The sequence below is a fragment of the Rhinoderma darwinii genome, unplaced genomic scaffold (genome assembly GCF_050947455.1).
Source record: "Rhinoderma darwinii isolate aRhiDar2 unplaced genomic scaffold, aRhiDar2.hap1 Scaffold_108, whole genome shotgun sequence".
Lineage (NCBI taxonomy): Eukaryota > Metazoa > Chordata > Amphibia > Anura > Rhinodermatidae > Rhinoderma > Rhinoderma darwinii.
In genome coordinates, this window is record NW_027461950.1 from 1,053,609 (window position 1) to 1,339,808 (window position 286,200).

Genomic DNA, 286,200 nt, shown 5'->3' on the forward strand with positions numbered 1-286,200 from the left:
GGTAGCAATCTACCTCATCCAGGTTGCTACCTATAACAGTTTTGTTATTTTCAAAAAAGCCCAAGGAACGCTCACTTTCCTTCAATTTCAGGAGAAGGTCATTGAGCATCTCCTTTTTGAGTCCACTATACCGGCACAATCCTGCAAATCTGAGGATGTGCGCAGGCTTTCAGAGCGCCACTTTTTACACCCTATTCCCTCCACTGAGACCCAAAAATATCCCCAAAAAAGGTGTCGGGTATGTAGCAAGCATGGCAGGAGGAGGGATACCCGCTTTTATTGCCCCATGTGTCCATCAAATCCAGCCCTTTGTAACTACCCCTGTTTCGAAACCTTTCACACGGTTGCAAATTACTAGAATTTAACACAAAAAAAAAAATGGGTTGGGGGCCTTTTTAGGGAGTCAATTTCTTTATATTTTCTTTTTAGTTTGTGGGCTTTCCAAGTAGGGATTATTTCTTGTGGGAGAGGTTGTAGAGCACATTTTTTTCAGACCGTGAAACTAATTTTACCCCTTATGATTTTTTTTATTTATTTGTGGGTGATCAAGTGCTGGAATTAATTGTCCAGTACAAAATCCCACATCCACAATTTTTTTATTTTGACTGTTCTTATGACTATGTCCTGCCACATACAGCTGTTACATTCCTAATTCTGTACCGTGATACGGGCATGATCTTTTTTTTTATTTGGAGGATCTCTAATAATTGAGCTGTTCCTTATCAATACACCATGGGCTTTGTTACGGTTCTTCTGGAAATACTGACATCATTTTGGGGATTAGTGATCCTTTACTGTTCCTATAGATGGTTTTGGACACTGTCCTTTTATATATTCTGTAGGTGATTGGTTGTTTTGTGCACATAGCGGTTCCTACCTTGCCGGGCAGGGGCCTGTTATGGTGTACCGCGTCACTTGGCACATTCGTCCCTCATAAGGATTGATGGAGCTAAAGAGACGTTGTACAACCAGTCACTGAAAAAAAAAAACCTTGTCTTGACAGCCCTGCAGGTGTTCTTCTATCTAGTGAACAGACTCGAGTTTGCAACATAGTTGGATACATTTTCCTCCATTTGTTTGAAGATATTGCCCGTCACTCCAGTACAGTTTATTTTTTCCTCTCTGACTGATTTTATATTAGGACAGAATTCTGTCCACAATGACATCATAATGGCACCAACTGCTTCTTCAGCAAGACATAGTCATAAGTACAGGCAAATACGTCTATAGCGACATGTATCCGTTATGAATACACGGCTTCACTTCTATTCTGTGCCGCACAAATTTATTAATGTGGCATATTTCTAACAAAATAACCTTCTACCACGTCTCCTCTATTTCATGTGGAAACGTAATAAAAGCTTGAAGAAAACATTATATACCCATAGTGTCTGAAATGATACCCATTATTTCCTCATTTAAAACATTTTTGGTCCGCATGCCCACTACACCACTAGATGAATACCTTTAGGGGTTTAGTTTTTAAAATGGGGTCATTTCTGCGTGGTTTTTTTTTGTTCAGGCAGCTCAATGCCTCTAAATGCATGATATGGGGCCTAGAATTTATTCAATTGTGCCCTGAAAGCCAAAGGGTGCTCCCTCTCTTTTTGGCCCAGCCACAGGTCTAATAAGCAGATTATGGCAACAATGAGAGTATTTTTGAAAACAGGAGAAACAGGGTGATAGATTTTGGGGTGTGTTTCTTCATTTTCATGTTCGCTTTACAAAGAAATCGGTCTTCAAAGTGATACTTTTATATAAAAAGTGATTTTTTTTTTGTAATTTCACCAGCTATGCATTAAATTTAGCAAAAAACTGTGGGGTCAAAATACTCACTACACCCCTAGATAAATACCTTAAGGGGTCTAGTTTTCTAAATGGGGTCATTTATGGGGAGTTTCTATCGTTCTGGTAGTTTAAAACCTCTCCAAATATACAGTGGGGCCTAAAACATTTTCAAGCAAAATATGAGTCCTGAAAGCCTCTGGGTGCTCCCTTCCTTTCAAGCCCTGCTGTGTGTCCAGGCAATGCATTAGAGTCACAATGGGGCATTTTTGAAAACAGGAGAAACAGGGTGATAGATTTTGGGGTGTGTTTCTTCATTCTTATGGTCGCTTTACACAGAAATCGGTCTTCAAAGTGATACTTTTATGAAAAAAGTGATTTTTTATTTTTTTTCACCTGCTATGCATTAAATTTAGCAAAAAACTGTGGGGTCAAAATACTCACTACACCCCTAGATAAATACCTTAAGGGGTCTAGTTTTCTAAATGGGGTCGTTTATGGGGAGTTTCTATCGTTCTGGTAGTTCAAAACCTCTCCAAATGTACAGTGGGGCCTAAAACATTTTCAAACAAAATAGGAGTCCTGAAAGCCTCCGGGTGCTCCCTTTCTTTCGGGCCCTGCTGTGTGTCCAGGCAACACATTAGGGTCACAATGGGGGCATTTTTGAAAACAGGAGAAACAGGGTGATAGATTTTGGGGTGTGTTTCTTCATTCTTATGGTCGCTTTACACAGAAATCGGTCTTCAAAGTGATACTTTTATGAAAAAAGTGATGTTTTATTTTTTTTCACCTGCTATGCATTAAATTTAGCAAAAAACTGTGGGGTCAAAATACTCACTACACCCCTAGATAAATACCTTAAGGGGTCTAGTTTTCTAAATGGGGTCGTTTATGGAGAGTTTCTATCGTTCTGGTAGTTCAAAACCTCTCCAAATGTACAGTGGGGCCTAAAACATTTTCAAGCAAAATATGAGTCCTTAAAGCCTCCGGGTGCTCCCTCCCTTTCGGGCCCTGTCGTGTGTCCAGGCAACGCATTAGGGTCACAATGGGGGCATTTTTTAAAACAAGAGAAACAGGGTGATAGATTTTTGGGTGTGTTTCTACATTCTCATGGTCGCTTTACAAAGAAATCGGTCTTCAACGTGATACTTTTATGAAAAAAGTTAAATTATATTTTTTTATGCCTGCTTTGCATGAATTCTTACAAAAAAACTGTGGGGTCAAAATACTTACAACACCCCTTAATAAATACCTTAAGGGGTCTAGTTTTCAAAATGGGGTCACTTGTGGGGGTTTCCACCATTCTGACACCTATGAGCCTATGGAAACCTGGCATGGTGCAGGAAAACAAAATGTACTACAAAATTTATAAAATTATTACTTAACTTGTAAGTCTTCTAAATTGCTCAAAAATTATTTTTTTTTTTCAAAAGTGCTGCCAAAATGGAGTAAAGAGATAGAAATATATATTTAATAAAAAAATTGTACAGTATGTGTGTACATATGTGACATATTGCAGTTAAAAATAGGAAAAAATGATAATTTTTACAAAATTTCTTCAATTTTTCTATTTTTTAAGTTATTTCCGCAAATCGTATCAGTCTACTTTTACCACTAAAATAAAGTACAACATGTGACGAAAAAACAATGTCAGAATTACTTGGATATTCAAAACTTTCACAGAGTTATTCTCTGATAAAGTCACACATACCAGATTTGACAAATTTGGCTTGGTCATTAAGGTCCAAACAAGCTTGGTCACTAAGGGGTTAAAAAAGCATATTTACCCTAGGACAGAGATCTACTAACACTGATGTAACATTTAGGTGACAGATTAAAACATTTTTTGGTTGGATTGGCTAACCTAAATCTTTTTGACATAACAACAGTTCGCTCATGGGATGCTAATGCACAGAGTCCACTACGGGTCTAGGATCAGTGAAATCACTATCACTCTAGGCCTTCTAAGAGTAAAGTCCAAACTGCCTCAGCATCGCAGGGGGCCCATTCAAATGAAGACAAAGTCCTCCACCCTTTTCCAAAACATTGAGGGGCCACTCAAATGTAAGGGGCAGTCGAACCGAAGCTGCAGGCGTTTGTAATAATTCAGATTTTTTATTTAATCCAAATCCTAACTTTTGTTTGTTTCCTAAGTTTAAAAAAGCATATTTACCCTAGGACAGAGATCTACTAACACTGATGTAACATTTAGGTGACAGATTAATAAATTTTTTAGTTGGATTGGCTAACCTAAATCTTTTTGACATAACAACAGTTCGCTCATGGGATGATAATGCACAGAGTCCACTACGGGTCTAGGATCAGTGAAATCACTATCACTCTAGGCCTTCTAAGAGTAAAGTCCAAACTGCTTCAGCATCACAGGGGGGCCCATTCTAATGAAGACAAAGTCCTCCACCCGTTTCCAAAACATTGAGGGGCCACTCAAAAGAAAGGGGCAGTCGAGCCGAAGCTGCAGACGGTTGTCTTCATCCTGAATTTTTATTTAATCCTCATCCTAACTTTTGTTTCTTTCCTAAGTTTAAAAAAGCATATTTACCCTAGTACAGAGTTCTACTAATACTGATGTAACATTTAGGTGACAGATTAATCCATTTTTTGTTAGGATTGGCCTCCCTAAATCTTTTTGACATAACAACAGTTCGCCCATGGGATGCTAATGCACAGAGTTTACCCAGGGTCCAGGATCAGTGAAATCATCATCACTCTAGGCCTTCTAAGAGTGGAGTCCAAACTGCCTCAGCATCGCAGGGGGCCCATTCTAATGAAGACAAAGTCCTCCACCATTTTCCGAAACATTGAGGGGCCACTCAAATGTAAGGGGCAGTCGAACCGAAGCTGCAGGCGTTTGTAATAATTCAGATTTTTTATTTAATCCAAATCCTAACTTTTGTTTGTTTCCTAAGTTTAAAAAAGCATATTTACCCTAGGACAGAGATCTACTAACACTGATGTAACATTTAGGTGACAGATTAATACATTTTTTGGTTGGATTGGCTAACCTAAATCTGTTTGACATAACAACAGTTCGCTCATGGGATGATAATGCACAGAGTCCACTACGGGTCTAGGATCAGTGAAATCACTATCACTCTAGGCCTTCTAAGAGTAAAGTCCAAACTGCTTCAGCATCACAGGGGGGCCCATTCTAATGAAGACAAAGTCCTCCACCCGTTTCCAAAACATTGAGGGGCCACTCAAAAGAAAGGGGCAGTCGAGCCGAAGCTGCAGACGGTTGTCTTCATCCTGAATTTTTATTTAATCCTCATCCTAACTTTTGTTTCTTTCCTAAGTTTAAAAAAGCATATATACCCTAGTACAGAGTTCTACTAATACTGATGTAACATTTAGGTGACAGATTAATCAATTTTTTGTTTGGATTGGCCTCCCTAAATCTTTTTGACATAACAACAGTTCGCCCATGGGATGCTAATGCACAGAGTTTACCCCGAGTCTAGGATCAGTGAAATCATCATCACTCTAGGCCTTCTAAGAGTGGAGTCCAAACTGCCTCAGCATCGCAGGGGGCCCATTCTAATGAAGACAAAGTCCTCCACCCGTTTCCAAAACATTGAGGGGCCACTCAAATGTAAGGGGCAGTCGAACCGAAGCTGCAGGCGTTTGTAATAATTCAGATTTTTTATTTAATCCTCATCCTAACTTTTGTTTGTTTCCTAAATTTAAAAAAAGCATATTTACCCTAGGACAGAGATCTACTAACACTGATATAACATTTAGGTGACAGATTAATACATTTTTTATTTGGATTGGCTAACCTAAATCTTTTTGACATAACAACAGTTTGCCAATGGGATGCTAATGCGCAGAGTCCACTACGGGTCTAGGATCAGTGAAATCACTATCACTCTAGGCCTTCTAAGAGTGGAGTCCAAACTGCCTCAGCATCGCAGGGGGGCCCATTCTAATGAAGACAAAGTCCTCCACCCGTTTCCAAAACATTGAGGGGCCACTCAAAAGAAAGGGGCAGTCGAGCCGAAGCTGCAGACGGTTGTCTTCATCCTGAATTTTTATTTAATCCTCATCCTAACTTTTGTTTCTTTCCTAAGTTTAAAAAAGCATATTTACCCTAGTACAGAGTTCTACTAATACTGATGTAACATTTAGGTGACAGATTAATACATTTTTTGTTTGGATTGGCCTCCCTAAATCTTTTTGACATAACAACAGTTCGCCCATGGGATGCTAATGCACAGAGTTTACCCCGAGTCTAGGATCAGTGAAATCATCATCACTCTAGGCCTTCTAAGAGTGGAGTCCAAACTGCCTCAGCATCGCAGGGGGCCCATTCTAATGAAGACAAAGTCCTCCACCCGTTTCCAAAACATTGAGGGGCCACTCAAATGTAAGGGGCAGTCGAACCGAAGCTACAGACGTTTGTAATAATTCAGATTTTTTATTTAATCCTCATCCTAACTTTTGTTTGTTTCCTAAGTTTAAAAAAGCATATCTACCCTAGGACAGAGATCTACTAACACTGATGTAACATTTAGGTGACAGATTAATACATTTTTTGGTTGGATTGGCTAACCTAAATCTTTTTGACATAACAACAGTTCGCCCATGGGATGCTAATGCACAGAGTCCACTACGGGTCTAGGATCAGTGAAATCACTATCACTCTAGGCCTTCTAAGAGTGGAGTCCAAACTGCCTCAGCATCGCAGGGGGGCCCATTATAATGAAGACAAAGTCCTCCACCCGTTTCCAAAACATTGAGGGGCCACTCAAAAGAAAGGGGCAGTCGAGCCGAAGCTGCAGACGGTTGTCTTCATCCTGAATTTGTATTTAATCCTCATCCTAACTTTTGTTTCTTTCCTAAGTTTAAAAAAGCATATTTACCCTAGTACAGAGTTCTACTAATACTGATGTAACATTTAGGTGACAGATTAATACATTTTTTGTTTGGATTGGCCTCCCTAAATCTTTTTGACATAACAACAGTTCGCCCATGGGATGCTAATGCACAGAGTTTACCCCGAGTCTAGGATCAGTGAAATCATCATCACTCTAGGCCTTCTAAGAGTGGAGTCCAAACTGCCTCAGCATCGCAGGGGGCCCATTCTAATGAAGACAAAGTCCTCCACCCGTTTCCAAAACATTGAGGGGCCACTAAAATGTAAGGGGCAGTCGAACCGAAGCTACAGACGTTTGTAATAATTCAGATTTTTTATTTAATCCTCATCCTAACTTTTGTTTGTTTCCTAAGTTTAAAAAAGCATATCTACCCTAGGACAGAGATCTACTAACACTGATGTAACATTTAGGTGACAGATTAATAAATTTTTTGGTTGGATTGGCTAACCTAAATCTTTTTGACATAACAACAGTTCGCCCATGGGATGCTAATGCACAGAGTCCACTACGGGTCTAGGATCAGTGAAATCACTATCACTCTAGGCCTTCTAAGAGTGGAGTCCAAACTGCCTCAGCATCGCAGGGGGGCCCATTATAATGAAGACAAAGTCCTCCACCCATTTCCAAAACATTGAGGGGCCACTCAAAAGAAAGGGGCAGTCGAGCCGAAGCTGCAGACGGTTGTCTTCATCCTGAATTTGTATTTAATCCTCATCCTAACTTTTGTTTCTTTCCTAAGTTTAAAAAAGCATATTTACCCTAGTACAGAGTTCTACTAATACTGATGTAACATTTAGGTAACAGATTAATACATTTTTTGTTTGGATTGGCCTCCCGAAATCTTTTTGACATAACAACAGTTCGCCCATGGGATGCTAATGCACAGAGTTTACCCCGAGTCTAGGATCAGTGAAATCATCATCACTCTAGGCCTTCTAAGAGTGGAGTCCAAACTGCCTCAGCATCGCAGGGGGCCCATTCTAATGAAGACAAAGTCCTCCACCCGTTTCCAAAACATTGAGGGGCCACTCAAATGTAAGGGGCAGTCGAACCGAAGCTGCAGACGTTTGTAATAATTCAGATTTTTTATTTAATCCTCATCCTAACTTTTGTTTGTTTCCTAAGTTTAAAAAAGCATATCTACCCTAGGACAGAGATCTACTAACACTGATGTAACATTTAGGTGACAGATTAATACATTTTTTGGTTGGATTGGCTAACCTAAATCTTTTTGACATAACAACAGTTCGCCCATGGGATGCTAATGCACAGAGTCCACTACGGGTCTAGGATCAGTGAAATCACTATCACTCTAGGCCTTCTAAGAGTGGAGTCCAAACTGCCTCAGCATCGCAGGGGGGCCCATTATAATGAAGACAAAGTCCTCCACCCGTTTCCAAAACATTGAGGGGCCACTCAAAAGAAAGGGGCAGTCGAGCCGAAGCTGGAGACGGTTGTCTTCATCCTGAATTTGTATTTAATCCTCATCCTAACTTTTGTTTCTTTCCTAAGTTTAAAAAAGCATATTTACCCTAGTACAGAGTTCTACTAATACTGATGTAACATTTAGGTGACAGATTAATACATTTTTTGGTTGGATTGGCTAACCTAAATCTTTTTGACATAACAACAGTTCGCCCATGGGATGCTAATGCACAGAGTCCACTACGGGTCTAGGATCAGTGAAATCACTATCACTCTAGGCCTTCTAAGAGTGGAGTCCAAACTGCCTCAGCATCGCAGGGGGGCCCATTCTAATGAAGACAAAGTCCTCCACCCGTTTCCAAAACATTGAGGGGCCACTCAAAAGAAAGGGGCAGTCGAGCCGAAGCTGCAGACGGTTGTCTTCATCCTGAATTTTTATTTAATCCTCATCCTAACTTTTGTTTCTTTCCTAAGTTTAAAAAAGCATATTTACCCTAGTACAGAGTTCTACTAATACTGATGTAACATTTAGTTGACAGATGAATCAATTTTTTATTTGGATTGGCCTCCCTAAATCTTTTTGACATAACAACAGTTCGCCCATGGGATGCTAATGCACAGAGTTTACCCCGGGTCCAGGATCAGTGAAATCATCATCACCCTAGGCCTTCTAAGAGTGGAGTCCAAACTGCCTCAGCATCGCAGGGGGCCCATTCTAATGAAGACAAAGTCCTCCACCCGTTTCCAAAACATTGAGGGGCCACTCAAATGTAAGGGACAGTCGAACCGAAGCTGCAGGCGTTTGTAATAATTCAGATTTTTTATTTAATCCTCATCCTAACTTTTGTTTGTTTCCTAAATTTAAAAAAGCATATTTACCCTAGGACAGAGATCTACTAACACTGATGTAACATTTAGGTGACAGATTAATACATTTTTTGGATGGATTGGCTAACCTAAATCTTTTTGACATAACAACAGTTCGCCCATGGGATGCTAATGCACAGAGTTTACCCCGAGTCTAGGATCAGTGAAATCATCATCACTCTAGGCCTTCTAAGAGTGGAGTCCAAACTGCCTCAGCATCGCAGGGGGCCCATTCTAATGAAGACAAAGTCCTCCACCCGTTTCCAAAACATTGAGGGGCCACTCAAATGTAAGGGGCAGTCGAACCGAAGCTGCAGGCGTTTGTAATAATTCAGATTTTTTATTTAATCCTCATCCTAACTTTTGTTTGTTTCCTAAATTTAAAAAAAGCATATTTACCCTAGGACAGAGATCTACTAACACTGATATAACATTTAGGTGACAGATTAATACATTTTTTATTTGGATTGGCTAACCTAAATCTTTTTGACATAACAACAGTTTGCCAATGGGATGCTAATGCGCAGAGTCCACTACGGGTCTAGGATCAGTGAAATCACTATCACTCTAGGCCTTCTAAGAGTGGAGTCCAAACTGCCTCAGCATCGCAGGGGGGCCCATTCTAATGAAGACAAAGTCCTCCACCCGTTTCCAAAACATTGAGGGGCCACTCAAAAGAAAGGGGCAGTCGAGCCGAATCTGCAGACGGTTGTCTTCATCCTGAATTTTTATTTAATCCTCATCCTAACTTTTGTTTCTTTCCTAAGTTTAAAAAAGCATATTTACCCTAGTACAGAGTTCTACTAATACTGATGTAACATTTAGGTGACAGATTAATACATTTTTTGTTTGGATTGGCCTCCCTAAATCTTTTTGACATAACAACAGTTCGCCCATGGGATGCTAATGCGCAGAGTTTACCCCGAGTCTAGGATCAGTGAAATCATCATCACTCTAGGCCTTCTAAGAGTGGAGTCCAAACTGCCTCAGCATCGCAGGGGGCCCATTCTAATGAAGACAAAGTCCTCCACCCGTTTCCAAAACATTGAGGGGCCCCTCAAATGTAAGGGGCAGTCGAACCGAAGCTACAGACGTTTGTAATAATTCAGATTTTTTATTTAATCATCATCCTAACTTTTGTTTGTTTCCTAAGTTTAAAAAAGCATATCTACCCTAGGACAGAGATCTACTAACACTGATGTAACATTTAGGTGACAGATTAATACATTTTTTGGTTGGATTGGCTAACCTAAATCTTTTTGACATAACAACAGTTCGCCCATGGGATGCTAATGCACAGAGTCCACTACGGGTCTAGGATCAGTGAAATCACTATCACTCTAGGCCTTCTAAGAGTGGAGTCCAAACTGCCTCAGCATCGCAGGGGGGCCCATTATAATGAAGACAAAGTCCTCCACCCGTTTCCAAAACATTGAGGGGCCACTCAAAAGAAAGGGGCAGTCGAGCCGAAGCTGCAGACGGTTGTCTTCATCCTGAATTTGTATTTAATCCTCATCCTAACTTTTGTTTCTTTCCTAAGTTTAAAAAAGCATATTTACCCTAGTACAGAGTTCTACTAATACTGATGTAACATTTAGGTGACAGATTAATACATTTTTTGTTTGGATTGGCCTCCCTAAATCTTTTTGACATAACAACAGTTCGCCCATGGGATGCTAATGCACAGAGTTTACCCCGAGTCTAGGATCAGTGAAATCATCATCACTCTAGGCCTTCTAAGAGTGGAGTCCAAACTGCCTCAGCATCGCAGGGGGCCCATTCTAATGAAGACAAAGTCCTCCACCCGTTTCCAAAACATTGAGGGGCCACTCAAATGTAAGGGGCAGTCGAACCGAAGCTGCAGACGTTTGTAATAATTCAGATTTTTTATTTAATCCTCATCCTAACTTTTGTTTGTTTCCTAAGTTTAAAAAAGCATATCTACCCTAGGACAGAGATCTACTAACACTGATGTAACATTTAGGTGACAGATTAATACATTTTTTGGTTGGATTGGCTAACCTAAATCTTTTTGACATAACAACAGTTCGCCCATGGGATGCTAATGCACAGAGTCCACTACGGGTCTAGGATCAGTGAAATCACTATCACTCTAGGCCTTCTAAGAGTGGAGTCCAAACTGCCTCAGCATCGCAGGGGGGCCCATTATAATGAAGACAAAGTCCTCCACCCGTTTCCAAAACATTGAGGGGCCACTCAAAAGAAAGGGGCAGTCGAGCCGAAGCTGCAGACGGTTGTCTTCATCCTGAATTTGTATTTAATCCTCATCCTAACTTTTGTTTCTTTCCTAAGTTTAAAAAAGCATATTTACCCTAGTACAGAGTTCTACTAATACTGATGTAACATTTAGGTGACAGATTAATACATTTTTTGTTTGGATTGGCCTCCCTAAATCTTTTTGACATAACAACAGTTCGCCCATGGGATGCTAATGCACAGAGTTTACCCCGAGTCTAGGATCAGTGAAATCATCATCACTCTAGGCCTTCTAAGAGTGGAGTCCAAACTGCCTCAGCATCACAGGGGGCCCATTCTAATGAAGACAAATTCTTCCACCCGTTTCCAAAACATTGAGGGGCCACTCAAATGTAAGGGGCAGTCGAACCGAAGCTGCAGGCGTTTGTAATAATTCAGATTTTTTATTTAATCCTCATCCTAACTTTTTTTTGTTTCCTAAATTTAAAAAAGCATATTTACCCTAGGACAGAGATCTACTAACACTGATGTAACATTTAGGTGACAGATTAATACATTTTTTGGTTGGATTGGCTAACCTAAATCTTTTTGACATAACAACAGTTCGCCCATGGGATGCTAATGCACAGAGTCCACTACGGGTCTAGGATCAGTGAAATCACTATCACTCTAGGCCTTCTAAGAGTGGAGTCCAAACTGCCTCAGCATCGCAGGGGGGCCCATTCTAATGAAGACAAAGTCCTCCACCCGTTTCCAAAACATTGAGGGGCCACTCAAAAGAAAGGGGCAGTCGAGCCGAAGCTGCAGACGGTTGTCTTCATCCTGAATTTTTATTTAATCCTCATCCTAACTTTTGTTTCTTTCCTAAGTTTAAAAAAGCATATTTACCCTAGTACAGAGTTCTACTAATACTGATGTAACATTTAGTTGACAGATGAATCAATTTTTATTTGGATTGGCCTCCCTAAATCTTTTTGACATAACAACAGTTCGCCCATGGGATGCTAATGCACAGAGTTTACCCCGGGTCCAGGATCAGTGAAATCATCATCACTCTAGGCCTTCTAAGAGTGGAGTCCAAACTGCCTCAGCATCGCAGGGGGCCCATTCTAATGAAGACAAAGTCCTCCACCCGTTTCCAAAACATTGAGGGGCCACTCAAATGTAAGGGACAGTCGAACCGAAGCTGCAGGCGTTTGTAATAATTCAGATTTTTTATTTAATCCTCATCCTAACTTTTGTTTGTTTCCTAAATTTAAAAAAGCATATTTACCCTAGGACAGAGATCTACTAACACTGATGTAACATTTAGGTGACAGATTAATACATTTTTTGGTTGGATTGGCTAACCTAAATCTTTTTGACATAACAACAGTTCGCCCATGGGATGCTAATGCACAGAGTCCACTACGGGTCTAGGATCAGTGAAATCACTATCACTCTAGGCCTTCTAAGAGTGGAGTCCAAACTGCCTCAGCATCGCAGGGGGCCCATTCTAATGAAGACAATGTCCTCCACCCGTTTCCAAAACATTGAGGGGCCACTCAAAAGAAAGGGGCAGTCGAGCCGAAGCTGCAGACGGTTGTCTTCATCCTGAATTTGTATTTAATCCTCATCCTAACTTTTGTTTCTTTCCTAAGTTTAAAAAAGCATATTTACCCTAGTACAGAGTTCTACTAATACTGATGTAACATTTAGTTCACAGATTAATACATTTTTTGTTTGGATTGGTCTCCCTAAATCTTTTTGACATAACAACAGTTCGCCCATGGGATGCTAATGCACAGAGTTTACCCCGTATCTAGGATCAGTGAAATCATCATCACTCTAGGCCTTCTAAGAGTGGAGTCCAAACTGCCTCAGCATCGCAGGGGCCCATTCTAATGAAGACAAAGTCCTCCACCCGTTTCCAAAACATTGAGGGGCCACTCAAATGTAAGGGCAGTCGAACCGAAGCTGCAGGCGTTTGTAATAATTCAGATTTTTTATTTAATCCTCATCCTAACTTTTGTTTGTTTCCTAAATTTAAAAAAGCATATTTACCCTAGGACAGAGATCTACTAACACTGATGTAACATTTAGGTGACAGATTAATACATTTTTTGGTTGGATTGGCTAACCTAAATCTTATTGACATAACAACAGTTTGCCCATGGGATGCTAATGCACAGAGTCCACTACGGGTCTAGGATCAGTGAAATCACTATCACTCTAGGCCTTCTAAGAGTGGAGTCCAAACTGCCTCAGCATCGCAGGGGGGCCCATTCTAATGAAGACAAAGTCCTCCACCCGTTTCCAAAACATTGAGGGGCCACTCAAAAGAAAGGGGCAGTCGAGCCGAAGCTGCAGACGGTTGTCTTCATCCTGAATTTGTATTTAATCCTCATCCTAACTTTTGTTTCTTTCCTAAGTTTAAAAAAGCATATTTACCCTAGTACAGAGTTCTACTAATACTGATGTAACATTTAGGTGACAGATTAATACATTTTTTGTTTGTATTGGCCTCCCTAAATCTTTTTGACATAACAACAGTTCGCCCATGGGATGCTAATGCACAGAGTTTACCCCGGGTCCAGGATCAGTGAAATCATCATCACTCTAGGCCTTCTAAGAGTGGGAGTCCAAACTGCCTCAGCATCGCAGGGGGCCCATTCTAATGAAGACAAAGTCCTCCACCCATTTCCAAAACATTGAGGGGCCACTCAAATGTAAGGGGCAGTCGAACCGAAGCTGCAGGCGTTTGTAATAATTCAGATTTTTTATTTAATCCTCATCCTAACTTTTGTTTGTTTCCTAAATTTAAAAAAGCATATTTACCCTAGGACAGAGATCTACTAACACTGATGTAACATTTAGGTGACAGATTAATACATTTTTTGTTTGTATTGGCCTCCCTAAATCTTTTTGACATAACAACAGTTCGCCCATGGGATGCTAATGCACAGAGTCCACTACGGGTCTAGGATCAGTGAAATCACTATCACTCTAGGCCTTCTAAGAGTGGAGTCCAAACTGCCTCAGCATCGCAGGGGGGCCCATTCTAATGAAGACAATGTCCTCCACCCGTTTCCAAAACATTGAGGGGCCACTCAAAAGAAAGGGGCAGTCGAGCCGAAGCTGCAGACGGTTGTCTTCATCCTGAATTTGTATTTAATCCTCATCCTAACTTTTGTTTCTTTCCTAAGTTTAAAAAAGCATATTTACCCTAGTACAGAGTTCTACTAATACTGATGTAACATTTAGTTGACAGATTAATCAATTTTTTATTTGGATTGGCCTCCCTAAATCTTTTTGACATAACAACAGTTCACCCATGGGATGCTAATGCACAGAGTTTACCCCGTGTCTAGGATCAGTGAAATCATCATCACTCTAGGCCTTCTAAGAGTGGAGTCCAAACTGCCTCAGCATCGCAGGGGGCCCATTCTAATGAAGACAAAGTCCTCCACCCGTTTCCAAAACATTGAGGGGCCACTCAAATGTAAGGGGCAGTCGAACCGAAGCTGCAGACGTTTGTAATAATTCTGATTTTTTATTTAATCCTCATCCTAACTTTTGTTTGTTTCCTAAGTTTAAAAAAGCATATCTACCCTAGGACAGAGATCTACTAACACTGATGTAACATTTAGGTGACAGATTAATACATTTTTTGGTTGGATTGGCCTCCCTAAATCTTTTTGACATAACAACAGTTCGCCCATGGGATGCTAATGCACAGAGTTTACCCCGAGTCTAGGATCAGTGAAATCATCATCACTCTAGGCCTTCTAAGAGTGGAGTCCAAACTGCCTCAGCATCGCAGGGGGCCCATTCTAATGAAGACAAAGTCCTCCACCCGTTTCCAAAACATTGAGGGGCCACTCAAATGTAAGGGGCAGTCGAACCGAAGCTGCAGGCGTTTGTAATAATTCAGATTTTTTATTTAATCCTCATCCTAACTTTTGTTTGTTTCCTAAATTTAAAAAAAGCATATTTACCCTAGGACGGAGATCTACTAACACTGATGTAACATTTAGGTGACAGATTAATACATTTTTTGGTTGGATTGGCTAACCTAAATCTTTTTGACATAACAACAGTTCGCCCATGGGATGCTAATGCACAGAGTCCACTACGGGTCTAGGATCAGTGAAATCACTATCACTCTAGGCCTTCTAAGAGTGGAGTCCAAACTGCCTCAGCATCGCAGGGGGGCCCATTCTAATGAAGACAATGTCCTCCACCCGTTTCCAAAACATTGAGGGGCCACTCAAAAGAAAGGGGCAGTCGAGCCGAAGCTGCAGGCGGTTGTCTTCATCCTGAATTTGTATTTAATCCTCATCCTAACTTTTGTTTCTTTCCTAAGTTTAAAAAAGCATATTTACCCTAGTACAGAGTTCTACTAATACTGATGTAACATTTAGTTGACAGATTAATAAATTTTTTGTTTGGATTGGTCTCCCTAAATCTTTTTGACATAACAACAGTTCGCCCATGGGATGCTAATGCACAGAGTTTACCCCGTATCTAGGATCAGTGAAATCATCATCACTCTAGGCCTTCTAAGAGTGGAGTCCAAACTGCCTCAGCATCGCAGGGGGCCCATTCTAATGAAGACAAAGTCCTCCACCCGTTTCCAAAACATTGAGGGGCCACTCAAATGTAAGGGGCAGTCGAACCGAAGCTGCAGGCGTTTGTAATAATTCAGATTTTTTATTTAATCCTCATCCTAACTTTTGTTTGTTTCCTAAATTTAAAAAAGCATATTTACCCTAGGACAGAGATCTACTAACACTGATGTAACATTTAGGTGACAGATTAATACATTTTTTGGTTGGATTGGCTAACCTAAATCTTATTGACATAACAACAGTTCGCCCATGGGATGCTAATGCACAGAGTCCACTACGGGTCTAGGATCAGTGAAATCACTATCACTCTAGGCCTTCTAAGAGTGGAGTCCAAACTGCCTCAGCATCGCAGGGGGGCCCATTCTAATGAAGACAAAGTCCTCCACCCGTTTCCAAAACATTGAGGGGCCACTCAAAAGAAAGGGGCAGTCGAGCCGAAGCTGCAGACGGTTGTCTTCATCCTGAATTTTTATTTAATCCTCATCCTAACTTTTGTTTCTTTCCTAAGTTTAAAAAAGCATATTTACCCTAGTACAGAGTTCTACTAATACTGATGTAACATTTAGGTGACAGATTAATACATTTTTTGTTTGGATTGGCCTCCCTAAATCTTTTTGACATAACAACAGTTCGCCCATGGGATGCTAATGCACAGAGTTTACCCCGGGTCCAGGATCAGTGAAATCATCATCACTCTAGGCCTTCTAAGAGTGGGAGTCCAAACTGCCTCAGCATCGCAGGGGGCCCATTCTAATGAAGACAAAGTCCTCCACCCATTTCCAAAACATTGAGGGGCCACTCAAATGTAAGGGGCAGTCGAACCGAAGCTGCAGGCGTTTGTAATAATTCAGATTTTTTATTTAATCCTCATCCTAACTTTTGTTTGTTTCCTAAATTTAAAAAAGCATATTTACCCTAGGACAGAGATCTACTAACACTGATGTAACATTTAGGTGACAGATTAATACATTTTTTGGTTGGATTGGCTAACCTAAATCTTTTTGACATAACAACAGTTCGCCCATGGGATGCTAATGCACAGAGTCCACTACGGGTCTAGGATCAGTGAAATCACTATCACTCTAGGCCTTCTAAGAGTGGAGTCCAAACTGCCTCAGCATCGCAGGGGGGCCCATTCTAATGAAGACAATGTCCTCCACCCGTTTCCAAAACATTGAGGGGCCACTCAAAAGAAAGGGGCAGTCGAGCCGAAGCTGCAGACGGTTGTCTTCATCCTGAATTTGTATTTAATCCTCATCCTAACTTTTGTTTCTTTCCTAAGTTTAAAAAAGCATATTTACCCTAGTACAGAGTTCTACTAATACTGATGTAACATTTAGTTGACAGATTAATCAATTTTTTATTTGGATTGGCCTCCCTAAATCTTTTTGACATAACAACAGTTCACCCATGGGATGCTAATGCACAGAGTTTACCCCGTGTCTAGGATCAGTGAAATCATCATCACTCTAGGCCTTCTAAGAGTGGAGTCCAAACTGCCTCAGCATCGCAGGGGGCCCATTCTAATGAAGACAAAGTCCTCCACCCGTTTCCAAAACATTGAGGGGCCACTCAAATGTAAGGGGCAGTCAAACCGAAGCTGCAGACGTTTGTAATAATTCTGATTTTTTATTTAATCCTCATCTTAACTTTTGTTTGTTTCCTAAATTTAAAAAAGCATATTTACCCTAGGACAGAGATCTACTAACACTGATGTAACATTTAGGTGACAGATTAATACATTTTTTGGTTGGATTGGCTAACCTAAATCTTTTTGACATAACAACAGTTCGCCCATGGGATGCTAATGCACAGAGTCCACTACGGGTCTAGGATCAGTGAAATCACTATCACTCTAGGCCTTCTAAGAGTGGAGTCCAAACTGCCTCAGCATCGCAGGGGGGCCCATTCTAATGAAGACAATGTCCTCCACCCGTTTCCAAAACATTGAGGGGCCACTCAAAAGAAAGGGGCAGTCGAGCCGAAGCTGCAGACGGTTGTTTTCATCCTGAATTTGTATTTAATCCTCATCCTAACTTTTGTTTCTTTCCTAAGTTTAAAAAAGCATATTTACCCTAGTACAGAGTTCTACTAATACTGATGTAACATTTAGGTGACAGATTAATACATTTTTTGTTTGGATTGGCCTCCCTAAATCTTTTTGACATAACAACAGTTCGCCCATGGGATGCTAATGCACAGAGTTTACCCCGAGTCTAGGATCAGTGAAATCATCATCACTCTAGGCCTTCTAAGAGTGGAGTCCAAACTGCCTCAGCATCGCAGGGGGCCCATTCTAATGAAGACAAAGTCCTCCACCCGTTTCCAAAACATTGAGGGGCCACTCAAATGTAAGGGGCAGTCGAACCGAAGCTGCAGGCGTTTGTAATAATTCAGATTTTTTATTTAATCCTCATCCTAACTTTTGTTTGTTTCCTAAATTTAAAAAAAGCATATTTACCCTAGGACAGAGATCTACTAACACTGATGTAACATTTAGGTGACAGATTAATACATTTTTTATTTGGATTGGCTAACCTAAATCTTTTTGACATAACAACAGTTTGCCAATGGGATGCTAATGCACAGAGTCCACTATGGGTCTAGGATCAGTGAAATCACTATCACTCTAGGCCTTCTAAGAGTGGAGTCCAAACTGCCTCAGCATCGCAGGGGGGCCCATTCTAATGAAGACAATGTCCTCCACCCGTTTCCAAAACATTGAGGGGCCACTCAAAAGAAAGGGGCAGTCGAGCCGAAGCTGCAGACGGTTGTCTTCATCCTGAATTTTTATTTAATCCTCATCCTAACTTTTGTTTCTTTCCTAAGTTTAAAAAAGCATATTTACCCTAGTACAGAGTTCTACTAATACTGATGTAACATTTAGGTGACAGATTAATAAATTTTTTGTTTGGATTGGCCTCCCTAAATCTTTTTGACATAACAACAGTTCGCCCATGGGATGCTAATGCACAGAGTTTACCCCGGGTCCAGGATCAGTGAAATCATCATCACTCTAGGCCTTCTAAGAGTGGGAGTCCAAACTGCCTCAGCATCGCAGGGGGCCCATTCTAATGAAGACAAAGTCCTCCACCCATTTCCAAAACATTGAGGGGCCACTCAAATGTAAGGGGCAGTCGAACCGAAGCTGCAGGCGTTTGTAATAATTCAGATTTTTTATTTAATCCTCATCCTAACTTTTGTTTGTTTCCTAAATTTAAAAAAGCATATTTACCCTAGGACAGAGATCTACTAACACTGATGTAACATTTAGGTGACAGATTAATACATTTTTTGTTTGTATTGGCCTCCCTAAATCTTTTTGACATAACAACAGTTCGCCCATGGGATGCTAATGCACAGAGTCCACTACGGGTCTAGGATCAGTGAAATCACTATCACTCTAGGCCTTCTAAGAGTGGAGTCCAAACTGCCTCAGCATCGCAGGGGGGCCCATTCTAATGAAGACAATGTCCTCCACCCGTTTCCAAAACATTGAGGGGCCACTCAAAAGAAAGGGGCAGTCGAGCCGAAGCTGCAGACGGTTGTCTTCATCCTGAATTTGTATTTAATCCTCATCCTAACTTTTGTTTCTTTCCTAAGTTTAAAAAAGCATATTTACCCTAGTACAGAGTTCTACTAATACTGATGTAACATTTAGTTGACAGATTAATCAATTTTTTATTTGGATTGGCCTCCCTAAATCTTTTTGACATAACAACAGTTCACCCATGGGATGCTAATGCACAGAGTTTACCCCGTGTCTAGGATCAGTGAAATCATCATCACTCTAGGCCTTCTAAGAGTGGAGTCCAAACTGCCTCAGCATCGCAGGGGGCCCATTCTAATGAAGACAAAGTCCTCCACCCGTTTCCAAAACATTGAGGGGCCACTCAAATGTAAGGGGCAGTCGAACCGAAGCTGCAGACGTTTGTAATAATTCTGATTTTTTATTTAATCCTCATCTTAACTTTTGTTTGTTTCCTAAATTTAAAAAAGCATATTTACCCTAGGACAGAGATCTACTAACACTGATGTAACATTTAGGTGACAGATTAATACATTTTTTGGTTGGATTGGCTAACCTAAATCTTTTTGACATAACAACAGTTCGCCCATGGGATGCTAATGCACAGAGTCCACTACGGGTCTAGGATCAGTGAAATCACTATCACTCTAGGCCTTCTAAGAGTGGAGTCCAAACTGCCTCAGCATCGCAGGGGGGCCCATTCTAATGAAGACAATGTCCTCCACCCGTTTCCAAAACATTGAGGGGCCACTCAAAAGAAAGGGGCAGTCGAGCCGAAGCTGCAGACGGTTGTCTTCATCCTGAATTTGTATTTAATCCTCATCCTAACTTTTGTTTCTTTCCTAAGTTTAAAAAAGCATATTTACCCTAGTACAGAGTTCTACTAATACTGATGTAACATTTAGGTGACAGATTAATACATTTTTTGTTTGGATTGGCCTCCCTAAATCTTTTTGACATAACAACAGTTCGCCCATGGGATGCTAATGCACAGAGTTTACCCCGAGTCTAGGATCAGTGAAATCATCATCACTCTAGGCCTTCTAAGAGTGGAGTCCAAACTGCCTCAGCATCGCAGGGGGCCCATTCTAATGAAGACAAAGTCCTCCACCCGTTTCCAAAACATTGAGGGGCCACTCAAATGTAAGGGGCAGTCGAACCGAAGCTGCAGGCGTTTGTAATAATTCAGATTTTTTATTTAATCCTCATCCTAACTTTTGTTTGTTTCCTAAATTTAAAAAAAGCATATTTACCCTAGGACAGAGATCTACTAACACTGATGTAACATTTAGGTGACAGATTAATACATTTTTTATTTGGATTGGCTAACCTAAATCTTTTTGACATAACAACAGTTTGCCAATGGGATGCTAATGCACAGAGTCCACTATGGGTCTAGGATCAGTGAAATCACTATCACTCTAGGCCTTCTAAGAGTGGAGTCCAAACTGCCTCAGCATCGCAGGGGGGCCCATTCTAATGAAGACAATGTCCTCCACCCGTTTCCAAAACATTGAGGGGCCACTCAAAAGAAAGGGGCAGTCGAGCCGAAGCTGCAGACGGTTGTCTTCATCCTGAATTTTTATTTAATCCTCATCCTAACTTTTGTTTCTTTCCTAAGTTTAAAAAAGCATATTTACCCTAGTACAGAGTTCTACTAATACTGATGTAACATTTAGGTGACAGATTAATACATTTTTTGTTTGGATTGGCCTCCCTAAATCTTTTTGACATAACAACAGTTCGCCCATGGGATGCTAATGCACAGAGTTTACCCCGAGTCTAGCATCAGTGAAATCATCATCACTCTAGGCCTTCTAAGAGTGGAGTCCAAACTGCCTCAGCATCGCAGGGGGCCCATTCTAATGAAGACAAAGTCCTCCACCCATTTCCAAAACATTGAGGGGCCACTCAAATGTAAGGGGCAGTCGAACCGAAGCTGTAGGCGTTTGTAATAATTCAGATTTTTTATTTAATCCTCATCCTAACTTTTGTTTGTTTCCTAAATTTAAAAAAGCATATTTACCCTAGGACAGAGATCTACTAACACTGATGTAACATTTAGGTGACAGATTAATACATTTTTTGGTTGGATTGGCTAACCTAAATCTTTTTGACATAACAACAGTTCGCCCATGGGATGCTAATGCACAGAGTCCACTACGGGTCTAGGATCAGTGAAATCACTATCACTCTAGGCCTTCTAAGAGTGGAGTCCAAACTGCCTCAGCATCGCAGGGGGGCCCATTCTAATGAAGACAATGTCCTCCACCCGTTTCCAAAACATTGAGGGGCCACTCAAAAGAAAGGGGCAGTCGAGCCGAAGCTGCAGACGGTTGTCTTCATCCTGAATTTTTATTTAATCCTCATCCTAACTTTTGTTTCTTTCCTAAGTTTAAAAAAGCATATTTACCCTAGTACAGAGTTCTACTAATACTGATGTAACATTTAGTTGACAGATTAATCAATTTTTTATTTGGATTGGCCTCCCTAAATCTTTTTGACATAACAACAATTCGCCCATGGGATGCTAATGCACAGAGTTTACCCCGGGTCCAGGATCAGTGAAATCATCATCACTCTAGGCCTTCTAAGAGTGGAGTCCAAACTGCCTCAGCATCGCAGGGGGCCCATTCTAATGAAGACAAAGTCCTCCACCCATTTCCAAAACATTGAGGGGCCACTCAAATGTAAGGGACAGTCGAACCGAAGCTGCAGGCGTTTGTAATAATTCAGATTTTTTATTTAATCCTCATCCTAACTTTTGTTTGTTTCCTAAATTTAAAAAAGCATATTTACCCTATGACAGAGATCTACTAACACTGATGTTACATTTAGGTGACAGATTAATACATTTTTTGGTTGGATTGGCTAACCTAAATCTTTTTGACATAACAACAGTTCGCCCATGGGATGCTAATGCACAGAGTTTACCCCGAGTCTAGTATCAGTGAAATCATCATCACTCTAGGCCTTCTAAGAGTGGAGTCCAAACTGCCTCAGCATCGCAGGGGCCCATTCTAATGAAGACAAAGTCCTCCACCCATTTCCAAAACATTGAGGGGCCACTCAAATGTAAGGGGCAGTCGAACCGAAGCTGCAGGCGTTTGTAATAATTCAGATTTTTTATTTAATCCTCATCCTAACTTTTGTTTGTTTCTTAAATTTAAAAAAGCATATTTACCCTAGGACAGAGATCTACTAACACTGATGTTACATTTAGGTGACAGATTAATACATTTTTTGGTTGGATTGGCTAAGCTAAATCTTTTTGACAAAACAACAGTTCGCCCATGGGATGCTAATGCACAGAGTCCACTACGGGTCTAGGATCAGTGAAATCACTATCACTCTAGGCCTTCTAAGAGTGGAGTCCAAACTGCCTCAGCATCGCAGGGGGGCCCATTCTAATGAAGACAATGTCCTCCACCCCTTTCCAAAACATTGAGGGGCCACTCAAAAGAAAGGGGCAGTCGAGCCGAAGCTGCAGACGGTTGTCTTCATCCTGAATTTGTATTTAATCCTCATCCTAACTTTTGTTTCTTTCCTAAGTTTAAAAAGGAATATTTACCCTAGTACAGAGTTCTACTAATACTGATGTAACATTTAGTTGACAGATTAATCAATTTTTTATTTGGATTGGCCTCCCTAAATCTTTTTGACATAACAACAGTTCGCCCATGGGATGCTAATGCACAGAGTTTACCCGTGTCTAGGATCAGTGAAATCATCATCACTCTAGGCCTTCTAAGAGTGGAGTCCAAACTGCCTCAGCATCGCAGGGGGCCCATTCTAATGAAGACAAAGTCCTCCACCCGTTTCCAAAACATTGAGGGGCCACTCAAATGTAAGGGGCAGTCGAACCGAAGCTGCAGACGTTTGTAATAATTCTGATTTTTTATTTAATCCTCATCCTAACTTTTGTTTGTTTCCTAAGTTTAAAAAAGCATATCTACCCTAGGACAGAGATCTACTAACACTGATGTAACATTTATGTGACAGATTAATACATTTTTTGGTTGCATTGGCTAACCTAAATCTTTTTGACATAACAACAGTTTGCCCATGGGATGCTAATGCACAGAGTCCACTACGGGTCTAGGATCAGTGAAATCACTATCACTCTAGGCCTTCTAAGAGTGGAGTCCAAACTGCCTCAGCATCGCAGGGGGGCCCATTCTAATGAAGACAAAGTCCTCCACCCGTTTCCAAAACATTGAGGGGCCACTCAAAAGAAAGGGGCAGTCGAGCCGAAGCTGCAGACGGTTGTCTTCATCCTGAATTTGTATTTAATCCTCATCCTAACTTTTGTTTCTTTCCTAAGTTTAAAAAAGCATATTTACCCTAGTACAGAGTTCTACTAATACTGATGTAACATTTAGTTGACAGATTAATCAATTTTTTATTTGGATTGGCCTCCCTAAATATTTTTGACATAACAACAGTTCGCCCATGGGATGCTAATGCACAGAGTTTACCCCGGGTCCAGGATCAGTGAAATCATCATCACTCTAGGCCTTCTAAGAGTGGAGTCCAAACTGCCTCAGCATCGCAGGGGGCCCATCATAATGAAGACAAAGTCCTCCACCCATTTCCAAAACATTGAGGGGCCACTCAAATGTAAGGGACAGTCGAACCGAAGCTGCAGGCGTTTGTAATAATTCAGATTTTTTATTTAATCCTCATCCTAACTTTTGTTTGTTTCCTAAATTTAAAAAAGCATATTTACCCTAGGACAGAGATCTACTAACACTGATGTAACATTTAGGTGACAGATTAATACATTTTTTGGTTGGATTGGCTAACCTAAATCTTTTTGACATAACAACAGTTCGCCCATGGGATGCTAATGCACAGAGTCCACTACGGGTCTAGGATCAGTGAAATCACTATCACTCTAGGCCTTCTAAGAGTGGAGTCCAAACTGCCTCAGCATCGCAGGGGGGCCCATTCTAATGAAGACAATGTCCTCCACCCGTTTCCAAAACATTGAGGGGCCACTCAAAAGAAAGGGGCAGTCGAGCCGAAGCTGCAGACGGTTGTCTTCATCTTGAATTTGTATTTAATCCTCATCCTAACTTTTGTTTCTTTCCTAAGTTTAAAAAAGCATATTTACCCTAGTACAGAGTTCTACTAATACTGATGTAACATTTAGGTGACAGATTAATACATTTTTTGTTTGGATTGGCCTCCCTAAATCTTTTTGACATAACAACAGTTCGCCCATGGGATGCTAATGCACAGAGTTTACCCCGAGTCTAGGATCAGTGAAATCATCATCACTCTAGGCCTTCTAAGAGTGGAGTCCAAACTGCCTCAGCATCGCAGGGGGCCCATTCTAATGAAGACAAAGTCCTCCACCCGTTTCCAAAACATTGAGGGGCCACTCAAATGTAAGGGGCAGTCGAACCGAAGCTGCAGGCTTTTGTAATAATTCAGATTTTTTATTTAATCCTCATCCTAACTTTTGTTTGTTCCTAAATTTAAAAAAACATATTTACCCTAGGACAGAGATCTACTAACACTGATGTTACATTTAGGTGACAGATTAATACATTTTTTGGTTGGATTGGCTAACCTAAATCTTTTTGACATAACAACAGTTCGCCCATGGGATGCTAATGCACAGAGTTTACCCCGAGTCTAGGATCAGTGAAATCATCATCACCCTAGGCCTTCTAAGAGTGGAGTCCAAACTGCCTCAGCATCGCAGGGGGCCCATTCTAATGAAGACAATGTCCTCCACCCGTTTCCAAAACATTGAGGGGCCACTCAAAAGAAAGGGGCGGTCGAGCCGAAGCTGAAGACGGTTGTCTTCATCCTGAATTTGTATTTAATCCTCATCCTAACTTTTGTTTGTTTCCTAAATTTAAAAAAACATATTTACCCTAGGACAGAGATCTACTAACACTGATGTTACATTTAGGTGACAGATTAATACATTTTTTGGTTGGATTGGCTAACCTAAATCTTTTTGACATAACAACAGTTCGCCCATGGGATGCTAATGCACAGAGTTTACCCCGAGTCTAGGATCAGTGAAATCATCATCACTCTAGGCCTTCTAAGAGTGGAGTCCAAACTGCCTCAGCATCGCAGGGGGCCCATTCTAATGAAGACAAAGTCCTCCACCCATTTTCCAAAATCATTGAGGGGCCACTCAAATGTAAGGGGCAGTCGAACCGAAGCTGCAGGCTTTTGTAATAATTCAGATTTTTTTATTTAATCCTCATCCTAACTTTTGTTTGTTTCCTAAATTTAAAAAAACATATTTACCCTAGGACAGAGATCTACTAACACTGATGTTACATTTAGGTGACAGATTAATACATTTTTTGGTTGGATTGGCTAACCTAAATCTTTTTGACATAACAACAGTTCGCCCATGGGATGCTAATGCACAGAGTTTACCCCGAGTCTAGGATCAGTGAAATCATCATCACCCTAGGCCTTCTAAGAGTGGAGTCCAAACTGCCTCAGCATCGCAGGGGGCCCATTCTAATGAAGACAATGTCCTCCACCCGTTTCCAAAACATTGAGGGGCCACTCAAAAGAAAGGGGCGGTCGAGCCGAAGCTGAAGACGGTTGTCTTCATCCTGAATTTGTATTTAATCCTCATCATAACTTTTGTTTCTTTCCTAAGTTTAAAAAAGCATATTTACCCTAGTACAGAGTTCTACTAATACTGATGTAACATTTAGTTGACAGATTAATCAATTTTTTATTTGGATTGGCCTCCCTAAATCTTTTTGACATAACAAACAGTTCGCCCATGGGATGCCAATGCACAGAGTTTACCCCGGGTCCAGGATCAGTGAAATCATCATCACTCTAGGCCTTCTAAGAGTGGAGTCCAAACTGCCTCAGCATCGCAGGGGGCCCATTCTAATGAAGACAAAGTCCTCCACCCGTTTCCAAAACATTGAGGGGCCACTCAAAAGAAAGGGGCAGTCGAGCCGAAGCTGCAGACGGTTGTCTTCATCCTGAATTTGTATTTAATCCTCATCCTAACTTTTGTTTCTTTCCTAAGTTTAAAAAAGCATATCTACCCTAGGACAGAGATCTATTAACACTGATGTAACATTTAGGTGACAGATTAATACATTTTTTGGTTGGATTGGCTAACCTAAATCTTTTTGACATAACAACAGTTTGCCCATGGGATGTGAATGCACAGAGTCCACTACGGGTCTAGGATCGGTGAAATCACTATCACTCTAGGCCTTCTAAGAGTGGAGTCCAAACTGCCTCAGCATCGCAGGGGGGCCCATTCTAATGAAGACAAAGTCCTCCACCCGTTTCCAAAACATTGAGGGGCCACTCAAAAGAAAGGGGCAGTCGAGCCGAAGCTGCAGACGGTTGTCTTCATCCTGAATTTGTATTTAATCCTCATCCTAACTTTTGTTTCTTTCCTAAGTTTAAAAAAGCATATTTACCCTAGTACAGAGTTCTACTAATACTGATGTAACATTTAGGTGACAGATTAATACATTTTTTGTTTGGATTGACCTCCCTAAATCTTTTTGACATAACAACAGTTCGCCCATGGGATGCTAATGCACAGAGTTTACCCCGAGTCTAGGATCAGTGAAATCATCATCACTCTAGGCCTTCTAAGAGTGGAGTCCAAACTGCCTCAGCATCGCAGGGGGCCCATTCTAATGAAGACAAAGTCCTCCACCCGTTTCCAAAACATTGAGGGGCCACTCAAATGTAAGGGGCAGTCGAACCGAAGCTGCAGGCTTTTGTAATAATTCAGATTTTTTATTTAATCCTCATCCTAACTTTTGTTTGTTTCCTAAATTTAAAAAAACATATTTACCCTAGGACAGAGATCTACTAACACTGATGTTACATTTAGGTGACAGATTAATACATTTTTTGGTTGGATTGGCTAACCTAAATCTTTTTGACATAACAACAGTTCGCCCATGGGATGCTAATGCACAGAGTTTACCCCGAGTCTAGGATCAGTGAAATCATCATCACCCTAGGCCTTCTAAGAGTGGAGTCCAAACTGCCTCAGCATCGCAGGGGGCCCATTCTAATGAAGACAATGTCCTCCACCCGTTTCCAAAACATTGAGGGGCCACTCAAAAGAAAGGGGCGGTCGAGCCGAAGCTGAAGACGGTTGTCTTCATCCTGAATTTGTATTTAATCCTCATCCTAACTTTTGTTTCTTTCCTAAGTTTAAAAAAGCATATTTACCCTAGTACAGAGTTCTACTAATACTGATGTAACATTTAGTTGACAGATTAATCAATTTTTTATTTGGATTGGCCTCCCTAAATCTTTTTGACATAACAACAGTTCGCCCATGGGATGCTAATGCACAGAGTTTACCTCGGGTCCAGGATCAGTGAAATCATCATCACTCTAGGCCTTCTAAGAGTGGAGTCCAAACTGCCTCAGCATCGCAGGGGGCCCATTCTAATGAAGACAAAGTCCTCCACCCGTTTCCAAAACATTGAGGGGCCACTCAAATGTAAGGAACAGTCGAACCGAAGCTTCAGGCGTTTGTAATAATTCAGATTTTTTATTTAATCCTCATCCTAACTTTTGTTTGTTTCCTAAGTTTAAAAAAGCATATCTACCCTAGGACAGAGATCTACTAACACTGATGTAACATTTAGGTGACAGATTAATACATTTTTTGGTTGGATTGGCTAACCTAAATCTTTTTGACATAACAACAGTTCGCCCATGGGATGCTAATGCACAGAGTCCACTACGGGTCTAGGATCAGTGAAATCATCATCACCCTAGGCCTTCTAAGAGTGGAGTCCAAACTGCCTCAGCATCGCAGGGGGCCCATTCTAATGAAGACAATGTCCTCCACCCGTTTCCAAAACATTGAGGGGCCACTCAAAAGAAAGGGGCGGTCGAGCCGAAGCTGAAGACGGTTGTCTTCATCCTGAATTTGTATTTAATCCTCATCCTAACTTTTGTTTCTTTCCTAAGTTTAAAAAAGCATATTTACCCTAGTACAGAGTTCTACTAATACTGATGTAACATTTAGTTGACAGATTAATCAATTTTTAGTTTGGATTGGTCTCCCTAAACCTTTTTGACATAACAACAGTTCGCCCATGGGATGCTAATGCACAGAGTTTACCCCGTGTCTAGGATCAGTGAAATCATCATCACTCTAGGCCTTCTAAGAGTGGAGTCCAAACTGCCTCAGCATCGCAGGGGGCCCATTCTAATGAAGACAAAGTCCTCCACCCGTTTCCAAAACATTGAGGGGCCACTCAAATGTAAGGGGCAGTCGAACCGAAGCTGCAGACGTTTGTAATAATTCAGATTTTTTATTTAATCCTCATCCTAACTTTTGTTTGTTTCCTAAATTTAAAAAAGCATATTTACCCTAGGACAGAGATCTACTAACACTGATGTAACATTTAGGTGACAGATTAATACATTTTTTGGTTGGATTGGCTAACCTAAATCTTTTTGACATAACAACAGTTCGCCCATGGGATGCTAATGCACAGAGTCCACTACGGGTCTAGGATCAGTGAAATCACTATCACTCTAGGCCTTCTAAGAGTGGAGTCCAAACTGCCTCAGCATCGCAGGGGGGCCCATTCTAATGAAGACAAAGTCCTCCACCCATTTCCAAAACATTGAGGGGCCACTCAAAAGAAAGGGGCAGTCGAGCCGAAGCTGCAGACGGTTGTCTTCATCCTGAATTTTTATTTAATCCTCATCCTAACTTTTGTTTCTTTCCTAAGTTTAAAAAAGCATATTTACCCTAGTACAGAGTTCTACTAATACTGATGTAACATTTAGTTGACAGATTAATCAATTTTTAGTTTGGATTGGTCTCCCTAAATCTTTTTGACATAACAACAGTTCGCCCATGGGATGCTAATGCACAGAGTTTACCCCGTGTCTAGGATCAGTGAAATCATCATCACTCTAGGCCTTCTAAGAGTGGAGTCCAAACTGCCTCAGCATCGCAGGGGGCCCATTCTAATGAAGACAAAGTCCTCCACCCGTTTCCAAAACATTGAGGGGCCACTCAAATGTAAGGGGCAGTCGAACCGAAGCTGCAGGCGTTTGTAATAATTCAGATTTTTTATTTAATCCTCATCCTAACTTTTGTTTGTTTCCTAAATTTAAAAAAGCATATTTACCCTAGGACAGAGATCTACTAACACTGATGTAACATTTAGGTGACAGATTAATACATTTTTTGGTTGGATTGGCTAACCTAAATCTTTTTGACATAACAACAGTTCGCCCATGGGATGCTAATGCACAGAGTCCACTACGGGTCTAGGATCAGTGAAATCACTATCACTCTAGGCCTTCTAAGAGTGGAGTCCAAACTGCCTCAGCATCGCAGGGGGGCCCATTCTAATGAAGACAAAGTCCTCCACCCGTTTCCAAAACATTGAGGGGCCACTCAAAAGAAAGGGGCGGTCGAGCCGAAGCTGAAGACGGTTGTCTTCATCCTGAATTTGTATTTAATCCTCATCCTAACTTTTGTTTCTTTCCTAAGTTTAAAAAAGCATATTTACCCTAGTACAGAGTTCTACTAATACTGATGTAACATTTAGTTGACAGATTAATCAATTTTTTTTTTGGATTGGCCTCCCTAAATCTTTTTGACATAACAACAGTTCGCCCATGGGATGCTAATGCACAGAGTTTACCCCGGGTCCAGGATCAGTGAAATCATCATCACTCTAGGCCTTCTAAGAGTGGAGTCCAAACTGCCTCAGCATCGCAGGGGGCCCATTCTAATGAAGACAAAGTCCTCCACCCGTTTCCAAAACATTGAGGGGCCACTCAAATGTAAGGGACAGTCAAACCGAAGCTGCAGGCGTTTGTAATAATTCAGATTTTTTATTTAATCCTCATCCTAACTTTTGTTTGTTTCCTAAGTTTAAAAAAGCATATCTACCCTAGGACAGAGATCTACTAACACTGATGTAACATTTAGGTGACAGATTAATACATTTTTTGGTTGGATTGGCTAACCTAAATCTTTTTGACATAACAACAGTTCGCCCATGGGATGCTAATGCACAGAGTCCACTACGGGTCTAGGATCAGTGAAATCACTATCACTCTAGGCCTTCTAAGAGTGGAGTCCAAACTGCCTCAGCATCGCAGGGGGGCCCATTCTAATGAAGACAAAGTCCTCCACCTGTTTCCAAAACATTGAGGGGCCACTCAAAAGAAAGGGGCAGTCGAGCCGAAGCTGCAGACGGTTGTCTTCATCCTGAATTTTTATTTAATCCTCATCCTAACTTTTGTTTCTTTCCTAAGTTTAAAAAAGCATATTTACCCTAGTACAGAGTTCTACTAATACTGATGTAACATTTAGTTGACAGATTAATCAATTTTTAGTTTGGATTGGTCTCCCTAAACCTTTTTGACATAACAACAGTTCGCCCATGGGATGCTAATGCACAGAGTTTACCCCGTGTCTAGGATCAGTGAAATCATCATCACTCTAGGCCTTCTAAGAGTGGAGTCCAAACTGCCTCAGCATCGCAGGGGGCCCATTCTAATGAAGACAAAGTCCTCCACCCGTTTCCAAAACATTGAGGGGCCACTCAAATGTAAGGGGCAGTCGAACCGAAGCTGCAGACGTTTGTAATAATTCTGATTTTTTATTTAATCCTCATCCTAACTTTTGTTTGTTTCCTAAGTTTAAAAAAGCATATCTACCCTAGGACAGAGATCTATTAACACTGATGTAACATTTAGGTGACAGATTAATACATTTTTTGGTTGGATTGGCTAACCTAAATCTTTTTGACATAACAACAGTTTGCCCATGGGATGTGAATGCACAGAGTCCACTACGGGTCTAGGATCAGTGAAATCACTATCACTCTAGGCCTTCTAAGAGTGGAGTCCAAACTGCCTCAGCATCGCAGGGGGGCCCATTCTAATGAAGACAAAGTCCTCCACCCGTTTCCAAAACATTGAGGGGCCACTCAAAAGAAAGGGGCAGTCGAGCCGAAGCTGCAGACGGTTGTCTTCATCCTGAATTTTTATTTAATCCTCATCCTAACTTTTGTTTCTTTCCTAAGTTTAAAAAAGCATATTTACCCTAGTACAGAGTTCTACTAATACTGATGTAACATTTAGTTGACAGATTAATAAATTTTTAGTTTGGATTGGTCTCCCTAAACCTTTTTGACATAACAACAGTTCGCCCATGGGATGCTAATGCACAGAGTTTACCCCGTGTCTAGGATCAGTGAAATCATCATCACTCTAGGCCTTCTAAGAGTGGAGTCCAAACTGCCTCAGCATCGCAGGGGGCCCATTCTAATGAAGACAAAGTCCTCCACCCGTTTCCAAAACATTGAGGGGCCACTCAAATGTAAGGGGCAGTCGAACCGAAGCTGCAGACGTTTGTAATAATTCAGATTTTTTATTTAATCCTCATCCTAACTTTTGTTTGTTTCCTAAATTTAAAAAAGCATATTTACCCTAGGACAGAGATCTACTAACACTGATGTAACATTTAGGTGACAGATTAATACATTTTTTGGTTGGATTGGCTAACCTAAATCTTTTTGACATAACAACAGTTCGCCCATGGGATGCTAATGCACAGAGTCCACTACGGGTCTAGGATCCGTGAAATCACTATCACTCTAGGCCTTCTAAGAGTGGAGTCCAAACTGCCTCAGCATCGCAGGGGGGCCCATTCTAATGAAGACAAAGTCCTCCACCCGTTTCCAAAACATTGAGGGGCCACTCAAAAGAAAGGGGCAGTCGAGCCGAAGCTGCAGACGGTTGTCTTCATCCTGAATTTTTATTTAATCCTCATCCTAACTTTTGTTTCTTTCCTAAGTTTAAAAAAGCATATTTACCCTAGTACAGAGTTCTACTAATACTGATGTAACATTTAGTTGACAGATTAATCAATTTTTAGTTTGGATTGGTCTCCCTAAATCTTTTTGACATAACAACAGTTCGCCCATGGGATGCTAATGCACAGAGTTTACCCCGTGTCTAGGATCAGTGAAATCATCATCACTCTAGGCCTTCTAAGAGTGGAGTCCAAACTGCCTCAGCATCGCAGGGGGCCCATTCTAATGAAGACAAAGTCCTCCACCCGTTTCCAAAACATTGAGGGGCCACTCAAATGTAAGGGGCAGTCGAACCGAAGCTGCAGGCGTTTGTAATAATTCAGATTTTTTATTTAATCCTCATCCTAACTTTTGTTTGTTTCCTAAATTTAAAAAAGCATATTTACCCTAGGACAGAGATCTACTAACACTGATGTAACATTTAGGTGACAGATTAATACATTTTTTGGTTGGATTGGCTAACCTAAATCTTTTTGACATAACAACAGTTCGCCCATGGGATGCTAATGCACAGAGTCCACTACGGGTCTAGGATCAGTGAAATCACTATCACTCTAGGCCTTCTAAGAGTGGAGTCCAAACTGCCTCAGCATCGCAGGGGGGCCCATTCTAATGAAGACAATGTCCTTCACCCGTTTCCAAAACATTGAGGGGCCACTCAAAAGAAAGGGGCAGTCGAGCCGAAGCTGCAGACGTTTGTCTTCATCCTGAATTTTTATTTAATCCTCATCCTAACTTTTGTATCTTTCCTAAGTTTAAAAAAGCATTTTTACCCTAGTACAGAGTTCTACTAATACTGATGTAACATTTAGGTGACAGATTAATACATTTTTTGTTTGGATTGGCCTCCCTAAATCTTTTTGACATAACAACAGTTCGCCCATGGGATGCTAATGCACAGAGTTTACCCCGAGTCTAGGATCAGTGAAATCATCATCACTCTAGGCCTTCTAAGAGTGGAGTCCAAACTGCCTCAGCATCGCAGGGGGCCCATTCTAATGAAGACAAAGTCCTCCACCCGTTTCCAAAACATTGAGGGGCCACTCAAATGTAAGGGGCAGTCGAACCGAAGCTGCAGGCGTTTGTAATAATTCAGATTTTTTATTTAATCCTCATCCTAACTTTTGTTTGTTTCCTAAATTTAAAAAAGCATATTTACCCTAGGACAGAGATCTACTAACACTGATGTAACATTTAGGTGACAGATTAATACATTTTTTGGTTGGATTGGCTAACCTAAATCTTTTTGACATAACAACAGTTCGCCCATGGGATGCTAATGCACAGAGTCCACTACGGGTCTAGGATCAGTGAAATCACTATCACTCTAGGCCTTCTAAGAGTGGAGTCCAAACTGCCTCAGCATCGCAGGGGGGCCCATTCTAATGAAGACAAAGTCCTCCACCCGTTTCCAAAACATTGAGGGGCCACTCAAAAGAAAGGGGCAGTCGAGCCGAAGCTGCAGACGGTTGTCTTCATCCTGAATTTTTATTTAATCCTCATCCTAACTTTTGTTTCTTTCCTAAGTTTAAAAAAGCATATTTACCCTAGTACAGAGTTCTACTAATACTGATGTAACATTTAGGTGACAGATTAATACATTTTTTGTTTGGATTGGCCTCCCTAAATCTTTTTGACATAACAACAGTTCGCCCATGGGATGCTAATGCGCAGAGTTTACCCCGGGTCCAGGATCAGTGAAATCATCATCACTCTAGGCCTTCTAAGAGTGGGAGTCCAAACTGCCTCAGCATCGCAGGGGGCCCATTCTAATGAAGACAAAGTCCTCTACCCATTTCCAAAACATTGAGGGGCCACTCAAATGTAAGGGACAGTCGAACCGAAGCTGCAGGCGTTTGTAATAATTCAGATTTTTTATTTAATCCTCATCCTAACTTTTGTTTGTTTCCTAAATTTAAAAAAGCATATTTACCCTAGGACAGAGATCTACTAACACTGATGTAACATTTAGGTGACAGATTAATACATTTTTTGGTTGGATTGGCTAACCTAAATCTTTTTGACATAACAACAGTTCGCCCATGGGATGCTAATGCACAGAGTCCACTACGGGTCTAGGATCAGTGAAATCACTATCACTCTAGGCCTTCTAAGAGTGGAGTCCAAACTGCCTCAGCATCGCAGGGGGGCCCATTCTAATGAAGACAAAGTCCTCCACCCGTTTCCAAAACATTGAGGGGCCACTCAAAAGAAAGGGGCAGTCGAGCCGAAGCTTCAGACGGTTGTCTTCATCCTGAATTTTTATTTAATCCTCATCCTAACTTTTGTTTCTTTCCTAAGTTTAAAAAAGCATATTTACCCTAGTACAGAGTTCTACTAATACTGATGTAACATTTAGGTGACAGATTAATACATTTTTTGTTTGGATTGGCCTCCCTAAATCTTTTTGACATAACAACAGTTCGCCCATGGGATGCTAATGCACAGAGTTTACCCCGGGTCCAGGATCAGTGAAGTCATCATCACTCTAGGCCTTCTAAGAGTGGGAGTCCAAACTGCCTCAGCATCGCAGGGGGCCCATTCTAATGAAGACAAAGTCCTCCACCCATTTCCAAAACATTGAGGGGCCACTCAAATGTAAGGGACAGTCGAACCGAAGCTGCAGGCGTTTGTAATAATTCAGATTTTTTATTTAATCCTCATCCTAACTTTTGTTTGTTTCCTAAATTTAAAAAAGCATATTTACCCTAGGACAGAGATCTACTAACACTGATGTAACATTTAGGTGACAGATTAATACATTTTTTGGTTGGATTGGCTAACCTAAATCTTTTTGACATAACAACAGTTCGCCCATGGGATGCTAATGCACAGAGTCCACTACGGGTCTAGGATCAGTGAAATCACTATCACTCTAGGCCTTCTAAGAGTGGAGTCCAAACTGCCTCAGCATCGCAGGGGGGCCCATTCTAATGAAGACAATGTCCTCCACCCGTTTCCAAAACATTGAGGGGCCACTCAAATGTAAGGGGCAGTCGAACCGAAGCTGCAGGCGTTTGTAATAATTCAGATTTTTTATTTAATCCTCATCTTAACTTTTGTTTGTTTCCTAAATTTAAAAAAGCATATTTACCCTAGGACAGAGATCTACTAACACTGATGTAACATTTAGGTGACAGATTAATACATTTTTTGGTTGGATTGGCTAACCTAAATCTTTTTGACATAACAACAGTTCGCCCATGGGATGCTAATGCACAGAGTCCACTACGGGTCTAGGATCAGTGAAATCACTATCACTCTAGGCCTTCTAAGAGTGGAGTCCAAACTGCCTCAGCATCGCAGGGGGGCCCATTCTAATGAAGACAATGTCCTTCACCCGTTTCCAAAACATTGAGGGGCCACTCAAAAGAAAGGGGCAGTCGAGCCGAAGCTGCAGACGTTTGTCTTCATCCTGAATTTTTATTTAATCCTCATCCTAACTTTTGTATCTTTCCTAAGTTTAAAAAAGCATTTTTACCCTAGTACAGAGTTCTACTAATACTGATGTAACATTTAGGTGACAGATTAATACATTTTTTGTTTGGATTGGCCTCCCTAAATCTTTTTGACATAACAACAGTTCGCCCATGGGATGCTAATGCACAGAGTTTACCCCGAGTCTAGGATCAGTGAAATCATCATCACTCTAGGCCTTCTAAGAGTGGAGTCCAAACTGCCTCAGCATCGCAGGGGGCCCATTCTAATGAAGACAAAGTCCTCCACCCGTTTCCAAAACATTGAGGGGCCACTCAAATGTAAGGGGCAGTCGAACCGAAGCTGCAGGCGTTTGTAATAATTCAGATTTTTTATTTAATCCTCATCCTAACTTTTGTTTGTTTCCTAAATTTAAAAAAGCATATTTACCCTAGGACAGAGATCTACTAACACTGATGTAACATTTAGGTGACAGATTAATACATTTTTTGGTTGGATTGGCTAACCTAAATCTTTTTGACATAACAACAGTTCGCCCATGGGATGCTAATGCACAGAGTCCACTACGGGTCTAGGATCAGTGAAATCACTATCACTCTAGGCCTTCTAAGAGTGGAGTCCAAACTGCCTCAGCATCGCAGGGGGGCCCATTCTAATGAAGACAATGTCCTCCACCCGTTTCCAAAACATTGAGGGGCCACTCAAAAGAAAGGGGCAGTCGAGCCGAAGCTGCAGACGGTTGTCTTCATCCTGAATTTGTATTTAATCCTCATCCTAACTTTTGTTTCTTTCCTAAGTTTAAAAAAGCATATTTACCCTAGTACAGAGTTCTACTAATACTGATGTAACATTTAGGTGACAGATTAATACATTTTTTGTTTGGATTGGCCTCCCTAAATCTTTTTGACATAACAACAGTTCGCCCATGGGATGCTAATGCACAGAGTTTACCCCGAGTCTAGGATCAGTGAAATCATCATCACTCTAGGCCTTCTAAGAGTGGAGTCCAAACTGCCTCAGCATCGCAGGGGGCCCATTCTAATGAAGACAAAGTCCTCCACCCGTTTCCAAAACATTGAGGGGCCACTCAAATGTAAGGGGCAGTCGAACCGAAGCTGCAGGCGTTTGTAATAATTCAGATTTTTTATTTAATTCTCATCCTAACTTATGTTTGTTTCCTAAATTTAAAAAAGCATATTTACCCTAGGACAGAGATCTACTAACACTGATGTTACATTTAGGTGACAGATTAATACATTTTTTGGTTGGATTGGCTAACCTAAATCTTTTTGACATAACAACAGTTCGCCCATGGGATGCTAATGCACAGAGTTTACCCCGAGTCTAGGATCAGTGAAATCATCATCACTCTAGGCCTTCTAAGAGTGGAGTCCAAACTGCCTCAGCATCGCAGGGGGCCCATTCTAATGAAGACAAAGTCCTCCACCCGTTTCCAAAACATTGAGGGGCCACTCAAATGTAAGGGGCAGTCGAACCGAAGCTGCAGGCGTTTGTAATAATTCAGATTTTTTATTTAATCCTCATCCTAACTTTTGTTTGTTTCCTAAATTTAAAAAAGCATATTTACCCTAGGACAGAGATCTACTAACACTGATGTAACATTTAGGTGACAGATTAATACATTTTTTGGTTGGATTGGCTAACCTAAATCTTTTTGACATAACAACAGTTCGCCCATGGGATGCTAATGCACAGAGTCCACTACGGGTCTAGGATCAGTGAAATCACTATCACTCTAGGCCTTCTAAGAGTGGAGTCCAAACTGCCTCAGCATCGCAGGGGGGCCCATTCTAATGAAGACAATGTCCTCCACCCGTTTCCAAAACATTGAGGGGCCACTCAAATGTAAGGGGCAGTCGAACCGAAGCTGCAGGCGTTTGTAATAATTCAGATTTTTTATTTAATCCTCATCCTAACTTTTGTTTGTTTCCTAAGTTTAAAAAAGCATATTTACCCTAGTACAGAGTTCTACTAATACTGATGTAACATTTAGTTGACAGATTAATCAATTTTTTATTTGGATTGGCCTCCCTAAATCTTTTTGACATAACAACAGTTCGCCCATGGGATGCTAATGCACAGAGTTTACCCCGTGTCTAGGATCAGTGAAATCATCATTACTCTAGGCCTTCTAAGAGTGGAGTCCAAACTGCCTCAGCATCGCAGGGGGCCCATTCTAATGAAGACAAAGTCCTCCACCCGTTTCCAAAACATTGAGGGGCCACTCAAATGTAAGGGGCAGTCGAACCGAAGCTGCAGGCGTTTGTAATAATTCAGATTTTTTATTTAATCCTCATCCTAACTTTTGTTTGTTTCCTAAATTTAAAAAAGCATATTTACCCTAGTACAGAGTTCTACTAATACTGATGTAACATTTAGTTGACAGATTAATCAATTTTTTATTTGGATTGGCCTCCCTAAATCTTTTTGACATAACAACAGTTCGCCCATGGGATGCTAATGCACAGAGTTTACCCCGAGTCTAGGATCAGTGAAATCATCATCACTCTAGGCCTTCTAAGAGTGGAGTCCAAACTGCCTCAGCATCGCAGGGGGCCCATTCTAATGAAGACAAAGTCCTCCACCCGTTTCCAAAACATTGAGGGGCCACTCAAATGTAAGGGGCAGTCGAACCGAAGCTGCAGGCGTTTGTAATAATTCAGATTTTTTATTTAATCCTCATCCTAACTTTTGTTTGTTTCCTAAATTTAAAAAAAGCATATTTACCCCAGGACAGAGATCTACTAACACTGATGTAACATTTAGGTGACAGATTAATACATTTTTTGTTTGGATTGGCCTCCCTAAATCTTTTTGACATAACAACAGTTCGCCCATGGGATGCTAATGCACAGAGTTTACCCCGAGTCTAGGATCAGTGAAATCATCATCACTCTAGGCCTTCTAAGAGTGGAGTCCAAACTGCCTCAGCATCGCAGGGGGCCCATTCTAATGAAGACAAAGTCCTCCACCCGTTTCCAAAACATTGAGGGGCCACTCAAATGTAAGGGGCAGTCGAACCGAAGCTGCAGGCGTTTGTAATAATTCAGATTTTTTATTTAATCCTCATCTTAACTTTTGTTTGTTTCCTAAATTTAAAGAAGCATATTTACCCTAGGACAGAGATCTACTAACACTGATGTAACATTTAGGTGACAGATTAATACATTTTTTGGTTGGATTGGCTAACCTAAATCTTTTTGACATAACAACAGTTCGCCCATGGGATGCTAATGCACAGAGTCCACTACGGGTCTAGGATCAGTGAAATCACTATCACTCTAGGCCTTCTAAGAGTGGAGTCCAAACTGCCTCAGCATCGCAGGGGGGCCCATTCTAATGAAGACAATGTCCTCCACCCGTTTCCAAAACATTGAGGGGCCACTCAAAAGAAAGGGGCAGTCGAGCCGAAGCTGCAGACGGTTGTCTTCATCCTGAATTTGTATTTAATCCTCATCCTAACTTTTGTTTCTTTCCTAAGTTTAAAAAAGCATATTTACTCTAGTACAGAGTTCTACTAATACTGATGTAACATTTAGTTGACAGATTAATCAATTTTTTGTTTGGATTGGCCTCCCTAAATCTTTTTGACATAACAACAGTTCGCCCATGGGATGCTAATGCACAGAGTTTACCCCGAGTCTAGGATCAGTGAAATCATCATCACTCTAGGCCTTCTAAGAGTGGAGTCCAAACTGCCTCAGCATCGCAGGGGGCCCATTCTAATGAAGACAAAGTCCTCCACCCGTTTCCAAAACATTGAGGGGCCACTCAAATGTAAGGGGCAGTCGAACCGAAGCTGCAGGCGTTTGTAATAATTCAGATTTTTTATTTAATCCTCATCCTAACTTTTGTTTGTTTCCTAAATTTAAAAAAAGCATATTTACCCTAGGACAGAGATCTACTAACACTGATGTAACATTTAGGTGACAGATTAATAAATTTTTTATTTGGATTGGCTAACCTAAATCTTTTTGACATAACAACAGTTTGCCAATGGGATGCTAATGCGCAGAGTCCACTATGGGTCTAGGATCAGTGAAATCACTATCACTCTAGGCCTTCTAAGAGTGGAGTCCAAACTGCCTCAGCATCGCAGGGGGGGCCATTCTAATGAAGACAATGTCCTCCACCCGTTTCCAAAACATTGAGGGGCCACTCAAAAGAAAGGGGCAGTCGAGCCGAAGCTGCAGACGGTTGTCTTCATCCTGAATTTGTATTTAATCCTCATCCTAACTTTTGTTTCTTTCCTAAGTTTAAAAAAGCATATTTACCCTAGTACAGAGTTGTACTAATACTGATGTAACATTTAGGTGACAGATTAATACATTTTTTGTTTGGATTGGCCTCCCTAAATCTTTTTGACATAACAACAGTTCGCCCATGGGATGCTAATGCACAGAGTTTACCCCGAGTCTAGGATCAGTGAAATCATCATCACTCTAGGCCTTCTAAGAGTGGAGTCCAAACTGCCTCAGCATCGCAGGGGGCCCATTCTAATGAAGACAAAGTCCTCCACCCGTTTCCAAAACATTGAGGGGCCACTCAAATGTAAGGGGCAGTCGAACCGAAGCTGCAGGCGTTTGTAATAATTCAGATTTTTTATTTAATCCTCATCCTAACTTTTGTTTGTTTCCTAAATTTAAAAAAGCATATTTACCCTAGGACAGAGATCTACTAACACTGATGTAACATTTAGGTGACAGATTAATACATTTTTTGGATGGATTGGCTAACCTAAATCTTTTTGACATAACAACAGTTCGCCCATGGGATGCTAATGCACAGAGTCCACTACGGGTCTAGGATCAGTGAAATCACTATCACTCTAGGCCTTCTAAGAGTGGAGTCCAAACTGCCTCAGCATCGCAGGGGGGCCCATTCTAATGAAGACAATGTCCTCCACCCATTTCCAAAACATTGAGGGGCCACTCAAAAGAAAGGGGCAGTCGAGCCGAAGCTGCAGACGGTTGTCTTCATCCTGAATTTGTATTTAATCCTCATCCTAACTTTTGTTTCTTTCCTAAGTTTAAAAAAGCATATTTACCCTAGTACAGAGTTCTACTAATACTGATGTAACATTTAGTTGACAGATTAATCAATTTTTTGTTTATATTGGCCTCCCTAAATCTTTTTGACATAACAACAGTTCGCCCATGGGATGCTAATGCACAGAGTTTACCCCGAGTCTAGGATCAGTGAAATCATCATCACTCTAGGCCTTCTAAGAGTGGAGTCCAAACTGCCTCAGCATCGCAGGGGGCCCATTCTAATGAAGACAAAGTCCTCCACCCGTTTCCAAAACATTGAGGGGCCACTCAAATGTAAGGGGCAGTCGAACCGAAGCTGCAGGCGTTTGTAATAATTCAGATTTTTTATTTAATCCTCATCCTAACTTTTGTTTGTTTCCTAAATTTAAAAAAGCATATTTACCCTAGGACAGAGATCTACTAACACTGATGTAACATTTAGGTGACAGATTAATACATTTTTTGGATGGATTGGCTAACCTAAATCTTTTTGACATAACAACAGTTCGCCCATGGGATGCTAATGCACAGAGTCCACTACGGGTCTAGGATCAGTGAAATCACTATCACTCTAGGCCTTCTAAGAGTGGAGTCCAAACTGCCTCAGCATCGCAGGGGGGCCCATTCTAATGAAGACAATGTCCTCCACCCGTTTCCAAAACATTGAGGGGCCACTCAAAATAAAGGGGCAGTCGAGCCGAAGCTGCAGACGGTTGTCTTCATCCTGAATTTGTATTTAATCCTCATCCTAACTTTTGTTTCTTTCCTAAGTTTAAAAAAGCATATTTACCCTAGTACAGAGTTCTACTAATACTGATGTAACATTTAGTTGACAGATTAATCAATTTTTTGTTTGGATTGGCCTCCCTAAATCTTTTTGACATAACAACAGTTCGCCCATGGGATGCTAATGCACAGAGTTTACCCCGAGTCTAGGATCAGTGAAATCATCATCACTCTAGGCCTTCTAAGAGTGGAGTCCAAACTGCCTCAGCATCGCAGGGGGCCCATTCTAATGAAGACAAAGTCCTCCACCCGTTTCCAAAACATTGAGGGGCCACTCAAATGTAAGGGGCAGTCGAACCGAAGCTGCAGGCGTTTGTAATAATTCAGATTTTTTATTTAATCCTCATCCTAACTTTTGTTTGTTTCCTAAATTTAAAAAAAGCATATTTACCCTAGGACAGAGATCTACTAACACTGATGTAACATTTAGGTGACAGATTAATACATTTTTTATTTGGATTGGCTAACCTAAATCTTTTTGACATAACAACAGTTTGCCAATGGGATGCTAATGCGCAGAGTCCACTACGGGTCTAGGATCAGTGAAATCACTATCACTCTAGGCCTTCTAAGAGTGGAGTCCAAACTGCCTCAGCATCGCAGGGGGGCCCATTCTAATGAAGACAAAGTCCTCCACCCGTTTCCAAAACATTGAGGGGCCACTCAAAAGAAAGGGGCAGTCGAGCCGAAGCTGCAGACGGTTGTCTTCATCCTGAATTTTTATTTAATCCTCATCCTAACTTTTGTTTCTTTCCTAAGTTTAAAAAAGCATATTTACCCTAGTACAGAGTTCTACTAATACTGATGTAACATTTAGGTGACAGATTAATACATTTTTTGTTTGGATTGGCCTCCCTAAATCTTTTTGACATAACAACAGTTCGCCCATGGGATGCTAATGCACAGAGTTTACCCCGAGTCTAGGATCAGTGAAATCATCATCACTCTAGGCCTTCTAAGAGTGGAGTCCAAACTGCCTCAGCATCGCAGGGGGCCCATTCTAATGAAGACAAAGTCCTCCACCCGTTTCCAAAACATTGAGGGGCCACTCAAATGTAAGGGGCAGTCGAACCGAAGCTGCAGACGTTTGTAATAATTCAGATTTTTTATTTAATCCTCATCCTAACTTTTGTTTGTTTCCTAAGTTTAAAAAAGCATATCTACCCTAGGACAGAGATCTACTAACACTGATGTAACATTTAGGTGACAGATTAATACATTTTTTGGTTGGATTGGCTAACCTAAATCTTTTTGACATAACAACAGTTCGCCCATGGGATGCTAATGCACAGAGTCCACTACGGGTCTAGGATCAGTGAAATCACTATCACTCTAGGCCTTCTAAGAGTGGAGTCCAAACTGCCTCAGCATCGCAGGGGGGCCCATTATAATGAAGACAAAGTCCTCCACCCGTTTCCAAAACATTGAGGGGCCACTCAAAAGAAAGGGGCAGTCGAGCCGAAGCTGCAGACGGTTGTCTTCATCCTGAATTTGTATTTAATCCTCATCCTAACTTTTGTTTCTTTCCTAAGTTTAAAAAAGCATATTTACCCTAGTACAGAGTTCTACTAATACTGATGTAACATTTAGGTGACAGATTAATACATTTTTTGTTTGGATTGGCCTCCCTAAATCTTTTTGACATAACAACAGTTCGCCCATGGGATGCTAATGAACAGAGTCCACTACGGGTCTAGGATCAGTGAAATCACTATCACTCTAGGCCTTCTAAGAGTGGAGTCCAAACTGCCTCAGCATCGCAGGGGGGCCCATTATAATGAAGACAAAGTCCTCCACCCGTTTCCAAAACATTGAGGGGCCACTCAAAAGAAAGGGGCAGTCGAGCCGAAGCTGCAGACGGTTGTCTTCATCCTGAATTTGTATTTAATCCTCATCCTAACTTTTGTTTCTTTCCTAAGTTTAAAAAAGCATATTTACCCTAGTACAGAGTTCTACTAATACTGATGTAACATTTAGGTGACAGATTAATACATTTTTTGTTTGGATTGGCCTCCCTAAATCTTTTTGACATAACAACAGTTCGCCCATGGGATGCTAATGCACAGAGTTTACCCCGAGTCTAGGATCAGTGAAATCATCATCACTCTAGGCCTTCTAAGAGTGGAGTCCAAACTGCCTCAGCATCGCAGGGGGCCCATTCTAATGAAGACAAAGTCCTCCACCCGTTTCCAAAACATTGAGGGGCCACTCAAATGTAAGGGGCAGTCGAACCGAAGCTGCAGGCGTTTGTAATAATTCAGATTTTTTATTTAATTCTCATCCTAACTTATGTTTGTTTCCTAAGTTTAAAAAAGCATATTTACCCTAGGACAGAGATCTACTAACACTGATGTTACATTTAGGTGACAGATTAATACATTTTTTGGTTGGATTGGCTAACCTAAATCTTTTTGACATAACAACAGTTCGCCCATGGGATGCTAATGCACAGAGTTTACCCCGAGTCTAGGATCAGTGAAATCATCATCACTCTAGGCCTTCTAAGAGTGGAGTCCAAACTGCCTCAGCATCGCAGGGGGCCCATTCTAATGAAGACAAAGTCCTCCACCCGTTTCCAAAACATTGAGGGGCCACTCAAATGTAAGGGGCAGTCGAACCGAAGCTGCAGGCGTTTGTAATAATTCAGATTTTTTATTTAATCCTCATCCTAACTTTTGTTTGTTTCCTAAATTTAAAAAAGCATATTTACCCTAGGACAGAGATCTACTAACACTGATGTTACATTTAGGTGACAGATTAATACATTTTTTGGTTGGATTGGCTAAGCTAAATCTTTTTGACATAACAACAGTTCGCCCATGGGATGCTAATGCACAGAGTCCACTACGGGTCTAGGATCAGTGAAATCACTATCACTCTAGGCCTTCTAAGAGTGGAGTCCAAACTGCCTCAGCATCGCAGGGGGGCCCATTATAATGAAGACAAAGTCCTCCACCCGTTTCCAAAACATTGAGGGGCCACTCAAAAGAAAGGGGCAGTCGAGCCGAAGCTGCAGACGGTTGTCTTCATCCTGAATTTGTATTTAATCCTCATCCTAACTTTTGTTTCTTTCCTAAGTTTAAAAAAGCATATTTACCCTAGTACAGAGTTCTACTAATACTGATGTAACATTTAGGTGACAGATTAATACATTTTTTGTTTGGATTGGCCTCCCTAAATCTTTTTGACATAACAACAGTTCGCCCATGGGATGCTAATGAACAGAGTCCACTACGGGTCTAGGATCAGTGAAATCACTATCACTCTAGGCCTTCTAAGAGTGGAGTCCAAACTGCCTCAGCATCGCAGGGGGGCCCATTATAATGAAGACAAAGTCCTCCACCCGTTTCCAAAACATTGAGGGGCCACTCAAAAGAAAGGGGCAGTCGAGCCGAAGCTGCAGACGGTTGTCTTCATCCTGAATTTGTATTTAATCCTCATCCTAACTTTTGTTTCTTTCCTAAGTTTAAAAAAGCATATTTACCCTAGTACAGAGTTCTACTAATACTGATGTAACATTTAGGTGACAGATTAATACATTTTTTGTTTGGATTGGCCTCCCTAAATCTTTTTGACATAACAACAGTTCGCCCATGGGATGCTAATGCACAGAGTTTACCCCGAGTCTAGGATCAGTGAAATCATCATCACTCTAGGCCTTCTAAGAGTGGAGTCCAAACTGCCTCAGCATCGCAGGGGGCCCATTCTAATGAAGACAAAGTCCTCCACCCGTTTCCAAAACATTGAGGGGCCACTCAAATGTAAGGGGCAGTCGAACCGAAGCTGCAGGCGTTTGTAATAATTCAGATTTTTTATTTAATTCTCATCCTAACTTATGTTTGTTTCCTAAGTTTAAAAAAGCATATTTACCCTAGGACAGAGATCTACTAACACTGATGTTACATTTAGGTGACAGATTAATACATTTTTTGGTTGGATTGGCTAACCTAAATCTTTTTGACATAACAACAGTTCGCCCATGGGATGCTAATGCACAGAGTTTACCCCGAGTCTAGGATCAGTGAAATCATCATCACTCTAGGCCTTCTAAGAGTGGAGTCCAAACTGCCTCAGCATCGCAGGGGGCCCATTCTAATGAAGACAAAGTCCTCCACCCGTTTCCAAAACATTGAGGGGCCACTCAAATGTAAGGGGCAGTCGAACCGAAGCTGCAGGCGTTTGTAATAATTCAGATTTTTTATTTAATCCTCATCCTAACTTTTGTTTGTTTCCTAAATTTAAAAAAGCATATTTACCCTAGGACAGAGATCTACTAACACTGATGTTACATTTAGGTGACAGATTAATACATTTTTTGGTTGGATTGGCTAAGCTAAATCTTTTTGACATAACAACAGTTCGCCCATGGGATGCTAATGCACAGAGTCCACTACGGGTCTAGGATCAGTGAAATCACTATCACTCTAGGCCTTCTAAGAGTGGAGTCCAAACTGCCTCAGCATCGCAGGGGGGCCCATTCTAATGAAGACAATGTCCTCCACCCGTTTCCAAAACATTGAGGGGCCACTCAAAAGAAAGGGGCAGTCGAGCCGAAGCTGCAGACGGTTGTCTTCATCCTGAATTTGTATTTAATCCTCATCCTAACTTTTGTTTCTTTCCTAAGTTTAAAAAAGCATATTTACCCTAGTACAGAGTTCTACTAATACTGATGTAACATTTAGTTGACAGATTAATCAATTTTTTATTTGGATTGGCCTCCCTAAATCTTTTTGACATAACAACAGTTCGCCCATGGGATGCTAATGCACAGAGTTTACCCCGTGTCTAGGATCAGTGAAATCATCATTACTCTAGGCCTTCTAAGAGTGGAGTCCAAACTGCCTCAGCATCGCAGGGGGCCCATTCTAATGAAGACAAAGTCCTCCACCCGTTTCCAAAACATTGAGGGGCCACTCAAATGTAAGGGGCAGTCGAACCGAAGCTGCAGGCGTTTGTAATAATTCAGATTTTTTATTTAATCCTCATCCTAACTTTTGTTTGTTTCCTAAATTTAAAAAAAGCATATTTACCCTAGGACAGAGATCTACTAACACTGATGTAACATTTAGGTGACAGATTAATACATTTTTTGTTTGGATTGGCCTCCCTAAATCTTTTTGACATAACAACAGTTCGCCCATGGGATGCTAATGCACAGAGTTTACCCCGAGTCTAGGATCAGTGAAATCATCATCACTCTAGGCCTTCTAAGAGTGGAGTCCAAACTGCCTCAGCATCGCAGGGGGCCCATTCTAATGAAGACAAAGTCCTCCACCCGTTTCCAAAACATTGAGGGGCCACTCAAATGTAAGGGGCAGTCGAACCGAAGCTGCAGGCGTTTGTAATAATTCAGATTTTTTATTTAATCCTCATCTTAACTTTTGTTTGTTTCCTAAATTTAAAGAAGCATATTTACCCTAGGACAGAGATCTACTAACACTGATGTAACATTTAGGTGACAGATTAATACATTTTTTGGTTGGATTGGCTAACCTAAATCTTTTTGACATAACAACAGTTCGCCCATGGGATGCTAATGCACAGAGTCCACTACGGGTCTAGGATCAGTGAAATCACTATCACTCTAGGCCTTCTAAGAGTGGAGTCCAAACTGCCTCAGCATCGCAGGGGGGCCCATTCTAATGAAGACAATGTCCTCCACCCGTTTCCAAAACATTGAGGGGCCACTCAAAAGAAAGGGGCAGTCGAGCCGAAGCTGCAGACGGTTGTCTTCATCCTGAATTTGTATTTAATCCTCATCCTAACTTTTGTTTCTTTCCTAAGTTTAAAAAAGCATATTTACTCTAGTACAGAGTTCTACTAATACTGATGTAACATTTAGTTGACAGATTAATCAATTTTTTGTTTGGATTGGCCTCCCTAAATCTTTTTGACATAACAACAGTTCGCCCATGGGATGCTAATGCACAGAGTTTACCCCGAGTCTAGGATCAGTGAAATCATCATCACTCTAGGCCTTCTAAGAGTGGAGTCCAAACTGCCTCAGCATCGCAGGGGGCCCATTCTAATGAAGACAAAGTCCTCCACCCGTTTCCAAAACATTGAGGGGCCACTCAAATGTAAGGGGCAGTCGAACCGAAGCTGCAGGCGTTTGTAATAATTCAGATTTTTTATTTAATCCTCATCTTAACTTTTGTTTGTTTCCTAAATTTAAAGAAGCATATTTACCCTAGGACAGAGATCTACTAACACTGATGTAACATTTAGGTGACAGATTAATACATTTTTTGGTTGGATTGGCTAACCTAAATCTTTTTGACATAACAACAGTTCGCCCATGGGATGCTAATGCACAGAGTCCACTACGGGTCTAGGATCAGTGAAATCACTATCACTCTAGGCCTTCTAAGAGTGGAGTCCAAACTGCCTCAGCATCGCAGGGGGGCCCATTCTAATGAAGACAATGTCCTCCACCCGTTTCCAAAACATTGAGGGGCCACTCAAAAGAAAGGGGCAGTCGAGCCGAAGCTGCAGACGGTTGTCTTCATCCTGAATTTGTATTTAATCCTCATCCTAACTTTTGTTTCTTTCCTAAGTTTAAAAAAGCATATTTACTCTAGTACAGAGTTCTACTAATACTGATGTAACATTTAGTTGACAGATTAATCAATTTTTTGTTTGGATTGGCCTCCCTAAATCTTTTTGACATAACAACAGTTCGCCCATGGGATGCTAATGCACAGAGTTTACCCCGAGTCTAGGATCAGTGAAATCATCATCACTCTAGGCCTTCTAAGAGTGGAGTCCAAACTGCCTCAGCATCGCAGGGGGCCCATTCTAATGAAGACAAAGTCCTCCACCCGTTTCCAAAACATTGAGGGGCCACTCAAATGTAAGGGGCAGTCGAACCGAAGCTGCAGGCGTTTGTAATAATTCAGATTTTTTATTTAATCCTCATCCTAACTTTTGTTTGTTTCCTAAATTTAAAAAAAGCATATTTACCCTAGGACAGAGATCTACTAACACTGATGTAACATTTAGGTGACAGATTAATAAATTTTTTATTTGGATTGGCTAACCTAAATCTTTTTGACATAACAACAATTTGCCAATGGGATGCTAATGCGCAGAGTCCACTATGGGTCTAGGATCAGTGAAATCACTATCACTCTAGGCCTTCTAAGAGTGGAGTCCAAACTGCCTCAGCATCGCAGGGGGGGCCATTCTAATGAAGACAATGTCCTCCACCCGTTTCCAAAACATTGAGGGGCCACTCAAAAGAAAGGGGCAGTCGAGCCGAAGCTGCAGACGGTTGTCTTCATCCTGAATTTGTATTTAATCCTCATCCTAACTTTTGTTTCTTTCCTAAGTTTAAAAAAGCATATTTACCCTAGTACAGAGTTGTACTAATACTGATGTAACATTTAGGTGACAGATTAATACATTTTTTGTTTGGATTGGCCTCCCTAAATCTTTTTGACATAACAACAGTTCGCCCATGGGATGCTAATGCACAGAGTTTACCCCGAGTCTAGGATCAGTGAAATCATCATCACTCTAGGCCTTCTAAGAGTGGAGTCCAAACTGCCTCAGCATCGCAGGGGGCCCATTCTAATGAAGACAAAGTCCTCCACCCGTTTCCAAAACATTGAGGGGCCACTCAAATGTAAGGGGCAGTCGAACCGAAGCTGTAGGCGTTTGTAATAATTCAGATTTTTTATTTAATCCTCATCCTAACTTTTGTTTGTTTCCTAAATTTAAAAAAGCATATTTACCCTAGGACAGAGATCTACTAACACTGATGTAACATTTAGGTGACAGATTAATAAATTTTTTGGATGGATTGGCTAACCTAAATCTTTTTGACATAACAACAGTTCGCCCATGGGATGCTAATGCACAGAGTCCACTACGGGTCTAGGATCAGTGAAATCACTATCACTCTAGGCCTTCTAAGAGTGGAGTCCAAACTGCCTCAGCATCGCAGGGGGGCCCATTCTAATGAAGACAATGTCCTCCACCCATTTCCAAAACATTGAGGGGCCACTCAAAAGAAAGGGGCAGTCGAGCCGAAGCTGCAGACGGTTGTCTTCATCCTGAATTTGTATTTAATCCTCATCCTAACTTTTGTTTCTTTCCTAAGTTTAAAAAAGCATATTTACCCTAGTACAGAGTTCTACTAATACTGATGTAACATTTAGTTGACAGATTAATCAATTTTTTGTTTGGATTGGCCTCCCTAAATCTTTTTGACATAACAACAGTTCGCCCATGGGATGCTAATGCACAGAGTTTACCCCGAGTCTAGGATCAGTGAAATCATCATCACTCTAGGCCTTCTAAGAGTGGAGTCCAAACTGCCTCAGCATCGCAGGGGGCCCATTCTAATGAAGACAAAGTCCTCCACCCGTTTCCAAAACATTGAGGGGCCACTCAAATGTAAGGGGCAGTCGAACCGAAGCTGCAGGCGTTTGTAATAATTCAGATTTTTTATTTAATCCTCATCCTAACTTTTGTTTGTTTCCTAAATTTAAAAAAAGCATATTTACCCTAGGACAGAGATCTACTAACACTGATGTAACATTTAGGTGACAGATTAATACATTTTTTATTTGGATTGGCTAACCTAAATCTTTTTGACATAACAACAGTTTGCCAATGGGATGCTAATGCGCAGAGTCCACTACGGGTCTAGGATCAGTGAAATCACTATCACTCTAGGCCTTCTAAGAGTGGAGTCCAAACTGCCTCAGCATCGCAGGGGGGCCCATTCTAATGAAGACAAAGTCCTCCACCCGTTTCCAAAACATTGAGGGGCCACTCAAAAGAAAGGGGCAGTCGAGCCGAAGCTGCAGACGGTTGTCTTCATCCTGAATTTTTATTTAATCCTCATCCTAACTTTTGTTTCTTTCCTAAGTTTAAAAAAGCATATTTACCCTAGTACAGAGTTCTACTAATACTGATGTAACATTTAGGTGACAGATTAATACATTTTTTGTTTGGATTGGCCTCCCTAAATCTTTTTGACATAACAACAGTTCGCCCATGGGATGCTAATGCACAGAGTTTACCCCGAGTCTAGGATCAGTGAAATCATCATCACTCTAGGCCTTCTAAGAGTGGAGTCCAAAGTGCCTCAGCATCGCAGGGGGCCCATTCTAATGAAGACAAAGTCCTCCACCCGTTTCCAAAACATTGAGGGGCCACTCAAATGTAAGGGGCAGTCGAACCGAAGCTGCAGACGTTTGTAATAATTCAGATTTTTTATTTAATCCTCATCCTAACTTTTGTTTGTTTCCTAAGTTTAAAAAAGCATATCTACCCTAGGACAGAGATCTACTAACACTGATGTAACATTTAGGTGACAGATTAATACATTTTTTGGTTGGATTGGCTAACCTAAATCTTTTTGACATAACAACAGTTCGCCCATGGGATGCTAATGCACAGAGTCCACTACGGGTCTAGGATCAGTGAAATCACTATCACTCTAGGCCTTCTAAGAGTGGAGTCCAAACTGCCTCAGCATCGCAGGGGGGCCCATTATAATGAAGACAAAGTCCTCCACCCGTTTCCAAAACATTGAGGGGCCACTCAAAAGAAAGGGGCAGTCGAGCCGAAGCTGCAGACGGTTGTCTTCATCCTGAATTTGTATTTAATCCTCATCCTAACTTTTGTTTCTTTCCTAAGTTTAAAAAAGCATATTTACCCTAGTACAGAGTTCTACTAATACTGATGTAACATTTAGGTGACAGATTAATACATTTTTTGTTTGGATTGGCCTCCCTAAATCTTTTTGACATAACAACAGTTCGCCCATGGGATGCTAATGAACAGAGTCCACTACGGGTCTAGGATCAGTGAAATCACTATCACTCTAGGCCTTCTAAGAGTGGAGTCCAAACTGCCTCAGCATCGCAGGGGGGCCCATTATAATGAAGACAAAGTCCTCAACCCGTTTCCAAAACATTGAGGGGCCACTCAAAAGAAAGGGGCAGTCGAGCCGAAGCTGCAGACGGTTGTCTTCATCCTGAATTTGTATTTAATCCTCATCCTAACTTTTGTTTCTTTCCTAAGTTTAAAAAAGCATATTTACCCTAGTACAGAGTTCTACTAATACTGATGTAACATTTAGGTGACAGATTAATACATTTTTTGATTGGATTGGCCTCCCTAAATCTTTTTGACATAACAACAGTTCGCCCATGGGATGCTAATGCACAGAGTTTACCCCGAGTCTAGGATCAGTGAAATCATCATCACTCTAGGCCTTCTAAGAGTGGAGTCCAAACTGCCTCAGCATCGCAGGGGGCCCATTCTAATGAAGACAAAGTCCTCCACCCGTTTCCAAAACATTGAGGGGCCACTCAAATGTAAGGGGCAGTCGAACCGAAGCTGCAGACGTTTGTAATAATTCAGATTTTTTATTTAATCCTCATCCTAACTTTTGTTTGTTTCCTAAGTTTAAAAAAGCATATCTACCCTAGGACAGAGATCTACTAACACTGATGTAACATTTAGGTGACAGATTAATACATTTTTTGGTTGGATTTGCTAACCTAAATCTTTTTGACATAACAACAGTTCGCCCATGGGATGCTAATGCACAGAGTCCACTACGGGTCTAGGATCAGTGAAATCACTATCACTCTAGGCCTTCTAAGAGTGGAGTCCAAACTGCCTCAGCATCGCAGGGGGGCCCATTATAATGAAGACAAAGTCCTCCACCCGTTTCCAAAACATTGAGGGGCCACTCAAAAGAAAGGGGCAGTCGAGCCGAAGCTGCAGACGGTTGTCTTCATCCTGAATTTGTATTTAATCCTCATCCTAACTTTTGTTTCTTTCCTAAGTTTAAAAAAGCATATTTACCCTAGTACAGAGTTCTACTAATACTGATGTAACATTTAGGTGACAGATTAATACATTTTCTGTTTGGATTGGCCTCCCTAAATCTTTTTGACATAACAACAGTTCGCCCATGGGATGCTAATGCACAGAGTTTACCCCGAGTCTAGGATCAGTGAAATCATCATCACTCTAGGCCTTCTAAGAGTGGAGTCCAAACTGCCTCAGCATCACAGGGGGCCCATTCTAATGAAGACAAATTCCTCCACCCGTTTCCAAAACATTGAGGGGCCACTCAAATGTAAGGGGCAGTCGAACCGAAGCTGCAGGCGTTTGTAATAATTCAGATTTTTTATTTAATCCTCATCCTAACTTTTTTTTGTTTCCTAAATTTAAAAAAGCATATTTACCCTAGGACAGAGATCTACTAACACTGATGTAACATTTAGGTGACAGATTAATACATTTTTTGGTTGGATTGGCTAACCTAAATCTTTTTGACATAACAACAGTTCGCCCATGGGATGCTAATGCACAGAGTCCACTACGGGTCTAGGATCAGTGAAATCACTATCACTCTAGGCCTTCTAAGAGTGGAGTCCAAACTGCCTCAGCATCGCAGGGGGGCCCATTCTAATGAAGACAAAGTCCTCCACCCGTTTCCAAAACATTGAGGGGCCACTCAAAAGAAAAGGGCAGTCGAGCCGAAGCTGGAGACGGTTGTCTTCATCCTGAATTTGTATTTAATCCTCATCCTAACTTTTGTTTCTTTCCTAAGTTTAAAAAAGCATATTTACCCTAGTACAGAGTTCTACTAATACTGATGTAACATTTAGTTGACAGATTAATAAATTTTTTATTTGGATTGGCCTCCCTAAATCTTTTTGACATAACAACAGTTCGCCCATGGGATGCTAATGCACAGAGTTTACCCCGGGTCCAGGATCAGTGAAATCATCATCACTCTAGGCCTTCTAAGAGTGGAGTCCAAACTGCCTCAGCATCGCAGGGGGGCCCATTCTAATGAAGACAATGTCCTCCACCCATTTCCAAAACATTGAGGGGCCACTCAAAAGAAAGGGGCAGTCGAGCCGAAGCTGGAGACGGTTGTCTTCATCCTGAATTTGTATTTAATCCTCATCCTAACTTTTGTTTCTTTCCTAAGTTTAAAAAAGCATATTTACCCTAGTACAGAGTTCTACTAATACTGATGTAACATTTAGGTGACAGATTAATACATTTTTTGGTTGGATTGGCTAACCTAAATCTTTTTGACATAACAACAGTTCGCCCATGGGATGCTAATGCACAGAGTCCACTACGGGTCTAGGATCAGTGAAATCACTATCACTCTAGGCCTTCTAAGAGTGGAGTCCAAACTGCCTCAGCATCGCAGGGGGGCCCATTCTAATGAAGACAATGTCCTCCACCCGTTTCCAAAACATTGAGGGGCCACTCAAAAGAAAGGGGCAGTCGAGCCGAAGCTGCAGACGGTTGTCTTCATCCTGAATTTGTATTTAATCCTCATCCTAACTTTTGTTTCTTTCCTAAGTTTAAAAAAGCATATTTACCCTAGTACAGAGTTCTACTAATACTGATGTAACATTTAGTTGACAGATTAATCAATTTTTTATTTGGATTGGCCTCCCTAAATCTTTTTGACATAACAACAGTTCGCCCATGGGATGCTAATGCACAGAGTTTACCCCGTGTCTAGGATCAGTGAAATCATCATTACTCTAGGCCTTCTAAGAGTGGAGTCCAAACTGCCTCAGCATCGCAGGGGGCCCATTCTAATGAAGACAAAGTCCTCCACCCGTTTCCAAAACATTGAGGGGCCACTCAAATGTAAGGGGCAGTCGAACCGAAGCTGCAGGCGTTTGTAATAATTCAGATTTTTTATTTAATCCTCATCCTAACTTTTGTTTGTTTCCTAAATTTAAAAAAAGCATATTTACCCTAGGACAGAGATCTACTAACACTGATGTAACATTTAGGTGACAGATTAATAAATTTTTTATTTGGATTGGCTAACCTAAATCTTTTTGACATAACAACAATTTGCCAATGGGATGCTAATGCGCAGAGTCCACTATGGGTCTAGGATCAGTGAAATCACTATCACTCTAGGCCTTCTAAGAGTGGAGTCCAAACTGCCTCAGCATCGCAGGGGGGGCCATTCTAATGAAGACAATGTCCTCCACCCGTTTCCAAAACATTGAGGGGCCACTCAAAAGAAAGGGGCAGTCGAGCCGAAGCTGCAGACGGTTGTCTTCATCCTGAATTTGTATTTAATCCTCATCCTAACTTTTGTTTCTTTCCTAAGTTTAAAAAAGCATATTTACCCTAGTACAGAGTTGTACTAATACTGATGTAACATTTAGGTGACAGATTAATACATTTTTTGTTTGGATTGGCCTCCCTAAATCTTTTTGACATAACAACAGTTCGCCCATGGGATGCTAATGCACAGAGTTTACCCCGAGTCTAGGATCAGTGAAATCATCATCACTCTAGGCCTTCTAAGAGTGGAGTCCAAACTGCCTCAGCATCGCAGGGGGCCCATTCTAATGAAGACAAAGTCCTCCACCCGTTTCCAAAACATTGAGGGGCCACTCAAATGTAAGGGGCAGTCGAACCGAAGCTGTAGGCGTTTGTAATAATTCAGATTTTTTATTTAATCCTCATCCTAACTTTTGTTTGTTTCCTAAATTTAAAAAAGCATATTTACCCTAGGACAGAGATCTACTAACACTGATGTAACATTTAGGTGACAGATTAATAAATTTTTTGGATGGATTGGCTAACCTAAATCTTTTTGACATAACAACAGTTCGCCCATGGGATGCTAATGCACAGAGTCCACTACGGGTCTAGGATCAGTGAAATCACTATCACTCTAGGCCTTCTAAGAGTGGAGTCCAAACTGCCTCAGCATCGCAGGGGGGCCCATTCTAATGAAGACAATGTCCTCCACCCATTTCCAAAACATTGAGGGGCCACTCAAAAGAAAGGGGCAGTCGAGCCGAAGCTGCAGACGGTTGTCTTCATCCTGAATTTGTATTTAATCCTCATCCTAACTTTTGTTTCTTTCCTAAGTTTAAAAAAGCATATTTACCCTAGTACAGAGTTCTACTAATACTGATGTAACATTTAGTTGACAGATTAATCAATTTTTTGTTTGGATTGGCCTCCCTAAATCTTTTTGACATAACAACAGTTCGCCCATGGGATGCTAATGCACAGAGTTTACCCCGAGTCTAGGATCAGTGAAATCATCATCACTCTAGGCCTTCTAAGAGTGGAGTCCAAACTGCCTCAGCATCGCAGGGGGCCCATTCTAATGAAGACAAAGTCCTCCACCCGTTTCCAAAACATTGAGGGGCCACTCAAATGTAAGGGGCAGTCGAACCGAAGCTGCAGGCGTTTGTAATAATTCAGATTTTTTATTTAATCCTCATCCTAACTTTTGTTTGTTTCCTAAATTTAAAAAAAGCATATTTACCCTAGGACAGAGATCTACTAACACTGATGTAACATTTAGGTGACAGATTAATACATTTTTTATTTGGATTGGCTAACCTAAATCTTTTTGACATAACAACAGTTTGCCAATGGGATGCTAATGCGCAGAGTCCACTACGGGTCTAGGATCAGTGAAATCACTATCACTCTAGGCCTTCTAAGAGTGGAGTCCAAACTGCCTCAGCATCGCAGGGGGGCCCATTCTAATGAAGACAAAGTCCTCCACCCGTTTCCAAAACATTGAGGGGCCACTCAAAAGAAAGGGGCAGTCGAGCCGAAGCTGCAGACGGTTGTCTTCATCCTGAATTTTTATTTAATCCTCATCCTAACTTTTGTTTCTTTCCTAAGTTTAAAAAAGCATATTTACCCTAGTACAGAGTTCTACTAATACTGATGTAACATTTAGGTGACAGATTAATACATTTTTTGTTTGGATTGGCCTCCCTAAATCTTTTTGACATAACAACAGTTCGCCCATGGGATGCTAATGCACAGAGTTTACCCCGAGTCTAGGATCAGTGAAATCATCATCACTCTAGGCCTTCTAAGAGTGGAGTCCAAACTGCCTCAGCATCGCAGGGGGCCCATTCTAATGAAGACAAAGTCCTCCACCCGTTTCCAAAACATTGAGGGGCCACTCAAATGTAAGGGGCAGTCGAACCGAAGCTGCAGACGTTTGTAATAATTCAGATTTTTTATTTAATCCTCATCCTAACTTTTGTTTGTTTCCTAAGTTTAAAAAAGCATATCTACCCTAGGACAGAGATCTACTAACACTGATGTAACATTTAGGTGACAGATTAATACATTTTTTGGTTGGATTGGCTAACCTAAATCTTTTTGACATAACAACAGTTCGCCCATGGGATGCTAATGCACAGAGTCCACTACGGGTCTAGGATCAGTGAAATCACTATCACTCTAGGCCTTCTAAGAGTGGAGTCCAAACTGCCTCAGCATCGCAGGGGGGCCCATTATAATGAAGACAAAGTCCTCCACCCGTTTCCAAAACATTGAGGGGCCACTCAAAAGAAAGGGGCAGTCGAGCCGAAGCTGCAGACGGTTGTCTTCATCCTGAATTTGTATTTAATCCTCATCCTAACTTTTGTTTCTTTCCTAAGTTTAAAAAAGCATATTTACCCTAGTACAGAGTTCTACTAATACTGATGTAACATTTAGGTGACAGATTAATACATTTTTTGTTTGGATTGGCCTCCCTAAATCTTTTTGACATAACAACAGTTCGCCCATGGGATGCTAATGAACAGAGTCCACTACGGGTCTAGGATCAGTGAAATCACTATCACTCTAGGCCTTCTAAGAGTGGAGTCCAAACTGCCTCAGCATCGCAGGGGGGCCCATTATAATGAAGACAAAGTCCTCAACCCGTTTCCAAAACATTGAGGGGCCACTCAAAAGAAAGGGGCAGTCGAGCCGAAGCTGCAGACGGTTGTCTTCATCCTGAATTTGTATTTAATCCTCATCCTAACTTTTGTTTCTTTCCTAAGTTTAAAAAAGCATATTTACCCTAGTACAGAGTTCTACTAATACTGATGTAACATTTAGGTGACAGATTAATAAATTTTTTGATTGGATTGGCCTCCCTAAATCTTTTTGACATAACAACAGTTCGCCCATGGGATGCTAATGCACAGAGTTTACCCCGAGTCTAGGATCAGTGAAATCATCATCACTCTAGGCCTTCTAAGAGTGGAGTCCAAACTGCCTCAGCATCGCAGGGGGCCCATTCTAATGAAGACAAAGTCCTCCACCCGTTTCCAAAACATTGAGGGGCCACTCAAATGTAAGGGGCAGTCGAACCGAAGCTGCAGACGTTTGTAATAATTCAGATTTTTTATTTAATCCTCATCCTAACTTTTGTTTGTTTCCTAAGTTTAAAAAAGCATATCTACCCTAGGACAGAGATCTACTAACACTGATGTAACATTTAGGTGACAGATTAATACATTTTTTGGTTGGATTTGCTAACCTAAATCTTTTTGACATAACAACAGTTCGCCCATGGGATGCTAATGCACAGAGTCCACTACGGGTCTAGGATCAGTGAAATCACTATCACTCTAGGCCTTCTAAGAGTGGAGTCCAAACTGCCTCAGCATCGCAGGGGGGCCCATTATAATGAAGACAAAGTCCTCCACCCGTTTCCAAAACATTGAGGGGCCACTCAAAAGAAAGGGGCAGTCGAGCCGAAGCTGCAGACGGTTGTCTTCATCCTGAATTTGTATTTAATCCTCATCCTAACTTTTGTTTCTTTCCTAAGTTTAAAAAAGCATATTTACCCTAGTACAGAGTTCTACTAATACTGATGTAACATTTAGGTGACAGATTAATACATTTTCTGTTTGGATTGGCCTCCCTAAATCTTTTTGACATAACAACAGTTCGCCCATGGGATGCTAATGCACAGAGTTTACCCCGAGTCTAGGATCAGTGAAATCATCATCACTCTAGGCCTTCTAAGAGTGGAGTCCAAACTGCCTCAGCATCACAGGGGGCCCATTCTAATGAAGACAAATTCCTCCACCCGTTTCCAAAACATTGAGGGGCCACTCAAATGTAAGGGGCAGTCGAACCGAAGCTGCAGGCGTTTGTAATAATTCAGATTTTTTATTTAATCCTCATCCTAACTTTTTTTTGTTTCCTAAATTTAAAAAAGCATATTTACCCTAGGACAGAGATCTACTAACACTGATGTAACATTTAGGTGACAGATTAATACATTTTTTGGTTGGATTGGCTAACCTAAATCTTTTTGACATAACAACAGTTCGCCCATGGGATGCTAATGCACAGAGTCCACTACGGGTCTAGGATCAGTGAAATCACTATCACTCTAGGCCTTCTAAGAGTGGAGTCCAAACTGCCTCAGCATCGCAGGGGGGCCCATTCTAATGAAGACAAAGTCCTCCACCCGTTTCCAAAACATTGAGGGGCCACTCAAAAGAAAAGGGCAGTCGAGCCGAAGCTGGAGACGGTTGTCTTCATCCTGAATTTGTATTTAATCCTCATCCTAACTTTTGTTTCTTTCCTAAGTTTAAAAAAGCATATTTACCCTAGTACAGAGTTCTACTAATACTGATGTAACATTTAGTTGACAGATTAATAAATTTTTTATTTGGATTGGCCTCCCTAAATCTTTTTGACATAACAACAGTTCGCCCATGGGATGCTAATGCACAGAGTTTACCCCGGGTCCAGGATCAGTGAAATCATCATCACTCTAGGCCTTCTAAGAGTGGAGTCCAAACTGCCTCAGCATCGCAGGGGGGCCCATTCTAATGAAGACAATGTCCTCCACCCATTTCCAAAACATTGAGGGGCCACTCAAAAGAAAGGGGCAGTCGAGCCGAAGCTGGAGACGGTTGTCTTCATCCTGAATTTGTATTTAATCCTCATCCTAACTTTTGTTTCTTTCCTAAGTTTAAAAAAGCATATTTACCCTAGTACAGAGTTCTACTAATACTGATGTAACATTTAGGTGACAGATTAATACATTTTTTGGTTGGATTGGCTAACCTAAATCTTTTTGACATAACAACAGTTCGCCCATGGGATGCTAATGCACAGAGTCCACTACGGGTCTAGGATCAGTGAAATCACTATCACTCTAGGCCTTCTAAGAGTGGAGTCCAAACTGCCTCAGCATCGCAGGGGGGCCCATTCTAATGAAGACAAAGTCCTCCACCCGTTTCCAAAACATTGAGGGGCCACTAAAAAGAAAGGGGCAGTCGAGCCGAAGCTGCAGACGGTTGTCTTCATCCTGAATTTTTATTTAATCCTCATCCTAACTTTTGTTTCTTTCCTAAGTTTAAAAAAGCATATTTACCCTAGTACAGAGTTCTACTAATACTGATGTAACATTTAGTTGACAGATGAATCAATTTTTTATTTGGATTGGCCTCCCTAAATCTTTTTGACATAACAACAGTTCGCCCATGGGATGCTAATGCACAGAGTTTACCCCGGGTCCAGGATCAGTGAAATCATCATCACTCTAGGCCTTCTAAGAGTGGAGTCCAAACTGCCTCAGCATCGCAGGGGGCCCATTCTAATGAAGACAAAGTCCTCCACCCGTTTCCAAAACATTGAGGGGCCACTCAAATGTAAGGGACAGTCGAACCGAAGCTGCAGGCGTTTGTAATAATTCAGATTTTTTATTTAATCCTCATCCTAACTTTTGTTTGTTTCCTAAATTTAAAAAAGCATATTTACCCTAGGACAGAGATCTACTAACACTGATGTAACATTTAGGTGACAGATTAATACATTTTTTGGATGGATTGGCTAACCTAAATCTTTTTGACATAACAACAGTTCGCCCATGGGATGCTAATGCACAGAGTTTACCCCGAGTCTAGGATCAGTGAAATCACTATCACTCTAGGCCTTCTAAGAGTGGAGTCCAAACTGCCTCAGCATCGCAGGGGGGCCCATTCTAATGAAGACAAAGTCCTCCACCCGTTTCCAAAACATTGAGGGGCCACTCAAAAGAAAAGGGCAGTCGAGCCGAAGCTGGAGACGGTTGTCTTCATCCTGAATTTGTATTTAATCCTCATCCTAACTTTTGTTTCTTTCCTAAGTTTAAAAAAGCATATTTACCCTAGTACAGAGTTCTACTAATACTGATGTAACATTTAGTTGACAGATTAATAAATTTTTTATTTGGATTGGCCTCCCTAAATCTTTTTGACATAACAACAGTTCGCCCATGGGATGCTAATGCACAGAGTTTACCCCGGGTCCAGGATCAGTGAAATCATCATCACTCTAGGCCTTCTAAGAGTGGAGTCCAAACTGCCTCAGCATCGCAGGGGGGCCCATTCTAATGAAGACAATGTCCTCCACCCGTTTCCAAACATTGAGGGGCCACTCAAAAGAAAGGGGCAGTCGAGCCGAAGCTGGAGACGGTTGTCTTCATCCTGAATTTGTATTTAATCCTCATCCTAACTTTTGTTTCTTTCCTAAGTTTAAAAAAGCATATTTACCCTAGTACAGAGTTCTACTAATACTAATGTAACATTTAGTTGACAGATTAATCAATTTTTTATTTGGATTGGCCTCCCTAAATCTTTTTGACATAACAACAGTTCGCCCATGGGATGCTAATGCACAGAGTTTACCCCGTGTCTAGGATCAGTGAAATCATCATCACTCTAGGCCTTCTAAGAGTGGAGTCCAAACTGCCTCAGCATCGCAGGGGGCCCATTCTAATGAAGACAAAGTCCTCCACCCGTTTCCAAAACATTGAGGGGCCACTCAAATGTAAGGGGCAGTCGAACCGAAGCTGCAGGCGTTTGTAATAATTCAGATTTTTTATTTAATCCTCATCCTAACTTTTGTTTGTTTCCTAAATTTAAAAAAAGCATATTTACCCTAGGACAGAGATCTACTAACACTGATATAACATTTAGGTGACAGATTAATACATTTTTTATTTGGATTGGCTAACCTAAATCTTTTTGACATAACAACAGTTTGCCAATGGGATGCTAATGCGCAGAGTCCACTACGGGTCTAGGATCAGTGAAATCACTATCACTCTAGGCCTTCTAAGAGTGGAGTCCAAACTGCCTCAGCATCGCAGGGGGGCCCATTCTAATGAAGACAAAGTCCTCCACCCGTTTCCAAAACATTGAGGGGCCACTCAAAAGAAAGGGGCAGTCGAGCCGAAGCTGCAGACGGTTGTCTTCATCCTGAATTTTTATTTAATCCTCATCCTAACTTTTGTTTCTTTCCTAAGTTTAAAAAAGCATATTTACCCTAGTACAGAGTTCTACTAATACTGATGTAACATTTAGGTGACAGATTAATACATTTTTTGTTTGGATTGGCCTCCCTAAATCTTTTTGACATAACAACAGTTCGCCCATGGGATGCTAATGCACAGAGTTTACCCCGAGTCTAGGATCAGTGAAATCATCATCACTCTAGGCCTTCTAAGAGTGGAGTCCAAACTGCCTCAGCATCGCAGGGGGCCCATTCTAATGAAGACAAAGTCCTCCACCCGTTTCCAAAACATTGAGGGGCCACTCAAATGTAAGGGGCAGTCGAACCGAAGCTACAGACGTTTGTAATAATTCAGATTTTTTATTTAATCCTCATCCTAACTTTTGTTTGTTTCCTAAGTTTAAAAAAGCATATCTACCCTAGGACAGAGATCTACTAACACTGATGTAACATTTAGGTGACAGATTAATACATTTTTTGGTTGGATTGGCTAACCTAAATCTTTTTGACATAACAACAGTTCGCCCATGGGATGCTAATGCACAGAGTCCACTACGGGTCTAGGATCAGTGAAATCACTATCACTCTAGGCCTTCTAAGAGTGGAGTCCAAACTGCCTCAGCATCGCAGGGGGGCCCATTATAATGAAGACAAAGTCCTCCACCCGTTTCCAAAACATTGAGGGGCCACTCAAAAGAAAGGGGCAGTCGAGCCGAAGCTGCAGACGGTTGTCTTCATCCTGAATTTGTATTTAATCCTCATCCTAACTTTTGTTTCTTTCCTAAGTTTAAAAAAGCATATTTACCCTAGTACAGAGTTCTACTAATACTGATGTAACATTTAGGTGACAGATTAATACATTTTTTGTTTGGATTGGCCTCCCTAAATCTTTTTGACATAACAACAGTTCGCCCATGGGATGCTAATGCACAGAGTTTACCCCGAGTCTAGGATCAGTGAAATCATCATCACTCTAGGCCTTCTAAGAGTGGAGTCCAAACTGCCTCAGCATCGCAGGGGGCCCATTCTAATGAAGACAAAATCCTCCACCCGTTTCCAAAACATTGAGGGGCCACTCAAATGTAAGGGGCAGTCGAACCGAAGCTGCAGACGTTTGTAATAATTCAGATTTTTTATTTAATCCTCATCCTAACTTTTGTTTGTTTCCTAAGTTTAAAAAAGCATATCTACCCTAGGACAGAGATCTACTAACACTGATGTAACATTTAGGTGACAGATTAATACATTTTTTGGTTGGATTGGCTAACCTAAATCTTTTTGACATAACAACAGTTCGCCCATGGGATGCTAATGCACAGAGTCCACTACGGGTCTAGGATCAGTGAAATCACTATCACTCTAGGCCTTCTAAGAGTGGAGTCCAAACTGCCTCAGCATCGCAGGGGGGCCCATTCTAATGAAGACAAAGTCCTCCACCCGTTTCCAAAACATTGAGGGGCCACTCAAAAGAAAGGGGCAGTCGAGCCGAAGCTGCAGACGGTTGTCTTCATCCTGAATTTTTATTTAATCCTCATCCTAACTTTTGTTTCTTTCCTAAGTTTAAAAAAGCATATTTACCCTAGTACAGAGTTCTACTAATACTGATGTAACATTTAGTTGACAGATGAATCAATTTTTTATTTGGATTGGCCTCCCTAAATCTTTTTGACATAACAACAGTTCGCCCATGGGATGCTAATGCACAGAGTTTACCCCGGGTCCAGGATCAGTGAAATCATCATCACTCTAGGCCTTCTAAGAGTGGAGTCCAAACTGCCTCAGCATCGCAGGGGGCCCATTCTAATGAAGACAAAGTCCTCCACCCGTTTCCAAAACATTGAGGGGCCACTCAAATGTAAGGGACAGTCGAACCGAAGCTGCAGGCGTTTGTAATAATTCAGATTTTTTATTTAATCCTCATCCTAACTTTTGTTTGTTTCCTAAATTTAAAAAAGCATATTTACCCTAGGACAGAGATCTACTAACACTGATGTAACATTTAGGTGACAGATTAATACATTTTTTGGTTGGATTGGCTAACCTAAATCTTTTTGACATAACAACAGTTTGCCCATGGGATGCTAATGCACAGAGTCCACTACGGGTCTAGGATCAGTGAAATCACTATCACTCTAGGCCTTCTAAGAGTGGAGTCCAAACTGCCTCAGCATCGCAGGGGGGCCCATTCTAATGAAGACAATGTCCTCCACCCATTTCCAAAACATTGAGGGGCCACTCAAAAGAAAGGGGCAGTCGAGCCGAAGCTGCAGACGGTTGTCTTCATCCTGAATTTGTATTTAATCCTCATCCTAACTTTTGTTTCTTTCCTAAGTTTAAAAAAGCATATTTACCCTAGTACAGAGTTCTACTAATACTGATGTAACATTTAGGTGACAGATTAATACATTTTTTATTTGGATTGGCCTCCCTAAATCTTTTTGACATAACAACAGTTCGCCCATGGGATTCTAATACACAGAGTTTACCCCGTGTCTAGGATCAGTGAAATCACTATCACTCTAGGCCTTCTAAGAGTGGAGTCCAAACTGCCTCAGCATCGCAGGGGGCCCATTCTAATGAAGACAAAGTCCTCCACCCGTTTCCAAAACATTGAGGGGCCACTCAAATGTAAGGGGCAGTCGAACCGAAGCTGCAGACGTTTGTAATAATTCTGATTTTTTATTTAATCCTCATCCTAACTTTTGTTTGTTTCCTAAGTTTAAAAAAGCATATCTACACTAGGACAGAGATCTACTAACACTGATGTAACATTTAGGTGACAGATTAATACATTTTTTGGTTGGATTGGCTAACCTAAATCTTTTTTACATCACAACAGTTCGCCCATGGGATGCTAATGCACAGAGTCCACTACGGGTCTAGGATCAGTGAAATCACTATCACTCTAGGCCTTCTAAGAGTGGAGTCCAAACTGCCTCAGCATCGCAGGGGGGCCCATTCTAATGAAGACAATGTCCTCCACCCGTTTCCAAACATTGAGGGGCCACTCAAAAGAAAGGGGCAGTCGAGCCGAAGCTGGAGACGGTTGTCTTCATCCTGAATTTGTATTTAATCCTCATCCTAACTTTTGTTTCTTTCCTAAGTTTAAAAAAGCATATTTACCCTAGTACAGAGTTCTACTAATACTAATGTAACATTTAGTTGACAGATTAATCAATTTTTTATTTGGATTGGCCTCCCTAAATCTTTTTGACATAACAACAGTTCGCCCATGGGATGCTAATGCACAGAGTTTACCCCGTGTCTAGGATCAGTGAAATCATCATCACTCTAGGCCTTCTAAGAGTGGAGTCCAAACTGCCTCAGCATCGCAGGGGGCCCATTCAAATGAAGACAAAGTCCTCCACCCGTTTCCAAAACATTGAGGGGCCACTCAAATGTAAGGGACAGTCGAACCGAAGCTGCAGGCGTTTGTAATAATTCAGATTTTTTATTTAATCCTCATCCTAACTTTTGTTTGTTTCCTAAATTTAAAAAAGCATATTTACCCTAGGACAGAGATCTACTAACACTGATGTAACATTTAGGTGACAGATTAATACATTTTTTGGTTGGATTGGCTAACCTAAATCTTTTTGACATAACAACAGTTTGCCCATGGGATGCTAATGCACAGAGTCCACTACGGGTCTAGGATCAGTGAAATCACTATCACTCTAGGCCTTCTAAGAGTGGAGTCCAAACTGCCTCAGCATCGCAGGGGGGCCCATTCTAATGAAGACAATGTCCTCCACCCATTTCCAAAACATTGAGGGGCCACTCAAAAGAAAGGGGCAGTCGAGCCGAAGCTGCAGACGGTTGTCTTCATCCTGAATTTGTATTTAATCCTCATCCTAACTTTTGTTTCTTTCCTAAGTTTAAAAAAGCATATTTACCCTAGTACAGAGTTCTACTAATACTGATGTAACATTTAGGTGACAGATTAATCAATTTTTTATTTGGATTGGCCTCCCTAAATCTTTTTGACATAACAACAGTTCGCCCATGGGATGCTAATGCACAGAGTTTACCCCGGGTCCAGGATCAGTGAAATCATCATCACTCTAGGCCTTCTAAGAGTGGAGTCCAAACTGCCTCAGCATCGCAGGGGGCCCATTCTAATGAAGACAAAGTCCTCCACCCGTTTCCAAAACATTGAGGGGCCACTCAAATGTAAGGGACAGTCGAACCGAAGCTGCAGGCGTTTGTAATAATTCAGATTTTTTATTTAATCCTCATCCTAACTTTTGTTTGTTTCCTAAATTTAAAAAAGCATATTTACCCTAGGACAGAGATCTACTAACACTGATGTAACATTTAGGTGACAGATTAATACATTTTTTGGTTGGATTGGCTAACCTAAATCTTTTTGACATAACAACAGTTCGCCCATGGGATGCTAATGCACAGAGTCCACTACGGGTCTAGGATCAGTGAAATCACTATCACTCTAGGCCTTCTAAGAGTGGAGTCCAAACTGCCTCAGCATCGCAGGGGGGCCCATTCTAATGAAGACAATGTCCTCCACCCGTTTCCAAAACATTGAGGGGCCACTCAAAAGAAAGAGGGGCAGTCGAGCCGAAGCTGCAGACGGTTGTCTTCATCCTAAATTTGTATTTAATCCTCATCCTAACTTTTGTTTCTTTCCTAAGTTTAAAAAAGCATATTTACCCTAGTACAGAGTTCTACTAATACTGATGTAACATTTAGTTGACAGATTAATCAATTTTTTATTTGGATTGGCCTCCCTAAATCTTTTTGACATAACAACAGTTCGCCCATGGGATGCTAATGCACAGAGTTTACCCCGTGTCTAGGATCAGTGAAATCATCATCACTCTAGGCCTTCTAAGAGTGGAGTCCAAACTGCCTCAGCATCGCAGGGGGCCCATTCAAATGAAGACAAAGTCCTCCACCCGTTTCCAAAACATTGAGGGGCCACTCAAATGTAAGGGACAGTCGAACCGAAGCTGCAGGCGTTTGTAATAATTCAGATTTTTTATTTAATCCTCATCCTAACTTTTGTTTGTTTCCTAAATTTAAAAAAAGCATATTTACCCTAGGACAGAGATCTACTAACACTGATGTAACATTTAGGTGACAGATTAATACATTTTTTGGTTGGATTGGCTAACCTAAATCTTTTTGACATAACAACAGTTTGCCCATGGGATGCTAATGCACAGAGTCCACTACGGGTCTAGGATCAGTGAAATCACTATCACTCTAGGCCTTCTAAGAGTGAAGTCCAAACTGCCTCAGCATCGCAGGGGGGCCCATTCTAATGAAGACAATGTCCTCCACCCGTTTCCAAAACATTGAGGGGCCACTCAAAAGAATGGGGCAGTCGAGCCGAAGCTGCAGACGGTTGTCTTCATCCTGAATTTGTATTTAATCCTCATCCTAACTTTTGTTTCTTTCCTAAGTTTAAAAAAGCATATTTACCCTAGTACAGAGTTCTACTAATACTGATGTAACATTTAGGTGACAGATTAATCAATTTTTTATTTGGATTGGCCTCCCTAAATCTTTTTGACATAACAACAGTTCGCCCATGGGATGCTAATACACAGAGTTTACCCCGTGTCTAGGATCAGTGAAATCATCATCACTCTAGGCCTTCTAAGAGTGGAGTCCAAACTGCCTCAGCATCGCAGGGGGCCCATTCTAATGAAGACAAAGTCCTCCACCCGTTTCCAAAACATTGAGGGGCCACTCAAATGTAAGGGGCAGTCGAACCGAAGCTGCAGACGTTTGTAATAATTCTGATTTTTTATTTAATCCTCATCCTAACTTTTGTTTGTTTCCTAAGTTTAAAAAAGCCTATCTACCCTAGGACAGAGATCTACTAACACTGATGTAACATTTAGGTGACAGATTAATACATTTTTTGGTTGGATTGGCTAACCTAAATCTTTTTGACATCACAACAGTTCGCCCATGGGATGCTAATGCACAGAGTCCACTACGGGTCTAGGATCAGTGAAATCACTATCACTCTAGGCCTTCTAAGAGTGGAGTCCAAACTGCCTCAGCATCGCAGGGGGGCCCATTCTAGTGAAGACAAAGTCCTCCACCCGTTTCCAAAACATTGAGGGGCCACTCAAAAGAAAGGGGCAGTCGAGCCGAAGCTGCAGACGGTTGTCTTCATCCTGAATTTTTATTTAATCCTCATCCTAACTTTTGTTTCTTTCCTAAGTTTAAAAAAGCATATTTACCCTAGTACAGAGTTCTACTAATACTGATGTAACATTTAGGTGACAGATTAATACATTTTTTGTTTGGATTGGCCTCCCTAAATCTTTTTGACATAACAACAGTTCGCCCATGGGATGCTAATGCACAGAGTTTACCCCGAGTCTAGGATCAGTGAAATCATCATCACTCTAGGCCTTCTAAGAGTGGAGTCCAAACTGCCTCAGCATCGCAGGGGGCCCATTCTAATGAAGACAAAGTCCTCCACCCGTTTCCAAAACATTGAGGGGCCACTCAAATGTAAGGGGCAGTCGAACCGAAGCTGCAGGCGTTTGTAATAATTCAGATTTTTTATTTAATCCTCATCCTAACTTTTGTTTGTTTCCTAAATTTAAAAAAGCATATTTACCCTAGGACAGAGATCTACTAACACTGATGTAACATTTAGGTGACAGATTAATACATTTTTTGGTTGGATTGGCTAACCTAAATCTTTTTGACATAACAACAGTTCGCCCATGGGATGCTAATGCACAGAGTCCACTACGGGTCTAGGATCAGTGAAATCACTATCACTCTAGGCCTTCTAAGAGTGGAGTCCAAACTGCCTCAGCATCGCAGGGGGGCCCATTCTAATGAAGACAATGTCCTCCACCCGTTTCCAAAACATTGAGGGGCCACTCAAAAGAAAGGGGCAGTCGAGCCGAAGCTGCAGACGGTTGTCTTCATCCTGAATTTGTATTTAATCCTCATCCTAACTTTTGTTTCTTTCCTAAGTTTAAAAAAGCATATTTACCCTAGTACAGAGTTCTACTAATACTGATGTAACATTTAGGTGACAGATTAATCAATTTTTTATTTGGATTGGCCTCCCTAAATCTTTTTGACATAACAACAGTTCGCCCATGGGATGCTAATGCACAGAGTTTACCCCGTGTCTAGGATCAGTGAAATCATCATCACTCTAGGCCTTCTAAGAGTGGAGTCCAAACTGCCTCAGCATCGCAGGGGGCCCATTCTAATGAAGACAAAGTCCTCCACCCGTTTCCAAAACATTGAGGGGCCACTCAAATGTAAGGGGCAGTCGAACCGAAGCTGCAGACGTTTGTAATAATTCAGATTTTTTATTTAATCCTCATCCTAACTTTTGTTTGTTTCCTAAATTTAAAAAAGCATATTTACCCTAGGACACAGATCTACTAACACTGATGTAACATTTAGGTGACAGATTAATACATTTTTTGGTTGGATTGGCTAACCTAAATCTTTTTGACATAACAACAGTTCGCCCATGGGATGCTAATGCACAGAGTCCACTACGGGTCTAGGATCAGTGAAATCACTATCACTCTAGGCCTTCTAAGAGTGGAGTCCAAACTGCCTCAGCATCGCAGGGGGGCCCATTCTAATGAAGACAATGTCCTCCACCCGTTTCCAAAACATTGAGGGGCCACTCAAAAGAAAGGGGCAGTCGAGCCGAAGCTGCAGACGGTTGTCTTCATCCTGAATTTGTATTTAATCCTCATCCTAACTTTTGTTTCTTTCCTAAGTTTAAAAAAGCATATTTACCCTAGTACAGAGTTCTACTAATACTGATGTAACATTTAGGTGACAGATTAATCAATTTTTTATTTGGATTGGCCTCCCTAAATCTTTTTGACATAACAACAGTTCGCCCATGGGATGCTAATGCACAGAGTTTACCCCGTGTCTAGGATCAGTGAAATCATCATCACTCTAGGCCTTCTAAGAGTGGAGTCCAAACTGCCTCAGCATCGCAGGGGGCCCATTCTAATGAAGACAAAGTCCTCCACCCGTTTCCAAAACATTGAGGGGCCACTCAAATGTAAGGGGCAGTCGAACCGAAGCTGCAGACGTTTGTAATAATTCTGATTTTTTATTTAATCCTCATCCTAACTTTTGTTTGTTTCCTAAGTTTAAAAAAGCCTATCTACCCTAGGACAGAGATCTACTAACACTGATGTAACATTTAGGTGACAGATTAATACATTTTTTGGTTGGATTGGCTAACCTAAATCTTTTTGACATCACAACAGTTCGCCCATGGGATGCTAATGCACAGAGTCCACTACGGGTCTAGGATCAGTGAAATCACTATCACTCTAGGCCTTCTAAGAGTGGAGTCCAAACTGCCTCAGCATCGCAGGGGGGCCCATTCTAGTGAAGACAAAGTCCTCCACCCGTTTCCAAAACATTGAGGGGCCACTCAAAAGAAAGGGGCAGTCGAGCCGAAGCTGCAGACGGTTGTCTTCATCCTGAATTTTTATTTAATCCTCATCCTAACTTTTGTTTCTTTCCTAAGTTTAAAAAAGCATATTTACCCTAGTACAGAGTTCTACTAATACTGATGTAACATTTAGGTGACAGATTAATACATTTTTTGTTTGGATTGGCCTCCCTAAATCTTTTTGACATAACAACAGTTCGCCCATGGGATGCTAATGCACAGAGTTTACCCCGAGTCTAGGATCAGTGAAATCATCATCACTCTAGGCCTTCTAAGAGTGGAGTCCAAACTGCCTCAGCATCGCAGGGGGCCCATTCTAATGAAGACAAAGTCCTCCACCCGTTTCCAAAACATTGAGGGGCCACTCAAATGTAAGGGGCAGTCGAACCGAAGCTGCAGGCGTTTGTAATAATTCAGATTTTTTATTTAATCCTCATCCTAACTTTTGTTTGTTTCCTAAATTTAAAAAAGCATATTTACCCTAGGACAGAGATCTACTAACACTGATGTAACATTTAGGTGACAGATTAATACATTTTTTGGTTGGATTGGCTAACCTAAATCTTTTTGACATAACAACAGTTCGCCCATGGGATGCTAATGCACAGAGTCCACTACGGGTCTAGGATCAGTGAAATCACTATCACTCTAGGCCTTCTAAGAGTGGAGTCCAAACTGCCTCAGCATCGCAGGGGGGCCCATTCTAATGAAGACAATGTCCTCCACCCGTTTCCAAAACATTGAGGGGCCACTCAAAAGAAAGGGGCAGTCGAGCCGAAGCTGCAGACGGTTGTCTTCATCCTGAATTTGTATTTAATCCTCATCCTAACTTTTGTTTCTTTCCTAAGTTTAAAAAAGCATATTTACCCTAGTACAGAGTTCTACTAATACTGATGTAACATTTAGGTGACAGATTAATCAATTTTTTATTTGGATTGGCCTCCCTAAATCTTTTTGACATAACAACAGTTCGCCCATGGGATGCTAATGCACAGAGTTTACCCCGTGTCTAGGATCAGTGAAATCATCATCACTCTAGGCCTTCTAAGAGTGGAGTCCAAACTGCCTCAGCATCGCAGGGGGCCCATTCTAATGAAGACAAAGTCCTCCACCCGTTTCCAAAACATTGAGGGGCCACTCAAATGTAAGGGGCAGTCGAACCGAAGCTGCAGACGTTTGTAATAATTCAGATTTTTTATTTAATCCTCATCCTAACTTTTGTTTGTTTCCTAAATTTAAAAAAGCATATTTACCCTAGGACACAGATCTACTAACACTGATGTAACATTTAGGTGACAGATTAATACATTTTTTGGTTGGATTGGCTAACCTAAATCTTTTTGACATAACAACAGTTCGCCCATGGGATGCTAATGCACAGAGTCCACTACGGGTCTAGGATCAGTGAAATCACTATCACTCTAGGCCTTCTAAGAGTGGAGTCCAAACTGCCTCAGCATCGCAGGGGGGCCCATTCTAATGAAGACAATGTCCTCCACCCGTTTCCAAAACATTGAGGGGCCACTCAAAAGAAAGGGGCAGTCGAGCCGAAGCTGCAGACGGTTGTCTTCATCCTGAATTTGTATTTAATCCTCATCCTAACTTTTGTTTCTTTCCTAAGTTTAAAAAAGCATATTTACCCTAGTACAGAGTTCTACTAATACTGATGTAACATTTAGGTGACAGATTAATCAATTTTTTATTTGGATTGGCCTCCCTAAATCTTTTTGACATAACAACAGTTCGCCCATGGGATGCTAATGCACAGAGTTTACCCCGTGTCTAGGATCAGTGAAATCATCATCACTCTAGGCCTTCTAAGAGTGGAGTCCAAACTGCCTCAGCATCGCAGGGGGCCCATTCTAATGAAGACAAAGTCCTCCACCCGTTTCCAAAACATTGAGGGGCCACTCAAATGTAAGGGGCAGTCGAACCGAAGCTGCAGACGTTTGTAATAATTCAGATTTTTTATTTAATCCTCATCCTAACTTTTGTTTGTTTCCTAAATTTAAAAAAGCATATCTACCCTAGGACAGAGATCTACTAACACTGATGTAACATTTAGGTGACAGATTAATACATTTTTTGGTTGGATTGGCTAACCTAAATCTTTTTGACATCACAACAGTTCGCCCATGGGATGCTAATGCACAGAGTCCACTACGGGTCTAGGATCAGTGAAATCACTATCACTCTAGGCCTTCTAAGAGTGGAGTCCAAACTGCCTCAGCATCGCAGGGGGGCCCATTCTAATGAAGACAAAGTCCTCCACCCGTTTCCAAAACATTGAGGGGCCACTCAAAAGAAAGGGGCAGTCGAGCCGAAGCTGCAGACGGTTGTCTTCATCCTGAATTTTTATTTAATCCTCATCCTAACTTTTGTTTCTTTCCTAAGTTTAAAAAAGCATATTTACCCTAGTACAGAGTTCTACTAATACTGATGTAACATTTAGGTGACAGATTAATACATTTTTTGTTTGGATTGGCCTCCCTAAATCTTTTTGACATAACAACAGTTCGCCCATGGGATGCTAATGCACAGAGTTTACCTCGAGTCTAGGATCAGTGAAATCATCATCACTCTAGGCCTTCTAAGAGTGGAGTCCAAACTGCCTCAGCATCGCAGGGGGCCCATTCTAATGAAGACAAAGTCCTCCACCCGTTTCCAAAACATTGAGGGGCCACTCAAATGTAAGGGGCAGTCGAACCGAAGCTGCAGGCGTTTGTAATAATTCAGATTTTTTATTTAATCCTCATCCTAACTTTTGTTTGTTTCCTAAATTTAAAAAAGCATATTTACCCTAGGACACAGATCTACTAACACTGATGTAACATTTAGGTGACAGATTAATACATTTTTTGGTTGGATTGGCTAACCTAAATCTTTTTGACATAACAACAGTTCGCCCATGGGATGCTAATGCACAGAGTCCACTACGGGTCTAGGATCAGTGAAATCACTATCACTCTAGGCCTTCTAAGAGTGGAGTCCAAACTGCCTCAGCATCGCAGGGGGGCCCATTCTAATGAAGACAATGTCCTCCACCCGTTTCCAAAACATTGAGGGGCCACTCAAAAGAAAGGGGCAGTCGAGCCGAAGCTGCAGACGGTTGTCTTCATCCTGAATTTTTATTTAATCCTCATCCTAACTTTTGTTTCTTTCCTAAGTTTAAAAAAACATATTTACCCTAGTACAGAGATCTACTAATACTGATGTAACATTTAGGTGACAGATTAATACATTTTTTGTTTGGATTGGCCTCCCTAAATCTTTTTGACATAACAACAGTTCGCCCATGGGATGCTAATGCACAGAGTTTACCCCGAGTCTAGGATCAGTGAAATCATCATCACTCTAGGCCTTCTAAGAGTGGAGTCCAAACTGCCTCAGCATCGCAGGGGGCCCATTCTAATGAAGACAAAGTCCTCCACCCGTTTCCAAAACATTGAGGGGCCACTCAAATGTAAGGGGCAGTCGAACCGAAGCTGCAGACGTTTGTAATAATTCAGATTTTTTATTTAATCCTCATCCTAACTTTTGTTTGTTTCCTAAATTTAAAAAAGCATATTTACCCTAGGACAGAGATCTACTAACACTGATGTAACATTTAGGTGACAGATTAATACATTTTTTGGTTGGATTGGCTAACCTAAATCTTTTTGACATAACAACAGTTCGCCCATGGGATGCTAATGCACAGAGTCCACTACGGGTCTAGGATCAGTGAAATCACTATCACTCTAGGCCTTCTAAGAGTGGAGTCCAAACTGCCTCAGCATCGCAGGGGGGCCCATTCTAATGAAGACAATGTCCTCCACCCGTTTCCAAAACATTGAGGGGCCACTCAAAAGAAAGGGGCAGTCGAGCCGAAGCTGCAGACGGTTGTCTTCATCCTGAATTTGTATTTAATCCTCATCCTAACTTTTGTTTCTTTCCTAAGTTTAAAAAAGCATATTTACCCTAGTACAGAGTTCTACTAATACTGATGTAACATTTAGGTGACAGATTAATCAATTTTTTATTTGGATTGGCCTCCCTAAATCTTTTTGACATAACAACAGTTCGCCCATGGGATGCTAATGCACAGAGTTTACCCCGTGTCTAGGATCAGTGAAATCATCATCACTCTAGGCCTTCTAAGAGTGGAGTCCAAACTGCCTCAGCATCGCAGGGGGCCCATTCTAATGAAGACAAAGTCCTCCACCCGTTTCCAAAACATTGAGGGGCCACTCAAATGTAAGGGGCAGTCGAACCGAAGCTGCAGACGTTTGTAATAATTCAGATTTTTTATTTAATCCTCATCCTAACTTTTGTTTGTTTCCTAAGTTTAAAAAAGCATATCTACCCTAGGACAGAGATCTACTAACACTGATGTAACATTTAGGTGACAAATTAATACATTTTTTGGTTGGATTGGCTAACCTAAATCTTTTTGACATCACAACAGTTCGCCCATGGGATGCTAATGCACAGAGTCCACTACGGGTCTAGGATCAGTGAAATCACTATCACTCTAGGCCTTCTAAGAGTGGAGTCCAAACTGCCTCAGCATCGCAGGGGGGCCCATTCTAATGAAGACAAAGTCCTCCACCCGTTTCCAAAACATTGAGGGGCCACTCAAAAGAAAGGGGCAGTCGAGCCGAAGCTGCAGACGGTTGTCTTCATCCTGAATTTTTATTTAATCCTCATCCTAACTTTTATTTCTTTCCTAAGTTTAAAAAAGCATATTTACCCTAGTACAGAGTTCTACTAATACTGATGTAACATTTAGGTGACAGATTAATACATTTTTTGTTTGGATTGGCCTCCCTAAATCTTTTTGACATAACAACAGTTCGCCCATGGGATGCTAATGCACAGAGTTTACCCCGAGTCTAGGATCAGTGAAATCATCATCACTCTAGGCCTTCTAAGAGTGGAGTCCAAACTGCCTCAGCATCGCAGGGGGCCCATTCTAATGAAGACAAAGTCCTCCACCCGTTTCCAAAACATTGAGGGGCCACTCAAATGTAAGGGGCAGTCGAACCGAAGCTGCAGGCGTTTGTAATAATTCAGATTTTTTATTTAATCCTCATCCTAACTTTTGTTTGTTTCCTAAATTTAAAAAAGCATATTTACCCTAGGACAGAGATCTACTAACACTGATGTAACATTTAGGTGACAGATTAATACATTTTTTGGTTGGATTGGCTAACCTAAATCTTTTTGACATAACAACAGTTCGCCCATGGGATGCTAATGCACAGAGTCCACTACGGGTCTAGGATCAGTGAAATCACTATCACTCTAGGCCTTCTAAGAGTGGAGTCCAAACTGCCTCAGCATCGCAGGGGGGCCCATTCTAATGAAGACAATGTCCTCCACCCGTTTCCAAAACATTGAGGGGCCACTCAAAAGAAAGGGGCAGTCGAGCCGAAGCTGCAGACGGTTGTCTTCATCCTGAATTTGTATTTAATCCTGATCCTAACTTTTGTTTCTTTCCTAAGTTTAAAAAAGCATATTTACCCTAGTACAGAGTTCTACTAATACTGATGTAACATTTAGGTGACAGATTAATCAATTTTTTATTTGGATTGGCCTCCCTAAATCTTTTTGACATAACAGTTCGCCCATGGGATGCTAATGCACAGAGTTTACCCCGTGTCTAGGATCAGTGAAATCATCATCACTCTAGGCCTTCTAAGAGTGGAGTCCAAACTGCCTCAGCATCGCAGGGGGCCCATTCTAATGAAGACAAAGTCCTCCACCCGTTTCCAAAACATTGAGGGGCCACTCAAATGTAAGGGGCAGTCGAACCGAAGCTGCAGACGTTTGTAATAATTCAGATTTTTTATTTAATCCTCATCCTAACTTTTGTTTGTTTCCTAAGTTTAAAAAAGCATATCTACCCTAGGACAGAGATCTACTAACACTGATGTAACATTTAGGTGACAGATTAATACATTTTTTGGTTGGATTGGCTAACCTAAATCTTTTTGACATCACAACAGTTCGCCCATGGGATGCTAATGCACAGAGTCCACTACGGGTCTAGGATCAGTGAAATCACTATCACTCTAGGCCTTCTAAGAGTGGAGTCCAAACTGCCTCAGCATCGCAGGGGGGCCCATTCTAATGAAGACAAAGTCCTCCACCCGTTTCCAAAACATTGAGGGGCCACTCAAAAGAAAGGGGCAGTCGAGCCGAAGCTGCAGACGGTTGTCTTCATCCTGAATTTGTATTCAATCCTCATCCTAACTTTTGTTTCTTTCCTAAGTTTAAAAAAGCATATTTACCCTAGTACAGAGTTCTACTAATACTGATGTAACATTTAGTTGACAGATTAATCAATTTTTTATTTGGATTGGCCTCCCTAAATCTTTTTGACATAACAACAGTTCGCCCATGGGATGCTAATGCACAGAGTTTACCCCGGGTCCAGGATCAGTGAAATCATCATCACTCTAGGCCTTCTAAGAGTGGAGTCCAAACTGCCTCAGCATTGCAGGGGGCCCATTCTAATGAAGACAAAGTCCTCCACCCGTTTCCAAAACATTGAGGGGCCACTCACATGTAAGGGGCAGTCGAACCGAAGCTGCAGACTTTTGTAATAATTCTGATTTTTTATTTAATCCTCATCCTAACTTTTGTTTGTTTCCTAAGTTTAAAAAAGCATATCTACCCTTGGACAGAGATCTACTAACACTGATGTAACATTTAGGTGACAGATTAATACATTTTTTGGTTGGATTGGACAACTAAAACTTTTTGACATAACAACAGTTCGCCCATGGGATGCTAATGCACAGAGTCCACTACGGGTCTAGGATCAGTGAAATCACTATCACTCTAGGCCTTCTAAGAGTGGAGTCCAAACTGCCTCAGCATCGCAGGGGGGCCCATTCTAATGAAGACAATGTCCTCCACCCGTTTCCAAAACATTGAGGGGCCACTCAAAAGAAAGGGGCAGTCGAGCCGAAGCTGCAGACGGTTGTCTTCATCCTGAATTTGTATTTAATCCTCATCCTAACTTTTGTTTCTTTCCTAAGTTTAAAAAAGCATATTTACCCTAGTACAGAGTTCTACTAATACTGATGTAACATTTAGGTGACAGATTAATCAATTTTTTATTTGGATTGGCCTCCCTAAATCTTTTTAACATAACAACAGTTCGCCCATGGGATGCTAATGCACAGAGTTTACCCCGTGTCTAGGATCAGTGAAATCATCATCACTCTAGGCCTTCTAAAAGTGGAGTCCAAACTGCCTCAGCATCGCAGGGGGCCCATTCTAATGAAGACAAAGTCCTCCACCCGTTTCCAAAACATTGAGGGGCCACTCACATGTAAGGGGCAGTCGAACCGAAGCTGCAGACTTTTGTAATAATTCTGATTTTTTATTTAATCCTCATCCTAACTTTTGTTTGTTTCCTAAGTTTAAAAAAGCATATTTACCCTAGGACAGAGATCTACTAACACTGATGTAACATTTAGGTGACAGATTAATAAATTTTTTGGTTGGATTGGCTAACCTAAATCTTTTTGACATAACAACAGTTCGCCCATGGGATGCTAATGCACAGAGTCCACTACGGGTCTAGGATCAGTGAAATCACTATCACTCTAGGCCTTCTAAGAGTGGAGTCCAAACTGCCTCAGCATCACAGGGGGGCCCATTGTAATGAAGACAAAGTCCTCCACCCGTTTCCAAAACATTGAGGGGCCACTCAAAAGAAAGAGGCAGTCGAGCCGAATCTGCAGACGGTTGTCTTCATCCTGAATTTGTATTTAATCCTCATCCTAACTTTTGTTTCTTTCCTAAGTTTAAAAAAGCATATTTACCCTAGTACAGAGTTCTACTAATACTGATGTAACATTTAGGTGACAGATTAATCAATTTTTTATTTGGATTGGCCTCCCTAAATCTTTTTGACATAACAACAGTTCGCCCATGGGATGCTAATGCACAGAGTTTACCCCGTGTCTAGGATCAGTGAAATCATCATCACTCTAGGCCTTCTAAGAGTGGAGTCCAAACTGCCTCAGCATCGCAGGGGGCCCATTCTAATGAAGACAAAGTCCTCCACCCGTTTCCAAAACATTGAGGGGCCACTCAAATGTAAGGGGCAGTCGAACCGAAGCTGCAGACGTTTGTAATAATTCAGATTTTTTATTTAATCCTCATCCTAACTTTTGTTTGTTTCCTAAGTTTAAAAAAGCATATCTACCCTAGGACAGAGATCTACTAACACTGATGTAACATTTAGGTGACAGATTAATACATTTTTTGGTTGGATTGGCTAACCTAAATCTTTTTGACATCACAACAGTTCGCCCATGGGATGCTAATGCACAGAGTCCACTACGGGTCTAGGATCAGTGAAATCACTATCACTCTAGGCCTTCTAAGAGTGGAGTCCAAACTGCCTCAGCATCGCAGGGGGGCCCATTCTAATGAAGACAAAGTCCTCCACCCGTTTCCAAAACATTGAGGGGCCACTCAAAAGAAAGGGGCAGTCGAGCCGAAGCTGCAGACGGTTGTCTTCATCCTGAATTTTTATTTAATCCTCATCCTAACTTTTGTTTCTTTCCTAAGTTTAAAAAAGCATATTTACCCTAGTACAGATTTCTACTAATACTGATGTAACATTTAGGTGACAGATTAATACATTTTTTGTTTGGATTGGCCTCCCTAAATCTTTTTGACATAACAACAGTTCGCCCATGGGATGCTAATGCACAGAGTTTACCCCGAGTCTAGGATCAGTGAAATCACTATCACTCTAGGCCTTCTAAGAGTGGAGTCCAAACTGCCTCAGCATCGCAGGGGGGCCCATTCTAATGAAGACAATGTCCTCCACCCGTTTCCAAAACATTGAGGGGCTACTCAAAAGAAAGGGGCAGTCGAGCCGAAGCTGCAGACGGTTGTCTTCATCCTGAATTTGTATTCAATCCTCATCCTAACTTTTGTTTCTTTCCTAAGTTTAAAAAAGCATATTTACCCTAGTACAGAGTTCTACTAATACTGATGTAACATTTAGTTGACAGATTAATCAATTTTTTATTTGGATTGGCCTCCCTAAATCTTTTTGACATAACAACAGTTCGCCCATGGGATGCTAATGCACAGAGTTTACCCCGGGTCCAGGATCAGTGAAATCATCATCACTCTAGGCCTTCTAAGAGTGGAGTCCAAACTGCCTCAGCATTGCAGGGGGCCCATTCTAATGAAGACAAAGTCCTCCACCCGTTTCCAAAACATTGAGGGGCCACTCAAATGTAAGGGACAGTCGAACCGAAGCTGCAGGCGTTTGTAATAATTCAGATTTTTTATTTAATCCTCATCCTAACTTTTGTTTGTTTCCTAAATTTAAAAAAGCATATTTACCCTATGACAGAGATCTACTAACACTGATGTAACATTTAGGTGACAGATTAATACAATTTTTGGTTGGATTGGCTAACCTAAATCTTTTTGACATAACAACAGTTCGCCCATGGGATGCTAATGCACAGAGTCCACTACGGGTCTAGGATCAGTGAAATCACTATCACTCTAGGCCTTCTAAGAGTGGAGTCCAAACTGCCTCAGCATCACAGGGGGGCCCATTCTAATGAAGACAAAGTCCTCCACCCGTTTCCAAAACAGTGAGGGGCCACTCAAAAGAAAGGGGCAGTCGAGCCGAAGCTGCAGACGGTTGTCTTCATCCTGAATTTTTATTTAATCCTCATCCTAACTTTTGTTTCTTTCCTAAGTTTAAAAAAGCATATTTACCCTAGTACAGAGTTCTACTAATACTGATGTAACATTTAGGTCACAGATTAATCAATTTTTTATTTGGATTGGCCTCCCTAAATCTTTTTAACATAACAACAGTTCGCCCATGGGATGCTAATGCACAGAGTTTACCCCGTGTCTAGGATCAGTGAAATCATCATCACTCTAGGCCTTCTAAAAGTGGAGTCCAAACTGCCTCAGCATCGCAGGGGGCCCATTCTAATGAAGACAAAGTCCTCCACCCGTTTCCAAAACATTGAGGGGCCACTCACATGTAAGGGGCAGTCGAACCGAAGCTGCAGACTTTTGTAATAATTCTGATTTTTTATTTAATCCTCATCCTAACTTTTGTTTGTTTCCTAAGTTTAAAAAAGCATATTTACCCTAGGACAGAGATCTACTAACACTGATGTAACATTTAGGTGACAGATTAATACATTTTTTGGTTGGATTGGCTAACCTAAATCTTTTTGACATAACAACAGTTCGCCCATGGGATGCTAATGCACAGAGTCCACTACGGGTCTAGGATCAGTGAAATCACTATCACTCTAGGCCTTCTAAGAGTGGAGTCCAAACTGCCTCAGCATCACAGGGGGGCCCATTGTAATGAAGACAAAGTCCTCCACCCGTTTCCAAAACATTGAGGGGCCACTCAAAAGAAAGAGGCAGTCGAGCCGAAGCTGCAGACGGTTGTCTTCATCCTGAATTTGTATTTAATCCTCATCCTAACTTTTGTTTCTTTCCTAAGTTTAAAAAAGCATATTTACCCTAGTACAGAGTTCTACTAATACTGATGTAACATTTAGGTGACAGATTAATCAATTTTTTATTTGGATTGGCCTCCCTAAATCTTTTTGACATAACAACAGTTCGCCCATGGGATGCTAATGCACAGAGTTTACCCCGTGTCTAGGATCAGTGAAATCATCATCACTCTAGGCCTTCTAAGAGTGGAGTCCAAACTGCCTCAGCATCGCAGGGGGCCCATTCTAATGAAGACAAAGTCCTCCACCCGTTTCCAAAACATTGAGGGGCCACTCAAATGTAAGGGGCAGTCGAACCGAAGCTGCAGACGTTTGTAATAATTCAGATTTTTTATTTAATCCTCATCCTAACTTTTGTTTGTTTCCTAAGTTTAAAAAAGCATATCTACCCTTGGACAGAGATCTACTAACACTGATGTAACATTTAGGTGACAGATTAATACATTTTTTGGTTGGATTGGACAACTAAAACTTTTTGACATAACAACAGTTCGCCCATGGGATGCTAATGCACAGAGTCCACTACGGGTCTAGGATCAGTGAAATCACTATCACTCTAGGCCTTCTAAGAGTGGAGTCCAAACTGCCTCAGCATCGCAGGGGGGCCCATTCTAATGAAGACAATGTCCTCCACCCGTTTCCAAAACATTGAGGGGCCACTCAAAAGAAAGGGGCAGTCGAGCCGAAGCTGCAGACGGTTGTCTTCATCCTGAATTTGTATTTAATCCTCATCCTAACTTTTGTTTCTTTCCTAAGTTTAAAAAAGCATATTTACCCTAGTACAGAGTTCTACTAATACTGATGTAACATTTAGGTGACAGATTAATCAATTTTTTATTTGGATTGGCCTCCCTAAATCTTTTTAACATAACAACAGTTCGCCCATGGGATGCTAATGCACAGAGTTTACCCCGTGTCTAGGATCAGTGAAATCATCATCACTCTAGGCCTTCTAAAAGTGGAGTCCAAACTGCCTCAGCATCGCAGGGGGCCCATTCTAATGAAGACAAAGTCCTCCACCCGTTTCCAAAACATTGAGGGGCCACTCACATGTAAGGGGCAGTCGAACCGAAGCTGCAGACTTTTGTAATAATTCTGATTTTTTATTTAATCCTCATCCTAACTTTTGTTTGTTTCCTAAGTTTAAAAAAGCATATTTACCCTAGGACAGAGATCTACTAACACTGATGTAACATTTAGGTGACAGATTAATACATTTTTTGGTTGGATTGGCTAACCTAAATCTTTTTGACATAACAACAGTTCGCCCATGGGATGCTAATGCACAGAGTCCACTACGGGTCTAGGATCAGTGAAATCACTATCACTCTAGGCCTTCTAAGAGTGGAGTCCAAACTGCCTCAGCATCACAGGGGGGCCCATTGTAATGAAGACAAAGTCCTCCACCCGTTTCCAAAACATTGAGGGGCCACTCAAAAGAAAGAGGCAGTCGAGCCGAATCTGCAGACGGTTGTCTTCATCCTGAATTTGTATTTAATCCTCATCCTAACTTTTGTTTCTTTCCTAAGTTTAAAAAAGCATATTTACCCTAGTACAGAGTTCTACTAATACTGATGTAACATTTAGGTGACAGATTAATCAATTTTTTATTTGGATTGGCCTCCCTAAATCTTTTTGACATAACAACAGTTCGCCCATGGGATGCTAATGCACAGAGTTTACCCCGTGTCTAGGATCAGTGAAATCATCATCACTCTAGGCCTTCTAAGAGTGGAGTCCAAACTGCCTCAGCATCGCAGGGGGCCCATTCTAATGAAGACAAAGTCCTCCACCCGTTTCCAAAACATTGAGGGGCCACTCAAATGTAAGGGGCAGTCGAACCGAAGCTGCAGACGTTTGTAATAATTCAGATTTTTTATTTAATCCTCATCCTAACTTTTGTTTGTTTCCTAAGTTTAAAAAAGCATATCTACCCTAGGACAGAGATCTACTAACACTGATGTAACATTTAGGTGACAGATTAATACATTTTTTGGTTGGATTGGCTAACCTAAATCTTTTTGACATCACAACAGTTCGCCCATGGGATGCTAATGCACAGAGTCCACTACGGGTCTAGGATCAGTGAAATCACTATCACTCTAGGCCTTCTAAGAGTGGAGTCCAAACTGCCTCAGCATCGCAGGGGGGCCCATTCTAATGAAGACAAAGTCCTCCACCCGTTTCCAAAACATTGAGGGGCCACTCAAAAGAAAGGGGCAGTCGAGCCGAAGCTGCAGACGGTTGTCTTCATCCTGAATTTTTATTTAATCCTCATCCTAACTTTTGTTTCTTTCCTAAGTTTAAAAAAGCATATTTACCCTAGTACAGAGTTCTACTAATACTGATGTAACATTTAGGTGACAGATTAATACATTTTTTGTTTGGATTGGCCTCCCTAAATCTTTTTGACATAACAACAGTTCGCCCATGGGATGCTAATGCACAGAGTTTACCCCGAGTCTAGGATCAGTGAAATCACTATCACTCTAGGCCTTCTAAGAGTGGAGTCCAAACTGCCTCAGCATCGCAGGGGGGCCCATTCTAATGAAGACAATGTCCTCCACCCGTTTCCAAAACATTGAGGGGCTACTCAAAAGAAAGGGGCAGTCGAGCCGAAGCTGCAGACGGTTGTCTTCATCCTGAATTTGTATTCAATCCTCATCCTAACTTTTGTTTCTTTCCTAAGTTTAAAAAAGCATATTTACCCTAGTACAGAGTTCTACTAATACTGATGTAACATTTAGTTGACAGATTAATCAATTTTTTATTTGGATTGGCCTCCCTAAATCTTTTTGACATAACAACAGTTCGCCCATGGGATGCTAATGCACAGAGTTTACCCCGTGTCTAGGATCAGTGAAATCATCATCACTCTAGGCCTTCTAAGAGTGGAGTCCAAACTGCCTCAGCATCGCAGGGGGCCCATTCTAATGAAGACAAAGTCCTCCACCCGTTTCCAAAACATTGAGGGGCCATTCAAATGTAAGGGGCAGTCGAACCGAAGCTGCAGACGTTTGTAATAATTCAGATTTTTTATTTAATCCTCATCCTAACTTTTGTTTGTTTCCTAAGTTTAAAAAAGCATATCTACCCTAGGACAGAGATCTACTAACACTGATGTAACATTTAGGTGACAGATTAATACATTTTTTGGTTGGATTGGCTAACCTAAATCTTTTTGACATCACAACAGTTCGCCCATGGGATGCTAATGCACAGAGTCCACTACGGGTCTAGGATCAGTGAAATCACTATCACTCTAGGCCTTCTAAGAGTGGAGTCCAAACTGCCTCAGCATCACAGGGGGGCCCATTGTAATGAAGACAAAGTCCTCCACCCGTTTCCAAAACATTGAGGGGCCACTCAAAAGAAAGAGGCAGTCGAGCCGAAGCTGCAGACGGGTTGTCTTCATCCTGAATTTGTATTTAATCCTCATCCTAACTTTTGTTTCTTTCCTAAGTTTAAAAAAGCATATTTACCCTAGTACAGAGTTCTACTAATACTGATGTAACATTTAGGTGACAGATTAATCAATTTTTTATTTGGATTGGCCTCCCTAAATCTTTTTGACATAACAACAGTTCGCCCATGGGATGCTAATGCACAGAGTTTACCCCGTGTCTAGGATCAGTGAAATCATCATCACTCTAGGCCTTCTAAGAGTGGAGTCCAAACTGCCTCAGCATCGCAGGGGGCCCATTCTAATGAAGACAAAGTCCTCCACCCGTTTCCAAAACATTGAGGGGCCACTCAAATGTAAGGGGCAGTCGAACCGAAGCTGCAGACGTTTGTAATAATTCAGATTTTTTATTTAATCCTCATCCTAACTTTTGTTTGTTTCCTAAGTTTAAAAAAGCATATCTACCCTTGGACAGAGATCTACTAACACTGATGTAACATTTAGGTGACAGATTAATACATTTTTTGTTTGGATTGGCCTCCCTAAATCTTTTTGACATAACAACAGTTCGCCCATGGGATGCTAATGCACAGAGTTTACCCCGAGTCTAGGATCAGTGAAATCATCATCACTCTAGGCCTTCTAAGAGTGGAGTCCAAACTGCCTCAGCATCGCAGGGGGCCCATTCTAATGAAGACAAAGTCCTCCACCCGTTTCCAAAACATTGAGGGGCCACTCAAATGTAAGGGGCAGTCGAACCGAAGCTGCAGGCGTTTGTAATAATTCAGATTTTTTATTTAATCCTCATCCTAACTTTTGTTTGTTTCCTAAATTTAAAAAAGCATATTTACCCTAGGACAGAGATCTACTAACACTGATGTAACATTTAGGTGACAGATTAATACATTTTTTGGTTGGATAGGCTAACCTAAATCTTTTTGACATAACAACAGTTCGCCCATGGGATGCTAATGCACAGAGTCCACTACGGGTCTAGGATCAGTGAAATCACTATCACTCTAGGCCTTCTAAGAGTGGAGTCCAAACTGCCTCAGCATCGCAGGGGGGCCCATTCTAATGAAGACAATGTCCTCCACCCGTTTCCAAAACATTGAGGGGCCACTCAAAAGAAAGGGGCAGTCGAGCCGAAGCTGCAGACGGTTGTCTTCATCCTGAATTTGTATTCAATCCTCATCCTAACTTTTGTTTCTTTCCTAAGTTTAAAAAAGCATATTTACCCTAGTACAGAGTTCTACTAATACTGATGTAACATTTAGTTGACAGATTAATAAATTTTTTATTTGGATTGGCCTCCCTAAATCTTTTTGACATAACAACAGTTCGCCCATGGGATGCTAATGCACAGAGTTTACCCCGGGTCCAGGATCAGTGAAATCATCATCACTCTAGGCCTTCTAAGAGTGGAGTCCAAACTGCCTCAGCATCGCAGGGGGCCCATTCTAATGAAGACAAAGTCCTCCACCCGTTTCCAAAACATTGAGGGGCCACTCAAATGTAAGGGACAGTCGAACCGAAGCTGCAGGCGTTTGTAATAATTCAGATTTTTTTATTTAATCCTCATCCTAACTTTTGTTTGTTTCCTAAATTTAAAAAAGCATATTTACCCTATGACAGAGATCTACTAACACTGATGTAACATTTAGGTGACAGATTAATACAATTTTTGGTTGGATTGGCTAACCTAAATCTTTTTGACATAAAAACAGTTCGCCCATGGGATGCTAATGCACAGAGTCCACTACGGGTCTAGGATCAGTGAAATCACTATCACTCTAGGCCTTCTAAGAGTGGAGTCCAAACTGCCTCAGCATCACAGGGGGGCCCATTCTAATGAAGACAAAGTCCTCCACCCGTTTCCAAAACAGTGAGGGGCCACTCGAAAGAAAGGGGCAGTCGAGCCGAAGCTGCAGACGGTTGTCTTCATCCTGAATTTTTATTTAATCCTCATCCTAACTTTTGTTTCTTTCCTAAGTTTAAAAAAGCATATTTACCCTAGTACAGAGTTCTACTAATACTGATGTAACATTTAGGTGACAGATTAATCAATTTTTTATTTGGATTGGCCTCCCTAAATCTTTTTAACATAACAACAGTTCGCCCATGGGATGCTAATGTACAGAGTTTACCCCGTGTCTAGGATCAGTGAAATCATCATCACTCTAGGCCTTCTAAAAGTGGAGTCCAAACTGCCTCAGCATCGCAGGGGGCCCATTCTAATGAAGACAAAGTCCTCCACCCGTTTCCAAAACATTGAGGGGCCACTCACATGTAAGGGGCAGTCGAACCGAAGCTGCAGACTTTTGTAATAATTCTGATTTTTTATTTAATCCTCATCCTAACTTTTGTTTGTTTCCTAAGTTTAAAAAAGCATATTTACCCTAGGACAGAGATCTACTAACACTGATGTAACATTTAGGTGACAGATTAATACATTTTTTGGTTGGATTGGCTAACCTAAATCTTTTTGACATAACAACAGTTCGCCCATGGGATGCTAATGTACAGAGTTTACCCCGTGTCTAGGATCAGTGAAATCATCATCACTCTAGGCCTTCTAAAAGTGGAGTCCAAACTGCCTCAGCATCGCAGGGGGCCCATTCTAATGAAGACAAAGTCCTCCACCCGTTTCCAAAACATTGAGGGGCCACTCACATGTAAGGGGCAGTCGAACCGAAGCTGCAGACTTTTGTAATAATTCTGATTTTTTATTTAATCCTCATCCTAACTTTTGTTTGTTTCCTAAGTTTAAAAAAGCATATTTACCCTAGGACAGAGATCTACTAACACTGATGTAACATTTAGGTGACAGATTAATACATTTTTTGGTTGGATTGGCTAACCTAAATCTTTTTGACATAACAACAGTTCGCCCATGGGATGCTAATGCACAGAGTCCACTACGTGTCTAGGATCAGTGAAATCACTATCACTCTAGGCCTTCTAAGAGTGGAGTCCAAACTGCCTCAGCATCACAGGGGGGCCCATTCTAATGAAGACAAAGTCCTCCACCCGTTTCCAAAACATTGAGGGGCCACTCAAAAGAAAGAGGCAGTCGAGCCGAAGCTGCAGACGGTTATCTTCATCCTGAATTTGTATTTAATCCTCATCCTAACTTTTGTTTCTTTCCTAAGTTTAAAAAAGCATATTTACCCTAGTACAGAGTTCTACTAATACTGATGTAACATTTAGGTGACAGATTAATACATTTTTTGTTTGGATTGGCCTCCCTAAATCTTTTTGACATAACAACAGTTCGCCCATGGGATGCTAATGCACAGAGTTTACCCCGAGTCTAGGATCAGTGAAATCATCATCACTCTAGGCCTTCTAAGAGTGGAGTCCAAACTGCCTCAGCATCGCAGGGGGCCCATTCTAATGAAGACAAAGTCCTCCACCCGTTTCCAAAACATTGAGGGGCCACTCAAAAGAAAGGGGCAGTCGAGCCGAAGCTGCAGACAGTTGTCTTCATCCTGAATTTGTATTCAATCCTCATCCTAACTTTTGTTTCTTTCCTAAGTTTAAAAAAGCATATTTACCCTAGTACAGAGTTCTACTAATACTGATGTAACATTTAGGTGACAGATTAATCAATTTTTTATTTGGATTGGCCTCCCTAAATCTTTTTAACATAACAACAGTTCGCCCATGGGATGCTAATGCACAGAGTTTACCCCGTGTCTAGGATCAGTGAAATCATCATCACTCTAGGCCTTCTAAAAGTGGAGTCCAAACTGCCTCAGCATCGCAGGGGGCCCATTCTAATGAAGACAAAGTCCTCCACCCGTTTCCAAAACATTGAGGGGCCACTCACATGTAAGGGGCAGTCGAACCGAAGCTGCAGACTTTTGTAATAATTCTGATTTTTTATTTAATCCTCATCCTAACTTTTGTTTGTTTCCTAAGTTTAAAAAAGCATATTTACCCTAGGACAGAGATCTACTAACACTGATGTAACATTTAGGTGACAGATTAATACATTTTTTGGTTGGATTGGCTAACCTAAATCTTTTTGACATAACAACAGTTCGCCCATGGGATGCTAATGCACAGAGTCCACTACGTGTCTAGGATCAGTGAAATCACTATCACTCTAGGCCTTCTAAGAGTGGAGTCCAAACTGCCTCAGCATCACAGGGGGGCCCATTCTAATGAAGACAAAGTCCTCCACCCGTTTCCAAAACATTGAGGGGCCACTCAAAAGAAAGAGGCAGTCGAGCCGAAGCTGCAGACGGTTGTCTTCATCCTGAATTTGTATTTAATCCTCATCCTAACTTTTGTTTCTTTCCTAAGTTTAAAAAAGCATATTTACCCTAGTACAGAGTTCTACTAATACTGATGTAACATTTAGGTGACAGATTAATACATTTTTTGTTTGGATTGGCCTCCCTAAATCTTTTTAACATAACAACAGTTCGCCCATGGGATGCTAATGCACAGAGTTTACCCCGAGTCTAGGATCAGTGAAATCATCATCACTCTAGGCCTTCTAAGAGTGGAGTCCAAACTGCCTCAGCATCGCAGGGGGCCCATTCTAATGAAGACAAAGTCCTCCACCCGTTTCCAAAACATTGAGGGGCCACTCAAATGTAAGGGGCAGTCGAACCGAAGCTGCAGGCGTTTGTAATAATTCAGATTTTTTATTTAATCCTCATCCTAACTTTTGTTTCTTTCCTAAATTTAAAAAAGCATATTTACCCTAGGACAGAGATCTACTAACACTGATGTAACATTTAGGTGACAGATTAATAAATTTTTTGGTTGGATTGGCTAACCTAAATCTTTTTGACATAACAACAGTTCGCCCATGGGATGCTAATGCACAGAGTCCACTACGGGTCTAGGATCAGTGAAATCACTATCACTCTAGGCCTTCTAAGAGTGGAGTCCAAACTGCCTCAGCATCGCAGGGGGGCCATTCTAATGAAGACAATGTCCTCCACCCTTTCCAAAACATTGAGGGGCCACTCAAAAGAAAGGGGCAGTCGAGCCGAAGCTGCAGACGGTTGTCTTCATCCTGAATTTGTATTTAATCCTCATCCTAACTTTTGTTTCTTTCCTAAGTTTAAAAAAGCATATTTACCCTAGTACAGAGTTCTACTAATACTGATGTAACATTTAGGTGACAGATTAATCAATTTTTTATTTGGATTGGCCTCCCTAAATCTTTTTGACATAACAACAGTTCGCCCATGGGATGCTAATGCACAGAGTTTACCCCGTGTCTAGGATCAGTGAAATCATCATCACTCTAGGCCTTCTAAGAGTGGAGTCCAAACTGCCTCAGCATCGCAGGGGGCCCATTCTAATGAAGACAAAGTCCTCCACCCGTTTCCAAAACATTGAGGGGCCACTCAAATGTAAGGGGCAGTCGAACTGAAGCTGCAGACGTTTGTAATAATTCAGATTTTTTATTTAATCCTCATCCTAACTTTTGTTTGTTTCCTAAGTTTAAAAAAGCATATCTACCCTAGGACAGAGATCTACTAACACTGATGTAACATTTAGGTGACAGATTAATACATTTTTTGGTTGGATTGGCTAACCTAAATCTTTTTGACATCACAACAGTTCGCCCATGGGATGCTAATGCACAGAGTCCACTACGGGTCTAGGATCAGTGAAATCACTATCACTCTAGGCCTTCTAAGAGTGGAGTCCAAACTGCCTCAGCATCGCAGGGGGGCCCATTCTAATGAAGACAAAGTCCTCCACCCGTTTCCAAAACATTGAGGGGCCACTCAAAAGAAAGGGGCAGTCGAGCCGAAGCTGCAGACGGTTGTCTTCATCCTGAATTTTTATTTAATCCTCATCCTAACTTTTGTTTCTTTCCTAAGTTTAAAAAAGCATATTTACCCTAGTACAGAGTTCTACTAATACTGATGTAACATTTAGGTGACAGATTAATCAATTTTTTATTTGGATTGGCCTCCCTAAATCTTTTTAACATAACAACAGTTCGCCCATGGGATGCTAATGCACAGAGTTTACCCCGTGTCTAGGATCAGTGAAATCATCATCACTCTAGGCCTTCTAAAAGTGGAGTCCAAACTGCCTCAGCATCGCAGGGGGCCCATTCTAATGAAGACAAAGTCCTCCACCCGTTTCCAAAACATTGAGGGGCCACTCACATGTAAGGGGCAGTCGAACCGAAGCTGCAGACTTTTGTAATAATTCTGATTTTTTATTTAATCCTCATCCTAACTTTTGTTTGTTTCCTAAGTTTAAAAAAGCATATTTACCCTAGGACAGATATCTACTAACACTGATGTAACATTTAGGTGACAGATTAATACATTTTTTGGTTGGATTTGCTAACCTAAATCTTTTTGACATAACAACAGTTCGCCCATGGGATGCTAATGCACAGAGTCCACTACGGGTCTAGGATCAGTGAAATCACTATCACTCTAGGCCTTCTAAGAGTGGAGTCCAAACTGCCTCAGCATCACAGGGGGGCCCATTGTAATGAAGACAAAGTCCTCCACCCGTTTCCAAAACATTGAGGGGCCACTCAAAAGAAAGGGGTAGTCGAGCCGAAGCTGCAGACGGTTGTCTTCATCCTGAATTTTTATTTAATCCTCATCCTAACTTTTGTTTCTTTCCTAAGTTTAAAAAAGCATATTTACCCTAGTACAGAGTTCTACTAATACTGATGTAACATTTAGGTGACAGATTAATCAATTTTTTATTTGGATTGGCCTCCCTAAATCTTTTTAACATAACAACAGTTTGCCCATGGGATGCTAATGCACAGAGTTTACCCCGTGTCTAGGATCAGTGAAATCATCATCACTCTAGGCCTTCTAAAAGTGGAGTCCAAACTGCCTCAGCATCGCAGGGGGCCCATTCTAATGAAGACAAAGTCCTCCACCCGTTTCCAAAACATTGAGGGGCCACTCACATGTAAGGGGCAGTCGAACCGAAGCTGCAGACTTTTGTAATAATTCTGATTTTTTATTTAATCCTCATCCTAACTTTTGTTTGTTTCCTAAGTTTAAAAAAGCATATTTACCCTAGGACAGAGATCTACTAACACTGATGTAACATTTAGGTGACAGATTAATACATTTTTTGGTTGGATTTGCTAACCTAAATCTTTTTGACATAACAACAGTTTGCCCATGGGATGCTAATGCACAGAGTCCACTACGGGTCTAGGATCAGTGAAATCACTATCACTCTAGGCCTTCTAAGAGTGGAGTCCAAACTGCCTCAGCATCACAGGGGGGCCCATTCTAATGAAGACAAAGTCCTCCACCCGTTTCCAAAACATTGAGGGGCCACTCAAAAGAAAGGGGTAGTCGAGCCGAAGCTGCAGACGGTTGTCTTCATCCTGAATTTTTATTTAATCCTCATCCTAACTTTTGTTTCTTTCCTAAGTTTAAAAAAGCATATTTACCCTAGTACAGAGTTCTACTAATACTGATGTAACATTTAGGTGACAGATTAATCAATTTTTTATTTGGATTGGCCTCCCTAAATCTTTTTAACATAACAACAGTTCGCCCATGGGATGCTAATGCACAGAGTTTACCCCGTGTCTAGGATCAGTGAAATCATCATCACTCTAGGCCTTCTAAGAGTGGAGTCCAAACTGCCTCAGCATCGCAGGGGGCCCATTCTAATGAAGACAAAGTCCTCCACCCGTTTCCAAAACATTGAGGGGCCATTCAAATGTAAGGGGCAGTCGAACCGAAGCTGCAGACGTTTGTAATAATTCAGATTTTTTATTTAATCCTCATCCTAACTTTTGTTTGTTTCCTAAGTTTAAAAAAGCATATCTACCCTAGGACAGAGATCTACTAACACTGATGTAACATTTAGGTGACAGATTAATACATTTTTTGGTTGGATTGGCTAACCTAAATCTTTTTGACATCACAACAGTTCGCCCATGGGATGCTAATGCACAGAGTCCACTACGGGTCTAGGATCAGTGAAATCACTATCACTCTAGGCCTTCTAAGAGTGGAGTCCAAACTGCCTCAGCATCGCAGGGGGGCCCATTCTAATGAAGACAAAGTCCTCCACCCGTTTCCAAAACATTGAGGGGCCACTCAAAAGAAAGGGGCAGTCGAGCCGAAGCTGCAGACGGTTGTCTTCATCCTGAATTTTTATTTAATCCTCATCCTAACTTTTGTTTCTTTCCTAAGTTTAAAAAAGCATATTTACCCTAGTACAGAGTTCTACTAATACTGATGTAACATTTAGGTGACAGATTAATACATTTTTTGTTTGGATTGGCCTCCCTAAATCTTTTTGACATAACAACAGTTCGCCCATGGGATGCTAATGCACAGAGTTTACCCCGAGTCTAGGATCAGTGAAATCATCATCACTCTAGGCCTTCTAAGAGTGGAGTCCAAACTGCCTCAGCATCGCAGGGGGCCCATTCTAATGAAGACAAAGTCCTCCACCCGTTTCCAAAACATTGAGGGGCCACTCAAATGTAAGGGGCAGTCGAACCGAAGCTGCAGGCGTTTGTAATAATTCAGATTTTTTATTTAATCCTCATCCTAACTTTTGTTTGTTTCCTAAATTTAAAAAAGCATATTTACCCTAGGACAGAGATCTACTAACACTGATGTAACATTTAGGTGACAGATTAATACATTTTTTGGTTGGATTGGCTAACCTAAATCTTTTTGACATAACAACAGTTCGCCCATGGGATGCTAATGCACAGAGTCCACTACGGGTCTAGGATCAGTGAAATCACTATCACTCTAGGCCTTCTAAGAGTGGAGTCCAAACTGCCTCAGCATCGCAGGGGGGCCCATTCTAATGAAGACAATGTCCTCCACCCGTTTCCAAAACATTGAGGGGCCACTCAAAAGAAAGGGGCAGTCGAGCCGAAGCTGCAGACGGTTGTCTTCATCCTGAATTTGTATTCAATCCTCATCCTAACTTTTGTTTCTTTCCTAAGTTTAAAAAAGCATATTTACCCTAGTACAGAGTTCTACTAATACTGATGTAACATTTAGTTGACAGATTAATCAATTTTTTATTTGGATTGGCCTCCCTAAATCTTTTTGACATAACAACAGTTCGCCCATGGGATGCTAATGCACAGAGTTTACCCCGGGTCCAGGATCAGTGAAATCATCATCACTCTAGGCCTTCTAAGAGTGGAGTCCAAACTGCCTCAGCATCGCAGGGGGCCCATTCTAATGAAGACAAAGTCCTCCACCCGTTTCCAAAACATTGAGGGGCCACTCAAATGTAAGGGACAGTCGAACCGAAGCTGCAGGCGTTTGTAATAATTCAGATTTTTTTATTTAATCCTCATCCTAACTTTTGTTTGTTTCCTAAATTTAAAAAAGCATATTTACCCTAGGACAGAGATCTACTAACACTGATGTAACATTTAGGTGACAGATTAATACATTTTTTGGTTGGATTGGCTAACCTAAATCTTTTTGACATAACAACAGTTCGCCCATGGGATGCTAATGCACAGAGTCCACTACGTGTCTAGGATCAGTGAAATCACTATCACTCTAGGCCTTCTAAGAGTGGAGTCCAAACTGCCTCAGCATCACAGGGGGGCCCATTCTAATGAAGACAAAGTCCTCCACCCGTTTCCAAAACATTGAGGGGCCACTCAAAAGAAAGAGGCAGTCGAGCCGAAGCTGCAGACGGTTGTCTTCATCCTGAATTTGTATTTAATCCTCATCCTAACTTTTGTTTCTTTCCTAAGTTTAAAAAAGCATATTTACCCTAGTACAGAGTTCTACTAATACTGATGTAACATTTAGGTGACAGATTAATCAATTTTTTATTTGGATTGGCCTCCCTAAATCTTTTTGACATAACAACAGTTCGCCCATGGGATGCTAATGCACAGAGTTTACCCCGTGTCTAGGATCAGTGAAATCATCATCACTCTAGGCCTTCTAAGAGTGGAGTCCAAACTGCCTCAGCATCGCAGGGGGCCCATTCTAATGAAGACAAAGTCCTCCACCCGTTTCCAAAACATTGAGGGGCCACTCAAATGTAAGGGGCAGTCGAACCGAAGCTGCAGACGTTTGTAATAATTCAGATTTTTTATTTAATCCTCATCCTAACTTTTGTTTGTTTCCTAAGTTTAAAAAAGCATATCTACCCTAGGACAGAGATCTACTAACACTGATGTAACATTTAGGTGACAGATTAATACATTTTTTGGTTGGATTGGCTAACCTAAATCTTTTTGACATCACAACAGTTCGCCCATGGGATGCTAATGCACAGAGTCCACTACGGGTCTAGGATCAGTGAAATCACTATCACTCTAGGCCTTCTAAGAGTGGAGTCCAAACTGCCTCAGCATCGCAGGGGGGCCCATTCTAATGAAGACAAAGTCCTCCACCCGTTTCCAAAACATTGAGGGGCCACTCAAAAGAAAGGGGCAGTCGAGCCGAAGCTGCAGACGGTTGTCTTCATCCTGAATTTTTATTTAATCCTCATCCTAACTTTTGTTTCTTTCCTAAGTTTAAAAAAGCATATTTACCCTAGTACAGAGTTCTACTAATACTGATGTAACATTTAGGTGACAGATTAATCAATTTTTTATTTGGATTGGCCTCCCTAAATCTTTTTAACATAACAACAGTTCGCCCATGGGATGCTAATGCACAGAGTTTACCCCGTGTCTAGGATCAGTGAAATCATCATCACTCTAGGCCTTCTAAAAGTGGAGTCCAAACTGCCTCAGCATCGCAGGGGGCCCATTCTAATGAAGACAAAGTCCTCCACCCGTTTCCAAAACATTGAGGGGCCACTCACATGTAAGGGGCAGTCGAACCGAAGCTGCAGACTTTTGTAATAATTCTGATTTTTTATTTAATCCTCATCCTAACTTTTGTTTGTTTCCTAAGTTTAAAAAAGCATATTTACCCTAGGACAGAGATCTACTAACACTGATGTAACATTTAGGTGACAGATTAATACATTTTTTGGTTGGATTTGCTAACCTAAATCTTTTTGACATAACAACAGTTCGCCCATGGGATGCTAATGCACAGAGTCCACTACGGGTCTAGGATCAGTGAAATCACTATCACTCTAGGCCTTCTAAGAGTGGAGTCCAAACTGCCTCAGCATCACAGGGGGGCCCATTGTAATGAAGACAAAGTCCTCCACCCGTTTCCAAAACATTGAGGGGCCACTCAAAAGAAAGGGGTAGTCGAGCCGAAGCTGCAGACGGTTGTCTTCATCCTGAATTTTTATTTAATCCTCATCCTAACTTTTGTTTCTTTCCTAAGTTTAAAAAAGCATATTTACCCTAGTACAGAGTTCTACTAATACTGATGTAACATTTAGGTGACAGATTAATCAATTTTTTATTTGGATTGGCCTCCCTAAATCTTTTTAACATAACAACAGTTTGCCCATGGGATGCTAATGCACAGAGTTTACCCCGGGTCCAGGATCAGTGAAATCATCATCACTCTAGGCCTTCTAAGAGTGGAGTCCAAACTGCCTCAGCATCGCAGGGGGCCCATTCTAATGAAGACAAAGTCCTCCACCCGTTTCCAAAACATTGAGGGGCCACTCAAATGTAAGGGACAGTCGAACCGAAGCTGCAGGCGTTTGTAATAATTCAGATTTTTTTATTTAATCCTCATCCTAACTTTTGTTTGTTTCCTAAATTTAAAAAAGCATATTTACCCTATGACAGAGATCTACTAACACTGATGTAACATTTAGGTGACAGATTAATACAATTTTTGGTTGGATTGGCTAACCTAAATCTTTTTGACATAACAACAGTTCGCCCATGGGATGCTAATGCACAGAGTCCACTACGGGTCTAGGATCAGTGAAATCACTATCACTCTAGGCCTTCTAAGAGTGGAGTCCAAACTGCCTCAGCATCACAGGGGGGCCCATTCTAATGAAGACAAAGTCCTCCACCCGTTTCCAAAACAGTGAGGGGCCACTCGAAAGAAAGGGGCAGTCGAGCCGAAGCTGCAGACGGTTGTCTTCATCCTGAATTTTTATTTAATCCTCATCCTAACTTTTGTTTCTTTCCTAAGTTTAAAAAAGCATATTTACCCTAGTACAGAGTTCTACTAATACTGATGTAACATTTAGGTGACAGATTAATCAATTTTTTATTTGGATTGGCCTCCCTAAATCTTTTTAACATAACAACAGTTCGCCCATGGGATGCTAATGCACAGAGTTTACCCCGTGTCTAGGATCAGTGAAATAATCATCACTCTAGGCCTTCTAAGAGTGGAGTCCAAACTGCCTCAGCATCGCAGGGGGCCCATTCTAATGAAGACAAAGTCCTCCACCCGTTTCCAAAACATTGAGGGGCCATTCAAATGTAAGGGGCAGTCGAACCGAAGCTGCAGACGTTTGTAATAATTCAGATTTTTTATTTAATCCTCATCCTAACTTTTGTTTGTTTCCTAAGTTTAAAAAAGCATATTTACCCTAGGACAGAGATCTACTAACACTGATGTAACATTTAGGTGACAGATTAATAAATTTTTTTGGTTGGATTGGCTAACCTAAATCTTTTTGACATAACAACAGTTCGCCCATGGGATGCTAATGCACAGAGTCCACTACGTGTCTAGGATCAGTGAAATCACTATCACTCTAGGCCTTCTAAGAGTGGAGTCCAAACTGCCTCAGCATCACAGGGGGGCCCATTCTAATGAAGACAAAGTCCTCCACCGGTTTCCAAAACATTGAGGGGCCACTCAAAAGAAAGAGGCAGTCGAGCCGAAGCTGCAGACGGTTGTCTTCATCCTGAATTTGTATTTAATCCTCATCCTAACTTTTGTTTCTTTCCTAAGTTTAAAAAAGCATATTTACCCTAGTACAGAGTTCTACTAATACTGATGTAACATTTAGGTGACAGATTAATACATTTTTTGTTTGGATTGGCCTCCCTAAATCTTTTTGACATAACAACAGTTCGCCCATGGGATGCTAATGCACAGAGTTTACCCCGAGTCTAGGATCAGTGAAATCATCATCACTCTAGGCCTTCTAAGAGTGGAGTCCAAACTGCCTCAGCATCGCAGGGGGCCCATTCTAATGAAGACAAAGTCCTCCACCCGTTTCCAAAACATTGAGGGGCCACTCAAATGTAAGGGGCAGTTGAACCGAAGCTGCAGGCGTTTGTAATAATTCAGATTTTTTTATTTAATCCTCATCCTAACTTTTGTTTCTTTCCTAAATTTAAAAAAGCATATTTACCCTAGGACAGAGATCTACTAACACTGATGTAACATTTAGGTGACAGATTAATACATTTTTTGGTTGGATTGGCTAACCTAAATCTTTTTGACATAACAACAGTTCGCCCATGGGATGCTAATGCACAGAGTCCACTACGGGTCTAGGATCAGTGAAATCACTATCACTCTAGGCCTTCTAAGAGTGGAGTCCAAACTGCCTCAGCATCGCAGGGGGGCCCATTCTAATGAAGACAATGTCCTCCACCCGTTTCCAAAACATTGAGGGGCCACTCAAAAGAAAGGGGCAGTCGAGCCGAAGCTGCAGACGGTTGTCTTCATCCTGAATTTGTATTTAATCCTCATCCTAACTTTTGTTTCTTTCCTAAGTTTAAAAAAGCATATTTACCCTAGTACAGAGTTCTACTAATACTGATGTAACATTTAGGTGACAGATTAATCAATTTTTTATTTGGATTGGCCTCCCTAAATCTTTTTGACATAACAACAGTTCGCCCATGGGATGCTAATGCACAGAGTTTACCCCGTGTCTAGGATCAGTGAAATCATCATCACTCTAGGCCTTCTAAGAGTGGAGTCCAAACTGCCTCAGCATCGCAGGGGGCCCATTCTAATAAAGACAAAGTCCTCCACCCGTTTCCAAAACATTGAGGGGCCACTCAAATGTAAGGGGCAGTCGAACCGAAGCTGCAGACGTTTGTAATAATTCAGATTTTTTATTTAATCCTCATCCTAACTTTTGTTTGTTTCCTAAGTTTAAAAAAGCATATCTACCCTAGGACAGAGATCTACTAACACTGATGTAACATTTAGGTGACAGATTAATACAATTTTTGGTTGGATTGGCTAACCTAAATCTTTTTGACATAACAACAGTTCGCCCATGGGATGCTAATGCACAGAGTCCACTACGGGTCTAGGATCAGTGAAATCACTATCACTCTAGGCCTTCTAAGAGTGGAGTCCAAACTGCCTCAGCATCACAGGGGGGCCCATTCTAATGAAGACAAAGTCCTCCACCCGTTTCCAAAACAGTGAGGGGCCACTCGAAAGAAAGGGGCAGTCGAGCCGAAGCTGCAGACGGTTGTCTTCATCCTGAATTTTTATTTAATCCTCATCCTAACTTTTGTTTCTTTCCTAAGTTTAAAAAAGCATATTTACCCTAGTACAGAGTTCTACTAATACTGATGTAACATTTAGGTGACAGATTAATCAATTTTTTATTTGGATTGGCCTCCCTAAATCTTTTTAACATAACAACAGTTCGCCCATGGGATGCTAATGCACAGAGTTTACCCCGTGTCTAGGATCAGTGAAATCATCATCACTCTAGGCCTTCTAAAAGTGGAGTCCAAACTGCCTCAGCATCGCAGGGGGCCCATTCTAATGAAGACAAAGTCCTCCACCCGTTTCCAAAACATTGAGGGGCCACTCACATGTAAGGGGCAGTCGAACCGAAGCTGCAGACTTTTGTAATAATTCTGATTTTTTATTTAATCCTCATCCTAACTTTTGTTTGTTTCCTTTGTTTAAAAAAGCATATTTACCCTAGGACAGAGATCTACTAACACTGATGTAACATTTAGGTGACAGATTAATACATTTTTTGGTTGGATTGGCTAACCTAAATCTTTTTGACATAACAACAGTTCGCCCATGGGATGCTAATGCACAGAGTCCACTACGTGTCTAGGATCAGTGAAATCACTATCACTCTAGGCCTTCTAAGAGTGGAGTCCAAACTGCCTCAGCATCACAGGGGGGCCCATTCTAATGAAGACAAAGTCCTCCACCCGTTTCCAAAACATTGAGGGGCCACTCAAAAGAAAGAGGCAGTCGAGCCGAAGCTGCAGACGGTTGTCTTCATCCTGAATTTGTATTTAATCCTCATCCTAACTTTTGTTTCTTTCCTAAGTTTAAAAAAGCATATTTACCCTAGTACAGAGTTCTACTAATACTGATGTAACATTTAGGTGACAGATTAATACATTTTTTGTTTGGATTGGCCTCCCTAAATCTTTTTGACATAACAACAGTTCGCCCATGGGATGCTAATGCACAGAGTTTACCCCGAGTCTAGGATCAGTGAAATCATCATCACTCTAGGCCTTCTAAGAGTGGAGTCCAAACTGCCTCAGCATCGCAGGGGGCCCATTCTAATGAAGACAAAGTCCTCCACCCGTTTCCAAAACATTGAGGGGCCACTCAAATGTAAGGGGCAGTTGAACCGAAGCTGCAGGCGTTTGTAATAATTCAGATTTTTTATTTAATCCTCATCCTAACTTTTGTTTCTTTCCTAAATTTAAAAAAGCATATTTACCCTAGGACAGAGATCTACTAACACTGATGTAACATTTAGGTGACAGATTAATAAATTTTTTGGTTGGATTGGCTAACCTAAATCTTTTTGACATAACAACAGTTCGCCCATGGGATGCTAATGCACAGAGTCCACTACGGGTCTAGGATCAGTGAAATCACTATCACTCTAGGCCTTCTAAGAGTGGAGTCCAAACTGCCTCAGCATCGCAGGGGGGCCCATTCTAATGAAGACAATGTCCTCCACCCGTTTCCAAAACATTGAGGGGCCACTCAAAAGAAAGGGGCAGTCGAGCCGAAGCTGCAGACGGTTGTCTTCATCCTGAATTTGTATTTAATCCTCATCCTAACTTTTGTTTCTTTCCTAAGTTTAAAAAAGCATATTTACCCTAGTACAGAGTTCTACTAATACTGATGTAACATTTAGGTGACAGATTAATCAATTTTTTATTTGGATTGGCCTCCCTAAATCTTTTTGACATAACAACAGTTCGCCCATGGGATGCTAATGCACAGAGTTTACCCCGTGTCTAGGATCAGTGAAATCATCATCACTCTAGGCCTTCTAAGAGTGGAGTCCAAACTGCCTCAGCATCGCAGGGGGCCCATTCTAATGAAGACAAAGTCCTCCACCCGTTTCCAAAACATTGAGGGGCCACTCAAATGTAAGGGGCAGTCGAACCGAAGCTGCAGACGTTTGTAATAATTCAGATTTTTTATTTAATCCTCATCCTAACTTTTGTTTGTTTCCTAAGTTTAAAAAAGCATATCTACCCTAGGACAGAGATCTACTAACACTGATGTAACATTTAGGTGACAGATGAATAAATTTTTTGGTTGGATTGGCTAACCTAAATCTTTTTGACATCACAACAGTTCGCCCATGGGATGCTAATGCACAGAGTCCACTACGGGTCTAGGATCAGTGAAATCACTATCACTCTAGGCCTTCTAAGAGTGGAGTCCAAACTGCCTCAGCATCGCAGGGGGGCCCATTCTAATGAAGACAAAGTCCTCCACCCGTTTCCAAAACATTGAGGGGCCACTCAAAAGAAAGGGGCAGTCGAGCCGAAGCTGCAGACGGTTGTCTTCATCCTGAATTTTTATTTAATCCTCATCCTAACTTTTGTTTCTTTCCTAAGTTTAAAAAAGCATATTTACCCTAGTACAGAGTTCTACTAATACTGATGTAACATTTAGGTGACAGATTAATACATTTTTTGTTTGGATTGGCCTCCCTAAATCTTTTTGACATAACAACAGTTCGCCCATGGGATGCTAATGCACTGAGTCCACTACGGGTCTAGGATCAGTGAAATCACTATCACTCTAGGCCTTCTAAGAGTGGAGTCCAAACTGCCTCAGCATCGCAGGGGGGCCCATTCTAATGAAGACAATGTCCTCCACCCGTTTCCAAAACATTGAGGGGCCACTCAAAAGAAAGGGGCAGTCGAGCCGAAGCTGCAGACGGTTGTCTTCATCCTGAATTTGTATTCAATCCTCATCCTAACTTTTGTTTCTTTCCTAAGTTTAAAAAAGCATATTTCCCCTAGTACAGAGTTCTACTAATACTGATGTAACATTTAGTTGACAGATTAATCAATTTTTTATTTGGATTGGCCTCCCTAAATCTTTTTGACATAACAACAGTTCGCCCATGGGATGCTAATGCACAGAGTTTACCCCGGGTCCAGGATCAGTGAAATCATCATCACTCTAGGCCTTCTAAGAGTGGAGTCCAAACTGCCTCAGCATCGCAGGGGGCCCATTCTAATAAAGACAAAGTCCTCCACCCGTTTCCAAAACATTGAGGGGCCACTCAAATGTAAGGGACAGTCGAACCGAAGCTGCAGGCGTTTGTAATAATTCAGATTTTTTTATTTAATCCTCATCCTAACTTTTGTTTGTTTCCTAAATTTAAAAAAGCATATTTACCCTATGACAGAGATCTACTAACACTGATGTAACATTTAGGTGACAGATTAATACAATTTTTGGTTGGATTGGCTAACCTAAATCTTTTTGACATCACAACAGTTCGCCCATGGGATGCTAATGCACAGAGTCCACTACGTGTCTAGGATCAGTGAAATCACTATCACTCTAGGCCTTCTAAGAGTGGAGTCCAAACTGCCTCAGCATCACAGGGGGGCCCATTCTAATGAAGACAAAGTCCTCCACCGGTTTCCAAAACATTGAGGGGCCACTCAAAAGAAAGAGGCAGTCGAGCCGAAGCTGCAGACGGTTGTCTTCATCCTGAATTTGTATTTAATCCTCATCCTAACTTGTGTTTCTTTCCTAAGTTTAAAAAAGCATATTTACCCTAGTACAGAGTTCTACTAATACTGATGTAACATTTAGGTGACAGATTAATACATTTTTTGTTTGGATTGGCCTCCCTAAATCTTTTTGACATAACAACAGTTCGCCCATGGGATGCTAATGCACAGAGTTTACCCCGAGTCTAGGATCAGTGAAATCATCATCACTCTAGGCCTTCTAAGAGTGGAGTCCAAACTGCCTCAGCATCGCAGGGGGCCCATTCTAATGAAGACAAAGTCCTCCACCCGTTTCCAAAACATTGAGGGGCCACTCAAATGTAAGGGGCAGTTGAACCGAAGCTGCAGGCGTTTGTAATAATTCAGATTTTTTATTTAATCCTCATCCTAACTTTTGTTTCTTTCCTAAATTTAAAAAAGCATATTTACCCTAGGACAGAGATCTACTAACACTGATGTAACATTTAGGTGACAGATTAATAAATTTTTTGGTTGGATTGGCTAACCTAAATCTTTTTGACATAACAACAGTTCGCCCATGGGATGCTAATGCACAGAGTCCACTACGGGTCTAGGATCAGTGAAATCACTATCACTCTAGGCCTTCTAAGAGTGGAGTCCAAACTGCCTCAGCATCGCAGGGGGGCCCATTCTAATGAAGACAATGTCCTCCACCCGTTTCCAAAACATTGAGGGGCCACTCAAAAGAAAGGGGCAGTCGAGCCGAAGCTGCAGACGGTTGTCTTCATCCTGAATTTGTATTTAATCCTCATCCTAACTTTTGTTTCTTTCCTAAGTTTAAAAAAGCATATTTACCCTAGTACAGAGTTCTACTAATACTGATGTAACATTTAGGTGACAGATTAATCAATTTTTTATTTGGATTGGCCTCCCTAAATCTTTTTGACATAACAACAGTTCGCCCATGGGATGCTAATGCACAGAGTTTACCCCGTGTCTAGGATCAGTGAAATCATCATCACTCTAGGCCTTCTAAGAGTGGAGTCCAAACTGCCTCAGCATCGCAGGGGGCCCATTCTAATAAAGACAAAGTCCTCCACCCGTTTCCCAAACATTGAGGGGCCACTCAAATGTAAGGGGCAGTCGAACCGAAGCTGCAGACGTTTGTAATAATTCAGATTTTTTATTTAATCCTCATCCTAACTTTTGTTTGTTTCCTAAGTTTAAAAAAGCATATCTACCCTAGGACAGAGATCTACTAACACTGATGTAACATTTAGGTGACAGATTAATAAATTTTTTGGTTGGATTGGCTAACCTAAATCTTTTTGACATCACAACAGTTCGCCCATGGGATGCTAATGCACAGAGTCCACTACGGGTCTAGGATCAGTGAAATCACTATCACTCTAGGCCTTCTAAGAGTGGAGTCCAAACTGCCTCAGCATCGCAGGGGGGCCCATTCTAATGAAGACAAAGTCCTCCACCCGTTTCCAAAACATTGAGGGGCCACTCAAAAGAAAGGGGCAGTCGAGCCGAAGCTGCAGACGGTTGTCTTCATCCTGAATTTTTATTTAATCCTCATCCTAACTTTTGTTTCTTTCCTAAGTTTAAAAAAGCATATTTACCCTAGTACAGAGTTCTACTAATACTGATGTAACATTTAGGTGACAGATTAATACATTTTTTGTTTGGATTGGCCTCCCTAAATCTTTTTGACATAACAACAGTTCGCCCATGGGATGCTAATGCACTGAGTCCACTACGGGTCTAGGATCAGTGAAATCACTATCACTCTAGGCCTTCTAAGAGTGGAGTCCAAACTGCCTCAGCATCGCAGGGGGGCCCATTCTAATGAAGACAATGTCCTCCACCCGTTTCCAAAACATTGAGGGGCCACTCAAAAGAAAGGGGCAGTCGAGCCGAAGCTGCAGACGGTTGTCTTCATCCTGAATTTGTATTCAATCCTCATCCTAACTTTTGTTTCTTTCCTAAGTTTAAAAAAGCATATTTCCCCTAGTACAGAGTTCTACTAATACTGATGTAACATTTAGTTGACAGATTAATCAATTTTTTATTTGGATTGGCCTCCCTAAATCTTTTTGACATAACAACAGTTCGCCCATGGGATGCTAATGCACAGAGTCCACTACGGGTCTAGGATCAGTGAAATCACTATCACTCTAGGCCTTCTAAGAGTGGAGTCCAAACTGCCTCAGCATCGCAGGGGGGCCCATTCTAATGAAGACAATGTCCTCCACCCGTTTCCAAAACATTGAGGGGCCACTCAAAAGAAAGGGGCAGTCGAGCCGAAGCTGCAGACGGTTGTCTTCATCCTGAATTTGTATTTAATCCTCATCCTAACTTTTGTTTCTTTCCTAAGTTTAAAAAAGCATATTTACCCTAGTACAGAGTTCTACTAATACTGATGTAACATTTAGGTGACAGATTAATCAATTTTTTATTTGGATTGGCCTCCCTAAATCTTTTTGACATAACAACAGTTCGCCCATGGGATGCTAATGCACAGAGTTTACCCCGTGTCTAGGATCAGTGAAATCATCATCACTCTAGGCCTTCTAAGAGTGGAGTCCAAACTGCCTCAGCATCGCAGGGGGCCCATTCTAATGAAGACAAAGTCCTCCACCCGTTTCCAAAACATTGAGGGGCCACTCAAATGTAAGGGGCAGTCGAACCGAAGCTGCAGACGTTTGTAATAATTCAGATTTTTTATTTAATCCTCATCCTAACTTTTGTTTGTTTCCTAAGTTTAAAAAAGCATATCTACCCTAGGACAGAGATCTACTAACACTGATGTAACATTTAGGTGACAGATGAATAAATTTTTTGGTTGGATTGGCTAACCTAAATCTTTTTGACATCACAACAGTTCGCCCATGGGATGCTAATGCACAGAGTCCACTACGGGTCTAGGATCAGTGAAATCACTATCACTCTAGGCCTTCTAAGAGTGGAGTCCAAACTGCCTCAGCATCGCAGGGGGGCCCATTCTAATGAAGACAAAGTCCTCCACCCGTTTCCAAAACATTGAGGGGCCACTCAAAAGAAAGGGGCAGTCGAGCCGAAGCTGCAGACGGTTGTCTTCATCCTGAATTTTTATTTAATCCTCATCCTAACTTTTGTTTCTTTCCTAAGTTTAAAAAAGCATATTTACCCTAGTACAGAGTTCTACTAATACTGATGTAACATTTAGGTGACAGATTAATACATTTTTTGTTTGGATTGGCCTCCCTAAATCTTTTTGACATAACAACAGTTCGCCCATGGGATGCTAATGCACAGAGTTTACCCCGAGTCTAGGATCAGTGAAATCATCATCACTCTAGGCCTTCTAAGAGTGGAGTCCAAACTGCCTCAGCATCGCAGGGGGCCCATTCTAATGAAGACAAAGTCCTCCACCCGTTTCCAAAACATTGAGGGGCCACTCAAATGTAAGGGGCAGTCGAACCGAAGCTGCAGGCGTTTGTAATAATTCAGATTTTTTATTTAATCCTCATCCTAACTTTTGTTTGTTTCCTAAATTTAAAAAAGCATATTTACCCTAGGACAGAGATCTACTAACACTGATGTAACATTTAGGTGACAGATTAATACATTTTTTGGTTGGATTGGCTAACCTAAATCTTTTTGACATAACAACAGTTCGCCCATGGGATGCTAATGCACAGAGTCCACTACGGGTCTAGGATCAGTGAAATCACTATCACTCTAGGCCTTCTAAGAGTGGAGTCCAAACTGCCTCAGCATCGCAGGGGGGCCCATTCTAATGAAGACAATGTCCTCCACCCGTTTCCAAAACATTGAGGGGCCACTCAAAAGAAAGGGGCAGTCGAGCCGAAGCTGCAGACAGTTGTCTTCATCCTGAATTTGTATTCAATCCTCATCCTAACTTTTGTTTCTTTCCTAAGTTTAAAAAAGCATATTTACCCTAGTACAGAGTTCTACTAATACTGATGTAACATTTAGTTGACAGATTAATCAATTTTTTATTTGGATTGGCCTCCCTAAATCTTTTTGACATAACAACAGTTCGCCCATGGGATGCTAATGCACAGAGTGTACCCCGGGTCCAGGATCAGTGAAATCATCATCACTCTAGGCCTTCTAAGAGTGGAGTCCAAACTGCCTCAGCATCGCAGGGGGCCCATTCTAATGAAGACAAAGTCCTCCACCCGTTTCCAAAACATTGAGGGGCCACTCAAATGTAAGGGACAGTCGAACTGAAGCTGCAGGCGTTTGTAATAATTCAGATTTTTTATTTAATCCTCATCCTAACTTTTGTTTGTTTCCTAAATTTAAAAAAGCATATTTACCCTATGACAGAGATCTACTAACACTGATGTAACATTTAGGTGACAGATTGATACAATTTTTGGTTGGATTGGCTAACCTAAATCTTTTTGACATAACAACAGTTCGCCCATGGGATGCTAATGCACAGAGTCCACTACGGGTCTAGGATCAGTGAAATCACTATCACTCTAGGCCTTCTAAGAGTGGAGTCCAAACTGCCTCAGCATCACAGGGGGGCCCATTCTAATGAAGACAAAGTCCTCCACCCGTTTCCAAAACAGTGAGGGGCCACTCGAAAGAAAGGGGCAGTCGAGCCGAAGCTGCAGACGGTTGTCTTCATCCTGAATTTTTATTTAATCCTCATCCTAACTTTTGTTTCTTTCCTAAGTTTAAAAAAGCATATTTACCCTAGTACAGAGTTCTACTAATACTGATGTAACATTTAGGTGACAGATTAATCAATTTTTTATTTGGATTGGCCTCCCTAAATCTTTTTAACATAACAACAGTTCGCCCATGGGATGCTAATGCACAGAGTTTACCCCGTGTCTAGGATCAGTGAAATCATCATCACTCTAGGCCTTCTAAAAGTGGAGTCCAAACTGCCTCAGCATCGCAGGGGGCCCATTCTAATGAAGACAAAGTCCTCCACCCGTTTCCAAAACATTGAGGGGCCACTCACATGTAAGGGGCAGTCGAACCGAAGCTGCAGACTTTTGTAATAATTCTGATTTTTTATTTAATCCTCATCCTAACTTTTGTTTCTTTCCTAAATTTAAAAAAGCATATTTACCCTAGGACAGAGATCTACTAACACTGATGTAACATTTAGGTGACAGATTAATAAATTTTTTGGTTGGATTGGCTAACCTAAATCTTTTTGACATAACAACAGTTCGCCCATGGGATGCTAATGCACAGAGTCCACTACGGGTCTAGGATCAGTGAAATCACTATCACTCTAGGCCTTCTAAGAGTGGAGTCCAAACTGCCTCAGCATCGCAGGGGGGCCCATTCTAATGAAGACAATGTCCTCCACCCGTTTCCAAAACATTGAGGGGCCACTCAAAAGAAAGGGGCAGTCGAGCCGAAGCTGCAGACGGTTGTCTTCATCCTGAATTTGTATTTAATCCTCATCCTAACTTTTGTTTCTTTCCTAAGTTTAAAAAAGCATATTTACCCTAGTACAGAGTTCTACTAATACTGATGTAACATTTAGGTGACAGATTAATCAATTTTTTATTTGAATTGGCCTCCCTAAATCTTTTTGACATAACAACAGTTCGCCCATGGGATGCTAATGCACAGAGTTTACCCCGTGTCTAGGATCAGTGAAATCATCATCACTCTAGGCCTTCTAAGAGTGGAGTCCAAACTGCCTCAGCATCGCAGGGGGCCCATTCTAATGAAGACAAAGTCCTCCACCCGTTTCCAATACATTGAGGGGCCACTCAAATGTAAGGGGCAGTCGAACCGAAGCTGCAGACGTTTGTAATAATTCAGATTTTTTATTTAATCCTCATCCTAACTTTTGTTTGTTTCCTAAGTTTAAAAAAGCATATCTACCCTAGGACAGAGATCTACTAACACTGATGTAACATTTAGGTGACAGATTAATACATTTTTTGGTTGGATTTGCTAACCTAAATCTTTTTGACATCACAACAGTTCGCCCATGGGATGCTAATGCACAGAGTCCACTACGGGTCTAGGATCAGTGAAATCACTATCACTCTAGGCCTTCTAAGAGTGGAGTCCAAACTGCCTCAGCATCACAGGGGGGCCCATTGTAATGAAGACAAAGTCCTCCACCCGTTTCCAAAACATTGAGGGGCCACTCAAAAGAAAGGGGTAGTCGAGCCGAAGCTGCAGACGGTTGTCTTCATCCTGAATTTTTATTTAATCCTCATCCTAACTTTTGTTTCTTTCCTAAGTTTAAAAAAGCATATTTACCCTAGTACAGAGTTCTACTAATACTGATGTAACATTTAGGTGACAGATTAATCAATTTTTTATTTGGATTGGCCTCCCTAAATCTTTTTAACATAACAACAGTTTGCCCATGGGATGCTAATGCACAGAGTTTACCCCGTGTCTAGGATCAGTGAAATCATCATCACTCTAGGCCTTCTAAAAGTGGAGTCCAAACTGCCTCAGCATCGCAGGGGGCCCATTCTAATGAAGACAAAGTCCTCCACCCGTTTCCAAAACATTGAGGGGCCACTCACATGTAAGGGGCAGTCGAACCGAAGCTGCAGACTTTTGTAATAATTCTGATTTTTTATTTAATCCTCATCCTAACTTTTGTTTGTTTCCTAAGTTTAAAAAAGCATATTTACCCTAGGACAGAGATCTACTAACACTGATGTAACATTTAGGTGACAGATTAATACATTTTTTGGTTGGATTTGCTAACCTAAATCTTTTTGACATAACAACAGTTCGCCCATGGGATGCTAATGCACAGAGTCCACTACGGGTCTAGGATCAGTGAAATCACTATCACTCTAGGCCTTCTAAGAGTGGAGTCCAAACTGCCTCAGCATCACAGGGGGGCCCATTCTAATGAAGACAAAGTCCTCCACCCGTTTCCAAAACATTGAGGGGCCACTCAAAAGAAAGGGGTAGTCGAGCCGAAGCTGCAGACGGTTGTCTTCATCCTGAATTTTGATTTAATCCTCATCCTAACTTTTGTTTCTTTCCTAAGTTTAAAAAAGCATATTTACCCTAGTACAGAGTTCTACTAATACTGATGTAACATTTAGGTGACAGATTAATCAATTTTTTATTTGGATTGGCCTCCCTAAATCTTTTTAACATAACAACAGTTCGCCCATGGGATGCTAATGCACAGAGTTTACCCCGTGTCTAGGATCAGTGAAATCATCATCACTCTAGGCCTTCTAAGAGTGGAGTCCAAACTGCCTCAGCATCGCAGGGGGCCCATTCTAATGAAGACAAAGTCCTCCACCCGTTTCCAAAACATTGAGGGGCCACTCACATGTAAGGGGCAGTCGAACCGAAGCTGCAGACGTTTGTAATAATTCAGATTTTTTATTTAATCCTCATCCTAACTTTTGTTTGTTTCCTAAGTTTAAAAAAGCATATCTACCCTAGGACAGAGATCTACTAACACTGATGTAACATTTAGGTGACAGATTAATACATTTTTTGGTTGGATTGGCTAACCTAAATCTTTTTGACATAACAACAGTTCGCCCATGGGATGCTAATGCACAGAGTCCACTACGGGTCTAGGATCAGTGAAATCACTATCACTCTAGGCCTTCTAAGAGTGGAGTCTAAACTGCCTCAGCATCGCAGGGGGGCCCATTCTAATGAAGATAAAGTCTTCCACCTGTTTCCAAAACATTGAGGGGCCACTCAAAAGAAAGGGGCAGTCGAGCCGAAGCTGCAGACGGTTGTCTTCATCCTGAATTTTTATTTAATCCTCATCCTAACTTTTGTTTCTTTCCTAACTTTAAAAAGCATATTTAACCTAGGAACAGCATTCTACTGATACTGCGGTAAGATTTAGGTGACAGATTAATCCATTTTTTTTGTTGGATTGGCTAACCTAAATCTTTTTGACATAGCAACAGTTCGCCCATGGGAGGCTAATGCACAGAATCCACTCCAGGTCTAGGATCAGTGAAATCACCATCACTCTAGTCCTTCTAAGAGTGGAATCCAAACTGCCTCAGCATCGCAGAAAGCCCATTCTATTGAAGACAAAGTCCTCCACCCGTTTCCAAAACATTGAGGGTTTAACAAGAGTAAAAGTCAATCAGTAGTAGTACTAAATGTCTAGGTGCAACTCTGGCCTAAATCCTAAATCTTGCCCATCATAAGATTCTAGTGTGGTAGCATTTGTTATGTAAACATTTATAAAATTGTCTTTTTCTGACCTGTGTTAGGACAATTAACTTTACCAGCTTTACAAAGTCTTTGCTCTGTGTCATTTGCACGTGTGACTACACATGTCAAACATTGTTCCATATCATTAATGTACCATTGAGTTATACTCTAAAAAAAGATTAATCCCTATTATGTTGGCATACAAACATGACCACAGTATTGCCTATACTCCCGGCGGTAGCATCAATGCAAATAAATACACCTTTGAGAAAGGCCCACACAACCATGGCTTTTTAACCCATGGCGACCTATCCAACAATAATTTAGTCGCTCTCCACTTATTGAGGGTTTTGTTAAATAAATTAGGTGCACATGTACCTTGTAATAATTCTCCCTGAATCAAAGGAGTAGCCAAATAAGGCTTAATAGGGCTTACTCTTGAGGAAAATGGAGAATGAGAACAAGTTCAACAGTTTGTTAACTATCTTTTCTTTAGATTCATGTATCTTCAGTAACCCATTGTTCCACGGCTCTTTTAATTGGTCTTGCAACTCCCTCTTATGCATCAGAGGCCTATTATTCGATAATCGTAGGTATCAGTACCATTTCTGTTTGCAGTAATATTCAATGCAATCTTGTATTTGGTAGAGGTCACGTTGGAGTATGCGATGTTGGTTGGTAAGAGTGTCGTCAGATTGCTTTAACCCCTTCCCGACATGCGCCGTACATGTACGGCGCTGTCGGGAGGTGCTTCCCGCAAAGCGCCGTACATGTACGGCGCAGTGATTGTGCGGGCTCAGAAGCAGAGCCGGCACCATCACCGCGGGGTGACAGCTGTATTATACAGCTGGCACCCTCCTGTAACTGCCAGGACCGGAGCTATTCTCCGATCCGGCAGATTAACCCCTCAGATGCTGCGCTCAATAGAGCGCAGAATCTGATAGGTTTTCACCCTACCGGCAACCCAGTGACGCAATCGCTGGGTTGCTGTGGCAATCGGACACCAGAAAATGGCGTCCGAGTCTGCCTTGTACGGGAGCCGATGAGGACCCGCCTGCGGCGTGTCCTCATAGGCTTGCTGTCAGTGAATAACTGACAGCGCTAATACACTGCACTTCGTATGTAGTACAGTGTATTAGAGTAGCGATCGGGGCATCAGGCCCTCATGTCCCCTAGTGGGACAAGTCAGAAAAGTAAAAAAAAGTTAATAAAAATGTGGTAAAACAATAAAAACACACACATTTAAAATAAAAATAAAGCTAAACTGACTTTTTTTCCCATAGTAAGTCTTTTATTATGGGAATACCGTAAAAATAAAAAAAACTATACATAATTGGTATCGCCGCGTCCGTAACGACCCAAACTACAAAACTATTATGTAGTTTATTCCGCACGGTGAACGCCGTAAAAAAAAACATGAAAAACAACGCCAGAATCTTTGTTTTTAGGTCACATCTCCTTCCAAAAAATGCTATAAAAAGTGATCAAAAAGTCACATTTACTCCAAAATAGTACTAATAAAAACGACAATTCGTCCCGCAAAAAATAATCCCGACACCGCTTTGTGCACGCAAAAATAAAAAAGTTATGGGTCTTAGAATATGGCGACACAGAAAACAAATGATTTTATAAAAAAAGTGATTTTATTGTGCAAAAGCCGCAATGCATAAAAAAAACTATATAAATTTGGTATCACCGTAATCGTATCGACCCGCAGAATAAAGCTAACATGTAATTTAGGACGCACTGTGGATGCCGATAAAAAAAACAATAAAAAACGATTCCAGAATTGCTTGTTTTTGGTAATTTCCTTTACCAAAAAATGAAATAAAAAGTGATCAAAAAGTCGTATGTGTTCTAAAATGATACCAATAAAATCTACAGCCCGTCTCGCAAAAAACAAGCCCGCACACCGCTCAATCAACTGAAAAACAAAAAAGTTACGGCACTAGTAATGCGGTGATGAAAAAAAAAAAATCGAGAAATAATGAACTTTGTAAATTTCACCTCTACTTTGCCTTAATTCCTGCGCAATGTCTAAAGGGTTAAGAAACTTTCTAAATGCTGTTTTGAATACTTTGAGGGGTGCAGTTTTTAAAATGGGGTGACTTATTGGGGGTTTCTATTATCTAAGGACCTCAAAGCCACTTCACATCTGAACTGGCCCCTGTAAAAATAGCATTTTGAAATTTTCTTGAAAATGTGAGAAATTGCTGCTAAAGTTCTAAGACTTGTAACGTCCTAGAAAAATAAAATGATGTTCAAAAAACGATGCCAATCTAAAGTAGACATATGGGGGATGTTAGTTAGCAACATTTTTGTGTGGTATAACTGCCTGTCTTACAAGCAGATAAATTGAAATTGAGAAAAATGCAAATTTTTGCAATTTTTCGCTAAATTTTGGTGTTTTTCACAATTAAATACTGAATGTATCGGGAAAATTTTGCCAGTAACATAAAGTCCAATGTGTCACGAGAAAACAATCTCAGAATCACTTGGATAGGTAAAAGCATTCCGGAGTTATTACCACATAAAGTGAAACATGTCAGATTTGAAAAATGAGGCTCTGTGTAATGGCAGGAAGGAGGTGAAGGGAACAAGTGAGCCCTAATCTACCCACCGCCCTGTCCCTGCCTACTTGCAACGACCCGCCCTAGGCGACGGGGTACAACTTGGCGGCGGTCCCTACTCTGTCTAAGTGCAAGGGAGTACAAACAGGGAACACGCAAGGGAAGGGGCAGTAGGCCACGGAACGCCGCGAGGAAACGGAGCGGTGAATGAGCCAGTCAGGATCAGGATGTAGTGGAGTATACAAACGCAGAGCACGGAGCAGGAAGCAAGCCAGGGGCAAAGCGAAGCAGGATAAGCGGAACTGAAGCAAGGCAGAAGCACGGCAGAAGCAGGCTGGAGCAAGGCAGCAGTGGGGCCAGGAATCCAAGAAGAATAACAAGCACTGAGGAAGAGAACACGGCAGGTATAAATGAACAGGGGGCGGAGCTAACTCCGACTGACCAGGCCGCGATAGGCTCTCCCACTCCTGAGCCTGCCACCCTGGTTGGTGGGAGCCGGTGTCAGTCTAAGAGGTCTGGCCTCAGGTGTCGACTGATTAATCTCGGGAGTATACACAGACGTAGTACCTGGCAGATCCTTTACAGTACTCCCCCTTTTATGAGGGGCCACCGGACCCTTACTAAGAGGACCCGGTTTAGTGGGGAAGAGAAGGTGGAACCTCCTGATCAATACCCCAGCGTGAACATCTCGAGCAGGTACCCAAGTCCTCTCCTCCGGCCCGTATCCTCTCCAATGGACCAGGTACTGGAGGGAGCCCTGGATCATCCTACTGTCCATAATCTTGGCCACCTCGAATTCCACCCCCTCAGGGGTGAGAACGGGAACAGGAGGTTTCCTCGAGGGGGACCAGGACGGGGAGCAGCGTTTAAGGAGGGAGGCATGGAAGACGTCATGTATGCGAAAGGATGGGGGCAGCTCCAGACGGAAGGATACAGGCTTGAGGACTTCAATGACCTTATAAGGTCCAATAAATCGGGGAGCAAACTTCCTGGACGGGACCTTAAGGCGCAAGTTCCTGGACGACAACCAGACCAGATCCCCGACGACAAACCGGGGGTTAGCAGAACGTCTACTATCAGCCTGAATCTTTTGTACGCTCTGGGACGCCTCTAGGTTCTTCTGAACCTGGGCCCAGACTGTGCACAGTTCCCGATGAACGTCCTCTACCTCGGGATTATTGGAACAACCAGGAGAAACGGAGGAGAACCTTGGGTTAAACCCGAAATTACAGAAAAACGGGGAGACCCCTGACGAGTTACTGACCCGGTTATTCAGGGAAAATTCGGCGAGGGGAAGGAATGAGACCCAATCAAATTGACAGTCAGAGATGAAACACCTTAAATATTGTTCCAGGGATTGGTTAGTCCTTTCCGTTTGGCCATTAGTTTCGGGATGGAAGGCGGAGGAGAAGGACAGATCAATCTCCAACTTTTTACAAAAAGCTCTCCAAAATAAGGAAACAAATTTTACCCCTCTGTCAGAAACGATATTGACTGGGGCCCCATGGAGACGCAGAATGTGTTTAACAAACAAAGAAGCTAACGTCTTGGCGTTAGGTAGTTTCTTAAGGGGCACAAAGTGGCACATCTTGCTGAAGCGGTCTACTACCTCCCACACCACCGACTTGCCCTGAGATGGAGGCAAATCGGTGATAAAATCCATGGAGATATGGGTCCAAGGTCTCTGGGGAATGGGCAAGAAACGTAGTAAGCCCGCAGGTCGGGACCTAGGGGGTCTTGGACCTAGCACAAACCTCACAAGCGGTGACGTAAGCCCTAACGTCTTTAGGCAACCCAGGCCACCAATAGTTTCTGGTAATGAGGTGTTTGGTACCCAAGATGCCAGGATGACCAGATAGTGCGGAGTCATGGTTTTCCCTGAGTACCCTTAGCCGGTATTACAGGGGGACAAACAGTTTGTCCCCAGGGAGGTTCCCGGGAGCTGAACCTTGATCAGCCGCGATGTCAGAAGCTAAATCAGAATCAGCGGCAGAAACGATTATACCAGGGGGTAAAATACAAGCAGGATCCTTCTCGGGAGGAGGATTGGCCATGAAACTACGTGACAGTGCATCAGCCTTAATATTTTTGGACCCAGCCCTATAGGTAACCAAGAAATTAAATCTGGTAAAGAATAGTGCCCAACGAGCTTGTCTAGGATTAAGCCTCCGGGCAGATTCTAGGAAAACCAGATTCTTGTGGTCAGTAAGGACCGTTACCTGGTGTCTGGCCCCCTCCAGGAAGTGACGCCACTCTTCAAAAGCCCATTTAATGGCTAAAAGTTTGCGGTTGCCAATATCATAGTTACTCTCCGTGGGCGAAAACTTCCTAGAGAAGTAAGCACAGGGGCGGAGATGGGTGAGGGAGCTGGTACCCTGGGACAAGACGGCCCCCACTCCCACCTCGGATGCGTCAACCTCCACAATAAATGGCTCCCTTTGGTTGGGCTGAACCAGCACGGGGGCCGAGATAAAGCACTTCTTGAGGGTCTCAAAAGCCTGGACGGCCTCAGGGGGCCAATGGAGGACATCAGCACCCTTGCGAGTAAGGTCCGTAAGAGGCTTAGCGACGACCGAGAAGTTGGCAATAAATCTCCTGTAATAGTTAGCGAACCCCAAAAAACACTGTAGCGCCTTCAGGGAGGCAGGTTGGACCCATTCTGCCACAGCCTAAACCTTGGCAGGGTCCATGCGGAATTCATGAGGAGTGAGGATTTGACCTAAAAATGGTATCTCCTGTACCCCAAACACACATTTTTCGGTCTTCGCAAACAGATTATTTTCCCGGAGGACCTTCCTGACATGCTCCACGTGGGAGGACCAGTCCTTGGAAAACACCAGTATGTCATCAAGGTACACTACAAGAAAATTACCCAGGTAATCTCTCAGAATTTCATTAATAAAATTCTGGAAGACGGCAGGGGCATTACACAACCCAAAGGGCATGACCAGGTATTCGAAATGACCTTCGGGTGTGTTGAACGCAGTTTTCCACTCATCCCCCTCTTTGATGCAGATAAGGTTATATGCCCCCCGTAGATCGAACTTAGAAAACGATTGGGCCCCCTGAACCTGATTAAAAAGATCCGGAATCAAAGGAAGGGGATACTGGTTCCTTACGGTGACCTTATTAAGGTTCCGATAATCAATGCACGGCCTAAGACCACCATCCTTCTTCCTCACGAAGAAGAAGCCAGCACCTACAGGAGAAGTCGAGGGGCGAATGAAACCCTTGGCCAGGCATTCTTGGATATACTCCCTCATAGCTTCACGTTCAGGACATGAAAGATTAAATATCCTACCCTTAGGAAGCTTGGCACCAGGCACCAAATCGATGGCGCAATCGTAATCTCTATGAGGGGGCAACACCTCGGAGGCCTCCTTAGAAAACACATCAGCGAAGTCCTGAACAAACTCAGGAAGCGTGTTTACCTCCTCCCGGGGAGAAATAGAGTTAACCGAAAGACATGACATCAGGCATTCACTACCCCATTTGGTGAGATCCCCAGTATTCCAATCAAACGTGGGATTATGCAGCTGCAACCAGGGAAGACCTAATACCAGATCGGACGATAATCCCTGCATCACCAGTACAGAGCACTGCCCAAATGCATGGAGCCAACAAGGAGTTCAAAAACAGGAGTATGCTGAGTAAAATAACCATTAGCAAGAGGAGTGGAGTCGATACCCACTACCGGGATAGGATAAGGCAAATCAATAAAAGGCATTTTTAGAGACATAGCAAATTCCACAGACATGATTATAGCAGATGAGCCAGAATCCACGAAGGCACTGCCAGTGGCAGACCGGCCAGCAAACGAGACCTGAAAGGGAAGCAAAATTTTATTGTGTTTCATATTAACGGGAAATACCTGTGCGCCCAAGTGACCTCCCCGATGATCACTTAGGCGCGGAAGTTTTCCGGCTGTTTATTCTTGCGCCTGGGACAGGTGTTCAGTAGATGCTTGTCGTCCCCACAATAGAAGCAGAGACCATTCTTCCTGCGAAACTCTCTACGTTGTCGAGGGGACATGGAGGCCCCGAGTTGCATAGGTACCTCCGAGTCCTCCGTGGAAGAGCGAGGAGACGGGACCTCGGGGGGAATCGCAGGGAAGTCAGAGGGGAACACATTGAAACATTCAAGCTGACGTTCCCTGAGACGTCGGTCAAGTCGTACTGCTAGGGCCATAACCTGGTCTAGGGAGTCAGAAGAGGGGTAGCTAACCAGCAGATCCTTCAGGGCGTCAGATAATCCTAACCTAAACTGGCACCTTAGGGCCGGGTCGTTCCACCGAGAAGCTACGCACCACTTTCTAAAATCAGAACAGTATTCCTCAACAGGTCTCCTACCCTGACGTAAGGTCACCGACTCTCGGCTAAGGCAGTCCTGTCAGTCTCGTCGTAAATGAGTCCGAGGGCAGAGAAAAAACGATCAACGGAGGAAAGTTCAGGGGCGTCAGGAGCCAAGGAGAAGGCCCACTCTTGGGGCCCTTCCTGGAGTCGGGATATAATGATACCCACCCGCTGGTTCTCGGAACCTGAGGAGTGAGGTTTTAGGCGGAAATAAAGTCTGCAAAGGAGAGAAAAGTCTTACGGTCCCCTAAGAACCGGTCAGGTAACTTGAGGTCGGGTTCTAGAGGTGAGGTGAGGGGTACTACTAAGGCAGCGTCAGCCTGGTTGACCCTCTGAGCCAGGGCCTGGACCTGTAGGGAGAGGCCCTGCATCTGCTGGGTCAGGGTCTCAAGGGGGTCCATGATAGCGTCAGCGTAGGAGAAATGGTAGACTAGGTATGGGCTTGATATTATGTAATGGCAAGAAGGAGGTGAAGGGAACAAGTGAGCCCTAATCTACCCACCGCCCTGTCCCTGCCTACTTGCAACGACCCGCCCTAGGCGACGGGGTACAACTTGGCGGCGGTCCCTACTCTGTCTAAGTGCAAGGGAGTACAAACAGGGAACATGCAAGGGAAGGGGCAGTAGGCCACGGAACGCCGCGAGGAAACGGAGCGGTGAATGAGCCAGTCAGGATCAGGATGTAGTGGAGTATACAAACGCAGAGCACGGAGCAGGAAGCAAGCCAGGGGCAAAGCGAAGCAGGATAAGCGGAACTGAAGCAAGGCAGAAGCACGGCAGAAGCAGGCTGGAGCAAGGCAGCAGTGGGGCCTGGAATCCAAGAAGAATAACAAGCACTGAGGAAGAGAACACGGCAGGTATAAATGAACAGGGGGCGGAGCTAACTCCGACTGACCAGGCCGCGATAGGCTCTCCCACTCCTGAGCCTGCCACCCTGGTTGGTGGGAGCCGGTGTCAGTCTAAGAGGTCTGGCTTCAGGTGTCGACTGATTAATCTCGGGAGTATACACAGACGTAGTACCTGGCAGATCCTTTACACTCTGTCAGGAAGGTCAAAAGCGGCCAAAGAGGGAAGGGGTTAAGGAAGAATGATGGCAGAAAGTCGATAATCGTAGGTATCAGTACTTCCGATTTAGTTTGCAGTAATATACAATTCACTCCTGTATTTCACTGAAGTCACGTTGGAGTATTCTATGTTGTTTGGTAAGAGTGTTGTTGTCAGATTGCTTTAAGAAAAGAATGATATCAGAAAGCTGAAATACATAGACTATGATGTATAGAGCTACGAGCAATGAAACTCCATAGTCCTTTGTCTGGTTTAGGTCCAAGTGGATTGAAGAAGTCGGCCATTGCAGAGTTTCAGGAGACTGTCTGTCATCAAATACTGTAGAATCTAATGCTATTATTCTTGACCTCTTGTAGGGGAGCAAAGAACAGTACCTGTTGCAGCTGTTTCATGTGAGGTGGGCTTACATGAAGCAACCTCCTTCTTCTCACCTGGGGGTCTTCTGTGCGGTATATTATCCTCAGACCCACTTATCTTTTCCTCCAGGTCAAGGAATTTTCCGTCTAACAGAGGATCAAGTTACAACTGCTCGCAGGTCTCCAGTAATAATTGGTTTCTCTCACGGGTGATGAGTCGGTCTAAATAATATGTGCAGATTTCTTCACATAGGAAGAATCGATCCAGGTATCTCTTCTTTCACACCTCACGGCAGTAAGGATGGTCAGCAGCAGTACCTTGAAGAGACTTCTCCAAAGCACTGTAAATAAACCAGAATGTAAAACTAATTGATCATTATAAAGTTTCACAGATTAACGGAATAAGTCTCCTTAGTACATTTATGTTGAGCCTCCTGCACCTGAGTCTTAACTCTCTCAGGCTGGGTTTACACTGTGCGTTTTTGCCATGAATTTTTTTTGTTTTGGTAGATAAACTAACGTGGAAGTTCATCAAACCAAACAAAAAAAGAATGCTAAAAACGCAACAAAAACGCACATTGTAAACCAAGCCTAAAACTGCTTCTGAAGCCTTATCACATATTGGACAAGGGTGTCATGTGACAAATATAGTTCTGAGTCTGTAGGTGTTATGGGCAACCTGGGTAATTTTCGAACAAAATTTCATAAGGAGTTAGTACATGGTCGGTGGGGGTCCCAGTAGTGGGGCCCTTAGCGATCATATATTTATCACCTATCCAGTGGATAGGTGATAAATGTTCTTAGTGGGAAAACCCTTTAGCCAAAAGGGGTTTTCCAGTCCTAAGAAATTGTAGGAATTTCTTGACATAAATTTCTTGGTTTTGTATAACGGTCATTTAAGCACGACCATCTTTCTGAAAGCAACAGCGGAGAATTCTTTATTGCACGCATCATCGTTTTATACTCCTCATATTGTGCGTTCCATCCCGACAGGCCAATTCTTGAGGGCTAAATGAGTGATTTAATTCTCATCAGAATTTTAAAGAACAGACCTCAAATCTGAAACAGAGATTAAGACAACGTGGCTACAGAAATATAGATGCTGAAAAAGGATGCCAAAGAGCAAGGAGTACTAATCGGGACATTCTGTTGAGACAAAAGGTACGTAGATCAAAGGAAATCTGGTCAGATTTGTAACCAACTCTAAGGGTATGTTCACACGGCCTATTTACGGACGTAAATCGGGCGTTTTTGCCCCGAATTACGTCTGAAAATAGCGCCTCAATAGCGCTGACAAACATCTGCCCATTGAAAGCAATGGGCAGACGTTTGTCTGTTCACACGAGGCGTATATTTACGCGCCGCTGTCAAATGACGGCGCGTAAATAGACGCCCGCGTAGAAGAAGTGACCTGTCACTTCTTTGGCCGTAATTGGAGCCGTTATTCATTGACTCCAATGAATAGCAGCGCTAATTACGGCCGTAATGGACGCGGCGTTCAAGCGCCTGCACATGCCGGAACGGCTGAAATTACGGGGATGTTTTCAGGCTGAAACATCCCCGTAATTTCAGCCGTTACGGACCCCCGCCGTGTGAACATACCCTAACACACAATGGCAGAATGATCCCGATCTTAGGGGTGTTCTTCCACACCGACCATTGATGGTGGCTAAAAGAAGCAGAACACTAAAGGACATGTTAGTAAGAAGCCATTATGTACCTCCCTGTGTGTCATCGGGCCCTAAGTGGGGCTCATTCCCATGTGGCCACTGCTCTATCTGTAGCATGATTGTTAGGACAGACACATTTTGTGATTCATCAGGATGTGATGAACACAAAATTGTGCACGTCATTAATTGCAGTACCACGGGGGTCATATATCGCGCTACATGCACTTGTGGTTTGATATACGTGGGTATGACCACACGAGATCTGAGGGTACGCACCCAGGAACATGCCAAGGATATCAGGGCAGCAGTGAAATTGGACCCTCAGAAACTCATCAAATTTAAACCAATACCTAAGCACTTTAGGGAGAAACACAAGGGCAGATGTCAGGATTTAAAAGTTCCTGAAATTGCTAAACTTTCTTTGGGCTCCCGAGGAGGGAATCTAGCCAAACGTCATGAGCAAATTGAATGTCGTTGGATCATAAAGTTACGCACCCAAGCTCCTTTGGGCCTGAATGAGAAGGTATCATTTGTGCCTTTCTTATAGTATGGCTTTGCACAGGTTGTGAACAATATTGCCAGTGATATCCCCCTTTGCAGTATTTTGGGGATTCTTCCATTTTTATATTAAATGTTAGGGCTTCTACTCTTCTACTGGGGATTGTTGTTTGGTTTGGTTTGATGGGTTGTATATTTTGATTTTATTCTTTATCTTTTGTGAGTAACTGTATACTCCTTTTCTGGGTATAACGCCCGTTTATCGGCTGATTGTAACGTTTATGCAGCCGAAAATATTACCGTTGTTGGCAGCACATCTCCCTGTTAATTTTTTTTTTTTTACATAGACCAAAAGAATATTAAAACTAAAAACATTTTCGCTCAAAAGCAGTGGATTTTTTTTTTTTAACATATCTGGAATCGCGACACCTGTAAAAATCCAAACTGTTACAATATAAAATGAAAGCCCAAAATCGCCTATTTTTTTAGTCACCTCGTATCCCACAAAAGAATTTAATAAAAAGTGGTCAAAAAGTCTTATGTACCCCAAAATGGTACAAATTAAAACTACAGCTCGGCCTGCAGAAAATAAGCCCTCATATAGACGGAAAAATCAAAAAGTTATGTCTCAGAATATGGCAACACAAAACAAATTTTATTTTTAATAATGAATTTTCTCCTTGTAAGGGCTTGTCCACACGTAACGAAAATGGCTGCGTATTTTCCATTCGGAATTGCGAACGGATAATACGCAGCAGAATACAGTAGCAGCAAAGTGGGTGTGAATGAGCGAATGTTATCCACACGCTGCATAAAATGTCAGTCCTGAAATTCACCGACTGTATGTAAATTCCTGCTGCGGAAAGTGGACTGAATTCCTGCGTTTTTCAGAGGAAATGTCACCATCTCACAGACTTGGAAAAAAAACGCAGCAAAATCCGGAATATTTTCTACAGTAAATGCAGGAAATGTTTTTCCATAGCAGATTGTCTGCTAGTCCAAGTGCAAATTTCTGCAGCAATTCCGTGGCTTTTGGAAGGTGGGGAGGAAAAAATGTGAATAAAAATAATGACAGCGATGGGAAGGGGTTAATAATGTGCTTTGGGTTTGTGTCTGACTAAACACATAGACGTCATTCTTGCCTACTCTCCAGGATTGTCCAGTAGTCTACAAGAAATCTCCCGGCAGAGCAGGGACGTCTCCTGAAAGTCTCCTGACGGCTGAGAACAGGGGCTCTTGCTGCATATTTATTTCTATGGCCGCATGGTAGCTGTGTAAACATGTATCATTGAGCTCCTGCTTGTGGCTGCACGCAGGGAAGCACTCTACTGGCACTGTTTATGGGGCACTCTACTGGCACTGTTTATGGGGCACTCTACTGGCACTGTTTATGGGGCACTCTACTGGCACTGTTTATGGGGCACTCTACTGGCACTGTTTATGGGGCACTCTACTGCCACTGTTTATGGGGCACTCTACTGGCACTGTTTATGGGGCACTCTACTGGCACTGTTTATGGGGCACTCTACTGGCACTGTTTATGGGGCACTCTACTGGCACTGTTTATGGGGCACTCTGCTGGTATTGGTAATGGAGCCATTTTGGCTGGTGTGGGGGAGTGGATGCAGCTTAGGACTCCTAGAAAACGATTATTTACCCTCACAAACTGAAATGATTGATTCCATATCAAGCCTTGGCTCTTATTTAGACTGGTACAAATCCTAGGATTTATTGACAGAGCTATGACAATCATGATGGATCCGTTGTGTAAAAGATCCCATTGACTTCTAATGGGTCAGTGAGGTTTCGGGCTCTAATGGTGTTGTGGACAGAGCCTAACCTGTGTAGAGTTTTGATGAATCATGAGCTGGGAAGACTTCTATTTACACCTCTTACAGCAAGTACTAAAGCCTCTAACATGTATTGTATATCTGACAAGTTTCAATTCTGTATTTCACCCTCTGTCGCCGTGCGGTGTTTTAATGAGACACCATATCCTCCCTATGGCGTGTGGTGGAGCATGACACATTTTCTTTTCTTCTTACGGAATGTGTAAAATTAGAGGAACAGTGTAGGCCCATAATGCAATACAGATCCGTGTCTGTCTCTGTGTGTGTGTGTGTGTGTGTGTGTGTCTGTTTGTGTGTGTGTATGTATGTCTGTTTGTGTGTGTGTGTATGCATGTATGTATGTGTGTGTGTGTGTGTGTGTGTGTGTGTGTCTGTGTGCCTGTGTGTGTGTGTCTGTGTGTATGTGTGTGTGTGTCTGTGTGTCTGTGTGTGTGTCTGTGTGTATGTATGTGTGTGTTTGTGTGTGTGTGTATGTGTGTGTGTGTGTGTGTGTCTGTGTGTGTGTGTGTGTGTGTGTGTGTGTGTGTGTGTGTGTGTGTGTGTGTGTGTGTGTGTGTGTGTGTCTGTGTGTGTGTGTGTGTGTGTGTGTGTCTGTGTGTTGCCCGATTTGGAAGTTTATGACAAAAAAAGCCACAACACCTAGCCATGAGAACCCAGGTTTAATGGGATGGGAATAACAACATTCACAAGTCTTGTACATCTTTCCGCTGTGGTAATTCTTGCCCCGGGGGAACCTCCTACTCTTACTGGAATCATTGAAGCAGAGGCCGGCGGTTATGTGAGGTGGACGTGTACAATATAAGGCACCGCTGTCACAATCATTATCCTGTGTCGCCCTAGAAGGACATTATTTCACTTTATATATTCAGATGTCATTGTCGTATTTCAGTCTTGATTTTCTCCAAGCCTCCATGTGATTTTCCTCTTTGCCAGGACTAAGGCCCTGTTCACACGGCAGAATTTTCACGAGGATTCAGACGCATTTTCTGTGTCTGAATCGGCGTGAAAAACACTTGAAAAAAGTGCACCATTGTCTATAAGAAACCACCCATTTATACAGGACAGAATATTAACCCCTTAGTGACCACTAATACGCCTTTTCACGTGAGTCACTAATGGGCTTTAGGCTAGGCTGACGCCTTTTCACGTCAGCTTAGTCTAAGTCCTGCACGGGTCTCCCGTGCAGGCAGGAGCCGGGGCTCTGCTGTCTGATGACAGCTGAGCTCCTGCTCCAACGCCCGCGATCGAAGTTTACTTCGATCGCGGCCGTTTAACCCGTTAAATGCCGCCGTCAATAGCGACCGCAGCATTTAACTTTGTTTACAGAGGGAGTGCGCTCCCTCTGTCACCCATTGGCGGCCCGCGAATGAAATCGCGGGTCTCCGATGGGGTGTCATGGCAGCCGGGGGCCTGATAAAAGCCCCCAGGTCTGCCCTGGACATATTCCTGTTTGGACGCGCCGGAGGCACGTCCTAACAGATTGCCTGTCAGATTTACACTGACAGGCAATAATGCTCTGGTATACGAAGTATACCAGAGCATTATAGCAGCGATCTGAAGATCGCACAGTAAAGTCCCCTAGTGGGACTAATAAAATAAGTCATCAAAGTGAAATAAAGATTATTAATAAAGTACAGTAAAAAAATAAATAAAACCATTTTTTTCCATAAAAAGTGGTTTTATTTAGTAAAAGTGTAAAAAAAAAAAAAAAGTACACATATGTGGTATCGCCGCGACCGTAATGACTCCATTAATAAAGTTAATATGTAATTTAAACCGCAAAGTGAACACTGTAAAAAAAAAACGCAAAAAACCATGGCGAAATTGCAATTTTTTTCCATTGCCCCCCAAAAAAGTCATAATAAAAATGAATCAATAAGTCCCATGTACCCCAAAACAGTACCAATCAAAACTACGTCTCGTCCCGCAGAAAACAAGCCCAAAAAATCACTACATTGATGGAAAAATAAAAAAATTACGGCTCTTGGAAAGCGACGATGCAAAGGCAAATAATTTTAGTTCAAAAGTGTTTTTATTGTGCAAAAGTCGTAAAACATAAAAAAACCTCTACATATGTGGTATCGCCGTAATCGTACCGACCCATAGAATAAAAGTAACATGTTAATTACATCGCACAGTGAACGGCGTCAATTTAAAAACACATAGAACAATGGCGGAATTTCAGTTTTTTTTTATAATCCCCCCCAAAAAGGTTAATAAAAGTTAATATAAAAATTATATGTACCCAAAAATGGTGCCATTAAAAAGCACAACTAATCCCGCAAAAAACAAGTCCTCATACAGCTATGTAGACGAAAAAATAAGAACGTTATAGCTCTTTGAATGCGACTATAGAAAAACGAATAAAATAGCTTGGTCATTAGGGCCTAAAATAGGCTGGTCACTAAGGGGTTAAGCGGGTGAAATTGGACACCGCCTCGCTGAAAAAAAGTGACATGTCACGCGTTTTCCGTCGCATGTTCCACATCAGGTAATCGTAGACAGATTAGCCCCATTAAATGGTTCTAATCTGTGTCCAGAAACACCTCAGTTTTTACTACAAAACAACGACCGAAATCTGAGGGTCGGCCGTGGTTTTCTACCGCGGTTTCTCGACCAATTCCACGTCTGGTTTTTCCACAAGAAAAATCTGTCATATGAACACAGCCTAATGGCATGCGCAATATTTCCCCCCACCCAGAGGGATCCGGCTACAAGGAAGGCAGAATCGGCTTGTAAGAAAGTAGAATGTCATCGTCACATTTGCATCTTTAGTGTAAATATTGTAATGTCCGTCATCTACTAAGCATGTCTATACATTACATATAGATACTTCTTTCTGTTACCTGTCTTGTGTACAGATTATACATCACGCTGCATGGATGGCGGACAGACTGTCAAACACATCAACTGTCCTTGTTGCCCATAGCAACCAATCACAGTGCAGCTTTTTTTCAGAGCAGCTTTGAAATGAAAGCTGAGCTCCGATTGGTTGCGCCAGTCTTTCCTGTTGGACCTTTTTAACCCTTTCACTACCAGGGTTTTTTAGGCATTTTGCCTCTTACTTTTGTCATGTACAAATAAAACCTATATTACTAAGTACAAAAAAATCATACTAAACCCCCCATACTTATATATTTTCTGAAAGTAGATTCCTGGTACATTGTCCATTTGCCACTCCACATAAAATTGCATGACGGTCCTTGTGTGTATAAAGTGTCATTTTTAATTAAAAAAAATGCATACAAATTTATACTTTATGTCAACAGTGTAAACTAAAGCAGAAAATTTTATGCTCCAGGCATCCTAAAAAAAAAAGTTCAATATGTGCAGCGTTCATACATACATACATAATACATACATACATATATCATACATACATACACACATATATACATACATACATACATACACACATACATACATACACACATACATATATACATACATACATATATATCATACATACACACACACATACATACATACATACATACATACACACATATATATATATCGTACATACATACATTCATACATACATACACATATATATCATACATACACACATATATATATATATATATCATAAATAGATACATACATACATACACACATATATATATCGTACATACATACATTCATACATACACACATATATATCATACATACACACACACACACACACACATATATATATATATATATATATATTTATATATATATATATATATATCATACATACATATATATATATATATATATATATATATATATATATATATATATATCATACATACATACATACATACATACATACATACATACATACAGGGGCATAACTAGGAAAGACTGGGCCCCATAGCAAACTTTTGACTGTGGCCCCCCCTCCCCTGGGTGTCACACAACCCCCCCCCTTGTAGATAGTGCCTTTTTTACAGCCCCCCCTGTAGATAACGCCATACAGCCCCCCTGTAGATAACGCCATACAGCCCCCCTGTAGATAATGCCATACAACACCCCTGTAGGTAGCGCCATACAGCCCCCTTTGTAGATATCTACAGAGGGGGCTGTATGGCGTTATCTACAGAGGGGGTTGTATGGCGTTATCTACAGGGGGTACTGTATGGCGTTATCTACAGGGGGGACTGTATGGCGTTATCTACAGGGGGGCTGTATGGCGTTATCTACAGGGGGGGCTGTATGGCGTTATCCACAGGGGGGCTGTATGGCGTTATCTACAGGGGGAACTGTATAGCGTTATCTACAGGGGGCTGTATGGCGTTATCTACAGGGGGGACTGTATGGCATTATCTACAAAGGGGGCTGTATGGCGTTATCTACAGGGGGGACTTTATGGCGTTATCTACAGAGGGGGCTATATGGCGCGAACGCCATACAGCCCCCACTGTAGATAACGCCATACAGCCCCCCTTGTAGGAAACGCCATACAGCCCCCCTGTAGGGAACTCCATACAGCCCCCCCTGTAGGGAACGCCATACAGCCCCCGCCTGTAGGGAACGCCATACAGCCCCCCCTGTAGGGAACGCCATACAGCCCCCCCTGTAGGGAACGCCATACAGCTCCCCCTGTAGGGAACGCCATACAGCCCCCCCTGTAGGGAACGCCATACAGCCCCCCCCTGCAGGGGCCGCCATACAGTCCCCCCCTGCAGGGGACGCCATACAGTCCCCCCTGTAGGAAACGGCATACAGCCCCCCCTGTAGGGAACGCCATACAGCATCCCCAGCCCCCCCAAAAAATGCGACCTACAGTGTGTCCTACAAATAACATGCATCCCCTATCCACAGGACAGGGGATACATGTGTGATCGCTGGCAGCGATAAGGAGAACGGGGGACCGAAAGTCCCCCGAAGTTCTCCATGACTAACCTCGGACTTCCGGCGTCTGCGCAGCTCAATAAAAATGAAAGGAGCGCTGGTCACGGATGCGCACAAGCGCGACCGGCACTCCATTCATTTCTACGGAGCTGCCGACACAGACACCGGAAGTCCGAGGTTTTTGATGGAGAACTTCAGGGGACTTTCAGTTCCCCGTTCTCCCTATCAATGCCAGCGATCACACATGTATCCCCTATCCTGTGGAGAGGGGATACATGTCTTTTGTTTAACTCTGCCGTAGTCTTCAGTGGGGTCCCGCTGTAGCAGCCATAGCGGCTGCTAGGGGAGCCTCCGGCCATGGTGGGGGCCAGTGCCGGTGGGCGACACGGGCCCCCTCATGCCCCTCATACATATATATCATACATACATACATACATACCACTTGTGCCTGTGTCTACATGTACATATATTATTTATCTCCATAAAATTACAAATTGAAAACACCAAAAATGTGGTTTTAAGCAGGAAATGTACAAAAAAAGTAACAATCTATAAAATGCAGGGATTACACACCTAGAAAAATTAGGCGTCCACAAAGCTCCTATTTTCCTGGAAGCAGACAACCTGACGATTGCAGTTGTCTTGACGTGGTCCTGTCGGCCGTGTTCACCTTCACTATCACACCTTAGGGTATGTTCACACGAGGGCGTCTGTAACGGCTGAAATTACGGGGATGTTTCAGCCTGAAAACATCCCCGTAATTTCAGCCGTAACGGCATGTGCAGGCGCTTGAGTGCCACGTCCATTACGGACGTAATTGGCGCTGCTATTCATTGAAGTCAATGAATAACGGCTCCAAATACGGTCAAAGAAGTGACAGGTCACTTCTTTGACACGGGCGTCTATTTACGCGCCGTCATTTGACAGCGGCGCGTAAATTACGCCTCGTGTGAACAGACAAACGTCTGCCCATTGCTTTCAATGGGCAGATGTTTGTCAGCGCTATCGAGGCGCTATTTTCGGACGTAATTCGGGGCAAAAACGCCCGAATTACGTCCGTAATTAGTGCGTGTGAACATACCCTCAGATATAGGATAGAGGAATTTATTTTTAAAAACAAATGCATTAAAATTCACATTTGTGCCTAAAACTCACATACAATCAGCGATTTTGAGAAAATATCATTTACAATGAATAGATCAAGGTGATAAAAGCTTATATATATATATATATATATATACCACATACATCTACAGCCACAAAAGTGTGCGCTCTCAAAACACTGAAACAGAAGCCCTACAATATTTTGTCCATCATCCATGTATTTGAAAAAAAAAAATACTCCACACAACAAGCAACTTTTACTGTATGCAACCAAAATCACACATAGCACATAGCATAATACGTGTATAAAAATACAACTTAGCTCTTATTCACACCAGCGTATTCCACATCCGTGTTAGGCCTTATTCACACGAACGTGTGCATCTTGCAGTTCCGTGTGTCATCAGTGAATGGTGCGTGGCTGCGTGATTTCCACGCATATGCCATCCTTATGACACGCGGTTTTGATGTTTAGAAAAAGAAATGAAGGATGTGCTTTTATTTTTTCCTTCACTTATTTATCTACTGTTGCGCGAGTCACGCGCGACACACGGAAGTGCTTCCATGTGCTGCGCGTGATTTTCACGCACCCACTGACTTCAATGGGTGAGTGTTGCGCGAAAAACGGCCAAGTATAGGACATGTCGTGAGTTTTACGCAGCGGACACACGCTGCGTGAAAATCACGGACTGTCTGAACGGCCCCATTGACTAACATAGGTCCGTGCGACGTATCATGGACGTTAAACGCGTTTGTATGAATAAGGCCTTACGTGTGTTAAAACAACGGACATCACACGGACCTATGCAATTCAATGGGGCCATTCAGAATCAATACTAGGAGTAAGAAAGACAAAGTATTAGGACAAATCCCAATCAATGGAAACATTTTCATGTAGAACAGAGACCAGTCCCCAACAGTGTATTTTATAGCTTTAGGTGTATTATATATTATCTCATTTTTTCTGCAATATGTCTCTTATCAGTGAGTTATTATAATGAGCTTTATTCTTATTATATCACAATAGTAACTATTATGGGGTTTCTGAGGGGTTCATACAATTATTCACACAGAGACACTTTATTAGGAGTCCTGCCACCCCCCCCCCCCCTACAATGCTGCAGATAAACATTGCGGACGTCAGAGTGACAGGCGGCATGGATAGGTCCGCTCCCGGCCGCCCGCTTTTATTACTTGTAGTAATGATAACAGTAAGGTAAGCAGTGTCTCCCATGACTGCTAGCAAAGTTTGGGGTACATGTCTGGGATACATGGCACAAGTGCCCAGCGCTGAGACACCAAGTAGTAGAGATGACTCCTGAATCCTGTACCTTTCCTTCACCACGACATTACAATATACAATATTATATAGTACAAGTCCTCAGCAGTTACATGACATGGAATCAGTGGCTATTACAAGATGTTTGCCCATTTGGCCTAGGTATTTAACCGGTCAGGGGGCTTCTCCCATATGACTTTCTAACATAAATCAGGGGCGGACGTACTATATGTGAGAACTGTGCAGTTACATTGGGGCCCAGCAGGTCAGGGTGCCCTCTGCCACCCCGAAAGTAACTAGTAGCGTCCTACTGTCTATTAGATTGCATATAAGGGTTTGGGCTAATGAATTTCTTGTAGGCAATAATGTGTGGCAAGTGCTCTTGGCAGGGTGACCGTGCCTTATATCCCCCAACACTGCTCCACCCCTAATCCCCAATTAACTTTACTGTACCCCTAGTCCCCTCAACCAATTACCTTAAATCTATCTTCAGGCCAAAACCGTTCCCTATTGTTCCCTTACGTGTCCCCCCTAGACTACATGGCACCGCCAGTCATATGGCCATCTTCATACTATACAAAGAAACCCATTACCTACACAATCCCTATCCCTATATATAATAACTAAAGATGGATATACCTCATATAGATGAAATATTACTTCAGAGAGTCCCCCTGGCAGCAGGCAGCCGATCCCAAGGTTTTCTGGAATGAAAAGTTAAAATTGTGATGTGAGCTTAGTATGGGTCATCATATCAACAAATATATGTTCAGCCAAATGACAACATTGGGGAATTTGTTCCCGCAGCCTCTCATGTGTCTCTATAGGAACATTCTGGATGACATCACATTATAGCATTTCTATAGGTTGTTATTTTCTATAATACTTACATATATACGGTGGATCTTCTAGCATGTCGGCTGTCACTGGTGCCGCATATTCACATGTTTTATATGTCTGTAATATACATAATGGGTTTACTGCATATACATAAAATAACCCCATATCTATAATGTATAATAATATATTTACTGTCACACATGTCATTATCTATCACAGGGCGAGTCAGACATTGAACACATTTTGTAATGTAACGTAGACCCAGGGAACATAACTATAGGGGTGAAGAGGTTGTACAGGCCCTGGTGTCCATGACTGGCATAAGGGGGTCACAATCTGAACAAATCCCCAATGCCGCCATCACCTGGAGGAATCCTGATTTTACTTGTCACCCCCTTGACTGCCCTAGACCACCATACAATGAAAAAACAATTCCCCTTTACTGCCTTAGGCCTCATGCACACTTCCGTTTTTTTCTTCAGGATGCTATCCGTTTTTGTCACTGATAGCACCCTGAACCCATTCATTTCAATGGCCCCATGCACACTTCAGTTTTTTTGACGGTCCGTTGCTCCTTTCCGTTCCAAAGTAGAGCATGTCCTACTTTGGTCCGGGATTCCATGACTGTGAGGCCCATGCCAGTCAATGGGGCCGTCAAAAAAACTGAAGGCACACGGAAGGCATCCGTGTGCCGTCCGTGTGTGACGGAGCCGTTGCCTAGCAACCGCTGGGCGGGCAGAAAAACATGACAAAAATATTACACTAATCGGCAGCCACTTGTCTCTATCAATAACTGATAGAGAAAAGAGGCTGCTGATTAAAAATAAAATAAAAAGCCTTTCATACGTACCCGGTCGTTGTCTTGGTGACGAGTCCCTCTTCTTCCTGCAGTCCGACCTTCTTTTGTGACGCGGCAGCCTGTGATTGGCTGCCGAGGCCGCGGCAGCCTGTGATTGGCTGCCGAGGGCGCGGCAGCCTGTGATTGGCTGCCGAGGTGACATGGATTGAACGTCATCACTGGAGGCCGGACAGGAGGAATGTAAGTATGAATTTATTTATTTTTATTACATTATTTCCGCGCGCCGAGCATGGTACTGTCACCCTGGACAGTACCATGCTCGGCGCACGGAAACGGAAACACGGAGTGCACACGGGAGTGCACACTGAAACCACACGGCCGCTAAAACGGGTTCACGGACCCGTCAAAAGCGGCCGTGAAAAAGGTGTCGGAAGTGTGCATGAGGCCTTAAACCACCAGTGAATTTACACTGAACCCTTTCACAGCACTAGACCACCAGATAAATATAAAAAACTGTATAGAAACATGACCCTGTGGGATGGGGTGGGTGGGTGAGCCTACTTTACTTGTTGCCCAGGACCCCATCTTACATAAAGCCTGTTGTGTCTGTGGGAGTGCAGATTATATATGGTATATGATAGTTGGCAGGACCTGGTATAGATTTGGCACCAAGGCCCCGGAGCTTATAGTTATGTCTCTATATAAGCCTAAACTTAAGGGAAACTATAGAGAACTGTGGAGTTTCTGATTCTTCTCTCTTTTGTGGTGTCTCTGGATACATATAATGTGGATACATGTAATGAATATTCTGGGCATGCACCGGGTTACCTGACAATATATAAGTTTGGGTGGCAGCTTAGTCTGGATGCCATAGTTGACCACACCGGGTTTCCAGGCTCTTGGTCTCTGTTCCTAATATATTACAGGTTTGTAGCTTGTCAGTAATAAGCGGTCACTACATTTTGTGTAGGACATTTTTTTCTATTCTTCCATCTACCACCCCCAGCATTGAAGCGAGGAATATTAGGAAGAACAACCTTGTTTTCTGAGGGACAATGTGAGAAAACTGAAATTGGGCTCTTGGAGAAAATATCCATTATTGCTATAAACCATCCAGCCAGTAAATATGTGATATAACGTGTGTAGAGATAAAGAAATATTCGGCACTTACCTTGGACTCTCCTACTTTATATGCTGGGCATTAGTTGGGCGCTCTCCTCATTTTTGGAGCAGCCCTCCTACACCTGGACCCGAGACCATCACAGAGCTCTTCATTGGGCTGTTACTTTATTATTACTCCTGGAAATGTAAGAAGAAATTGACAACTGGGTGACGTTATTCTCTTTTCTCAATGGCCATGGTCTGATACAATACAATGAGTGCTGACAGTTTCATAATGTTTAGGGACACATCCTATAGACAAGAGATATTGTATCCCCCATATTCAAACATTCCCAGGCGGAATTATAGAGGAATGGAAAAATTCAGAGTGCTAAGAGGAGATGCTCCAGCATTATAATTTTATGGGAAATGCAATTATTTACTCGTCATAAGAACAGACAAGTCCAGAACATATGACCAGTATTATATACATAGAAGAGATAATCCATCATCCCTGGGATTGGAGGTTAATTGTAATAAAATATTATAATATAAGATTACACTTCATGGAAAATACAATTTGACAGTTATAGATTTAGACAGCAGTGGATTTGGTGTCACTATATAGCAGGTAATGGAGTTGGTCCTCTCCTCTTTGCGGCTGGGTGGTGACAACCTGTGCAGGACTCCGCTCTCCAGAGGAACTACATTGGCAGCAAGCAAAGCGGTGGAGAATTGTCCCAAAGGTCATGGGAAGGGAATGGAGAGTTAAACAAACATCACGCCCGGCTCTCCTCAGTAGCTACATTGGGCCCCATAATGGAGGGCCCAGTTTGATCTTTGCTATGAGGACCCCAGTCTTCTATGTCTGGCTCTATATCCAGGAGTAAGAATATGTGACTGTTTGGTGAACTTCTTGGTGTCAGTAGAATAAGAGTGTTCATGATAACTATGACTGCCGCCACGTGTCAGGGATCTATCTGCCTATGTGACATGGAGGAATGGCTTCAGTCATACACAAAGGTGCCGTCTGTTTTCTGACCAGATAATTTGGGACGTGTGTGAGTAATATGCAGGAAAGGTAAATTACAGGAAAGAGAGATCAATACCTGAGCACTGTATTCAGGAGACTGTCCCGGCAGCAGCAGTTCTGGGACTAATCAAGGGATCTGTTCAGACAAGATCTAAGAAAAAGATACAAAACCTCTGATCACAGGATAGATACAAGAATAGTTGTCATGTTACCAGAGGTTACACTTATAAACTTATACATTACACGTATACACTATTTAACATTGACGTCTATAGGTGACAGATGACCAACATATGACATATATCAGAGGTGTCCGTCACCGCCATCCTGTAAGAAATGTGTACAGTATGTTAAAGGCGTTTTCCCATGAGCGACATATTTGACGTAACCACAGGATATGTAATAAACGTCAGATAAATGCGGGTCCCACCTGTACACCAATCTCTAGAATGGGGCCCCCTAAACCCTGTTCTAGCATTTTGTGCTCACACTGACTCCCGGCCACTTACAGATTACATGGTCGGGAGTTACGGAAACAGCGTAGCTCGCTGAACTACGCTGTTTCTCTAACTCCCATAGTAGTGAATGGCAGCTACGGAAGCAGCATAGCATGCGAGCTACGCTGTTTGGGTAACTACTATTCAGTTATATGGGGCTTTCCCCCTTCATAGTAGGAAATCAGCCGGAACACAAAAAGGTAGAACAGGGTTTAGGGGGCCCCGTTCCAGAGTTGGTTCTCTTTGAGCTGCAATACCGAGCACAGCCACTACCAAATGCATGGAGCTTTCCTGGTAAACAATGAAGAGGACATGTGGCTGACCAGGGTGGTGCGGCCCCTTTACTCAGCTGATATCACATGGGGGTAGTAGGAGTCAGATCTCCACCGATCTGATATTTACTATTAATAATAAAGTTATGGAAAATCCCTTTAAAAGGTAAATAAGACATTTTATACAAAGGACAGAACATACATATAAAATTATAGAGGATCTGACGTCTCTCCTGGCATGTCTGTCCTAGAAAATACTTGAGAATTCACATTTCCATTCACACATTACTGACTGCTGTAATTTTCAGGAAATAATAAATTGTAACTTTAATGGGGAACTAAATAACCTCGAAATCTGAATGTAAAATCCACATGTTCAGTTTTTACTTGTGTTCATACAAACATTTTACTGGAACTTGAAAAAAAACACAAAAAACAACCCTGTCAATTACAGGCAAAAAAATCCTTCTACAGTCAGATAGTTGTGGCGAGATGCTGGTTATAAATTGCTGCAGTAATGTCCAGTGTGAATCTGGTCTTATATCAGAATTCTAGAGCATAGATATTTCATGTATCCAGTAACATGTATAATTAATAACACGGATATTATAGCTGATAAATAATAAAATGCTGCATCTTACCTGTCAATCACAGTCAATCACAGTCCTGGTCCAGATGTTATTCCCAAAAATTGGAGAAAAAGGCCAAAAATCCTGATCTGTAGGAAACACACTGATCAAATATCAAGTGCAAAGTGAGTGGAATCCAGCTGCACATAGAGAACTTAGCGACTAGTATTGTCTATGACATCATCAGTGACATCATAAGTGGCTGCAGTATCGGTTACATCATCGGTTATCTCCTCCTGCCTGGATAGACTGTCTGTGTATACACTGGATATAGGCGTTATATGGGACTGCTGTTTTATAAGCATGGAAGATACATGCCCACTTGGTCAAAAGCTAAAAAAAAATGCCCAGTTGGGCATTTAGATTTATGCTAATAACTTTCTTAAATAGGTCATAACTTGGTCAAAATTGATCGTTTTTCTAAATAAAAAAACACTGCTGTGACCTACATGACAGCGCCGATCACATGTAGAAGACAGGCCACGTAGAATGCGGTGACACAGCCTCTTTAAGTCATTGAAAACCATTGAAAAAGTGAAATTAAAGTTTCTTGCCGCTGTGTATTTAATGCATTAAAAGTCAAGTTAAAGATCTCCACATCTGTACATAGAAGGGGACATATTGCAGAACAATTATATCATTAGTGTCACTTATATAAATTGGAATTATGTGTAAAACTGTCACTTCTGTCTGTAAAGTGGTCGTCTCGTCATTACAAGCTCATTTTGAAATAACGTTTTCTCTTTATTCCGGAGACGCTACAGACACCGACCAATAGGCGACTATCTTTATAGACTGTGCGCCATTTATAATATTTGTGTCTTCTTTTAAGCCCCCTCAGGCAACAGCCCCCGGTGAGACTTTTACCTCTGTAACCCCTATTATTAAGCCCTTGATGATTATACACCGTTCAGCCATAACATTAACCCCTTAAGCCCCCATGACATAACTGTGCACCATGGATTGTCTTACATAAGGCCACCATGATGTACAGTTACGTCATGGTGATTGTGCGGTCACAGGAGGTCATTTTAATTGAAGATGCCGCCACCGATATTGGGAATTATTAGGGATACAAAATCGGTGTAAATGGGTCTTAAAGGAGTATTCCCAGCTTACATATAAAGGACGTGTTCACACGGCTCATCTTCAGGCGTATGTCAGAGCGTAAAATGGTCGTGTTATGCTCCAAAATACACTTGAAATGCGCCTGTAAACCGCTTCCCATTAATATTAATAGGAAATACACTGCGCAGCTCATATGAGGTGTATTTTTTTGCTGCTGAATTATTAAACACGTAAAACTACGCTTTATAAAAAAGAAGGGACACGTCCCTTTCGGAAGCATTTTAGAAGCTGATTTTTCTTTTTTCCCATGACACTTTAACCCCTTCCCCCTGCTTGCATTCTGGGCCCTAATGGCCAAGCCATTTTTTACATTTTTCCATTGTCACATTCGAAGATCTATAACTTTTTTATTTTTGCGTCAACATAGCTGTATAAGGTCTTGTTTTTTTCGGTGCGACTTGTAGTTTTTATTGGTACCATTTTGGAGTAGATGCGACTTTTTGATCACTTTTTATCACATTTTTTTTTAAGTCAGTATTAACAGAAAACAGCAATTCTTCCATAGTGTTTTATTTTATTTTTTACGGCGTTCACTGTGCGGGTTAAATAATGTAATATATTTATAGTCGGGGTAGTTACGGACGTGGCAATACCAAATATGTGCATCTTTTTTGCTTTATTGTGGTTTTTTTAATACTAAAGCAGTTTGTAAGGGGAAAAAGTGGGTTTTTCATTTTTTTTTTAAATTAACTTTATTCAACTTTTTTTTACTTTTATACTAGTCCCACTAGGGGACTTCACTATGTGATCCTCCGATCACTATTATAATACACTGCAATACTTTTGTATTGCAGTGTATTATTGCCTGTCCGTTTAAAATGGACAGGCATATGCTAGGACATGCCTCTGGCATGACCTAGCAGGCATTCATTACAGGCAGACCTGGCAGCCTTTATTAGGCCCCCGGCTGCCATCGGAGACACAGACACTCAGCGATTTTATCACCGGGTGTCAGTGGGATGAGTTGGAGCTCCCTCCCTCTCTCCAAAACCACTCAGATGCGGTGCACGCTATTGAGCACCGCATCTGAAGGGTTAAACGGGTGAGATCGATACTAATATCGATCTCACCCGGTCGAGCAGGGACGCCCCCAGCCCTCAGCTACCTCTGGCAGCTGAGAGCAGGGAGCTTTGACAGTTCCCTGCTCTGTCTACTTTATTCTAATGCAGCGACGTGGAATGGCGGCGCTGTAGAATAAAGCCCATTAATGACCACCGTGAAAAGGCTTATCGGCGGTCATTAAGGGGTTAAAAAACTCTCTGAAAATATGCCTCAAAATACGCTCAATAAATGATTGGAATATCAGCTGTAAAAAACGTCCGGATTCAGAGTCTGTCTTCTTTTAATCTCAGCCTCGTATTTTCAGCCTAAAGATCTGCGGTGTGAACCTGCCCTCACATGCACATTTCCTGCAGACCTTACCCAGTCATCGCTACTTGCTTCACCCTAAATTTGTTTTGGGGAGCAGGGGTTTTCCTTTCCCAAATCCCAGACAACCCTTTTTAGGCTGGATTCACACACAGCGCTTTGCTGCGTATTTGTGCTTTTCGTTGTGGTGTTTTTAATGCAGTTTCTGTGGTGTTTTTTCTTGCTGTATTAAGTGCTGCAGATGTTACATTAAAGTCTGTAGTAAAATATCAAATGCATTACACACAACTGCGTTCTGGTTTGTGTCGTTTTTGAGGCAATTTTGTGATCAGTGGCATTTTTTTCCACACACTCTGGGTATAGCGTTTTTTTCAGGCGTTTTTTCAATAGATTCTATATAGGACTTCAAAAATGCCATAAAACAAAGCACGTACAAAATGACACCACATAAACACGCCACTAAAAACGCCTTAAAAAAAACGCTTGTTTCATTTTAATAACGCTGATGTTTTTAGAAGCGTTTCGGTGCAGTTTAAAATGACAGAAATTTTCTGTGTGTGAAGGAGGCCTTAAAGAGGCTCTGTCACCAGATTAAAAATGCCCTATCTCCTACATAATTTTATGGGCGCTGGAATGTAGTTAACAGCAGTGGTTTTTATTTTGAGAAACAATCTTTTTTCAGCAAAGTTATGACCTTTATTACAATTATGCAAATTAGTTTCTTAATGCCCAAGTGGGCGTATTACAAAGAAGTGTATGACGTTGACCAATCAGCATCATACACTTCTCTTCATTACACCCAAGCTGGTTTCACTGAACAGCGTGATCTCGCGAGACCACGCTGTGACGTCACTTCCGCCCACAGATCCTTCATCCATGCGTTTTAAGACTGAACATAGATTATCTCAAGGCGTATGAGAAGTTACAGTCGTCGGATCTGCAGCAGCAGCAGCGGAGGAGGCAGCATCACACAGTGCAGGTAAGCATATAGAACTCCCTAGAGGCGAAGGACCTGTGGGCGGAAGTGACGTCACAGCGTGATCTCTCGAGATCACGTTGTTCAGGGCATTTTTAATCTGGTGACAGAGCCTCTTTAAGGTAACGCTGTGGGAGAGATATTGTAACCGAAAGAAATTGATACATAAATTTCCCTATGCATAGAACATATCCAAAGCCGCCCCTGTAGTTTTCTTCACCATAGTGTCCGTATCCCTCTCTATATGACTGGACACAATATTGTTCGCTGTGATGGCGACTTTCCTATGATGCACACGGATATGAAATTCTTACATGGTGTATGGTGACGAATAAAATAAAAAGATACAATATATCACTGCATGTAGAGTTTCATATTATATATACTGTAAGTGGGAGTGCGGTTTGCATCGTGTTATTATTTAGGATTTGAACAATATTTTCCTATATGATCCATGAGAGGTTGGGATCATTTCTGGGGATAGTAATTCTCTTGAATTCTAATGAAACCTGGTGTCACACAGAAGGATCCTTTCTTTTTGAGTCGTGTCTTGTCTTCTGCTCTCCATTTATCCTGGCACTGAGACGGCCTCCCCTTTCCAAGGGAGACTAAATGTCAAGAAATCACTACTTGAGAAATTCCCCAGAGTGCAAGTTTATGGAATTGCTATACGATAAATTCCCCAAAGGCAGCTGGAGACCGTCTGGATGAAGTGTGCAGGTAAATTAGCTACCTCAAGTCCATCACCACTCTGGTCAGCATAGTCTAAGGCTACTCTATGGTCTTCACCAGAGCCCACCTCAAGGCAGGTTGGATTTGGCTGCATAGAACGCAGGTTGCTTTTATGGAATACAGTGTTGGACAGGAGGTGCAATGCAGGCAATGCCAGAACGGAAACCAGACAGATAGAGGGTAAACAGCAAGCGGAGTTCACAACCAGGAAATACTAAAAGTCCAAATCCCAAAACAGAAGAATACCAGGACTTGCAGAGGTCAAAACCAGCCAAGAGCAGAATGTCCAAATTTGTGAGCAGAGGGAAAATCCAAAGACAAAGTCGAGGACCAGTTCAAAGAGTCCAAACAGTCAAGGTGATACAGAAGCTTGATCAGAAACATGCAAACACATGAAATCACAAACAACAATGAGAAAACTGAACAGATTCGAAAACTCCACCCTTAGCCCTGATAGGACGCAGACAGAGAAATAAGATCGGCTCTGCATCAAAATCCAGGACCATCCAGAAGGTTGGATAGTAGTCATGACAACCTTAAAGTGACCGACGTTCCTAAAATTAAATATTAAATAAATCACTTGCTCATAATTATTTTTTTGTCCCATATGTCATGTAAATTGTCCAAATGTTTGATCCATTTTCATGAAACATTAAAGATTTTGTTTTTGGAATCGTTATTAACATGTTTTTTATACTCATTTCTGTGTATTGTGCTTTGATTGCGACACATTCATTAGTTTGCAATTACATTTTTGTTTATTTTCTTTAGTATTTACAGTATTTGGAAGAGGGTGGGGATAGTAGCCAATCAGATCATTGGACAGATCCAAGCAGCAGGAGAGGAGTGTGCTGATCTTGTGGGAGTCAGTGACCTGTTCATTCATCTGACTATCTAAAGTGGATATAAGTAGTTATCATCTTGAAAGACTAGACCACATATGACAGCATTTGATGTGGCTAAAAGGTTACGGCCAAAGTTTGACAGCAACACAGATGGGTGCGATTTGCGGTCTTACCATAAATCATGGGTGAGTAATGTTCTCTATCGAAATAAAGATCCAAGCAACCTTGTCAAATGCTCTTAGTTTTCCCGATATTCTCAATGTTCCTTGCAGGTGTCTCCTATTGAGTATCATTGACGTCACCTCTGAGTTTGCAGGTAACGCTTCTATTAAACTGTAATATGCGGCCAACTCCGATTCTACTACTAATAATGCTGCAATAACCCAGCTCTTCTAGGCAGAGTACATCACATACTGTAAAACACATCAAGGCCACCAGATGTCGCTGTGCTGTCAGTTATCTACACGTTTTCTGCTAGCAGGTGATTGCAGAAAATGTCTTTAGTGTAAACCTCAATGTGGATGTTTAAAGTATTTAACCTCCTTATGGACGAGGTACTTACTGCATCAATGACCAATGTTGTTGATGAAACGACCCTCCGACACTTTAGTGAAAAGTCGTCTTCTAAAACGTTGTTATCTCAATGAAATAGCCAAATTGAATATGATAGAAGAAAATTTATAATAAGTCATAGAAAAACCATGAGTGGTCTTCTCAAAGATGTGGTCTTTTGGAGTAGTTTTGGTACAGTAGGGGTGACGTATTGCTGCTCAATGCAAATAACCCCTTCCCGACATTTGCCGGATGGATATGTCATGGTAAGCTAGTGCTTCCCGCATTTTGCCGTAGCCATACGACAAATGCATGGCATCGGCTCAGAAGCTGAGTCGGTGCCATCATCGCCGGATGTCAGCAGTATCTTACAGCTGACATTAGGCTGTAATGCAGGAAAACGAAAGAATAGAGGATCCAGCGCAGTTAGTTAAAATAGAACATTGTTCCAATTTTATTTGGAGTATTAAAACAAGATCAGTCCCGAGTGTAATACTTAGAGATAGATAGAAGGTGCCTACGCGTTTCAGACGCACACAGCGTCCTTCCTCATGGCTTTTTGTTAAATGACAAGCTATCAGGGGGAGGTTTATATCCGGTTACCTGCAGGTGGTAATTAAACCTAGTAGCTGCAACTAGTTCAGCTGGGTAATGCTATTGGATGAGCAAGGTAATGCTATCCAGCATATTGGTTTTTGAACACAAGAGGGCGCACAACTAGCTTGAGCAATTTATGAATGGAAGCTATGTATCGTAATGGAGCTGTCCAGCAGAATGGTGCTGAACTGAAACGCCGGTAAAGTGTTATGTTGTTATTCTATAGTAGTTATCATGTTTATCATATCATGGACACTGAACATGTCCAAAAATGATGGAAATACCAAATGTTCTAGTTGTAGCTTAATGAAATAATATTTAATTTGTAAGGCTGACGGATATAAACCTCTTTAATGCTCACATCGAGAGATTAAAAATATGTATAATAGGCTAAAAAATACAATATTTCAAACAATTTAAAATAAATTCTGAACTGAGAAGATTACTATAATTAGGTGTTTGGGGCAGACATGAATATTATTTTCTTACCCATAAATGTTATAACAGATGGAAATAATGTACATCGTACAGAATAGTATGACCCGACAAATGCATGAAACCTATCAGTGCAGGAGGCCAAAATCTGGTGGGACCTGACTACCCTACGTAATTATATTACGAAACAGATGATCCCAAGAGGCTTACGCCTAAGAAAAAGCCCTACATTTGTTTATTCTGAAGAGTTCAACACACAATGGAATACTATCTGAATGTTCCATAAAATTAATGGAATTAATAACCAGTCATGAGGAGGCCAAATTGACAAAATTGGATACAGATATTTTCTCACTGAAGGAACAAATTAATGCCTTTTCCAGCTCACCTGCTTTCATTTCATTGGAACAACGTACCTCTCTTTATTTGGAAAAACTAAATAAATCTATAGCTGAAACTAAAAAGAACAAGTTCCAAAGAGATCTTAGAGACGATTCAAATAAAGAAGTATATCAATGGAACAGAAAAGACAAACTACATAAAATTAAGCCTATTCTTAAAAACCGCAGACAAGAGAGGAGATCAAATACTAGTCTGAATAGAGTCAGTTTCAGCTCCTCTGAACCAGACTCTTTTGAGGGGATAAATGGAACCTCAGTAAGTGATAACTCCAGGAATTCTTATTCCCAAATATATCAACCAATTACCAAGGTCAAGAATTCAAAAAACGAGGAAGGAGGGGCGGCAGGAAACATAAATCAAAGGGATCAGGAACAAAACCGCCGCCTACGAAATCGCAAGAACCCTTGTCCAGCATAAGTGTGATTAACCTCTCTTCAACTGAGTTAACTCCAGACCAAGTCAAAGTCCTTTCTTTGGGCCTTAATTTTGCCCCCAATCGTACGTTTGATACCTTTAACACGCTTTTGGATATCAACTGGTTTGTCAGAAACCTTACAGTTAAAAGGCATTTCTATAACCCACTATCAGTAATAACGGATAATGAAGAAATTAATCAACAAGAGCAGAATATCAATTCCCATGATCATAGATCACTGTCATTTGAAGAACACAGGACTATCCAATGTCTAGAAAGTTTGGACCCCCAACCTCCTGTACGGAACATCAGTCTCTCTACGGAATTTGTCACAAAAAATCTGAGTTTCTACCCTTTGGCATCCAGAACCGACTCCATGGATAGGTTCCAATGGGCAATAGAGAAAGATTTACAACAACTATCCGAGAAGTCCAAGCACTGCAAAAGGGACTATAACATCTCTAAAGCTCTTAGTAGGGCAAAACAATCATTGAAAAATAACAACGATATTGTGATTAAAATGTCGGATAAGGGGGGTAGCATTACCGTACTAGACAGGGAAATGTATAAAAGTCAAATTTTAAAGTTGTTGGAAGACACAGACACATACAAAAAATTAACATGTAATCTAACCACCATGTTTCAAAAGAAACTTGACAAACTTATAAGTGATGGGCTAAATAGTGGTGTACTGACAAAAAAACAATCAGAATATATTACTGTACAATGCCCTACTATCCCAATCATGCACGCATTACCCAAAACACATAAAGGTATAGTTCCTCCTCCCATGCGTCCCATAGTGTCAGGGATAGGTTCAATGACAGAAAAACTCTCGGAATGGTTAGATTCCCTGCTACAACCTCTAGCAGTAAAAACCCCGGGTCATTTACGTGACACAAGAGATGTTTTATGCTCATTTGTAGATAAAAAGTGGAAAGATGAATTTACATGGTTGAGTTGTGACGTGACCTCTCTTTATACCAGTATCCCTCACCATATAGCTCAGAGGGCACTAGAACATCATCTACTCAGACACAGTACCTATAGCCATGAATTACAATCTTTCATACTTGAGGTACTCACGTTTCTTATGACACACAATTTCTTTAAATTTGATGGTACATTCTATTTACAACTGACTGGAGTATCAATGGGAGCTAAGTTCTCCCCCTCTCTGGCAAATCTTGTGATGGCCTGGTGGGAAGAATTGTTCATCTTTTCTAGTGCTAATCCCTTTGGCAGATCCATCAATTGGTATTCAAGATACATTGATGACCTGCTATTTATTTGGGAAGGTAATATATCAGACATCCCTAACTTTATACACTATCTGAATGACAACCAATTTAACTTAAAATGTACTCATTTGGTCCAAAAAAAACACTATTCAGTTCTTAGATCTGGAACTCACAGGCCAATCAGGAGAAATAATTAACACTAAAACCTATCGCAAACCCATCTCAGGAAACACCATCCTGCATGCAACAAGCAGTCATCCCAAACAGACCATATCATCAATTCCTGTGGGTGAGATGTACCGGGCCAAAAGAAATTGTAGTAATGATAGTAATTACCGGGCGGAACAACAGCACATACAAAGGAGACTACGAAAGAGAGGGTACCCAGAATGGACCTTAAAAAGAGCATCCTCCATTGTAGAAAATAAACCTAGAAATCTACTCCTTGAACCAAAATGTAACAAAAATATCATCCGAGATATACCCACCCTGGTGTTCCAGTACAGCACCCAGTTCAATGCCATTAAGAAAATCGTTCAAAGAAACTTAGTCATCCTTATGGATGACGACATCTTGTCAGATACTCTGAAGGAAGGCTGTCAAGTAGTACCCAGAAAAGCTCCCTCTTTAGGTGATGCTCTCTCTCCCTCTATTCTTCCGCTAAATACTTTAAAACCTACATGGCTTCATTATGCGGGTTTCTTTAGATGCGGCTCACATCCCTGCAACGTTTGCTCATATGCTAGACCAACAAAAACTTTCAGAGATTCAGATAATGTAAAGAATTTCACAATCCAAAATCACATCAATTGTAATAGTGAAGCACTAATTTACATCATAGAGTGCAATATGTGCAATCTTATGTACATAGGATGTACCCGCCGTAAATGTAAAGTGAGAATATTGGAACATCTGGTTATATTAAAAATCCAAACATTGCAAACATTTCCAATGTTGCAAGACATTTTATAACCCAACATAATAGATCTACTACAAGCCTTCAATGTTATGCCATAGAGAAAGTAAAAATACCAACTAGAGGGGGGAACATAAAACACAAAATCTTATCACGAGAAGCCTACTGGATATTCACTCTAAAAACAAGAGTCCCCGATGGACTTAACCTTAGAAAATAACTTATGTTCCACTTCTAATGGATAAAAATAATACAGAATCAGCAACACAAATTTAGGAATGCTAAAACATTGGCTAGTAAAGTAATATCACAACCACAATGCCATCTAAATGATTATTTGTGTTCGTCGGGGCATATTGTTCTATACTAGGTGCATCATTTCCTAATTATGAGTAAGGAACAAAAATAATGAACAAAAATATTACAGAATAATTAATAGCAAACTAGAAAATATTAAAAGTTTGGCTAATAAAGTAATACTATTACTATAGAGATATCTGTTTGGTTTTATGCATTTGTCGGGTCATACTATTCTGTACGATGTACATTATTTCCACCTGTTATAACATTTATGGGTAAGAACATAATATTCATGTCTGCCCCAAACACCTAATTATAGTAATCTTCTCAGTTCAGAACTCATTTTAAATTGTTTGAAATATTGCATTTTTTAGCCTATTATACATATTTTTAATTTCTCGATGTGAGCATTAAAGAGGTTTATATACGTCAGCCTTACAAATGAAATATTATTTAATTAAACTACAACTAGAACATTTGGTATTTCTATCATTTTTGGACATGTTCAGTGTCCATGATATGATAAACATGACAACTACTATAGAATAACAACATAACACTTTACCGGCGTTTCAGTTCAGCACCATTCTGCTGGACAGCTCCATTACGATACATAGCTTCCATTCATAAATTGCTCAAGCTAGTTGTGCGCCCTCTTGTGTTCAAAACCCAATATGCTGGACAGCATCACTTTGCTCAACCAATAGCATTACCCTGCTGAACTAGTTTCATCTACTAGGTTTAATTACCACCTGTAGGTAACCGGATATAAACCTCCCCCTGATAGTCTGTCATTTAACAAAAAGCCATGAGGAAGGACGCGGTGTGCGTCTGAAACGCGTAGGCACCTTCTATCTATCTCTAAGTATTACACTCGGGACTAATCTTGTTTTAAATACTCCAAATAAAATTGGAACAATGTTCTATTTTAACTAACTGCGCTGGATCCTCTATTCTTTCGTTTTCCTCCATCTTAAGACCTTGATCCGAGATGACGTAGCCCAGGAAGGGCAAAGACCTCTTTTCAAAGGTGCACTTTTCCAACTTGGCATACAAGCGATTCTCTCTTAGTCGCAAAAGAACTTGACGAACATGCCTCCGATGGGTCATCAGATCTGGGGAGAAAATTAAAATATCATCGAGATAAACTACAACACACATATAGAGGAGATCTCGGAAGATATCATTAACGAACTCCTGAAATACTGTGGGAGCGTTACACAGTCCGAAGGGCATCACTAGGTATTTGTAGTGCCCATCGCGGGTGTTAAATGCCGTCTTCCATTCGTCACCCCGGCGAATCCGGATTAGATTATAAGCCCCCCGCAGATCTAGGTTAGAAAAAATTTGGCTCCTCGTATGCGATCGAAGAGCTCGGAAATAAGTGGCAACGGGTATTTGTTCATGACAGTGATCTGATTGAGACCATGGTAGACAATGCAGGGTCGAAGAGATCCTTCTCTCTTTTTAACGAAGAAGAAGCCAGCCCCGGCCAGGGAGGAAGATTTTCTAAAAAAACCACTCTCCAAGTTCTCCTTGATATAGGCTGACATCGATAAAGTCTCTGGCAAGGAGAGAGGATATACTCGTCCACGGGGAAGAGAACATAGGGAACCAATTCAATGGGACAGTCATAATTCCGATGTGGAGGCAACGTCTCAGCCTCTCGTTTGCAAAAGACATCCGCAAAACTGGCATACTGAGATGGTAGACCAGAAAGTGACTGAGGTAGAGGAACATTACAGGACGGACTTGTGACAGGCAATGGCTATGGCATCTGGAACCCCATTGAAGAACCTCTCCAGAACTCCAGTCAAGTGTGGGGGCGTGTAGACGGAGCCATGGCAGACCCAGCAGGATAGGATTGATAGCCTTGGGTAGTACCAGGAAGGTGATCTGTTCTGAGTGAAGAGCTCCGACCGGTAGTGTCAACGGCTCTGTGATGAGCATGATCGGATCAGGCAATGGTAGACCATTCACGGAGGCAACAGCCAGGGGTCTCTCCAGACGGACTGTGGGTAAACTAAAACGATCCACTAGATCCTGCTGGATGAAATTAGCAGCCGCTCCAGAGTCAAGATAGGCGGAGGAAGGATGTGATGTCTCTCCGGTGACGATGGCCACAGGAATCGATAATCTGGAAGAGGCTAACAGGATGGGGGCATCCAAGGTAGAAGGAAGGTCGCAGGTTGCCAGTTCGTCCTTGATGTGAGAGGACAGTCCCTGCCAGAAGGTCGTCACCAGTGCCTCATTGTTCCATGCCAGCTCGGCTGCTAGGGTACGGAAGGAGATAGCATACTCCCCTACAGTGGAGCCTTCTTGCTTGAGGGTCAACAGAGTGGCTGCGGCAGAGGATGTTCGACCCGGCTCCTCGAACACGGCACAAAACGACTGCAGGAACAAGGCTAGGTCCGCGGATACAGGTCCTTGTTGCTCCAAAATTGGGTTCGCCCACGCGAGGGCCCTGCCAGTGAGGAGGGAGATAATAAACGCCATTTTGCCCTCCTCGGAGGGGAAGAGAAGAGGCCGTAGCCTAAAATGCACCGTGCATTGTTTGAGAAATCCTCTACATGCTCTGGGGTCGCCGTCGTAGCGAGGAGGAAGAGGCAGAGGAACTGTGGATCCGGGACAAACAGGAGGAGCAACAGGCAGTGGCACAGCAACAGCTTCAGGAGGAAGAACCGGAGGTGGAACAGCGAGTCGATCCAGGCGGACAAGGATAGAATTCACCGCCTCAAGGAGTTGATCCTGACGTGTGCGTAGGTCATGCATCTCTGTCTGTATCTTCTGGATTGCGGTCTTGGGCAGGCCAGCGGGTTCCATGGCCTAAGCGTACTTTCACGAACACAGGGTATGTGGACCCACCAGGTCGCTCCGCCGTAGCGGGGAGGCAGCTGACAAGGTCACAGTCTATGCGAAAGTCAATGGCAGACAGTAATGCTTGGGTACCTGAAATAGTCCGGACGGTGGCTGTGGCTACAGCACAGATGGAGGCTGGTGCGGCAGGTGGCGCCAGACGTGGCGGGCAGTATGCGATGAAGCAGAAGACACTGGACGTGGCTCTTAATAAATTTGATACAACTTTGGCTGTCAAGGCTCCACAAACTGAAATCGATGCCAGAAACAATCTGCCATGGATTTCCGCTGTAATTTACACCAATGCCTGATGTAACTTATAGTAAATCTGTCGAGCAAGAGGACCTCACCTCCCGTTGTTGCATATAACCAATGGGTGGAATTAAAAAAGACTGGCATTTTTATACGCCAATTTTAAACCGAAGCCTACTGAAATAAGCTTTGAACTATTCGGACCCCGGCCTAGAGCATCGGTAGCACTCTGGCCGGGGATTCCAGTACCAGTGGGGCCCCTGACGTTACCGCCTTTTTATGCACAATGACGTCAGGGGTTCCCTCTAGAAGTCGAGTCCCCAGCCACAGCTTTGCCAATGGTCTGGTCTGGGACACTTGCATTAGAAAGCCCCTCACGTCACTGTCGATACATGGACAGTAAAGTCAGGGGATCCTACAGAAGCAGAATCCCCGGCTAGAGCGTTGCCGATGCTTTGGCTGGCGATTCCGGCATCTCAAAGCTCCTAACATCACTGTCCATATCTGGACATTGACGTCAAGGGCTCCTTCCAGGAGCGGAATCACTGGCCAGAGCATTGGCAATGCTCTGGCCTGAAATTCTCGCATTACAAATCCCTTAATATTACTATCTATGTAATGTCAAGGTTTCCTCCAGGAGCAGAATCCCTGGCCAGAGCATTGCCAATGCTCTGTTTGGGGATTCCAACATCTCAAAGCCTCTAACGTCACTGTCCATATTTTGACCCTGACATCAGAATCTCCCTCCAGGAGCGGAATGCCCAGCTAGAGCAATGCCGAGTTTTTGGCCTAGGATTTTGGCATCTTAAAGCTCCTGAACTCACAGTCCATTTATGGATAGTGTTGTCAGGGTCTCCTCAAGGAGCGGAATTCCCAGCCAGAGCGTTGCCAACGTTCTGCCTGTGGATTCTGAGTTTTTAAGCTCCTAACATCACTGCTCATATATGGACAGTGATGTCAAGGGCCTTCCCAAGACAGGGGCCCCCAGCCAGAGGGCTTTCGATGCTCTGGCTGGGGACTCCATAGTTGAAAGCCCCTGACATCACTGTCCAGATATAAAAAGTGACATCACAGGCTCCCTCAAGAACCGGTTTTTCCTGCCACAGCATTGTCGATGCTCTGGCTAGGGATTCCAGCATCTCAAATCCTCTGACGTCACTGTCCATATATACACAGTGACGTTAGGGGCTTCCTCCAGGAGCAGAAACCTTGTCCAGAGTGTTGCCGATGTTCTAGACTAGGATTACAGCATCTTAAAACCCCTGTAGTCACTGTCCATATATGGACAGTAACGTCAGGGGCTCCTCCAGGGGCCGAATCCCAGGCCAGAGCAATGCTAACGCTCTGGGTGTGGATTCTTGATTTTTTTTAAGCCCCTAACATCACTGTCTATATATGGACAGTAACGTCAGGGGTTTTCCCGAGCCTAGTGCTTAAAGTAGCTCTGTGCCCGAGAAATTCAGGTGACATATCCCACTGTATGCGTATACAATGGGATACGTCGAGGCCTTCCGTTGGAGGTATACGTACAGTCTTCTCCCGACGTATACCTCAGTTGAAAAGAAAAAACTTAATGTGAACATACTCTAAGAAGCCCACAGCTCTGAACAAATTTGGCGCACCTTGGGTGTTCAGTGCTCCACAAACAGATACCTACGCCAGCTAGCATAGATTTCGGCTATAATATTCGCTGGTGTAAATTATATTAAATCTGTCATGCTGGAGGTCCCCTCTCCCGCTGGTACCAACTTACTATTTAAAAGATGCGAAAACAGCATAAAGTCTCAAAAAAGCTAACATTGTTACTCAAAACTCAAAATTTCCAATTACAATACTTCACAAAATTACGGAATTTAAAAATGTTTACTTTTGAGCTACTTTGCCTAAATTGTTAGCAAGTGGAATAAAAAAAACACCCAGGAAAAAAAAGCAATTAAAAAACTATGGCCTCCTCCATTTCCCCTCTAGCCATCCTTTCCATCTCCAAAATGGTGTGTTTTCTGCCATTTTAGGTAGAAAAAAAAAATCTATTTGCTTACCATTTAGGCAAAGTAGCATTAGAATATAGTATGCAGCTTCTCAAACTCTACTTTGGAGAGCTGTCTGGTTTGTATTTTAATAGTAAGTTTTTAATCTAAATTTACTTTTTACTCTGGTTTTTTTTGGTTCAAAATTTCGAGCTCACATTGACTTGGTCCTCCACTATAGGACCTCTCTATCTGTTGAACTAAGTATCATTACTAAAACTTATCTGAATCTGATTCTTAAACATATAGTTACTACTTCTGATCATACAGTACAGTCAGCCAAGCATACCAAGTTACCAAGTTCAATCACACAATATTAAAATGAGTAAGGAGCATGGATACATATCAGCATTAGATACACATGGGTAGAACTTATCATTGTCAAACCTTGTTCTTAAAGCTTAAAAAAATGGTTTCAATTCATTAAAGATCATATCCAACTACTACCATAACAATTGACAGACATCAGGGGCTCCTTCCAGGAGAGTAATCACTAACCAGAGCATTGCCGACACTCTGGCCATGGATTCCTGGGTTTTTAAACTCCTAACATCACTGTCCATATAGTGAAAGTGACATCAAGGGCTTTCCCAAGTCAGGAGTTCCCGGCCAGTGAGTGCTTGCGATGCTCTGGCCGGGGACTCCAGAGTTTAAAGCCAAATATGGATATTTAAAGCCATATATGCACAGTAAAGTGAGAGGCTTTCTCTACAAGCGTAATTCCCGGCCACAGCGCTGCCAACGCTCCGACTTGGAATTCTCACATTACAAAGCCCCTAATGTCACTGTCTATGTACAGACAGTAACATCAAGGGATCCTCCAGGAGCAGAATATATATATAGACAGTGACGTCAGGGGCTCCCTCCAGGAGTGGAATCCCCAGCCAGTGCAATGCCAGTGTTCTGGCCTAGGATTTTGGCATCTTAAAGCTCCTAACGTCAGTGTCCATTTATGGACAGTGTTGTCAGGGGCTTCCCTAGGAGCAGAATCCCCAGTCAGAGCGTTGCTAACGTCAGGGGCTTTCCGAGCCTAGTGCTTAAAGTAACGCTGTGCCCGGGGAGTTCAGGTGATATATCCCACTCTATGCCTATACAGCCTTCCGTTGGAGGTATACGTAGAGACTTCTCCCGACGCATACCTCTGACGAAAATAAAAAATTGAATGTGAACATACTCCAAGAAGCCCACAGCTCTGAATAAATATGGCGCAACTTGGGTTGTCAGTGCGGCACAAACTGACATCTACACCAGTTAGCATAGATGTCAGCTATAATATCCGCAGGTTTAAATTAAATATGTCATGCAGGAGATCTGCTCTCCCGCTGGTCCCGACTTACTAGTTGAAAAGACGCGAAAACAGCATAATGTCTCAAAAAGCTAACATTTTTACTCAAAACGGGCATGCGACAAAATTTCCCATTACATTACTTTACAATATCATGTATTATAAAGACATTTACTTTTGAGCTACTTTGACTAAATCGTTAGCAAATGGAAAAAAAAAACACCAAGGAAAAAAATTTTATTAAAAAACTACGGCCTCCTCCATTTCCCCTCTAGCCGTCCTTTCCATCTCCAAAATGGTGTGTTTTCTGCCATTTTAGGTAGAAAAATTTATATTTGCTCACTATTTAGGCAAAGTAGCAGGAGGGTATATTATGCAGCTTCTCAATCTCTACCTTGAAGAGCTGTGTGATTTGTATTTTAATAGTAAATTTTTAATCTAAATGTACTTTTTACTCTGCTTGACTTGGTATTTATTTGTTCAGAGTTTCAAGCTCACATTGACTTGGTCCTCCCCTATAGGACCTCTCTATCTGTTGAACTAAGTATCATTACTAAAAATTATCTGAATCTGATTCTTAAACATCTAGTTACTACTTCTGATCATACAGTACAGTCAGCCAAGCATACCAAGTTACCAAGTTCAATCACACAATATTAAAATGAGTAAGGAGCATGGATACATATCAGCATTAGATACACATGGGTAGAACTTATCATTGTCAAACCTTGTTCTTAAAGCTTAAAAAAATGGTTTCAATTTATTAAAGATCATATCCGACTACTACCATAACAATTGACAGACATCAGGGGCTCCTTCCAGGAGAGTAATCACTAACCAGAGCATTGCCGACGCTCTGGCCATGGATTCCTGGGTTTTTAAACTCCTAACATCACTGTCCATATAGTGAAAGTGACATCAAGGGCTTTCCCAAGTCAGGAGTTCCCGGCCAGTGAGTGCTTGCGATGCTCTGACCGGGGACTCCAGAGTTTATAGCCAAATAAGGATATTTAAAGCCATATATGCACAGTAAAGTGAGAGGCTTTCTCTACAAGCGTAATTCCCGGCCACAGCGCTGCCAACGCTCCGACTTGGAATTCTCACATTACAAAGCCCCTAATGTCACTGTCTATGTACAGACAGTAACATCAAGGGATCCTCCAGGAGCAGAATCCATATATGGACAGTGACGTCAGGGGCTCCCTCCAGGAGTGGAACACCCAGCCAGTGCAATGCCAGTGTTCTGGCCTAGGATTTTGGCATCTTAAAGCTCCTAACGTCAGTGTCCATTTATGGACAGTGTTGTCAGGGGCTTCCCTAGGAGCAGAATCCCCAGTCAGAGCGTTGCTAACGTCAGGGGCTTTCCGAGCCTAGTGCTTAAAGTAACGCTGTGCCCGGGGTGTTCAGGTGATATATCCTACTCTATGACTATACAGCCTTCCATTGGAGGTATACGTAGAGACTTCTCCCGACGCATACCTCTGATGAAAATAAAAAATTTAATGTGAACATACTCCAAGAAGCCCACAGCTCTGAATAAATATGGCGCAACTTGGGTTGTCAGTGCTGCACAAACTGACATCTACACCAGTTAGCATAGATGTCAGCTATAATATCCGCAGGTGTAAATTAAATATGTCATGCAGGAGATCTGCTCTCCCGCTGGTCCCGACTTACTAGCTGAGAAGACGCGAAAAGCCAAATATGGATATTTAAAGCTATATATGCAAAGCCAAATATGGATATTTAAAGCTATATATGCACAGTAAAGTGAGAGGCTTTCTCTACAAGCGTAATTCCCGGCCACAGCGCTGCCAACGCTCCGACTTGGAATTCTCACATTACAAAGCCCCTAATGTCACTGTCTATGTACAGACAGTAACATCAAGGGATCCTCCAGGAGCAGAATCCATATATGGACAGTGACGTCAGGGGCTCCCTCCAGGAGTGGAATCCCCAGCCAGTGCAATGCCAGTGTTCTGGCCTAGGATTTTGGCATCTTAAAGCTCCTAACGTCAGTGTCCATTTATGGACAGTGTTGTCAGGGGCTTCCCTAGGTGCAGAATCCCCAGTCAGAGCGTTGCTAATGTCAGAGGCATTCCGAGGCTAGTGCTTAAAGTAACGCTGTGCCCGGGGAGTTCAGGTGATATATCCCACTCTATGCCTATACAGCCTTCCGTTGGAGGTATACGTAGAGACTTCTCCCAACGCATACCTCTGACGAAAAGAAAAAAATGAATGTGAACATACTCCAAGAAGCCCACAGCTCTGAATAAATGTAGCGCAACTTGGGTTGTCAGTGCTGCACAAACTGACATCTACACCAGTTAGCATAGATGTCAGCTATAATATCCGCAGGTGTAAATTAAATATGTCATGCAGGAGATCTGCTCTCTCGCTGGTCCCGACTTACTAGTTGAAAAGACGCGAAAACAACATAAAGTCTCAAAAAGCTAAAATTTTTACTCAAAACGGGCATGCACCAAAATTTCCCATTACATTACTTTACAATATCATGTATTATAAAGACATTTACTTTTGAGCTACTTTGACTAAATCGTTAGCAAATGGAAAAAAAAAAACACCAAGGAAAAAAATGTAATTAAAAAACGACGGCCTCCTCCATTTCCCCTCTAGCCGTCCTTTCCATCTCCAAAATTGTGTGTTTTCTGCCATTTTAGGTAGAAACATTTCTATTTGCTCACCATTTAGGCAAAGTAGAAGGAGGGTATATTATGCAGCTTCTCAAACTCTACCTTGAAGAGCTGTGTGGTTTGTATTTTAATAGTTACTTTGTAATCTAAATTTACTTTTTACTCTGCCTGACTTGGTATTTATTTGTTCAGAGTTTCAAGCTCACATTGACTTGGTCCTCCCCTATAGGACCTCTCTATCTGTTGAACTAAGTATCATTACTAAAACTTATCTGAATCTGATTCTTAAACATCTAGTTACTACTTCTGATCATACAGTACAGTCAGCCAAGCATACCAAGTTCAATCACACAATATTAAAATGAGTAAGGAGCATGGATACATATCAGCATTAGATACACATGGGTAGAACTTATCATTGTCAAACCTTGTTCTTAAAGCTTAAAAAAATGGTTTAAATGTATTAAAGATCATATCCGACTACTACCATAACAATTGACAGACATCAGGGGCTCCTTCCAGGAGAGTAATCACTAACCAGAGCATTGCCGACGCTCTGGCCATGAATTCCTGGGTTTTTAAACTCCTAATGTCACTGTCCATATAGTGAAAGTGACATCAAAGGCTTTCCCAAGTCAGGAGTTCCCGGCCAGTGAGTGCTTGCGATGCTCTGGCCGGGGACTCCAGAGTTTAAAGCCAAATATGGATATGTAAAGCCATATATGCACAGTAAAGTGAGAGGCTTTCTCTACAAGTGTAATTCCCGGCCACAGCGCTGCCAACGCTCCGACTTGGAATTCTCACATTACAAAGCCCCTAATGTCACTGTCTGTGTACAGACAGTAACATCAAGGGATCCTCCAGGAGCAGAATCCATATATGGACAGTGACGTCAGGGGCTCCCTCCAGGAGTGGAATCCCCAGCCAGTGAAATGCCAGTGTTGTGGCCTAGGATTTTGGCATCTTAAAGCTCCTAACGTCAGTGTCCATTTATGGACAGTGTTGTCAGGGGTTTCCCTAGGAGCAGAATCCCCAGTCAGAGCGTTGCTAACGTCAGGGGCTTTCCGAGCCTAGTGCTTAAAGTAATGCTGTGCCCGGGGAGTTCAGGTGATATATCCCACTCTATGCCTATACAGCCTTCCGTTGGAGGTATACGTAGAGACTTCTCCCAACGCATACCTCTGACGAAAAGAAAAAAATGAATGTGAACATACTCCAAGAAGCCCACAGCTCTGAATAAATGTAGCGCAACTTGGGTTGTCAGTGCTGCACAAACTGACATCTACACCAGTTAGCATAGATGTCAGCTATAATATCCGCAGGTGTAAATTAAATATGTCATGCAGGAGATCTGCTCTCCCGCTGGTCCCGACTTACTAGTTGAAAAGACGCGAAAACAACATAAAGTCTCAAAAAGCTAAAATTTTTACTCAAAACGGGCATGCGCCAAAATTTCCCATTACATTACTTTACAATATCATGTATTATAAAGACATTTACTTTTGAGCTACTTTGACTAAATCGTTAGCAAATGGGAAAAAAAAAACACCAAGGAAAAAAATGTAATTAAAAAACTACGGCCTCCTCCATTTCCCCTCTAGCCGTCCTTTCCATCTCCAAAATGGTGTGTTTTCTGCCATTTTAGGTAGAAAAATTTCTATTTGTTCACCATTTAGGCAAAGTAGCAGGAGGGTATATTATGCAGCTTCTCAAACTCTACCTTGAAGAGCTGTGTGGTTTGTATTTTAATAGTAACTTTTTAATCTAAATTTACTTTTTACTCTGCCTGACTTGGTATTTATTTGTTCAGAGTTTCAAGCTCACATTGACTTGGTCCTCCCCTATAGGACCTCTCTATCTGTTGAACTAAGTATCATTACAAAAACTTATCTGAATCTGATTCTTAAACATCTAGTTACTACTTCTGATCATACAGTACAGTCAGCCAAGCATACCAAGTTACCAAGTTCAATCACACAATATTAAAATGAGTAAGGAGCATGGATACATATCAGCATTAGATACACATGGGTAGAACTTATCATTGTCAAACCTTGTTCTTAAAGCTTTAAAAAATGGTTTAAATTTATTAAAGGTCATATCCGACTACTACCATAACAATTGACAGACATCAGGCGCTCCTTCCAGGAGAGTAATCACTAACCAGAGCATTGCCGACGCTCTGGCCATGGATTCCTGGGTTTTTAAACTCTTAACATCACTGTCCATATAGTGAAAGTGACATCAAGGGCTTTCCCAAGTCAGGAGTTCCCGGCCAGTGAGTGCTTGCGATGCTCTGGCCGGGGACTCCAGAGTTTAAAGCCAAATATGGATATTTAAAGCCATATATGCACAGTAAAGTGAGAGGCTTTCTCTACAAGCGTAATTCCCGGCCACAGCGCTGCCAACGCTCCGACTTGGAATTCTCACATTACAAAGCCCCTAATGTCACTGTCTATGTACAGACAGTAACATCAAGGGATCCTCCAGGAGCAGAATCCATATATGGACAGTGACGTCAGGGGCTCCCTCCAGGAGTGGAATCCCCAGCCAGTGCAATGCCAGTGTTCTGGCCTAGGATTTTGGCATCTTAAAGCTCCTAAAGTCAGTGTCCATTTATGGACAGTGTTGTGAGGGGCTTCCCTAGGAGCAGAATCCCCAGTCAGAGCGTTGCTAACGTCAGGGGCTTTCCGAGCCTAGTGCTTAAAGTAACGCTGTGCCCGGGGAGTTCAGGTGATATATCCCACTCTATGCCTATACAGCCTTGCGTTGGAGGTATACGTAGAGACTTCTCCCAACGCATACCTCTGACGAAAAGAAAAAATTGAATGCGAACATACTCCAAGAAGCCCACAGCTCTGAATAAATATGGCGCAACTTGGGTTGTCAGTGCTGCACAAACTGACATCTACACCAGTTAGCATAGATGTCAGCTATAATATCCGCAGGTGTAAATTAAATATGTCATGCAGGAGATCTGCTCTCCCGCTGGTCCCGACTTACTAGCTGAAAAGACGCGAAAACAGCATAATGTCTCAAAAAGCTAAAATTTTTACTCAAAACGGGCATGCGCCAAAATTTCCTATTACATTACTTTACAATATCATGTATTATAAAGACATTTACTTTTGAGCTACTTTGACTAAATCGTTAGCAAATGGGAAAAAAAAAACACCAAGGAAAAAAATGTAATTAAAAAACTACGGCCTCCTCCATTTCCCCTCTAGCCGTCCTTTCCATCTCCAAAATGGTGTGTTTTCTGCCATTTTAGGTAGAAAAATTTCTATTTGCTCACCATTTAGGCAAAGTAGCAGGAGGGTATATTATGCAGCTTCTCAAACTCTACCTTGAAGAGCTGTGTGGTTTGTATTTTAATAGTAACTTTGTAATCTAAATGTACTTTTTACTCTGCCTGACTTGGTATTTATTTGTTCAGAGTTTCAAGCTCACATTGACTTGGTCCTCCCCTATAGGACCTCTCTATCTGTTGAACTAAGTATCATTACTAAAACTTATCTGAATCTGATTCTTAAACATCTAGTTACTACTTCTGATCATACAGTACAGTCAGCCAAGCATACCAAGTTACCAAGTTCAATCACACAATATTAAAATGAGTAAGGAGCATGGATACATATCAGCATTAGATACACATGGGTAGGGGGCGTGGCAAGCAGCGAGACCGGACGGACTCACTCACAGGGAGCTCCTGATCAGCGAGCCTCATACCGGGTAATCCGGACCTCTTCCACTGCAAACCCGGGGCCCCCATCAGTGTCACGGTTCTCCTCGCCCCTCGCTGATCACTTTGACGCCGGTCTCAGCCGCCTCGGCCGACTTCCGGTTTTGCGGCCTGCTGGCGGGACCGAAGCCGCGGCTTCGATTTGTACAGCAGGCGCGGCCCGGAACGGTGCGGGCCTGACAAGTGACCGGAGACCTGAAGAGTGCAGGGCTACTTCCTGGTCCCCGCCTCCGGCCCTCAGCCGCATAACAGCACGTCCCAGAGGATCTGGGAACTCCACTGAGAAGACTGGGGCCGCCAGTTTAGTCTCCTCTCAGCCTGGACGTCTTTAGGGGTCGGTGAGTAGCCTCTGGGAGGCAACTGATTGTGCACACTCCAGCTGCAACATACACAGCACCAGCCTCACCCCCAACCTCACCTTACCTCACCCAAGCCCCATCCTCACCTTTCATAACTCCAGCTACACCAGCCTCCGCCTGGACATTGAAGTCCGCCAATTGAATTAAAAAAAAAAAAAAAGCAAAGCAGGTTTCCTCCAATTAAAGGGCCCTCGACCCAATTTTTTTTCAGGTGCTGGTCCGTCGATCAGTACCGACTGTAACTGCCAGAACTCGCTTAGACCTGACCCCCTCTGCAGAGCCAGAGGGGTATCAAGGGACAGCTCAACTTCTCCGGTGTCAAGCTAAGATTACCGCAGCTATACCAATCGCTTCTTCTACACGCACTTCAAGACCACCGACGAATATGTAATATACTTACAACAGTGGCGAGCTTACATAGAGAAAATTCTTCCGCTACGATATCTTCTTAGTTAATATGGGTAAAATCGGTCCGAAACAAACAGCTACGGTTTCGGGCCCACATCCGCAAACTCCACAAGCAGAGATGGACAAATTTGTAAAAAAACAAGGGGGGAAGTCGAGTCACTCCAAGTCAATCTCACCCTTAAAAGCTACGCAAAAACGGGGAGAACCCGAGCTGGAGCAAATGAGTGAAGACGACCAAAATATAGAGGATAAGGAACTTCCAGTCTCAAGATCCTTTATGAAGCGAATTTTAGCTAAAGCACTTGAACCACTTGCCAACGATCTTTCTGAAATCAAACAAGAGCTCTTACAAGTGGGTAATAGAGTTGATGCACTGGAAAAGACGCAAACGACCTTGCTTTCCTCCTCTTCTGATCTCACAACCTGTCTACAGTCACAAGAAGCACACATTAATAAAATGTATTCCATACTAGAAGACCATGAAAACAGGGATAGGAGAAACAACCTGCGCATCAACGGACTGCCTGAGTAAATTGCCAACGAAGATATTCTTACCGCTCTGACCGAGACGTTCCGGAAATTCCTAGACCCTGAAGATTACCCAAACCTAGTTATTGAGAGGGCTCACAGGTCACTCCGACCAAAGCCATCCCCCTCAGATCCCCCGAGGGATATTATTTGCAGAATATTGGATTACAGAATTAAAGATCGCATCATACAGAAAAGCCGACTCTCAACAAACATACTCTATGGAGAGGCCCAAATTGCTATTTTCCAGGACTTGGCTTCCACCACTTTATACAAACGTAGGCTCCTGAAACCCTTTACGTCTACATTGAGACAGAGGCAGATCCCATTTCGTTGGCTCTTCCCGTTTGGTCTCTCCTTCTCTGTTAATGGAAAGAGATTCACAGCTAGATCCTCGTCAGACATCAGAAATATCTGCTCTGAACTTGACATATCTCTGGAGGCTTATCCCGACCTAGAAATGGTGCATGACGCTGCTCGTCTTCAACATATCCCTCAACTACCTCAATGGGAAACAGTTCAGGCACCCGAAGGTCAAAGGGCAAGACGGCGATCCCACAAAGCTCCAAGGTCCCCTTCATTGTCGGACCCTTCTTGAATATAAAGTATTTATTGTCTTATGCTCCAATCAACGGATTACACCCAGATGTATCCTTTCAAAGGACTGTACCGAGTGTGAACGGAGACTAGTTTTTTATGTGGTTATTTTGCATAGCTAGTCTTAATTGAATCTGAGATTTAGCCAAATCTGTGTTTTTCTTTTGTTTTTTTGCATTTATTACCGGTTTTCTGGAATACATATATGTGATACTATATAGAGACGTCTACTCGATGCAACTCATACCTGCTTTGCTTACGCAATATTGATGTCGACTAAGTTACATTTTGTTTCTTCTATTAGGGTTTATATATGTAGGGGGATTTATATCCACAGTCAGAAGATTACTCACCTCATATATAAGATATATCTACTTCGACCAATTTGAGAGCCTCAAAAAGCCCTAGGTACACTCAGTTCATTCTGTTCACCCAAGTGCCTATACCTGATTAAATACCACCATTCTGTTAACATTCACCTAACATTTTCTCTATTGCTCTTCTACGTCAAATGACGATTGTTCACTTGCATCATCTGTTCATGGTGACACGATTCACCGATGATGCATTTACAGTACTGTTACAATATACCCTAGTTATAGCTATGTTACTTATTCCCCTGTCCCATTTCTAGGACACATCCCCGAGAGAGACCCCGCTCTTTACGGATCCAATTTGCAACGTCACTATGACTGACTCACATACAACATGGTCAATAGTTTCTTATAACGTCAGAGGCCTAAACTCTCCGGTCAAACGATCACAAATCCTTCAATATCTTAAAAACACAAAAGCAGACATTATATTGTTTCAGGAAACCAATCTACGAGCCCAAAAATTGCCATCTTTTCATAAATCATATTACAATACATGGTTTCACTCGCATTCCCCGTTCAAAAATTCATGTGGAGTTGCAATAGCCCTTGCTAAACATGTACCCTTTGTCTTACAAGATTCACTCTCTGACAGCGAAGGCAGATATATATTCATAAAGGGTCTCTTAGCGGGATCCTTAGTTACGTTGGGTAATCTATATGTAACTAATATCAATCAGGCGTCATGGATCCCATCCGCACTTGACACAGTTAGGCCCTTTATGGAACGTATATGTCTGGCGGGGGAGACTTAAACGTGGCTCTGGAGCCGGACCTCGATTCTTCTACAAAGAAATCCTCGCTTTCACGCAGAGCCCTTTCGCGAATTAAAAAATCACTGCAATCCTTCCCCTTAATCGATACCTGGCGATATAAGCACCCAAATGCGATTGATTATACGCACTTCTCATCTCCGCACAATTCGTATCAGAGACTAGACTACCTCTTTCTTCCTCTTTCGTTATTGCCTAACATTGTGGAAGTACGAATTCTGACCGCTATACACTCCGATCACTCTCCCCTACTGCTCCGAGCCTCGCTAACACACAGACCGGCTGGACAAAAGGCATGGTCCCTGAACGAAAGTTTACTCAACTCAGAAACAAATAAGAAACGTGTTGCCTCGGCTATACTATCTTATTTCCAAATCAATACTATAGAGCAATGTCCTATGCCGGTGATCTGGGAGGCCCACAAGGCAGTGATTAGAGGTGAATTCATTTCTATTGGCTCGTATCAAAATAGCAGTAGAAGACGGAAACTTTCGGCGTTATATGAGGAAATCTCTCAGCTGGAGAGGCAACACAAAAATGTACAAACACTAGATGTCCTCGCCTCGCTCACGGTCAAAAGACAGGCCCTAAAAGATTTACTCAATAAGCAGTCTGCCAAATTCTATTCTAATTGGAAAAATCAAATATTCATACACGGAGATAAAGTCTCCAAACTCATGATTTCGTTGATAAAGAAGAGGAAATCCAGGTCTTATATTCACTCCCTGAAATTGCCTAATGGTTTGAAAACTAGCGACACTGATCTGATTTCAGAGGCTTTTGTAAATTATTACTCCTCCCTCTATCAAATTCGATCTCAAGAGACTGATGGAGAGCGGAGCAGTAGGAAACAAATCATTAACTCATTTCTTGCGTCCCTAACTTTGCCCCAACTTTCCCCTACACAACAAGCCACTCTGCAGAATTCGGTCACGGAGTCTGAGCTCCAGTCTATCCTGTCGAAGTGCCCTTCGGGAAAAAGTCCAGGACCAGACGGACTTCCCATACATTACTATAAAGTATTTCAGAAAGAACTACTACCTCATCTCCTTGGTTTGTGTAACTCTATACTACAAGGTTCTAGCTTTCCTAGACAGACTCTAGAAGCGCATATTACCCTGATTCACAAAGACGGTAAGGACCCTGACTTATGTAGTAACTACAAACCTATCTCACTTTTAAATACTGACCTAAAAATATTCGCAAAACTCTTAGCCAATCGATTAAGTCCGATACTACCGGACTTGATTGCTCCGGAACAAGTGGGATTCGTTTCGGGCAGGGAAGGGAAAGATAACTCTCTACGACTATTGCATTTACTACAGTTAGCTAAGGAGAAGAACAGATCTATGACATTCCTGAGCACTGATGCAGAGAAGGCCTTCGACAGGGTAGACTGGACCTTTATGGAAGAAACCTTAGACCGATTTGGAATTCCTAAAATTTTCACCCAAGCTATACTACAAATGTATATCACCCCAACAGCTAAACTCCGTATTAACGGAACCCTCTCATCTAGCTTTCAAATCCTAAATGGAACTAGACAAGGCTGCCCGCTATCACCACTTCTGTTTGTCCTTGTGATGGAGTCATTAATCCAAACTATCAGACAAAACCCAGATATAAAAGGTATCACAACTCAATCAACACATCACAAGACAGCAGTATTTGCAGATGATTTACTCATAATCATGTCTGACCCGATTTCAGAAATACCGGCAGTCCTCGAAATTTTTTCTAAATTTAGTGCTCTGTCCAATTTCAAAATCAACGCAGAAAAATCCGAAGCCTTAGGGATCAATGTTTCTAACTCTACGACACGATTACTAGAATCCCGATATCCAATTAAGTGGCCTTCAAAATGCATTACGTACTTGGGAGTCAAATTGTGTAAACATTGGCCTGACCACTTCGCCTTAAACTATCTCCCTCTCTTGGCCGGCACTAAAGTCATTATAGAATCCTGGTTAGCTCCCTTTATTTCCTGGATGGGCAGGAAAAACTTGATTAAAGGGTTAATCCTCCCCAAATTTAACTACCTATTCCAAATGTTACCTATTCACATTCCACAATCTTACTTCACGAAACTTCGCTCAATGATATTTCAATATATTTGGAATGGCAGGCACCCCAAAATTAGTGCAGAGACGCTTTCACTGCCTAAATCCCTGGGAGGAATTGGGGCTCCTGATTTTAAGAACTATTACCACACGGCTTCGATATCCAGGACTGTAGACTGGTTTCGGAAACCGGAGAATAAATTATGGGTCTCAATTGAGGAACTCCTAGCCCCTGTTCCTCTCAGAGCATTGCTACTTGCACACCCAGACAGCATAACAAACCTTTCATTTAAAAATGCTCTGACCAAGTTAACAATAAAATCACTCTCTCTCTTTAGGGACCTACTGGTTCCCACACCATCCCCACTGACACGTATCTCAGACTTGGTGGATTTATACCAAGAGGGTTTGGGAAGTCACACTAGTAACCCTTCGGTCAGATTGACTGATACTCTAGACTCCATACTAGCTGATGGGACGATCATATCCTTACAGACTTGGACCGAAAATCCAAACCTTCCGGATCTCCATTTAATGCACTATATGTCCCTAAAACAAGCAAACCTACCATACCTCACAGCAGGTTCCTTGGAAAGACCCTTGACTATCTTTGAATCCTTCCTCGGACAAGTAAAAAACCCACGGAAATGTGTTTCTCAGATTTATAAATTGTTAATTAATAGGAACGTCCCTTTCAAAAGATCATATATCGCACTCTGGGAAAAGGATCTCTCCATTACCTTAAATAAAAAAGATACAAATATCCTTTACAGGAATTCCCATGGTCCCTCCCAGTGTATTAAAACACAAGAAAACTCTTATAAGTTAGTGTCACGATGGTATACCACACCGGATAAAACACATCTCTGGTACCCTTCAAACCCAGACACATGTTGGAGATGTTTGGGGGAAACCGGATCTTACATCCATATCTGGTGGTCATGCGCTAAGATCCAACGTTATTGGATACCTGTATTAGATCTTATAGCAAGAATCTGTGACATCTCAATCCAAATACCCCCAGCTACCATCTTTCTTAACCTTCCATTGGCAAAAATAAGTAAATCCACAAACACTCTCGTTAAACACCTCTTATCGGGGGCCAAACTTCTCATCCCCCCAAACTGGAGATCGATGCAAGTCCCCACGCTCTCTCAATGGATAACCAAGGTAGAGCAAATTTACTATATAGAAGAAATAGCAGCACTCTCTAACCGCTCATATACTAAATTTATAGAGATCTGGAGACCCTGGACAATATTCCGCTCCTCAGATCAGTTCTTGGACGTAGCCTTGAATACACAATAGCCAGATCCGATGGGTCACCTTGTTGGATTTGTAAGTTTGCGACTAACTTGTATAACTGTAACCGATATTTCTTGTCTTAGAAAAAATTATCTTGTAAATCTCTCTCAACCCCTTCCCCTCCTACTCCCTCTCGTTCATTTTTCCCCCTACCCTCCCCCCATTTGGCCCCTTTACAACCGAGTACTATTATTATACTCTTATAATGTATTGTTCCAAATTTGTATCTTAACCTGAATGTTACGGCATAGCTGGGTATGCAATGTTACACTGTATAAATTGACACTTATCATTTGCTTGATTGTACCTTCATATGCTGTTAAATCAACCTTTTGCTATTCAGTTGTATGATTCACTTTTGTTTAAAACAATAAAAAGAAAATTGAAAAGAAAAGATACACATGGGTAGAACTTATCATTGTCAAACCTTGTTCTTAAAGCTTAAAAAAATGGTTTCAATTAATCAAAGATCATATCCGACTACTACCATAACAATTGACAGACATCAGGGGCTCCTTCCAGGAGAGTAATCACTAACCAGAGCATTGCCGACGCTCTGGCCATGGATTCCTGGGTTTTTAAACTCCTAACATCACTGTCCATATAGTGAAAGTGACATCAAGGGCTTTCCCAAGTCAGGAGTTCCCGGCCAGTGAGTGCTTGCGATGCTCTGGCCGGGGACTCCAGAGTTTAAAGCCAAATATGGATATTTAAAGCTATATATGCACAGTAAAGTGAGAGGCTTTCTCTACAAGCGTAATTCCCGGCCACAGCGCTGCCAACGCTCCGACTTGGAATTCTCACATTACAAAGCCCCTAATGTCACTGTCTATGTACAGACAGTAACATCAAGGGATCCTCCAGGAGCAAGCAGAATCCATATGTGGACAGTGATGTCAGGGGCTCCCTCCAGGAGTGGAATCCCCAGCCAGTGCAATGCCAGTGTTCTGGCCTAGGATTTTGGCATCTTAAAGCTCCTAACGTCAGTGTCCATTTATGGACAGTGTTGTCAGGGGCTTCCCTAGGTGCAGAATCCCCAGTCAGAGCGTTGCTAATGTCAGGGGCATTCCGAGGCTAGTGCTTAAAGTAACGCTGTGCCCGGGGAGTTCAGGTGATATATCCCACTCTATGCCTATACAGCCTTCCGTTGGAGGTATACGTAGAGACTTCTCCCAACGCATACCTCTGACGAAAAGAAAAAATTGAATGCGAACATACTCCAAGAAGCCCACAGCTCTGAATAAATATGGCGCAACTTGGATTGTCAGTGCTGCACAAACTGACATCTACACCAGTTAGCATAGATGTCAGCTATAATATCCGCAGGTGTAAATTAAATATGTCATGCAGGAGATCTGCTCTCCCGCTGGTCCCGACTTACTAGCTGAAAAGACGCGAAAACAGCATAATGTCTCAAAAAGCTAAAATTTTTACTCAAAACGGGCATGCACCAAAATTTCCCATTACATTACTTTACAATATCATGTATTATAAAGACATTTACTTTTGAGCTACTTTGACTAAATCGTTAGCAAATGGAAAAAAAAAACACCAAGGAAAAAGATGTAATTAAAAAACTACGGCCTCCTCCATTTCCCCTCTAGCCGTCCTTTCCATCTCCAAAATGGTGTGTTTTCTGCCATTTTAGGTAGAACAATTTCTATTTGCTCACCATTTAGGCAAAGTAGCAGGAGGGTATATTATGCAGCTTCTCAAACTCTACCTTGAAGAGCTGTGTGGTTTGTATTTTAATAGTAACTTTTTAATCTAAATTAACTTTTTACTCTGCCTGATTTGGTATTTATTTGTTCAGAGTTTCAAGCTCACATTGACTTGGTCCTCCCCTATAGGACCTCTCTATCTGTTGAACTAAGTATCATTACTAAAACTTATCTGAATCTGATTCTTAAACATCTAGTTACTACTTCTGATCATACAGTACAGTCAGCCAAGCATACCAAGTTACCAAGTTCAATCACACAATATTAAAATGAGTAAGGAGCATGGATACATATCAGCATTAGATACACATGGGTAGAACTTATCATTGTCAAACCTTGTTCTTAAAGCTTAAACAAATGGTTTAAATTTATTAAAGATCATATCCGACTACTACCATAACAATTGACAGACATCAGGGGCTCCTTCCAGGAGAGAAATCACTAACCAGAGCATTGCCGACGCTCTGGCCATGGATTCCTGGGTTTTTAAACTCCTAACATCACTGTCCATATAGTGAAAGTGACATCAAGGGCTTTCCCAAGTCAGGAGTTCCCGGCCAGTGAGTGCTTGCGATGCTCTGGCCGGGGACTCCAGAGTTTAAAGCCAAATATGGATATTTAAAGCCATATATGCACAGTAAAGTGAGAGGCTTTCTCTACAAGCGTAATTCCCGGCCACAGCGCTGCCAACGCTCCGACTTGGAATTCTCACATTACAAAGCCCCTAAAGTCACTGTCTATGTACAGACAGTAACATCAAGGGATCCTCCAGGAGCAGAATCCATATATGGACAGTGTTGTCAGGGGCTTCCCTAGGAGCAGAATCCCCAGTCAGAGCGTTGCTAACGTCAGGGGTTTTCCGAGCCTAGTGCTTATAGTAACGCTGTGCCCGGGGACTTCAGGTGATATAACCCACTCTATGCCTATACAGCCTTCCGTTGGAGGTATACGTAGAGACTTCCCCAACGCATACCTCTGCCGAAAAGAAAAAATTGAATGTGAACATACTCCAAGAAGCCCACAGCTCTGAATAAATATGGCGCAACTTGGGTTGTCAGTGCTGCACAAACTGACATCTACACCAGTTAGCATAGATGTCAGCTATAATATACGCAGGTGTAAATTGAATATGTCATGCAGGAGATCTGCTCTCCCGCTGGTCCCGACTTACTAGCTGAAAAGACGTGAAAACAGCATAATGTCTCAAAAAGCTAAAATTTTTACTCAAAACGGGCATGCGCCAAAATTTCCCATTACATTACTTTACAATATCATGTATTATAAAGACATTTACTTTTGAGCTACTTTGACTAAATCGTTAGCAAATGGAAAAAAAAAAACACCAAGGAAAAAAATGTAATTAAAAAACTACGGCCTCCTCCATTTCCCCTCTAGCCGTCCTTTCCATCTCCAAAATGGTGTGTTTTCTGCCATTTAAGGTAGAAAAATTTATATTTGCTCACCATTTAGGCAAAGTAGCAATAGGGTATATTATGCAGCTTCTCAAACTCTACCTTGAAGAGCTGTGTGGTTTGTATTTTAATAGTAACTTTTTAATCTAAATGTACTTTTTACTCTGCCTGACTTGGTATTTATTTGTTCAGAGTTTCAAGCTCACATTGACTTGGTCCTCCCCTATAGGACCTCTCTATCTGTTGAACTAAGTATCATTACTAAAACTTATCTGAATCTGATTCTTAAACATCTAGTTACTACTTCTGATCATACAGTAAAGTCAGCCAAGCATACCAAGTTACCAAGTTCAATCACACAATATTAAAATGAGTAAGGAGCATGGATACATATCAGCATTAGATACACATGGGTAGAACTTATCATTGTCAAACCTTGTTCTTAAAGCTTAAAAAAATGGTTTCAATTTATTAAAGATCATATCCGACTACTACCATAACAATTGACAGACATCAGGGGCTCCTTCCAGGAGAGTAATCACTAACCAGAGCATTGCCGACGCTCTGGCCATGGATTCCTGGGTTTTTAAACTCCTAACATCACTGTCCATATAGTGAAAGTGACATCAAGGGCTTTCCCAAGTCAGGAGTTCCCGGCCAGTGAGTGCTTGCGATGCTCTGGCCGGGGACTCCAGAGTTTAAAGCCAAATATGGATATTTAAAGCCATATATGCACAGTAAAGTGAGAGGCTTTCTCTACAAGCATAATTCCCGGCCACAGCGCTGCCAACGCTCCGACTTGGAATTCTCACATTACAAAGCCCCTAATGTCACTGTCTATGTACAGACAGTAACATCAAGGGATCCTCCAGGAGCAGAATCCATATATGGACAGTGACGTCAGGGGCTCCCTCCAGGAGTGGAATCCCCAGCCAGTGCAATGCCAGTGTTCTGGCCTAGGATTTTGGCATCTTAAAGCTCCTAACGTCAGTGTCCATTTATGGACAGTGTTGTCAGGGGCTTCCCTAGGAGCAGAATCCCCAGTCAGAGCGTTGCTAACGTCAGGGGCTTTCCGAGCCTAGTGCTTAAAGTAACGCTGTGCCCGGGGAGTTCAGGTGATATAACCCACTCTATGCCTATACAGCCTTCCGTTGGAGGTATACGTAGAGACTTCCCCAACGCATACCTCTGACGAAAAGAAAAAATTGAATGTGAACATACTCCAAGAAGCCCACAGCTCTGAATAAATATGGCGCAACTTGGGTTGTCAGTGCTGCACAAACTGACATCTACACCAGTTAGCATAGATGTCAGCTATAATATCCGCAGGTGTAAATTAAATATGTCATACAGGAGATCTGCTCTCCCGCTGGTCCCGACTTACTAGTTGAAAAGACGCGAAAACAGCATAAGGTCTCAAAAAGCTAAAATTTTTACTCAAAACGGGCATGCGCCAAAATTACCCATTACATTACTTTACAATATCATGTATTATAAAGACATTTACTTTTGAGCTATTTTGACTAAATCGTTAGCAAATGGAGAAAAAAAAACACCAAGGAAAAAAATGTAATTAAAAAACTACGGCCTCCTCCATTTCCCCTCTAGCCGTCCTTTCCATCTCCAAAATGGTGTGTTTTCTGCCATTTTAGGTAGAAAAATTTCTATTTGCTCACCATTTAGGCAAAGTAGCAGGAGGGTATATTATGCAGCTTCTCAAACTCTACCTTGAAGAGCTGTGTGGTTTGTATTTTAATAGTAACTTTTTAATCTAAATTTACTTTTTTACTCTGCCTGACTTGGTATTTATTTGTTCAGAGTTTCAAGCTCACATTGACTTGGTCCTCCCCTATAGGACCTCTCTATCTGTTGAACTAAGTATCATTACTAAAACTTATCTGAATCTGATTCTTAAACATCTAGTTACTACTTCTGATCATACAGTACAGTCAGCCAAGCATACCAAGTTACCAAGTTCAATCACACAATATTAAAATGAGTAAGGAGCATGGATACATATCAGCATTAGATACACATGGGTAGAACTTATCATTGTCAAACCTTGTTCTTAAAGCTTAAAAAAATGGTTTCAATTTATTAAAGATCATATCCGACTACTACCATAACAATTGACAGACATCAGGGGCTCCTTCCAGGAGAGTAATCACTAACCAGAGCATTGCCGACGCTCTGGCCATGGATTCCTGGGTTTTAAACTCCTAACATCACTGTCCATATAGTGAAAGTGACATCAAGGGCTTTCCCAAGTCAGGAGTTCCCGGCCAGTGAGTGCTTGCGATGCTCTGCCCGGGGACTCCAGAGTTTAAAGCCAAATATGGATATTTAAAGCCATATATGCACAGTAAAGTGAGAGGCTTTCTCTACAAGCCTAATTCCCGGCCACAGCGCTGCCAACGCTCCGACTTGGAATTCTCACATTACAAAGCCCCTAATGTCACTGTCTATGTACAGACAGTAACATCAAGGGATCCTCCAGGAGCTAAAATTTTTACTCAAAACGGGAATGCGCCAAAATTTCCCATTACATTACTCTACAATATCATGTATTATAAAGACATTTACTTTTGAGCTACTTTGACTAAATCGTTAGCAAATGGAAAAAAAAAACACCAAGGAAAAAAATGTAATTAAAAAACTACGGCCTCCTCCATTTCCCCTCTAGCCGTCCTTTCCATCTCCAAAATGGTGTGTTTTCTGCCATTTTAGGTAGAAAAATTTCTATTTGCTCACCATTTAGGCAAAGTAGCAGGAGGGTATATTATGCAGCTTCTCAAACTCTACCTTGAAGAGCTGTGTGGTTTGTATTTTAATAGTAACTTTTTAATCTAAATTTACTTTTTACTCTGCCTGACTTGGTATTTATTTGTTCAGAGTTTCAAGCTCACCTCTCTATCTGTTGAACTAAGTATCATTACTAAAACTTATCTGAATCTGATTCTTAAACATCTAGTTACTACTTCTGATCATACAGTACAGTCAGCCAAGCATACCAAGTTACCAAGTTCAATCACACAATATTAAAATGAGTAAGGAGCATGGATACATATCAGCATTAGATACACATGGGTAGAACTTATCATTGTCAAACCTTGTTCTTAAAGCTTAAAAAAATGGTTTCAATTTATTAAAGATCATATCCGACTACTACCATAACAATTGACAGACATCAGGGGCTCCTTCCAGGAGAGTAATCACTGACCAGAGCATTGCCGACGCTCTGGCCATGGATTCCTGGGGTTTTTAAACTCCTAACATCACTGTCCATATAGTGAAAGTGACATCAAAGGCTTTCCCAGGTCAGGAGTTCCCGGCCAGTGAGTGCTTGCGATGCTCTGGCCGGGGACTCCAGAGTTTAAAGCCAAATATGGATATTTAAAGCCATATATGCACAGTAAAGTGAGAGGCTTTCTCTACAAGCGTAATTCCCGGCCACAGCGCTGCCAACGCTCCGACTTGGAATTCTCACATTACAAAGCCCCTAATGTCACTGTCTGTGTACAGACAGTAACATCAAGGGATCCTCCAGGAGCAGAATCCATATATGGACAGTGACGTCAGGGGCTCCCTCCAGGAGTGGAATCCCCAGCCAGTGAAATGCCAGTGTTGTGGCCTAGGATTTTGGCATCTTAAAGCTCCTAACGTCAGTGTCCATTTATGGACAGTTTTTGTCAGGGGTTTCCCTAGGAGCAGAATCCCCAGTCAGAGCGTTGCTAACGTCAGGGGCTTTCCGAGCCTAGTGCTTAAAGTAACGCTGTGCCCGGGGAGTTCAGGTGATATATCCCACTCTATGCCTATACAGCCTTCCGTTGGAGGTATACGTAGAGACTTCTCCCGACGCATACCTCTGACGAAAAGAAAAAAATGAATGTGAACATACTCCAAGAAGCCCACAGCTCTGAATAAATGTAGCGCAACTTGGGTTGTCAGTGCTGCACAAACTGACATCTACACCAGTTAGCATAGATGTCAGCTATAATATCCGCAGGTGTAAATTAAATATGTCATGCAGGAGATCTGCTCTCCCGCTGGTCCCGACTTACTAGTTGAAAAGACGCGAAAACAACATAAAGTCTCAAAAAGCTAAAATTTTTACTCAAAACGGGCATGCGCCAAAATTTCCCATTACATTACTTTACAATATCATGTATTATAAAGACATTTACTTTTGAGCTACTTTGACTAAATCGTTAGCAAATGGAAAAAAAAAAACACCAAGGAAAAAAATGTAATTAAAAAACGACGGCCTCCTCCATTTCCCCTCTAGCCGTCCTTTCCATCTCCAAAATGGTGTGTTTTCTGCCATTTTAGGTAGAAACATTTCTATTTGCTCACCATTTAGGCAAAGTAGCAGGAGGGTATATTATGCAGCTTCTCAAACTCTACCTTGAAGAGCTGTGTGGTTTGTATTTTAATAGTAACTTTGTAATCTAAATTTACTTTTTACTCTGCCTGACTTGGTATTTATTTGTTCAGAGTTTCAAGCTCACATTGACTTGGTCCTCCCCTATAGGACCTCTCTATCTGTTGAACTAAGTATCATTACTAAAACTTATCTGAATCTGATTCTTAAACATCTAGTTACTACTTCTGATCATACAGTACAGTCAGCCAAGCATACCAAGTTCAATCACACAATATTAAAATGAGTAAGGAGCATGGATACATATCAGCATTAGATACACATGGGTAGAACTTATCATTGTCAAACCTTGTTCTTAAAGCTTAAAAAAATGGTTTAAATGTATTAAAGATCATATCCGACTACTACCATAACAATTGACAGACATCAGGGGCTCCTTCCAGAAGAGTAATCACTGACCAGAGCATTGCCGACGCTCTGGCCATGGATTCCTGGGTTTTTAAACTCCTAACGTCACTGTCCATATAGTGAAAGTGACATCAAAGGCTTTCCCAAGTCAGGAGTTCCCGGCCAGTGAGTGCTTGCGATGCTCTGGCCGGGGACTCCAGAGTTTAAAGCCAAATATGGATATGTAAAGCCATATATGCACAGTAAAGTGAGAGGCTTTCTCTACAAGTGTAATTCCCGGCCACAGCGCTGCCAACGCTCCGACTTGGAATTCTCACATTACAAAGCCCCTAATGTCACTGTCTGTGTACAGACAGTAACATCAAGGGATCCTCCAGGAGCAGAATCCATATATGGACAGTGACGTCAGGGGCTCCCTCCAGGAGTGGAATCCCCAGCCAGTGAAATGCCAGTGTTGTGGCCTAGGATTTTGGCATCTTAAAGCTCCTAACGTCAGTGTCCATTTATGGACAGTGTTGTCAGGGGTTTCCCTAGGAGCAGAATCCCCAGTCAGAGCGTTGCTAACGTCAGGGGCTTTCCGAGCCTAGTGCTTAAAGTAACGCTGTGCCCGGGGAGTTCAGGTGATATATCCCACTCTATGCCTATACAGCCTTCCGTTGGAGGTATACGTAGAGACTTCTCCCAACGCATACCTCTGACGAAAAGAAAAAAATGAATGTGAACATACTCCAAGAAGCCCACAGCGCTGAATAAATGTAGCGCAACTTGGGTTGTCAGTGCTGCACAAACTGACATCTACACCAGTTAGCATAGATGTCAGCTATAATATCCGCAGGTGTAAATTAAATATGTCATGCAGGAGATCTGCTCTCTCGCTGGTCCCGACTTACTAGTTGAAAAGACGCGAAAACAACATAAAGTCTCAAAAAGCTAAATTTTTTACTCAAAACGGGCATGCGCCAAAATTTCCCATTACATTACTTTACAATATCATGTATTATAAAGACATTTACTTTTGAGCTACTTTGACTAAATCGTTAGCAAATGGAAAAAAAAAAACACCAAGGAAAAAAATGTAATTAAAAAACGACGGCCTCCTCCATTTCCCCTCTAGCCGTCCTTTCCATCTCCAAAATTGTGTGTTTTCTGCCATTTTAGGTAGAAACATTTCTATTTGCTCACCATTTAGGCAAAGTAGAAGGAGGGTATATTATGCAGCTTCTCAAACTCTACCTTGAAGAGCTGTGTGGTTTGTATTTTAATAGTAACTTTGTAATCTAAATTTACTTTTTACTCTGCCTGACTTGGTATTTATTTGTTCAGAGTTTCAAGCTCACATTGACTTGGTCCTCCCCTATAGGACCTCTCTATCTGTTGAACTAAGTATCATTACTAAAACTTATCTGAATCTGATTCTTAAACATCTAGTTACTACTTCTGATCATACAGTAAAGTCAGCCAAGCATACCAAGTTACCAAGTTCAATCACACAATATTAAAATGAGTAAGGAGCATGGATACATATCAGCATTAGATACACATGGGTAGAACTTATCATTGTCAAACCTTGTTCTTAAAGCTTAAAAAAATGGTTTCAATTTATTAAAGATCATATCCGACTACTACCATAACAATTGACAGACATCAGGGGCTCCTTCCAGGAGAGTAATCACTAACCAGAGCATTGCCGACGCTCTGGCCATGGATTCCTGGGTTTTTAAACTCCTAACATCACTGTCCATATAGTGAAAGTGACATCAAGGGCTTTCCCAAGTCAGGAGTTCCCGGCCAGTGAGTGCTTGCGATGCTCTGGCCGGGGACTCCAGAGTTTAAAGCCAAATATGGATATTTAAAGCCATATATGCACAGTAAAGTGAGAGGCTTTCTCTACAAGCATAATTCCCGGCCACAGCGCTGCCAACGCTCCGACTTGGAATTCTCACATTACAAAGCCCCTAATGTCACTGTCTATGTACAGACAGTAACATCAAGGGATCCTCCAGGAGCAGAATCCATATATGGACAGTGACGTCAGGGGCTCCCTCCAGGAGTGGAATCCCCAGCCAGTGCAATGCCAGTGTTCTGGCCTAGGATTTTGGCATCTTAAAGCTCCTAACGTCAGTGTCCATTTATGGACAGTGTTGTCAGGGGCTTCCCTAGGAGCAGAATCCCCAGTCAGAGCGTTGCTAACGTCAGGGGCTTTCCGAGCCTAGTGCTTAAAGTAACGCTGTGCCCGGGGAGTTCAGGTGATATATTCCACTCTATGCCTATACAGCCTTCCGTCGGAGGTGTACGTAGAGACTTCTCCCGACGCATACCTCTGACGAAAAGAAAAAATTTAATGTGAACATACTCCAAGAAGCCCACAGCTCTGAATAAATATGGCGCAACTTGGGTTGTCAGTGCTGCACAAACTGACATCTACACCAGTTAGCATAGATGTCAGCTATAATATCCGCAGGTGTAAATTAAATATGTCATACAGGAGATCTGCTCTCCCGCTGGTCCCGACTTACTAGTTGAAAAGACGCGAAAACAGCATAAGGTCTCAAAAAGCTAAAATTTTTACTCAAAACGGGCATGCGCCAAAATTACCCATTACATTACTTTACAATATCATGTATTATAAAGACATTTACTTTTGAGCTATTTTGACTAAATCGTTAGCAAATGGAGAAAAAAAAACACCAAGGAAAAAAATGTAATTAAAAAACTACGGCCTCCTCCATTTCCCCTCTAGCCGTCCTTTCCATCTCCAAAATGGTGTGTTTTCTGCCATTTTAGGTAGAAAAATTTCTATTTGTTCACCATTTAGGCAAAGTAGCAGGAGGGTATATTATGCAGCTTCTCAAACTCTACCTTGAAGAGCTGTGTGGTTTGTATTTTAATAGTAACTTTTTAATCTAAATTTACTTTTTACTCTGCCTGACTTGGTATTTATTTGTTCAGAGTTTCAAGCTCACATTGACTTGGTCCTCCCCTATAGGACCTCTCTATCTGTTGAACTAAGTATCATTACAAAAACTTATCTGAATCTGATTCTTAAACATCTAGTTACTACTTCTGATCATACAGTACAGTCAGCCAAGCATACCAAGTTACCAAGTTCAATCACACAATATTAAAATGAGTAAGGAGCATGGATACATATCAGCATTAGATACACATGGGTAGAACTTATCATTGTCAAACCTTGTTCTTAAAGCTTTAAAAAATGGTTTAAATTTATTAAAGGTCATATCCGACTACTACCATAACAATTGACAGACATCAGGGGCTCCTTCCAGGAGAGTAATCACTAACCAGAGCATTGCCGACGCTCTGGCCATGGATTCCTGGGTTTTTAAACTCTTAACATCACTGTCCATATAGTGAAAGTGACATCAAGGGCTTTCCCAAGTCAGGAGTTCCCGGCCAGTGAGTGCTTGCGATGCTCTGGCCGGGGACTCCAGAGTTTAAAGCCAAATATGGATATTTAAAGCCATATATGCACAGTAAAGTGAGAGGCTTTCTCTACAAGCGTAATTCCCGGCCACAGCGCTGCCAACGCTCCGACTTGGAATTCTCACATTACAAAGCCCCTAATGTCACTGTCTATGTACAGACAGTAACATCAAGGGATCCTCCAGGAGCAGAATCCATATATGGACAGTGACGTCAGGGGCTCCCTCCAGGAGTGGAATCCCCAGCCAGTGCAATGCCAGTGTTCTGGCCTAGGATTTTGGCATCTTAAAGCTCCTAAAGTCAGTGTCCATTTATGGACAGTGTTGTCAGGGGCTTCCCTAGGAGCAGAATCCCCAGTCAGAGCGTTGCTAACGTCAGGGGCTTTCCGAGCCTAGTGCTTAAAGTAACGCTGTGCCCGGGGAGTTCAGGTGATATATCCCACTCTATGCCTATACAGCCTTGCGTTGGAGGTATACGTAGAGACTTCTCCCAACGCATACCTCTGACGAAAAGAAAAAATTGAATGTGAACATACTCCAAGAAGCCCACAGCTCTGAATAAATATGGCGCAACTTGGGTTGTCAGTGCTGCACAAACTGACATCTACACCAGTTAGCATAGATGTCAGCTATAATATCCGCAGGTGTAAATTAAATATGTCATGCAGGAGATCTGCTCTCCCGCTGGTCCCGACTTACTAGCTGAAAAGACGCGAAAACAGCATAATGTCTCAAAAAGCTAAAATTTTTACTCAAAACGGGCATGCGCCAAAATTTCCTATTACATTACTTTACAATATCATGTATTATAAAGACATTTACTTTTGAGCTACTTTGACTAAATCGTTAGCAAATGGGAAAAAAAAAACACCAAGGAAAAAAATGTAATTAAAAAACTACGGCCTCCTCCATTTCCCCTCTAGCCGTCCTTTCCATCTCCAAAATGGTGTGTTTTCTGCCATTTTAGGTAGAAAAATTTCTATTTGCTCACCATTTAGGCAAAGTAGCAGGAGGGTATATTATGCAGCTTCTCAAACTCTACCTTGAAGAGCTGTGTGGTTTGTATTTTAATAGTAACTTTGTAATCTAAATGTACTTTTTACTCTGCCTGACTTGGTATTTATTTGTTCAGAGTTTCAAGCTCACATTGACTTGGTCCTCCCCTATAGGACCTCTCTATCTGTTGAACTAAGTATCATTACTAAAACTTATCTGAATCTGATTCTTAAACATCTAGTTACTACTTCTGATCATACAGTACAGTCAGCCAAGCATACCAAGTTACCAAGTTCAATCACACAATATTAAAATGAGTAAGGAGCATGGATACATATCAGCATTAGATACACATGGGTAGGGGGCGTGGCAAGCAGCGAGACCGGACGGACTCACTCACAGGGAGCTCCTGATCAGCGAGCCTCATACCGGGTAATCCGGACCTCTTCCACTGCAAACCCGGGGCCCCCATCAGTGTCACGGTTCTCCTCGCCCCTCGCTGATCACTTTGACGCCGGTCTCAGCCGCCTCGGACGACTTCCGGTTTTGCGGCCTGCTGGCGGGACCGAAGCCGCGGCTTCGATTTGTACAGCAGGCGCGGCCCGGAACGGTGCGGGCCTGACAAGTGACCGGAGACCTGAAGAGTGCAGGGCTACTTCCTGGTCCCCGCCTCCGGCCCTCAGCCGCATAACAGCACGTCCCAGAGGATCTGGGAACTCCACTGAGACGACTGGGGCCGCCAGTTTAGTCTCCTCTCAGCCTGGACGTCTTTAGGGGTCGGTGAGTAGCCTCTGGGAGGCAACTGATTGTGCACACTCCAGCTGCAACATACACAGCACCAGCCTCACCCCCAACCTCACCTTACCTCACAAAAGCCCCATCCTCACCTTTCATAACTCCAGCTACACCAGCCTCCGCCTGGACATTGAAGTCCGCCAATTGAATTAAAAAAAAAAAAAAGCAAAGCAGGTTTCCTCCAATTAAAGGGCCCTCGACCCAATTTTTTTTCAGGTGCTGGTCCGTCGATCAGTACCGACTGTAACTGCCAGAACTCGCTTAGACCTGACCCCCTCTGCAGAGCCAGAGGGGTATCAAGGGACAGCTCAACTTCTCCGGTGTCAAGCTAAGATTACCGCAGCTATACCAATCGCTTCTTCTACACGCACTTCAAGACCACCGACGAATATGTAATATACTTACAACAGTGGCGAGCTTACATAGAGAAAATTCTTCCGCTACGATATCTTCTTAGTTAATATGGGTAAAATCGGTCCGAAACAAACAGCTACGGTTTCGGGCCCACATCCGCAAACTCCACAAGCAGAGATGGACAAATTTGTAAAAAAACAAGGGGGGAAGTCGAGTCACTCCAAGTCAATCTCACCCTTAAAAGCTACGCAAAAACGGGGAGAACCCGAGCTGGAGCAAATGAGTGAAGACGACCAAAATATAGAGGATAAGGAACTTCCAGTCTCAAGATCCTTTATGAAGCGAATTTTAGCTAAAACACTTGAACCACTTGCCAACGATCTTTCTGAAATCAAACAAGAGCTCTTACAAGTGGGTAATAGAGTTGATGCACTGGAAAAGACGCAAACGACCTTGCTTTCCTCCTCTTCTGATCTCACAACCTGTCTACAGTCACAAGAAGCACACATTAATAAAATGTATTCCATACTAGAAGACCATGAAAACAGGGATAGGAGAAACAACCTGCGCATCAACGGACTGCCTGAGTAAATTGCCAACGAAGATATTCTTACCGCTCTGACCGAGACGTTCCGGAAATTCCTAGACCCTGAAGATTACCCAAACCTAGTTATTGAGAGGGCTCACAGGTCACTCCGACCAAAGCCATCCCCCTCAGATCCCTCGAGGGATATTATTTGCAGAATATTGGATTACAGAATTAAAGATCGCATCATACAGAAAAGCCGACTCTCAACAAACATACTCTATGGAGAGGCCCAAATTGCTATTTTCCAGGACTTGGCTTCCACCACTTTATACAAACGTAGGCTCCTGAAACCCTTTACGTCTACATTGAGACAGAGGCAGATCCCATTTCGTTGGCTCTTCCCGTTTGGTTTCTCCTTCTCTGTTAATGGAAAGAGATTCACAGCTAGATCCTCGTCAGACATCAGAAATATCTGCTCTGAACTTGACATATCTCTGGAGGCTTATCCCGACCTAGAAATGGTGCATGACGCTGCTCGTCTTCAACATATCCCTCAACTACCTCAATGGGAAACAGTTCAGGCACCCGAAGGTCAAAGGGCAAGACGGCGATCCCACAAAGCTCCAAGGTCCCCTTCATTGTCGGACCCTTCTTGAATATAAAGTATTTATTGTCTTATGCTCCAATCAACGGATTACACCCAGATGTATCCTTTCAAAGGACTGTACCGAGTGTGAACGGAGACTAGTTTTTTATGTGGTTATTTTGCATAGCTAGTCTTAATTGAATCTGAGATTTAGCCAAATCTGTGTTTTTCTTTTGTTTTTTTGCATTTATTACCGGTTTTCTGGAATACATATATGTGATACTATATAGAGACGTCTACTCGATGCAACTCATACCTGCTTTGCTTACGCAATATTGATGTCGACTAAGTTACATTTTGTTTCTTCTATTAGGGTTTATATATGTAGGGGGATTTATATCCACAGTCAGAAGATTACTCACCTCATATATAAGATATATCTACTTCGACTAATTTGAGAGCCTCAAAAAGCCCTAGGTACACTCAGTTCATTCTGTTCACCCAAGTGCCTATACCTGATTAAATACCACCATTCTGTTAACATTCACCTAACATTTTCTCTATTGCTCTTCTACGTCAAATGACGATTGTTCACTTGCATCATCTGTTCATGGTGACACGATTCACCGATGATGCATTTACAGTACTGTTACAATATACCCTAGTTATAGCTATGTTACTTATTCCCCTGTCCCATTTCTAGGACACATCCCCGAGAGAGACCCCGCTCTTTACGGATCCAATTTGCAACGTCACTATGACTGACTCACATACAACATGGTCAATAGTTTCTTATAACGTCAGAGGCCTAAACTCTCCGGTCAAACGATCACAAATCCTTCAATATCTTAAAAACACAAAAGCAGACATTATATTGTTTCAGGAAACCAATCTACGAGCCCAAAAATTGCCATCTTTTCATAAATCATATTACAATACATGGTTTCACTCGCATTCCCCGTTCAAAAATTCATGTGGAGTTGCAATAGCCCTTGCTAAACATGTACCCTTTGTCTTACAAGATTCACTCTCTGACAGCGAAGGCAGATATATATTCATAAAGGGTCTCTTAGCGGGATCCTTAGTTACGTTGGGTAATCTATATGTAACTAATATCAATCAGGCGTCATGGATCCCATCCGCACTTGACACAGTTAGGCCCTTTATGGAACGTATATGTCTGGCGGGGGAGACTTAAACGTGGCTCTGGAGCCGGACCTCGATTCTTCTACAAAGAAATCCTCGCTTTCACGCAGAGCCCTTTCGCGAATTAAAAAATCACTGCAATCCTTCCCCTTAATCGATACCTGGCGATATAAGCACCCAAATGCGATTGATTATACGCACTTCTCATCTCCGCACAATTCGTATCAGAGACTAGACTACCTCTTTCTTCCTCTTTCGTTATTGCCTAACATTGTGGAAGTACGAATTCTGACCGCTATACACTCCGATCACTCTCCCCTACTGCTCCGAGCCTCGCTAACACACAGACCGGCTGGACAAAAGGCATGGTCCCTGAACGAAAGTTTACTCAACTCAGAAACAAATAAGAAACGTGTTGCCTCGGCTATACTATCTTATTTCCAAATCAATACTATAGAGCAATGTCCTATGCCGGTGATCTGGGAGGCCCACAAGGCAGTGATTAGAGGTGAATTCATTTCTATTGGCTCGTATCAAAATAGCAGTAGAAGACGGAAACTTTCGGCGTTATATGAGGAAATCTCTCAGCTGGAGAGGCAACACAAAAATGTACAAACACTAGATGTCCTCGCCTCGCTCACGGTCAAAAGACAGGCCCTAAAAGATTTACTCAATAAGCAGTCTGCCAAATTCTATTCTAATTGGAAAAATCAAATATTCATACACGGAGATAAAGTCTCCAAACTCATGATTTCGTTGATAAAGAAGAGGAAATCCAGGTCTTATATTCACTCCCTGAAATTGCCTAATGGTTTGAAAACTAGCGACACTGATCTGATTTCAGAGGCTTTTGTAAATTATTACTCCTCCCTCTATCAAATTCGATCTCAAGAGACTGATGGAGAGCGGAGCAGTAGGAAACAAATCATTAACTCATTTCTTGCGTCCCTAACTTTGCCCCAACTTTCCCCTACACAACAAGCCACTCTGCAGAATTCGGTCACGGAGTCTGAGCTCCAGTCTATCCTGTCGAAGTGCCCTTCGGGAAAAAGTCCAGGACCAGACGGACTTCCCATACATTACTATAAAGTATTTCAGAAAGAACTACTACCTCATCTCCTTGGTTTGTGTAACTCTATACTACAAGGTTCTAGCTTTCCTAGACAGACTCTAGAAGCGCATATTACCCTGATTCACAAAGACGGTAAGGACCCTGACTTATGTAGTAACTACAAACCTATCTCACTTTTAAATACTGACCTAAAAATATTCGCAAAACTCTTAGCCAATCGATTAAGTCCGATACTACCGGACTTGATTGCTCCGGAACAAGTGGGATTCGTTTCGGGCAGGGAAGGGAAAGATAACTCTCTACGACTATTGCATTTACTACAGTTAGCTAAGGAGAAGAACAGATCTATGACATTCCTGAGCACTGATGCAGAGAAGGCCTTCGACAGGGTAGACTGGACCTTTATGGAAGAAACCTTAGACCGATTTGGAATTCCTAAAATTTTCACCCAAGCTATACTACAAATGTATATCACCCCAACAGCTAAACTCCGTATTAACGGAACCCTCTCATCTAGCTTTCAAATCCTAAATGGAACTAGACAAGGCTGCCCGCTATCACCACTTCTGTTTGTCCTTGTGATGGAGTCATTAATCCAAACTATCAGACAAAACCCAGATATAAAAGGTATCACAACTCAATCAACACATCACAAGACAGCAGTATTTGCAGATGATTTACTCATAATCATGTCTGACCCGATTTCAGAAATACCGGCAGTCCTCGAAATTTTTTCTAAATTTAGTGCTCTGTCCAATTTCAAAATCAACGCAGAAAAATCCGAAGCCTTAGGGATCAATGTTTCTAACTCTACGACACGATTACTAGAATCCCGATATCCAATTAAGTGGCCTTCAAAATGCATTACGTACTTGGGAGTCAAATTGTGTAAACATTGGCCTGACCACTTCGCCTTAAACTATCTCCCTCTCTTGGCCGGCACTAAAGTCATTATAGAATCCTGGTTAGCTCCCTTTATTTCCTGGATGGGCAGGAAAAACTTGATTAAAGGGTTAATCCTCCCCAAATTTAACTACCTATTCCAAATGTTACCTATTCACATTCCACAATCTTACTTCACGAAACTTCGCTCAATGATATTTCAATATATTTGGAATGGCAGGCACCCCAAAATTAGTGCAGAGACGCTTTCACTGCCTAAATCCCTGGGAGGAATTGGGGCTCCTGATTTTAAGAACTATTACCACACGGCTTCGATATCCAGGACTGTAGACTGGTTTCGGAAACCGGAGAATAAATTATGGGTCTCAATTGAGGAACTCCTAGCCCCTGTTCCTCTCAGAGCATTGCTACTTGCACACCCAGACAGCATAACAAACCTTTCATTTAAAAATGCTCTGACCAAGTTAACAATAAAATCACTCTCTCTCTTTAGGGACCTACTGGTTCCCACACCATCCCCACTGACACGTATCTCAGACTTGGTGGATTTATACCAAGAGGGTTTGGGAAGTCACACTAGTAACCCTTCGGTCAGATTGACTGATACTCTAGACTCCATACTAGCTGATGGGACGATCATATCCTTACAGACTTGGACCGAAAATCCAAACCTTCCGGATCTCCATTTAATGCACTATATGTCCCTAAAACAAGCAAACCTACCATACCTCACAGCAGGTTCCTTGGAAAGACCCTTGACTATCTTTGAATCCTTCCTCGGACAAGTAAAAAACCCACGGAAATGTGTTTCTCAGATTTATAAATTGTTAATTAATAGGAACGTCCCTTTCAAAAGATCATATATCGCACTCTGGGAAAAGGATCTCTCCATTACCTTAAATAAAAAAGATACAAATATCCTTTACAGGAATTCCCATGGTCCCTCCCAGTGTATTAAAACACAAGAAAACTCTTATAAGTTAGTGTCACGATGGTATACCACACCGGATAAAACACATCTCTGGTACCCTTCAAACCCAGACACATGTTGGAGATGTTTGGGGGAAACCGGATCTTACATCCATATCTGGTGGTCATGCGCTAAGATCCAACGTTATTGGATACCTGTATTAGATCTTATAGCAAGAATCTGTGACATCTCAATCCAAATACCCCCAGCTACCATCTTTCTTAACCTTCCATTGGCAAAAATAAGTAAATCCACAAACACTCTCGTTAAACACCTCTTATCGGGGGCCAAACTTCTCATCCCCCCAAACTGGAGATCGATGCAAGTCCCCACGCTCTCTCAATGGATAACCAAGGTAGAGCAAATTTACTATATAGAAGAAATAGCAGCACTCTCTAACCGCTCATATACTAAATTTATAGAGATCTGGAGACCCTGGACAATATTCCGCTCCTCAGATCAGTTCTTGGACGTAGCCTTGAATACACAATAGCCAGATCCGATGGGTCACCTTGTTGGATTTGTAAGTTTGCGACTAACTTGTATAACTGTAACCGATATTTCTTGTCTTAGAAAAAAATATCTTGTAAATCTCTCTCAACCCCTTCCCCTCCTACTCCCTCTCGTTCATTTTTCCCCCTACCCTCCCCCCATTTGGCCCCTTTACAACCGAGTACTATTATTATACTCTTATAATGTATTGTTCCAAATTTGTATCTTAACCTGAATGTTACGGCATAGCTGCGTATGCAATGTTACACTGTATAAATTGACACTTATCATTTGCTTGATTGTACCTTCATATGCTGTTAAATCAACCTTTTGCTATTCAGTTGTATGATTCACTTTTGTTTAAAACAATAAAAAGAAAATTGAAAAGAAAAGATACACATGGGTAGAACTTATCATTGTCAAACCTTGTTCTTAAAGCTTAAAAAAATGGTTTCAATTTATCAAAGATCATATCCGACTACTACCATAACAATTGACAGACATCAGGGGCTCCTTCCAGGAGAGTAATCACTAACCAGAGCATTGCCGACGCTCTGGCCATGGATTCCTGGGTTTTTAAACTCCTAACATCACTGTCCATATAGTGAAAGTGACATCAAGGGCTTTCCCAAGTCAGGAGTTCCCGGCCAGTGAGTGCTTGCGATGCTCTGGCCGGGGACTCCAGAGTTTAAAGCCAAATATGGATATTTAAAGCTATATATGCACAGTAAAGTGAGAGGCTTTCTCTACAAGCGTAATTCCCGGCCACAGCGCTGCCAACGCTCCGACTTGGAATTCTCACATTACAAAGCCCCTAATGTCACTGTCTATGTACAGACAGTAACATCAAGGGATCCTCCAGGAGCAAGCAGAATCCATATGTGGACAGTGACGTCAGGGGCTCCCTCCAGGAGTGGAATCCCCAGCCAGTGCAATGCCAGTGTTCTGGCCTAGGATTTTGGCATCTTAAAGCTCCTAACGTCAGTGTCCATTTATGGACAGTGTTGTCAGGGGCTTCCCTAGGTGCAGAATCCCCAGTCAGAGCGTTGCTAATGTCAGGGGCATTCCGAGGCTAGTGCTTAAAGTAACGCTGTGCCCGGGGAGTTCAGGTGATATATCCCACTCTATGCCTATACAGCCTTCCGTTGGAGGTATACGTAGAGACTTCTCCCAACGCATACCTCTGCCGAAAAGAAAAAATTGAATGCGAACATACTCCAAGAAGCCCACAGCTCTGAATAAATATGGCGCAACTTGGATTGTCAGTGCTGCACAAACTGACATCTACACCAGTTAGCATAGATGTCAGCTATAATATCCGCAGGTGTAAATTAAATATGTCATGCAGGAGATCTGCTCTCCCGCTGGTCCCGACTTACTAGCTGAAAAGACGCGAAAACAGCATAATGTCTCAAAAAGCTAAAATTTTTACTCAAAACGGGCATGCACCAAAATTTCCCATTACATTACTTTACAATATCATGTATTATAAAGACATTTACTTTTGAGCTACTTTGACTAAATCGTTAGCAAATGGAAAAAAAAAAAACACCAAGGAAAAAGATGTAATTAAAAAACTACGGCCTCCTCCATTTCCCCTCTAGCCGTCCTTTCCATCTCCAAAATGGTGTGTTTTCTGCCATTTTAGGTAGAACAATTTCTATTTGCTCACCATTTAGGCAAAGTAGCAGGAGGGTATATTATGCAGCTTCTCAAACTCTACCTTGAAGAGCTGTGTGGTTTGTATTTTAATAGTAACTTTTTAATCTAAATTAACTTTTTACTCTGCCTGATTTGGTATTTATTTGTTCAGAGTTTCAAGCTCACATTGACTTGGTCCTCCCCTATAGGACCTCTCTATCTGTTGAACTAAGTATCATTACTAAAACTTATCTGAATCTGATTCTTAAACATCTAGTTACTACTTCTGATCATACAGTACAGTCAGCCAAGCATACCAAGTTACCAAGTTCAATCACACAATATTAAAATGAGTAAGGAGCATGGATACATATCAGCATTAGATACACATGGGTAGAACTTATCATTGTCAAACCTTGTTCTTAAAGCTTAAACAAATGGTTTAAATTTATTAAAGATCATATCCGACTACTACCATAACAATTGACAGACATCAGGGGCTCCTTCCAGGAGAGAAATCACTAACCAGAGCATTGCCGACGCTCTGGCCATGGATTCCTGGGTTTTTAAACTCCTAACATCACTGTCCATATAGTGAAAGTGACATCAAGGGCTTTCCCAAGTCAGGAGTTCCCGGCCAGTGAGTGCTTGCGATGCTCTGGCCGGGGACTCCAGAGTTTAAAGCCAAATATGGATATTTAAAGCCATATATGCACAGTAAAGTGAGAGGCTTTCTCTACAAGCGTAATTCCCAGCCACAGCGCTGCCAACGCTCCGACTTGGAATTCTCACATTACAAAGCCCCTAAAGTCACTGTCTATGTACAGACAGTAACATCAAGGGATCCTCCAGGAGCAGAATCCATATATGGACAGTGTTGTCAGGGGCTTCCCTAGGAGCAGAATCCCCAGTCAGAGCGTTGCTAACGTCAGGGGTTTTCCGAGCCTAGTGCTTATAGTAACGCTGTGCCCGGGGACTTCAGGTGATATAACCCACTCTATGCCTATACAGCCTTCCGTTGGAGGTATACGTAGAGACTTCCCCAACGCATACCTCTGCCGAAAAGAAAAAATTGAATGTGAACATACTCCAAGAAGCCCACAGCTCTGAATAAATATGGCGCAACTTGGGTTGTCAGTGCTGCACAAACTGACATCTACACCAGTTAGCATAGATGTCAGCTATAATATACGCAGGTGTAAATTGAATATGTCATGCAGGAGATCTGCTCTCCCGCTGGTCCCGACTTACTAGCTGAAAAGACGTGAAAACAGCATAATGTCTCAAAAAGCTAAAATTTTTACTCAAAACGGGCATGCGCCAAAATTTCCCATTACATTACTTTACAATATCATGTATTATAAAGACATTTACTTTTGAGCTACTTTGACTAAATCGTTAGCAAATGGAAAAAAAAAACACCAAGGAAAAAAATGTAATTAAAAAACTACGGCCTCCTCCATTTCCCCTCTAGCCGTCCTTTCCATCTCCAAAATGGTGTGTTTTCTGCCATTTAAGGTAGAAAAATTTCTATTTGCTCACCATTTAGGCAAAGTAGCAATAGGGTATATTATGCAGCTTCTCAAACTCTACCTTGAAGAGCTGTGTGGTTTGTATTTTAATAGTAACTTTTTAATCTAAATGTACTTTTTACTCTGCCTGACTTGGTATTTATTTGTTCAGAGTTTCAAGCTCACATTGACTTGGTCCTCCCCTATAGGACCTCTCTATCTGTTGAACTAAGTATCATTACTAAAACTTATCTGAATCTGATTCTTAAACATCTAGTTACTACTTCTGATCATACAGTAAAGTCAGCCAAGCATACCAAGTTACCAAGTTCAATCACACAATATTAAAATGAGTAAGGAGCATGGATACATATCAGCATTAGATACACATGGGTAGAACTTATCATTGTCAAACCTTGTTCTTAAAGCTTAAAAAAATGGTTTCAATTTATTAAAGATCATATCTGACTACTACCATAACAATTGACAGACATCAGGGGCTCCTTCCAGGAGAGTAATCACTAACCAGAGCATTGCCGACGCTCTGGCCATGGATTCCTGGGTTTTTAAACTCCTAACATCACTGTCCATATAGTGAAAGTGACATCAAGGGCTTTCCCAAGTCAGGAGTTCCCGGCCAGTGAGTGCTTGCGATGCTCTGGCCGGGGACTCCAGAGTTTAAAGCCAAATATGGATATTTAAAGCCATATATGCACAGTAAAGTGAGAGGCTTTCTCTACAAGCATAATTCCCGGCCACAGCGCTGCCAACGCTCCGACTTGGAATTCTCACATTACAAAGCCCCTACTGTCACTGTCTATGTACAGACAGTAACATCAAGGGATCCTCCAGGAGCAGAATCCATATATGGACAGTGACGTCAGGGGCTCCCTCCAGGAGTGGAATCCCCAGCCAGTGCAATGCCAGTGTTCTGGCCTAGGATTTTGGCATCTTAAAGCTCCTAACGTCAGTGTCCATTTATGGACAGTGTTGTCAGGGGCTTCCCTAGGAGCAGAATCCCCAGTCAGAGCGTTGCTAACGTCATGGGCTTTCCGAGCCTAGTGCTTAAAGTAACGCTGTGCCCGGGGAGTTCAGGTGATATATCCCACTCTATCCCTATACAGCCTTCCGTTGGAGGTATACGTAGAGACTTGTCCCGACGCATACCTCTGACAAAAAGAAAAAATTGAATGTGAACATACTCCAAGAAGCCCACAGCTCTGAATAAATATGGCGCAACTTGGGTTGTCAGTGCTGCACAAACTGACATCTACACCAGTTAGCATAGAGGCCAGCTATAATATCCACAGGTGTAAATTAAATATGTCATGCAGGAGATCTGCTCTCCCGCTGGTCCCGACTTACTAGTTGAAAAGACGTGAAAACAGCATAAAGTCTCAAAAAGCTCAAATTTTTACTCAAAACGGGCATGCGCCAAAATTTCCCATTACATTACTTTACAATATCATGTATTATAAAGACATTTACTTTTGAGCTACTTTGACTAAATCGTTAGCAAATGGAAAAAAAAAAACACCAAGGAAAAAAATGTAATTAAAAAACTACGGCCTCCTCCATTTCCCCTCTAGCCGTCCTTTCCATCTCCAAAATGGTGTGTTTTCTGCCATTTTAGGTAGAAAAATTTCTATTTGCTCACCATTTAGGCAAAGTAGCAGGAGGGTATATTATGCAGCTTCTCAAACTCTACCTTGAAGAGCTGTGTGGTTTGTATTTTAATAGTAACTTTTTAATCTAAATTTACTTTTTACTCTGCCTGACTTGGTATTTATTTGTTCAGAGTTTCAAGCTCACATTGACTTGGTCCTCCCCTATAGGACCTCTCTATCTGTTGAACTAAGTATCATTACTAAAACTTATCTGAATCTGATTCTTAAACATCTAGTTACTACTTCTGATCATACAGTACAGTCAGCCAAGCATACCAAGTTACCAAGTTCAAACACACAATATTAAAATGAGTAAGGAGCATGGATACATATCAGCATTAGATACACATGGGTAGAACTTACCATTGTCAAACCTTGTTCTTAAAGCTTAAAAAAATGGTTTCAATTCATTAAAGATCATACTGATCTTTAATGAATTGGCCTTGATACTGGAAGAAAATATAGATATAGTTGGTGTTGCTGAAACATGGCTGGACTCTTCACATGACTGGGCTGTAAATCTACAGGGTTTTACACTTTTTCGTAAAGACAGGACAAATAGGAAAGGCGGTGGTGTATGTCTGTATGTGAGAAATTATATGAAGGCGAGTGTGAAAGAGACAATAGTGGGTGAATACTGTGAGGAGGTTGAAACCTTGTGGGTGGAACTAGAAAGGGAGGTAAACACTGAAAAAATTACTTTTGGTGTAATCTATAGACCCCCCAATATAACTGAGGAGATGGAAGTTCAGCTATATAAACAGATGGAGCGGGCTGCACAGGCGGGTACTGTAGTGATAATGGGAGATTTTAATTTCCGGGATATTAATTGGTGTCATGGTTCGGCTTCAACTGCAAAGGGGAGACATTTCCTCAACCTGTTGCAGGAAAATTTTATGGGCCAGTTTGTGGAAGACCCGACTAGAGGTGAAGCTCTGTTGGATCTAGTCATTTCTAATAATGCAGATCTTGTTGGGAATGTCAATGTTCGTGAAAACCTCGGTAACAGTGATCATAATATAGTTACATTTTACCTATACTGTAAAAAACAAACGCAGGCTGGGAGGGCAAAAACATTTAATTTTAAGAAAGCCAATTTCCCCAGGATGAGGGCTGCAATTCAGGATATGGACTGGGAAGAACTAATGTCAAATAATGGAACAAATGATAAATGGGAGATTTTCAAATCTACTTTGAGTTATTATAGTGCAAAATTTATTCCTACAGGTAACAAGTATAAACGACTCAAATTAAACCCCACATGGCTTACACCTTCTGTGAAAGGGGCAATACATGACAAAAAAAGGGCATTTAAAAAATACAAATCTGAGGGTACAGCTGTAGCCTTTGTAAAATATAAAGAGCTTAATAAAATCTGTAAAAATGTAATAAAATTAGAAAAAATACTAAATGAAAGGCAGGTGGCCAGGGATAGTAAAACAAATCCCAAAAAATTCTTCAAGCATATAAATGCAAAAAAGCCCAGGTCTGAACATGTAGGACCCCTAGATAATGGTAATGGGGAGTTGATCACAGGGGATCAAGAGAAGGCAGAGTTATTAAATGGGTTCTTTAGCTCTGTATATACAACTGAAGAAGGAGCAGCTGATGTAGCCGGTGCCAGTGCTGTTAATATATCAGTTGATATACTGAACTGGATGAATGTAGAGATGGTCCAAGCTAAATAAAATAAAATAAATGTGCACAAGGCCCCGGGACCAAATGGGTTACACCCTAGAATTCTTAAAGAGCTTAGTTCAGTTATTTCTGTCCCCCTTTTCATAATATTCAGAGAATCTCTAGTGACTGGTATAGTGCCAAGGGACTGGCGCAGGGCAAATGTGGTGCCTATTTTCAAAAAGGGCTCTAGGTCTTCCCCGGGTAATTATAGACCAGTAAGCTTAACATCCATCGTGGGGAAAATGTTTGAGGGGCTATTGAGGGACTATATACAGGATTATGTGACAATAAATAGTATTATAAGTGACAGCCAGCACGGTTTTACTAAGGACAGAAGTTGTCAAACCAACCTAATCTGTTTTTATGAAGAGGTGAGCAGAAGTCTAGACAGAGGGGCCGCTGTGGGTTTAGTGTTTTTGGACTTTGCAAAGGCATTTGACACTGTCCCCCATAGACGCCTAATGGGTAAATTAAGGACTATAGGTTTAGAAAATATAGTTTGTAATTGGATTGAGAATTGGCTCAAGGACCGTATCCAGAGAGTTGTGGTCAATGATTCCTTCTCTGAATGGTCACCGGTTATAAGTGGTGTACCCCAGGGTTCAGTGCTGGGACCCCTATTATTCAACTTATTTATTAATGATATAGAGGATGGGATTAATAGCACGATTTCTATTTTTGCAGATGACACCAAGCTATGTAATATAGTTCAGACTATGGAAGATGTTCATGAATTACAGGCAGATTTAAACAAACTAAGTGTTTGGGCGTCCACTTGGCAGATGAAGTTTAATGTAGATAAATGTAAAGTTATGCATCTGGGTACCAATAACCTGCATGCATCATATGTCCTAGGGGGAGCTACACTGGCGGATTCACTTGTTGAGAAGGATCTGGGTGTACTTGTAAATCATAAACTCAATAACAGCATGCAGTGTCAGTCAGCTGCTTCAAAGGCCAGCAGGATATTGTCGTGTATTAAAAGAGGCATGGACTCGCGGGACAGGGATGTAATATTACCACTTTACAAAGCATTAGTGAGGCCTCATCTAGAATATGCAGTCCAGTTCTGGGTTCCAGTTCATAGAAAGGATGCCCTGGAGTTGGAAAAAATACAAAGAAGAGCAACGAAGCTAATAAGGGGCATGGAGAATTTAAGTTATGAGGAAAGATTGAAAGAATTAAACCTATTTAGCCTTGAAAAAAGACGACTAAGGGGGGACATGATTAACTTATATAAATATATTAATGGCACATACAAAAAATATGGTGAAATCCTGTTCCTTGTAAAACCCCCTCAAAAAACAAGGGGGCACTCCCTCCGTCTGGAGAAAAAAAGGTTCAAGCTGCAGAGGCGACAAGGCTTCTTTACAGTAAGAACGGTGAATTTATGCATTAGTCTTCCGCAGGAGCTGGTCACAGCAGGGACAGTAGATGGCTTTAAAAAAGGGTTAGATAATTTCCTAGAACAAAAAAATATTAGCTCCTATGTGTAGAAATTTTTCCTTCCCTTTTCAATTCCCTTGGTTGAACTTGATGGACATGTGTCTTTTTTCAGCCGTACTAACTATGTAACTATGTAATTATATATCCGACTACTACCATAACAATTGACAGACATCAGGGGCTCCTTCCAGGAGAGTAATCACTAACCAGAGCATTGCCGACGCTCTGGCCATGGATTCCTGGGTTTTTAAACTTCTAACATCACTGTCCATATAGTGAAAGTGACATCAAGGGCTTTCCCAAGTCAGGAGTTCCCGGCCAGTGAGTGCTTGCGATGCTCTGGCCGGGGACTCCAGAGTTTAAAGCCAAATATGGATATTTAAAGCCATATATGCACAGTAAAGTGAGAGGCTTTCTCTACAAGCGTAATTCCCGGCCACAGTGCTGCCAACGCTCCGACTTGGAATTCTCACATTACAAAGCCCCTAATGTCACTGTCTATGTACAGGCAGTAACATCAAGGGATCCTCCAGGAGCAGAATCCATATATGGACAGTGACGTCAGGGGCTCCCTCCAGGAGTGGAATCCCCAGCCAGTGCAATGCCAGTGTTCTGGCCTAGGATTTTGGCATCTTAAAGCTCCTAACGTCAGTGTCCATTTATGGACAGTGTTGTCAGGGGCTTCCCTAGGAGCAGAATCCCCAGTCAGAGCGTTGCTAAAGTCAGGGGCTTTCCGAGCCTAGTGCTTAAAGTAACGCTGTGCCCGGGGAGTTCAGGTGATATATCCCACTCTATGCCTATACAGCCTTCCGTTGGAGGTATACGTAGAGACTTCTCCCGACGCATACCTCTGACGAAAAGAAAAAATTGAATGTGAACATACTCCAAGAAGCCCACAGCTCTGAATAAATATGGCGCAACTTGGGTTGTCAGTGCTGCACAAACTGACATCTACACCAGTTAGCATAGATGTCAGCTATAATATCCGCAGGTGTAAATTAAATATGTCATGCAGGAGATCTGCTCTCCCGCTGGTCCTGACTTACTAGTTGAAAAGACGCGAAAACAGCATAAAGTCTCAAAAAGCTAAAATTTTTACTCAAAACGGGCATGCGCCAAAATTTCCCATTACATTACTTTACAATATCATGTATTATAAAGACATTTACTTTTGAGCTACTTTGACTAAATCGTTAGCAAATGGAAAAAAAAAACACCAAGGAAAAAAATGTAATTAAAAAACTACGGCCTCCTCCATTTCCCCTCTAGCCGTCCTTTCCATCTCCAAAATGGTGTGTTTTCTGCCATTTTAGGTAGAAAAATTTCTATTTGCTCACCATTTAGGCAAAGTAGCAGGAGGGTATATTATGCAGCTTCTCAAACTCTACCTTGAAGAGCTGTGTGGTTTGTATTTTAATAGTAACTTTTTAATCTAAATTTACTTTTTACTCTGCCTGACTTGGTATTTATTTGTTCAGAGTTTCAAGCTCATATTGACTTGGTCCTCCCCTATAGGACCTCTCTATCTGTTGAACTAAGTATCATTACTAAAACTTATCTGAATCTGATTCTTAAACATCTAGTTACTACTTCTGATCATACAGTACAGTCAGCCAAGCATACCAAGTTACCAAGTTCAATCACACAATATTAAAATGAGTAAGGAGCATGGATACATATCAGCATTAGATACACATGGGTAGAACTTATCATTGTCAAACCTTGTTCTTCAAGCTTAAAAAAATGGTTTCAATTTATTAAAGATCATATCCGACTACTACCATAACAATTGACAGACATCAGGGGCTCCTTCCAGGAGAGTAATCACTAACCAGAGCATTGCCGACGCTCTGGCCATGGATTCCTGGGTTTTTAAACTCCTAACATCACTGTCCATATAGTGAAAGTGACATCAAGGGCTTTCCCAAGTCAGGAGTTCCCGGCCAGTGAGTGCTTGCGATGCTCTGGCCGGGGACTCCAGAGTTTAAAGCCAAATAAGGATATTTAAAGCCATATATGCACAGTAAAGTGAGAGGCTTTCTCTACAAGTGTAATTCCCGGCCACAGCGCTGCCAACGCTCCGACTTGGAATTCTCACATTACAAAGCCCCTAATGTCACTGTCTATGTACAGACAGTAACATCAAGGGATCCTCCAGGAGCAGAATCCATATATGGACAGTGACGTCAGGGGCTCCCTCCAGGAGTGGAATCCCCAGCCAGTGCAATGCCAGTGTTCTGGCCTAGGATTTTGGCATCTTAAAGCTCCTAACGTCAGTGTCTATTTATGGACAGTGTTGTCAGGGGCTTCCCTAGGAGCAGAATCCCCAGTCAGAGCGTTGCTAACGTCAGGGGCTTTCCGAGCCTAGTGCTTAAAGTAACGCTGTGCCCGAGGAGTTCAGGTGATATATCCCACTCTATGCCTATACAGCCTTCCGTTGGAGGTATACGTAGAGACTTCTCCCAACGCATACCTCTGACGAAAAGAAAAAATTGAATGTGAACATACTCCAAGAAGCCCACAGCTCTGAATAAATATAGCGCAACTTGGGTTGTCAGTGCTGCACAAACTGACATCTACACCAGTTAGCATAGATGTCAGCTATAATATCCGCAGGTGTAAATTAAATATGTCATGCAGGAGATCTGCTCTCCCGCTGGTCCCGACTTACTAGTTGAAAAGACGTGAAAACAGCATAAAGTCTCAAAAAGCTCAAATTTTTACTCAAAACGGGCATGCGCCAAAATTTCCCATTACATTACTTTACAATATCATGTATTATAAAGACATTTACTTTTGAGCTACTTTGACTAAATCGTTAGCAAATGGAAAAAAAAAAACACCAAGGAAAAAAATGTAATTAAAAAACTACGGCCTCCTCCATTTCACCCTCTAGCCGTCCTTTCCATCTCCAAAATGGTGTGTTTTCTGTCATTTTAGGTAGAAAAATTTCTATTTGCCCACCATTTAGGCAAAGTAGCAGGAGGGTATATTATGCAGCTTCTCAAACTCTACCTTGAAGAGCTGTGTGGTTTGTATTTTAATAGTAACTTTTTAATCTAAATTTACTTTTTACTCTGCCTGACATGGTATTTATTTGTTCAGAGTTTCAAGCTCACATTGACTTGGTCCTCCCCTATAGGACCTCTCTATCTGTTGAACTAAGTATCATTACTAAAACTTATCTGAATCTGATTCTTAAACATCTAGTTACTACTTCTGATCATACAGTACAGTCAGCCAAGCATACCAAGTTACCAAGTTCAATCACACAATATTAAAATGAGTAAGGAGCATGGATACATATCAGCATTAGATACACATGGGTAGAACTTACCATTGTGAATCCTTGTTCTTAAAGCTTAAAAAAATGTTTTCAATTTATTAAAGATCATATCCGACTACTACCATAACAATTGACAGACATCAGGGGCTCCTTCCAGGAGAGTAATCACTAACCAGAGCATTGCCGACGCTCTGGCCATGGATTCCTGGGTTTTTAAACTCCTAACATCACTGTCCATATAGTGAAAGTGACATCAAGGGCTTTCCCAAGTCAGGAGTTCCCGGCCAGTGAGTGCTTGCGATGCTCTGGCCGGGGACTCCAGAGTTTAAAGCCAAATATGGATATTTAAAGCCATATATGCACAGTAAAGTGAGAGGCTTTCTCTACAAGCGTAATTCCCGGCCACAGCGCTGCCAACGCTCCGACTTGGAATTCTCACATTACAAAGCCCCTAATGTCACTGTCTATGTACAGACAGTAACATCAAGGGATCCTCCAGGAGCAGAATCCATATATGGACAGTGACGTCAGGGGCTCCCTCCAGGAGTGGAATCCCCAGCCAGTGCAATGCCAGTGTTCTGGCCTAGGATTTTGGCATCTTAAAGCTCCTAACGTCAGTGTCCATTTATGGACAGTGTTGTCAGGGGCTTCCCTAGGAGCAGAATCCCCAGTCAGAGCGTTGCTAACGTCAGGGGCTTTCCGAGCCTCGTGCTTAAAGTAACGCTGTGCCCGAGGAGTTCAGGTGATATATCCCACTCTATGCCTATACAGCCTTCCGTTGGAGGTATACGTAGAGACTTCTCCCAACGCATACCTCTGACGAAAAGAAAAAATTGAATGTGAACATACTCCAAGAAGCCCACAGCTCTGAATAAATATAGCGCAACTTGGGTTGTCAGTGCTGCACAAACTGACATCTACACCAGTTAGCATAGATGTCAGCTATAATATCCGCAGGTGTAAATTAAATATGTCATGCAGGAGATCTGCTCTCCCGCTGGTCCCGACTTACTAGTTGAAAAGACGTGAAAACAGCATAAAGTCTCAAAAAGCTCAAATTTTTACTCAAAACGGGCATGCGCCAAAATTTCCCATTACATTACTTTACAATATCATGTATTATAAAGACATTTACTTTTGAGCTACTTTGACTAAATCGTTAGCAAATAGAAAAAAAAAACACCAAGGAAAAAAATGTAATTAAAAAACTACGGCCTCCTCCATTTCACCCTCTAGCCGTCCTTTCCATCTCCAAAATGGTGTGTTTTCTGTCATTTTAGGTAGAAAAATTTCTATTTGCCCACCATTTAGGCAAAGTAGCAGGAAGGTATATTATGCAGCTTCTCAAACTCTACCTTGAAGAGCTGTGTGGTTTGTATTTTAATAGTAACTTTGTAATCTAAATTTACTTTTTACTCTGCCTGACTTGGTATTTATTTGTTCAGAGTTTCAAGCTCACATTGACTTGGTCCTCCCCTATAGGACCTCTCTATCTGTTGAACTAAGTATCATTACTAAAACTTATCTGAATCTGATTCTTAAACATCTAGTTACTACTTCTGATCATACAGTACAGTCAGCCAAGCATACCAAGTTACCAAGTTCAATCACACAATATTAAAATGAGTAAGGAGCATGGATACATATCAGCATTAGATACACATGGGTAGAACTTACCATTGTCAATCCTTGTTCTTAAAGCTTAAAAAAATGTTTTCAATTTATTAAAGATCATATCCGACTACTACCATAACAATTGACAGACATCAGGGGCTCCTTCCAGGAGAGTAATCACTAACCAGAGCATTGCCGACGCTCTGGCCATGGATTCCTGGGTTTTTAAACTCCTAACATCACTGTCCATATAGTGAAAGTGACATCAAGGGCTTTCCCAAGTCAGGAGTTCCCGGCCAGTGAGTGCTTGCGATGCTCTGGCCGGGGACTCCAGAGTTTAAAGCCAAATATGGATATTTAAAGCCATATATGCACAGTAAAGTGAGAGGCTTTCTCTACAAGCGTAATTCCCGGCCACAGCGCTGCCAACGCTCCGACTTGGAATTCTCACATTACAAAGCCCCTAATGTCACTGTCTATGTACAGACAGTAACATCAAGGGATCCTCCAGGAGCAGAATCCATATATGGACAGTGACGTCAGGGGCTCCCTCCAGGAGTGGAATCCCCAGCCAGTGCAATGCCAGTGTTCTGGCCTAGGATTTTGGCATCTTAAAGCTCCTAACGTCAGTGTCCATTTATGGACAGTGTTGTCAGGGGCTTCCCTAGGAGCAGAATCCCCAGTCAGAGCGTTGCTAACGTCAGGGGCTTTCCGAGCCTAGTGCTTAAAGTAACGCTGTGCCCGAGGAGTTCAGGTGATATATCCCACTCTATGCCTATACAGCCTTCCGTTGGAGGTATACGTAGAGACTTCTCCCAACGCATACCTCTGACGAAAAGAAAAAATTGAATGTGAACATACTCCAAGAAGCCCACAGCTCTGAATAAATATAGCGCAACTTGGGTTGTCAGTGCTGCACAAACTGACATCTACACCAGTTAGCATAGATGTCAGCTATAATATCCGCAGGTGTAAATTAAATATGTCATGCAGGAGATCTGCTCTCCCGCTGGTCCCGACTTACTAGTTGAAAAGACTCGAAAACAGCATTAAGTCTCAAAAAGCTACAATTTTTACTCAAAACGGGCATGCGCCAAAATTTCCCATTACATTACTTTACAATATCATGTATTATAAAGACATTTACTTTTGAGCTACTTTGACTAAATCGTTAGCAAATGGAAAAAAAAAAACACCAAGGAAAAAAATGTAATTAAAAAACTACGGCCTCCTCCAATTCCCCTCTAGCCGTCCTTTCCATCTCCAAAATGGTGTGTTTTCTGCCATTTTAGGTAGAAAAATTTCTATTTGCTCACCATCTAGGCAAAGTAGCAGGAAGGTATATTATGCAGCTTCTCAAACTCTACCTTGAAGAGCTGTGTGGTTTGTATTTTAATAGTAACTTTGTAATCTAAATTTACTTTTTACTCTGCCTGACTTGGTATTTATTTGTTCAGAGTTTCAAGCTCACATTGACTTGGTCCTCCCCTATAGGACCTCTCTATCTGTTGAACTAAGTATCATTACTAAAACTTATCTGAATCTGATTCTTAAACATCTAGTTACTACTTCTGATCATACAGTACAGTCAGCCAAGCATACCAAGTTACCAAGTTCAATCACACAATATTAAAATGAGTAAGGAGCATGGATACATATCAGCATTAGCTACACATGGGTAGAACTTATCATTGTCAAACCTTGTTCTTAAAGCTTAAAAAAATGGTTTCAATTTATTAAAGATCATATCCGACTACTACCATAACAATTGACAGACATCAGGGGCTCCTTCCAGGAGAGTAATCACTAACCAGAGCATTGCCGACGCTCTGGCCATGGATTCCTGGGTTTTTAAACTCCTAACATCACTTTCCATATAGTGAAAGTGACATCAAGGGCTTTCCCAAGTCAGGAGTTCCCGGCCAGTGAGTGCTTGCGATGCTCTGGCCGGGGACTCCAGAGTTTAAAGCCAAAAATGGATATTTAAAGCCATATATGCACAGTAAAGTGAGAGGCTTTCTCTACAAGCGTAATTCCCGGCCACAGCGCTGCCAACGCTCCGACTTGGAATTCTCACATTACAAAGCCCCTAATGTCACTGTCTATGTACAGACAGTAACATCAAGGGATCCTCCAGGAGCAGAATCCATATATGGACAGTGACGTCAGGGGCTCCCTCCAGGAGTGGAATCCCCAGCCAGTGCAATGCCAGTGTTCTGGCCTAGGATGTTGGCATCTTAAAGCTCCTAACGTCAGTGTCCATTTATGGACAGTGTTGTCAGGAGCTTCCCTAGGAGCAGAATCCCCAGTCAGAGCGTTGCTAACGTCAGGGGCTTTCCGAGCCTAGTGCTTAAAGTAACGCTGTGCCCGGGGAGTTCAGGTGATATATCCCACTCTATGCCTATACAGCCTTCCGTTGGAGGTATACGTAGAGACTTCTCCCAACGCATACCTCTGACGAAAAGAAGAAATTGAATGTAAACATACTCCAAGAAGCCCACAGCTCTGAATAAATATGGCGCAACTTGGGTTGTCAGTGCTGCACAAACTGACATCTATACCAGTTAGCATAGATGTCAGCTATAATATCCGTAGGTGTAAATTAAATATGTTATGCAGGAGATCTGCTCTCCCGCTGGTCCCGACTTACTAGCAGAAAAGACGCAAAAACAGCATAATGTCTCAAAAAGCTAACATTTTTACTCAAAACGGGCATGCGCCAAAATTTCCCATTACATTCTTTTACAATATCATGTATTATAAAGACATTTACTTTTGAGCTACTTTGACTAAATCGTTAGCAAATGGAAAAAAAAAACACCAAGGAAAAAAATTTAATTAAAATACTACGGCCTCCTCCATTTCCCCTCTAGCCGTCCTTTCCATCTCCAAAATGGTGTGTTTTCTGCCATTTTAGGTAGAAAAATTTATATTTGCTCACCATTTAGGCAAAGTAGCAGGAGGGTATATTATGCAGCTTCTCAAACTCTACCTTGAAGAGCTGTGTGGTTTGTATTTTAATAGTAACTTTTTAATCTAAATTTACTTTTTACTCTGCCTGGCTTGGTATTTATTTATTCAAAATTTCAAGCTCACATTGACTTGGTCCTCTACTATAGGACCTCTCTATCTGTTGAACTAAGTATCATTACTAAAACTTATCTGAATCTGATTCTTAAACATCTAGTTACTACTTCTGATCATACAGTACAGTCAGCCAAGCATACCAAGTTACCAAGTTCAATCACACAATACTAAAATGAGTAAGGAGCATGGATACATATCAGCATTAGATACACATGGGTAGAACTTATCATTGTCAAACCTTGTTCTTAAAGCTTAAAAAAATGGTTTCAATTTATTAAAGATCATATCCGACTACTACCATAACAATTGACAGACATCAGGGGCTCCTTCCAGGAGAGTAATCACTAACCAGAGCATTGCCGACGCTCTGGCCATGGATTCCTGGGTTTTTAAACTCCTAACATCACTGTCCATATAGTGAAAGTGACATCAAGGGCTTTCCCAAGTCAGGAGTTCCCGGCCAGTGAGTGCTTGCGATGCTCTGGCCGGGGACTCCAGAGTTTAAAGCCAAATAAGGATATTTAAAGCCATATATGCACAGTAAAGTGAGAGGCTTTCTCTACAAGCGTAATTCCCGGCCACAGCGCTGCCAACGCTCCGACTTGGAATTCTCACATTACAAAGCCCCTAATGTCACTGTCTATATACAGACAGTAACATCAAGGGATCCTCCAGGAGCAGAATCCATATATGGACAGTGACGTCAGGGGCTCCCTCCAGGAGTGGAATCCCCAGCCAGTGCAATGCCAGTGTTCTGGCCTAGGATTTTGGCATCTTAAAGCTCCTAACGTCAGTGTCCATTTATGGACAGTGTTGTCAGGGGCTTCCCTAGGAGCAGAATCCCCAGTCAGAGCGTTGCTAACGTCAGGGGCTTTCCGAGCCTAGTGCTTAAAGTATTAAAGTAACGCTGTGCCCGGGGAGTTCAGGTGATATATCCCACTCTATGCCTATACAGCCTTCCGTTGGAGGTATACGTAGAGACTTCTCCCAACGAATACCTCTGACGAAAAGAAGAAATTGAATGTGAACATACTCCAAGAAGCCCACAGCTCTGAATAAATATGGCGCAACTTGGGTTCTCAGTGCTGCACAAACTGACATCTACACCAGTTAGCATAGATGTCAGCTATAATATCCGCAGGTGTAAATTAAATATGTCATGCAGGAGATCTGCTCTCCCGCTGGTCCCGACTTACTAGCTGAAAAGACGCGAAAACAGCATAATGTCTCAAAAAGCTAAAATTTTTACTCAAAATGGGCATGCGCCAAAATTTCCCATTACATTACTTTACAATATCATGTATTATAAAGACATTTACTTTTGAGCTACTTTGACTAAATCGTTAGCAAATGGAAAAAAAAAAACACCAAAGAAAAAAATGTAATTAAAAAACTACGGCCTCCTCCATTTCCCCTCTAGCCGTCCTTTCCATCTCCAAAATGGTGTGTTTTCTGCCATTTTAGGTAGAAAAATTTCTATTTGCTCACCATTTAGGCAAAGTAGCAGGAGGGTATATTATGTAGCTTCTCAAACTCTACCTTGAAGAGCTGTGTGGTTTGTATTTTAATAGTAACTTTTTAATCTAAATTTACTTTTTACTCTGCCTGACTTGGTATTTATTTGTTCAGAGTTTCAAGCTCACATTGACTTGGTCCTCCCCTATAGGACCTCTCTATCTGTTGAACTAAGTATCATTACTAAAACTTATCTGAATCTGATTCTTAAACATCTAGTTACTACTTCTGATCATACAGTACAGTCAGCCAAGCATACCAAGTTACCAAGTTTAATCACACAATATTAAAATGAGTAAGGAGCATGGATACATATCAGCATTAGATACACATGGGTAGAACTTATCATTGTCAAACCTTGTTCTTAAAGCTTAAAAAAATGGTTTCAATTTATTAAAGATCATATCCGACTACTACCATAACAATTGACAGACATCAGGGGCTCCTTCCAGGAGAGTAATCACTAACCAGAGCATTGCCGACGCTCTGGCCATGGATTCCTGGGTTTTTAAACTCCTAACATCACTGTCCATATAGTGAAAGTGACATCAAGGGCTTTCCCAAGTCAGGAGTTCCCGGCCAGTGAGTGCTTGCGATGCTCTGGCCGGGGACTCCAGAGTTTAAAGCCAAATAAGGATATTTAAAGCCATATATGCACAGTAAAGTGAGAGGCTTTCTCTACAAGCGTAATTCCCGGCCACAGCGCTGCCAGCGCTCCGACTTGGAATTCTCACATTACAAAGCCCCTAATGTCACTGTCTATGTACAGACAGTAACATCGAGGGATCCTCCAGGAGCAGAATCCATATATGGACAGTGACGTCAGGGGCTCCCTCCAGGAGTGGAATCCCCAGCCAGTGCAATGCCAGTGTTCTGGCCTAGGATTTTGGCATCTTAAAGCTCCTAACGTCAGTGTCCATTTATGGACAGTGTTGTCAGGGGCTTCCCTAGGAGCAGAATCCCCAGTCAGAGCGTTGCTAACGTCAGGGGCTTTCCGAGCCTAGTGCTTAAAGTAACTCTTTGCCCGGGGAGTTCAGGTGATATATCCCACTCTATGCCTATACAAGCCTTCCGTTGGAGGTATACGTAGAGACTTCTCCCAACGCATACCTCTGACGAAAAGAAGAAATTGAATGTGAACATACTCCAAGAAGCCCACAGCTCTGAATAAATATGGCGCAACTTGGGTTGTCAGTGCTGCACAAACTGACATCTACACCAGTTAGCATAGATGTCAGCTATAATATCCGCAGGTGTAAATTAAATATGTCATGCAGGAGATCTGCTCTCCCGCTGGTCCCGACTTACTAGCTGAAAAGACGCGAAAACAGCATAATGTCTCAAAAAGCTAAAATTTTTACTCAAAATGGGCATGCGCCAAAATTTCCCATTACATTACTTTACAATATCATGTATTATAAAGACATTTACTTTTGAGCTACTTTGACTAAATCGTTAGCAAATGGAAAAAAAAAAACACCAAAGAAAAAAATGTAATTAAAAAACTATGGCCTCCTCCATTTCCCCTCTAGCCGTCCTTTCCATCTCCAAAATGGTGTTTTTTCTGCCATTTTAGGTAGAAAAATTTCTATTTGCTCACCATTTAGGCAAAGTAGCAGGAGGGTATATTATGTAGCTTCTCAAACTCTACCTTGAAGAGCTGTGTGGTTTGTATTTTAATAGTAAATTTTTAATCTAAATTTACTTTTTACTCTGCCTGACTTGGTATTTATTTGTTCAGAGTTTCAAGCTCACATTGACTTGGTCCTCCCCTATAGGACCTCTCTATCTGTTGAACTAAGTATCATTACTAAAACTTATCTGAATCTGATTCTTAAACATCTAGTTACTACTTCTGATCATACAGTACAGTCAGCCAAGCATACCAAGTTACCAAGTTCAATCACACAATATTAAAATGAGTAAGGAGCATGGATACATATCAGCATTAGATACACATGGGTAGAACTTATCATTGTCAAACCTTGTTCTTAAAGCTTAAAAAAATGGTTTAAATTTATTAAAGATCATATCCGACTACTACCATAACAATTGACAGACATCAGGGGCTCCTTCCAGGAGAGTAATCACTAACCAGAGCATTGCCGACGCTCTGGCCATGGATTCCTGAGTTTTTAAACTCCTAACATCACTGTCCATATAGTGAAGGTGACATCAAGGGCTTTCCCAAGTCAGGAGTTCCCGGCCAGTGAGTGCTTGTGATGCTCTGGCCGGGGACTCCAGAGTTTAAAGCCAAATAAGGATATTTAAAGCCATATATGCACAGTAAAGTGAGAGGCTTTCTCTACAAGCGTAATTCCCGGCCACAGCGCTGCCAGCGCTCCGACTTGGAATTCTCACATTACAAAGCCCCTAATGTCACTGTCTATGTACAGACAGTAACATCAAGGGATCCTCCAGGAGCAGAATCCATATATGGACAGTGACGTCAGGGGCTCCCTCCAGGAGTGGAATCCCCACCCAGTGCAATGCCAGTGTTCTGGCCTTGGATTTTGACATCTTAAAGCTCCTAACGTCAGTGTCCATTTATGGACAGTGTTGTCAGGGGCTTCCCTAGGAGCATAATCCCCAGTCAGAGCGTTGCTAACGTCAGGGGCTTTCCGAGCCTAGTGCTTAAAGTAACGCTGTGCCCGGGGAGTTCAGGTGATATATCCCACTCTATGCCTATACAGCCTTCCGTTGGAGGTATACGTAGAGACTTCTCCCAACGCATACCCATGACGAAAATAAAAAATTGAATGTGAACATACTCCAAGAAGCCCACAGCTCTGAATAAATATGGCGCAACTTGGGTTGTCAGTGCTGCACAAACTGACATCTACACCAGTTAGCATAGATGTCAGCTATAATATCCGCAGGTGTAAATTAAATATGTCATGCAGGAGATCTGCTCTCCCGCTGGTCCCGACTTACTAGCTGAAAAGACGCGAAAACAGCATAATGTCTCAAAAAGCTAAAATTTTTACTCAAAATGGGCATGCGCCAAAATTTCCCATTACATTACTTTACAATATCATGTATTATAAAGACATTTACTTTTGAGCTACTTTGACTAAATCGTTAGCAAATGGAAAAAAAAAAACACCAAAGAAAAAAATTTAATTAAAAAACTACGGCCTCCTCCATTTCCCCTCTAGCCGTCCTTTCCATCTCCAAAATGGTGTGTTTTCTGCCATTTTAGGTAGAAAAATTTCTATTTGCTCACCATTTAGGCAAAGTAGCAGGAGGGTATATTATGTAGCTTCTCAAACTCTACCTTGAAGAGCTGTGTGGTTTGTATTTTAATAGTAACTTTTTAATCTAAATTTACTTTTTACTCTGCCTGACTTGGTATTTATTTGTTCAGAGTTTCAAGCTCACATTGACTTGGTCCTCCCCTATAGGACCTCTCTATCTGTTGAACTAAGTATCATTACTAAAACTTATCTGAATCTGATTCTTAAACATCTAGTTACTACTTCTGATCATACAGTACAGTCAGCCAAGCATACCAAGTTATCAAGTTTAATCACACAATATTAAAATGAGTAAGGAGCATGGATACATATCAGCATTAGATACACATGGGTAGAACTTATCATTGTCAAACCTTGTTCTTAAAGCTTAAAAAAATGGTTTAAATTTATTAAAGATCATATCCGACTACTACCATAACAATTGACAGACATCAGGGGCTCCTTCCAGGAGAGTAATCACTAACCAGAGCATTGCCGACGCTCTGGCCATGGATTCCTGGGTTTTTAAACTCCTAACATCACTGTCCATATAGTGAAAGTGACATCAAGGGCTTTCCCAAGTCAGGAGTTCCCGGCCAGTGAGTGCTTGCGATGCTCTGGCCGGGGACTCCAGAGTTTAAAGCCAAATAAGGATATTTAAAGCCATATATGCACAGTAAAGTGAGAGGCTTTCTCTACAAGCGTAATTCCCGGCCACAGCGCTGCCAGCGCTCCGACTTGGAATTCTCACATTACAAAGCCCCTAATGTCACTGTCTATGTACAGACAGTAACATCGAGGGATCCTCCAGGAGCAGAATCCATATATGGACAGTGACGTCAGGGGCTCCCTCCAGGAGTGGAATCCCCAGCCAGTGCAATGCCAGTGTTCTGGCCTAGGATTTTGGCATCTTAAAGCTCCTAACGTCAGTGTCCATTTATGGACAGTGTTGTCAGGGGCTTCCCTAGGAGCAGAATCCCCAGTCAGAGCGTTGCTAACGTCAGGGGCTTTCCGAGCCTAGTGCTTAAAGTAACTCTGTGCCCGGGGAGTTCAGGTGATATATCCCACTCTATGCCTATACAAGCCTTCCGTTGGAGGTATACGTAGAGACTTCTCCCAACGCATACCTCTGACGAAAAGAAGAAATTGAATGTGAACATACTCCAAGAAGCCCACAGCTCTGAATAAATATGGCGCAACTTGGGTTGTCAGTGCTGCACAAACTGACATCTACACCAGTTAGCATAGATGTCAGCTATAATATCCGCAGGTGTAAATTAAATATGTCATGCAGGAGATCTGCTCTCCCGCTGGTCCCGACTTACTAGCTGAAAAGACGCGAAAACAGCATAATGTCTCAAAAAGCTAAAATTTTTACTCAAAATGGGCATGCGCCAAAATTTCCCATTACATTACTTTACAATATCATGTATTATAAAGACATTTACTTTTGAGCTACTTTGACTAAATCGTTAGCAAATGGAAAAAAAAAAACACCAAAGAAAAAAATGTAATTAAAAAACTACGGCCTCCTCCATTTCCCCTCTAGCCGTCCTTTCCATCTCCAAAATGGTGTGTTTTCTGCCATTTTAGGTAGAAAAATTTCTATTTGCTCACCATTTAGGCAAAGTAGCAGGAGGGTATATTATGTAGCTTCTCAAACTCTACCTTGAAGAGCTGTGTGGTTTGTATTTTAATAGTAACTTTTTAATCTAAATTTACTTTTTACTCTGCCTGACTTGGTATTTATTTGTTCAGAGTTTCAAGCTCACATTGACTTGGTCCTCCCCTATAGGACCTCTCTATCTGTTGAACTAAGTATCATTACTAAAACTTATCTGAATCTGATTCTTAAACATCTAGTTACTACTTCTGATCATACAGTACAGTCAGCCAAGCATACCAAGTTACCAAGTTCAATCACACAATATTAAAATGAGTAAGGAGCATGGATACATATCAGCATTAGATACACATGGGTAGAACTTATCATTGTCAAACCTTGTTCTTAAAGCTTAAAAAAATGGTTTAAATTTATTAACCCCTTAGTGACCAGCCCATTTTAGGCCTTAATGACCAAGCTATTTTATTCGTTTTTCTATAGTCGCATTCAAAGAGCTATAACGTTTTTATTTTTTCGTCTACATAGCTGTATGAGGACTTGTTTTTTGCGGGATTAGTTGTGCTTTTTAATGGCACCATTTTTGGGTACATATAATTTTTATATTAACTTTTATTAACCTTTTTGGGGGGGATTATAAAAAAAACTGAAATTCCGCCATTGTTCTATGCGTTTTTAAATTGACGCCGTTCACTGTGCGACGTAATTAACATGTTACCTTTATTCTATGGGTCGGTACGATCACGGCGATACCACATATGTGGAGGTTTTTTTATGTTTTACGACTTTTGCACAATAAAAACACTTTTGAACTAAAATTATTTGTTTTTGCATCGTCGCTTTCCAAGAGCCGTAATTTTTTTATTTTTCCATCAATGTAGTGATTTTTTGGGCTTGTTTTCTGCGGGACAAGACGTAGTTTTGAATGGTACTGTTTTGGGGTACATGGGACTTATTGATTCATTTTTATTATGACTTTTTTGGGGGGCAATGGAAAAAAATTGCAATTTTGCCATAGTTTTTGGCGGTTTTTTTTTACGGTGTTCACTTTGCGGTTTAAATGACATATTAACTTTATTAATGGAGTCATTACGGTCGCGGCGATACCACATATGTGTACTTTTTTTTTTTTTTTACACTTTTACTAAATAAAACCACTTTTTATGGAAAAAAATGGTTTTATTTATTTTTTTACTGTACTTTTTATTAATAATATTTATTTCACTTTGATGACTGATTTTATTAGTCTCACTAGGGGACTTTACTGTGCGATGTTCCGATCGCTGCTATAATGCTTTGGTATACTTCGTATACCAGAGCATTATTGCCTGTCAGTGTAAATCTGACAGGCAATCTGTTAGGACGTGCCTCCGGCGCGTCCTAACAGGCATATGTCCAGGGCAGACCTGGGGGCTTTTATCAGTCCCCCGGCTGCCATGACACCCCATCGGAGACCCGCGATTTCATTCGCGGGCCGCCGATGGGTGAGAGAGGGAGCGCACTCCCTCTGTAAACAAAGTTAAATGCCGCGGTCGCTATTGACGGCGGCATTTAACGGGTTAAACGGCCGCGATCGAAGTAAACTTCGATCGCGGGCGTTGGAGCAGGAGCTCAGCTGTCATCAGACAGCAGAGCCCCGGCTCCTGCCTGCACGGGAGACCCGTGCAGGACTTAGACTAGGCTGACGTGAAAAGGCGTCAGCCTAGCCTAAAGCCCAGTAGTAAATGACGTTAAAAGGCGTATTAGTGGTCACTAAGGGGTTAAAGATCATATCCGACTACTACCATAACAATTGACAGACATCAGGGGCTCCTTCCAGGAGAGTAATCACTAACCAGAGCATTGCCGACGCTCTGGCCATGGATTCCTGGGTTTTTAAACTCCTAACATCACTGTCCATATAGTGAAAGTGACATCAAGGGCTTTCCCAAGTCAGGAGCTCCCGGCCAGTGAGTGCTTGCGATGCTCTGGCCGGGGACTCCAGAGTTTAAAGCCAAATAAGGATATTTAAAGCCATATATGCACAGTAAAGTGAGAGGCTTTCTCTACAAGCGTAATTCCCGGCCACAGCGCTGCCAGCGCTCCGACTTGGAATTCTCACATTACAAAGCCCCTAATGTCACTGTCTATGTACAGACAGTAACATCGAGGGATCCTCCAGGAGCAGAATCCATATATGGACAGTGACGTCAGGGGCTCCCTCCAGGAGTGGAATCCCCAGCCAGTGCAATGCCAGTGTTCTGGCCTAGGATTTTGGCATCTTAAAGCTCCTAACGTCAGTGTCCATTTATGGACAGTGTTGTCAGGGGCTTCCCTAGGAGCAGAATCCCCAGTCAGAGCGTTGCTAACGTCAGGGGCTTTCCGAGCCTAGTGCTTAAAGTAACTCTGTGCCCGGGGAGTTCAGGTGATATATCCCACTCTATGCCTATACAAGCCTTCCGTTGGAGGTATACGTAGAGACTTCTCCCAACGCATACCTCTGACGAAAAGAAGAAATTGAATGTGAACATACTCCAAGAAGCCCACAGCTCTGAATAAATATGGCGCAACTTGGGTTGTCAGTGCTGCACAAACTGACATCTACACCAGTTAGCATAGATGTCAGCTATAATATCCGCAGGTGTAAATTAAATATGTCATGCAGGAGATCTGCTCTCCCGCTGGTCCCGACTTACTAGCTGAAAAGACGCGAAAACAGCATAATGTCTCAAAAAGCTAAAATTTTTACTCAAAATGGGCATGCGCCAAAATTTCCCATTACATTACTTTACAATATCATGTATTATAAAGACATTTACTTTTGAGCTACTTTGACTAAATCGTTAGCAAATGGAAAAAAAAAAACACCAAAGAAAAAAATGTAATTAAAAAACTACGGCCTCCTCCATTTCCCCTCTAGCCGTCCTTTCCATCTCCAAAATGGTGTGTTTTCTGCCATTTTAGGTAGAAAAATTTCTATTTGCTCACCATTTAGGCAAAGTAGCAGGAGGGTATATTATGTAGCTTCTCAAACTCTACCTTGAAGAGCTGTGTGGTTTGTATTTTAATAGTAACTTTTTAATCTAAATTTACTTTTTACTCTGCCTGACTTGGTATTTATTTGTTCAGAGTTTCAAGCTCACATTGACTTGGTCCTCCCCTATAGGACCTCTCTATCTGTTGAACTAAGTATCATTACTAAAACTTATCTGAATCTGATTCTTAAACATCTAGTTACTACTTCTGATCATACAGTACAGTCAGCCAAGCATACCAAGTTACCAAGTTTAATCACACAATATTAAAATGAGTAAGGAGCATGGATACATATCAGCATTAGATACACATGGGTAGAACTTATCATTGTCAAACCTTGTTCTTAAAGCTTAAAAAAATGGTTTAAATTTATTAAAGATCATATCCGACTACTACCATAACAATTGACAGACATCAGGGGCTCCTTCCAGGAGAGTAATCACTAACCAGAGCATTGCCGACGCTCTGGCCATGGATTCCTGGGTTTTTAAACTCCTAACATCACTGTCCATATAGTGAAAGTGACATCAAGGGCTTTCCCAAGTCAGGAGTTCCCGGCCAGTGAGTGCTTGCGATGCTCTGGCCGGGGACTCCAGAGTTTAAAGCCAAATAAGGATATTTAAAGCCATATATGCACAGTAAAGTGAGAGGCTTTCTCTACAAGCGTAATTCCCGGCCACAGCGCTGCCAGCGCTCCGACTTGGAATTCTCACATTACAAAGCCCCTAATGTCACTGTCTATGTACAGACAGTAACATCAAGGGATCCTCCAGGAGCAGAATCCATATATGGACAGTGACGTCAGGGGCTCCCTCCAGGAGTGGAATCCCCACCCAGTGCAATGCCAGTGTTCTGGCCTTGGATTTTGACATCTTAAAGCTCCTAACGTCAGTGTCCATTTATGGACAGTGTTGTCAGGGGCTTCCCTAGGAGCAGAATCCCCAGTCAGAGCGTTGCTAACGTCAGGGGCTTTCCGAGCCTAGTGCTTAAAGTAACGCTGTGCCCAGGGAGTTCAGGTGATATATCCCACTCTATGCCTATACAGCCTTCCGTTGGAGGTATACGTAGAGACTTCTCCCAACGCATACCTCTGACGAAAAGAAGAAATTGAATGTGAACATACTCCAAGAAGCCCACAGCTCTGAATAAATATGGCGCAACTTGGGTTGTCAGTGCTGCACAAACTGACATCTACACCAGTTAGCATAGATGTCAGCTATAATATCCGCAGGTGTAAATTAAATATGTCATGCAGGAGATCTGCTCTCCCGCTGGTCCCGACTTACTAGCTGAAAACACGCGAAAACAGCATAATGTCTCAAAAAGCTAAAATTTTTACTCAAAATGGGTATGCGCCAAAATTTCCCATTACATTTCTTTACAATATCATGTATTATAAAGACATTTACTTTTGAGCTACTTTGACTAAATCGTTAGCAAATGGAAAAAAAAAACACCAAAGAAAAAAATGTAATTAAAAAACTACGGCCTCCTCCATTTCCCCTCTAGCCGTCCTTTCCATCTCCAAAATGGTGTGTTTTCTGCCATTTTAGGTAGAAAAATTTCTATTTGCTCACCATTTAGGCAAAGTAGCAGGAGGGTATATTATGTAGCTTCTCAAACTCTACCTTGAAGAGCTGTGTGGTTTGTATTTTAATAGTAACTTTTTAATCTAAATTTACTTTTTACTCTGCCTGACTTGGTATTTATTTGTTCAGAGTTTCAAGCTCACATTGACTTGGTCCTCCCCTATAGGACCTCTCTATCTGTTGAACTAAGTATCATTACTAAAACTTATCTGAATCTTATTCTTAAACATCTAGTTACTACTTCTGATCATACAGTACAGTCAGCCAAGCATACCAAGTTACCAAGTTTAATCACACAATATTAAAATGAGTAAGGAGCATGGATACATATCAGCATTAGATACACATGGGTAGAACTTATCATTGTCAAACCTTGTTCTTAAAGCTTAAAAAAATGGTTTAAATTTATTAAAGATCATATCCGACTACTACCATAACAATTGACAGACATCAGGGGCTCCTTCCAGGAGAGTAATTACTAACCAGAGCATTGCCGACGCTCTGGCCATGGATTCCTGGGTTTTTAAACTCCTAACATCACTGTCCATATAGTGAAAGTGACATCAAGGGCTTTCCCAAGTCAGGAGTTCCCGGCCAGTGAGTGCTTGCGATGCTGTGTCCGGGGACTCCAGAGTTTAAAGCCAAATAAGGATATTTAAAGCCATATATGCACAGTAAAGTGAGAGGCTTTCTCTACAAGCGTAATTCCCGGCCACAGCGCTGCCAGCGCTCCGACTTGGAATTCTCACATTACAAAGCCCCTAATGTCACTGTCTATGTACAGACAGTAACATCAAGGGATCCTCCAGGAGCAGAATCCATATATGGACAGTGACGTCAGGGGCTCCCTCCAGGAGTGGAATCCCCACCCAGTGCAATGCCAGTGTTCTGGCCTTGGATTTTGACATCTTAAAGCTCCTAACGTCAGTGTCCATTTATGGACAGTGTTGTCAGGGGCTTCCCTAGGAGCAGAATCCCCAGTCAGAGCGTTGCTAACGTCAGGGGCTTTCCGAGCCTAGTGCTTAAAGTAACGCTGTGCCCGGGGAGTTCAGGTGATATATCCCACTCTATGCCTATACAGCCTTCCGTTGGAGGTATACGTAGAGACTTCTCCCAACGCAAACCTCTGACGAAAAGAAAAAATTGAATGTGAACATACTCCAAGAAGCCCACAGCTCTGAATAAATATGGCGCAACTTGGGTTGTCAGTGCTGCACAAACTGACATCTACACCAGTTAGCATAGATGTCAGCTATAATATCCGCAGGTGTAAATTAAATATGTCATGCAGGAGATCTGCTCTCCCGCTGGTCCCGACTTACTAGCTGAAAAGACGCGAAAACAGCATAATGTCTCAAAAAGCTACAATTTTTACTCAAAACGGGCATGCGCCAAAATTTCCCATTACATTACTTTACAATATCATGTATTATAAAGACATTTACTTTTGAGCTACTTTGACTAAATCGTTAGCAAATGGAAAAAAAAAAACACCAAGGAAAAAAATGTAATTAAAAAACTACGGCCTCCTCCATTTCCCCTCTAGCCGTCCTTTCCATCTCCAAAATGGTGTGTTTTCTGCCATTTTAGGTAGAAAAATTTCTATTTGCTCACCATTTAGGCAAAGTAGCAGGAGGGTATATTATGCAGCTTCTCAAACTCTACCTTGAAGAGCTGTGTGGTTTGTATTTTAATAGTAACTTTTTAATCTAAATGTACTTTTTACTCTGCCTGACTTGGTATTTATTTGTTCAAAGTTTCAAGCTCACACTGACTTGGTCCTCCCCTATAGGACCTCTCTATCTGTTGAACTAAGTATCATTACTAAAACTTATCTGAATCTGATTCTTAAACTTCTAGTTACTACTTCTGATCATACAGTACAGTCAGCCAAGCATACCAAGTTACCAAGTTCAATCACACAATATTAAAATGAGTAAGGAGCATGGATACATATCAGCATTAGATACACATGGGTAGAACTTATCATTGTCAAACCTTGTTCTTAAAGCTTAAAAAAATGGTTTCAATTTATTAAAGATCATATCCGACTACTACCATAACAATTGACAGACATCAGGGGATCCTTCCAGGAGAGTAATCACTAACCAGAGCATTGCCGACGCTCTGGCCATGGATTCCTGGGTTTTTAAACTCCTAACATCACTGTCAATATAGTGAAAGTGACATCAAGGGCTTTCCCAAGTCAGGAGTTCCCGGCCAGTGAGTGCTTGCGATGCTCTGGCCGGGGACTCCAGAGTTTAAAGCCAAATAAGGATATTTAAAGCCATATATGCACAGTAAAGTGAGAGGCTTTCTCTACAAGCGTAATTCCCGGCCACAGCGCTGCCAGCGCTCCGACTTGGAATTCTCACATTACAAAGCCCCTAATGTCACTGTCTATGTACAGACAGTAACATCGAGGGATCCTCCAGGAGCAGAATCCATATATGGACAGTGACGTCAGGGGCTCCCTCCAGGAGTGGAATCCCCAGCCAGTGCAATGCCAGTGTTCTGGCCTAGGATTTTGGCATCTTAAAGCTCCTAACGTCAGTGTCCATTTATGGACAGTGTTGTCAGGGGCTTCCCTAGGAGCAGAATCCCCAGTCAGAGCGTTGCTAACGTCAGGGGCTTTCCGAGCCTAGTGCTTAAAGTAACTCTGTGCCCGGGGAGTTCAGGTGATATATCCCACTCTATGCCTATACAAGCCTTCCGTTGGAGGTATACGTAGAGACTTCTCCCAACGCATACCTCTGACGAAAAGAAGAAATTGAATGTGAACATACTCCAAGAAGCCCACAGCTCTGAATAAATATGGCGCAACTTGGGTTGTCAGTGCTGCACAAACTGACATCTACACCAGTTAGCATAGATGTCAGCTATAATATCCGCAGGTGTAAATTAAATATGTCATGCAGGAGATCTGCTCTCCCGCTGATCCCGACTTACTAGCTGAAAAGACGCGAAAACAGCATAATGTCTCAAAAAGCTAAAATTTTTACTCAAAATGGGCATGCGCCAAAATTTCCCATTACATTACTTTACAATATCATGTATTATAAAGACATTTACTTTTGAGCTACTTTGACTAAATCGTTAGCGAATGGAAAAAAAAAAACACCAAAGAAAAAAATGTAATTAAAAAACTACGGCCTCCTCCATTTCCCCTCTAGCCGTCCTTTCCATCTCCAAAATGGTGTGTTTTCTGCCATTTTAGGTAGAAAAATTTATATTTGCTCACCATTTAGGCAAAGTAGCAGGAGGGTATATTATGTAGCTTCTCAAACTCTACCTTGAAGAGCTGTGTGGTTTGTATTTTAATAGTAACTTTTTAATCTAAATTTACTTTTTACTCTGCCTGACTTGGTATTTATTTGTTCAGAGTTTCAAGCTCACATTGACTTGGTCCTCCCCTATAGGACCTCTCTATCTGTTGAACTAAGTATCATTACTAAAACTTATCTGAATCTGATTCTTAAACATCTAGTTACTACTTCTGATCATACAGTACAGTCAGCCAAGAATACCAAGTTACCAAGTTTAATCACACAATATTAAAATGAGTAAGGAGCATGGATACATATCAGCATTAGATACACATGGGTAGAACTTATCATTGTCAAACCTTGTTCTTAAAGCTTAAAAAAATGGTTTAAATTTATTAAAGATCATATCCGACTACTACCATAACAATTGACAGACATCAGGGGCTCCTTCCAAGAGAGTAATCACTAACCAGAGCATTGCCGACGCTCTGGCCATGGATTCCTGGGTTTTTAAACTCCTAACATCACTGTCCATATAGTGAAAGTGACATCAAGGGCTTTCCCAAGTCAGGAGTTCCCGGCCAGTGAGTGCTTGCGATGCTCTGGCCGGGGACTCCAGAGTTTAAAGCCAAATAAGGATATTTAAAGCCATATATGCACAGTAAAGTGAGAGGCTTTCTCTACAAGCGTAATTCCCGGCCACAGCGCTGCCAGCGCTCCGACTTGGAATTCTCACATTACAAAGCCCCTAATGTCACTGTCTATGTACAGACAGTAACATCAAGGGATCCTCCAGGAGCAGAATCCATATATGGACAGTGACGTCAGGGGCTCCCTCCAGGAGTGGAATCCCCACCCAGTGCAATGCCAGTGTTCTGGCCTTGGATTTTGACATCTTAAAGCTCCTAACGTCAGTGTCCATTTATGGACAGTGTTGTCAGGGGCTTCCCTAGGAGCAGAATCCCCAGTCAGAGCGTTGCTAACGTCAGGGGCTTTCCGAGCCTAGTGCTTAAAGTAACGCTGTGCCCGGGGAGTTCAGGTGATATATCCCACTCTATGCCTATACAGCCTTCCGTTGGAGGTATACGTAGAGACTTCTCCCAACGCATACCTCTGACGAAAAGAAAAAATTGAATGTGAACATACTCCAAGAAGCCCACAGCTCTGAATAAATATGGCGCAACTTGGGTTGTCAGTGCTGCACAAACTGACATCTACACCAGTTAGCATAGATGTCAGCTATAATATCCGCAGGTGTAAATTAAATATGTCATGCAGGAGATCTGCTCTCCCGCTGGTCCCGACTTACTAGCTGAAAAGACGCGAAAACAGCATAATGTCTCAAAAAGCTAAAATTTTTACTCAAAACGGGCATGCGCCAAAATTTCCCATTACATTCTTTTACAATATCATGTATTATAAAGACATTTACTTTTGAGCAACTTTGACTAAATCGTTAGCAAATGGAAAAAAAAAACACCAAGGAAAAAAATTTAATTAAAAAACTACGGCCTCCTCCATTTCCCCTCTAGCCGTCCTTTCCATCTCCAAAATGGTGTGTTTTCTGCCATTTTAGGTAGAAACATTTCTATTTGCTCACCATTTAGGCAAAGTAGCAGGAGGGTATATTATGCAGCTTCTCAAACTCTACCTTGAAGAGCTGTGTGGTTTGTATTTTAATAGTAACTTTTTAATCTAAATTTACTTTTTACTCTGCCTGGCTTGGTATTTATTTATTCAAAATTTCAAGCTCACATTGACTTGGTCCTCTACTATAGGACCTCTCTATCTGTTGAACTAAATATCATTACTAAAACTTATCTGAATCTGATTCTTAAACATCTAGTTACTACTTCTGATCATACAGTACAGTCAGCCAAGCATACCAAGTTACCAAGTTCAATCACACAATATTAAAATGAGTAAGGAGCATGGATACATATCAGCATTAGATACACATAGGTAGAACTTATCATTGTCAAACCTTGTTCTTAAAGCTTAAAAAAATGGTTTAAATTTATTAAAGATCATATCCGACTACTACCATAACAATTGACAGACATCAGGGGCTCCTTCCAGGAGAGTAATCACTAACCAGAGCATTGCCGACGCTCTGGCCATGGATTCCTGGGTTTTTAAACTCCTAACATCACTGTCCATATAGTGAAAGTGACATCAAGGGCTTTCCCAAGTCAGGAGTTCCCGGCCAGTGAGTGCTTGCGATGCTCTGGCCGGGGACTCCAGAGTTTAAAGCCAAATAAGGATATTTAAAGCCATATATGCACAGTAAAGTGAGAGGCTTTCTCTACAAGCGTAATTCCCGGCCACAGCGCTGCCAACGCTCCGACTTGGAATTCTCACATTACAAAGCCCCTAATGTCACTGTCTATGTACAGACAGTAACATCAAGGGATCCTCCAGGAGCAGAATCCATATATGGACAGTGACGTCAGGGGCTCCCTCCAGGAGTGGAATCCCCAGCCAGTGCAATGCCAGTGTTCTGGCCTAGGATTTTGGCATCTTAAAGCTCCTAACGTCAGTGTCCATTTATGGACAGTGTTGTCAGGGGCTTCCCTAGGAGCAGAATACCCAGTCAGAGCGTTGCTAACGTCAGGGGCTTTCCGAGCCTAGTGCTTAAAGTAACTCTGTGCCCGGGGAGTTCAGGTGATATATCCCACTCTATGCCTATACAGCCTTCCGTTGGAGGTATACGTAGAGACTTCTCCCAACGCATACCTCTGACGAAAAGAAGAAATTGAATGTGAACATATTCCAAGAAGCCCACAGCTCTGAATAAATATGGCGCAACTTGGGTTGTCAGTGCTGCACAAACTGACATCTACACCAGTTAGCATAGATGTCAGCTATAATATCCGCAGGTGTAAATTAAATATGTCATGCAGGAGATCTGCTCTCCCGCTGGTCCCGACTTACTAGCTGAAAAGACGCGAAAACAGCATAATGTCTCAAAAAGCTAAAATTTTTACTCAAAACGGGCATGCGCCAAAATTTCCCATTACATTCTTTTACAATATCATGTATTATAAAGACATTTACTTTTGAGCTACTTTGACTAAATCGTTAGCAAATGGAAAAAAAAAACACCAAGGAAAAAAATTTAATTAAAAAACTACGGCCTCCTCCATTTCCCCTCTAGCCGTCCTTTCCATCTCCAAAATGGTGTGTTTTCTGCCATTTTAGGTAGAAACATTTCTATTTGCTCACCATTTAGGCAAAGTAGCAGGAGGGTATATTATGCAGCTTCTCAAACTCTACCTTGAAGAGCTGTGTGGTTTGTATTTTAATAGTAACTTTTTAATCTAAATTTACTTTTTACTCTGCCTGGCTTGGTATTTATTTATTCAAAATTTCAAGCTCACATTGACTTGGTCCTCTACTATAGGACCTCTCTATCTGTTGAACTAAATATCATTACTAAAACTTATCTGAATCTGATTCTTAAACATCTAGTTACTACTTCTGATCATACAGTACAGTCAGCCAAGCATACCAAGTTACCAAGTTCAATCACACAATATTAAAATGAGTAAGGAGCATGGATACATATCAGCATTAGATACACATAGGTAGAACTTATCATTGTCAAACCTTGTTCTTAAAGCTTAAAAAAATGGTTTCAATTTATTAAAGATCATATCCGACTACTACCATAACAATTGACAGACATCAGGGGCTCCTTCCAGGAGAGTAATCACTAACCAGAGCATTGCCGACGCTCTGGCCATGGATTCCTGGGTTTTTAAACTCCTAACATCACTGTCCATATAGTGAAAGTGACATCAAGGGCTTTCCCAAGTCAGGAGTTCCCGGCCAGTGAGTGCTTGCGATGCTCTGGCCGGGGACTCCAGAGTTTAAAGCCAAATAAGGATATTTAAAGCCAAATATGCACAGTAAAGTGAGAGGCTTTCTCTACAAGCGTAATTCCCGGCCACAGCGCTGCCAACGCTCCGACTTGGAATTCTCACATTACAAAGCCCCTAATGTCACTGTCTATGTACAGACAGTAACATCAAGGGATCCTCCAGGAGCAGAATCCATATATGGACAGTGACGTCAGGGGCTCCCTCCAGGAGTGGAATCCCCAGCCAGTGCAATGCCAGTGTTCTGGCCTAGGATTTTGGCATCTTAAAGCTCCTAACGTCAGTGTCCATTTATGGACAGTGTTGTCAGGGGCTTCCCTAGGAGCAGAATCCCCAGTCAGAGCGTTGCTAACGTCAGGGGCTTTCCAAGCCTAGTGCTTAAAGTAACTCTGTGCCCGGGGAGTTCAGGTGATATATCCCACTCTATGCCTATACAGCCTTCCGTTGGAGGTATATGTAGAGACTTCTCCCAACGCATACCTCTGACGAAAAGAAGAAATTCAATGTGAACATACTCCAAGAAGCCCACAGCTCTGAATAAATATGGCGCAACTTGGGTTGTCAGTGCTGCACAAACTGACATCTACACCAGTTAGCATAGATGTCAGCTATAATATCCGCAGGTGTAAATTAAATATGTCATGCAGGAGATCTGCTCTCCCGCTGGTCCCGACTTACTAGCTGAAAATACGCGAATACAGCATAATGTCTCAAAAAGCTAAAATTTTTACTCAAAATGGGCATGCGCCAAAATTTCCCATTACATTACTTTACAATATCATGTATTATAAAGACATTTACTTTTGAGCTACTTTGACTAAATCGCTAGCAAATGGAAAAAAAAAAACACCAAAGAAAAAAATGTAATTAAAAAACTACGGCCTCCTCCATTTCCCCTCTAGCCGTCCTTTCCATCTCCAAAATGGTGTTTTTTCTGCCATTTTAGGTAGAAAAATTTCTATTTGCTCACCATTTAGGCAAAGTAGCAGGAGGGTATATTATGTAGCTTCTCAAACTCTACCTTGAAGAGCTGTGTGGTTTGTATTTTAATAGTAAATTTTTAATCTAAATTTACTTTTTACTCTGCCTGACTTGGTATTTATTTGTTCAGAGTTTCAAGCTCACATTGACTTGGTCCTCCCCTATAGGACCTCTCTATCTGTTGAACTAAGTATCATTACTAAAACTTATCTGAATCTGATTCTTAAACATCTAGTTACTACTTCTGATCATACAGTACAGTCAGCCAAGCATACCAAGTTACCAAGTTCAATCACACAATATTAAAATGAGTAAGGAGCATGGATACATATCAGCATTAGATACACATGGGTAGAACTTATCATTGTCAAACCTTGTTCTTAAAGCTTAAAAAAATGGTTTCAATTTATTAAAGATCATATCCGACTACTACCATAACAATTGACAGACATCAGGGGCTCCTTCCAGGAGAGTAATCACTAACCAGAGCATTGACGACGCTCTGGCCATGGATTCCTGGGTTTTTAAACTCCTAACATCACTGTCCATATAGTGAAGGTGACATCAAGGGCTTTCCCAAGTCAGGAGTTCCCGGCCAGTGAGTGCTTGTGATGCTCTGGCCGGGGACTCCAGAGTTTAAAGCTAAATATGGATATTTAAAGCCATATATGCACAGTAAAGTGAGAGGCTTTCTCTACAAGCGTAATTCCCGGCCACAGCGCTGCCAACGCTCCGACTTGGAATTCTCACATTACAAAGCCCCTAATGTCACTGTCTATGTACAGACAGTAACATCAAGGGATCCTCCAGGAGCAGAATCCATATATGGACAGTGACGTCAGGGGCTCCCTCCAGGAGTGGAATCCCCACCCAGTGCAATGCCAGTGTTCTGGCCTTGGATTTTGACATCTTAAAGCTCCTAACGTCAGTGTCCATTTATGGACAGTGTTGTCAGGGGCTTCCCTAGGAGCAGAATCCCCAGTCAGAGCGTTGCTAACGTCAGGGGCTTTCCGAGCCTAGTGCTTAAAGTAACGCTGTGCCCGGGGAGTTCAGGTGATAAATCCCACTCTATGCCTATACAAGCCTTCCGTTGGAGGTATACGTAGAGACTTCTCCCAACGCATACCTCTGCCGAAAATAAAAAATTGAATGTGAACATACTCCAAGAAGCCCACAGCTCTGAATAAATATGGCGCAACTTGGGTTGTCAGTGCTGCACAAACTGACATCTACACCAGTTAGCATAGATGTCAGCTATAATATCCGCAGGTGTAAATTAAATATGTCATGCAGGAGATCTGCTCTCCCGCTGGTCCCGACTTACTAGCTGAAAAGACGCGAAAACAGAATAATGTCTCAAAAAGCTAACATTTTTACTCAAAACGGGCATGCGCCAAAATTTCCCATTACATTCTTTTACAATATCATGTATTATAAAGACATTTGCTTTTGAGCTACTTTGACTAAATCGTTAGCAAATGGAAAAAAAAAACACCAAGGAAAAAAATTTAATTAAAAAACTACGGCCTCCTCCATTTCCCCTCTAGCCGTCCTTTCCATCTCCAAAATGGTGTGTTTTCTGCCATTTTAGGTAGAAAAATTTCTATTTGCTCACCATTTAGGCAAAGTAGCAGGAGGGTATATTATGCAGCTTCTCAAACTCTACCTTGAAGAGCTGTGTGGTTTGTATTTTAACCCCTTAACGCCGAAGGACGGATATATCCGTCCTCAGCAGCTGCTAGTTCGCGCAGGAGGACGGATATATCCGTCCTGTGATCGCGCGGGTACTGACAGTTTACCCACGCGATCAGCGGCAGGAGCACGGCTGTTATACACAGCCTGGCTCCTGCTGCAACTGCCGGAATCGAAGCACGCGCCGATTCCGGCAGTTTAACCCATTAAATGCCGCTGTCAACAGTGACAGCGGCATTTAATGTGTTTGACAGAGGGGGGAACTCCCTCTGTCTCCCGATCGGCGCCCCCGCAAACAAATCGCGGGTCGCCGTCGGGTTTCCATGACAGCCGGGGGTCTAACAAAGACCCCCAGGTCTGTCTTCAGCATCTGCCTGTTAGGCGATGCCAGAGGCATGACCTAACAGGTTGCCTGTCAGTTTTACACTGACAGGCAATAATGCTTTGGTATACGAAGTATACCAAAGCATTATATATGCGATCGGCATATCGCATAGTGAAGTCCCCTGGTGGGACTAAAAAAAAAAAAGTAAAACCGTTAAATAAAGTTTGTGAAAAAAAAAATAAAAAAAATTACAGTCAAAGTCAAATAAAACTACTTTTTTGCCCCAAAAAGTGGTTTTATTTAATAAAACGGTCAAAACAAATCACACATACACATATATGGTATCCCCGCGATCGTAACAACTTGACCAATAAAATGAACACATTAATTAAACCGCCGGATGAACGGCGTCCAAAGAAAACGCAAAAAACAACGGCAAAATTCTCTCTTTTCTCCCATTCCCCCCATAAAAAATAAAATAAAAGTTAATCTATAAGTCCCATGTACCCCAAAATAGTACTAATGAAAACTACACATTGTCCCGCAAAAATCAATCCCACGTACGGCCACATAGACGGAAAAATAAAAAAATTACGCCTCTTGGAACGCGGCGATGCAAAAACAAGTAATTTTTTTCTAAAAGGGTTTTTATTGTGCAAACGTAGAAAAAACATATAAAACCTTTACACATTTGGTATCCCTGTAATCGTGCCGACCCATAGAATAAAGTTAACATGTTATTTACGCTGCATAGTAAACGGCGTAAATTTATAACGTGAAAATTAATGCTGGAATAGCTGCTTATTTTCAATTCTCTCCTAAAATAAAGTTAATAAAAGTTAATCAATATGTTATAAGCATCTAAAAATGGTACAATTACAAAATACAACTCGTCCCGGAAAAAACAAGCCCTTATACGGCTATGTCGACGGAATAAAAAAAGAGTTACGACTCTTGGAATGCGACCGTGGAAAAACAAAAAATAATCCTTGGTCATTAACGTGCAAAATGGCCCGGTCATTAAGGGGTTAATAGTAACTTTTTAATCTAAATTTACTTTTTACTCTGCCTGACTTGGTATTTATTTGTTCAGAGTTTCAAGCTCACATTGACTTGGTCCTCCCCTATAGGACCTCTCTATCTGTTGAACTAAGTATCATTACTAAAACTTATCTGAATCTGATTCTTAAACATCTAGTTACTACTTCTGATCATACAGTACAGTCAGCCAAGCATACCAAGTTACCAAGTTCAATCACACAATATTAAAATGAGTAAGGAGCATGGATACATATCAGCATTAGATACACATGGGTAGAACTTATCATTGTCAAACCTTGTTCTTAAAGCTTAAAAAAATGGTTTCAATTTATTAAAGATCATATCCGACTACTACCATAACAATTGACAGACATCAGGGGCTCCTTCCAGGAGAGTAATCACTAACCAGAGCATTGCCGACGCTCTGGCCATGGATTCCTGGGTTTTTAAACTCCTAACATCACTGTCCATATAGTGAAAGTGACATCAAGGGCTTTCCCAAGTCAGGAGTTCCCGGCCAGTGAGTGCTTGCGATGCTCTGACCGGGGACTCCAGAGTTTAAAGCCAAATAAGGATATTTAAAGCCATATATGCACAGTAAAGTGAGAGGCTTTCTCTACAAGCGTAATTCCCGGCCACAGCGCTGCCAACGCTCCGACTTGGAATTCTCACATTACAAAGCCCCTAATGTCACTGTCTATGTACAGACAGTAACATCAAGGGATCCTCCAGGAGCAGAATCCATATATGGACAGTGACATCAGGGGCTCCCTCCAGGAGTGGAATCCCCAGCCAGTGCAATGCCAGTGTTCTGGCCTAGCATTTTGGCATCTTAAAGCTCCTAACGTCAGTGTCCATTTATGGACAGTGTTGTCAGGGGCTTCCCTAGGAGCAGAATCCCCAGTCAGAGCGTTGCTAACGTCAGGGGCTTTCCGAGCCTAGTGCTAAAAGTAACGCTGTGCCCGGGGAGTTCAGGTGATATATCCCACTCTATGCCTATATAGCCTTCCGTTGGAGGTATACGTAGAGACTTCTCCTGACGCATACCTCTGACGAAAAGAAAAAATTGAATGTGAACATACTCCAAGAAGCCCACAGCTCTGAATAAATATGGTGCAACTAGGGTTGTCAGTGCTCCACAAACTGACATCTACACCAGTTAGCATAGATGTCAGCTATAATATCCGCAGGTGTAAATTAAATATGTCATGCAGGAGATCTGTTCTCCCGCTGGTCCCGACTTACTATTTGAAAAGACGCGAAAACAGCATAAAGTCTCAAAAAGCTAAAATTTTTACTTAAAACGGGCGTGCGCCAAAATTTCCCATTACAATACTTTACAAAATCATGTATTATAAAAAAAATTACTTTTGAGCTACTTTGCCTAAATCGTTAGCAAATGAAATAAAAGACACCTAGGAAAATAAATAATTAAAAAAACACTGGCCTCCTCCATTTCCCTTCTAGCTGTCTTTTATATCTCCAAAATAGGTGTGTTTTCTGCCAATTTAGGTAGAAAAAAAAAAGAAACAATTTGCTTATCATTTAAAGAGGCTCTGTCACCACATTATAAGTGCCTTATCTCCTACATAAGGAGATCGGCGCTTTAATGTAGGTTTATTTTAAAAAAACTATCTATTTTTACCACTTTATTAGCGATTTTAGATTTATGCTAATGAGTTGCTTAATGCCCAAGTGGGTGTATTTTTACTTTAGACCAAGTGGGCGTTGTACAGGGGAGTGTATGACGCTGACCAATCAGCCTTATGCACTCCTCTCCATTCATTTACTCAGCGCATAGGGATCCTGCTAGATCCTTATGTGCTGTCTTATACTAACACATTAACAATACTGAAGTGCTTAGACATTTAATAGACATTCCACGGGATGTTTATTCACAATCTCTGCACTTCGTTACTGTTTCTATGGTAGTTACAGCAGAGGAAGCGTGATCTCGTTGTATCACGCTTCCTCTGCTGTAACTACCACAGACATAGTAACGAAGTGCAGAGATTGCGAATAGACATCCCGTGGAATGTCTATTCACTGTCTAAACACTTAAGTAGAACGGGTGTCGCGAAAAAAAAATTATTATATATAAATTTGATTTTAGTGTGTTATTAAAATACATTTTATTTATTTGTGTGTTTGTGTTTTACATTTTTATTTTTTCTAACTTTTACTTCACTATGGGGGCTGCCATTTTTTTTTTCATCTCTGTATGTGTCGATTAACGACACATACAGAGATGGAATACGGCACATACATCCCCATAGAGAATGCGAACGGGAGCCGTTCCATTCACTATGGTGTACGCCGTCTGTGTGGGAAAGGCGCATGCGCCGCTCCCACACAGTCCAAATGGAAGGTCTTCGGCCGAGCGACATCCAGCGCCATTTTCATGTGGACCGGAAGCCGCGGCCGGACAGTAAGATGACTACTTCCGGTCGTGACTTCCGGACATGTGATTAGAAGCAAGTACTAGGAGCAGAGCGAGCGGACGGAGCGAAGTGAGCGGCGGCAGGAGCAGGTAAGTTGTGTTTGTGTATGTTTGTGTTTTACTGTGTGATTACCACTGTATGTAAGCCTACTACACTGTGCATTCGCTCAAAAAATGACGGCACATAGTGTAGGAGGTTTGAACATTCAACCCCCTCCTTCTTCCTGGCACAAGCCAGGACAAGGGAGGGGGGATTCTGTGAGCTCACTAGAGCGTGTGTGTCTATACCAAATTTGCAGCATAAAGCAATGAGGTTGCTTTATCACATTGCAATGCTGCAATTTTGGGAATTGCTCCCTCTAGTGACCAGCACATGGAAATGTTATAAATTAGAATCTAATTTATAATATTTCCTGAGTTGTGAAACAATTATAAAAAATAAGACAATGTCTAATCATGTATATACTAACAAAAAAGTCATGTATATACAACTAAAAAAGTTTCAATACATTAAAGATAATATCCGACTAGCTTAATTCATTTACCCTACCTTAACAACTAACAATGTCACTTGTTGTGAAAATTGACTTTTAAGTCCTAAAGCTGGTTACATGAATACAATGGGGGAATTTATTAAAGAGGCTCTGTCACCACATTATAAGTGGCCTATATTGTACATGATGTGATTGGCGCTGTAATGTAGATTACAGCAGTGTTTTTTTAATTTAGAAATACGATCATTTTTGACAGAGTTATGACCTATTTTAGCTTTATGCTAATGAGTTTATTGATGACCAACTGGGCGTGTTTTACTTTTTGACCAAGTGGGCATTGTAAAGAGGAGTGTATAACGCTGACCAATCAGTGTCATACACTTCTCCCCATTCATTTACACATAGCGATATATCTATATCGCTATGTGCAGTCACATAAACACACTATAACATTACTGCAGTGTTCTGATAATGAATATACATTATCTCCAGCCAGGACACGATGTGTATTCAGAATCCTGACACTTCTCTGTAATTTACAGCATAGCAGGCGTTGTCTCGTGAGATTACGCTGTAAACTGTCATTTACAGCGAGATCTCGCTGTGCTGTGCTGTAGTCTCACACAGACGCTACAGAAGTGTTCAGGATTCTGAATAGACATCACGTCCTGGCTGGAGGTAATATATATTCATTGTCAGGACACTGCAGTAACGTTAGTGCTTGTATATGTGGCTGCACATAGCGATATAGCTATATCGCTAGTGCTGTGTAAATGAATGGGGAGAAGTGTATGACGCTGATTGGTCAGCGTCATACACTTCTCTTCACAACGCCCACTTAGTCAAAAAGTAAAACACGCCCAGGTGGTCATTAAGAAACTCATTAGAATAAAGCTAATATAGGTCATAACTCCGTCAAAAATGATCGTTTTTCTAAATAAAAACCACTGCTGTAATCTACATTACAGCGCCGATCACATTATGTACAAGATAGGCCACTTATAATGTGGTGACAGAGCCTCTTTAAGACTGTCATTTCATATGCCATTGTTAAACAGAAGCCTGCAGAAGTAAGTTGAGATAAATTTACTGTTAGTGACATTTTTACTACTTTTTGTAGGGTTTTTATGACTGCCTCTGACAATCCTTCGGCTTTCAGTATCAGGCCCTCAGAAGTCGACTGCACTATTTATTCTGTCAAAACAACGACGGAACCTTGTCACAACGGTGACAAACGGAAACCATTAGCAACGTTTCCGTCACTATTGAGATCAATGGTGATGGAAACCCTCAAAGGAAAGACAACGCTGATGTGAACACAGCCTTAGAGGGCATCTCTACCCATAAAATGCTGTATTTGGTATTCTTCCATAGTGTAAATTTTTCTTTTTGTCATGCATGTAGCCATATAACTACAATCAGGGGTGCACCAGGCTGTTACGTAAGTTCTTATGACCTCCAGGCAATGCTGGAGGTTTCTGACCTATAGCAGCATTCATGGAAAGAAATCAACATTAGCTTATTGTATATTGAAAGCTGCTGCAGCGCTCAGGAGGAAGGACGTTACAGCCGCTTGAGTGGCCATACAATAATTAGATATGAAAAGGGGGACATGGTTTTGAAAACTGCTGTAACTCTTGAAACATGTAAGAAACATGTAAAATGGCCTAGAGAAAGTCTGAATGTGACCCCCTGCCCTGGCATACAAAACTGGAATGGTCTTTACCTGTTTCCCTGCGGTGAACTTTCCTGCAGAGCCTGTGATTATGATGTGAAGATCTTGTAGCATGAAGAAAATGGTGGTCTTGTCTGAGAACTGAACAGGTCTGATGGGACGAAGACTGCTCTACACATAAGAGCTGCTGCATCAGGTGCTTGTCTGTAAAAAAGACACATCACAATGCCTTAGTATTCCATCAGCTGTGATGTCATCAACTGAAGGGAGAAGACTATGATGTCAACTGTAGGGAGAAGCCTGTGAGTGCTATAGATGAATATCCATGAAGAATTCATCATTTGTAGAGCACTGAAAGCAGATCATTATGCTTTATAAACAAATGTACATTTTGAGGCAACTCTGTTAGTAGAAAAAAAAAACACATCGTATACCATTTTACACGTTGGCAATAGAATTCAGAATCACTACTGTAGGCTTATACTGGAACAATTGGGAACTTATTAAGGTTGCAGCATGCTTGGCCATTTTTATGTTTTTGCCTTCTAGCCATAATCTTTTTTTTACTTTAATGTCTACGTTTCTATTTGAGGCCTTGTTTTATTTTTGCAGGACAAGGTGTAACTTTTTTATGCATCACGTTTACGCTAGAAGACTTTCACTTTTGATTAGCACTTTAGAGCTTTACATGTGTATTCTTTTTATAATATTTTTTGTGCTGTATTAACATAATAGCCCAGCGGATCTCTACCTATAATATGCTGCCCTTCAGGAGTATTCCCAGGAACAATCCTCACTTCCTCATGTCTCATGTTAAAAGTGACACAAAGGCCTATTTTACACGAGCGTGATATACGTGCGTGCGACGCGCGTGCTTTTCACGCGTGTCGTACGCACCTATATTAGTCTATGGGGGCATGCAGACAGTCCGTGAGTTTTGCTCAGTGTGTGTCCGCTGAAAAAAACTCACGACATGTCCTATCTTTGTGCGCTGTTCGCGCATCACGCACCCATTGAAGTCAATGGGTGCGTGAAAACCACGCATGCCGCACGGAAGCACTTCCGTGCGAACTGTGTGATTCGCGCAACAGCTGTCAAACTCTGAATGTAAACAGAAAAGCACCACGTGCTTTTCTGTTTACAAACATCCAAATGGAGTGTCATAATGATGGCAGCTGCGAGAAAATCTCGCAGTCGCGCATCATACGCTGATGACAAACGGAGCTGTTAAGTGCTTTTTGCGCACGCAAAACGCAGCGTTTTTTGCGTGCGCAAAACGCACACGCTCGTGTAAATCAGGCCTAAGGGTATGTTCACACGGCTTATTTTCAGCTGTTTTTCGGGCTGTAAACGCATTGAAAAATGGCTGAAAATACATGGCCTGAACACCTCCGAACATATGCCGATAAATGTCAATGGGAAAAACGGCGTTTCGTTCCCACGGGGCGTTTTTTACGCGTCGTTTCTAAAAACGGCACATAAAAAAACGCCCTGTAAAAAAGAAGTGCATGTCACTTCATGAGCCGTTTTGGAGCCATTTCTCATTGTCTCAAAGAAAAACAGCTACAAAAATGGCAGTAAAAAAACGCATCAAATAACGCTTTGCGTAAAAAACACCTGAAAATCATAGGCTGTTTTCCCTTGAAAACAGCTACGAATTTTACAGCCGTTTTTTGTTAAGCATATGAGCATACCCTTAACCTTAAAAACACACATTAAATGAAATAAATCCTTTTATAAAATTGTCCCCTATAGATAAACCTGCAAGACTTCCAGCAAGCTGCAGAAAAAAGCTGTTGTGATTTTGCAGAAAAGAGGGAGCCTTTTCCTACCAGCCTCCTCTATCTAAACATCTGCAGCGGAAATGCCACTTGTGAACGCCCTAAAAGTATGTTCACACTGAGTTTTTTGTAGGCAGAAAAATCTGCCTCAAAATTCCTTCAGGAGGCTGCACTCTCTTTGCTGCGTTTTTTTTTTTTTTGCGAGTTTTTCGGCCGTGGGCAAAAAGCGCAGTGAAAAACATTTTCTCTGCCTCCCATTGATGTCAATGAAAGGTCAGAGATGGAAACGCCTGAAGAAAAAAAGCCTTTACCTCCCTTTGAAATCAATGGTAAGCGATTTCTGCTGTATTTTGGCGCAGTTTCCAACGTGTTTTCCGCACCAAAAACAGGGCCCAAAAAAAACTCAGTGTGAACTAGGCCTAAGGAAATGACGCAGCATTTACAGTAGCAGCACAGTGAGTGAGATTTGAACAAATCTCATGCAGACGCTACAGTAAAAATCTGCAGCAAAAACGTTCATAAATTGACCTGCAGTGCGGATTTTAAATCCTCAGCATGCCAATTTATGCTGCGGATCCGTTGCTATTTTGTTGCTGGTTTTCCACATTGATTAAATTCAATGAGGAAAACCCGCAACAAGATAGCAACAAATCCGCAGCATAAATTGACATGCCATTGATAGGTCAATTTATGAAATTTTTTGCTGCGGAAGTGAAACCTAGAACAAATAGCAAATGTTGCCACTTTTGTGGCGGAAACGCTGCGATTCTGCTTCAAAATTCACAAAAAAGCTAATGCTTACCTCCAGCCTTTGTCATAGTGACGCGTTTCTCTGTTCTGAGTGACACCTGGCCTCCTGGGATGACGTTTCAACCCATGTGACTGCTGCAGCCAATCACAAGCTGTGGCGGTCAATTGGGCTGCCGCATCATTCCAGGAGGCGAGGCTGCACTGAAACAGAAGAAGGCGTTGCTATGACAACAGCCAGGGGTAACTATCAGCTTCCTTTATTTTTTTTCAAGCAGTGTTTCTGCAGCGGAGATTCCGACTGAAAATCGGCACATGTGCACTTTTTCAGGCGGAATTCCCTGCAGGTTCAAGGTTGGATATGCTGTGTAGCCTAAAGCTGGGTTCTCACTGTGCAGATTTTGCAAGTATTTTTTAACCCAAAACTAGGAACGGAACCTAAACAGAAAAAATATATAAGGGAAGGCCTTATAGGTTCGCTCTCCTTGATCCAATTCTGGCTTTGGCTTACAAAATGCTGACAAAATCTGCAGCAAATCTGCACTGTGGAAACCCAGTCTTAGGCCTTATTCACACGAACGTGTCCGTTTTACGAGCGCAAAAGTTCAGTGTGACATCATTATGACACTCTGTTTTTATGTTTACAAACATAAAAGCAGGAGATGCTTTTCTGTTTTCATTCATTTCTTTTACTACTGTAGCGAGCATCACGTGCGGCACCGGGAAGTGCTTCCATGAGCACGATTTGCACGGACCCATTGACTTCAATGGGTGCGTGCTGCGCGAAACACGGGCAAGTATAGGACATGTCGTGAGTTTTACGCAGCGGACACACGCTGTGAAAATCACGACATGTCAGAACGGCCCCATTGACTTACATAAGTCTGTGCGACGCGCGTGATTTCCACGTGCGTAGCACGGATGTAATACACGTTCGTGTGAATAAGGCCTAAGGGTGTGTCCGGATGTGGCAGTTTTTCTTCCGATTTGCAGCGTGGGTTCTGCATCGCAAATCCGCAGCAGCTTACAGTACATCACAAGGGGATGGGGTTTTCAAAACCCCATCCACATGTAGCAGAAGACGACGAACGCAATAACAGCGGAGCATTCTGCTTATCTCAAATCTGCAGCGTGCTCATTCTGTTGCGGAGAAGCCACGGATTTTCACTGCGGATTTCAGCCTTTGCAATGCATAGGCTGAAACCTAGGTCAAATCTGCTGCTAAATCCGCAACTAAATCTGTATGTAACATATGTGGATTTCCCAAGAATTCACATCAAAATCTGCGGGGAAATTGTCCGCTAAGTCCCCCTACGGAATACAGGTTGCCCAGGTTCCTGAAAGACAAATCTGCCTAGATATAGTGCAATTTGGTAGCGACGAGGGGCATTTATTTAGGGGGATTAAGTATAAGGCAGATCTCTATTACAGCTTCATATAGTTTGTTACCCAGCTTTTCTGAAACCCTCAAAGGCAAATCTGCCTAAATATGACACAATTTGAGAGATAATGGTTTGTTACCCAGCTGTCCCAGTACCCTGAAAGGCTTTGCCTTATCTATGGCACAATTTGGTAGCGAGGAGGGGCATTTATTTAGGGGGATTTAGTATTTTACAGTTTCTATTACAACTTCACATGGTTTGTTACCCAGCTTTCCTGGGATCCTGAAAGACAAATCTGGCTAGCTAAGCTACAGTATGCAAAATGTATCACTGCATAAAAAGGCAGGTGTGTTAATCGCAGCTTCACAGCGATTCTTGGCTCCTGATTAGCAAATCTGACTAGTAATGCTACGATATAGGGGATGTAGATTTATCAATGCAGGACCAGGCAGATCTGGCATTCTGCCGCCTGGGAAAGATTGGTAACAAACTCTGTGGGGCAGTGATGGATGGCATATTGGTCACATAAAACACACACAATACTGCTCTGATACGTTGAGTGTATCTATTAGATAGTATCAGGGAAATATGGCTTGTGGTCACCATTGCAGATCCACAGTGTTGCTGTTCTATGAGAGCTGAGTGACTAGTCGTTCTAGCTATATATATATATATATATATATATATATATATATATATATATACAGGCCATGCTCCAGGTTTATGTGGGCCCTTGGGCGACACAGACTTAGTAAGCCCCTTTGCGGGTGAACTCACAGCGGCAGTAAAATGTCAGAAAACGTAATTTTTTTTTTTCCCATATAGACATTAGGCCCTGTTTATGCCCCCATATAGAATTTATGCCCTCAGTTTGTACCCCCATAAATTTAATGCCCTCTGTAGATAGTGCCACACAGCCCCCCTCCCAGGTAGTGCCAAACAGCCCTCTCCTCCCAGGTAGTGCCACACAGCACCCCTCCCTGGTAGTGCCACACAGCCCCCATCCCAGGTAGTGCCACACAGCCCCCTCCCTGGTAGTGCCACACAGCCCCCATCCCAGGTAGTGCCACACAGCCCCCTCCCAGGTAGTGCCACACAGCCCCCTCCTCCGAGGTAGTGCCACACAGCCCCCCTCCCTGTAGGTAGTGCCGTTGGGGTTCCCTCTAGGAGTAGAATACCCAGCCAGACCATTGCCGATGCTCTTGTTGGGGATTCCACTACAGAAGAAACCCCTGACATCACTGTCCATATATGGACATTGTTGTCAGGGACAACCCCATAGCCATAGTCCCGGGCAGAGCACTACTAGCACTCTGCCTGAGACATTTGACAGGGCTCAGGAGTGAAAGAGTACCATGTAAAATTGAGGCCTAATTTGGGGATTTACAAAGTATTGGTTCACAATTGCAGTGCTCTGATGTGAAATAATAAAGGAAACCCCTGACAAGTGACCCCATTTTGGAAACTGCACCCCTCCAGTCATTTATTAAGGGGTGTAGTGAGTATTTTCACCCTACAGGACTTTTCCATAAATGATTGTGTGGCGGATTGTTGCAGAGTAAAAATTGTAATTTTTCCCTAGATATGCTATTTCAGTGGCAAATATTGTTAAAAGGGTTGTCCCGGGTATGAAAATGCCTTATATGTGGAAGTAAACAGCTATTTAGGCACTGTCACGGCGCGGGGTGTGGACCCACTGAGCCGAATCGCGTAGTGGGATAGCAGCTGGCCAACTAGGTACAATACAATGTCTATAGTCCAGAAAAGGTTTCTGAGGCAATGTAAACAGTAGCGGTGACACAACTTGACATTCACTGTAGATGGCACAGTAGATGCAGCGGAAGACACGACTTGACTCTCACTGTAGATGGCACAGAGGCACGGTAGCACAGGATACAGGGTACAGGCAGCAGGAACGGGTAATACCGGGAACTGAAAACACTAGGAGATCATTTACAACACAAACTTTAGGTATACAACAACGTTCAGACAAGGATCAAGTGGGCAGAACCCTTTTTATAGTCCAGCAGCAAAGAAAGCAGCCCAATTTGCCAAGTTGGCAACCCTGCTTAGGGCCCTAAATAAATGGCAGATCTGTGCAAAATGTATTTTATTAGATATTCTGACCACATAGTGGAGCAAACATTAACCCCTTTCTGTCGTAAACAACTTTCAGATTTTAATTTTAGTTTTTTTCTCCCCACCTTCCGAAAGCCATAACTTTTTTTTTTGCATCTATATTGTCCTATGAGGGCTTGATTTTTGCGGAACGAGTTGTAGTTTTTCGTAGCACCATTAAATGTAATGTACTAGGAAACAGGAAAAAAATTATTTGTGGGGTAGTAAATTTAAAAAACAGCGATTCCTCCATGGTTTTTTGCGCATCGTTTTTACGGAATTCACTGTGCAATTAAAACAACATGTTAACTTTATTCTGTGGGTCAATACGATTACGGCGATACCAAATATATATAGTTTTTTCTATATTTTACTACTTTTAAAAACCTAAGTGTAAAAAATACAATTTATTTTGTATCGCCAAATTCCGAGAGCCACAACTTTTTTATTTTTCCGTCAATTAAGTGGTATGAGGGCTTATTTTTTGCAAGATAAGCTGTCGTTTTTAATAATACCATTTTGGGGTACATACAACGTTTTTAGCACTTTTTATTTCATTTTTTGTAGGAGATGAGGTGACCAAAAAATAGAGATTCTGGCATTTACAATTTCTCTGAGGGGGCGGCAGCGCCACTGAAATCTGCAACCGCCACCCCCTCCTGCACTATAATTGTACCTGCGTCTTTAGGACACAGATACAATTACATGCATAATTGCAGAATGGCAGGGCAGGTTTCGTGCCCTGTCATTCAGAGGCTTTCAATGACGCAAGCGGCGTGATGACGTTGACGGCTCTAATGCTGTATATAGGTACTGAGCTTTGTGCTGGTGCAGTATATATGTAGAGAGCTTGGTTCTAGTACTGCATACATGTACTGAGCTTGGTTCTGGTGTTGTATTTATGTACTGAGCTTTGTTCTGGCGTTGTATATATGTATTGAGCTTGGTTCTGGTACTGTATTTATATTCTGAGCTTGGTTCTGGTGCTGTATTTACGTACTGAGCTTGTTTCTGGTTCTGTATTTATGTACTGAGCTTTGTTCTGGTACTGTATATATGTATTGAGCTTTGTTCTGGTACTGTATATATCTATGAGCTTGGTTCGGTAGCGGTAATTATATAGGATATATGTATAATAACAAAATTGCAGGGCAGATGGAATTGTTTTCATTGTATATTTAATGGAAAACTGTCAGGTAGTTTAACCCCTTGAACCACCACCATGCAGTAATACATGACCTGACAATATTTTCAAACATTCCCCGTGTATGTTTTTTTTAGATGCAACAAAATCTGTATTATCAACTTTTAAAACGGTGCACACTATAAGCTAATTATTGTATTTATGTACTGAGCTTTGTTCTGGCGTTGTATATATGTATTGAGCTTGGTTCTGGTACTGTATTTATATTCTGAGCTTGGTTCTGGTGCTGTATTTACGTACTGAGCTTGTTTCTGGTTCTGTATTTATGTACTGAGCTTTGTTCTGGTACTGTATATATGTATTGAGCTTTGTTCTGGTACTGTATATATCTATGAGCTTGGTTCGGTAGCGGTAATTATATAGGATATATGTATAATAACTAAATTGCAGGGCAGATGGAATTGTTTTCATTGTATATTTAATGGAAAACTGTCAGGTAGTTTAACCCCTTGAACCACCACCATGCAGTAATACATGACCTGACAATATTTTCAAACATTCCCCGTGTATGTTTTTTTTAGATGCAACAAAATCTGTATTATCAACTTTTAAAACGGTGCACACTATAAGCTAATTATTGTATTTATGTACTGAGCTTTGTTCTGGCGTTGTATATATGTATTGAGCTTGGTTCTGGTACTGTATTTATATTCTGAGCTTGGTTCTGGTGCTGTATTTACGTACTGAGCTTGTTTCTGGTTCTGTATTTATGTACTGAGCTTTGTTCTGGTACTGTATATATGTATTGAGCTTTGTTCTGGTACTGTATATATCTATGAGCTTGGTTCGGTAGCGGTAATTATATAGGATATATGTATAATAACTAAATTGCAGGGCAGATGGAATTGTTTTCATTGTATATTTAATGGAAAACTGTCAGGTAGTTTAACCCCTTGAACCACCACCATGCAGTAATACATGACCTGACAATATTTTCAAACATTCCCCGTGTATGTTTTTTTTAGATGCAAAAAAATCTGTATTATCAACTTTTAAAACGGTGCACACTATAAGCTAATTACTCATTAAAGGGTCATGGGGTGGTGCCGCTATCCCGAATAGTCCTGCCTTCAAACCCACCTTCCCATGCTTGATTGACATTCCCCTGGCTGTTATACATCACTAGCAGCCTCCTCCAACTTGCTCGGATGTGCCATTCCCTTGCACTATTTGGGCATTCACTGTTCAGCGAGGTGTACTTTCCCCGCTTCATCGCTGCACCAGGCATGCCAGGGGAGTACAAGACAATGGCGCATCTGCAAGTGTTGGAGGAGGCTGCTAGTCATGTAGAACAGCCAGGGGGATGTCAATTACATTTTCAGCAGAAAGACTAGAATGGGCCTTGGTCGGCGGTATACATTGGAAGTCCTCCAGATCTACCACAGAAAGCTATAAAAGTTATGTAAACAGGGCCTTAGAGCAGTATTACACATAGCTGGCTCTACCTCACTGACATTCAGTGGCATAATAGAAGGCATTTTTATAGCAGACGCAAAACATTATATATACCAACGTATAGCATCAATGAGGCAGTGTTTACTCAGCCAATTGTGGCCTCCATTATAGTTCTACAAGGAGTGCTTTCCAAAGTTCCTAAAAGGCACACCTGCGTTTTTATGCCTTGATAATTCCGACTTTCCAATCTCGCTGTATAATTAGGCTTTCAGTCACTTTGGAAAGCTGGGTAACAAACAACCAAATATGCTAAAGACCAACCTGAGCATGTAGTACACTCGCTGTTGCCCTGATGCCATATGTATGTATTTCGTTTGTACAGAATGTATGTGCCAAGTGTGGTCTCAAATGCAGTGCTTTCCCAACTTTTCCAGACTGCTGAATTTCAAAGTTGCCTTGTTAAGTGGTTGGCCACTTTGTATGGACCATTACTAACCTGCTCACCTCTCTAGATGTCCTTATGGCTCCCCTACAGCTGTCCTGGGCTATCTGCATGATATACAGACTTCAGCTTTCTGAGGGAAGTGTATGTGTAACGTGTGTACTGTGTTATTATACGTTTGTAATGTTTTTTGTGTGTAATATGTGTATATACTGTATGTGCATGTACTGTACATATATATTTGTGTAATATGTGTGTGTGTATATACTGTGTGTGCATGTACTGTGTGTATATATAATATGTGAGCAATGTGTGTGTTTGTATATATGTGTCTACAGTGTCAGACTGGCCCATTGGAGCACCAGAGGATCCTACAATACGCCCAGGCATGGACATCAGAATGTTTTCTTCCCCTGATGTTGAAATTTTAACTCATCAAAGTCAGGAGATGATTTGCTTAAAAGCTATGTACACCTTTGAGGGGCATTTTTTTAAAAATTAACCTCTTCCTGGCCAGGAGCTTTAACCCCCTTCCTGACCAGGCCAATTTTTAAGTTTTAGCCATGTGCCAATTTAAAAGCAAATTGTTGTTCTATTATTTATTCAACCTACTGTATTTGGTCTTGTTTTTCTCAGAACATATTGGGCTTCCATATTGGGTAAAAAAATAAGATATATTGAATTTTTTTTTAAAATATGGAAGGAAAAATGGAAAAAAAAGTTGAAAAAATGTGAATGTGTGATTTTAGGTGATTTTTTTTTTACATCTGGTGCATGCCAATGGGTAAACACACCTGAATACATATTTGCTGACTTCAACAATACTAAATATGTGCGCATTTCTTACATGGTGGCGCATACAGTGAATGGTGTGCAAACTGGTTTTTTGAGAAAAAATTTCCAATGCTGGTTCACTGACACCATACGACCATTACAGATGTTGTGATGTCTCCAGTCCACAAAAACTCAGTCCTCAGGATAGGCCATCAATATCTGATTGGTCAGGGTCCGGCACCCCCGTCAATTGGCTCTTTTGAAGGGGCCACAGTGCTCGTACGAGTGCTGCTTCCCCTCTATTTCCTTTACTGCTCACACTGTGAATCACGGACGCACTTGTAGTGGCGGTTCACAGTTTTACAGCCTTCTCCCATTTAAGTGTATACTGTAATACTGCGAACCGCCGCTACAATTGTGTCCGCGATTCACAGTGTGAACAGTAAAGGAAATGAAACGGGAAGTGACGATCGTAAGAGCATAGCGGCCTGCAGCTGTATCACGGAGCTAAATGCCGCTGCGGAGCGGCAAACTTGCTAACTCTGCAGGACGGTCTGGAATGGCCCTGCAGAGTTAATTGCGGACTGTCCGGACGTTTATAGTCTATGGGCGATCCGCAAGTGGTTAAACAGGTCAGTCAGTGTGTTTGGTGTAACTTTATAAATAGTTTTTGATTAAAGATCTGTTTTACTTTTTGAGATACAGCTGCTCAGTATTCTCTATACATAGCAGCCATATCTTTCGCTATGATCTTAATCCGTCAGTCCCGCGGACGTCACGGGTTCAGGGTCAGCGGCTGCTGCGTGTCTCTGATATGCAGAATCTACCTGTAATCTATCACATCTAAGTTATGAACTTAGAAATGATGGATAACAGGTGGATCGTGCGTGTCAGAGACACACAGGATCCACTTTCACTGAACTCGTCAGTCCCACGGACCTGACGGGAACAGGATTTAGTGCTACATACAGCTGCTCTGTATACAGAATACAGAGCAGCTGTATCTAAAAAAGTTAAAAAAATGTTTTAATAAAAACAAATTAAAAAGTTACACCAATCACACTGATTGACCTGTTTATTAAAAAAAAAAATACAATACATACTCATCAAAGGTTTACATAGCCTTTAAAGGGGTTGATTCATGGTCTATCCTCAGGATAGGGCATCAATAGCTGATGGGTCGGAATCCGACTCCCGGGACCCCCGCCGATCAGCTGTTTCGAAGGAGCCGTAGCGCTTGTATTTCTACTGCTGTTCCGTGGCAGTCAGGGGACATACTGCTCGTTGCACAGGGGCCCCTATAGGAGGGTGGCCCAACTGGACTGCTCTAGTGTTGGGTGGTGAGTGTAAGAAGAACGTTTAAATTTTTTTTTAAATGTGATGGGCGGAGCTTAACAAAAGGGGCGATGTTTATCGGCTACACGGACGGGCTTAGTGGTGGTAGGGAGTTTCGGTACAGATGCCTATGTACTACTAGCATTCTGCTTGCCAGTTGCCAAGGTTCAGCACTCTACAAAAGAAAGCAGGAAAATATTGCAATGTGAGTGAATTGTTGTATTTGTTTGTTTGTTTGATTGATTGATTGATTGATTGATTGATTGATTGATTGATTGATTGATTGATTGATGTATTGTATGAGTGAATTATGCAGTGTGTGAGCTATGTGTGTGCCATGTGTCTAATGTATCAGTGGTGTCTGTGTGTCCAATGTGTGAGCTGTGTATGCGGTACGTGTCCAGTGGGTGAGTGGTTATTGCTGTATGAGTCCAGTGGGTGAGTGGCGTTTGTATTGGGGAGGGCAAAGGGAACAGGTTGGCAGCAGTTCTTTGTGGGGACAGAAAGTGACAGGAGCTATGTTTGGGTGGGGTGGGAGAAGGCAGACGGTGGAATATGCTTAGTTATGGGAGACGGCCATGGACACAGTAGAAGTTGGCAGGGGCTCTGTTAGGGGAGGAGACTGGGGTACAATAGATGGCGGTATAAGGGTGTGGAGGAGGATTTCTAACCCTTAAAGGAAACGTTGCTGCCTAATTTGTATATATGCCAGTAGGGATGCATGATAGATCGAAACTTCGATACTGTTTCGATACCGTGCATCCCCAAACGGTTCAATACCGTTATTTCATGTATTTCGATACTAAGCTGTGCGGCCGCACAGCTAAGTATAGTAATACATGAATGTATGAGAGCGGGGCTGCCTCTGTGTAATACAACCATTGCCCCGCTCCTGAGTCCTGACAAGTGCGCACCGTCAGGATGATGCGATGCAGCCAGCGCTGCACTAATGAGCGGCGGCACTGAAGACAGAACATGGCGGGCGCACTGCAAAACACCCCCATGTTCTGTCTTCAGTGCCTTCACCGCCGCTCATTAGTGCAGCGCCAGCCGCATTACCTTATGCTGACCGCGCGCGCACTTAATGTCAGGAGCGGGGCAATTGTTGTATTACACAGCCGCAGCCTTCGCTCTATAATGGCGGAGATCAGAGAAACCTCTAATCTTCGCCGTTATTCCCCTGAATGCTGCGATCAAAGCTGACTGCAGCTTTCAGGAGAAAATGAGATGGGGGATGCCCCTTGGATCGTGTCACAGGGAATTCCTGTGACGCGATCGAGCGCAATACCATATATGGCCAGACAGCCCAGGGTCCATTGAAGGACCTGTCTTACCATATTTCCTAGTAGGGCACACTTAGGTATGTCCTAACAACTGCCTGTGTACTATCAGTACACAGACCAATGTACTGGCATATATCTGATATATGCCAGTACATTAAAGTTTAAAAATAAAGTAAAAATATAAAGTAATATTACATTTAAAAAAAAATACACATACACCTTTTTTTTACAATAAACATTAAAATAAGTCTCAATACATAAAATCTACACATATTCGGTATTGGCGCGGCCGTAATAACCTGCACAACAATTTTTTTCCGTCATTTATGATGTGTACGCTGTAAAATAAAAAAAAAACACTTTTCACTTATTAATGTGAGGCACGAGGTGTGATGAATTTAACCTCCATGTGCCTCACATTAATAGTAATTAACCCCATCATGTACCTCACACATTAACCCATTATGACTGAGAAACATGATGGGGTTAATTACTATTAATGTGAGGCACACGGAGGTTAAATTCATCATCACACCACGCGCCTCACATCAGAAAATGGAAGAACTTTTTTTTATTTATTACTGTTGGCAAAGTATCGTTTTGGTATCGAAATCGCAATACTACACGAAGTATCGGTATCGAAGTCCAAATTCTGGTATTGTGACATCCCTATATGCCAGTATTGGTTATTTATTGGTGCACTGTGCCTTTTAGTAAAGCTGTTTATGTGCTTTTGCTGCTGTCCCCCCCATAGGTGCCGTTACATAGGAAGAGTGGCCAGTTTGGCCTGTGTATTTATTTGAGGCCAGTTATATCATTTTTGTATATATGTCTTTGACTGTGTTTTTCCCCTCAGAAGGTGATATCGTTTCAAGACATGTTATGTTGTGCTGCTGTTATTGCATTGTAACGTTATGACTGTACACGTGATCCTTCCCACATGTACAGCATGCATCAAGTACAGTGCAGCCAGTTGCGGCCTGTGACTGACGGACCAACCAGGGAAGAGAGCCCTTGGATCTTTCTGCAACAAAATGTGAGCCAGTCAGCAGTCATCCGCCTGAGTAAGCCACATCTTAGGCTGGGTTCACACGTGGCGGAATTTCACTTAAATTCCGCTGCGGACACTCCGCAGCGTTAATCCGCAGCGGAGCCGTTTGTCCATTGACTTACACTTTAATTTAGCAGTGTTCGTTTAGACGTGGCGTAAAATTCCGCTGCGGAGCATAGGCTGCGGAGCGGAATTTGGTGTCCGCAGCATGCTCTGTCTGTTGCGGAGCAGTGGCGGACTCATGGCGGAATTTCTCCATTGACTTCAATGGAGAGTCAAAATTCCGCAATGAAGTCCGCAGATCTTATGTGTGCTGCGGAGCGTATTGGTTTTACTACCATGACATTTCTTCATTCTGGCTGGACCTATGTATTTCTAGGTCTACAGCCAGACTGAGGAAGTCAATGGGGCTCCCGTAATGACGGGAGCGTTGCTAGGAGACGTCTGTAAATAGTCACTGTCCAGGGTGCTGAAAGAGTTAAGCGATCGGCAGTAACTGTTTCTGCACCCGGGACAGTGACTACCGATCTCAATATACATGTATCTGTAAAAAAATAGATAAGTTCATACTTACCGAGAACTCCCTGCGTCTGTCTCCAGTCCGGCCTCCCAGGATGACGTTTCAGTCTAAGTGACGGCTGCAGCCAATCACAGGCCAAGCACAGGCTGCAGCGGTCACATGGACTGGCGCGTCATCCAGGGAGGTCGGGCTGGATGCCGAAAGAGGGACGCGTCACCAAGACAACGGCCGGTAAGTATGAAAATCTTTTACTTTCACTAGGGAAAGTGCTGTCCCTTCTCTCTATCCTGCACTGATAGGGAGAAGGGAAGCACTTTTCCCGCAGTCCGCAGCAGCTAGTCCGCATCAATGTACTGCACATTTTGTGCAGATCCGCAGCAGAATCTGCAACGCAGATTCTGTGCGGCATTGATGCGGACAGTTGCGGAGGAAATCCGCCACGTGTGGTCATGCCCTAAGAACTATGCCTCTAATATTGAGAAGTTTTGTAGTTCCTGCTGTGGTTGGGTGTGCTGTGAACACCGGCTTAGTAAAGTTGAGTTTGCAAGAATTCTCCTGTCTTCGTACCATCAATGCTGCGAAACACCTGCATTAACCCTTACTTCACCACCTGCCCGGGGCCACTTCCTTACAGTGGGGCCCTGTGAGGAAAGGGGGCACGAAAGATGGCCACAGGCTCTGTAGGGTAGCGGGGTAGCACAGGGTGACAAGCAGGCACTGCCTACTCTTCAGCTTCTTCTGCTGGCTGGGCTGGCACTGCTGTACAGGGCTGGCTTCAGACTGGTGGCAGGCACTCCAGACTCCTGCCTCAATCAAAGCTCTACCTCCTCAAACATACAGAGACACCCTTGTCACTGTAAGGAGGGAAAAGACAGAGTGGGAGGGACTAGTATGAGTGGGGGCGGGCATTGGCTGTTGCTTGGGATCCGTATAGTTTCAACGTATAGGTCAACGGAAGAGGGCTCTGCGATGCTATAGTGCCCGTTCCATTCACCTAAATGCAGCTATATGGGCCCTATAGTGTTAGGATATCGGTGGACACCTTTATGAGTTTTACATGTTAGCGGTTTCCTGGAGTTATAAAACTTGCACTAAGTTTCAGGCTGCAAATTTCATTCAGAAGTATTGCAATGTATTATATTAGCAATCAGCATATTGTATGTTAAAATCCCGCAGTAGGACTAAAATAAAAATGTAAAAAAAAAGTTTCATGAAGTTTATAGAAAAATGAAAAAAGAAACTAGTTTCCCTTACAAAATGCCTGACAGTACAAGATTGGTATCGTGGCATCTGTAGCGACCTGTACTATAAAAATACAACATTATTTATCCTGCACAGGGAATGACGGAAAAAACAATGTCAGAATTGCTATAATCTCGCCTCCCAAAACAGCAAAAACAACTCATCAAAAAACAATGGTGAAAAAAAAGTTTCATTCTCAGAATGAAGTGTTTTTAAAAGTTTTTATTGTGCAAAACGAATAAAACACAAAATAACTGGATATGTTTGCTATCGCCATAATTGTGACGACCTTCAGAACAAAGTCATGTCATTTGTACTGCACATTGAATTCTATAAAAACAAGACTAAAAGTTGTTCAATACATTTATGTGCCCCAAAATGGTAAGATTAAAAAATACACCTCATTCCGCACCAAATAGGCCTTTATAAGGCAGTGTCGATGGAAAAACAAAAAAACATGGAAATGTGGAGATGAAAAGAATCATTATGTGTACCCCAACATGGTACCGGTAAGACATACAAGGAATACGCTTTCTAATAGGCGTCCTGCGGGCTTCTGCGCAGGTCAATTTAAATAGAGGGGGAAGCAAATATTTGTAAATCAGTCATTAACAAGAATACATAAAAACATGGGATTTATTTTGTTATTGTCAAAGATCTGTTATCCATGTCATGTACAGATAAAGTACAAAGCTGCCGGTACACGCTGCCGCCAAACAGCAGGAGATGTCGCGTAGCCAAGAACTGCTTAGTAAATCCGCAAATAACACCGCGTGGGATTTGCCACCCGGCAGCCACCATTGTTCAGCTGCAGGGTGCATGGGCAGCCTAACTGTCAGTTAGTCACATGGCTGCTTAACATTAAAGCAACAACTGAACAGTTCAGCCCCATCTGTTGTGCTACACTGCATAGTGTGACTATATTGTCCTGTGTGTAGTGTGTTCAGAGTAGTGCTTACCGATAGATGTACAGGAGATCTGAGCACTCACAACCAGGTACATATGAAAGGAAATCATGTGCAGGACATTCTCCTCAGAGATCACCAGTCACTGGAAGAGTCGTTACAACTCAACTGATCATGGCAGTTGGCCAACGGTCTTACCAACCAGTCCAAATCATACAGCCAATCACTGCCAGACATGTCTGTCACATGACCTCTTCACTGCAGCCAATTGTCTTTCAGGAATTATCTTTAAAACTGGACAAATATCATTTTCATCAATAATCTTTTTGGACAGTCGTTTCATCCAAATCCAACAAAGCAGATATTATAATGTGTAAGGAAGGGAAATCCCATCATGAAAATGTTCCCAGTGTATTCATTTTCAACAACTGTATGTGGCAGTTTTTAATGCCAAATTCCCAGTGATCGAGACCACGGCTTCTCAATCTTTTACTGCTGGGTCCTGAAGCAACCAGAACATGGCGATGCCCGGGCCTAAGAAATGGTCGCAGTCCATGCCAAGATGTTTACAAATATTTATTTCTCAATGTGTCCTAATGTGTCATTGTTGTGCAGCGACAGACGCCATACAGTAGATTCGAAGATTCCTTTCTAGGATTTTTTGTTCTATGTTCACCCGGGGGTGTATTTGTTCCAGATTTTCTGCAAAGATTCTTCACCAAAAATCTGCAGCAACTTGCATTGCAAGTTTTCCAAACCTCATTCACACATTGCAGAATAAATCAGCAGGGTTGTTCGGGCTTGCAGATCTGAAAATCCACAGCATGTTCTATTCTGCTGCGGAAAGGTGGAAGAATTTGTATTTGACCCTTGCCATGACAAATCCATGGTTAAATCCAAGTAAAAATCAGCTTCAAACTCCTCAGGGGTGCGATGCAGATTTGTGTTGCTGATTTGAAGGCAGAAAATACTCCCTGTGTGAACATAGACTATGGCTGATGTTGGGGCTTCTCTTTGCTGCATGACAGATCATATAGATTGTATTTTGCATGTTTACAATGTGTTCCTTTCCAAACCAGAACAGGTCACTTTTACAGCAGTTTCAGACAAGGTGGATCACATAATGCCGGCTGTACTATAGTGTGTTTAACCCCTTAGTGACCAGCCTATTTTAGGCCTTAATCACCAAGCAGTTTTTTACGTTTTACCATTGTGGCATTCAAAGAGCTAGAACTTTTTTATCTTTGCATCGACATAGCAAACATAGGGACTTGTTTTTTGCGGGACAAGTTGTATTTTTTAATAGCACTATTTTGGGGTACATATAATTTATTGATTAGCTGTTATTAACTTTTTTTGGGGGGAATAGAAAAAAAAGTTTTCTTATGTTTTACTACTTTTAGGCCCGCTGCACACGGCTGTAATCCCAGTCCGTGATTACGGCTACGGCCGGCCACGGACAGTCGTCCTCATTCGCAGGCCATGCTCCCATTATAAAGTATGGGAGCATGGTCTGTAAAATAAAAAAATTACACATGTCCTATTTTTTACGGAAGCTTCCTATGGCCTGAGCACCTTCCCATAAATATACGGGACGGTGACCGTTGGCAAAAGAAATGAATGGGTCTGTAATTACAGTCCTTAATTACGGATGAAATGTACGGTCGTGTGCATGGGGCTTTACACAGTAAAAACACCTTTTAAAAAAAAAAAAATTTGTTTTTGTGTCGCCATATTTTTAGAGCCATAACTTTTTCTATTTTTCAGCCGATGCAGCTGTATGAGCGATGCAGCAGTATGAGCGATGCAGCTGTATGAGGGATTTTTTTGCGGGATTACTTGTAGTTTTTATTTGTACCATTTTGGAGTACATGCGACTTTTTGATCACTTTGTATCAAACTTTTTTGAAGGCAGGATGAACAGAAAACAGCAATTCTAGCAAATTGTTTTTTACTTTATTTTTTATAGTGCTGGCCGTAGAGGGTTAAATAATGTAATAGATTTATAGTTGAGGTCATTACAAACGCGTCAGTTTGTTAGGGGAAGAAGTGGGTTTTTAATTGTTTTTTAATTGAGGTTTTTATTTATTTATTAACTTTATTAAGCTTTTTTTAAACTTTTTTTTGGTCCCACTAGGGGACTTTACTATGCGATCATTTGATTGCTTTCATAATACATTGCAATACTTCTGTACTGTAGTGTATTATTGCCTGTCAGTTTTACACTGACAGGCATCTGTTAGGCCATGTCTCTGGCATTCATTAGAGGCAGACCTGGGGGCCTCTTTTATCCACCGATCGCATCGTGGGTGTGCTGGTGGGGTGAGAGAGGGAGCCCCCTCCCTCTAAAACCACTCAGATGTGGTGACCGCCACATCTGAGGGGTTAAAAGGACGGGATCGATGATGATTTCGATCCCGCCCCCTCAAGCTTGTCTGCTCCCAGCCCTCAGATACCTACGGTAGCTGAGAGCAAAGCGATCTAACTGCTCCCGGCGACTCCGATTTATTCTGATGCAGTGTCATAGAAAGGCACATGAATCAGAATAAAGCCTGTTAGTGGCCGCATATTGGTGGTCACTAACGAGTTCATTATACAATGTTAGTAGCCTATCTGAAGACTTTGGAAACATGCGCATATGTTCTGAACACAGATCAGGACAAGCAGCGTCAATTGTTTATATAAAAAAACCAGAAAAAGCAGCAGTGCCGGGGTCCTGGATTCAAATGTGAGCTTGTATGTTCTTCCTGGATTTGCGTGGATTTTCTTCCGGGTACTCCGGTTTCCTCCCACACTTTAAAAACATATAAAACTGGCCCCATTGTGTGTGTCTGAGATAGGATGAGCTCCAATGAGACAGTGAGCTCCATTGGGGGCAGGGAATGATGTAAATGGTGACAATCTCTGTACTGCACTGAAGAATATGTTAGTGCTATATAAGAAACAATAGAAAATAGAAAATGTAAAACAAAAAAAAAATCCCAATAAAACGACTTACAATAAATGTAACTTCCATCCCCTAAATGTACAATGTATTAGTTCCTTACAATGAGTATCAATCCATTAGTTACCTTATTGGCACTGTCGTTTTCTAAAAAGAACATTCTTGTATGGGATTACCAGACTGTAACCTTACCTTTGACTGATGACTTCCAAGAGGCCACAAGTTCTTTATATTGTATATGTTGCTTAGTCAATAACATTGCTAAAGGGGTTGTGTGATGACAGACATTTATGGCATATCCACAGGATACGCCATAAATGTCTGATAGATACGGGTCCCAGCTCTGACATCAGGGACTTCTCCCCGGCCAGAGCGTCAGCTGTGAGAATAGCCCCATTTGGGGTGAATTGTTTTTACTGCTTCCGTGTGACGGCCATTATAAAGAACGTCCTTCACATGGCCGGAGAACCCTGCTGTGTGAATAGGGACTAATAGATTGTCTTTCAGTTTTACACTGACAGGCAATAATGCGATCAGAAGATCGCATTGTAAAGTCCCCTAGCGAGACTAAAAAAAATCATTAAAAAATAGATTACAGTAAAAATTTAATTACATTTTTTCATAAAAATTGGTTTTATTTACTAGGAGTATAAAAACAAAATACAAATATATGGTATTGCTGCGATCATAATAACAAAAATCTATACATATTTGGTATCGTCGCAATCGTACTGACCCATAGAATAAAGCTAACATGTTATTTACACCGCATATTGAACTGCGTAAATTATAAACGTGAAAATCAATGTTGAAATTGCTGTTGTTTTTTTTTCCAGAGACACGCAGGACCCGCTGTCACTGAACCCGTCAGTCCCGCTACAGGTTTCAGTGCTAGATACAGCTGCTCTGTATACAGGATCCAAAGTAGCTGTGTATCAAAAAGTTAAAATATCTTTGAATAAAAATATAATTACAAAGTTGCACTAATTACACCGATACACGTTTTATATATATATATATATATATATATATATATATATATATATATATATATATATATACATGCAAATATTCCCCAGGTACAACATTCGACAAAATATTTGGGGATTTAAGTGTGCCATACTTCAGACACGCTATACAAATTGAATTACCCCTCCTAATACAAAAAAATACAACAGGAATTGACCAGATGGCATAAGTTTTATCCTCATTGGGAAGAAATCATCTTTAACCCCTTCCCGATATTTCACGTATCCATATGTCATAGCCGGGTAGGGGAAGTATGGAACAGGCTCACGGAGTAAACCCGCTCCGTACGATGTGGGTGTCGGCTGTATGTTACAGCCGACACCTCACAGTAACGACCGCACCATTTAAATAGTTAGAAAGAGGGGGCGACCCCCTCAAGCAGCTCATCGCGCCCCCCGCAATGCAATCGCGGAGTGGCGATGGTTACTATGGCTGCCTGGGGGCCTAACAAATTCCCCCAGGTCCACCATCTTTGTGCTCCTATTAAGACCTGCCTCTGGCATCATACACTCCTCTTTACAACGCCCACTTGGCCATATAGTAAAACACGCCCAGTTGTCCATTGAGAAACTCATTCGCATAAAGCTAATATAGGTCATAACTCCGTCAAAAATGATCGTTTTTCTAATTAAAAAACACTGATGTAATCTACATTACAGCGCCGATCACATTATGTAGAAGATAGGGCACTTATAATGTGGTGACAGAGCCTCTTTAAATACACAGTGACAGTGTTTTGTCAATGCCTTTTTAATGACTTTTGTTGCGTAATATCACGCTTCAGCAAGTTATCCGAGTCAAGATAAAGATGGCTACATCCGTACATACACGAGATCACATTGTTTGCATTTAATGGCATAAATTACATGATGCTTAGTACAATTTTTATAAACGCATCAATATCGTAAGTACTTTTTAAAAAAGAAAAAACTTTTTGGGAAAGTCAAGTTTTGTTGTTAGTGACACTGTAGAAAAGACTTGTAACAACATGTAACTAAGAGATCTCATCCTCTAGGTGACCCAAGGGCAGCCTTTACCCACAATTTGTGTCAGGACTGGATCCGGATTTAACATGGGTTCATTTTTTCTGAATAATGTTTTGATATTTCTCCAAACTTTTGGCTGTATGCCGTTGAAAAAACTGGTAATTGATCTCTCGTGCTTCAGTATTTATTATTAAACAAGATGGATTCTTGTGTCCTTTGTTTTGATGCCCTTCTTAACATCCATTGTTAATATCCTGTAAAATGTAATCCATGGTCAATATTTATACATTGGTTGTGAAATGTCTTGTCATTTGAGCAGGCTACCCTAGTTCTTATAAGGTCCCCTGTAGGTATTGCCTAGATGCTGTGAGCTGGGTGACAGCTCCTAGCATTAAGGATGGTAGTGCCCGAAGAGGGTTCACAAAATGTTTCCTTTTCTGTATTACAATTCCCCTGTAACATAATCTCGAAGAAGGTAACAGAATCCATGGATGCCGAGCCTGTAACATTGTAAATTATATGTATTGGTTTTATTGTATTCCATAAATGGTGGTACAGACGCCACATCACGACCCCTAAACAAAAAAAGTCATCGATGTATCGTCCATCCCACACAATCCACTCATAAAAAGGATTATTGGCTGAAAAAATTTTCTCCCACCATGTCATAAACAAATTGTCCATGGAGAGGGATAATGTAAAGGATCTGCCAGGCACAGCGGGGTTAACTCCCAGAACTAATCAGTCAGCACCTGAGAATACATCCCTGAGACTGACTCCTGCTTCCACCATTCAGGCTGGCAGGCTTAGGAGTGGGAGAGCCTATCGTAACCTGGCCAGACTCAGCTAGCTCCCGCCCTCGGTCTATTTAAGCCTGCACTTCCTGTCCCTCGGTGCTTGTTATTGCTTTTGTTTCTTTCCTTGTGGTTCCTGGCCCAGCTACAGCTCCTGCTATTTTTGACCCTGCTCCATACCGACCCTGGCTTACCGACTACTCTTCTGCTTTTCGTTTTGTACCTCGCACACTCCTGGCTTGACTCGGCTCGTTCACCACTCTGGTTGCTCACGGTGTTGCCGTGGGCAACGGCCCCTTTTCCTTGCTTGTGTTCCTTGTATGTTTGTCGTGTTTGTCGTGCACTTACTGAGCGCAGGGACCACCGCCCAGTTGTACCCCGTCGCCTAGGGCGGGTCGTTGCAAGTAGGCAGGGACAGAGTGGCGGGTAGATTAGGGTTCACTTGTCCGTCTCCCTACCCCCTGCCATTACATAATAACAAGCCCATACCTAGTCTACCCCTGGTCCCTGACACCACTATGGATCCCCGTGAGACCCTGGCTCAGCAAATGCAGGGTCTCTCCCTACAGGTCCAGGCCCTGGCTCAGAGGGTCAACCAGCCTGATGCCACCCTGGTAGTTCCCCGCACCGCACCTCTTGAACCCCACCTCAAGTTGCCCGACCGGTTGTCAGGGGACCGGAGGACTTTTCTCTCCTTTCGGGAGAGTTGTAGGCTTTACTTTCGTTTAAAGCCTCATTCCTCAGGTTCTGAGAGCCAGCGGGTGGGTATAATTATGTCCCGGCTCCAGGAAGGGCCCCAAGAGTGGGCCTTCTCCTTGGCTCCTGACGCCCCTGAACTTTCCTCCGTTGATTGTTTCTTTTCTGCTCTCGGACTTATTTATGACGAGACTGACAGGACTGCCTTTGCCGAGAGTCAGCTGGTGACCTTACGTCAGGGTAAGAGACCTGTTGAGGAGTATTGCTGTAAAGGATCTGCCAGGCACTGCGGGGTTAACTCCCAGAACTAATCAGTCAGCACCTGAGAATACATCCCTGAGACTGACTCCTGCTTCCACCATTCAGGCTGGCAGGCTTAGGAGTGGGAGAGCCTATCGTAACCTGGCCAGACTCAGCTAGCTCCCGCCCTCGGTCTATTTAAGCCTGCACTTCCTGTCCCTCGGTGCTTGTTATTGCTTTGGTTTCCTTCCTTGTGGTTCCTGGCCCAGCTACAGCTCCTGCTATTTTTGATCCTGCTCCATACCGACCCTGGCTTACCGACTACTCTTCTGCTTTTCGTTTTGTACCTCGCACACTCCTGGCTTGACTCGGCTCGTTCACCACTCTGGTTGCTCACGGTGTTGCCGTGGGCAACGGCCCCTTTTCCTTGCTTGTGTTCCTTGTATGTTTGTCGTGTTTGTCGTGCACTTACTGAGCGCAGGGACCGCCGCCCAGTTGTACCCCGTCGCCTAGGGCGGGTCGTTGCAAGTAGGCAGGGACAGAGTGGCGGGTAGATTAGGGCTCACTTGTCCGTCTCCCTACCCCCTGCCGTTACAATTGCTCTGACTTTCGGAAGTGGTGCGTAGCTTCTCGGTGGAATGACCCTGCCTTAAGGTGCCAGTTTAGGTTGGGTCTGTCGAATGCCCTGAAAGACCTGCTAGTTAGCTATCCCTCTTCTGACTCCCTAGACCAGGTTATGGCTTTAGCGATACGACTTGACCGACGTCTTAGGGAACGACAACGTGAACGTTTATGTGTTTTCTCCTCCGACTCCCCCATGATGCCTCCCGAAGCTCCGTTGCTTCGTTCCTCCCCGAAAGATTCAGAGATACCTATGCAACTCGGGGCCTCCGTGTCCCCCCAACAACGTAGAGAATTCCGCAGGAAGAATGGTCTCTGCTTCTACTGTGGGGACGACAAGCATCAAGTGAACAACTGTCCTAAGCGTAAGGTTGCAGCCAGAGAACTTCCGCGTCTAAGTGATCATCGGGGAGGTCACTTGGGCGCACAGGTATTTCCCGTAAATATGAAACGTACTAAGATCTTGCTTCCCTTTCAGGTCTCTTTTGGTGGTAGGTCTGCTACCGGCAGTGCTTTCGTGGATTCAGGGTCCTCTACTAATATCATGTCTGTGGAATTTGCTATGTCCCTTGCTATGCCTCTTATTGATTTGCCTAAACCTGTCCCGGTAGTGGGTATCGACGCCACTCCTCTTGCTAATGGTTATTTTACACAGCATACCCCTGTTTTTGAACTCCTTGTTGGCTCCATGCATTTGGAGCAATGCTCTGTACTGTTGATGCAGGGATTATCGTACGATTTGGTTCTAGGTCTTCCCTGGTTGCAGTTGCATAATCCTACGTTTGACTGGAATACTGGGGAGCTAACCAAATGGGGTAATGAATGTTGTACGTCATGTTTTTCTGTTAATTCTATTTCTCCCCCTAAGGAGGCGAATACGCTACCCGAGTTTGTTCAGGACTTCGCTGATGTTTTCTCTAGGGAGGCCTCCGAAGTGTTACCTCCTCATAGAGAATACGATTGCGCTATCGAATTGGTACCAGGAGCTAAGCTTCCTAAGGGTAGGATATTTAATCTTTCTTGTCCCGAACGTGAAGCTATGAGAGTGTATATCCAGGAATCCCTGGCCAAGGGTTACATTCGTCCCTCTTCTTCTCCGGTAGGTGCTGGCTTCTTCTTCGTGGGGAAGAAGGATGGTGGTCTTAGGCCATGCATTGACTACCGTAGCCTGAATAAGGTCACGGTAAGGAACCAGTATCCCCTTCCTTTGATTCCTGATCTCTTTAATCAGGTTCAGGGGGCCCAATGGTTTTCTAAATTGGATCTACGGGGGGCGTATAACCTTATTTGCATCAAAGAGGGGGATGAGTGGAAGACTGCGTTTAACACGCCCGAAGGCCATTTTGAATACCTCGTCATGCCCTTTGGGTTGTGTAATGCCCCTGCGGTCTTCCAGAATTTCATAAATGAGATTTTGAGAAATTACCTGGGGATTTTTCTGGTAGTGTACCTTGATGACATACTGGTGTTTTCCAAGGACTGGTCCTCCCACGTGGAGCATGTCAGGAAGGTGCTCCAGGTCCTTCGGGAAAATAAACTGTTTGCCAAAACCGAAAAATGTGTGTTTGGGGTACAGGAGATTCCATTTTTGGGTCAAATCCTTACTCCTCATGAATTCCGCATGGACCCCGCCAAGGTTCAGGCTGTGGCGGAATGGGTCCAACCTGCCTCCCTGAAGGCGTTACAGTGTTTTTTGGGGTTTGCTAATTATTACAGGAGATTTATTGCTAACTTCTCGGTCATCGCTAAGCCCCTTACGGACCTCACTCGCAAAGGTGCTGATCTCCTCCACTGGCCTCCTGAGGCTGTCCAGGCTTTTGAGGTCCTTAAGAAGTGCTTTGTCTCGGCCCCGGTGCTGGTTCAGCCCAACCAAATGGAGCCATTTATCGTGGAAGTTGACGCATCTGAGGTGGGAGTGGGGGCTGTCTTGTCCCAGGGTACCAGGTCCCTCACCCATCTCCGCCCCTGTGCCTACTTCTCCAGGAAGTTTTCGCCAACTGAAAGTAACTATGATATTGGCAACCGCGAACTCTTAGCCATTAAATGGGCATTTGAAGAGTGGCGCCACTTCCTGGAGGGGGCTAGGCACCAGGTAACGGTCCTTACCGACCACAAGAATCTGGTTTTCCTAGAATCTGCCCGGAGGCTAAATCCGAGACAAGCTCGATGGGCGTTATTTTTTACCAGATTCAATTTTTTGGTTACCTATAGGGCTGGGTCTAAAAATATTAAGGCTGATGCACTGTCGCGTAGCTTCATGGCCAGCCCTCCTTCGGAGGAAGATCCTGCTTGTATTTTGCCTCCAGGTATAATCATTTCCTCGATCGATTCTGATTTAGTCTCTGAAATTGCTGCTGATCAAGGTTCAGCTCCCGGGAACCTTCCTGAGAACAAGCTGTTTGTTCCCCTGCAATTCCGGCTAAGGGTACTTAGGGAAAATCATGACTCCGCACTATCTGCCCATCCAGGCATCCTGGGTACCAAACACCTCATTACCAGAAATTATTGGTGGCCTGGGTTGCCTAAAGACGTTAAGGCCTACGTCGCCGCTTGTGAGGTTTGTGCTAGGTCCAAGACTCCCAGGTCCCGACCAGCGGGCTTACTGCGTTCGTTGCCCATTCCCCAGAGACCTTGGACACATATCTCCATGGATTTTATCACCGATTTGCCTCCATCCCAAGGCAAGTCGGTGGTGTGGGTGGTGGTGGACCGCTTCAGTAAGATGTGCCACTTTGTGCCCCTCAAGAAACTACCCAACGCCAAAACGTTGGCTACCTTGTTTGTCAAACACATCCTGCGTCTCCATGGGGTCCCTGTCAATATTGTTTCGGACAGAGGGGTACAATTTGTTTCATTGTTTTGGAGAGCCTTCTGTATGAAGTTGGGGATTGATCTGTCCTTCTCCTCTGCCTTCCATCCTGAAACCAATGGCCAAACGGAGAGGACTAATCAATCTCTAGAACAATATTTAAGGTGTTTTGTCTCTGACTGTCAATTTGATTGGGTCTCTTTCATTCCCCTCGCCGAATTTTCCCTTAATAACCGGGTCAGTAACTCGTCAGGGGTCTCTCCTTTTTTTTGTAATTTTGGGTTTAATCCACGGTTCTCCTCCGTTTCACCTGGTAGTTCCAACAATCCTGAGGTAGAGGTCGTTCATCGGGAACTGTGCACAGTCTGGGCCCAGGTTCAGAAAAACCTAGAGGTGTCCCAGAGCGTACAAAAAACTCAGGCTGATAAAAAACGTTCTGCTAACCCCCTGTTTATGGTCGGGGATCTGGTGTGGTTGTCGTCTAGGAACTTGCGTCTCAAGGTTCCGTCCAAGAAGTTTGCTCCCCGGTTTATTGGGCCGTATAAGGTCATTGAGGTCCTCAATCCTGTCTCCTTCCGGCTGGAGTTACCCCCGTCTTTTCGGATACACGACGTGTTTCATGCCTCCCTCCTCAAACGCTGCTCCCCGTCCTTGGCTCCCTCGAGGAGACCTCCTGTTCCCATCCTCACCCCGGAGGGGGTGGAATTCGAGGTGGCCAGGATTGTGGACAGCAAGATGGTCCAAGGCTCCCTCCAGTACCTGGTCCATTGGAGAGGATACGGGCCCGAGGAGAGGACTTGGGTACCCGCCCGGGATGTTCACGCTGGGGTATTGGTCAGGAGGTTCCACCTGCGTTTCCCCAGTAAGCCAGGTCCACTTAGAAAGGGTCCGGTGGCCCCTCATAAAAGGGGGGGTACTGTAAAGGATCTGCCAGGCACAGCGGGGTTAACTCCCAGAACTAATCAGTCAGCACCTGAGAATACATCCCTGAGACTGACTCCTGCTTCCACCATTCAGGCTGGCAGGCTTAGGAGTGGGAGAGCCTATCGTAACCTGGCCAGACTCAGCTAGCTCCCGCCCTCGGTCTATTTAAGGCTGCACTTCCTGTCCCTCGGTGCTTGTTATTGCTTTTGTTTCTTTCCTTGTGGTTCCTGGCACAGCTACAGCTCCTGCTATTTTTGACCCTGCTCCATACCGACCCTGGCTTACCGACTACTCTTCTGCTTTTCGTTTTGTACCTCGCACACTCCTGGCTTGACTCGGCTCGTTCACCACTCTGGTTGCTCACGGTGTTGCCGTGGGCAACGGCCCCTTTTCCTTGCTTGTGTTCCTTGTATGTTTGTCGTGTTTGTCGTGCACTTACTGAGCGCAGGGACCGCCGCCCAGTTGTACCCCGTCGCCTAGGGCGGGTCGTTGCAAGTAGGCAGGGACAGAGTGGCGGGTAGATTAGGGCTCACTTGTCCGTCTCCCTACCCCCTGCCATTACAGATAATTTTGACCCCATCAGGGCGTCTTCTATCTGCAATAAAATAAAACTATCAAGGCACAAGTAATTATGTGAGTGCAGATACTCCACTGACATTAAAATAAATTCTTGTAGACATTTGGAATACCTGGTGTATTTCCTCAAATGGAATTCCATTGCCTTGATTGCTGGAATATGTGGTATGCAGGTAGGGCCACCATCAGAAATTTCTGGTCTTCATACAGTCAGTGGAATTCCATTTGAGGAAATACATCTGGGTCCCCCATTATTAGGGGATTTGGAGAGTTTGCAACGGAAAGTCGTGGGATGGGAGCAGGACGCAAAGTGCCAGGGACTCTGTGAGCGGGCGGAGGAGTCGGCTAAGAGAACGGAAGGTGGCCGAGGCGGGAGTTGTGCCAGAGTGGATATGACGCTTGACCGGGGTCTGGGGAGGGGAAGGGGAGAGAGACCGGTTGGAAGGGGACAGAGGCCGGTGGAAAGGGGAGAGAGACCGGTGGGAAGGTGGGAGAGAAGGGGCAACATAAAAAAAATAATTAAACTGAATCTACTGCTTTAAAACAGAGTCACTTACCAAGTTGCAGAACTGGCTGCCGCTTCTGGCCTCTGCATGGGTCCCATTCCTTTCTACAAACCAATTACCACTGATCATAACCTTGATGAGCGGCGACTGCCCACTTTAAATTACTTTTGTGGCCAGGCCCCTGACAGTAGTACCAGCGGTACTACCCTGATGGCAGGCCTGTTTGCAGGGGTACTAGCCAACTACGTCACAGATAACTCAAGTTTCAAGACCAGGAAAAGTTATGGATTTTTGGCATCCCATGGAATATGGGAACAATAGGGAATTCTATCAGTAAGTATTCTGCCTGTTTCTTGGCTAATACTCCTAATCAAATTCCTTCTTCCAGCAGATTTTTTAAAGATTCTTTACATGCGGTGCTTGGTTTCACCACAAGTTTGCGATATGTCGATTCATTGTCTAAAATGGTATGAACGTGTTTGGGATATAAACAGGAATCTAGAACAACTCCTGCTCCGTGCACTCCTAAGATTTGGAGGACACAATTATACGCTGGATATATGCCCTTATGTGTATGTATGAACCTTTTAGATGGTTAATCTTTACCCGCTAAGGTGGGAGGGTTGGTTCCAATGCCTAGTTATGGTGGTGTCTGTAGACTGGAGTGTGGTGTCTGAGGAAGTAAAGGTCCTTTTAGACAGGCCGATACTGACCATGAAAACAAGCGCCGATTGACGATACATCGTGATGCAAAGAGCAATCATCGGTAATGTATGGGGGGGGGATCGGTAATGTATGGGGGGGGGCAAACAATCGTTACTACACCCAGACACCGCACCGATACGCCAGTCCAGCTGCCTCCGGGCACTGGACAATATTGCCGGAAGCAGATGGCTCCGACTACTGCATAGCGGAAGTTCGGCAGAACTGCAGCTCGGCCTCTATTCTTTGACCTGAGCCATCTGCTTCTGGCAGTGTTGTTCGGTGCCGGGAGGCAGCTGGAGTGGCGGATCGGTGTGAGGTCCGGGTGTCGGGCACGCACTGATCATATACTAGTGACCTATCCAGTGGATAGGTCATTAGCTGTCAAAACGTGGAAAACCCCTTTAATACTGGCGTTTCATACACCAGTCCTATTAAACAGTTTGCTGGAGTAAGATGCAACACATTTATTAACAGGTGAACGACTCTTAATAAATGTGTCACATCTTTTAGCTGCAACGCGGCCTGTCATCAGTACTTTCTACATGCTGCGGCCTGCTGTAAGAGCCTGAGGGAATCCGGGAGAGAGAATCGGAGTGGTGAGGTAAATACATTTTTAAAATGTATTTTATTGTCTGATTCGGGGGGCATACAGTCTGATTGGGGGGGAGGTATGTGTCTGGCACGGACCTTTGCCTTGTTACGCTCCCCAGAGATAAATCTGGGCCGCACTATACATATAGATTTCTGCTATAATTTACATCAGTTACTGGCGTAAATTATTGTAAAATTGTTGGCCATTTCTGCTAAGCCCCGCCCATTTTCCCCCCAAATTTTTTTAGACTTTTGTGAATTTTCTACGCTAGTAAACTGTTGTAGAAAGGTTAATATATTCCCCCCAAAGGCTACAGACCGTAATACGATATCTTTTTTTTTCGTTATCAAATTTTTTTATTAGAAATTAAACAGAGCAAATAAAACATTTTCACAAAACTGCAAAAGTTTGCACGCAGTGCAATACAATAAAGTCAAACTGTAGAAATTGTTACAGAGATATATGAACAATGGTAGGAGGTAGCCTCCCAAACAGAGAAGTAATAGGAAGTAAATAATAAAATCTAATGGTAAGTAACAGTCCCATAACCATAGCAGAAGTAGTGCAATATTTAGGGAAACCAGTCCCAAAACAAATAGCAATGACTAGAGATGAGCGAACCGGGACAACCGAACCCGGTTTCGGTCCGAACTTCCGGAAAAGTTCGGTTCGCAGTGAATCCGAACTTCACCGGGTTCGGCCGAACCCGTTTTGACCGAACCCAGTCAAAAATATTATACAAATCGGCAGCCACTTATCACTATCAATCACTGATAGAGAAAAGAGGCTGCTGATTAAAAATAAAATAAAAAGCATTTCATACGTATCTGGTCGTTGTCTTGGTGACGAGTCCCTCTTCTTCCTCCAGTCCGACCTTCTTTTCTGACGCGGCAGCCTGTGATTGGCTGCAGAGGCCTCTGCAGCCTGTGATTGGCTGCAGAGGCCTCTGCAGCCCGTGATTGGCTGCAGCGCTCACATGGGTTGCATCGTCATCAAGGAATGTCGGGCCGGATGTCGCGAGGGACGCGTCACCAAGGCAACGGCCAGGAGACCGGACTGGAGGAAGCAGGGAGTTCCCGGTAAGTATGAATGTCTTTTTTTTTTTACAGGTACTCTATATTGTGATCGGTAGTCACTGTCCAGTGTGCTGAAACAGTTACTGCTGATCAATTAACTCTTTCAGCACCCTGGATAGTGACTACTTACTGACGTCGCCTAGCAACGCTGCCGTAATGACGGGTGCACACATGTAGCCACCCGTCATTACGGGGCCTCATGCACACGACCGTAAAAACACCCGTTATTACGGGTCGTAATTACGACCCGAAATAGCGGGCCCATAGACTTCTGTTAGCCACGGGTACCATCCCGTTTTCTCACGGGAAGGTGCCCGTGCCGTTAAAAAGATGTTCTATTTTTTTCTTTTACAGGCCGTGCTCGTAATTACGACTCGTAATTAAGAGCACGGCCGGCCACGGGCAGCCGGCCGCTTTTGCGAGCCGTGCTGTCATTATAAGGGTATGTTCACACGACAGCGTCCGTTACGGCTGAAATTACGGGGATGTGAACTCTGCTCTTACCATTACGTAGCTCAGTCTGTTACCTCTCCTCCACTCCTGTCTTCAATAACACCTTCACATGATTGGCAAGTCACCACCCCGCACAAGATCTGCACGCTTATCTCCTGAAATACTCTGTGCTGCTGTGAACTCTGCTCTTACCATTACGTGGTGACTTGCCAATCATGTGAAGGTGTTCTTGAGGACAGGAGTGGAGGAGAGGTAACAGACTGAGAGCTACGTAATGGTAAGAGCAGAGTTCACAGCAGCACTGAATCTGCACGCTCATCTCCTGAAATACTCTGTGCTGCCTTAAACTCTATGGACAGGTCAGGATCCTGTTTCTTTTAAATGCTGCACTATAGCGCAGCCTTATATAGTGGATCGAGCGGGTTCCCCAGCAGCATTTAAAAGAAGCAGTGTGTGTGTTTGGGTATGTGTCTTTGTCTGTTTTTGTTTTTATATGTGTGTTTGTGTATATGTGTGTTTATGTGTGTTTGTGTATATATGGGTGTGTTTGTGTGTATATGTTTGTGTATATGTGTGTGTGTGTGTACATATGGGTGTATGTGTATATGTTTGTGTGTAGATGTTTGTGTGTGTGTGTTTTTGTATATGTGTGTGTTTGTGTATATGTGTGTATATGTGTGTGTGTTTATGTGTGTGTGTTTGTGTGTATATATGGGTGTGTTTGTTTATATGTGTGTTTGTGTATATGTGTGTGTTTGTGTATGGTTGTTTGTGTGTGTGTGCGTGTATATATGTGTGTAGGTGAGTATAAGTATCGGTATTGTTCACATTGATAACTGTTTTTTTATGTTGTTGCAGATTTTGATGTACCGATTGGACTACATCTTCAATTCGTTGGACTACTGCGTAGATCTACGTTTTTTCAAATTTTAATAAAATGGTTAACGAGGGTTTTGTTGGGGATTTCTTATTTCAATAAAAAATAATTGTCTTTGTGTTTTTTTTAAACTTTATTAGTGCCTAGATAATGGCAGTTGGCTGATTGACAGCGTCCATTATTAAGGCGGTACTTAGTGTTAGCCGATGCAGAGGCTAGCACTAACCACCCATTATTACCCCGGTACCCACCACCACCAGGGGTGCCGGGAAGAGCTTGGTACGATCCAGTACCCGACCATCTGTTGTGATGGTCGGGTATTGGGGCGGCCGTAGGCTGGTATTATGAGGCTGGGAAGGGCCAAAATCAGTGGAACTTCCCACCCTTGTAATGCTAGGCTGCTGCTGCTGTGTTGTATCGGGCTGGTTATAAAAATGGGGGACCCCACGTCGTTTTTTTTTTTGAATTTAACAAATTTAATAGACGTTGGGTCCCCCACATTTTTAATAACCAGCCATATACAAGGCCGCAGCAGCCTGGCATTACACGGGTGGGAGGGGCCACTGGTTTAGTACATTCCCAGGCTAATAACACTGTATTGTTGGTGGCTGGTTATGATAAATTGGGTGGAACCCCATGTCTTTTTAAAAAAAATAAATAAATAAATAAATAATTTAAAAAAATGACGTGGGGTCCCCCCCACTTTTATAACCAGCCAGATACAACACAGCAGCAGCAGCCTAGCATTACAAGGGTGGGAAGGTCCACTGTTTTTGGCCCTTCCCAGCCTCATAATACCAGCCTGCGGCCGCCCCAGAGCCCGACCATCACAACAGATGGTCGGGTACTGGATCGTACCTGGCTCTTCCCGGCACCCCTGGTGGTGGTGGGTACCGGGGTAATAATGGTGGTTAGTGTTAGCCTCTGCACCGGCTAACACTAAACCTCGCCTTAGTAATGGATGTTGTCACTCAGACAGCGGCCATTACTAAAGTGGTAGTAATAAAATGTGAAAAGAAAAGACAAAGATATAGATAAAATATTTTATTGAAATAAAGCACCCCCAACACAACCCTCATTAACCATTTTATTGTAGATAAAAAAAACGTCATCTAAGTAGTCCTCGAAACCGACGTAGTCCAAACACCAAACCTGTAAAAAATAAAAATAAATGAAATAAAACATGTCGTAGGCTTAGATTCAGTTTAATGTGTGATACTGACTGTTATACCATGTATAGAAGCCTGCCGTGAAGTTGACTTACATTCAGGGCGCCAGCAGACAGTATCATACATGGCCATACAGACATATATACAAACAAACATACATGCAAACATACATACATACATGCATATATACAAACATACAAGCATGCACATATATACATGCAAAAATGCACACATATATACATGCATACACACACACATGAAAACATACATACATACATACAAACAAACATGCAAAGATACATACATACATACAAGCATGCACAAATATACATGCAAACATAAATACATGCAAACATAATTACATACATGCACATATATATAAACATACATGCAAAAATAAAAACATGCAAACATACATACATACATGACAACATACATACATACATACATACATGCAAACATACATACATACATGCCAATATATACATGCAAATATACATACACACATGCACATATATACATACATGCCAACATACATGCAAACATACATGCACATATATACATACATGACAACATACATACATACATACATACATGCAAACATACATTCATGCAACCATACATACATGCAAATATATACATGCAAATATACATACAAACATGCACATATATACATACATGCCAACATACATACATGACAACATACATACATGCAAACATACATACATGCAAACATACATAAATGCAAACATACATACATGCAAACATACATACATACATTCATGCAAACATACATACATACATACATGCAAATATATACATGCAAATATACATACACACATGCACATATATACATACATGCCAACATACATGCAAACATACATGCACATATATACATACATACATGACAACATACATACATACATACATACATGACAACATACATTTATGCCAAAATAAATAAATAATACGTTCATACTTACTTTCCTCCTGTCCGGGCTCCAGCGATGACGTTTCATCCATGTCGCCGCTACAGCCTGTGATTGGCTGCAGAGGCGGTCACGTGGGATGAAGCGTCATCCTGACGTGCGTGACCGCCACTACAGCCTGTGATTGGCTGTAGCGGCGAAAGGGATGAAACGTCATCGCTGGAGGCCGGACAGGAGGAAAGTAAGTACGAACATATTATTTTAATTTTTTTATTACATTAAAATTTTATTTTCCGTGCGCCGAGCATGTACTGTCAAGGTTGCTGAAAGAGTTAGTGCAGCCCATTAACTCTATCAGCACCCGAGACGGTAGCATGCTCGGCGCACGGAAGTGACAGGTTCGGTCCGAACTAGTTCGGTCCGAATCAAACTTTTTTGTGAAATTCGGCGAACTGGCCGAACCGAACTTTTGAAAAGTTCGCTCATCTCTAGCAATGACGGTTAAGTGCAGATTTTAACCCCTTAACCCGTTAGTGACCGACCCATCGTGTTTCTACGTCGGTCACTAACGGGCCTTATTCCGATGCCATCATGGCCGGACTTAGCTATGTGAGACACGTGCGGTCGCACAGGGCGCCGGCCGCCATGCTGTAAGGGGGGCGCCAGTGGGTACGAGCCGAAGAGAGGAGAAATTTTCCTTCCTCTCCACGGCTGTGTGAAGTGAGCGCTGATTGGAGGAGCAGCAGCAGGTGCTTCTGTCTGCTCCACCAATCGGCACAGCCTGTACTGCAGTGTCACTCAGAGCCTCACGCAGCTCCTTCCTGCTGTGCTGCTGCCACAGAGAAGACTCCTCCACGGAGCTCCAGTGTCAGGTAAGAGCAGAGGCTTTAGCTTAATCTATGTTTATTTATGTGCTGTGTGAGGGAGGGGGAGAGAGGGAAGGGGTTAAGTGATGTGTAACAGGATGGTTTTTTTTGTTTGTTTTTTTAAAAGATCGATTTTGTGGGGGAGGGGAGACTAGGTTATGGGTGATTTAAGTGTGTATTTTTTACAGATCGATTTTGAGGGTGAGGGGACATTGCTCTAAATGCTATAGGAGTGGGGGGATTCTTTATACATGTATTTTGTGGGGAGGGGACATTGCCCTAAATGCTATAGGAGTGTGGGGGGATTCTTTATACATGTATTTTGTGGGGGAGGGGACATTGCTCTAAATGCTATAGGAGTGTGGGGGGATTCTTTATACATGTATTTTGTGGGGAGGGGACATTGCTCTAAATGCTATAGGAGTGTGGGGGGATTCTTTATACATGTATTTTGTGGGGGAGGGGACATTGCTCTAAATGCTATAGGAGTGTGGGGGGATTCTTTATACATGTATTTTGTGGGGAGGGGGACTTCTGTATAGTTTATTTAGTGGTGTAGGAGCTTATTATGAATCATGGGGGAGGGGAACTTAGCGTTATGTATGGGGAGAAAGGATTCTTTAGGGTACGGCCACACGGAGCGGCCCTCACACTGTCGCAACGCGGCCAACAACCGCGCTGGCACTATGTAGGAGCGGCTGTCAAATACCTTGTTAAGGGGTATTCCGGTTACATTCGCATGCGCACTGCCGCTCCATTCATTCTCTATGGGAGCGCCGGAGATAGCCGAGTGTAGTGTTCTGCTTTTTCCGGCGCTCCCATAGAGAATGAATAGGAGGTAAGTTGTTGTAATTTGCTAAATCGTGCGGCCATAAAGGGTGTATTAATTCATGGCCGCACGTTAACGCTGGTAAACCGTCCCTTTATCTGCAAAATCGTGCGGCCATGAATTAATACACCCTTTATGGGCGCACGATTTTGCAAATTACAACAACTTACCTCCTATTCATTCTCTATGGGAGCGCCGGAAAAAGCAGAACACTGCACTCGGCTATCTCCGGCGCTCCCATAGAGAATGAATTAGAGAATGAATGGAGCGGCAGAGCGCATGAGCGTGTAACCGGAATACGTGCGGCCACTAACAGGCTGTTTGACAGCCGCACTGAACATGGTGCCGGCGTGGTTGTTAGCTGCGTTGCGACCGTGTCAGGGCCGCTCCATCTGGCCTTACCCTTAGGCTGGATTCACACGAGCGTGGCGTTTTTGCGGACACAAAAATGCGCCGTTTTGCGCGCGCAAAAACCACTTGACAGCTCCATGTGTCATCAGTGTATGATGCGCAGCTGCGTGATTTTCGCGCAGCCGCCATCATAGAGATGAGGCTAGTCGACGTCAGTAAATAGTCACTGTCCAGGGTGCTGAAAGAGTTAACTGATCGGCAGTAACTCTTTCAGCACCCTCGACAGTGAATTCCGATCACAATATCGAGCAACCTGTTAAAAAAAAAAAGACGTTCGTACTTAACGAGAACTTCCCTCCCGACCGTTGTCTTGGTGACACGCCTCTCTTGACATCTGGCCCCACCTCCCTGGATGACGCGGCAGTCCATCTGACCGCTGCAGCCTGTGCTTGGCTGGTGCTGTCACTTGGACTGAATTGTCACCCCGGGAGGTCAGACTGGAGGAAGGAGCAGGGAGTTCTCGGTAAGTCAGAACTTACACGTTCATGTATATTGGGATCGGAAGTCACTGTCCAGGGTTCTGAAACAGTTTAACTCTTTCAGCACCCTGGACAGTGACTATCTCCTGACGTCGCGTACCGGAATTTTTTTTGCCGGGTTCAGTCAAAACGAGTTCGGCCGAACCCGGTGAAGTTCGGTTCGGTTGTCCCGGTTCGCTCATCTCAAAGACACTCCGCGTTGCACGGATGTTTTTCCCGTTCGTCTGAATAAAGCCTTAGGCTGGATTCACACGAGCGTGTGCTTTTTGCGCTTGCAAAAAACGTTACGTTTTGTGTGCGCAAAAGGCACTTGACAGCTCCGTGCGGCAGCATCATATGATGCGCGGCTGCGTGGTTTTCGCGCAGCCGCCATCATTATGACACTCCATTTGGATGTTTGTAAACAGAAAAGCACGTGGTGCTTTTCTGTTTTGATTCATCCTTTTCACAGCTGTTGCGCGAATCACGCTGTTCGCACGTTAGTGCTTCCGTGTGGCATGCGTGGTTTTCACGCACCCATTGACTTTAATGGGTGCGTGATGCTCAAAGAACGGACATGTCGTGACTTTTGCGCAGCGGACACACGCTGAGTAAAAATCACGCGCATGTCTGCACGGCCCCATAGACTAATATAGGTCCGTGCCACGCGTGTGAATATCACGCGCGTCGCACGGACGTATATCTCGTTCGTCTGAATAAGACCTTAGAGATAATATTTGTGGGGAGAGCAACTTGATTATAAGGGTAGGAACACACAGGGCGGATACGTAAAACTACACAGTGTATACATCCTGAGAACCGCAGGGAATTTCACCTGAAAAACAGCACCAAATTTTGGTGCAGTTTTTTGGGCGGAAAGACTGCAGAAATAAATAAATAAAAAAAAGCTAATACTCCCAGCCGTAGTCCCTCTCTCTCTCTGAGCGTAGCCCGGCCTCCTGCGATGACGCTGTAGTCCATGTGACTGCTGCAGCCTTTGATTTGCTGCAACAGTCACATGGGATGCATCGTCATCCCTGGAGGCCGGGCTACGCTCAGAACAGAATACGCATCGCTATGACTACGGCCGGGTGTATTACCTTTTTTTCATTGATCTTCTCCTTTGTTAACACTGACCAAATATCATTATAATTGGTCAGAAACTGGCGAATCATGATGATAATTGGCTAAACTAAATAGGCCTGTAATGGGGGTATAGTCAGGCTTAGTGCCTAGGGCAGCGTGAGCTGTAAATACGGCCCTGCTAAAGACGCAGATACTATTCAACACTATAGCAGAGCAGGGAGGTAACTCCCTGCTCTGCGATCTACTAGGCTGGTGGTTCCCAACATGAGGTTCCCATGAGAGCCCTCCAGGGGTGCCGCAACTGGACAACTGCCACGGACGTGCTTTCTCTCCTCCTCATAGCGCGAAGTGGATATGAGGAGGAGGAGAATTTTTGCAGAACCTCTTTCACTTATTAATGTGAGGCGCGAGGTGTGATGAATTTAACCTCCATGTGCCTCAAATTAATAGTAATTAACCCCCTCATGTACCTCACACATTAACCCATTATGACTGAGAAACATGATGGGGTTAATTACTATTAATGTGAGGCACATGGAGGTTAAATTCAGCATCACACCTCGCGCCTCACATCAGAAAATGGAAGAACTTTTTTTTATTACTGTTGGCAAAGTATCGTTTTGGTATCGAAATCGCAATACTACACGAAGTATCGGTATCGAAGTCCAAATTCAGGTATCGTGACATCCCTACTACCTACAAAGGGGCTGTGTGGCATGACCTACAGGGGGCTGTGTGGCACGAACTACAAGGGGGCTGTGCAGCAAGGGGGCTGTGTGGCACTACCTACAAGGGGGCTGTGTGGCACGAACTACAAAAGGGCTGTGTGGCACGAACTACAGGGGGCTGTGTGGCACTACCTACAAGAGGGCTGTGTGGCACTACCTACAAGGGGGCTGTGTGGCACGACCTACAAGGGGGCTGTGTGGCACTATCTACAGGGGGCTGTGTGGTACTATCTACAGGGGGCATCTGTGAGTGGGGGGCTGATGGTCGTTTTACTGTGAGTGGGGGCTGATGGTCGTTTTACTGTGAGTGGGGGCTGATGGTCGTTTTACTGTGAGTGGGGGGCTGATGGTCGTTTTACTGTGAGTGGGGGCTGATAGTAGTTTTACTGTGAGTGGGGGGCTGATGGTCGTTTTACTGTGAGTGGACGGGCTGATGGTCATTTTAGGTTATGTTCACACGGCAGCCTCCGTTACGGATGAAATTTCAGGAGAAAACAGCTCCGGAATTTCAGCCGTAATGGCATGTACAGGCGCTTTTCGCTGCGTCCATGACGGACGTAATTGGAGCTGTTTTTCCATGGAGTCAAGGGAAAATGGCTCCAATTACGTCTCAAGAAGTGACAGGCACTTCTTTGACGCGTCGGCACAGAACATCGTAAGACCCATTCAAATGAATGGGCAGATGTTTGCCGACGCTTTTGAGCCGCATTTTCAGACGTAATTCGGGGCTAAACCGCCCGAATTACGTCCGTAAATAGTGTGTGTGAACCCAGCCTTACTGTGAGTGGAGGGGCTGATGGTTATTTCACTGTGAGTGGGGGGACTGATGGTTATTTCACTGTGAGTGGGGGGGCTGATGGTCTTCAAGTGGTTTCCACCTCTGACCTCCAATTGAAATTAATAGTAGGAAGAAAATAGATGTGGCGCTCGTTTGGAGCTTTTTTTGCTGCGTCTTTTGCATTCGCTTCAACGGCTTAAAAAAAACCGCAAAAAAAACCCCATCAAATAACGCTGTCAATTCAAAAGCAGATTTTTTCTGCCTTACAAAAAACGCTGTGTGAACATACCCTAAGAATGTAGTGCTTATTTTAGCTATTTTCTGTCTTTCTCTAAACAATTTTTGGTATTTTTTTTTTCCAGGGGTGGCTCAAGTCCGAAAAGGTTGGGAAACTCTGTAGCAGGCTACAGCGGCGCCTGCAGCCTATGAGGCGCAGGGACAGGATCCCTGCGCAGTTGGCGTGATGACATCTCTGGATCAAGCTGGCCTATGCAAGGATCCTGTCAGGTGGAGGTGGGGGCTGTATGTCACTTTCTATAATGGGGAGGTGGGGGCAGTATGGCACTGTCTACAAGGGGGAGGTGGGGGCTGTATGTCACTTTCTATAATGGGGAGGTGGGTGCTGTATGACATTGTCTACAAGGGGGCGGTGGGGGGCACTGTGTACAAGAGGGAGGTTGGGCTGTATGACACTACAAGGGGCAGGTGGGGGCTGTATGGCACTGTCTACAAGGAGGAGGTGGGGGATTATGGCACTGTCTACAGGGAGGATGTACGGCACAATCTACAGGGGGCACTTTCTACTAGGGGGGCTGTAGGGGCATTCTACTCTGTGGAGGCCACTAAGCGGACATCATACTGTGTAGGGGCACTACAGGGGGCAATATAATGTGTGTGGCACTTAGGGGGCATAACACTGTGTGGGCACAATTAGAGGACAAAATACTGTGTCCTTGAAGGCGTTATAATATATTACATTATTAAATATTATTATTATACTGTGTGTGGGGCACTAAAGGGGCATTACACTGTGTGGGGGCACTATATAGGGCATTATACTGTGGGGAGGAATTATGCTTTTTTTATGGGGCATTTTTTATAATGGCGTGGGGCGCCGAAAGATAATTTCGCACGGGGCGCCATCTACCCTAAGGCCGGCCCTGGATGCCATAGACTTTTTACGTCGCGGCATCGGAATAAGTAAACAGAGCAGGGAGCTGTCAAATCTCCCTGCTCTCAGCTGCTAGAGGCAGATGAGGGCTGGGAGCGTCCCTGCTCTGCCGGGTGAGATCGATATTCGTATCGATCTCACCCGTTTAACCCCTCAGATGCGGTGCACAATAGCGTGCACCGCATCTGAGTGGTTTTGGATAGAGGGAGGGAGCTCCCTCTCTCTCCCACCAACACCCAGCGATACGATCGCCGAGTGTCTGTGTCTCCAATGGCAGCCGGGGGTCTAATAAAGGCCCCCAGGCTGCCTGGAGTGAATGCCTGCTAGATCATGCCGCAGGCATGACCTAGCAGATGCCTGTCCGTGTTAAACGGACAGGCAGTAATACACTGCAATACAAAAGTATTGCAGTGTATTATAAATTCGATCGCAGAATCGCATATTATAGTCCCCTAGTGGGACTAGCAAAAAAGTGAAAAAAAAGTTTAATAAAGTTAATTTAAAAAAAAATGTGAAAAAAAATGAAAAACCCAGCTTTTCCCCTTACAAACTGCTTTACTATTAAAAAAACAAAATAAAGTAAAAAAGTTACACATATTTGGTATCGCCGCGTCCGTAACGACCCCGACTATAAATCTATTACATTATTTAACCCGCACGGTGAACGGCGTAAAAAATGTAATAAAAAACTATGGAAAAATTGCTGTTTTCTGTGAATCCTGACTTTAAAAAAATGTGATAAAAAGTGATCAAAGAGTCGCATCTACTCCAAAATGGTACCAATAAAAACTACAAGTCTTCCCACAAAAAAAAGCCCTCATACAACCGCATCGGCAAAAAAATAAAAACGTTACGGCTCTTCAAATATGGAGACACAAAAACTAATAATTTTGAAAAAAAAGCGTTTTTACTGTGTAAAAGTAGTAAAACATACAAAAACTATACAAATTTGGTATCGTTGAAATCGTAACAACCCGCTGAATAAAGTTATTGTGTTATTTATATCACACGGTAAACGGCGTAGATTTAAGACGCGAAAAAGAGTGGCAAAATTTCAGGGTTTTTTTCTATTTCCCCCCAAATAAAAGTTAATAAAAGTTAATCAATAAATAATATGTCCCCCAAAATGGTGCTATTAAAAAATACAACTTGTCCCGCAAAAAACAAGACCTTATACAGCTATGTCGACGCAAAAATAAAAAGGTTATAGCTCTTGGAATGCGACGATGGAAAAACTTAAAAAATGGCTTGGTCATTAAGGTTTAAAATAGACATGTCATTAAGGGGTTAAGCCTTGTTTTGGCCTTAAGGCTCAGAGCCCATTTTTCAAATCTGACATATTTCACTTTATGTGGTAATAACGTCGGAATGCTTAAACCTATCCAAGCGATTCTGAGAATGTTATCTCGTGACACATTGGGCTTCATGTTAGTGGTAAAATTTGGACGATATATTCAATGTTTATTGGTGAAAAATGTCAAAATTTAGAGAACATTTACAAAAAATAGCATTTTTCAGAATTTAAATGCATCTGCTTGTAAAACAGACGGTTATACCACCCAAAATAGTTACTAGTTCACATTTCCCATATGTCTACTTTAGACTGGCATCGTTTTTTTTGAACATTCTTTTATTTTTCTTGGACGTTACAAGGCTTAGAACATAAACAGCAATTTCTCATATTTTTAAGAAAATTTCAAAAGCCTTTTTTTTAAGGTACCTGTTCAGTTCCGAAGTGGCTTTGAGGGGCCCATGTATTAGAAACCCCCATAAAACACCCCATTTTGAAAACTAGACCCCTCAAAGTATTCAAAACAGCATATAGAAAGTTTATTTAACCCTTTAGGCATTTCACAGAAATTAATGCAAAGTAGTATTTTTCTTGCTGAATTTCAATTGTATTCAATTTTTTTCTGTAACACAGAAGGTTTTACCAGAGAAACACTACTAAATATGTATTGTCCAGATTCTGCAGTTTTTAGAAATGTCCCACATGTGGCTCTAGTGCGCTCGTGGACTAAAACACAAGCCACAGAAGCAAAGAAGGAACTAGTACATTTTGAAGCCTCTTTTTTATTAGAATATATTTTAGGCAGCATGCCAGGTTTGAAGAGGTGTTGAGGTGCCAAAACAGAAGGAATCCCACAAAAGTGACCCCATTTCAGAAACTACACCCCTCAAGGAATTCATTTATGGTTGTTGTTGTTACCATTTTGACCGCACAGTTTTTACACAGCACCTATTTAAATTGGGCTGTGAAATAAAAAAAATGACATTTTTTTCCAATAAGATGTCTTTTATGATAAAATTCTTATTTTCACAGGGAACAAAATACACCATTTTGTTGCCCAATTTCTACTAAGTGCAGCAATACCCCATTTGTGGAGATAAACTGCCGTTTGAGCCCATGGGAGGCCTCTGAAGGGAAGGAGCGCTGTGTGTTCTTTGGAGTGCAGATTTTGCTGGATTGGTTTTCGGGTGCCATGTCGCATTTGCAGAGCCCCAGAGGTATCAAAGCAATGGAAACCCACCAGAAGTGACCCCATTTTGGAAACTACACCCCTCAAGGAATTAATTGATGGGTTATGTGACCATTTAGACCCCCATAGTTTCTTCACAGAACTTATTTGAATTAAGCTGGGAATTTAAAAAAATATAATTTTTTCCAATAATGTTTTTTTTAGCTCAAAATATATTATTTTCACAAGAAATTTGTCCTGAGTGCGGCAATGCCAAATTTGTGGTGATAAACTGACATTTGGGCTCATGGGAGGGAGGGCTCAGAAGGAAAGGACCACCATTTGGCCTACTGGGGATTTTCTGGTGCAAAGTCATGTATGCAGAAGCCCCTGAGGTACCAGTACAGTTGAAACCTCTGAGAAGTGACCCAATTTTAAAAACTACACCCTTAAGGCATTCATCTAGAGGTGTAGTGAGCATTTTTACCGGGACATACACCCCATAAACTGTAATTTTGGTTCTCACGGGTATGGCAATACCCTCAATGTGGCTGTTATCAGCTGCCTGGGCACACGGCAGGGCTCAGAAGGGAAAGATAATGGGGGATAATCTGTGCGGAGTGCATCAGGGTAAGTAAAATTGGGGTAGATTAAAAATCAAGGGATGTGTGATACATTTTGAAGCACTCTTTCATACGGAGCCTTAGTTTTTCGGGACACGTCACATTGATATATTGTGTCATCCCTTATCCCCCTCTTATAGCAGACTTTGTACCTCTTTTGACTTTTTCCCTTTCTTGCCAGTTTGGGGAACTTCTCCTGGAAAGTGTTGCCCTGGTACGATGCGTGTGGCCTTGCTTCCAGAAGTACTGGGTGTCCCCCCTTCTTATTCCCTAAAAATTAGTTTCTTGATAACCACCTCTTGAAATTCCAGGAAAGTTCCCGTCTGGCCTGCACATCGACGTAGCACGTACACATTGTACAATGCCATCTGTATGATGTGCACGGCCAGCTTCTCATACCACACCGCATGGCGCAGTAGGGCTTCAGGACTTGATCTGACAAGTCCATCCCTCCCATGTACCTATTGTAGTCCAGGGTGCAGTCTGGTTTGGGGGTCTCTGTACTGGTACCTCGTACAGGTACATGGGTACTGGTGTGGCATCTCTCTTGTCTTGTACTTGACACACAATATGTTGCTGCTGGATTGTGCCTTGCTCTCACCCCTTCTTGTTTGCCCAAGCAGAGTCTTAGGGAGGCCTCTCAGATTTCTTCTAGCAGTGCCGCATGCCGCAGGAGTTCTGGAAGCGAGGCAGTTGAAGAGTGGGATGCTGGTATAAAAATTATCCAGGTAGAGGTGGTAACCCTGGTCCAGCAGTGGGTGCACCAAATCCCACACAATTTTTGCATAACTCCCAGTAAGGGGGGGGGGGGGGGGCATTCTGGGGGCTGAATACTGGTGTCCTTCCCTTCATATATCCTAAATCTGTAGGTATACCCTGATGCACTCACACAGCTTATACATCTTCACGCCATACCTTACCCTCTTACTCGGCAGGTACTGGCGGAATTGAACCCTCCCTTTAAAATGTACCAAGGACACATCAATAGAAATACACTTCTCGGGGGTGTATGCTTGGGAAAACCGGGCACTGAAACGGTCTAATAGGGGTCTCCGTTTATACAAACGGTCAAAACTGGGGTCATCTTGGAGTGGGCAATGCTCATTAGGAGAAGCGAAGTATTGCTTCATTTTTTATCTTTTTTTAGGTTCCAGTTCAGTTCTGAAGATGCTTTGAGGGGCCTATATATTAGACACCCCTATGAAACACCCCATTTTAGAAACTAGACCCCTCAAAGTATTCACAACAGCATATAGAAAGTTTATGAACACTTTAGGTGTTTCACAGGAATTTAGAGCAAAGTAGAGGTGAAATCTACATATTTATTTTTGTCAGAAAATCATTTTTATACCATTTTTTTCTATAACACAAAAGGTTTTTTCAGAGAAACGAAACTCAATACTTATTACCCAGATTCTGCAGTTTTGAGAAATATCCCACATGTGGCCCTAGTGTGGTAATGGACTGAAGCACCGCCCTCCGAAGCAAAGGAGCATCTAGCGGATTTTGAGGCCTCTTTTTTATTACGCATCATGTCCGGTTTGAAGAGGTCTTGTGGTGCCAAAACAGCGGAATCCCCCAAAAAGTGACCCCATTTTGGAAACTAGACCCCTTGAGGAATCCATTGTAGTTTTCTTGGGGTGCATGTGACTGTTTGATCAGTTTTTATTCTATTTTTAGGTGGCGCGGTGACTAAAAAACAGCAATTCTACTATTGTTTTTTTGTTCTATTTTTTTACAGCGTTCACCGTGCGCTATAAATGACATATTCACTTTATTCTGCGGGGCAATACGATTACGGCGATACCAGATGTTTATAGCTTTTTTTTATGTCTTATGGCGTTTGCACAATAAATAAGTTTGGTAAAAAATCATTCACTTTTTGTGTTACCTTATTCTAAGAGCCAGAACTTTATAATTTTTCCATCAATAAAGTCGTGCGAGGACTTATTTTTTGCGTAACGAACTGTAGTTTCCATCAGTACCATTTTTCGGTACATGCGACTTTTTGATCTCTTTTTATTCCATTTTTTGGGAGGTGAAGTGACCAAACAATTGTGATTGTGGATCGGTTTATTATAATTTTTTTTTACGGCGTTCACCGCGCGGGATAAATAACAAAATAATTTTGTAGTTCAGGCCGTTACGGACGCGGCGATACCAATTATGTATAGTTTATTATTAATAAAAATATATAAACAAACAAATAAAGGACTGATAAGGGAAAAAGGGGGATTTTTACTTTTATTACTTTTAAAACTTTTAAAACAGTGCTCCCTTAACAGTGCCAGCCACAGTGCTCCCATAACAGTGCCAGCCACAGTGCTCCCATAACAGTGCCAGCCACAGTGCTCCCATAACAGTGCCAGCCAGAGTGCTCCCATAACAGTGCCAGCCAGTACGCCCATAACAGTGCCATCCAGTGCTCCCATAACAGTGCCAACCAGTGCTCCCATAACAGTGCCAACCACAGTGCTCCCATAACAGTGCCAACCAATACTCCCATAACAGTGCCAGCTACAGTGCTCCCATAACAGTGCCAGCTACAGTGCTCTCATAACAGTGCCATCCAGTGCTCCCTTAACAGTGCCAGCCACAGTGCTCCCATAACAGTGCCAGCCACAGTGCTCCCATAACAGTGCCAGCCACAGTGCTCCCATAACAGTGACAGCCACAGTGCTCCCATAACAGTGCCATCCAGTGCTCCCATAACAGTGCCATCCAGTGCTCCCATAACAGTGCCAACCAGTGATCCCATAACAGTGCCAACCAGTGCTCCCATAACAGTGCAAACCAGTGCTCCCATAACAGTGCCATCCAGTGCTCCCATAATAGTGCCAACCACAGTGCTTCCATAACGGTGCCAGCCACAGTGCTCCCATAACGGTGCCAGCCACAGTGCTCCCATAACGGTGCCAGCCACAGTGCTCCCATAACGGTGCCAGCCACAGTGCTCCCATAACGGTGCCAGCCACAGTGCTCCCATAACGGTGCAAGCCACAGTGCTCCCATAACTGTGCCAGCCACAGTGCTCCCATAACGGTGCCAGCCACAGTGCTCCCATAACGGTGCCAGCCACAGTGCTCCCATAACGGTGCCAGCCACAGTGCTCCCATAACGGTGCCAGCCACAGTGCTCCCATAACGGTGCCAGCCACAGTGCTCCCATAACGGTGCCAGCCACAGTGCTCCCATAACGGTGCCAGCCACAGTGCTCCCATAACGGTGCCAGCCACAGTGCTCCCATAACGGTGCCAGCCACAGTGCTCCCATAACAGTGCCAGCCAGTGCTCCCATAACAGTGCCAGCCAGTGCTCCCATAACAGTGCCAGCCAGTGCTCCCATAACAGTGCCAACCAGTGCTCCCATAACAGTGCCAACCAGTGCTCCCATAACAGTGCCAACCAGTGCTCCCATAACAGTGCCAACCAGTGCTCCCATAACAGTGCCAACCAGTACTCCCATAACAGTGCCAGTTACAGTGCTCCCATAACAGTGCCATCCAGTGCTCCCTTAACAGTGCCAGCCACAGTGCTCCCATAACAGTTCCAGCCACAGTGCTCCCATAACAGTGCCAGCCACAGTGCTCCCATAACAGTGCCAGCCACAGTGCTCCCATAACAGTGCCAGCCACAGTGCTCCCATAACAGTGCCAGCCACAGTGCTCCCATAACGGTGCCAGCCACAGTGCTCCCATAACGGTGCCAGCCACAGTGCTCCCATAACGGTGCCAGCCACAGTGCTCCCATAACGGTGCCAGCCACAGTGCTCCCATAACGGTGCCAGCCACAGTGCTCCCATAACGGTGCCAACCACAGTGCTCCCATAACGGTGCCAGCCACAGTGCTCCCATAACGGTGCCAGCCACAGTGCTCCCATAACGGTGCCAGCCACAGTGCTCCCATAACCGTGCCAGCCACAGTGCTCCCATAACGGTGCCAGCCACAGTGCTCCCATAACGGTGCCAGCCACAGTGCTCCCATAACGGTGTCAGCCACAGTGCTCCCATAACGGTGCCAGCCACAGTGTCCCATAACAGTGCCAGCCACAGTGCTCCCATAACGGTGCCAGCCACAGTGCTCCCATAACGGTGCCAGCCACAGTGCTCCCATAACGGTGCCAGCCACAGTGCTCCCATAACGGTGCCAGCCACAGTGCTCCCATAACGGTGCCAGCCACAGTGCTCCCATAACGGTGCCAACCACAGTGCTCCCATAACGGTGCCAGCCACAGTGCTCCCATAACGGTGCCAGCCACAGTGCTCCCATAACGGTGCCAGCCACAGTGCTCCCATAACCGTGCCAGCCACAGTGCTCCCATAACGGTGCCAGCCACAGTGCTCCCATAACGGTGCCAGCCACAGTGCTCCCATAACGGTGTCAGCCACAGTGCTCCCATAACGGTGCCAGCCACAGTGCTCCCATAACGGTGCCAGCCACAGTGCTCCCATAACGGTGCCAGCCACAGTGCTCCCATAACGGTGCCAGCCACAGTGCTCCCATAACGGTGCCAGCCACAGTGCTCCCATAACGGTGCCAGCCACAGTGCTCCCATAACGGTGCCAGCCACAGTGCTCCCATAACGGTGCCAGCCACAGTGCTCCCATAACGGTGCCAGCCACAGTGCTCCCATAACGGTGCCATCCAGTGCTCCCATAACGGTGCCAACCAGTGCTCCCATAACGGTGCCAACCAGTCCTCCCATAACGGTGCCATCCAGTGCTCCCATAACGGTGCCAACCACAGTGCTCCCATAACGGTGCCAGCCACAGTGCTCCCATAACGGTGCCAGCCACAGTGCTCCCATAACGGTGCCAGCCACAGTGCTCCCATAACGGTGTCAGCCACAGTGCTCCCATAACGGTGCCAGCCACAGTGCTCCCATAACGGTGCCAGCCACAGTGCTCCCATAACGGTGCCAGCCACAGTGCTCCCATAACGGTGCCAGCCACAGTGCTCCCATAACGGTGCCAGCCACAGTGCTCCCATAACGGTGCCAGCCACAGTGCTCCCATAACGGTGCCAGCCACAGTGCTCCCATAACGGTGCCAGCCACAGTGCTCCCATAACGGTGCCAGCCACAGTGCTCCCACAACGGTGCCAACCAGTGCTCCCATAACAGTGCCAACCAGTGCTCCCATAACAGTGCCAACCAGTGCTCCCATAACAGTGCCAACCAGTACTCCCATAACAGTGCCAGTTACAGTGCTCCCATAACAGTGCCATCCAGTGCTCCCTTAACAGTGCCAGCCACAGTGCTCCCATAACAGTTCCAGCCACAGTGCTCCCATAACAGTGCCAGCCACAGTGCTCCCATAACAGTGCCAGCCACAGTGCTCCCATAACAGTGCCAGCCACAGTGCTCCCATAACAGTGCCAGCCACAGTGCTCCCATAACGGTGCCAGCCACAGTGCTCCCATAACGGTGCCAGCCACAGTGCTCCCATAACGGTGCCAGCCACAGTGCTCCCATAACGGTGCCAGCCACAGTGCTCCCATAACGGTGCCAGCCACAGTGCTCCCATAACGGTGCCAGCCACAGTGCTCCCATAACGGTGCCAGCCACAGTGCTCCCATAACGGTGCCAGCCACAGTGCTCCCATAACGGTGCCAGCCACAGTGCTCCCACAACGGTGCCAACCAGTGCTCCCATAACAGTGCCAACCAGTGCTCCCATAACAGTGCCAACCAGTGCTCCCATAACAGTGCCAACCAGTACTCCCATAACAGTGCCAGTTACAGTGCTCCCATAACAGTGCCATCCAGTGCTCCCTTAACAGTGCCAGCCACAGTGCTCCCATAACAGTTCCAGCCACAGTGCTCCCATAACAGTGCCAGCCACAGTGCTCCCATAACAGTGCCAGCCACAGTGCTCCCATAACAGTGCCAGCCACAGTGCTCCCATAACGGTGCCAGCCACAGTGCTCCCATAACGGTGCCAGCCACAGTGCTCCCATAACGGTGCCAGCCACAGTGCTCCCATAACGGTGCCAGCCACAGTGCTCCCATAACGGTGCCAGCCACAGTGCTCCCATAACGGTGCCAGCCACAGTGCTCCCATAACGGTGCCAACCACAGTGCTCCCATAACGGTGCCAGCCACAGTGCTCCCATAACGGTGCCAGCCACAGTGCTCCCATAACGGTGCCAGCCACAGTGCTCCCATAACCGTGCCAGCCACAGTGCTCCCATAACGGTGCCAGCCACAGTGCTCCCATAACGGTGCCAGCCACAGTGCTCCCATAACGGTGTCAGCCACAGTGCTCCCATAACGGTGCCAGCCACAGTGCTCCCATAACGGTGCCAGCCACAGTGCTCCCATAACGGTGCCAGCCACAGTGCTCCCATAACGGTGCCAGCCACAGTGCTCCCATAACGGTGCCAGCCACAGTGCTCCCATAACGGTGCCAGCCACAGTGCTCCCATAACGGTGCCAGCCACAGTGCTCCCATAACGGTGCCAGCCACAGTGCTCCCATAACGGTGCCAGCCACAGTGCTCCCATAACGGTGCCATCCAGTGCTCCCATAACGGTGCCAACCAGTGCTCCCATAACGGTGCCAACCAGTCCTCCCATAACGGTGCCATCCAGTGCTCCCATAACGGTGCCAGCCACAGTGCTCCCATAACGGTGCCAGCCACAGTGCTCCCATAACGGTGCCAGCCACAGTGCTCCCATAACGGTGCCAGCCACAGTGCTCCCATAACGGTGTCAGCCACAGTGCTCCCATAACAGTTCCAGCCACAGTGCTCCCATAACGGTGCCAGCCACAGTGCTCCCATAACAGTGCCAGCCACAGTGCTCCCATAACAGTGCCAGCCACAGTGCTCCCATAACAGTGCCAGCCACAGTGCTCCCATAACGGTGCCAGCCACAGTGCTCCCATAACGGTGCCAGCCACAGTGCTCCCATAACGGTGCCAGCCACAGTGCTCCCATAACGGTGCCAGCCACAGTGCTCCCATAACGGTGCCAGCCACAGTGCTCCCATAACGGTGCCAGCCACAGTGCTCCCATAACAGTGCCAGCCACAGTGCTCCCATAACAGTGCCAGCCACAGTGCTCCCATAACAGTGCCAGCCACAGTGCCAGCCACAGTGCTCCCATAACAGTGCCAGCCACAGTGCTCCCATAACAGTGCCAGCCACTGTGCTCCCATAACAGTGCCAGCCACAGTGCTCCCATAACAGTGCCAGCCACAGTGCTCCCATAACAGTGCCAGCCACAGTGCTCCCATAACAGTGCCAGCCACAGTGCTCCCATAACAGTGCCAGCCACAGTGCTCCCATAACAGTGCCAGCCACAGTGCTCCCATAACAGTGCCAGCCACAGTGCTCCCATAACAGTGCCAGATACAGTGCTCCCATAACAGTGCCAGATAAAGTGCTCCCATAACAGTGACAGCCAGTGTTCCCTTAACTGTGCCAACCACAGTACTCCCATAACAGTGCCATCCAGTGCTCCCTTAACAGTGCCAACCACAGTGCTGCCATAACAGTGCCAACCAGTACTCCCATAACAGTGCCCGCTACAGTGCTCCCATAACAGTGCCAGCTACAGTGCTCCCATAACAGTGCCAGCTACAGTGCTCCCTTAACAGTGCCAGCCACAGTGCTCCCATAACAGTGCCAGCCACAGTGCTCCCATAACAGTGCCAGCCACAGTGCTCCCATAACAGTGCCAGCCACAGTGCTCCCATAACAGTGCCAGCCAGTACGCCCATAACAGTGCCATCCATTGCTCCCATAACAGTGCCAACCACAGTGCTCCCTTAACAGTGCCAACCACAGTGCTCCCATAACAGTGCCAACCAGTACTCCCATAACAGTGCCAGCTACAGTGCTCCCATAACAGTGCCAGCTACACTGCTCCCATATAAGTGCCATCCAGTGCTCCCTTAACAGTGCCAGCCACAGTGCTCCCATAACAGTGCCAGCCACAGTGCTCCCATAACAGTGCCAGCCACAGTGCTCCCATAACAGTGCCAGCCACAGTGCTCCCATAACAGTGCCAGCCAGTACGCCCATAACAGTGCCATCCATTGCTCCCATAACAGTGCCAACCAGTGCTCCCTTAACAGTGCCAACCACAGTGCTCCCATAACAGTGCCAACCAGTACTCCCATAACAGTGCCAGCTACAGTGCTCCCATAACAGTGCCAGCTACACTGCTCCCATATAAGTGCCATCCAGTGCTCCCATAACAGTGCCAGCCACAGTGCTCCCATAACAGTGCCAGCCACAGTGCTCCCATAACAGTGCTAGCCACAGTGCTCCCATAACAGTGCCAGCCACAGTGCTCCCATAACAGTGCCAGCCACAGTGCTCCCACAACCGTGCCAGCCAGTGCTCCCATAACAGTGCCATCCAGTGCTCCCATAACAGTGCCAACCAGTGCTCCCATAACAGTGCCAACCAGTGCTCCCATAACCGTGCCAACCAGTGCTCCCATAACAGTGCCATCCAGTGCTCCCATAACAGTGCCAACCAGTGCTCCCATAACAGTGCCAACCAGTACTCCCATAACCGTGCCAGCCAGTGCTCCCATAACGGTGCCAGCCAGTGCTCCCATAACGGTGCCACCCAGTGCTCCCATAACGGTGCCAGCCACAGTGCTCCCATAACGGTGCCAGCCACAGTGCTCCCATAACGGTGCCAGCCACAGTGCTCCCATAACGGTGCCAGCCACAGTGCTCCCATAACGGTGCCAGCCACAGTGCTCCCATAACGGTGCCAACCACAGTGCTCCCATAACAGTGCCAGCCACAGTGCTCCCATAACAGTGCCAGATACAGTGCTCCCATAACAGTGCCAGCTAAAGTGCTCCCATAACAGTGACAGCCAGTGTTCCCTTAACAGTGCCAACCACAGTACTCCCATAACAGTGCCATCCAGTGCTCCCTTAACAGTGCCAACCACAGTGCTCCCATAACAGTGCCAACCAGTACTCCCATAACAGTGCCAGCTACAGTGCTCCCATAACAGTGCCAGCTACAGTGCTCCCATAACAGTGCCAACCAGTGCTCCCTTAACAGTGCCAACCACAGTGCTCCCATAACATTGCCAACCAGTACTCCCATAACAGTGCCAGCTACAGTGCTCCCATAACAGTGCCAGCCACAGTGCTCCCATAACAGTGCCAGCTACAGTGCTCCCATAACAGTGCCAACCAGTGCTCCCTTAACAGTGCCAACCACAGTGCTCCCATAACATTGCCAACCAGTACTCCCATAACAGTGCCAGCTACAGTGCTTCCATAACAGTGCCAGCTACACTGCTCCCATAACAGTGCCATCCAGTGCTCCCATAACAGTGCCAGCCACAGTGCTCCCATAACGGTGCCAGCCACAGTGCTCCCATAACAGTGCCAGCCACAGTGCTCCCATAACAGTGCCAGCCACAGTGCTCCCATAACAGTGCCAGCCACAGTGCTCCCATAACAGTGCCAGCCACAGTGCTCCCATAACAGTGCCAGATACAGTGCTCCCATAACAGTGCCAGCTAAAGTTCTCCCATAACAGTGACAGCCAGTGTTCCCTTAACAGTGCCAACCACAGTACTCCCATAACAGTGCCATCCAGTGCTCCCTTAACAGTGCCAACCACAGTGCTCCCATAACAGTGCCAACCAGTACTCCCATAACAGTGCCAGCTACAGTGCTCCCATAACAGTGCCAGCTACAGTGCTCCCATAACAGTGCCAGCCAGTGCTCCCTTAACAGTGCCAACCACAGTGCTCCCATAACATTGCCAACCAGTACTCCCATAACAGTGCCAGCTACAGTGCTCCCATAACAGTGCCAGCCACAGTGCTCCCATAACAGTGCCAGCTACAGTGCTCCCATAACAGTGCCAACCAGTGCTCCCTTAACAGTGCCAACCACAGTGCTCCCATAACATTGCCAACCAGTACTCCCATAACAGTGCCAGCTACAGTGCTTCCATAACAGTGCCAGCTACACTGCACCCATAACAGTGCCATCCAGTGCTCCCTTAACAGTGCCAGTCACAGTGCTCCCATAACAGTGCCAGCCACAGTGCTCCCATAACAGTGCCAGCCACAGTGCTCCCATAACAGTGACAGCCACAGTGCTCCCATAACAGTGCCAGCCACAGTGCTCCCATAACAGTGCCAACCAGTGCTCCCATAACAGTGCCAACCAGTGCTCCCATAACAGTGCCAACCAGTGCTCCCATAACAGTGCCAACCAGTGCTCCCATAACAGTGCCATCCAGTGCTCCCATAACGGTGCCAGCCACAGTGCTCCCATAACGGTGCCAGCCACAGTGCTCCCATAACGGTGCCAGCCACAGTGCTCCCATAACGGTGCCAGCCACAGTGCTCCCATAACGGTGCCAGCCAAAGTGCTCCCATAACAGTGCCAGATACAGTGCTCCCATAACAGTGACAGCCAGTGTTCCCTTAACAGTGCCAACCACAGTACTCCCATAACTGTGCAATCCAGTGCTCCCTTAACAGTGCCAACCACAGTGCTCCCATAACAGTGCCAACCAGTACTCCCATAACAGTGCCAGCCACAGTGCTCCCATAACAGTGCAAGCCACAGTGCTCCCATAACAGTGCCAGCCACAGTGCTCCCATAACAGTGCCAGCCACAGTGCTCCCATAACAGTGCCAGCCACAGTGCTCCCATAACAGTGCCAGCCACAGTGCTCCCATAACAGTGCCAGCCACAGTGCTCCCATAACAGTGCCAGCCACAGTGCTCCCATAACAGTGCCAGCCACAGTGCTCCCATAACAGTGCCAACCAGTGCTCCCATAACGGTGCCATCTAGTGCTCCCATAACGGTGCCATCCAGTGCTCCCATAACGGTGCCAACCACAGTGCTCCCATAACGGTGCCAGCCACAGTGCTCCCATAACGGTGCCAGCCACAGTGCTCCCATAACGGTGCCAGCCACAGTGCTCCCATAACGGTGCCAGCCACAGTGCTCCCATAACGGTGCCAGCCACAGTGCTCCCATAACGGTGCCAGCCACAGTGCTCCCATAACGGTGCCAGCCACAGTGCTCCCATAACGGTGCCAGCCACAGTGCTCCCAAAACGGTGCCAACCACAGTGCTCCCATAACGGTGCCAGCCACAGTGCTCCCATAACGGTGCCAGCCACAGTGCTCCCATAACAGTGACAGCCAGTGTTCCCTTAACAGTGCCAACCACAGTACTCCCATAACTGTGCAATCCAGTGCTCCCTTAACAGTGCCAACCACAGTGCTCCCATAACAGTGCCAACCAGTACTCCCATAACAGTGCCAGCTACAGTGCTCCCATAACAGTGCCAGCCACAGTGCTCCTATAACAGTGCCAGCCACAGTGCTCCCATAACAGTTCCAGCCACAGTGCTCCCATAACAGTGCCAGCCACAGTGCTCCCATAACAGTGCCAGCCACAGTGCTCCCATAACAGTGCCAGCCACAGTGCTCCCATAACAGTGCCAGCCACAGTGCTCCCATAACGGTGCCAGCCACAGTGCTCCCATAACGGTGCCAGCCACAGTGCTCCCATAACGGTGCCAGCCACAGTGCTCCCATAACGGTGCCAGCCACAGTGCTCCCATAACGGTGCCAGCCACAGTGCTCCCATAACGGTGCCAGCCACAGTGCTCCCATAACAGTGCCAGCCACAGTGCTCCCATAACAGTGCCAGCCACAGTGCTCCCATAACAGTGCCAGCCACAGTGCCAGCCACAGTGCTCCCATAACAGTGCCAGCCACAGTGCTCCCATAACAGTGCCAGCCACTGTGCTCCCATAACAGTGCCAGCCACAGTGCTCCCATAACAGTGCCAGCCACAGTGCTCCCATAACAGTGCCAGCCACAGTGCTCCCATAACAGTGCCAGCCACAGTGCTCCCATAACAGTGCCAGCCACAGTGCTCCCATAACAGTGCCAGCCACAGTGCTCCCATAACAGTGCCAGCCACAGTGCTCCCATAACAGTGCCAGATACAGTGCTCCCATAACAGTGCCAGATAAAGTGCTCCCATAACAGTGACAGCCAGTGTTCCCTTAACTGTGCCAACCACAGTACTCCCATAACAGTGCCATCCAGTGCTCCCTTAACAGTGCCAACCACAGTGCTGCCATAACAGTGCCAACCAGTACTCCCATAACAGTGCCCGCTACAGTGCTCCCATAACAGTGCCAGCTACAGTGCTCCCATAACAGTGCCAGCTACAGTGCTCCCTTAACAGTGCCAGCCACAGTGCTCCCATAACAGTGCCAGCCACAGTGCTCCCATAACAGTGCCAGCCACAGTGCTCCCATAACAGTGCCAGCCACAGTGCTCCCATAACAGTGCCAGCCAGTACGCCCATAACAGTGCCATCCATTGCTCCCATAACAGTGCCAACCAGTGCTCCCTTAACAGTGCCAACCACAGTGCTCCCATAACAGTGCCAACCAGTACTCCCATAACAGTGCCAGCTACAGTGCTCCCATAACAGTGCCAGCTACACTGCTCCCATATAAGTGCCATCCAGTGCTCCCTTAACAGTGCCAGCCACAGTGCTCCCATAACAGTGCCAGCCACAGTGCTCCCATAACAGTGCCAGCCACAGTGCTCCCATAACAGTGCCAGCCACAGTGCTCCCATAACAGTGCCAGCCAGTACGCCCATAACAGTGCCATCCATTGCTCCCATAACAGTGCCAACCAGTGCTCCCTTAACAGTGCCAACCACAGTGCTCCCATAACAGTGCCAACCAGTACTCCCATAACAGTGCCAGCTACAGTGCTCCCATAACAGTGCCAGCTACACTGCTCCCATATAAGTGCCATCCAGTGCTCCCATAACAGTGCCAGCCACAGTGCTCCCATAACAGTGCCAGCCACAGTGCTCCCATAACAGTGCTAGCCACAGTGCTCCCATAACAGTGCCAGCCACAGTGCTCCCATAACAGTGCCAGCCACAGTGCTCCCACAACCGTGCCAGCCAGTGCTCCCATAACAGTGCCATCCAGTGCTCCCATAACAGTGCCAACCAGTGCTCCCATAACAGTGCCAACCAGTGCTCCCATAACCGTGCCAACCAGTGCTCCCATAACAGTGCCATCCAGTGCTCCCATAACAGTGCCAACCAGTGCTCCCATAACAGTGCCAACCAGTACTCCCATAACCGTGCCAGCCAGTGCTCCCATAACGGTGCCAGCCAGTGCTCCCATAACGGTGCCACCCAGTGCTCCCATAACGGTGCCAGCCACAGTGCTCCCATAACGGTGCCAGCCACAGTGCTCCCATAACGGTGCCAGCCACAGTGCTCCCATAACGGTGCCAGCCACAGTGCTCCCATAACGGTGCCAGCCACAGTGCTCCCATAACGGTGCCAACCACAGTGCTCCCATAACAGTGCCAGCCACAGTGCTCCCATAACAGTGCCAGATACAGTGCTCCCATAACAGTGCCAGCTAAAGTGCTCCCATAACAGTGACAGCCAGTGTTCCCTTAACAGTGCCAACCACAGTACTCCCATAACAGTGCCATCCAGTGCTCCCTTAACAGTGCCAACCACAGTGCTCCCATAACAGTGCCAACCAGTACTCCCATAACAGTGCCAGCTACAGTGCTCCCATAACAGTGCCAGCTACAGTGCTCCCATAACAGTGCCAACCAGTGCTCCCTTAACAGTGCCAACCACAGTGCTCCCATAACATTGCCAACCAGTACTCCCATAACAGTGCCAGCTACAGTGCTCCCATAACAGTGCCAGCCACAGTGCTCCCATAACAGTGCCAGCTACAGTGCTCCCATAACAGTGCCAACCAGTGCTCCCTTAACAGTGCCAACCACAGTGCTCCCATAACATTGCCAACCAGTACTCCCATAACAGTGCCAGCTACAGTGCTTCCATAACAGTGCCAGCTACACTGCTCCCATAACAGTGCCATCCAGTGCTCCCATAACAGTGCCAGCCACAGTGCTCCCATAACGGTGCCAGCCACAGTGCTCCCATAACAGTGCCAGCCACAGTGCTCCCATAACAGTGCCAGCCACAGTGCTCCCATAACAGTGCCAGCCACAGTGCTCCCATAACAGTGCCAGCCACAGTGCTCCCATAACAGTGCCAGATACAGTGCTCCCATAACAGTGCCAGCTAAAGTTCTCCCATAACAGTGACAGCCAGTGTTCCCTTAACAGTGCCAACCACAGTACTCCCATAACAGTGCCATCCAGTGCTCCCTTAACAGTGCCAACCACAGTGCTCCCATAACAGTGCCAACCAGTACTCCCATAACAGTGCCAGCTACAGTGCTCCCATAACAGTGCCAGCTACAGTGCTCCCATAACAGTGCCAGCCAGTGCTCCCTTAACAGTGCCAACCACAGTGCTCCCATAACATTGCCAACCAGTACTCCCATAACAGTGCCAGCTACAGTGCTCCCATAACAGTGCCAGCCACAGTGCTCCCATAACAGTGCCAGCTACAGTGCTCCCATAACAGTGCCAACCAGTGCTCCCTTAACAGTGCCAACCACAGTGCTCCCATAACATTGCCAACCAGTACTCCCATAACAGTGCCAGCTACAGTGCTTCCATAACAGTGCCAGCTACACTGCACCCATAACAGTGCCATCCAGTGCTCCCTTAACAGTGCCAGTCACAGTGCTCCCATAACAGTGCCAGCCACAGTGCTCCCATAACAGTGCCAGCCACAGTGCTCCCATAACAGTGACAGCCACAGTGCTCCCATAACAGTGCCAGCCACAGTGCTCCCATAACAGTGCCAACCAGTGCTCCCATAACAGTGCCAACCAGTGCTCCCATAACAGTGCCAACCAGTGCTCCCATAACAGTGCCATCCAGTGCTCCCATAACGGTGCCAGCCACAGTGCTCCCATAACGGTGCCAGCCACAGTGCTCCCATAACGGTGCCAGCCACAGTGCTCCCATAACGGTGCCAGCCACAGTGCTCCCATAACGGTGCCAGCCACAGTGCTCCCATAACGGTGCCAGCCACAGTGCTCCCATAACGGTGCCAGCCACAGTGCTCCCATAACGGTGCCAACCAGTGCTCCCTTAACAGTGCCAACCACAGTGCTCCCATAACAGTGCCAACCAGTACTCCCATAACAGTGCCAGCTACAGTGCTCCCATAACAGTGACAGCCACAGTGCTCCCATAACAGTGCCAACCAGTGCTCCCATAACAGTGCCAACCAGTGCTCCCATAACAGTGCCATCCAGTGCTCCCTTAACAGTGCCATCCAGTGCTCCCTTAACAGTGCCAGTCACAGTGCTCCCATAACAGTGCCAGTCACAGTGCTCCCATAACAGTGCCAGCCACAGTGCTCCCATAACAGTGCCAGCCACAGTGCTCCCATAACAGTGCCAGCCACAGTGCTCCCATAACAGTGCCAGCCACAGTGCTCCCATAACAGTGCCAGCCACAGTGCTCCCATAACAGTGCCAACCAGTGCTCCCATAACAGTGCCATCCAGTGCTCCCATAACAGTGCCAGCCACAGTGCTCCCATAACAGTGCCAGCCACAGTGCTCCTATAACAGTGCCAGCCACAGTGCTCCCATAACAGTGCCAGCCACAGTGCTCCCATAACGGTGCCAGCCACAGTGCTCCCATAACGGTGCCAGCCACAGTGCTCCCATAACAGTGCCAACCAGTGCTCCCTTAACAGTGCCAACCACAGTGCTCCCATAACAGTGCCAACCAGTACTCCCATAACAGTGCCAGCTACAGTGCTCCCTTAACAGTGCCAGCCAGTGCTCCCTTAACAGTGCCAGCCACAGTGCTCCCATAACAGTGCCAGCCACAGTGCTCCCATAACAGTGCCAGCCACAGTGCTCCCATAACAGTGCCAGCCACAGTGCTCCCATAACAGTGCCAGCCACAGTGCTCCCATAACAGTGACAGCCACAGTGCTCCCATAACAGTGACAGCCACAGTGCTCCCATAACAGTGCCAACCAGTGCTCCCATAACAGTGCCAACCAGTGCTCCCATAACAGTGCCATCCAGTGCTCCCTTAACAGTGCCAGTCACAGTGCTCCCATAACAGTGCCAGCCACAGTGCTCCCATAACAGTGCCAGCCACAGTGCTCCCATAACAGTGACAGCCACAGTGCTCCCATAACAGTGCCATCCAGTGCTCCCATAACAGTGCCATCCAGTGCTCCCATAACAGTGCCAACCAGTGATCCCATAACAGTGCCAACCAGTGCTCCCATAACAGTGCCAACCAGTGCTCCCATAACAGTGCCATCCAGTGCTCCCATAATAGTGCCAACCACAGTGCTCCCATAACGGTGCCAGCCACAGTGCTCCCATAACGGTGCCAGCCACAGTGCTCCCATAACGGTGCCAGCCACAGTGCTCCCATAACGGTGCCAGCCACAGTGCTCCCATAACGGTGCCAGCCACAGTGCTCCCATAACGGTGCAAGCCACAGTGCTCCCATAACTGTGCCAGCCACAGTGCTCCCATAACGGTGCCAGCCACAGTGCTCCCATAACGGTGCCAGCCACAGTGCTCCCATAACGGTGCCAGCCACAGTGCTCCCATAACGGTGCCAGCCACAGTGCTCCCATAACGGTGCCAGCCACAGTGCTCCCATAACGGTGCCAGCCACAGTGCTCCCATAACGGTGCCAGCCACAGTGCTCCCATAACGGTGCCAGCCACAGTGCTCCCATAACGGTGCCAGCCACAGTGCTCCCATAACGGTGCCAGCCACAGTGCTCCCATAACGGTGCCAGCCACAGTGCTCCCATAACGGTGCCAGCCACAGTGCTCCCATAACGGTGCCAGCCACAGTGCTCCCATAACGGTGCCAGCCACAGTGCTCCCATAACGGTGCCAACCACAGTGCTCCCATAACGGTGCCAGCCACAGTGCTCCCATAACGGTGCCAGCCACAGTGCTCCCATAACGGTGCCAGCCACAGTGCTCCCATAACCGTGCCAGCCACAGTGCTCCCATAACGGTGCCAGCCACAGTGCTCCCATAACGGTGCCAGCCACAGTGCTCCCATAACGGTGTCAGCCACAGTGCTCCCATAACGGTGCCAGCCACAGTGCTCCC

At 43.0% G+C, this 286,200-nt stretch overlaps 1 long non-coding RNA gene across 2 annotated transcripts; it reads right to left on the minus strand.

Annotated features, from left to right (window-relative positions):
• Positions 1 to 117,889: 117,889 nt before the first annotated feature.
• Positions 117,890 to 241,977, minus strand: LOC142699016 (uncharacterized). Of its 2 annotated transcripts, none has more exons than XR_012865918.1 (8): positions 241,875 to 241,977; positions 225,693 to 225,845; positions 134,616 to 134,692; positions 133,282 to 133,356; positions 132,243 to 132,370; positions 130,323 to 130,389; positions 130,072 to 130,136; positions 117,890 to 118,530 (listed from the first exon to the last, which is right to left on the minus strand). It is a non-coding gene; the product is annotated as an uncharacterized LOC142699016 (long non-coding RNA). The 2 variants fall into 2 exon arrangements; XR_012865919.1 differs by lacking the exon at positions 241,875 to 241,977 and adding an exon at positions 228,225 to 228,296.
• Between the last annotated feature and the right edge of the window lie 44,223 nt (positions 241,978 to 286,200).